Source organism: Palaemon carinicauda, chromosome 22 (assembly GCF_036898095.1).
Source record: "Palaemon carinicauda isolate YSFRI2023 chromosome 22, ASM3689809v2, whole genome shotgun sequence".
NCBI classification, from domain to species: domain Eukaryota; kingdom Metazoa; phylum Arthropoda; class Malacostraca; order Decapoda; family Palaemonidae; genus Palaemon; species Palaemon carinicauda.
The window spans coordinates 101997958-102225457 of NC_090746.1; the positions used below are offsets into that span (position 1 = coordinate 101997958).

Consider the following 227500-nt stretch of genomic DNA (forward strand, 5'->3'; position numbering starts at 1 on the left):
AAGCCTTTATCTAACTTTAGTTCTTTTTTTTACTTTCTGGTAATAAAAGCCTTTATCTAACTTTAGTACTTTTTGTTACTTTCTATTATTGTAAATTAGGACTTTATCATTATTATTATTATTATTATTATTATTATTATTATTATTATTATTATTATTATTATTATTAGCTAAGCTACAATCCTAGTTGGAAAAGCAGGATGCTATAAGCCCTAAGGCTCGAACAGGGAAAAATAGTCCAGTGAGGAAAGGAAACAAGGAAATAAACTCCAAAAGTAGTAATGAAAAATCAAAATAAAATATTTTAAGACCAGTAACAACATTAAGTTAGATATTTCATATATAAACTATGAAAAACACTTCAAAAAAAAAAAACAAGAGGAAGAGAAATATGACAGAATAGCGTGGTCTGAAATGGACCTCTGGACTCTGTACAACCAATAGGGATGTCTAAGATTCTAGAGCTACAAGGATTTTGGATGTCTCAAGGACTTTTTAGTCCTTCCGGGGAGACTCCATTTGCTCTTGGGTAGAGTGATTTGGTTTGAACGTTTAGAGAGTTTTTGTGATCTTTTCTAACTTATTCTTAAACTTTTTACTGTTTACTACATCCGCTAGAAGTGTTTAAAGGCCGATCATGAATGGCAGAGGCAAGGGACAGTGACATGCCCTATCAAACAGGACAAGGTGATCAGCGCCCAAGGCCCCTCTCCACCGAAGCTAGGACCAAGGAGAGCCAGGCAAGCAGATAGACCTATAGCCCCCCCCCCCCCCCAAACCCACCATCACAATGGTGAGGTTGCAGCGACCAAAGGAACTAACAAGTTTGTGCGAGACTCGAACCTCAGTTTGGTGATTACCAGGCAAGGACGCTACCACCAGGCCACCACAACCTGTTGCATGTATTTTTTTATTTTGTAAGTAGAGAAATTACCACATTGAGTTGTGTTGTATCTTTTTAATTCCAGGAAATATTTACAGTGAAATACCAACGGAAGATTGACACTGGACCGTGAAATGACCACATCGCCCAGCACAGGTCACGATAGAAAAAAAAACTTGGAAAAGGGGGGTAGGGGGCTGAATCTCCCGAAAGAAGAGACATGCACTCAGTGCGTGAGCTCGGAAATTCACGCTTACCTGGGTTACAGAAAGGGCATTTGTTTGAAATTGTTCAAAAAACTTGTTCCAAACTGGAAGGCCAGTGTGTTCAGAAGTGGATAACGGGGCATGTATAGTAAAAAAATGTGAAGGACTCATTGATATTTTGAGAAGTAGCGATAGCAGTGGAGTTTTTTTTTTTTTTCATGAGTTGGGGATTTATTTACGAAGAAAATGATAGTAAAAAACGGAAAGTGACAGCTATCTTGTCTCGTGGAAAATATAAAAATGACAGAAAGACATATTGTGACATGTGAAAATGAGAGTAACCCAGAAGTATTGGAAATTATTATTATTATTATTATTATTATTATTATTATTATTATTATTATTATTATTATTATTATTACTTGTTAAGCTACAATCCTAGTTGGAAAAGCAGGATGCTATAAGTCCAAGGGGCTCCAACAAGGAAAATAGCTCAGTGAGGAAAGGAAACAAGGAAAAATGAAATATTTTAGGAAGAGCAACAATATTAAAATATCACTTTATAAACTATAAAAACTTTAACAACGCAAGAGAAAGAGAAATAAGATATAAGATAGAACAGTGTGCCCAAGTGTATCCTCAAGCAGGAGAACTCTGACCCAAGACAGTGGAAGACCATGGTACAGAGGCTATGAACAATGGTTTGATTTTGGAGTGTCCTTCTCTTAGAAGAGCTGCTTACCGACACAGAAGTATTGTATTTTATAGTAAAACTGACAGTAATGTAACACATTGTCAATTGTGAAAATAGTAATGTAGCATATAGTTAAGTGTGACAATACTAGCAATTAACGCAAAATTAAATAAGACAATAACAAAAAGTTTGTAAAGTACAATTGCATTAGAAATTGCCAGTGATGTGACGTATCTAAAAATGAAGCAATATCAATTTAATATTAAATCAAGTGTAGTGTGAAGAATTCAGTAACACAACTAATCTAAAACGTTTAAATGAGAGTAAAGTCACTTACTGGAAAAAAACGTGAAGAGCAAGAACGGATTTTAATGATGCCGTGACAGTAACTTAACGCCCTAGTCTCACCACGATTCTCTTACGACCGTTATCGAATCAGAGGTCGCTAGAGATGTTCCATTTTATTATTATTATTATTATCTCCCTTATATAATAAAGAGCTACATGGCTGGCTGTATGTACAGTATATATATATATATATATATATATATATATATATATATATATATATATATATATATATATATATATATATATAATGTAAAGTAGGACTTTATCATCAACATTATTATTATTATTATTATCATCATTATTATTATCATTATTATTAGTATTATTATTATTGTTATTAGGCAAGCTTCAATCCTAGTTGTAAAAGCGAGATGCTATAAGACTAAGGGCTCCAACAGGGAAAAATAGCCCAGTGAGGAAAGGAAATAAGGAAATAAATAAACGATATAAGAAATAATTATTAATTAATCAAAATATTTCAAAAACAGTAACAACATCAGAACAGATATTTCATAAATAAACTATAAAAAGATTTATGTCAGCCTGTTCAACATTAAAACATTTGCTGCAAGTTTGAACTTTTGAAGTTCAATCGATTCAAGTACCTGATTAGGAAGCCCATTCCATAAAATGATCACACCTGGAATTAAACTTCTAGAATACTGTGTAGTCTAACTATCTTTTAATTTGTAAGCCGAGGGTTGGGGTGTGGGGAAGCCTATAGGTCTATCTGCTGAGTCATCAGCAGCCATTGCCTGGCCCTCCCTAGTCCTAGCTTGGGTGGAGACGCGGTTTGGGCTCTGATTATATGTATATATGGTCAATCTCTTGGCATTGTCCTGCTCGATAGGGCAATGTCACTATCCCTTGCCTCTGCCATTCATGAGTGGCATTTAAACCTTTAAAACCAGGTTTCAAATCAATTATCTTATCCGCTATATAAACAAATAGTTTTTATAGGAAATGCAAATCAGAATTGGCACCGTCACTCGAGTTAATGAGGGTAAATTGCCGGAAAACATTTTGTAGGTCGTGGCCTTTAACAAGTAGACTTCCATCCCCTTCACGACGAAGCTGTGGAACTTCTTATAGATATTGTTACATTGTTATGAACGATGAAGGTTTGCGAGAGGCTGTAAAAAATGATAATGATAATAATAATAATAATAATAATAATAATAATAATAATAATAATAATAATAATAATAATAATAATAATAATAATAATAATTCGAACAATATTTTCTGATCAAATGGCACAAAACGACTTTTTATGAGAGAGAGAGAGAGAGAGAGAGAGAGAGAGAGAGAGAGAGAGAGAGAGAGAGAGAGAGAGAGAGAGAGAGAGAGAGAGAGTTATGATGCCAAGATATAAAGTTATTGAAAGGCAAATTGTACTGGTTATGTTCATTTCATAATTTCATATTTTTCATTGACCGTAATATATGATGTTTGATCAGACAAAGCTTGATAAGAGAGAGAGAGAGAGAGAGAGAGAGAGAGAGAGAGAGAGAGGAGAGAGAGAGAGAGAGAGATAGAGAGAGAGAGAGAGAGAGAGAGAGAGAGAGAGAGATCTGGTGTATTGAGCAGAGAAAGCAAATTTCGGCTGAGTACTTGCATTAACATTTTTTTAATATATATAACACAAAACATATATTAATCAATTTCCCCATTGAAATTACAGCAAATTTACCTAGGTCATAGCCAATAGCGTTATTATTATTATTATTATTATTGTTATTATTATTATTATTATTAGCCAAGCTACAACCTTAGTTGGAAAAGCAGGATGCTGTAAGCCCAAGGGCCTCAACAGGGAAAAATAGCCCAGTGAGGAAAGGAAGTAAAGAAATAGGGTACAAAAAGTAAAAAGCAATTAAAACATAATATTTTAAGAACAGTAACATTTTTACATCAGTTAGATGTCTTTCTTATCTATCATCACAATCTCCTCCAGGCATAGTAACAAACTCTTTGTAATAACCTAAGATAAAGGGAAATTAGGAATATAGGAATCCCCTTACTAGCTACTCAGCTTTCTCTTCGAGCAAGTATGTCAAGCTATTCTATAAAGAATGTTTAAGCTAGACATTAAGAAATGTATGCTCACGCATCTCTAAACACAGGAGATCTTTATTTTATATATATAAATGCATTCTATATAATCCAAAACTGATTAAAGGAGGATATAATCTTGGAAAAAGACTACAGTACTGCGTGTTAGAGAAACCGGAAGTTTAACTGTATTCGTATAGGTTCTATGCAACCAGGAGATATAGCTGGCTGAATATGTGTGTCAGTTGTACAGAGGGTTTCTGTGACACTGGGATGAACATTTATTATTAATCATTACTCTGGAATGAACATTTAATATTAATCATTGATAGCCAAACTACAACCCTACTTGGCATAGATCTCATTTCCGGTATAACCACTTCAACGTGGATGAAACACACCGAATTTTTAATTTTTATGAAGAGCCCTGCTTTGTGTTATTAACTTTGGAAGATTGGTGTAGGGATCTAGGTTAATCGAGCATGACCTGATTAATGAGAATGCACCGGTAGAAATTGCCATTGCAAATTTAACTAATGAATATAGGCGATTTCAATGAAGGTATGAAGCAATCTCACATTCCACAGCTTTCATTAAATTCCCGGAGGGCATCGGGACGGTGCCACATATCACAATATAATGGTCATATACTAAATAAATATGCATGGAATAGAATTAATTATAAATTAATAGCAGTTAATTTAAGTATTTAAGCTACTTTTAAGTGTATTTTTATCCTTAATTATGTAGGTTAAACATATTAACAAGCCGTTATGGGAAAGTGTGGCAACGCCGCCACGGGTGGCCATGTTGAATGTTTGTGTCCACAGGTGAACTGAGGTGAATTCGATGTTGATATGCGAGTGAAAATAACCGTCTTATTAAACGAATTTAACAATTTTAACTAAATTTCTGTGACAAACAAGGAATCTAACCAACGCCCAGATCGGTAGAAGAGACGTGGATCATTACATAAGTGGACTTTCGTAAAAGTGTGTCAAGTGGAAAGTTTTGCCTCTGTTTTCTCTCGCTCTTTCAACTTTCCATGAATTCTTTAATTCACTGAGATGGGGAGTGACGAAGGTAAGGATATCTTGTTTATATTCATTGTATTTTCAATTCTTTTTATGCTTATATAGCTGGAATATACGGTTAACATGGTTAGCCCACTTCGGTACCTGCGCACAGGTATGCGAATAGGGCATATGCCCTATTTTGAAGATTAATTAAAATAATTCTTTCATATAGACCAAATTAGTTCGAATTTATATTAATTAATGTCTATATTCATAAAGTTAATCTAGGTACACAGACCTACCTGTTTTAGGTTAAGGTTACCTTAGGGTAACAAGTGTAGGTTAGGCTAACCATTTGGTAAATTATTATATTAGTACAATATCATGTAAGGGTTTTAAAAATGGGATTATGATGTAATTATGGGTGTTATTAACGTTTTTGTTATTGATATCTGATGGAAAACCATAGTTTTTGAGTTATAGTAGGTTGACTACGGTATTAGGGTACTGTACTTACTGTCAGGGTAACTTTTCTTAGTAATAACCAACTTTTCCTTTTAAAAACACAGCAATTTTCCTTGAAAATGATACTCATTTTCACGGCAAATAAAAACTTAATCTAATAAATAATAATCGGTAAGGTTAGTGTGACAGCTCGGCATGTACTGCTTGCTAGTACATAGGAGCTGCAAGTTTTTCTTTTTTTGCGAGCGAAGCGAATGCACGTCTGATCCAAAACCATTAGATTCTTATGAAATATCCCCATTCTTTGACGGCCTGACAGGTTTTCGGTTTATTTGCAGTTCTAATGAAGGTCAAATTCGTTGAAACTATTTTCTCTCTTCAGAATGTGGTTCCATCTGTACTGTAACTATAATTTTACCCAATAACATGTAAAACACCTTAAAACATACCATGCACCTGTCTAATTGTATGATATTTAGAAATTTTGAAATGGTTGATTCCACCAGTCATCATTATAAAAACACAGTCATCGTGATAAGAAATGTCACAGTAATCCAAACCGACTAATAGTAATGGAATACGGTCATAACACTAGAGCTTTTGTTCACCAGGAATTCCAGGCTCATAGAAAATGTGATTTTCCATCCTATTTTTTATGGAGTCCTTCGAAGCAGTGTTCATCGTATCACATTTGAATCCTTACTATTATTGAGCTAATGATTTATTGGTTTTTGTTCTCCCATCTCTCGCTTCGCTTGCAATTAAGCATATCACTGCGAAACATGTTTTACTGCGCGCGTTAGTCCTGTGGGCTAGTATTTTGGCGTTATCAATTATACAAACTTAGATTTTGATTACTTAGGTTGTTATTACCCAGCAATTCATGATTATGGGTTTAAATGAATGAACTAGTCATGATTTATTGAAATATTTTGATTAAAATTGTGTTGATGTAAAATAAAACTGCCCAGGTACACCTTTGGTGGAGAAAGTGTAATTAAAATTCAAGTTTTGCCTCTCCTATCGGAATCTATTTAAAACTATAATTGTACCAGAGTATGCCCTAGCCTAAGGTACCCCATCTGACCTGATTTAGATAAGTGTCTTAGCCCATTACTAGGCTCCACCCCCTGCGATATCCATCGTTCACATCGCAGATTCTCGGGATAGAGGTCTGGTAGACTTGCAAATGTTATGATCGTCGAAAAATGTTGCCTTAAGATTTAATTTTTATATCAGTCATGCAAGTTATTTTCTGATTGTTTTTATATATGCTGACTAATTATATAATTTTACAGTAATATGGAAATAATATGAAATAGGTGACTTGTCCGCTGATCTGCAAACTACCCCAATGGCTGTTTTTCCGGTAATAGTATAAGGCTGAAATTCTCTCCGAAATCCATATTTTTTCCCCATTTTGTTTACGCATTGTCTTGTATAAAGTAATTATTGATTTCTCAGTAAGTAAATCTAAAAATTTTATTACATCAAATCCATTTATGAAAAATACATAGCTTGTATTTTTCACAAGAAAATAAGGTTCTTGTGTGTGGAAAATGACAGAACAAGTGAATTATAGCAGTGTATTGTAGTTGGGGAAAAGGGTTTGCCTGTTCTCGGTCTTGGAGTGCAGAGTCCAGTGTTGCCGACTCCGCAATGAAAGTTTTCGGTCATGTGTTGTTTCAGGAGAAGCTTATATCCTGATGGCCTCTCCCCTAGAGATTGTTTCAGTGTTGTTCGAGGCATTAATGGTCAGCCGCCAGGAATCCTCCCTCCCAACCTGTTCTGGGGGATCTGGAGGTGGGGACAATCTCACTTGGTGGCCAGCAAAACTTTTCTGTTCTCAGACAAATCAAATGGTAGGTGGGACTCGCATCTGTAGGATCTAAGTCTCTTTGGGTCAATAGAAGAAGGACGTCACCAGACATTAACGATCTGGATGTGTTGACAGCATTTTGTACCCTGCAAGCATCCCAAGAACAGTTGATGTGTCACTCAATTTGTGCTAATGAGTGACAACATGATAATAGTGTATTGGGTCACGGACCTAACATTAGTGACGACTGCCTAGCTCAGGTGAGAGCTCTTGAATTCAGTGACATATTCCTGTCTGTTGCCTGTAGGGAAAATCTTTCAATTTTTCAGTTGTTGAAGGGAGCTGTCTAGAGATACCAGACCACCTTCACATCCATTTACCTAAGGGATGCTGCTCACAAATTCTTAGACACACTTCTACGGTCATCTGTTGTCTGCTCAATATGTCGTGTACAGTATAGTTGTTTTCTCAGGTCCCTATTGGTACATACAGTATATACATCTAGTCTCAGGTAAGTAATCTACTGGCATAAGTCTAGAACAGAAGCTAGTATAACTGACTCCTTTACTATTCTCTTGATTGTAAAGTAGCCATGATTATGTTGTGGGTCAGACCTCAGATGCTGGTAAGCTTAGCTAAGTACTCTGCCAATTCTTCCATACCATGTCTGGTTAGTAGAAGCTTTCCCATCCTCCAGTGACACAGGGGAGGATGGATAGGCTAAATGTCTTCTAAACCCATTAACCAATGATTCCCTTTGTTTGCATTTGACACTATCTCCTCTACCCAAGAAGACAAGGATTTTCATAGACTTGATATGACATTTCCATGCTTCACTCTAGAGACCTTCAGTGAAAGTTTGTAGCTCATTTTTTAGAAAATATGTCACCATATGTCGAATCCAAGTGTGTTTATAGTATCAGAATCTGTTAGATCTTGACACGGATATGTAATAATGATGGAGATTGAGAGCTTGTTGGATTCTAGTTATTTAAAGTATCCAAAACTCCCAAAAGAATTCTATGCATGTATGTATTTTCTTTGCTTTATTTTGTTCGTTTTTGTATTCAAGATTCTTTGTACCGTGGTTATAATTTCGTTTTTAGTTAGGCAACAGTAAATTATTTACTTACAGTTTTTGTTCTTTTTCAGATGGATGAAAGTGGAGGGGAATTTGCAGGCTAGTACCGGGTATAGATGATCCGTGCTAATGCCTGCTGTGGAGAGCTCCAACCATCTTGAGCGCCACATGGCCTATTCCCAGCACCAGGGAAAGACTGGGCCTTCTCGGGCAGGGCCTCCCCCTCACTTGGTTCCACACCATGTTGCTCACCCTCCACCATCAGGATCCTACGGCCCTCCTCCACCGCCACCGTCACAACATGGCTCTCACTCAGGATATGGACATCATGGCCCACCACCAAATCAGCGTGGCCCACCTATCCAGAATGGTCCACAGAACCAGATGGGACCACAGGTGGGTCAGGGTAACCAGCAAAGATCACAGATGGGGCCTGGGATGCAACATGGACCACCACCTCCACATGGGTCCCATAATCAACGTGGACCACCTAGTATGATGGCACCACATGGTGTCCCTGGTCCTCCTCATGCACAGCATAAAATGTCAGGTCCTCACAGTCAGTACATGCCACACATTCCTCACGGAACCAAGCTGTCAGGTGACCGCCCAGACATTCCAAATGCTGAAATGAGGCATCTTCCAGCTTATCCAGAGCCTCCACGATACCCTGGATCCAGTGGCTTACACGAGGACTCTGACAAGCAGCAGCCTCCGGCTCCAGGTGTAGGTGGCCCTCAGGGACAGCCACCTGTAAAACAGTATCCTGGATCATTAGGGGGAACTAGTGGAGGTTCAGGACCTTCATTGAATAATGTGAACAGTAGTGGAAGTGGGGGAGTTAGTGTAGATACTGCTAAACTGGAAGAGGAGTTGAGTAGCCTTAACCGTAATGAACTGATTGGGAGAGCGATAAGGGTAGAGAGTGAAGTCAGGGATTTGAAACATTCATTCCATCAGCAAGCTGGAGAATTGAGGCACCTGCGTGACAGTCATCAGCGTCTCACTGATGATAATCAAGTACGTATGATAATAGTTCTTTATAAACCACTGAGCACCTACATAATATATGATAGCATATTCTTCCTATATTGATGTACCAAAGTCTTGGGTATGTGTGTTATTGTCTTTGCTACTTTAAGGTAAAATGTAGCAATACTACAGTAGAATTTAAAATAAATAAAATTCTCTAATTCACTTGGTTCTTTCTCTGAATAGAACAATGTGGAAGTGGATGTGTGATTTACTCTAGTTTATACCCGAACAAAACACAGTACGTACAGTTTCATTTATTCCATGTGCTACAAAAAAAAAGATTACCATAATGTTTTCTTTGTAATCTATGTACTAGTGCAAATTAAGGAAATGACTGGATAAGCTCTGCGTAACAGTAATGATGATTACATGAAAACAAGTGTAGTAACATGTGAAAATTATATACTTAATGCTTAACTTGATGCCCTGTACAGTCTAAGATAAAGAAAGTTTGTTTGCAAGAAAATTTACCTGATAAAAACAGAAAATGTGGGCCGTTCACTAAGACACAGCAATAATGGAAGTAGTTTGAGTACAGTATTTGGACTGGATATCAAAAACATATAAAATTGATGAGTACTGTATTTGGTTTGTGAATTTTAGCAAAGTTTTATCACACACAAGGAGGCAAATCCAGTACAGTATTAAGAATTATAAAGTGTATTTAGCTTTTCCTGCCGGTATGGTAGCATCTCCATAAGGTCTCTGTAACTAATGGTTTTTTTTTTAAGTCTATGTTTTGTACTTTAAGAATAAATGGATTTACCTTTTAAGAAGTTGAGGATTAATTAGAACTATGGTTTGTCGGAGATCTTGAATAATGTGAGATTTGAGATGCCAGGCTTCGTAGTAAGTGCACCAATAAGAGTGTGTTGAGCCGAGGCACACTAAGGATGTCATTTTGGCTAATTTTAAATAATTTTGAATAATTCAAGCTTTCATAGGATTGAGTAATAAGAATGAGTGTTCTTGTCTAAAGGGAAATAATGTACAGGTGTAAAAGTTCAAATAACTGTGTTGGAGAGTGGATATGAAATAACGATAGGATGAGCACACACATTCCTATGAAGAGTCTGCTGACTGTACTACAGTGGAAGTTTTAATCGAGATGGTTTTGTCTTGTACATAATATTCAAGTCTGTATGGTACCAAGAAATTACTTGAAAGAGGAATGGTATGGTATATTCATAAGCACAGTTTATTTGTATAATCAGCCTGAAAGTATTTTAAAAAATAATTAGGAATTAGCTCAAATATGTTGCATTATCTTGGTCAACTTTTACATCTTTTGTTGGCTTATAAGTTATTTATTTTCACAGTTCATTTCCTTTTTTTTTTGTTGGAATATTTAACTGTAACCTGTACTGCTCAAGAATATTTTGATGAAGTACAGTAAAGGCTAACTAAATTAATACACCATTTGCAGTTGTACCTTGGAGTTCATGAAATAATTTATTAATTTTTTCTACTTATTCTTTTAGAATTATATAATAAGTATAAATAGGTATTGTATTGTATTATACATAGAATTTCTTTAGCAAAGCAAAACAATTGGAAGAAGGGATGTTTGGAAATTTAGCCAGATACACTAACAGTTTATGTGTAAATGATACTGTATTACCGGTAGATAGATTTAGTACAGTATTATATACTTTCTACAGAGAATAGAGTAACAATCTGTGATGATATTTCAGGAATTACGAGATTTGTGCTGCTTTCTGGACGATGACAGACAGAAGGGAAGGAAACTAGCTCGCGAATGGCAGCGATTTGGCCGGTACACGGCTTCAGTCATGCGTCAGGAGGTTACTGCATATCAGAATAAGCTGAGAGAATTAGATGCTAAGCAACAAGAACTTATCAAAGATAATTTGGAGTTGAAGGTAATGTTTCTTATTTGTCTGGCTACTTGCTTTTCCTTCTGATTCATCAATAGAAAATGGGGGTGGCAGATGAAAAATCCCTTTAATCTTCCCTTTGGTACAGCTTTCAGATAATAATCTTCCTAATTGGGTAGTTGAATTGGTAGAACTTCAAAAGTTCAAAGTTGCAGCAAATGTTTTAACGTTGAACTGGCTGACATAAGTGTTTTTCAATATTAAACTTACCCGATAATCATGTAGCTGTCAACTCCGTTGCCCGACAGAATTCTACGGGAGGGATACGCCAGCGATCACTATACTAGAAGGGGGTGTACTCACCAGCGCCACCTGTGGCCAGGTACTGCAGTACTTCTTGTTGACACCACCTCAATTTTTCCTCTGTCGTGCTTCCGGCAAGACGTTCATGGATACGCTTATAATTTTGGAGTATTGTTCACGGTTTTTGGTGAAGTATTTCTCTAAGATTTCAGCTTTCGCTATACTGGAAACTTTTCTATTAGCTTAGATAGCTTTTATTTTGATTTGATTAATGGTTAACGATCTTTTGCTTGATTTGGAATCCCCCTTGACTAGCTCTTTGATTCAAGATGTCCGACCTTTCACAAGCCCCTCCCCATAGACGATGTAGGTCTTGTAATAGGCGTATTCCGAAGGCCTCGGTTGATCCTCACACCGCTTGTTCCGACTGTAGGGAAAGACCCTGTCAGTTGGAAGATCGATGTGAGGAATGCGCCGGACTTTCGGAACTTGAGTTTGTTCGATTCCTTAAATATTCCACTAAGTTAGAGAGAGAGAGAGTTAGGAGGAGTTCTGCTCGCTCTTCGCTTTTTTCCTCACCTCATGATCCTCAACCTTTTCCTCCCCCTGTAGTGGCTACCCCCGAACCTACTATTTGTGCTCAGCCTGATATGTCCGATGTTTTGCGTGCCATTCAGGCTTTAGGTGACAAAGTGGAATCGGTAGTGAGTGACCATAAGTTTCTCTTGGCGGACGTCAAAGAACTTAAGGTCAAAAGTGCAGTGGGAAGTGGTAGTGCTAGTGCTGTGCCAAGTGCTAGTGTCAGTGCGGTGCCGAGTGCTAGTGTCAGTGTCAGTGTTGTGCGTGAGGGTACTTCTGTGCGTGCCAGTCGTCCTCCCAGTCCGGGACCTCTTGCAAGCTCCCAAGCCCAGGGGAGAAGCAATGTCGAAGGGCAAAAGGGTTCGGCAGGCCTTGATCGGCGCACAGAAGTATCCTCGGTGGTTGCGGGCGTGTCTTACAGAGACCGTCACTCCCACCCGCAGACGATTGAGCCCTTATTTTCCTCGTCTGCAGAAGAAATTTCGGGGAGAAAACGCTGGACTCAGGTCTCAAGACCTCTTAAACGTAAAGTCCAGACCTCAAGAGTTCAACAACCCGGATGCAGTCATTGGATTAGCTCTGACTCTCCGCAGTCATCAGGTGACTGCACACCTCCTAAGAGAGGTAAGGCGATGCCTCAACAGACCTCATCTTCTGTTAAGGCTTTGCCTCAGCAGACCTTAGCATCTGTTGATCCCAAGATGACTTTGCTGCAGTCCATGCAGTCGCAGCTTGCGGTCTTAATGCGTGAGTTTCAGGCTGAGAAGGTTACACCTCCTCCTGCGAGCGCTCCGCCTCACCGCAGTCCAGTCTGCCAGGCGTACGAAGTTGAGGTTCCTCAGGCTACCTTACCGCGTTCGGAGTTGCCAGTTACCAGCATTGTGCAGCAACCTCCACCTTCCTTAAGGCAACCTCAGCAATGGGAACAGGAGTCTTTTGCTTTGAGGCAAGATTTTCTTGCGGTTAGACCATCTTCGAGGCAACAACCTCTTGAGGTACGACAACCTCTGCCATCCTTGAGTCAGCCACCTCAGCTCTCGCAGCTGCTACCTCAACATTCCTCAAGGCGAGAACCTCAACTCTTGAGGCTAGCACCTCAGGAACCTCAACTCGTGAGACAGGAACTGCGTTCTGCGCAGCTACTACCTCAACTCTCGCAGCTCACACCTCAAGAACCTCAACTCGTGAGACAGGAACCTGCTACTGCGCATCCACCTCAACCCTTGAAGCAAGCGCAACTCTTGAGACAGGAAACTCATGCTAGGAGTCAGCCACCTCAACGCATGCACCTACCTTCCTCTACTCTACTTGACCAGTCTTTGCAGCCTGAACCTCAGGTTTTAATACAGTCGCCTCTCTCCACACTTGCTCCTCAAACCGCCGCAGAACCTCCTTCATCCCAACCTCTTGACTTTGTCGTTACCAGCCCTCATCCTCTTCAACAGAGACTTGAGGATGAAACCGCAAGTGTTTATGCACCCGCTTGTCAAGATTCTGCTGTTCAGCACACCGCTGTAACTTTACCTCTCGCTTCGCAACACTCTGGTGATGAGGTTTCTGAGGAGGAAGCTGCGCACCTAGATGATCCCTCTTCGGACGTGGAGGAACCCAAGTCTTCTCCTCCCTCCATTGACTTTCGCAAGGTCCTGGCTCTTTTCAGAGAGGTTTACCCGGATCATTTTGTTTCTGCTACCCCTCGCTCTCCTCCATCTGAGTTTTCACTAGGCATGCAACCTGTTAAGTCGGCCTATACTAAGCTCGTCTTTGCTAGATCCTCTAAGAGAGCTTTAAGAATATTAGGGGATTGGTTGCAGTCCAAACAGCAACTAGGGAAGACTTCTTTTATGTTCCCTCCTACTAAGCTGACATCTAAGGCGGGCGTATGGTATACCACAGGAGAGGAACCAGGCTTGGGAGTCCCTGCCTCTGCCCAGGCTGACTTCTCAAGTTTGGTCGACTCCCCACGTAGATCAGCTATGAGGCGCTCTAAGGTCTGCTGGACCTTTTCCGACTTAGACCACTTCTTAAAGGGTATTTTTCATGCCTTTGAGATTTTTAATTTTCTCGACTGGTGCCTGGGGGCCTTGAGCAAGAAGACTGCCCCTGCGGACAAGGACTCAGCCATGCTTATAATGTCCTGTATGGATAAGGCAATTCGGGATGGGTCCGGCGAACTTGCATCAATGTTTGTTTCAGGAGTACTTAAGAAAAGGGAACAACTTTGCACTTTTCTTTCTACTGGCATCACCTCTTGTCAAAGGTCTCAGTTACTTTTTGCTCCGCTTTCTAAGTTCCTGTTTCCTGAGGAGCTTATCAAGGAATTGTCTGCGGCCCTTATTCAGAAGGACACTCATGACCTTGTGGCCTCTTCAGCTCGTAAGGCTAAGGTTGCTCCTTCAGTTCCCAAAACTTACCGCACCCCAGTAGCCGATACTCCTGCTACGAGATTTATTCCGCCCTTTCGTGGCAGAGCCCCCAGCCGAGGAAGTACCCGTCCAGACTCTTCCAGGAGCAGGTCTAGGAAAGGTCCCAAGACTTCAAAAGGCAAACACTGACTCTCCTCCTCTCCAGACAGCAGTAGGAGCCAGACTCAAGACCTTCTGGCAAGCTTGGGAAAGAAGAGGTGCAGACGCCCAGTCTGTCAAGTGGCTAAGGGAGGGTTACAGGATACCATTCTGCCGCAATCCCCCTCTGACCACTTCTCCCATCAACCTCTCTCCCAACTACAAGGAAAAGGACAAGAGGCTAGCGTTGCACCAGGAGGTGTCGCTCCTGTTACAGAAGAAGGCAGTGGTGATAGTCCGGGACCATCAATAGGAGGTTGGAGACCGGTGCTGGACGTCAGCGCGCTCAATGCTTATGTCACCAAGCAGACGTTCACTATGGAGACGACGAAGTCGGTCCTAGCAGCGGTCAGGCAGGAGGACTGGATGGTCTCGTTGGATCTGAAAGACGCTTACTTTCACGTTCCTATTCATCCAGACTCCCAACCTTTCCTGAGATTCGTTTTCGGAAAGGTTGTGTACCAATTCCAAGCCCTGTGTTTTGGCCTAAGCACAGCTCCTATGGTGTTTACGCATCTGATGAGGAATATTGCAAAATTCCTCCACTCTTCGAACATCAGAGCCTCCCTTTATTTAGACGACTGGCTGTTAAGAGCCCCCACAAGTCGTCGCTGTCTGGAGAGTCTCAACTGGACTTTGGACTTGATCAAAGAACTGGGTCTATTGGTCAACTTAGAAAAGTCCCTACTCATTCCCTCCCAATCCATCGTTTACCTGGGAATGGAGATTCGGAGTCAGGCTTTTCGGGCTTTTCCATCGGCCCCAAGGATAAGCCAAGCCCTAGAATGCATCCTGAGCATGCTGAAGAGGAACAGTTGCTCGGTGAGACAGTGGATGAGTCTAACAGGGACTCTGTCATCGTTAGCCCTGTTCGTCGAGTTAGGGAGACTCCACCTCCGCCCTCTCCAATTCCATCTAGCAGCTCATTGGGACAAGGAATTGACGCTCGAAGCAGTCTCTATTCCGGTCACCAAAGAGATGAAGACTACTCTCTTGTGGTGGAAAACCAACATCCTTCTCAAGGAGGGTCTATCGTTAGCGATTCAGACCCCCAATCTTCATCTCTTCTCGGACGCATCAGACTCGGGCTGGGGCGCGACCTTGAATGGACAGGAATGCTCGGGAACATGGAACAAGGAACAGGAAACGCTCCACATCAACTGCAAGGAGCTGCTGGCAGTTCATCTGGCCCTAATGAACTTCAAGTCCCTCCTGTTAGGCAAGGTGGTGGAGGTGAACTCCGACAACACCACAGCCTTGGCTTACATCTCCAAGCAGGGGGGGACCCATTCGAGGAAGCTGTACGAGATAGCAAGGGACCTCCTCATTTGGTCAAGAAGTCTAAACCTCACTCTGGTAACGAGGTTCATTCAGGGCAACATGAACGTCTCAGCAGATCGCCTCAGCAGAAAAGATCAAGTCATTTCCACGGAATGGACCCTTCACAAGAGCGTGTGCAACAGACTTTGGACCTTGTGGGGTCAGCCTACGATAGATCTGTTCGCCACCTCCATGACCAAGAGGCTTCCTTTGTACTGTTCCCCAGTTCCAGACCCAGCAGCAGTTCACGTGGATGCTTTTCTGCTGAATTGGTCCCATCTCGACCTATATGCATTCCCGCCGTTCAAGATCATCAACAGAGTCATTCAGAAGTTCGTCTCGCACGAAGGGACACGGCTGACGCTGGTTGCTCCCCTTTGGCCTGCAAGAGAATGGTTCACAGAGGTACTACAATGGCTGGTCGACGTTCCCAGGACTCTCCCTCTAAGAGTGGACCTTCTACGTCAACCTCACGTAAACAAGGTACACCCAAACCTCCACGCTCTTCGTCTGACTGCCTTCAGACTGTCGAAAGATTCGCTAGAGCTAGAGGCTTTTCGAAGGAGGCAGCCAGAGCGATTGCCAGAGCAAGGAGGGTATCCACTCGTAGAGTCTACCAATCCAAGTGGGAAGTCTTCCGAAGCTGGTGCAGAGCCAATGCAGTTTCCTCTACCAATACCTCTGTAACCCAGGTAGCTGACTTCCTATTACTTCTTAGGAATGTGAGATCCCTTTCGGCTCCGACGATTAAAGGGTACAGAAGTATGTTGGCTTCAGTTCTCCGCCACAGAGGTTTGGACCTTTCATCCAACAAGGACCTTCAAGACATCCTTAAATCTTTCGAGACTTCTAAAGAACGTCGTCTATCCACTCCAGGCTGGAATCTAGACGTAGTCTTAAGGTTCCTTATGTCTCCTAGGTTCGAACCTCTCCAGTCAGCTTCCTTCAAAGACCTTACTCTCAAAACTCTTTTCCTCGTCTGCCTTGCAACAGCTAAAAGAGTTAGTGAGGTTCACGCCTTCAGCAAGAACATTGGGTTCACATCCGAATCAGCAACATGTTCTTTACAGCTCGGATTTTTAGCTAAGAATGAACTTCCTTCACGTCCTTGGCCTAGATCGTTTGAAATTCCTAGCCTTTCCAACATGGTGGGTAACGAGCTAGAAAGAGTTCTTTGCCCTGTCAGAGCTCTGAAATACTATCTTAATAGGTCAAAACCTATATGAGGACAGTCAGAAGCCTTATGGTGTGCAATCAAGAAACCTTCGATGCCTATGTCCAAAAACGCAGTTTCGTATTATATAAGGCTTCTGATTAGAGAAGCCCATTCTCACATGAAGGATGAAGACCTTGCTTTGCTGAAGGTAAGGACCCACGAAGTGAGAGCTGTAGCCACTTCGATGGCCTTTAAACAGAACCGTTCTCTGCAGAGCATTATGGATGCAACTTATTGGAGGAGCAAGTCAGTGTTTGCATCATTTTATCTTAAAGATGTCCAGTCTCTTTACGAGAACTGCTACACCCTGGGACCATTCGTAGCAGCGAGTGCAGTAGTAGGTGAGGGCTCAGCCACTACATTCCCTTAATCCCATAACCTTTTTTAACCTTTCTCTTGAATGCTTTTATTGTTGTTTTTTTTGGTTGTTACGGTAGGCTAAGAAGCCTTCCGCATCCTTTTTGATTTGGCGGGTGGTCAATTCGTTCTTGAGAAGCGCCTGGGTTAAAGGTTGTGTAGAGGTCCTTTAGTATGGGTTGCAGCCCTGTATACTTCAGCACCTTTGGGTTGTTCAGCCTCCTAAGAGGAACGCTGCGCTCAGTAAGGAAGACGAACTTATTAAAGGCAGAGTAATGGTTCAAGTCGACTTCCTTACCAGGTACTTATAATTTCATTGTTATTTTGAATAACTGATAATATGAAATACGGGATACTTAGCTATCTTATAGTCATGTACACTGGTTTTCACCCACCTCCCTGGGTGTGAATCAGCTACATGATTATCGGGTAAGTTTAATATTGAAAAATGTTATTTTCATTAGTAAAATAAATTTTTGAATATACTTACCCGATAATCATGATTTAATTGACCCACCCTTCCTCCCCATAGAGAACCAGTGGACCGAGGAAAAATTGAGGTGGTGTCAACAAGAAGTACTGCAGTACCTGGCCACAGGTGGCGCTGGTGAGTACACCCCCTTCTAGTATAGTGATCGCTGGCGTATCCCTCCCGTAGAATTCTGTCGGGCAACGGAGTTGACAGCTACATGATTATCGGGTAAGTATATTCAAAAATTTATTTTACTAATGAAAATAACATTTTTATAGTTTTTATGTGACCTATCTGTTTTGATGTTACCGTTTTTAAAATATTTCATTGTTAATTTTTCTCATCATTTATTTCCTTATTTCCTTTCCTCACTGGGCTATTTTACCCTATTGGAGCCCTTGGGCTTATAGCATTTTGCTTATCCAACTAGGGTTGTAGCTTAGCTAATAGTAATAATTGTAATAATGATAATAGTAGTAATGATAATCACCAAACTCTGTGTATTGTACAAAAAGACATTCGATCATATAGCTAATGTACAATAGATTCTTTTCAATTTGAGGGTTTGTAAAATGTCAAATTGTATAAACTTTAATGTACCGTTTGATTAACTTTTTTTGTATAACTATTTTAAATCAGTGTGCATTGATTTTTCTTACCAACCATTGGCACTTATTGATATGGTCTATAAAATGTTCCAAACTTACAAACAATCGGAGATAAAAACACAAATCTAACTGAAAATAACTAAGATAAGATAAATACTGTGAGAAAACAGTATATTTAATACAGTAGGCAAACCAACATTTGTAATAACCTGTTATCTAATATGAAACCAGACTATTTGTCGACCTTTTTAACTGGAATTCAGGTTAGGCATACTCTAGGTCAAAATGTAATAACATTCGACTTGCAAACAATCTGACTCGGAAACAATTTGATTTACAAGCAATTCGACTTTCAAACAATTCGACTTACAAGCAATTTGGCTTCGAAAAATTTGAGGTACAAACAATTTGACTTCCATAAATTCGACGTGCAAACAATTTGACTTCCTTATTCGACGTGCAAACAATTTGACTTCCATAAATTCGAAGTACAAAGAATTTGACTTCCAACAATTTAACGCACAAACAATTTGACTTCCAAACATTTGACGTACAACCAATTTGACTTCCAAACATTTGACGTACAACCAATTTGACTTCTATAAATTGAACGTACAAACAGTTTGACTTCATAAATTCAACGTACAAACAATTTGACTTAAATATGCTGTACAAACAACTCAACTTACAAACTGCTTTTTTGGTCCCTATTAAGTTTGTAAGTTGAGGACCTTATGTATTATGATTTCTAACTGGAAAGCTGTTACTGTTTGGAATGAAGGATTATTTCCTGACCCTGTCAGTGCAGTATAACACATTTACCCAGTACTCTTTAGAGATTTCTAATTCCCGCTATGTTTCGTTTGATGACATTAATTTTGGTTATATAGCTTTGGAATTCCATTCCTCTTACTGATTCCTTGTCTTTATGATCTTTGTTATTATCATTATTACTAACCAAAGTACAACCTTAGACTAACCAAAGTACAACCTTAGTGGGAAAATAAGGATTTTATAAGCCTAGGGGTGCCAACAAGGAAAATACAGCCTAATGAAAGGAAATAATGAAATAAATAAACTATATAATAAAAGTAATGAATAAGGATTATAAGATATCCTAAGACTTGTAACAATGTTAAAATAGATGTTATATATAGACTATGAAGACGGATTCATGTCAGCCTGTTCATCATAAAACATTCACTGGAAGTGAAACTTACGTAATATGTCCTGACCATTATAAGAAGGATGCTTTAAATAAAGAAAAACATTTTTGCAATGCTTCAAGTCGCCATATCTGTTACATGCTCCACTACCAAATCTGAATATCTTCAATTGCTTCCAGGAACTATGCTTGTACTTAGACGAAGAAAGGAACAATGCCGCCTGTAGTCATTGTGGACATCCCATGATTACTCGGGATGATGGCGATGGATCTTCGTCCTCTACGAACGCCGATGAACCCTCTGGTCCTCCGCCAGCTTCAACTCAAACTATTACTCAGTCATCGGCACCACCTGAAATACCTTTAGCTCGTTCATCCTCGAGGGAGAGACTGCTGGAAGACACCTTGAATCGTCAAAGGTCGCCTATGAATGGTAAATGGAAATTTGACTTTCTACTTATATTTCAAGAAGCACATCAAACACTCATTTAGTTGGAAGGTGGTTATGTTTTACCCTCTGTTTGTGTGTGTTTGTTTATTTGTAAACGGCTTCCTGGCCGCAATTTTAATCGTAGAGTAATGAAACTTGCATGGATTAACTATTACTGTTTGTACAAAGCTGGAAATTATTAAATTTTGGATGATCAAGGTCACGGTCAAGCAAAATGTCCAGTTCATGTAATCGGCCATAAGTTTGGACATCGTTGTCAGAGACACTTCAAACTTAATTCATATTTGAGTGTATGAAAATCCATGCCAATTAATAATGTACATGTTAATGTCAAAGGTCAAGGTCGAGAAATAAGCTGCTGTGACGAAGGTCAGAGCTCTACTGAGTGCCCCTCTAGTTTACAATGTATTTGTCATTTGTGTTTGTTACTCAAGTACTCAGATTAAACTCACCTCAGGATAATTTGATTATCAAAATACAGTTACAAATGTTGGGAAGTAACATGAGAGAGGAAGTGGAATTTCTCCTTGTCTTTTAAGGAGAACCATTACCTCGTTTTAACCAACTGGTGTCAGTTTTGCTTGATAAACGTATTCAGTGTTATGTTTCTACTTGGATTCTTTTCTAAAATTTTATGTGCCCCTTTAGCTGCTGATCATGTAAGTACAGCGATTGTGTTTTTAACTTTGTATAATCATCATTGATATTTTGCATTCTTATTGTTTTGTGTTTGAGGATAATTTTATCTTGTTTTATTATTTGAACGATTTGTCTATATCCACAAAGGGCACATAACTTCATAATGCATCTTAATCACATGATGTTCCAAACTTGAGGCTCTATTCCCGTATGCAAATCTCTCGGTTTAGAAACTCTTGGACAATAAAATCTAAAATATTGTGGTACAATAGTTTTTTTATTATCTTACAGAGCAAGTGATGTCTTACATTCGTACTCTAGAAGCAAGAGTTGTCTTGCTGGAAACTGAAAAGCAGCAACTTGTTGAAGAACTAACAAAAGTAGATCGTACTCATCCAGAAGGGGAGGTGGCCGATTCTGTAGAAATCCCGTACCCTCTGCTCAAAGACAAGCAGCTCGGTTCACGTCCACCTCAGCCTCCACCTTACTCTTTCTCTCATCACTTACGAGCTGTGGGACTGGGCTTAACTAACAGAGCTCCATTAGGACCAGGTAGGTCAAATGTCATAGTTGACCTAGTGGTGTACTATTCATTAAGAAATAGTTTGGAAGAATAGTTGTTATCTGCCTGTGTATTGTTTTTTTATCTTCTTTTAACTAGTTGTGTAGGTGTGCAGGTACTGAAGTTTCGTTCTCCTGTATATTTTATTTTTTAGTAAAGGAACAGGAGGGTATGAGTTGTAATTTAAAAAAAAAGTGTTTAGAGAAAACTAATGTAATTATATATAGTATAATTTGAAAGGAGTTAAGTAAAAGTGAAGAAAAAAACTTGAAATCAGAGATTGTGGAATAGAAGATGTGAGAGCAAAAACAAAAAGAAATGAAAGAATTATACAAGCAATTTTATATCCAAGCAAAGATTACAAAGAAGGCAAGAGACTAATGCATCACTAGAAAATCATTCACAAAAGCTTACTTTTGATAGTTAATTTCCTGAGGTTGTATCTTTATCTGGAGATGAGAAAGATAATATTCTATAGGTAGAATTTCAGTGTTCTTATATTCTTTTATTGGAATAATTGTAGGCTCTGCAGAGAGCGATGATGAACTACTGGATGGCCCTCCACCACCTCCCCTAGTTAACCGTCCAACGGCCGTGGCAGCCGCCATGAGAGTCTTGGAGTTACAGGAGCAACTTGATGGATCCTCACACCCACCAGGTGCACCTCCTCACTCCCAAGGTCCTCCACCGCCACCTCTCCCTGGTGGTGGAGGCTCCAATGTGACATGTACAGACTCTGAATTGGCAGATGGTGAAAAGGCTTTGCTGCGCCAAATGTGCAATGTAAGTATGGTTTTGTGGCATGCATATATTGTATTGGTATAATCCAATCCATCATTTCTGCAAAAGGTTCAACCTTATTTTACAAAATATATTTAAAAGATTACGTACAGGATATCTTTTCCTTATTTTTTTTTTTTTAGTTGTTTGTTGTTTTATATGACATGGCCATTTTATCATGTTTAGTTTCTCAAATAACTCTCTTCTGTCAACTTTATATCTAGATACTCTATTTTGTTGGTTTTGAGCTGATAAAGTAGTATGGATACCCAGTACTCAGTACCTCTTTCTATTCTGTAGTATTGTGGCTCCAGTAGTCCATTCCATATTCACTCCAACTTTTAATTACGCTAATGTGGATCAGTTTGGTCTCTTAATATAGATAGTACTACAGTATATATAATTTTCATGTTCATTTTTGTAATGTAGGACAAGCTATGTATGTTTAATTTTTTTTATTTAATAGCCTGTAAAACTCAATCAGGATGGCTCTTACCCATTTGATTGTTGTAGTATTCATTATTGAATTTTCTTTCTAGTTAAATAAGGCTTCAAATGTTGGTTGAAGGATTTTTCTTTAAATTTTGCACTGTTGACATATGTTAGGGTTTTTCCTTATTTTAGCTCTGACCCTTGTCAATTTTTAATGGAGACATTTTATTATTAGTATTATTACTTGCTAAGCTACAACCATAGTTGCAAAAGCAAGATGCTATGAGCCCGAGGGCTCCAACAGGGAAAGTAGCACAGTGAGGAAAGAAATAAGGAAATAAACTATATAAGCTATAAGAAGTAGTGAATAGCTATATAAAGATCAGTGAGTGTTAAAAATGGTCTGTCATGTGTAAACAATGAAGATAGAATAGTGTGCTCGAGTGTACCCTCAAGCAAGAGAACTCTACCCCAAGACAGTGGAAGACCGTGGTACAGAGGTTATGGCACTTTCCAGAACTAGAGATTAATGGTTTGATTTTTGAGTGCCCTTCTCCTAGAAGAGCTGATTACCATAGCTAAAGTCTCTCTTCTACCCTTACCACTGAACAATTACAGTGCAGTAGTTAACCCCTTGAGCAAAGAAGAAATGTTTGGTAAATTCAGTGTTGTCAGGTGTATAAGGACAGAGGAGAATGTGGAAAGAATAAGCCACACTATTTGGTGTATACGAAGGCAAAGGGAACATAAGTCATAATCAGAGAGAGGGATTCAATGCAGTACTATCTGGCCAGTCAAAGGACCCAATAACTCTGGCGATAGTATCTCAACGGGTGTCTGGTGGCCTGGCCAACCTACTACCTTCTAATGTTCAACCTTGTAAAGGGAAAAGCTTTCATGTTAATTAGCCAGCTAAAAGGGTTAAAGAAACATGAAAAGGGAAAGACAGAAATTAATGCATAATGGGCTGATTGGACGCTGCTACAAAAAGACTTCAGTACTTATTAAAGTTTAGTGCCCAAGATGCCTTGGAACCAGTTCCCTTCTTGAGGTGGAGCTTTGCTAATGATCACAAAACAAATTAAGATTTGGTCTCATATTCAGGGCTTAACCTTGCTAGTTTGGATAATGCATCTTATTCAAATGTTTGTCAAATTGCCATTTCTGTCCTTTCAGGTCGTCTGGAAGAAACTTGAAGAGGTGCCAAGCCAACACAGATGAACAACGTACCTGCAGACTGACAAGGGACACAGACGCGTACGGTAGTTAGTGGTATCGTTGAATTAGGACAAGCTATGCAAGTATTGTACCGTTTAGCAGTAGCTTGTAGATTTGTTAATTTTATATGACAACTATTTAGACTGTTATCTCTTGACTTACTCCTAGAATTAGAATGGTGCATCTTAAGGTGCCAAAGGTACAAAAATATTTTACAGTATCTATTTGTATACATTTTATACTGCTGCTATCATGAAAGTGTTTATTTTGATAGGAGACACATTACATTACTCATAGTGTAAATAATTTATATATTGTATATTGTAAATTTAGATGCTGGTTGTTTCGTATAATAGCATTATATTTAAGTAAATCATATTTCTTTGTATTGATGGTAAATATTCTATTAGATTTTTATACTCTCAATTAGGTTTGTATAGGCTTGTTGTTTTACTCGAGTAAAATTATAGGTGTAATTTTTAAGTTTTTTTCAAGCTGGAGTCAGTGACTCCTGCGGCATAGATTGTATTGGTATTTTATGTTATTTGTGTACAGCTAATAATGAATAGTATATGAAAACTCGTAAATGTAAAAAGGAATCGTCAACTTTTATTTTTATTTATAAAATACTTATTAAAATTTGTACATGTACTTTGGATTTTTTATTTTTCTTGAAGTCTTTCTCCACAATGAATTGACTGCATTCTGTTGCATAAATCATTGGCTGATGGTATGGAATTTATTGCTGTATGCATGTGTGAAAAATTATGGCTATCCAATATTCTAGCAGTCTTTAGATTTAAAATTTTTCAAAATTAACTATAATAGGATTCTTTGTGGTACTGAAAAGGATCCAGTACTGAGCTTTTTTAGATTACTGTCATTGTTCCAGCTTGAATCTGAAATTTTTCAATATTAAACTTACCCGATAATCATGATTCTGTCAACTCCGTTGCCCGACAGAATTCTATGGAGGGATACGCCAGCTATCACAATACTAGAAGGGGGTGTACTTACCAGCGCCACCTGTGGCCAGGTACTATAGTACTTCTTGTTGACACCTCCTCAATTTTTCCTCTGTCGTGCTTCCGGCAAGACGTTCTGGGATACGCTTATGATCTTGGAGTATTTTCACGGCTTTTGGTGAAGTATTTCTCTCAGATTTCGGCTGTCGCTTTACTGGAAAACTTCTATATTAGCTTAGATAGCTATTATTTAGTCCTGATTAACGGTTAACGATCTTTTGCTTGATTTTGAAACCCCACTTGGCTAACTCTTTTGATTCAAGATGTCTGACATTTCACAAGCCCCCACCCATAGACGATGTAGGTCTTGTAATAGGCGTATTCCGAAGGCCTCGGTAGATCCTCACACCGCTTGTTCTGACTGTAGGGAAAGGCCCTGTCAGTTAGAAGATCGATGTGAGGAATGCGCCGGACTTTCGGAACTTGATTTTGTCCGTCTTCTTAAGTATTCAACCAAGTTAGAGAGAGAGAGAGTTAGGAGGAGTTCTTCTCACTCTTCACTTTTTTCCTCACCTCATGATCCCCTACCTTTTCCTACCCCTGTAGTGGCTACCCCCGAACCTACTATTTGCCCTCAGCCTGATATGTCTGTTGTTTTGCGTGCCATTCAGGCCTTAGGTGACAAAGTAGAGTCAGTGGTTAGTGATCATAAGTCTCTTATGGCCGAAGTCAAGGAACTTAAGGTCAAGAGTGCAGTGGGTGGTATTAGTGCCAGTGCTGTGACGAGTGCTAGTGTCAGTGCAGTGCCAAGTGCTAGTGTCAGTGTCAGTGTGGTGCGTGAGGATACTTCTGTGCGTGCCAGTCGTCCTCCCAGTCCGGGACCTCTTGCAAGCTCCCAAGCCCAGGGGAGAAGCAATGTCGAAGGGCAAAAGGGTTCGGCAGGCCTTGATCGGCGCACAGAAGTATCCTCGGTGGTTGCGGGCGTGTCTTCCAGAGACCGTCACTCCCACCTGCAGACGATTGAGCCCGTCTTTTACTCGTCTGCTGATCAATTGTCAGGGAAGAAACGCTGGACTCAGGTCTCAAGACCACTCAAACGCAGAGTCCAGACCTCAAGAACTCAACCGGGCCGCAGTCATCAGTTGAATGCACTCCGCCTAAGAGGAGTAAGGTTCTGCCGCAACAGATCTCTGCTGTTAAGGCTTTACCTCAGCAGACCTTAGTGTCTGCCGACCCCAAGTTGACTCTACTGCAGTCCATGCAGTCACAACTTGCGGTCTTGATGCGTGAGTGTCAGGCTGAGAAGGTTACACCTCCTCCTGCGATCGCTCCGCCTGACCGCAGTACTGCCTGCCAGGCGTACGATGTTGAGGCTCCTCAGGATACCTTACCACGTTCTGAGTTTACTGTTTCCAGTGGTGTGCAGCTCCCTCCGCCTTCCTTAAGGCAACCTCAGCAATGGGAACAGGAAGCTTATACCTTACTTCCTCCGCTTCCACTTGCAGTTCCACCAGTGAGGCAACACTCTCTTGAGGTACAACAACCTCTCCCATCCATGAGTCAGCTCTCGCTGCAGCGAGCTCAACCCTCCTCAAGGCAAGCACCTCAACACCTTAGCCTTGCGCCTCAGGAACCTCAACTCGCGAGACAATTACTGCGTTCTGCGCAGCCACTACCTCATCGCTCACAGCTCACACCTCAGGAACCTCAACTCGTTCCTCAGGAACTTGCTACTGCGCATCCGCCATCCACTCAGCAAGCGCAACCCTTGAGTTCAGACACTCATGCCAGGAGTCAGCCTCCTCCACCCATGCGCCTACCTTCTGCTACTTCTTTTGATCAGCCTTTGCAGACTGAGCCTCAGGTGTTCCCTCAACAGAGTCTTGAAGAGGAAACCACAAATATTGTTGTTCCAGCTCGTACTGACTCTGCTGTTCAGCATACCTTACCGATCTCTTCGCTACACTCTGGTGATGAGGTGTCTGATGATGAGGCTGCACACCTGGATCCCTCATCAGACGTGGATGAATCCAAGTCTTCTCCACCTTCTATTGACTTTCGTAAGGTCTTGGCTCTTTTTAGGGAGGTATACCCAGACCACTTTGTCTCTGCTATCCCCCGCTCTCCGCCATCTGAGTTTTCGCTGGGCATGCAGCCAGCTAAGTCTACTTATACTAAGCTCGTCTTAGCAAGGTCCTCTAAGAGAGCGTTAAGGATTTTAGGGGAGTGGTTGCAGTCTAAGCAACAACTTGGAAAGACTTCGTTCATGTTTCCTCCGACTAAGCTCACTTCTAAAGCGGGCGTTTGGTATGCCATAGGAGAGGAACCAGGCTTGGGAGTACCTGCCTCTGCCCAGGCTGACTTCTCAAGTCTGGTAGACTCTCCTCGTAGAACAGCAATGAGGCGCTCTAAGGTTTGCTGGACCTTCTCAGACCTTGATCACTTCCTGAAGGGTGTTTTTAGAGCATTTGAGATGTTCAACTTCCTAGACTGGTGCCTGGGGGCCCTCAGCAAGAAGACCTCCCCTGCGGACAAGGATTCTGCCATTCTCTTAATGTCCTGCATGGATAAGGCCATTAGAGATGGATCTGGCGAGCTGGCTTCGATGTTTGTGTCAGGGGTTCTTAAGAAAAGGGAGCAGCTTTGTACCTTCCTTTCCTCCAGCATCACACCTTGTCAAAGGTCTCAACTCCTTTTCGCTCCGCTCTCGAAGTTCCTTTTTCCCGAAGAGCTTGTTAAGGACTTGTCTGCTGCCCTGATACAAAAGGACACACATGATCTTGTGGCCTCATCAGCTCGTAAGACTAAGGTTGCTACCTCAGTCCCCAGGACTTATCGCACACCAGTGGCTGATACTCCTGCTACGAGGTTCATACCGCCCTTTTGTGGTAGAGCCCCCAGCCGAGGAAGCTCCCGTCCAGACTCTTCCAGGAGCAAGTCTAGGAAAAGTTCCAAGGCTTCTAAAGGAAAAAACTGACTCTCCGCATCTCCAGACAGCAGTAGGAGCCAGACTCAAGATCTTCTGGCAAGCCTGGGAAAAGAGAGGTGCAGACGCCCAGTCTGTCAGTTGGCTGAGGGAAGGTTACAGGATACCATTCTGCCGCAAACCCCCTCTGACCACATCTCCCATCAACCTCTCTCCCAACTACAAAGAAGAGGACAAGAGGCTAGCGTTGCACCAGGAGGTGTCGCTCCTTGTACAGAAGAAGGCAGTGGTTATAGTCCGGGACCATCAATCCCCGGGCTTCTACAACCGTCTCTTTCTGGTGGCCAAGAAGACAGGAGGTTGGAGACCGGTGCTGGACGTCAGCGCGCTCAATGCGTATGTCACCAAGCAGACGTTCACGATGGAGACGACGAAGTCGGTCCTAGCAGCGGTCAGGCAGGAGGACTGGATGGTCTCGTTGGACCTGAAAGATGCCTACTTTCACGTTCCTATTCATCCAGACTCCCAACCTTTCCTGAGATTCGTTTTTGGAAAGGTTGTCTACCAATTCCAAGCCCTGTGTTTTGGCCTAAGCACAGCTCCTATGGTGTTTACGCATCTGATGAGGAATATAGCAAAATTCCTCCATTTATCGGACATCAGAGCCTCCCTTTACTTAGACGACTGGCTGTTGAGAGCCTCCACGAGTCGTCGCTGTCTGGAGAGTCTCAACTGGACTTTGGACTTAATCAAAGAACTGGGTCTGTTAGTCAACATAGAAAAGTCTCAGCTCATTCCCTCCCAATCCATTGTGTACCTGGGAATGGAGATTCGGAGTCAGGATTTTCTGGCTTTTCCATCGGCCCCAAGGATAAGCCAAGCCCTAGATTGCATCATGAGCATGCTGAAGAGGAGCAGTTGCTCGGTGAGACAGTGGATGAGTCTCACAGGGACCCTTTCATCGCTGGCCCTGTTCGTCGAGCTAGGGAGACTCCACCTCCGCCCTCTTCAATTCCATCTTGCAGCTCATTGGGACAAGGGTTTGACTCTCAAAGCAGTCTCTATCCCAGTCACCAAAGAGATGAAGACCACTCTCTTGTGGTGGAAGACCAATCTCCTTCTCAGGGAGGGCCTATCGTTGGCTATTCAGACCCCCAATCTTCATCTCTTCTCAGATGCATCGGACTCGGGCTGGGGTGCGACCTTGAACGGACAGGAATGCTCGGGAACGTGGAACGAGGAACAGGGAACGCTCCACATCAACTGCAAGGAGCTACTAGCAGTTCATTTAGCCCTGCTGAACTTCAAGTCCCTCCTGCTAGGCAAGGTGGTGGAGGTGAACTCAGACAACACCACAGCCTTGGCTTACATCTCCAAGCAAGGAGGGACCCATTCGAGGAGCCTATACGAGATCGCAAGGGACCTCCTCATTTGGTCAAGAAGTCAAAACCTCACTTTAGTCACGAGGTTCATTCAGGGCAACATGAACGTCTCAGCAGATCGCCTAAGCAGAAGGGATCAGGTCATTCCCACGGAATGGACCCTCCACAAGAGTGTGTGCAACAGACTTTGGACCTTGTGGGGTCAGCCTACCATAGATCTGTTTGCCACCTCCATGACCAAGAGACTTCCGCTGTACTGTTCCCCAGTTCCAGACCCAGCAGCAGTTCATGTGGATGCTTTTCTGCTGAACTGGTCCCATCTCGACCTTTACGCATTTCCACCGTTCAAGATAATAAACAAAGTCCTTCAGAAGTTCATCTCGCACGAAGGGACACGGCTGACGCTGGTTGCTCCCCTTTGGCCTGCAAGAGAATGGTTCACAGAGGTACTTCAATGGCTAGTCGACGTCCCCAGGACTCTCCCTCTAAGAGTGGACCTTCTACGTCAACCTCACGTAGACAGGTTGCACCCAAACCTCCACGCTCTTCGGCTGACTGCCTTCAGACTGTCGAAAGATTCGCTAGAGATAGAGGCTTTTCGAAGGAGGCAGCCAGCGCGATTGCCAGAGCAAGAAGGGTTTCCACTCGTAGAGTCTACCAATCTAAGTGGGAAGTCTTCCGGAGCTGGTGTAGAGCCAATGCAGTATCCTCTACCAATACCTCTGTGACCCAAATAGCTGACTTCCTATTACATCTTAGGAATGAGAGATCCCTTTCAGCCCCTACGATTAAAGGGTACAGGAGTATGTTGGCTTCAGTTCTCCGCCACAGAGGTTTGGACCTTTCTTCCAACAAGGACCTTCAAGACATCCTTAAGTCTTTTGAGACTTCTAAAGAGCGTCGTCTATCCACTCCAGGCTGGAACCTAGACGTAGTCTTAAGGTTCCTTATGTCACCTAGGTTCGAACCTCTCCAGTCAGCTTCCTTTAAGGACCTTACCCTCAAGACACTTTTTCTCGTCTGCCTTGCAACAGCTAAGAGAGTCAGTGAGGTTCATGCCTTCAGCAAGAACATTGGTTTCACGACCGAATCTGCAACATGTTCTTTTCAGCTCGGATTCTTAGCTAAGAATGAACTTCCTTCACGTCCTTGGCCTAGATCGTTTGAAATACCTAGCCTCTCCAACATGGTAGGTAACGAGCTAGAGAGAGTTCTTTGCCCTGTCAGAGCTCTCAAGTATTATCTTAATAGGTCTAAACCTATTCGAGGACAGTCAGAAGCCTTATGGTGTGCCATCAAGAAACCTTCGAGGCCCATGTCCAAGAACGGGGTTTCGTATTATATAAGGCTTCTGATTAGAGAAGCCCATTCTCACTTAAAAGAGGAAGACCTTGCGTTGCTGAAGGTAAGGACCCACGAAGTAAGAGCCGTAGCTACTTCGATGGCCTTTAATAAAAACCGTTCTCTGCAGAGCATAATGGATGCAACCTATTGGAGGAGCAAGTCAGTGTTTGCATCATTTTATCTTAAAGATGTCCAGTCTCTTTACGAGAACTGCTACACCCTGGGACCATTCGTAGCAGCGAGTGCAGTAGTAGGTGAGGGCTCAGCCACTACATTCCCTTAATCCCATAACCTTTTTTAACCTTTCTCTTGAATGCTTTTATTGTTGTTTTTATGGTTGTTACGGTAGGCTAAGAAGCCTTCCGCATCCTTTTGATTTGGCGGGTGGTCAATTCATTCTTGAGAAGCGCCTGGGTTAGAGGTTGTGTAGAGGTCCTTTAGTAGGGGTTGCAGCCCTATATACTTTAGCACCTTTGAGTTGATTCAGCCTCCAAGGGGAACGCTGCGCTCAGTAAGGAAGACGAACTTAAAAAAGAGGCAGAGTAACGGTTCAATTCGACTTCCTTACCAGGTACTTATTATTTCATTGTTATTTGAGATAACTGTTATATGAAATATGGGATACTTAGCTATCCTTTAATCTTGTACACTGGTTTTCACCCACCCCCCTGGGTGTGAATCAGCTACATGATTATCGGGTAAGTTTAATATTGAAAAATGTTATTTTTATTAGTAAAATAAATTTTTGAATATACTTACCCGATAATCATGATTTAATTGACCCTCCCTTCCTCCCCATAGAGAACCAGTGGACCGAGGAAAAATTGAGGAGGTGTCAACAAGAAGTACTATAGTACCTGGCCACAGGTGGCGCTGGTAAGTACACCCCCTTCTAGTATTGTGATAGCTGGCGTATCCCTCCATAGAATTCTGTCGGGCAACGGAGTTGACAGAATCATGATTATCGGGTAAGTATATTCAAAAATTTATTTTACTAATAAAAATAACATATTTCTTTATATTTTAATGTCTTTACTTATGCAGAATCTCTCTTCAATTCCAATTTGAATTGACATGAAACTTATATGAGGCAAGGCTATTGGTAACGTCCCTGCCTGGTGATCGCCACACAGGGGTTCCCGCTCAAATTTGTTTGTTCCTTTAGTGGCTGCAACCTCACTATCCTTGTAGGTTACAGAGTTGGGGTTATTGGGAGCCTTACTGGCCACTCCCTGGTCCTAGCTTGGGTGGAAAGAGTCTAGGGTGCTGATCATACGTATATATGGTCAGTCTCTAGGGCATTATCCTGCTTGCTAGGCCAATGTCACTGTCCCCTACTTCTGCCATTCATGAGCGGCCTTTACCTAAGTAAGTAATTAACTGTGAAGGTTGTTCCTGACCTAATTGATTGTGAAAGTTTCAATTGATACGCTTTGTATTTCCAGCTAAGCTTCTGTAAATTGTGCTTGTGCCAGTCCTAAAGAGAATTCATCTATTTCGTGATCAAATCTTTGATTTAGTTTAAATGTTGACGCAAAAACTAGATGGTTTTTTTATGCTGTAATACTGGTGAGCAACAGGCAACATCCGATTCTTCTCTAGACTTCCTGTTCTGAATCTGAACTGTACAGAACATTAAGGGACATGTAAGAAAGGAGCACCTCATAAAAATTATAGATAAAAATGATATAAACCCTAATATTTATTTCCATTGTGGAAGTTAATGTTTATGTGTTCATGTTTTAAAAACAATTATCCTAACTTGGTCATTGGAATCAAAGGTTTATTTATATAAAAGAGATGAAATGATGTCATTACAGTGGGTACTTGAAGAAGCTTATAAGGAGACTAAAACGGTTTATGTTGATTTTATTTATAAAAATAGATGTATTTATTATTTGTATTAGTAGTAGGAATACAATGATCATCATTACTAAAAATATTTAATTAATCATAATACAGTACGTACATTGTTGTATGCAGTCTAAACACAAAGGTGACCACTTGAAAACTTCTAGTTTAAATGAATGCTTAGCAGTAGATTAACATAATAAAGTGACAAGTACTATTCATGACACTAGGCACCCTACAAGAAGGTCTCATATTATAAGTAGTAGCCAAGCTACAACCGTAGTTGGAAGTGCAGGGTGCTACAAGCCCAATAGCTCCAACATGGAAAGTATCTTGGTGAGGAAAGAAATTACTTTATAAAAGATAACAAATATGAGAAATATAGAGAAATTAAACCATATACAGTATGAGAAATCATAGAAAAATATAGATTATTTCAAAATAGGTAACATCAAAATATATGTCATATATAAACTAAGTAATGAGACTTATGTTATCTTGTTCAAAAGAAAAGCATTTACAAGTTCACCAATCCAACTGCCAGATTATGACCATTCCACTATCTGGTTGTGACTGAAATAGATAGAATACTGTGTAGTATTGAATCTTATGATTGAGAAGGCAAGACTGCTAGTTAACTGCAGTACTATGTACTGGATGGTACAGTTTGGGAAGATGTAAAAGATGGTCAAAGTGATTAAAAATTTTATGCAACATATATAAAGCACTAAGCGACAGTGTCAGGGATTAATATCCAGATCCGGAGTGAGGAATTTACTAGATTGCAAGTTTTTGTCCAAGAAATTAAGATGAGATTCCGCAGTTGAAGACGAGGTAGAACAATACTGTACTCAAAACATGGTAGAATGAAAGAGTTAAAATATTTCTTCAAGATAGATGGATCACCAAAAATCTTAAAAGACTCATTGTGTCGTTTCCTGTGCAATAGAAGAAGAAACAGACCAGATGTTTTTCTCAAAATTGAAATTAAAATTGAAAATCACACCTAGAATTTTAAGAGTTGTAGTTTGAGACAGTGTCATTATAAAGATCACAATGTTAAGGAGCCATTATCCTTGACTTACAATCATACTTTGAGTTTTATAAAGGCTCAACTTCATTCCCCATAATTTGCACTATACTTTAATTTTAGTTGCATCTCTGCTTAGGGATTTAGCAACCACAGGTCTATAACCAGGAGTTAGAAGTGATAGTAGCTTCATCTGCATATGCAACAAGCTTGTTTTCCAGGCCAAACCACATTTGCTCCTACGTGGCATACAAACCCTCCTCCTTTAACTAGGGAGATAGATTTAGCATGTGCTGGAGTCTGTTGTTAAAGTTGGATAACAAATGGTTTATCCAGCTGGTAAGGGTGTAGGTCGAGTAGCTTCACCCACTTCCCAGCCAGTAAGCTTTTACTTTTGGTTTGGGCACTGATGTGTACATATGTACAGTTAGCTCATGTCAAACTTTCTCATTTTCTTTCTCTTTTCAGGAAGTGAATGGTAGTTGTTGAGGATAGAATGGAAGCAAGAAGTTCGGGTTTGACGAGGGAAGGGTGGACCCTGATACTGGTTTATGGCTAAACTGACTGTAGATTCACACTCCTGTGTGTCTTGTAGGAGCATGATTATTTGCAGGCAACGGTTCTCGGATACATCGAGGGAGGGGTGAAGATCACACCTGGATAACCTGATCATCTTAGGGGTGTGGACCGAAGAGGAAAGGCATCTGCACATCAACTTCCTCAAAATGCATGCAGCCTTCCTAGGGTTGCAAGCATTCCAAGAATGTTTGAGGAGGCACTCAGTAGTGTTGATGAGTGACATCACTGTAGTGGCCTACTTCAACAAGCAAGGGGTATAGTCTCGCGTTCTATTTTCAGCAATAGGGCTGTTATGAGCTGGACTAGATGATTGATGCAGGTAAGTTTCTTGATAGAATACCGTTTCTTTAAGATTTATTTTGTATTGAAGTATCTCCCCCATCCATCTGTATGAGGGGAATGTATGCATACCCATTTTTCATATAAGGCCTATACATTCAGACAATCGTATGCAGAAGGATACAGATTCTTCTTAGGCTGTCCACTAGTTTCTAGTGGAGGCCTAGCTCAACACCTGCAACATCCTATGCTTAGGTAGTTAAGAGGTTGTCAGGAGTCATAGCTTACCTCTATAGGACCTCATTTCCCGGGTTAGTAAACCTGCCAGTTGGTTTATTAGGAATGTCACCCTCCTAAGGATGAGCTTCATGTAAAATATCGAAGCTTTGTTCTATATATAGGAACAAATCACAAATTTCTAGTCAATTTGTAGTTTTCTAACAGTACAAACTTGGGTCCTTTATGTTTCACTGCCCACCTCAACCACCCCACAAGTCTTAGGTCAAAGTGAAGGTAGCGCTGTCTGTCGGGTGGCCGTCTCCTAACCCCCACTTGACAGCCGGGTGTGTTTACCTTGTTAAAAGCTAAACATTCCAGCTTTGCTGATGTCATACTCCTATTAAAAATCTCAGGTTTATATGGTTAGGAATAATACATATTAATTGAAAATTTTGTTATATTTTGAATTCATCATTGTTTGGTCTTGAAAGAGTATCTAGAGTACATTTGGAACCTTTCAAATAGATGTCTGAAGTCACTTTTTGAGGGTTGCCAAGTAGGCATTGCTTGTTTATTCCTTCACATGCAATTTTGATGTAAACCCTGTTATGTTGTACATCATCTGCCATGCTCATCATTCTTCACCAATTTTACCTATGATACATTGCATGACATACTTTGAGTAGTAACCCAATTTGTGAAGATGAAAAGAACTTACAACATGAGGAGAGCTTAATCGAGCTCAAACGTGTCTTCTTTGAAATAGGGATCTGCTTCAATATGTAGGTGGCATCATGAAGCTATCTGGCAACCTCTAGATTAGAGGGGCTGTGATGAACCAACTCGGCAATCTCTGGAGGGGCATCATGAACAAACCTAGTCATTGCCCCAGTCATTGCCCCTCTTATCCTACCAATTGTTTGTTATACCACATCCTTGCCTGTGGCCTGACCAAATGACTTTCCTACTGGTTTCTTATAGTTTATGACATTAAAAAAACAGCTAGTCTCATTGATTCAAGATGTGTTTTCATAATAGTTAAAACGCCTTATTAACAAGACTACCTTCATCCTGTCGCCACAAACTAGTCTTGATGATATGAGTAATTCTAAACCCATTGACTAACACCATATTTCCACTCATGACACAATGTAGGTTATATCTGTAAGTTGATGCACCCATTTAGCTGGATTGATGGATCCTGAAATTTATTTGAGGTTTTCACATGACTCTATGAAATCTTGGTTTTAGCACATGAGTTCTCTTGTAGTGACATGTCTCCCCTCCTCAAGACTTTATATTCTAACCAAGATAGTGACGTTGTTGTAACTGTACTCACATTCAAATAAGTAACTGTGGCTGCAATAAGAACAGTAACTGAAGTAGGAATTATGGCCTCATTTGCTCCTCTTAAGAAATTTCCTTTAGCCTGTAAGTTTATGGCCTAAACCTCATTATCAGTCTAACTTTAAGAATTTTTCAGCACTGCTCATTTTAGGGGTATGGCTCTCAGTTGAATTGCCAGCACTTAGGAAATCATGGTTCCTGAACTCAAGACCAACTTAAAGCTTTAGATTTCAGTGATAAACACAACCTTTTTGACCCCACGAGTTTTGAAGGACATACAGTAGTTCTACCTACTGAGTCATCAACAACTTAGTCATTTCAATATGCATTGCATAATAGATTCCTGGGGAATGGAATTGCAACCTTTTGAGATACCTGATACATTTTTACTAATGTTAATCATCATGCAAATAAATCTGTATAAGTTCAATGCATTTTTAAAATATCATTTGTTTCCAATTTGTGCATTTTCTTATATTTCTTTTGATTATAATTCAATTGTATATAACAAGGCACTGAAGTACTGTAACAAGATTTTTTCAATATTAAACTTACCCGGTGATCATATAGCATATAGCTGTCAGCTCTGCTGCCCGACAGAAAACCCTAAGGACAAAATACGCCAGCGATCGCTATACAGGTGGGGGTGTACATCAACAGCGCCATCTGTCGAGCAGGTACTCAAGTACTCCATGTCAACACAGAACCAATTTTCTCTCTGTCGTGCCACCGGCAAGACCTACTAAATACGCTGTTGTTTTCTGGATTGATTTTCACGTTATTTGGTGAAGTATTCATTTCTGGTTATTAGCTATCGCTGTGCAGAAGTTATCTTCAATACTTCCTTGCATTCTTTTATTGAATTTTGGATTATTTGTTGACGACTTGGATAGATTTTGAATTCCCCCTTTGACTAATTCAAGATGTCTGACCCTTCGCAAGTCCCCAAGTACAGGAAGTGTAGCGCTAGGGACTGTTCAAGGCGTCCTCCGAAGGCCTCTATCGATCCGCACACCATTTGTTCCAATTGTAGGGGTAAAGCCTGTCAATTGGAAGATCGATGTGAGGAATGCGTTGGGCTTTCGGAATTCGATTTTCAAGAATTCCTGAAATATGCACGTAGGCTAGAGAGGGATAGAGTCAGGAGGAGTTCGTCTCGCTCAGTTGATTTTTCCTCTCCCCATGCCCCACAACCTATTCCTTCCCCTGTAGTGGTTGCTCCCGACCCCCCTGCTAGCTCTCATCAACCTTCGATGGCAGATATAATGCGTGCCATCCAGGCTCTGGGTGAGAGAGTCGAGTCATTGGCGAATGACCGCAATCAACTCATGGCTGACGTCAGGGAGTTGAAAGGTAAAAGTGCAGTGGGAAGTGAAGTGAGTGTTAGTGCAGTGAAAAGTGTCAGTGTTACGCATGAGGGTGCGTCTGTTCGTGCCTGTCGTCCTCCCAGTCCGGGACCTCTTGCAAGCTCCCAAGCCCAGGGGAGAAGCAATGTCGTACGACCAAAGGGTTCGACAGGCTTTAATCAGCGGACAGACGTTCCCTCCGTGGTTTCGGACGTATCTTGCCTAGATCGTCCCACCCACAAGAAGACGAGTGAGCCCGTTCATTCCTCGTCTGCGGAAGAGGTTTCACGCCAGAAACGATGGACCAAGGTCTCACGGCCTCTTAAACGCAAGGTCCCTTCCGAGCAAGTCCAACGGCCCAGGTGTAGCCACTGGGTCAGTTCGGACTCGCTGCAGTCCTCCGACGACTGCACACCTCCTAAGAGAGGCAAAGTGGTACCGCAACAGGCAGTAACTCCGTCTGTTGCCGCACCAGCTGCTGTAGACCCTAAGTGGTCTTTGCTACAGTCTATGCAGACTTAGTTAGCTTCCTTTATGCAGGAGTATCGTGCGGAGAAGGTTGACGCTGCACCCGTTAGCCTACAACCAACCACGGTTGTGCGCCCAGCAGACGCTGAGGCTGCCTGCTCCCACACTCCAGCTGTGAGAGCTCCACCACCCATGCGCAGTCGACCCTGCCAGACGCATGTTGACGTTCACCGACGCACGGAACCCTCCGTTGACGTTCGTGTGCTACCACAACAACAGGAGGGTGGAGTTAAGTTGCCGTGTTTTGACGCGGTGCGTCAGCCTCCGCAACCCACGGTGGTCTCCGCTATCCGACCACAGTCAGGAGTAGACGCTTTGCGTCCCCACTCAGCTATGGTTGTTGCCAGTTCTCAGACTGACCAACAGTTCCATGACGTTGGGTCCAGTGCAGCCACGCATGCACCCGTGCTGCCGGACTCAGTCGACCAGCTTTTACCTACTCCTTTGCCGCTTCCTCCTCAACATTCAGACGATGGACTCTCTGATGATGACGACGCTGCACATCTTGACGACCAACACTCGGACATCGACGAACCCAAGACCACGCCTCCCTCCTTAGACTTTAGGAAAGTGCTTGCGCTGTTCAAGGATTTATATCCGGATCAGTTTGTGTCTGCAGCACCACGCTCGCCTCCCTCTGAGTTCGCTTTAGGCATGCAGTCAGCAGCACCTGCCTTTACGAAGCTCGTACTCGCTCGCTCGTCCAAGAGAGCTTTAAGGGTACTGGGAGAGTGGTTGCAGTCCAAAAAGCAACTTGGGAAGACAACCTTCATGTTTCCCCCGGCCAAGCTTGCTTCCAGATCTAGCGTCTGGTATGCCACGGGAGAAGTTCTCGGCTTGGGAGTTCCTGCCTCTGCCCAGGGCGACTTCTCAAGTCTGGTAGACTCTCCCCGCAGGCTGGCTATGAGACGCTCCAAGATTTGCTGGACTCCTTCGAATATGGACCATCTTATGAAAGGAGTTTTCCGTGCATTCGAAGTCTTTAACTTCTTGGACTGGTGTTTGGGAGCGTTGAGCAGGAAGACCTCCCCTTCTGATAAGGAAACTTCCATGCTCATTATGTCCTGCATGGACAAAGCCATACGGGATGGTTTTAGTGAGCTTGCGGCTTCTTTCGTGTCCGGGGTCCTCAAGAAGCGGGATCACCTTTGCTCCTTCTTGTCAGCTGGAGTTACCCCATGTCAAAAGTCGGAGCTTATGTTTGCTCCTCTCTCGAAGTGCCTCTTCCCTGAAGAGTTGATCAAGGAGATTGCCGCCTCCTTGATCCAGAAAGACACTCATGACCTGGTTGCGTCATCCGCACGCAAAGCCACCCCTTTGCCATCTGTGCCTAGACCCAGGTTGGACACTCCAGCGTCAAGATTCATTCCGCCCTTTCGTGGCAGAGCCTCCAGCAGAGGAGGTGCTCATGCCGAAGGTCAACGCGGGAGCAAGAAGAAGGGTTCCAAGTCCTTTAAAGGCAGAGTCTGACTGCCACCTTCTTCAGACAGCAGTGGGAGCCAGGCTCAAGAACTACTGGCAGGCCTGGGAGAACAGGGGCGCAGACGCACAATCTGTGATGTTACTCAGAAAGGGGTACAAGATTCCATTCTTGCGCAAGCCCCCTCTAGCAACAACTCCCATCGACCTCTCTCCCAGGTACAGAGAGGAGGACAAGAGACTAGCTTTGCAGCAAGAGGTGTCTCTCTTACTACAAAAGGGAGCGGTAGTCATAGTCCGGGACCATCAATCCCCGGGCTTCTATAGCCGTCTCTTCTTAGTGGCGAAGAAGACAGGAGGGTGGAGACCGGTGCTAGACGTCAGTGCTCTGAATGTCTTTGTCACAAAGCAGACGTTCACCATGGAGACGACAAAGTCGGTTCTAGCATCGGTCAGGAAGGAAGACTGGATGGTCTCGTTAGACCTAAAGGACGCTTACTTTCACGTCCCCATCCACCCAGATTCCCAACCTTTTCTAAGGTTCGTTTTCGGGAAGGTTGTATACCAGTTCCAAGCCCTGTGCTTTGGCCTAAGCACGGCACCTCTTGATTTTACCAAACTGATGAGGAATATTGCCAAATTCCTGCATTTAGCAGACATCAGAGCCTCCCTCTATTTGGACGACTGGCTTTTAAGAGCTGCGTCAAGTCGTCGCTGTCTGGAGAATCTAAAGTGGACTCTGGATCTGACCAAGGAATTGGGTCTCCTGGTCAATATAGAAAAGTCCCAACTCGTCCCATCCCAAACTATAGTATACCTAGGAATGGAGATTCAGAGTCAAGCTTTTCGGGCTTTTCCGTCGGCCCCCAGAATCAGTCAAGCCCAAGAATGCATCCAGAACATGCTGAAGAAGGACCGATGTTCAGTCAGACAGTGGATGAGTCTGATAGGGACGCTTTCATCACTGGACCAGTTCATCGCGTAAGGGAGACTCCACCTCCGACCCCTTCAATTTCACCTAGCTGTTCACTGGAGAAAGGACAAGACGCTAGAAGCGGTCTCGGTTCCTATTTCCGAGAAGATGAAGTCTTCACTGACTTGGTGGAAGAACAACATTCTCCTCAGGGAGGGTCTGCCACTGGCTGTTCAGACCCCCGACCACCTTCTCTTCTCGGACGCATCGGACACGGGCTGGGGTGCGACATTGGACGGTCGGGAATGCTCGGGCACGTGGAATGCGGATCAAAGAACGTTGCACATCAACTGCAAGGAGCTACTGGCAGTTCATCTGGCCTTGAGAAGCTTCAAGTCCCTCCTTCTAGGCAAGGTGGTGGAGGTGAACTCCGACAACACCACAGCCTTGGCGTACATCTCCAAGCAAGGAGGGACTCATTCGATGACGTTGTACGAGATCGCAAGGGACCTCCTCACCTGGTCAAGAGATCGAAACATATCCCTAGTAACGAGGTTCATTCAAGGCGACATGAATATCATGGCAGACCGCCTCAGCCGGAAGGGTCAAATCATCCCAACAGAGTGGACCCTTCACAAGAATGTATGCAACAGACTATGGGCCTTGTGGGGTCAGCCTACCATAGATCTGTTCGCAACCTCGATGACCAAGAGGCTCCCAATTTATTGCTCTCCGATTCCGGACCCAGCAGCAGTTCACATAGATGCCTTTCTTCTGGATTGGTCCCATCTAGACCTTTATGCATTCCCCCCGTTCAAGATTGTCAACAGAGTACTGCAGAAGTTCGCCTCTCACGAAGGGACAAGGTTGACGTTGGTTGCTCCCCTCTGGCCCGCGAGAGAATGGTTCACCGAGGTACTGCAATGGCTAGTAGACGTTCCCAGAACATTTCCTCTAAGAGTGGACCTTCTGCGTCAGCCGCATGTAAAAAAGGTACACCCAAGCCTCCACGCTCTTCGTCTGACTGCCTTCAGACTATCGAAAGACTCTCGAGAGCTAGAGGCTTTTCGAAGGAGGCAGCCAGAGCGATTGCTAGAGCAAGGAGGACATCCACTCTCAAAGTCTACCAGTCGAAGTGGGAAGTCTTCCGAAGCTGGTGCAAGTCGAAATCAGTATCCTCAACCAGTACCTCTGTAACTCAGATAGCTGACTTCCTTTTATACCTAAGGAAGGAAAGATCCCTTTCAGCTCCCACGATCAAGGGTTACAGAAGCATGTTGGCAGCAGTCTTCCGTCACAGAGGCTTAGATCTTTCCAACAACAAAGATCTACAGGACCTCCTTAGGTCTTTTGAGACCTCGAAGGAGCGTCGGTTGGCCACACCAGGTTGGAACTTAGACGTGGTACTAAGATTCCTTATGTCAGCAAGGTTCGAACCACTTCAATCAGCCTCTTTTAAAGATCTCACTTTGAAGACTCTTTTCCTCGTCTGCTTAGCAACAGCTAAAAGAGTCAGTGAGATACACGCCTTCAGCAGGAACATTGGATTTACATCTGAAACGGATACATGTTCCTTACAGCTTGGTTTTTTAGCCAAAAACGAACTTTCTTCTCGTCCTTGGCCCAAATCGTTCGATATTCCAAGCCTTGCTAATTTGGTTGGAAATGAACAAGAAAGAGTACTATGCCCTGTAAGAGCTCTTAAGTACTATTTGAGACGTACTAAACCATTACGTGGACAGTCAGAAGCTTTATGGTGCGCCATTAAGAAACCTTCTTTACCTATGTCGAAGAATGCAGTTTCTTATTATATCAGACTTTTGATTCGAGAAGCTCATTCCCATCTGAATGAGGAGGACCATGCTTTGCTGAAGGTAAGGACACATGAAGTTAGAGCTGTCGCAACTTCAGTGGCCTTCAAACAAAACAGATCTCTGCAGAGTGTAATGGATGCAACCTATTGGAGAAGCAAGTCAGTGTTCGCATCATTTTACCTTAAAGATGTCCAGTCTCTTTACGAGAACTGCTACACCCTGGGACCATTCGTAGCAGCGAGTGCAGTAGTGGGTGAGGGCTCAACCACTACATTCCCCTAATCCCATAACCTTTTTAATCTTTCTCTTGAAATGTTTTTTATTGTTGTTTTTTGGGTTGTCCGGAAGGCTAAGAAGCCTTTCGCATCCTGGTTGATTTGGCGGGTGGTCAAATTCTTTCTTGAGAAGCGCCTAGATTAGAGGTTTTGATGAGGTCCTTTAGTATGGGTTGCAACCCTTCATACTTCAGCTCCTAGGAGTCGCTCAGCATCCTATGAGGATCGCGAGGCTCAGTAAGGAAGACGTACTTAAAAAGGCAGAGTAATTGTTCAAGTCGACTTCCTTACCAGGTACTTATTAATTTTATGTTTGTTATTTTGAATAACTGCTAAAATGAAATACGGAATACTTAGCTCTTAATGTTAACATATATGCTGGTCTCTACCCACCCCCCTGGGTGTGAATCAGCTATATGATCACCGGCTAAGTTTAATATTGAAAAATGTTATTTTCATTAGTAAAATAAATTTTTGAATATACTTACCCGGTGATCATAAATTAAAGGACCCACCCTTCCTCCCCAATAGAGACCCAGTGGGCCGAGGAGAAAATTGGTTCTGTGTTGACATGGAGTACTTGAGTACCTGCTCGACAGATGGCGCTGTTGATGTACACCCCCACCTGTATAGCGATCGCTGGCGTATTTTGTCCTTAGGTTTTTCTGTCGGGCAGCAGAGCTGACAGCTATATGCTATATGATCACCGGGTAAGTATATTCAAAAATTTATTTTACTAATGAAAATAACATATTATTATTATTACTACTACTACTACTACTACTACTACTACTACTACTACTACTACTACTACTACTACTACTACTACTAGCTAGGCCACAACCCTAGATGGAAAAGCAGAATGCTATAAGCCCAAAGGTTCTAACAGTGAAAATAGCAGAGTGAGGAAAGGAAACAAGGAAATAAACAAATTACATAAGTAATTAACAATTAAAGTAAAATATTTTAAGAACCAGTAACAACATTGAAATAAATATTTCATATATGAAGTATAAAAATGTCAAAAAAAAAAACAAGAGTAAGAGAAATAAGATAGAATAGTGCGTCGAAGTGTATCCTCAAGCAAGAGAACTCCAACCCAAGACAGTGGAAGACCATGGTACATAGGTTATGGTAATACCCAAGACTAGAAAACAATGGTTTGATTTTGGAGTGTCCTTTCCTAGAAGAGTTACTTACCACAGCTAAAGAGTATCTTCTACCCTTACCAAGAGGAAAGTAGCTACTGAACAATTACAGTGTAGTAGTTAACCCCTCGAATGAACAAATTGTTTAGTAATCTCAGTGTTGTCAGGTGTATGAAGACAGCAAATGTGGAAAGAATAGGCCAAACTATGTCGTGTATGTGTAGGCAAAGGTTAAAGTGAGCTGTAATCAGAGAGAGGTATCTAATGTAGTACTCTCTCGCCAGTCAAAGGACCCAATAACTCTAGCAGTAGTATCTCAACGGGTGTGTCTGGTATGATGTGGTTTTCTGTTTTATAACTATTTTCTTGTTTTCCCTGTACTGTATTTCCTCCTTGTTTGCTATTTCTGTTTCAGCTTGAGGTATGCAAAACATTCAATTTCTGCTGTGTTGGCATTTACGCAAATATTTTTCAATATTAATCTTACCCGATAATCATGTAGCTGTCAACTCCGTTGCCCGACAGAATTCTACGGAAGGGATACGCCAGCGATCACTATACAAGAAGGGGGTGTACTCACCAGCGCCACCTGTGGCCAGGTACTGCAGTACTTCTTGTTGACACCACCTCAATTTTTCCTCTGTCGTGCTTCCGGCAAGACCTACATGGATACGCTTATAATTTTGGAGTCTTGTTCACGGTTTTTGGTGAAGTATTGCTCTAAGATTTCAGCTTTCGCTATACAGGAAACTTGTCTCTTAGCTTAGATAGCTTTTAGATTGATTTGATTAATGGTTAACGATATTTTGCTTTAATTGGAATCCCCCTTGACTGTTCTTTGATTCAAGATGTCCGACCTTTCTCAAGCTCCTCCCCAAAGACGATGTAGGACTTGTATTAGGCGTATTCCGAAGGCCTCGGTTGATCCTCACACCGTTTGTTCCGACTGTAGGGGAAAATCCTGTCAGTTGGAAGATCGATGTGAGGAATGCGCCGGACTTTCGGAACTTGATTTTGTTCGATTCCTCAAGTATACCACTAAGTTAGAGAGAGAGAGAGTTATGGGAGTTCGGCTCGCTCTTCGCTTTATTCCTCACCCCATGATCCTCAACCTTTTCCTCCCCCTGTAGTGGCTACCCCCGATCCTACTATTTGTGCTCAGCCTGATATGTCTGATGTTTTACGTGCCATTCAGGCTTTAGGTGATAAAGTGGAGTCGGTAGTGAGTGACCACAAGTTCCTCTTGGCAGACGTCAAGGAACTTAAAGTGAAAAGTGCAGTGGGAAGTGGTAGTGCCAGTGCTGTGCCGAGTGCTAGTGTCAGTGTCAGTGTTGTGCGTGAGGGTACTTCTGTGCGTGCCAGTCGTCCTCCCAGTCCGGGACCTCTTGCAAGCTCCCAAGCCCAGGGGAGAAGCAATGTCGAAGGGCAAAAGGGTTCGGCAGGCCTTGATCGGCGCACAGCAGTATCCTCGGTGGTTGCGGGCGTATCTTACAGAGATCGTCACTTCCACTCTCAGACGATTGAGCCCTTATACTCGTCTGCAGAAGAATTTTCGGGGAGAAAACGCTGGACTCAGGTCTCAAGACCTCTTAAGCGTAAAGTCCAGTCCGCACGAGTTCTACAGCCCGGATGTAGTCATTGGGCTAGTTCTGACTCGCCGCAGTCATCAGGTGACTGCACGCCTCCTAAGAGAGGTAAGGCGATGCCTCAACAGACCTCAACTTCTGTTAAGGCTCTGCCTCAACAGACCTCAACGTCTGTTGATCCCAAGATGGCTTTGCTGCAGTCTATGCAGTCGCAGCTTGCGGTATTGATGCGTGAGTTTCAGGCAGAGAAGGTTACACCTCCTCCTGCGAGCGCTCCTCCTCCTCTACGCAGTCCAGTCTGCCAGACGTACGAAGTTGAGGTTCCTCAAGCTACCTCCATGCGTGAGCTACCGCGTTGGGAGTTGCCAGATACCAGCGTTGTGCAGCAACCTCCACCTTCCTTGAGGCAGGAACCTCTTACCACGCGGCAACCTCCTCAACAATGGGGACAGGAGTCTTATGCCTTACAACCTCCTCTACCTTTGAGGCAAGAGTTTCTTGCAGTAAGACCTTCCTCGAGGCAGCAACCTCTTGAGGTACGACAACCTCTGCCATCCTTGAGGCAGCCACCTCAGCTCTCGCAGCTGATACCTCCACTTTCCTCGAGGCGAGAACCTCAACTCGCGAGGCAAGCACCTCAAGAACCTCAACTCGTGAGACAGGAGCCTCTTTCTGCGCAGCCGCCACCTCAACTCTCACAGCACCCACCTCAAGAACATCAACTCGTGAGACAGGAACCTCTTACTGCGCAGCCACCTCAACCCTTGAAGCAAGCGCAACTCTTGAGACATGAATCTCATGCAATGAGTCAGCCACCTCAACGCATGCATCTACCTCTTTCTCCTCAGCTTGAGCAGTCTTTGCAGCCTGAACCTCAGGTTTTACTTCAGTCGCCTCTCACCACGCTTGCTCCCCAGACTCCCGCAGAGCCTCCTTCTTCCCAGCCTCATGACTTTGTCATTACCAGCCCTCGTCCTCTTCAACAGAGACTTGAGGATGAATCCGCAAGTGTATATGCACCCGCTTGTCAGGATTCTGCCGTTCAGCATACCGCTGTAACTTTACCTCTCGCTTCTCAACCCTCAGGTGATGAGGTTTCTGAGGAGGAAGCTGCGCACCTGGATGATCCCTCTTCTGACGTGGAGGAACCCAAGTCGTTACCACCCTCCATTGACTTTCGCAAGGTCCTGGCTCTTTTCAGAGAAGTTTACCCGGATCACTTTGTTTCTGCTACCCCTCGCTCTCCTCCATCAGAGTTTTCTCTAGGCATGCAACCTGTTAAGTCTGCCTACACTAAGCTCGTCTTCGCTAGATCTTCTAAGAGAGCTTTGAGAATGTTAGGGGATTGGTTGCAGTCCAAGCAGCAACTAGGGAAGACGTCATTCATGTTTCCACCTACTAAGCTGACTTCTAAGGCGGGCGTATGGTATGCCACAGGAGAGGAACCAGGCTTGGGAATCCCTGCCTCTGCCCAGGCTGACTTCTCAAGTTTGGTTGACTCTCCACGAAGGTCGGCTATGAGGCGCTCTAAGGTCTGCTGGACCTTTTCTGACTTAGACCACTTCTTAAAGGGAGTCTTTCGCGCCTTTGAGATTTTTAATTTTCTCGACTGGTGCCTGGGGGCCTTGAGCAAGAAGACTGCCCCATCTGACAAGGACTCGGCCATGCTTATAATGTCCTGTATGGATAAAGCAATTCGCGATGGTTCCGGCGAACTTGCCTCCATGTTTGTTTCGGGAGTACTCAAGAAAAAAGAACAACTTTGCACCTTCCTTTCCACTGGTATCACCTCTTGTCAAAGGTCTCAGTTACTTTTTGCTCCGCTTTCTAAGTTCCTGTTTCCTGAGGACCTTATCAAGGAATTGTCTGCGGCTCTTATTCAGAAGGACACTCATGACCTTGTGGCCTCTTCAGCACGTAAGGCTAAGGTTGCTCCTTCGGTTCCTAGAACTTACCGCACCCCAGTGGCCGATACTCCTGCTACAAGATTTATTCCGCCCTTTCGTGGCAGAGCCCCCAGCCGAGGAAGTACCCGTCCAGACGGTTTCAGGGGCAGGTCCAAGAAAGGTCCCAAGCCTTCGAAAGGCAAACATTGACTCTCCTCCTCTCCAGACAGCAGTAGGAGCCAGACTCAAGATCTTCTGGCAAGCTTGGGAAAGAAGAGGTGCAGACGCCCAGTCTGTCAAGTGGCTAAGGGAGGGTTACAGGATACCATTCTGCCGCAATCCCCCTCTGACCACTTCTCCCATCAACCTCTCTCCCAACTACAAGGAAAAGGACAAGAGGCTAGCGTTACACCAAGAGGTGTCGCTCCTGTGACAGAAGAAGGCAGTGGTGATAGTCCGGGACCATCAATCCCCGGGCTTCTACAACCGTCTCTTTCTGGTGGCCAAGAAGACAGGAGGTTGGAGACCGGTGCTGGACGTCAGTGCGCTCAATGCTTATGTCACCAAGCAGACGTTCACTATGGAGACGACGAAGTCGGTCCTAGCAGCGGTCAGGCAGGAGGACTGGATGGTCTCGTTGGATCTGAAAGACGCTTACTTTCACGTTCCTATTCATCCAGACTCCCAACCTTTCCTGAGATTCGTTTTTGGAAAGGTTGTGTACCAATTCCAAGCCCTGTGTTTTGGCCTAAGCACGGCGCCTATGGTGTTTACGCGACTGATGAGGAATATTGCGAAATTCCTCCACTTGGCGGACATCAGAGCCTCCCTTTATTTAGACGACTGGCTGTTAAGAGCCCCCACAAGTCGTCGCTGTCTGGAGAGTCTCAACTGGACTTTGGACTTGATCAAGGAACTGGGTCTTTTGGTCAACTTAGAAATGTCCCAGCTTATTCCTTCCCAAACCATCGTTTACCTGGGAATGGAGATTCGGAGTCAAGCTTTTCGGGCTTTTCCGTCGGCCCCAAGAGTCAGCCAAGCCCTAGAGTGCATTCTGAGCATGCTGAAGAGGAACAGATGCTCGGTGAGACAGTGGATGAGTCTAACAGGGACCCTGTCATCGTTAGCCCTGTTCACCGAGTTAGGGAGACTCAACCTCCGCCCCCTTCAATTCCATCTAGCAGCTCACTGGGACAAGAATATGACGCTCGAAGCGGTCTCTATTCCTGTTACCAAAGAGATGAAGACTACTCTCATGTGGTGGAAGAGCAACATCCTTCTCAAGGAGGGTCTATCGTTAGCGGTTCAGACCCCCAATCTTCATCTCTATTCGGACGCATCAGACTCGGGCTGGGGCGCGACCTTGGACGGACAGGAATGCTCGGGAACATGGAACAAGGAACAGGAAACGCTTCACATCAACTGCAAGGAGTTGCTGGCAGTTCATCTGGCTTTAATGAACTTCAAGTCCCTCCTGCTAAACAAGGTGGTGGAGGTGAACTCCGACAACACCACAGCCTTGGCATACATCTCCAAGCAGGGAGGGACCCATTCGAGGAAGCTGTACGAGATAGCAAGGGACCTCCTCATTTGGTCAAGAAGTCTAAACCTCTCACTGGTAACGAGGTTCATTCAGGGCAATATGAACGTCTCGGCAGATCGCCTCAGCAGGAAAGATCAAGTCATCCCCACGGAATGGACCCTTCACAAGAGCGTGTGCAACAGACTTTGGACCTTGTGGGGTCAGCCAACGATAGATCTGTTCGCCACCTCCATGACCAAGAGGCTCCCTTTGTACTGTTCCCCAGTTCCAGACCCAGCAGCAGTTCACGTGGATGCTTTTCTGCTGGATTGGTCCCATCTCGAGCTATATGCATTCCCGCCGTTCAAGATCATCAACAGAGTCATTCAGAAGTTCGTCTCTCACGAAGGGACACGGCTGACGCTGGTTGCTCCCCTTTGGCCTGCAAGAGAATGGTTCACAGAGGTACTACAATGGCTGGTCGACGTTCCCAGGACTCTCCCTCTAAGAGTGGACCTTCTACGTCAACCTCACGTAAAGAAGGTACACCCAAACCTCCACGCTCTTCGTCTGACTGCCTTCTGACTGTCGAAAGACTCGCTAGAGCTAGAGGCTTTTCGAAGGAGGCAGCCAGAGCGATTGCCAGAGCAAGGAGGATATCCACTCGTAGAGTCTATCAATCCAAGTGGGAAGTCTTCCGAAGCTGGTGCAGAGCCAATGCAGTTTCCTCTACCAATACCTCTGTAACCCAAGTTGCTGACTTCCTGTTACATCTTAGGAATGTTAGATCTCTTTCGGCTCCTACGATCAAAGGGTACAGAAGTATGTTGGCTTCAGTTCTCCGCCACAGAGGTTTGGATCTTTCCTCCAACAAGGATCTACAAGACATCCTTAAATCTTTCGAGACTTCTAAAGAACATCGATTGTCCACTCCAGGCTGGAATCTAGACGTAGTCTTAAGGTTCCTTATGTCTCCTAGGTTTGAACCTCTCCAGTCAGCTTCTTTCAAAGACCTTACTCTCAAAACTCTTTTCCTCGTCTGCCTTGCAACAGCCAAAAGAGTTAGTGAGGTTCACGCCTTCAGCAGGAACATAGGATTCACATCTGAATCAGCAACATGTTCCTTACAGCTCGGATTTTTAGCAAAAAATGAACTTCCTTCACGTCCTTGGCCTAGATCGTTCGAAATTCCTAGCCTTTCCAACATGGTGGGTAACGAGCTAGAGAGAGTTCTTTGCCCTGTCAGAGCTCTAAAATACTATCTTAAAAGGTCAAAACCTATACGAGGACAATCAGAGGCCTTATGGTGTGCCATCAAGAAACCTTCGATGCCTATGTCCAAAAACGCAGTTTCGTATTATATAAGGCTTCTGATTAGAGAAGCTCATTCTAACATGAAGGATGAAGACCTTGCTTTGCTGAAGGTAAGGACCCACGAAGTGAGAGCTGTAGCCACTTCGATGGCCTTTAAACAGAACCGTTCTCTGCAGAGTATTATGGATGCAACTTTTTGGAGGAGCAAGTCAGTGTTTGCATCATTTTATCTCAAAGATGTCCAGTCTCTTTACGAGAACTGCTACACCCTGGGACCATTCGTAGCAGCGAGTGCAGTAGTAGGTGAGGGCTCAGCCACTACATTCCCTTAATCCCATAACCTTTTTTAACCTTTCTCTTGAATGCTTTTATTGTTGTTTTTTGGGTTGTTACGGTAGGCTAGAAGCCTTCCGCATCCTAGTTGATTTGGCGGGTGGTCAATTCGTTCTTGAGAAGCGCCTAGGTTAGAGGTTGTGTAGAGGTCCTTTAGTATGGGTTGCAGCCCTTTATACTTCAGCACCTTAGGGTTGTTCAGCCTCCTAAGAGGAACGCTGCGCTCAGTAAGGAAGACGAACTTATTAAAGGCAGAGTAATGGTTCAAGTCGACTTCCTTACCAGGTACTTATAATTTCATTGTTATTTTGAATAACTGATAATATGAAATACGGGATACTTAGCTTCTTGATATACATGTACACTGGTTTTCACCCACCTCCCTGGGTGTGAATCAGCTACATGATTATCGGGTAAGATTAATATTGAAAAATGTTATTTTCATTAGTAAAATAAATTTTTGAATATACTTACCCGATAATCATGATTTAATTGACCCACCCTTCCTCCCCATAGAGAACCAGTGGACCGAGGAAAAATTGAGGTGGTGTCAACAAGAAGTACTGCAGTACCTGGCCACAGGTGGCGCTGGTGAGTACACCCCCTTCTTGTATAGTGATCGCTGGCGTATCCCTTCCGTAGAATTCTGTCGGGCAACGGAGTTGACAGCTACATGATTATCGGGTAAGTATATTCAAAAATTTATTTTACTAATGAAAATAACATTTTAGTTCTACTTGGTCTCACTTGGTGCGTTATGAAGATGCATAGCGTTTCTGTGTTTATAGGGATTTCTGCAGCTTTAACGTTGGAATAGGATAATGTAATTTACTTAGTGAGTACTACTGATATTTTATAAGTGACACCACTGAGGGCTTTTTAATAGCCTTGGCAGATTTTAATTCCTTCAACTATGCTTTACTAACTTAGAATTTATTTACCATTGTATTATTATAACTTGATTATGTTTAGTAATACTGTAGTGTAAAATGAATGCTGGTATCTTATCTAAATAACTTTTACATAATTTGTATTGCCGAACCAAAAACTCTTGCCAGCCTAGCGTTCATTTATACTTGCAGTGTAAATTTTCAATTTTTCAATATTAATCTTACCCGATAATCATGTAGCTGTCAACTCCGTTGCCCGACAGAATTCTACGGACGGGATACGCCAGCGATCGCTATACAAGAGGGGGGTGTACTCACCAGCGCCACCTGTGGCCAGGTACTGCAGTACTTCTTGTTGACACCACCTCAATTTTTCCTCTGTCGTGCTTCCGGCAAGACCTACATGGATACGCTTATAATTTTGGAGTCTTTGTTCACGGTTTTGGTGAAGTATTGCTCTGAGATTTCAGCTTTCGCTATATAGGAAGCTTTTCCCTTAGCTTAGATAGCTTTTGGATTAATTTTGATTAATGGTATAACGATCTTTGCTTTAATTTGGAAACCCCCCTTGACTGTTCTTTGATTCAAGATGTCCGACCATTCACAAGCTCCTACCCAAAGACGATGTAGAGTTAGCACTTGTGTTAGGCGTCTTCCGAAGGCCTCGGTTGATCCTCACACCGTTTGTTCCGACTGTAGGGGAAAATCCTGCCAGTTGGAAGATCGATGTGAGGAATGTGCCGGTCTTTCGGAATTTGAGTTTATTCAATTCCTCAAATATACGACTAAGTTAGAGAGGGAGAGAGTTAGGAGGAGTTCTGCTCGCTCTTTGCTTTATTCCTCCCCCCATGATCCTCATCCTTTTCCTCCCCCTGTAGTGGCTACCCCCGAACCTATTATTAGTGCTCAGCCTGATATGTCGGATGTTTTACGTGCCATTCAGGCTTTAGGTGATAAGGTGGAGTCGGTAGTGAGTGACCACAAGTTCCTCTTGGCAGACGTCAAGGAACTTAAAGTGAAAAGTGCAGTGGGAAGTGGTAGTGCCAGTGCTGTGCCTAGTGTCAGTGTCAGTGTTGCGCATGAGGATACTTCTGTGCGTGCCAGTCGTCCTCCCAGTCCGGGACCTCTTGCAAGCTCCCAAGCCCAGGGGAGAAGCAATGTCGAAGGGCAAAAGGGTTCGGCAGGCCTTGATCGGCGCACAGTAGTATCCTCAGTGGTTGCGGGCGTATCTTATAGAGATCGTCACTTCCACTCTCAGACGATTGAGTCCTTAATTTCCTCGTCTGCAGAAGATTTTTCCAGGAGAAAACGCTGGACTCAGGTCTCAAGGCCTCTTAAGCGTAAAGTCCAGACCGCGCGAGTCCAACAGCCCAGGTGTAGCCACTGGGCTAGCTCGGACTCGCCGCAGTCATCGGATGACTGCACGCCTCCTAAGAGAGGTAAGGCGATGCCTCAACAGACCTCAACTTCTGTTAAAGCTATGCCTCAACAGACCTCAACTTCTGTTGATCCTAAGTTGGCTATGCTGCAGACTATGCAGTCGCAGCTTGCGGTGTTGATGCAGGAGTTTCAGGCAGAGAAGGTTAATACACCTCCTCCTGCGAGCGCTCCTCCTCCTCTGCGCAGTCCAACCTGCCAGACGTATGATGTTGAGGTTCCTCAAGCTACCTCCATGCGTGAGCTGCCGCATTGGGAGTTGCCAGATACCAGCGCTGTGCAGCAACCCCCACTTTCCTTGAGGCAGGAGCCTCTTGCCACGCGGCAACCTCCTCAACACTGGGGGCAGGAGCCTTATGCTTTACAGCAACCTCCCCTACCCTTGAGGCAGGAGCCTCTTGCGTTACAACCATCCTCGAGGCAGCAACCTCTTGAGGTACGACAACCTCTACCATCCTTGAGGCAGCCACCTCAACTCTCGCGGCAGCCACCTCCACTTTCCTCGAGGCGAGAACCTCAACTCTCGAGGCAAGCACCTCAAGAACCTCAACTCGTGAGACAAGAGCCTCTCTCTGCGCAGCCACCTCAACCCTTGAGGCAAGCGCAACTCTTGAGGCAGGAACCTCATGCTATGAGACAGCCACCTCAACGCATGCAGCAACCACTTTCTCCTCAGCTTGAGCCTCTTCCCATTCAACTTGAACCGCAGTCTATGCAGCATGAGCCTCATGCTTTACAACAGTCGCCTCTCACCACGTTTGCTCCTCAGACCTCCGCAGAACCTCCTTCATCCCAGCCTCATGACTTTGTCATTACCAGCCCTCATCCTCTTCAGCAGAGACTTGAGGATGAATCCGCAAGTGCGCATGCACCCGCTCTTCAGGATTCAGCCATTCAGCATACCGCTTTCACTTTACCTCTCGCTTCTCAACCCTCAGGTGATGAGGTTTCTGAGGATGAAGCTGCTCACCTGGATGATCCTTCATCTGATGTGGAGGAACCCAAGTCATTGCCACCCTCCATTGACTTTCGCAAGGTCCTGGCTCTGTTCAGAGAGTTATACCCTGATCACTTTGTTTCTGCTACCCCTCGCTCTCCTCCATCCGAGTTCTCTCTAGGCATGCAACCTGTTAAGTCTGCCTACACTAAGCTCGTCTTCGCTAGATCTTCAAAGAGAGCTTTGAGAATGTTAGGGGATTGGTTGCAGTCCAAGCAGCAACTGGGAAAGACGTCTTTTATGTTTCCACCTCCTAAGCTGACTTCTAAGGCGGGCGTCTGGTATGCCACGGGAGAGGAACCAGGCTTGGGGGTCCCTGCCTCTGCCCAGGCTGACTTCTCAAGTTTGGTTGACTCTCCACGAAGGTCGGCTATGAGACGCTCTAAGGTCTGCTGGACCTTTTCTGACCTGGACCACTTCTTAAAGGGAGTCTTTCACGCCTTTGAAATTTTTAATTTCCTCGACTGGTGCCTGGGGGCCTTGAGCAAGAAGACTGCCCCTTCTGACAAAGACTCGGCCATGCTGATCATGTCCTGTATGGACAAAGCAATTCACGATGGTTCCGGCAAACTTGCCTCTATGTTTGTATCGGGAGTCCTCAAGAAAAGGGAACAACTTTGCTCCTTCCTTTCCACTGGTATCACCTCTTGCCAAAGGTCACAGTTACTTTTTGCTCCTCTATCTAAGTTCCTGTTTCCTGAGGATCTTATCAAGGAATTGTCTGCGGCTCTTATACAGAAGGACACGCATGACCTCGTGGCCTCTTCAGCACGGAAGGCTAAGGTTGCACCTTCAGTTCCTAGAACTTACCGCACCCCAGTGGCTGATACTCCTGCTACCAGATTTATTCCGCCCTTTCGTGGCAGAGCCCCCAGCCGAGGAGGTACCCGCCCAGACGGTCACAGGGGCAGGTCCAAGAAAGGTACCAAGTCTTCGAAAAGCAAACATTGACTCTCCTCCTCTCCAGACAGCTGTAGGAGCCAGACTCAAGATCTTCTGGCAAGCTTGGGAAAGAAGAGGTGCAGACGCCCAGTCTGTCAAGTGGCTAAGGGAGGGTTACAGGATACCATTCTGCCGCAATCCCCCTCTGACCACTTCTCCCATCAACCTCTCTCCCAACTACAAGGAAAAGGACAAGAGGCTAGCGTTACATCAAGAGGTGTCGCTCCTGTTACAGAAGGAGGCAGTGGTGATAGTCCGGGATCATCAATCCCCGGGCTTCTACAACCGTCTCTTCCTGGTGGCCAAGAAGACAGGAGGTTGGAGACCGGTGCTGGACGTCAGTGCGCTCAATGCTTATGTCACCAAGCAGACGTTCACTATGGAGACGACGAAGTCGGTCCTAGCAGCGGTCAGGCAGGAGGCCTGGATGGTCTCGTTGGATCTGAAAGACGCCTACTTTCACGTCCCCATTCATCCAGACTCCCAACCTTTTCTGAGATTCGTTTTTGGAAAGGTTGTGTACCAATTCCAAGCCCTGTGTTTTGGCCTAAGCACGGCACCTATGGTGTTTACGCGACTGATGAGGAATATTGCGAAATTCCTCCACTTGGCGGACATCAGAGCCTCCCTTTATTTAGACGACTGGCTGTTAAGAGCCCCCACAAGTCGTCGCTGTCTGGAGAGTCTCAGATGGACTTTGGACTTGACCAAGGAACTGGGTCTTTTGGTCAACTTAGAGAAGTCCCAGCTTATTCCTTCCCAAACCATCGTTTACCTGGGAATGGAGATTCGGAGTCAAGCTTTTCGGGCTTTTCCGTCGGCCCCAAGAATCAACCAAGCCCTAGAGTGCATACTGAGCATGCTGAAGAGGAACAGATGCTCGGTGAGACAGTGGATGAGTCTAACAGGGACCCTGTCATTGTTAGCCCTGTTCACCGAGTTAGGGAGACTCAACCTCCGCCCCCTTCAATACCATCTAGCAGCTCACTGGGACAAGAATATGACGCTCGAAGCGGTCTCTATTCCTGTTACCAAAGAGATGAAGACTACTCTCATGTGGTGGAAGAGCAACATCCTTCTCAAGGAGGGTCTCTCGTTAGCTGTTCAGACCCCCAATCTTCATCTCTATTCGGACGCATCAGACTCGGGCTGGGGGGCGACCTTGGACGGACAGGAATGCTCGGGAACATGGAACAAGGAACAGGAAACGCTTCACATCAATTGCAAGGAGTTGTTGGCAGTAAATCTGGCCTTAATGAACTTCAAGTCCCTCCTGCTAAACAAGGTGGTGGAGGTGAACTCCGACAACACCACAGCCTTGGCGTACATCTCCAAGCAGGGAGGGACTCATTCGAGGAAGCTGTACGAGATAGCAAGGGACCTCCTCATTTGGTCAAGAAGTCGAAACCTCACGCTGGTAACGAGATTCATTCAGGGCAATATGAATGTCTCGGCAGATCGCCTCAGCAGGAAGGGTCAAGTCATCCCCACAGAATGGACCCTTCACAGGAACGTGTGCAACAGACTTTGGACCTTGTGGGGTCAGCCAACGATAGATCTGTTCGCTACCTCGATGACCAAGAGGCTCCCATTGTACTGTTCCCCAATCCCAGACCCGGCAGCAGTTCACGTGGATGCTTTTCTGCTGGATTGGTCCCATCTCGATCTATATGCATTCCCGCCGTTCAAGATCATCAACAGAGTTATTCAGAAGTTCGTCTCTCACGAAGGGACACGGCTGACGCTGGTTGCTCCCCTTTGGCCTGCAAGAGAATGGTTCACAGAGGTACTGCAATGGCTGGTCGACGTTCCCAGGACTCTCCCTCTAAGAGTGGACCTTCTACGTCAACCTCACGTAAAGAAGGTACACCCAAGCCTCCACGCTCTTCGTCTGACTGCCTTCAGACTATCGAAAGACTCTCTAGAGCTAGAGGCTTTTCGAAGGAGGCAGCCAGAGCGATTGCCAGAGCAAGGAGGATATCCACTCGTAGAGTCTACCAATCCAAGTGGGAAGTCTTCCGAAGCTGGTGCAGAGCCAATGCAGTTTCCTCTACCAGTACCTCTGTAACCCAAGTTGCTGACTTCCTGTTACATCTTAGGAATGTTAGATCTCTTTCGGCTCCTACGATCAAAGGGTACAGAAGTATGTTGGCAACAGTTTTCCGCCACAGAGGCTTGGATCTTTCCTCCAACAAAGATCTACAGGACATCCTTAAGTCTTTCGAGACCTCTAAAGAATGTCGCTTGTCCACTCCAGGCTGGAATCTAGACGTAGTCTTAAGGTTCCTTATGTCTCCTAGATTTGAACCTCTCCAGTCAGCCTCTTTCAAAGACCTTACTCTCAAAACTCTTTTCCTCGTCTGCCTTGCAACAGCCAAAAGAGTTAGTGAGGTTCACGCCTTCAGCAGGAACATAGGATTCACATCCGAAACAGCTACATGTTCCTTACAGCTCGGGTTTTTGGCAAAAAATGAACTTCCTTCACGTCCTTGGCCTAGATCGTTCGAAATTCCTAGCCTTTCCAACATGGTGGGTAACGAGCTAGAGAGAGTTCTTTGCCCTGTCAGAGCTCTAAAGTACTATCTTAAAAGGTCAAAACCTATACGAGGACAATCAGAGGCCTTATGGTGTGCCATTAAGAAACCTTCGATGCCTATGTCCAAAAACGCAGTTTCGTATTACATAAGGCTTCTGATTAGAGAAGCTCATTCTCACATGAAGGATGAAGACCTTGCTTTGCTGAAGGTAAGGACACACGAAGTGAGAGCTGTAGCTACTTCGATGGCCTTCAAACAGAACCGTTCTCTGCAGAGTATTATAGATGCAACCTATTGGAGGAGCAAGTCAGTGTTTGCATCATTTTATCTCAAAGATGTCCAGTCTCTTTACGAGAACTGCTACACCCTGGGACCATTCGTAGCAGCGAGTGCAGTAGTAGGTGAGGGCTCAGCCACTACATTCCCTTAATCCCATAACCTTTTTTAACCTTTCTCTTGAATGCTTTTATTGTTGTTTTTGGGTTGTTACGGTAGGCTAAGAAGCCTTCCGCATCCTAGTTGATTTGGCGGGTGGTCAATTCGTTCTTGAGAAGCGCCTAGGTTAGAGGTTGTGTAGAGGTCCTTTAGTATGGGTTGCAGCCCTTTATACTTCAGCACCTTAGAGTTTTTCAGCCTCCTAAGAGGAACGCTGCGCTCAGTAAGGAAGACGAACTTATTAAAGGCAGAGTAATGGTTCAAGTCGACTTCCTTACCAGGTACTTATAATTTCATTGTTATTTTGAATAACTGATAATATGAAATACGGGATACTTAGCTTCTTGATTAACATGTACACTGGTTTTCACCCACCTCCCTGGGTGTGAATCAGCTACATGATTATCGGGTAAGATTAATATTGAAAAATGTTATTTTCATTAGTAAAATAAATTTTTGAATATACTTACCCGATAATCATGATTTAATTGACCCACCCTTCCTCCCCATAGAGAACCAGTGGACCGAGGAAAAATTGAGGTGGTGTCAACAAGAAGTACTGCAGTACCTGGCCACAGGTGGCGCTGGTGAGTACACCCCCCTCTTGTATAGCGATCGCTGGCGTATCCCGTCCGTAGAATTCTGTCGGGCAACGGAGTTGACAGCTACATGATTATCGGGTAAGTATATTCAAAAATTTATTTTACTAATGAAAATAACATATTTTACTAAAATGCAAAGGACTCAAATATTCATGATTGTATTTGTCAACATTACCATGAATTATTTTTTAGTTAGAGCTTCATGATTTAACTTGATTGTTTTAGAATTTGTTTATTTATTTTTACCCTCAAAGGTGTTAAATTTTTATAGTAAAAAATTAAAACTTAAATTTTTATTTACGAATGAGTTTTGTTAATGAAATCACATTTTTTTAAATGGCTTATTAATAGTTAGTGTTTTGTACCAAGGATGGGTTTAATTTTCGAATGAGTCGAGCTCAACTCTTACAGAGCTGGAAAGAAAGAATGAAATGAACGGCGGTGCCAGAGATTAAAATCAAGATCAGAACCAGTGAATTTAATGACTGCAAATTTTTGACCAACAAATTAAGATTAGAACATTTAAAATGCACCTTTACTAACCATTTCAGTATTGTTAATTTTTAAATATTTAACTTAGCCGGTGAATATATAGCTGCAACTTTGTTGCTCGACAGACAAAAAACTGTACAAAAAAACTCGCTAGCGATCGCTATACAGGTTGCGGGTGTGCCCATCAGCGCCAACTGTCGGCCAGATACCAAACTCCATGTAAACAAAGACTCAATTTTCTCTCTGTCGACGTGTCGACAAGACGTACTTTACTCGCTGTTGAAACCTGGAGTTTTTCCCATCATCTTTGGTGAAGTACTATATTCTGGTTTGAGCTTTCGCAGTGCAGGTGTTTTATCTTCATCTTAAATCTTGAACTCGTTTTGGATAGATTTAATTTTTGGTGACAAAGAGAGTATGGACTTTCTTTGACTTTTTAATGGCCGACCCTTCCCTTAGACGGAAGTGTGTTTAGGCTTTTAGTAATTATCTTATCACGTTATAAATTAATTATAGATTTTCAATATTAAACTTACCCGATAATCATGTAGCTGTCAACTCCGTTGCCCGACAGAATTCTATGGAGGGATACGCCAGCTATCACAATACTAGAAGGGGGTGTACTTACCAGCGCCACCTGTGGCCAGGTACTCAATCATTTGTTGTTGACACCTCCTCAATTATTCCTCTGTCGTGCTTCCGGCTAGACGTTCTGGGATACGCTTATGGTCTTCGAGTTTATTCATGGATATTTGGTGAAGTATTCTCTTAGATTAACGGCTGTCGCTTTACTGGAATCCTTTTTATATTAGCTAGATAGCTTTTATATAAATACTGATTAACGGTTAATGAATTTTTGCTTGTTTTTGGATCACCCTTTGGCTAACTCTTTGAAACAAGATGTCTGACGTTTCGCAAGCACCCTCCCATAGACGATGTAGGTCTTGCAATAGGCGTATTCCGAAGGCCTCGGTAGATCCTCACACCGCTTGTTCTGACTGTAGGGACAGGCCCTGTCTATTAGAAAATCGATGTGAGGAGTGCACCGGACTTTCGGAATTGGATTTTGTCCGTCTTTTAAAATATTCATCCAAGTTAGAGAGAGGTAGAGTTAGGAGAAGTTCTTCTCACTCTTCTATGTTTTCCTCACCTCATGATCCCCTACCTTTTCCTACCCCTGTAGTGGCTACCCCCGAACCTACTGTGTGCCCTCCGCCTGATATGTCAATTGTTTTGCGTGCTATTCAGGCTTTAGGAGATAAAGTAGAGTCAGTGGTAAGTGACCATAAGTCTCTGATGGCCGAGGTTAAAGAACTGAAGGTCAAGAGTGCAGTGGGTGGAAATAGTGCCAGTGCTGTGACGAGTGCTAGTGTCTGTGCAGTGCCAAGTGCTAGTGGTGCCAGTGTGGTGCGTGAGGTTTTTTCTGTGCGAGCCAGTCGTCCTCCCAGTCCGGGACCTCTTGCAAGCTCCCATGCCCAGGGGAGAAGCAATGTCGAAGGGCTTAAGGGTTTGACAGGCCTTGTTAGGCGCACAGAATTATCCTCGGTGGTTGCGGGCGTGTCTTCCTTAGACCGTCACTCCCACCTGCAGACGATTGAGCCCGTCTTCTCGTCCGCTGATCAACTAGCAGGGAAGAAACGTTGGTCTCAGGTCTCGAGACCGCTTAAACGTAGAGTTCAGTCAGCGAGTGCTCAGCCAGGTTGCAGTCATTGGCTCAGCTCTGACTCGCCTCAGTCATCGGTCGACTGTACTCCGCCCAAGAGGAGTAAGGTTCTGCCTAAACAGAGCCCGACTGTGACTTTACCTCAGTCTGTTATCGTTTCTGCCGATCCCAAGTGGACCCTGCTTCAGTCCATGCAAGCTCAGCTTTCGGACTTGATGCGTGAGTGTCGGGCTGAGAGTGTTGCACCTCCTCCTCCGCCTACACTCCCTCCACCTGTTCTCGCTCCGCCTGTGCTCGCCCAGCCTGCACCTGCTCCGCCTGGTCGCAGCACCATCTGCCAGGCGTACGATGTTGAGCCACTTTCGGAGTTCGCTGTTCCCAGTGTTGTTCAGCCTCAGCCTTCTTTAAGGCAACCCTTGCTTTGGGATCAGGAGAGTTATTCCACTCTTCCTCCGCCTCCCCTTGCTGCTCCACCAGTGGTGCAACTCTCGGTTGGGGTACAACAACCTCTCCCCTCCGTGAGTCTGTCTACTCAACCATCGCTGCAGCGAGCTCAACCCTCCTCTAGGCAAGCTCCTCTACACCCTGGACTTGCGCCTCAGGAGTCTCAGCTTGCGAGAACTTTACCTTGTTCTGCGCAGCCTCAACCTCTTCATGCTCCACTCATCTCACAGGAACAGGAACGGACTACTCCGCCTCCGTCCTCCGCTCAGCTTGTGCATTCCTTGGGTTCAACTCTTGCTAGGAGTCAACCTCCTTCACCCATGCGCCTGCCTTCTGCTTCGTCTGTTGTTCAGCCTTTGCAGTCTGAGCCTCAGGTTTTCCCTCAGGAAGAGGAAACCTCTGTTATTGTTCCTACCCGTTCTGACTCTGCGGTTCAGCATTCTGGTCCGATCGCTTCGCTACCCTCTGCTGATGAAGTGTCGGATGATGAGGAGGCACACCTTGATCCCTCATCAGACGTGGAAGAGTCTAAGCTTTCTCCATTGTCGATTGATTTTAGAAAGGTCTTGGCTCTACTCAGGGAGATTTACCCAGACCACTTCGTCTCTGCTATTCCCCGCTCTCCTCCATCTGAGTTTTCGCTGGGCGTACAACAAGCTAAGTCCAACTATACTAAGCTTGTCCTAGCTAGATCCTCCAAGAGGGCTTTAAGGATCTTAGGGGAGTGGCTTCAGTCTAAACAACATCTTGGCAAGACTTCCTTCATGTTCCCTCCAACGAAGCTCGCTTCGAAAGGTTGCGTTTGGTATGCCACAGGGGAAGCACCAGGCTTGGGAGTACCTGCCTCTGCCCAGGCTGACTTCTCAAGTCTGGTGGACTCGCCTCGGAGGACTGCGATGAGACGCTCGAAGGTTTGTTGGACCTTCTCAGACCTGGATCATCTTCTGAAAGGGTTGTTCAGAGCTTTTGAAATGTTTAACTTTCTCGACTGGTGCCTGGGAGCCCTCAGCAAGAAAACCTCTCCTGCGGACAAAGATTCTGCCATGCTAATTATGTCCTGCATGGATAAGGCCATCAGAGATGGATCGGGTGAGCTAGCGTCGTTATTTGTATCAGGGGTGTTGAAGAAAAGGGAACAACTGTGTACCTTCCTCTCCGCCAGCATTACACCGTGCCAACGGTCACAACTCCTTTTTGCTCCACTCTCAAAGTTCCTCTTTCCCGAGGAGCTAGTTAAGGACTTGTCGGCTGCCCTGATACAGAAGGACACGCACGATCTTGTAGCCTCATCGGCTCGTAAGTCTAAGGTTACCACCTCTGTCCCCAAGACTTATCGCTCCCCAGTGGCTGATACCCCGGCTACGAGGTTCATACCGCCCTTTCGTGGTAGAGCCCCCAGCCGAGGAAGCTCCCGTCCAGACTCTCACAGGGGCAAGTCTAGGAAAGGACCCAGGACATCTAAGGGAAAGAACTGACTCTCAGATTCTCCAGACAACAGTAGGAGCCAGACTCAAGATCTTCTGGCGAGCCTGGGAGAAGAGAGGTGCAGACGCACAGTCTGTCAGTTGGCTGAGGTACGGTTACAGGATTCCATTCTGCCTCAAACCGCCTCTGACCACATCGCCCATCAACCTCTCTCCCAACTACAAAGAAGAGGACAAGAGGCTAGCATTGCAACAGGAGGTGTCGCTACTTGTGCAGAAGAAGGCAGTGGTTATAGTCCGGGACCATCAATCCCCGGGCTTCTACAACCGTCTCTTTCTTGTGGCCAAGAAGACAGGAGGTTGGAGACCGGTGCTGGACGTCAGCTCTCTCAACGAGTATGTCACCAAGCAGACGTTCACAATGGAGACGACCAAGTCGGTCTTAGCAGCGGTCAGACAGGAGGACTGGATGGTCTCGTTGGACTTGAAAGATGCATACTTTCACGTTCCCATTCATCCAGACTCCCAACCTTTCCTGAGATTCGTTTTCGGAAAGGTTGTCTATCAGTTCCAAGCCCTGTGTTTTGGCCTAAGCACAGCTCCTATGGTCTTTACTCATCTGATGAGGAATGTAGCGAAATTCCTGCACTTGTCGAACATCAGAGCCTCCCTCTACCTAGACGACTGGCTGTTGAGAGCCTCCACGAGTCGTCGTTGTCTGGAGAACCTCTCTTGGACTTTAGATCTAATCAGAGACCTAGGTCTATTAGTCAATATAGAGAAATCTCAACTCATTCCCTCCCAATCCATTGTGTACCTGGGAATGGAGATTCAGAGTCGGGATTTTCGGGCTTTTCCATCGGCCCCCAGGATAAACCAAGCCCTAGAGTGCATCATGAGCATGCTGAAGAGGAGCAATTGCTCAGTGAGACAGTGGATGAGTCTCACAGGGACCCTCTCATCACTGGCCCTGTTTGTCGAGCTAGGGAGACTCCACCTCCGCCCTCTTCAATTCCATCTTGCGGCTCATTGGGACAAGGGCTCGACTCTAGAAGCAGTCTCTATCCCTATCAACCAAGAGATGAAGACCACTCTCCTGTGGTGGAAGCACAATCTCCTTCTCAAGGAGGGTCTATCATTGGCCATCCAGACCCCCCATCTTCATCTCTTCTCGGATGCATCGGACTCGGGCTGGGGTGCGACCTTGGACGGACGGGAATGCTCAGGAGTATGGAACAAGGAACAAGGATTACTCCACATCAACTGCAAGGAACTGTTAGCAGTTCATCTTGCCATGTTGAACTTCAAGTCCCTCCTGCTAGGCAAAGTGGTGGAGGTGAATTCAGACAACACCACAGCCTTGGCTTACATCTCCAAGCAAGGAGGGACCCATTCGAGGAGCCTTTACGAGATCGCAAGGGACCTCCTCATTTGGTCAAGAGGTCTAAACCTCACACTGGTCACGAGGTTCATCCAGGGCGATATGAATGTTTCAGCGGATCGCCTCAGCAGAAGGAATCAGGTCATTCCCACGGAATGGACCCTCCACAAGAGTGTGTGCAACAGACTTTGGACCTTGTGGGGTCAACCTACCATAGATCTGTTTGCCACCTCCATCACCAAGAGACTTCCGCTTTATTGTTCCCCTGTTCCAGACCCTGCAGCGGTTCATGTGGATGCTTTTCTTCTGAACTGGTCCCATCTCGACCTGTACGCATTCCCTCCGTTCAAGATAATAAACAAAGTTCTGCAGAAATTCGTCTCGCACGAAGGGACACGGCTGACGCTGGTTGCTCCCCTTTGGCCTGCAAGAGAATGGTACACAGAGGTACTTCAATGGCTAGTCGACTTCCCCAGGACTCTACCTCTAAGAGTGGACCTTCTACGTCAACCACACGTAGACAGGTTGCACCCAAACCTCCACGCTCTTCGACTGACTGCCTTCAGACTGTCGAAAGATTCGCTAGAGCTAGAGGCTTTTCGAAGGAGGCAGCCAGTGCGATTGCCAGAGCTAGAAGAATTTCCACTCGTAGAGTCTACCAGTCTAAGTGGGAGGTCTTCCGAAGCTGGTGTAGAGCCAATTCAATATCCTCTACCAATACCTCTGTGATCCAAATAGCTGACTTCCTTCTTCATCTTAGGAATGAGAGATCCCTTTCAACACCTACGATTAAAGGATATAGGAGCATGTTGGCCTCAGTTCTCCGCCACAGGGGTTTGGACCTGTCTTCCAACAAGGACCTTCAAGACATTCTCAAGTCTTTTGAGACGTCTAAAGAACGTCGTCTTTCCACTCCAGGCTGGAATCTAGACGTAGTCTTAAGGTTCCTTATGACATCTAGGTTCGAACCTCTCCAGTCAGCTTCCTTCAAGGATCTTACCCTCAAGACTGCTTTTCTCGTTTGCCTTGCAACAGCTAAGAGAGTCAGTGAGGTTCATGCCTTCAGCAAGAACATTGGTTTCACAACCGAATCTGCAACATGTTCTTTTCAGCTTGGATTCCTAGCAAAGAACGAGCTTCCTTCACGTCCTTGGCCTAGATCGTTCGAAATACCTAGCCTCTCCAACATGGTAGGTAACGAACTAGAGAGAGTTCTTTGCCCTGTCAGAGCTCTCAAATATTATCTGAAGAGGTCTAAACCTATTCGAGGACAGTCAGAAGCCTTATGGTGTGCCATCAAGAAACCCTCGAGACCCATGTCCAAGAATGGGCTTTCGTACTATATAAGGCTTCTAATCAGAGAAGCACATTCTCACTTAAAGGAGGAAGACCTTGCATTGCTGAAGGTAAGGACCCACGAAGTAAGAGCTGTAGCTACTTCGTTGGCCTTTAATAAAAACCGTTCTCTGCAGAGCATTATGGATGCAACCTATTGGAGGAGCAAGTCAGTGTTTGCATCATTTTATCTGAAAGATGTCCAGTCTCTTTACGAGAACTGCTACACCCTGGGACCATTCGTAGCAGCGAGTGCAGTAGTAGGTGAGGGCTCAGCCACTACATTCCCTTAATCCCATAACCTTTTTAACCTTTCTCTTGAATACTTTTATTGTTGTTTTTATGGTTATTACGGTAGGCTAAGAAGCCTTCCGCATCCTTGGATTTGGCGGGTGGTCTATTCATTCTTGAGAAGCGCCTGGGTTAAAGGTTTGGTAGAGGTCCTTTAGTAGGGTTGCAACCCCTTGTACTTTGGCACCTTTGGGTTGATTCAGCCTCCAAGAGGAACGCTGCGCTCAGTAAGGAAGACGAACTTTAAATAAAAGGCAGAGTAACGGTTCTATTCGACTTCCTTACCAGGTACTTATTATTTCATTGTTATTTGAGATAACTGTTATATGAAATATGGGATACTTAGCTATCCTTTAATCATGTACACTGGTTTTCACCCACCTCCCTGGGTGTGAATCAGCTACATGATTATCGGGTAAGTTTAATATTGAAAAATGTTATTTTTATTAATAAAATAAATTTTTGAATATACTTACCCGATAATCAGGATTTAATCGACCCTCCCTTTCCTCCCCAGAGAGAACCAGTGGACCGAGGAATAATTGAGGAGGTGTCAACAACAAATGATTGAGTACCTGGCCACAGGTGGCGCTGGTAAGTACACCCCCTTCTAGTATTGTGATAGCTGGCGTATCCCTCCATAGAATTCTGTCGGGCAACGGAGTTGACAGCTACATGATTATCGGGTAAGTATATTCAAAAATTTATTTTATTAATAAAAATAACATTTTTCCTCTTCGATTAACTTTCCATTTATAATAAACATAAAAAATAAATTTTAATGTTTTGTTTATATGCGACCTTTCCTGAGAGTAGGCGGTCCTAACTTGGAAACCGAAGTTAATCAACGTTGAGCCCTTTAAATCGTAAATAGCTTTTAAAGAGCTAAGGATTTAAAACTTTTTAAATTAAATATTTTATGAAAGAATTTCTTTGAATAGTCTTCGTACTGTTTTCAAAGATGAACTAACGTTTAGTTTATTTATGCTACGCAGTTTGCGCTCTATCGTTACGATAGAGAGAGAGTGTATCACGGTTTCACTTTGCAGAAAGAGTAAATCGATTCTGACGTTTTGTTCATTCTTTCAAAGCTTAAATGTTTTAAATTCTATTTTAAAGGAACTTTTTAATTGAAAAACCTTTCAGTTTTTTCCTTTGGTCAAATACATGTTTTTTTGACGAAACGTAATTGGGCTCTTCTCTTAGGTGCGAAATCAAGAGAGAAAGAGAGAGAGATATAGAGACAGAGGGAGAGAGAGGAGAGAAAACGTTCCGTTCAAGCGGGTAACGTTGTTCTCGAGTTACTCTCGTCCCTAGTCTCTGTACGGGGAGAAAGGATAAAACGTTTTTAGTTTTATTCTCGTCCCCAGGCAATGTACGGTGAGACATTGAAAACGTAGTTTTGAATGAACTAGTGTTTATTCTCTTCCCCAACCACTGAATTTTTTTATCTTAAAAGATGTTTACTGTTTTTTTGCTGGTATTAATGTGCTTGCATTATACGCCTGATTTTGCATTTACTACCTTTTGATGAGGGTAGAATTGCGTGCTGCAGGTAGAAATCAGTAAAAGTTTCGATTTCAGTGAAATAAGTGCAAAACAGAAAATCGTAGTGATAAAGTGATATTGCGCAAAGTGTTACAGTGTTGCGTCCGAGGGTTCGTCTGTTCGTGCCTGTCGTTCACCTAGTCCGGGACCTCTTGCAAGCTCCCAAGCCCAGGGGAGAAGTAATGTCATACGACTTATGGGTTCGAGAGGCCTTGATCAGCGAACAGACGTTTCCCTCTATGGTATCGGGTGTATCTTACCAAGATCTCCCCTACCATAAGGCGAGAGACTTTTTTCTCCTCGTCATCCGAAGGCTTTTCGCATAAGAAACCTGTAACAAGGTTTCGAGACCCTTAAGTGAAAGTCAGTCCTTTCAGGACAGGTCCAGCGTCCTGGTTGCAACCATTAGGACAGCTCTGACCCTATGCAGTCATCGGAAAACTGCTCGCCGCCTAACAAAAGCGTAACACAGACTCCGAGAGTCTTTTTTGTTGGCAAAGTGTTGCGGTCACAGACGTTACCCTCGTCTCTTACCGCAACCATTTCCGTGGATCCTTATGGGTTGTACGGCAAGACATGCAGAATATGCTTGCCTCCCTTATGAAAGACTATTCTGCCGATTAGTCCGTTGAGTCTAGCCGTTTATCTCATCGATATCCTGGCTTTCAGCCAACCTAACGTTCCTTTGTGCATCCTGTTGACGTTGGCGTAGCTTAGTCACGTCAGTCAGGTTGTTTAGAACCACACTCGATGCGGTCTCGTGTGGATTTTCAGCCACATTTGGACGTTAGGCCACTTGCTGATGCTCCTGTTGACGTTCAGGACGTTCACTAACAATCGGAGTTGACTTGTTTTGACGCTGTGCGTCAACCTCCGCATTCTAGAGTTGTTTTGACTACTCAGTCTAGGCAGTCAAAGCAGTCTCGAGTGGACGCTGTGCGTCCTCACGCACCTGTTGTTGTTGACAGTTCAGTTGTTGACAGTTCACAGACTGTCAAGCAGTTACATGACGTTGCTTCCTGGTCCGCTACTAATGCACCAGTGTGTGTGGACTCTGCTTGTAAAGCATTGCCACCACGGTAGGTCTCTCCCTTGCTTGAGACTCAGCTTTTATCGGACAAGGTTCCTTTAGATGAGGAAGTTGCTGTTCCCCCTCCTACTGATATTCCCTTGAGGACTCTGTCAGACGGAGAGGAGCCTAAAGCTGCTTAGCCCTCTATGGACTTTAATTAAATCATGCTGATTTTTAAGGATCTTTGTCCGGATCTTTTTGTAACTGCTGCTCCTCGTTCGCGTAAACGTCAGAGCTTACACTAGGCCTAGCTACTTCGAAGCCGTTGTTTATAAGCTAGTGCTCCCTCGCTCTCCTAGAGAGCTTTACGTCTGCTAGGCGACTGGTTTATCACCAGGAGGAGTTTGGGGGATACAGCCTTTGCTTTCCCTTCTTTTAAACTGGTTTATAGAGCGAGAGTCTGATATGACACGAGAGAAGTTCTCGTCTTGGGAGTTCCTGCCTCTGCCCAGATAGACTTCTCAAATCTCGTAGACTCTCCCTGGCGCCTGGCCAGGAGACACTCCAAGTTTTTTACAGGTCAACTTCACAGCTGTTTTCGAGCCTTTGAAGTTTTGCTGTACATTTATGTCGTGCATAAACAAGGCTTTCAGGGATGGAAAGCGGTACCGCCTCAGTCGCTAACCCCGTCTGTTGCCGCACCTGCTCCCGTAGACCCTAAATGGGCTTTGCTACAAGACATGCAGTCCAAGCTTGCGTCCTTGATAGAGGACTTTAATGCGGAGAAGGTTGCTGCCGAACCTTCTGGCCAACAACCTTCCAACCGGTCGGTTGTGCGTCCTGTTGACGCTGAGGTAACCTTCTCGCGTCTACCAGTTGAGGTGGGTCCTCCACCGATGCGACCCAGTGTGGGTTGCCAGCCGCACGTTGACGTTAAGCGACGCTCGGAGGTGGTTGTTGACGTTCAGGACGTTCAACAACCATCAGAGGTGACTTGTTTTGACGCGGGGCGTCAACCTCAGCAACCCGGTATGGTGTTGACTGCACAACCCAGACGGTCTAGACAGTCTCGGGTGGACGCTGTGCTTCCTCGCGCACCCATGGTTGTTGACAGTTCACAGACTGTGCAGCAATTCCATGACGTTGCGTCCGGCTCCGTCACGCATGCACCAGTGCGACCGGACTCAGCGAGCCAGACGTTACCCACTCCGTTGCTGTTTCCTCATCAGTTTTCGGATGAGGAACTATCTGATGAGGACGTTGCTGAACAACAAGACGATCAGCCCCCAGAATAGATCAAGCCCTGCTATCCATCCAGAAGATGCTGAAGAAGGAACGCTGCTCAGTCAGGCTGTGGATGAGTCTGGTGGGGACGCTGTCATCCCTGGAACAGTTTGTATCACTAGGAAGACCACACCTCCGTCCTCTTCAATACCATCTGGCTTTTCACTGGAAAAAGGACAAGACGCTAGAAGCGGTCTCGATCCCGATTTCCGGAAAGATAAAGTCTTGTCTGACTTGGTGGAAGGACAATATCAACCTAAGAGAGGGTCTTCCCCTGGCTGTTCAGACTCCCCACCACGTTCTCTTCTCGGACGCATCGGACTTGGGCTGGGGCGCGACACTGGACGGTCGGGAATGCTCAGGTCTGTGGAACTCGAGTCAGAGGAGCATGCATATCAACTGCAAGGAGCTGTTGGCAGTTCATCTGGCCTTGAAAAGCTTCGAGTATCTTCTTCGAGGCAAAGTGGTGGAAGTAAACTCGGACAACACCACGGCCTTGGCGTACATCTCCAAACAAGGAGGTACCCACTCACTGACGTTGTACGAGATCGCAAGGGACCTGCTCATCTGGTCAAAAGGTCAAGACATCTCCCTAGTAACGAGGTTCATCCAAGGCGACTTGAACGTCATAGCAGATTGTCTCAGTCGGAAAGGGCAAGTAATTCCAACCGAATGGACCCTCCACAAGGATGTGTGCAAGAGACTTTGGGCCACTTGGGGTAAACCATCCATAGATCTCTTTGCAACCTCGCTGACCAAGAGGCTTCCAATCTATTGCTCTCCAGTCCCGGACCCAGCAGCAATACATATAGATGCTTTCCTCCTAGATTGGTCACATCTGGATCTCTACGCATTCCCACCGTTCAAGATTGTCAACAAGGTACTGCAGAAGTTCGCCTCTCACGAAGAGACAAGGTTGACGTTAGTTGCTTCCCTCTGGCCCGCGAGAGAATGGTTCACCGAGATACTTCGATGGTTAGTAGACGTTCCCAGAAGTCTTCCTCTAAGGGTAGACCTTCTACGTCAGCCACACGTAAAGAAGGTACTCCAAAGCCTCCACACTCTTCGTCTGACTGCCTTCAGACTATCGAAAGACTCTCGAGAGCTAGAGGCTTTTCGAAGGAGGCAGCCAGTGCGATTGCTAGAGCAAGGAGAGCGTCTTCCATTAGAGTCTACCAATCGAAGTGGGAAGTCTTCCGAGACTGGTGCAAGTCAGTTTCTGTATCCTCGACCAGTACCTCTGTAGCTCAAATAGCTGATTTTCTCTTATACCTGAGAAAAGGACGATCCCTTTCAACTCCCACTATCAAGGGTTACAGAAGCATGTTGGCATCGGTCTTCCGGCATAGAGGCTTAGATCTTCCCAACATAAAGATCTGCAAGACCTCCTTAAGTCTTTTGAGACCACCAAGGAGCGTCATTTGGCTACCCCTGGATGGAATTTAGACGTGGTACTAAGATTCCTCATGTCAGACAGGTTGGAGCCGTTACAATCAGCCTCCCTGAAAGATCTCACTCTTAAGACTCTTTTCCTGATATGCTTAGCCTCGGCTAAAAGAGTCAGTGAGATTCATGCCTTCAGCAAGAACATCGGATTTTCGTCGGAAAAAGCCACTTGTTCGCTGCAACTTGGTTTTCTAGCCAAAAATGAGTTGCCTTCTCGGCCTTGGCCTAAATCTTTCGATATTCCCAGCTTATCAGAGATCGTAGGCAATGAACTAGAAAGAGTCTTATGCCCTGTTAGAGCTCTTAAGTTCTATTTAAAGCGTACTAAACCTTTACGAGGCCAATCTGAAGCTTTATGGTGTTCAGTTAAGAAACCATCCTTGCCTATGTCAAAGAATGCTTGGTCAGACTTTATCAGATTGTTAATACGAGAAGCTCATTCACATCTGAGTGAGGAAGACCGAACTTTGCTTAAGGTGAAGACGCACGAAGTTAGAGCTGTAACAACTTCCGTGGCCTTTAAGCAAAATATATCTCTGCAAAGTATAATGGACGCAACCTATTGGAGAAGCAAGTCAGTGTTCGCGTCATTTTACTTGAAAGATGTCCAGTCTCTTTACGAGAACTGCTACACACTGGGACCATTCGTAGCAGCGAGTGCAGTAGTGGGTGAGGGCTCAACCACTACAATTCCCTAATTCCATATCCTTTTAATCTGTCTCTTGAAATGTTGTTTTTTATGGGTTGTCCGGAAGGCTAAGAAGCCTTTCGCATCCTGGTTGATTTGGCTGGTGGTCAAAGTCTTTTCTTGAGAGCGCCCAGATTAGGGGTTTGATGAGGTCCTGTTGTATGGGTTGCAGCCCTTGATACTTCAGCTCCTAGGGGTCGGTCAGCATCCTAAGAGGATCGCGAGGCTCCGTAAGGAAGACGTACTTATAAGGCAGAGTAATCGTCTAAATCGACTTCCTTACCAGGTACCTATTTATTTTGTTTTTGTTATTTTGATAACTTCTAAAATGAAATAAAAACTCTTAGCTCATAAGATGTAAACATATTTAACTGGTCTCTACCCACCACCCTGGGTGTGAATCAGCTATATATTCACCGGCTAAGTTAAATATTTAAAAATGATATTTTAATTATAAAATAAATTTTTGAATATACTTACCCGGTGAATATAAATTAAACGACCCTCCCTTCCTCCCCAATAGAGACGCAGTGGGATGAGGAGAAAATTGAGTCTTTGTTTACATGGAGTTTGATATCTGGCCGACAGTTGGCGCTGATGGGCACACCCGCAACCTGTATAGCGATCGCTAGCGAGTTTTTTTGTACAGTTTTTTGTCTGTCGAGCAACAGAGTTGCAGCTATATATTCACCGGGTAAGTATATTCAAAAATTTATTTTATAATTAAAATATCATTTTTAACCTTATAGATTATTCCATCTGAAGGCCCCCTTTGAAAGTGTAAAATTTTATTTGTTGATAATCAAACCAAGAAACTAAAAAGCTTTGATAGGTTGGAATACAAGAAGAGACATTAAGTAGCAGTATGTGGAGGAAAACACTTTTACAGGAAATTGCCAACACTTTGCTACAGTAGAAACTATCATCCAGAAATGACAAATGTCTGCCATGACTCTGGAGTCCTGTTAATAGACATTACCATCCTTCCCACTCCCTTTCTTCAACATTGCTGTCCACAATCTCTAAGTTTTGCTTCATAGTATGACTGAAGGAATTTTGTCAGTTGGATTTGGGTGGTGAATGGTTTCACAGTCTTCAGCAATTGGTTATATAACCCAAATTCTGTAAATCCAAGTCCAAACTGTACTTCTCAAAGGTCCTTGTCGCACCCGGTTTAACCTTTTACTGTACTATACTGTATCAACATTCCAGGTTTCTTCCATTTGTATCTCCAGCCTCTTTCAACTTCAAAGTAAAATGGGTTGATTGGCCTTCTGACCCACATTCATCAATACAATCCAACTCTTCAGTGGAACTACACAGAAATATTCTATGTTCAACAGGTTAAGTGTATATTTAACAAGTTATAGTACCAATATTGAAATTTGTTTTGTTGTATTTCTGCTGATATAATTATTGAAATAAACTATTTTGTAGTCAAATTTAATCACTTTCACCCTAGTTAGAGAAGGACATTTGGTTTTAACAGCTTTATCCTGAATGACTTGCAGAGAACGACATTTTCGTCACCTATAGCTCAGTGACCTCTTAGGAGTCATAGATTTGTAGTAGTATACAGATTGGTTTGGGGGAGGGGGAAGAATTTACATATACTTACACACATCACATTTCATTGTCTCGTCTATTATTATTATCATCATTCCCTCGCTTACTCTTGTCTCTCACTGACTAATGTCAGGCAACCTTTGGATCCTACCTGTAGGCCTACCCAAATTATTCTCTTCCATCTTTCCTTTCACCCTATTATAATTTCTACTTCATAGAACATCTTTTCCTTTCATCCTATTATAATTTCTACTTCATAAAAGAACAGCATGGGTTTCCCTGAGTTTTACTAAGCACTGAATAGCCTCCCAGGTCCCAACACTGGACATGTGACACAGATGTTATAAATCCCTCCAACTCTAATTGATTTCTTTTGTGATAACTATGAAATGTTTTGGTAGATAAAAGTAGTGGCTTTAATTGAGGTCCGTTAAGCTAAGCCCACTAGTGTATATATATGAGTTATGAGTTTATGCTCATCACGATTCAGCTGTCCTGATTTCTACACATAAGAATATATAATGTATATTTATACCTATCAATCAATCTATCTATCTATCTATATATCTATCTATCTATATATATATATATATAACAGATTTTGATGTAGGAAAAATCTATTTTTGGGTGAGATAGCCGTGTCGTCCTGATGGAAGGTCCTTCCGGCAGCTTCCTACTGTAACTTAATGAAATTCTGATTCTTTCTGAATGTGAATATTGTCTCCCTGATAAGACCACTTCTGTATTCTGTATTTAAACCATTGTTTTAATAATGTTCATGTAACAACATATAAAAAGGAAATTCAGGTCTATACACAGCCTATACATTGCTATTTACTATGAATTCTTTTTGGACTTCTGACGAGCTTTTGTTTTTTCTTTGGTTATGAAATCAATAAATATGAGCTCAAAATTATCAACCGTATCTTACAAATTATTCAAAATGATAATGGCTATGATTGAAATAATGATGACAATAAGAAATTACTTAAAAAAAATCATATTAAATTTGTTTTTCTCACTCCTAAAAGAAAAGAAAAGAATGTCATTACTGAAGGGAGAGTATGTAATTGATAAATAAATATTTGAATTATATATAGTTCACAAAAATTCTAGCGAATCTCCGGTCTTCCCATTACTATCTTTGTTCGTAAAGGATATATTAAGATACTGAAGAAAAAAACATAAATGTAAACCACTTTTGTATATTGTACTTTTTGTATTAAATCAACTTAAAGCTAGTACAGTGGTAACGTGTTTGCCCAGCAATCGCATGGCGGCAGATCGATCCCACCCCGGAACCGTGAGTTTAAGCTGTGTACTGGGGAGGCCACTGCTGTGGTTAGGCACCACAATGGGGCTTTGGGCTTGCCCGGCTGACGTTCTGGTGAGCATCTATTCTGATGAAACTGGAACTAAAACCAGACACCTTTAACCTTTAATTAGGAACACATCTTTTTACGAACAAGACTAAATAAAGCGTTGGAATTCAAGATACATTAATGGAACATTCTGGGAATTGATTTATTTCCTAATTTAAAAATTGAAAGAATAATTATAATAAAATTATTCTGGGAATATACAGAAAGTTTAACAAAGAAATATATGACAATACATTGACATCAGTGACATTTTTAGAGCAAGAGCTAATAGTTTAAAACTTAAACATTATAAATAGACATAATGGGGGAAGTGTAAACTGTAATTTTTGTGAGAATGATGAAGAATGATTGATCATTTATTTGTTGCTTTGCCAGGATTATAGAAAAAAGAAAGAAAGAATTAAATAATAGAGCTTCAACAACCTATGAGGATGACCTAAAGAAAACAAGAGAATCATTTCTATTCAGTGAAAGAAATTCAGAAAAGAAAAAGAAATATTAAACTTAATGTGGAGAAAAAGACAAGTGTTTAAAAGATAGTTAATCTCATAAGGTAGTAGGTTGGCCAGGGCACCAGCTACCCGTTGAGGTACTACTGCAAGAGAGTTTTGGGGGTCTGTTGACTGGCCAGACAGTACTACATTAGATCCTTCTCTCTGGTTACGTTTCACTTTCCCTTTGCATACATACACCCCCAAATAGTCTGGCCCATTCTTTACAGATTCTCCTCTGTCCTCATACATTGACAACACTGAGATTACCAAACCATTCTTCTTCATCAAAGGGGCTACTTTCTTCTTGGTAAGGGTAGAGGAGACTCTTTAGCTATGGTAAGCAGCTCTTCTAAGAGGACACTCCAAAATCAAACCATTGTTCTTTAGTCTTGGGTAGTGCCATAGCCTCTGTACCATGGACTTCCACTGTCTTGGATTAGAGTTCTCTTGCTTGAAGGTACACTCGGGCACACTATTCCATATTATTTCTCTTCCTCCTGTTTTGTTAAAGTTTTTATAGTTTACATAGGAAATATTTATTTTAATGTTACTGTTCGTAACATATTTTATTTTTCCTTGTCTCCTTTCCTCACTGAGCTATTTTCCCTGTTGGAGCCCTTGGTCTTATAGCATCCTGCTTTTCCAACTAGGGTTATAGCTTAGCAAGTGATAATAATAATAATAATAATAATAATAATAATAATAATAATAATAATAATAATAATGCCAAGATTATTAGAGGCGCCGTTGCAAGGACTGAATCTCATCCTTGAACCTGAAGCCCTGAACCCAAAGCAGGGTTGCCAGGTTTTCCAAACGAGAAAATGCCAACGTCTGATCAACTACAGCTTTAAAAGGCCAACCTAATAGTAGAAAAAGGCCGAAAAGATAGCATTTAAGGCTAACCAATTTAAAGAAAGGTCCGAAAATATAACATTTATGGCTAACCAATTTCAAAAAGGCCAAATTTAAGTATCTAGCATGAAAAAAGGTCAAATTTGTAGTTTATTTTTGGCCCGAAAAAGGCCAGCCTCGCAACCCTGACCCCAAGTAACTAAGTAACTAAGTTATCATTCCCAGTTTGAGCTTTGTTTTGTAAACATCCTTGGTCGACTTCGAAGAAAGGTAATATTTTAGGTGAAAATACAATTACAAGTCCTTTTTAATTCGACCAACCATTGAAATTCTGAATACTAATATTACTTATGGGTAAAATGAGGCAAGAAATGTTTTGATATTGGTGAATTACTGGTAAAGTTATAGTTCTGAAATGATTTACAACTTCCTTTTGTAGCTTATCTTTTGTAGGTCTTTTGATATTTAGTTATTTAAACCTGCTTGAATAATGCTAACTTAAATGAAGTTTACAGCCATTCACCAATGATTAGTGTCAACAATTATTAAGGGACTTTTCCTCCTGTTTTAATTCTTTAAATTTCGCAAAGCAATCAGACAGGTAAACTAGAAGGTAAAGTTTTACTTACTGTCTTGGAATAATTTCGAACAGAAAATATGTTTTCCTGTAGTAAATAACGTGATTTAACCGAATTTGGCGTTCATTTCAATCGCAAACAATAAGAAGAAACAGTTCGGCTAACTTCATTCTGCACAGAAGTTAGTCGAACTGGCTGGTCTGTTTGGTTGCGATTGAAATGAAGCTAAATTTGGTGAAATCATGTTATTTACTACAGGATAACGTATATTTTGTGTTCCTAATATTTTACCCTAAATATTGTGTAACGTTTCTTGTTCTGCCGTGGACTTGCTTCGCAAAATAAAAACATCAAGCTCCTTATGTACTGGCAAGCGGTAATGTTGAGCTGCTCACTCCAACATTATCAATGTTTTACCCTAAATTTAAAGGTTTTTGTTCCGCCGTGGGCTTGCTTCGCTCAGCGAAAAATAAAAATACCAAGCTCCACATGTACTGGTAAGCGGTAATGTTGAGCTGTGCACGCTAACATCAATTTCATTTTAATAATAAACTGCATTCGCTAATCAGGTATTAAACTTGAAGTAAAAATAATGATTTACTTTATGATCGGGATGTCAAAGGCTGGGGTCTTCTAGCAACTGTTGCTGTATCGGAGGTGGCAGAAAACTTCCCTGTGCCTTCTAAGTACGGATAACTACAACCATTACATATTTGTATAGGAAGTTCATAATAGAACACAAAAGGAGTACAATACGAACAAAGGCTTAACACGGACAAAGGTTTTACAGGGAAAAAGGCTTGGGAAGGGACTGATGTGAGCACTTGAAGAGATAAGGAAAGGGGGAGGGGAAATATTAAACCCCCGTGGAAACTTTCCATACGTATGTGACTGGTTAACAGAAACAGAACGGGCTCTACAAAGTAAACATGAATGAACTTGCATGGGAAACTTGTTCAGAGTAAGTATTTATGTGAAAACTGGGTTTGTTATAGTAATAACAAAATAGTAAGTTAAAATGAAGAGATTAATAAATATGACTTGATGGTAATAAATTGAAATTCTGTAATAAGGGAGAAAACAATTGAAAGGGGTATGGAAACAAAGAAATATGCAAGTGGGTATTGCATCAACGAATAAATAACAACATTATTATAGGGGTCAAGACTCTTTGTATACTTGAATAACTATGGTAAAAAATGATATGTCCACGTGGGTATTGCATAAACATATGGTATTAGAAGAATGGTTAGGATAAAATGCAATATGCCCATGTGGGTATTACATAAAAGAATGGGTACATACGGTATTAGAAGGGTTGGATCAAGAAGAATACTTGAATGACGTGGGTGAAAATAAGGAGAGTTTATAAGAACTACTACTTTGTGATGCAGGCCATACAAGCTGGCATGTAGAAGCATCGAACAAACTTCATCACCCAATTATTACAAGACATGACCCACAAGAACATGGAGACTGTGGTGGCCATGCAACAAATTGTTTAAACACATCAGGCTCCTTGATGGGCTAGTAGCAGATGGTGGATGGCAGAGTTTAACCAAGGATAAGTCTGGGATGAGTAATAAAGAATGACAGGCTCTTTCTTTCATCTTACCCTTTTGGGGAACAGCACCTACAGTACTCTGCAAAGCTGGCCTCCGCTGCCTGCAGGTAAAACCTTGTGTAACCTGGTATAGACATATATACTTATGTCCTTATACCCTCTAGCAAGGTGGGATTGGGAAATGTCACTGGTTGATTCAAAGATTCCTATATTTCTAAGAATTCTTAACTAGACTAGTCACACTGCTAGTGTCACAATCACACAGATTGATTAGGTCTTTAACCGTGCTTTATACGGAATTTAGCAGTGTCAGGGTTTCTTTTTGTTACATGCAGAGCACATAGGGGAAAACCTTGGGTCAAATACCAGCCAGTTGGTTTGGACTTCCACCCTCCTAATGTGTGAGTCATCCCTAATAAAAAGCGAAAAGGTTTGTATTTATGGTCAGAACAAATGACAAATTTGGAAGTAATTTGTATTTTTCATAATGAGACAAGCCTTGGGCTATTTATACAAATCGGCCCACCATCACTTGTCCTCCGATAAGTCCCACCTGCGATCAAAAGTGACCAGACAACACAGATGTATATATGTGAGTAGGATAGCTGACTACCCCTTAACCCCCTCTAACTAGTGGTGACTACCCCTTAACCCCCTCTAACTAGTGGTACGTGTACGTTAGTTACTCCTCGCTAAAAGTTTTATGGCTAGTCTTTCAGCTTCGACAAAAGTATAACTTGATAAATAGCTCAAGGTTGTTATCGTTAGGAAAAATACTAATTATTTCTAAATTTGTTAATTTTCCTAACAATACAAACTTTGAACTCTTTATACAGGTTGTCCTGCCATCATCTATCCCACTGCAAGTCCTGCCTGCAATCAAAAGTGGCAATACAGCACAGGTGTGTGTGTGAGCGGGGTAGCTGTTACTACACCCCCACCCAGCTAAATAGCAGTGGATAGTTATACTGTACTTCTAAAACTTTCATGGCTAGTTTCCAGCTTCAGCAAAAACATATTCCCTTTAAAGAGCTCAAGGTTTGTATCATTAGAAAAAATATAAATTACTTTCAAATTTGTCATATTAGATAAGGGACACTATCATGAAGCCCACATACGCCCATTCCCTTCCTTCTCAGTCCGTCATTTTAAGATGTTTTGCACCTAGACCCATAACCATGAAGGTGAATACAGAAGAGGTGTGCGATTGGGTGGTTCTCATCTTTTGTATAAGAAACAAAAGACTTTTGTTCCGTAACCAAAATACAAACCACACTATTTACATAGGGGTTTACTTTCGGCGTAGCTGAAATGACGAGCCATTAGATTTTAACGAGGGTTAAACTAACCCTGCTCTAGTTAGCATGGGGGTAGGGGAGGGGTAGCTAGCTACCCCTCCCCCACACACTGGTGAGCTGCCTCACTTCACTTTTGGCTCGGACGATGTACAGACGTGTCTGTCTCGTCCTCGCATTGTTGACAGCCTTAATCTGTTTTTCTTTTTCTTACAGTTGTGTGTTTGAAGTTGGCCTCTACCTTTTCTTCCCATTATGCGGAAGTGCCCTGGACTCTCTGACCGCCCCTGTGGAACATTCATGTGGGCGGTCGATACAGACCCTCACACCCTTTGCCTGCAGTGTCGAGGTCAACGGTGTGAAAGTGATAATGTTTGTATGGAATGTAGGGAGTGGCCTACCTCCCAGTGGGAGAGGTTTGCCTGGCGGCGTAAGAAGAGTTCTAAGCGAGACCGTTCTCCCTCAGGGGCTGCCTTGAGGAAGGAAGGCTCCAAGGACTCTTCTTCCGTTGCCCGAACCTCCTCCGAAGCTCCCACTCGTTCGGTCTCTCGCGAGAGGCCGCCGAGTGGTAGCGTAGGTCATTCTTTTGTTTCCCAATCTCGGGGTTCGGGAGAGGGTTTTGCCTCCCATAGCGAGGCAGCTCCCCCTCCTCCTCCGGGGGAGGACATTGTTGATTTTGTTGATGACCAAACTGTGTCTAACAATGATCTTTTCCAGTTTTGGGCTTCCTTGGGGCTTAAGGGCTCACCCTCCAAGGAAGCCCTGTTTGATCTGATCCAGTTGGGGGCAGCTGTCCAACAGTTGCCGGTAATACCAGAGGTAGACCCTCTGGTTATTGTCGACGTTGTTGTGGCAGAGGCGTCCGACGGGTCGGGTCAAACCCCGGCTGCTGCTGTTGTGGATGTTGCTGAAGGCTCAGGTTCCCCCTCCGAACATCCTTCGAGGGGAAAGCTGGGTCCAACGGTCTCTCCTGCGGGAGTGCACTGACAGAGACTCCTCTTCGGAGGACCGACGACGGTGATACCCTGCCTCGCCCTCCTCTTCGCCGTAAGGCTCGCCCTCCTCTTCGCCGTTGAGGCCTTCCTTCTCCTTACAAGGGAGTTAAGAGGCGCCTTCTCTTCGGGTCTTCATTTTCGTCGTCCCCTGCAAAGGATTCTTCTCGTCGGGAGCAGACCGTGGCAGTGACATCACTGGACCTCTCCGCAGATCGTTCGCGATCTCCTGCGCCTGCCATATCTTCCTTGATCATTCAAGCACCGGTCCCTTCGGGGCAGAAGGGCTTATCCCACGATGTGGGTAAGTCTCTTCCGCGTCAGGTTACACATGTGCGCCCTACAGTAGCGTGCAAGCACCAGCGCTCTCCTGATCGCCAGTGACTTCCTGCTCGCCAGCGCTCACCTGCTCGCCAGCGCTCTCCTGCTCGCCAGTGCTCTCCTGCGCGCAAGTGCTCTCCTGCTGTTGAGTCACCTGACTTTTCGCCAGCGCTCTCCTGCTCGCCAGCGCTCTCCTGCTCGCCAGCGCTCTCCTGCTCGCCAGCGCTCTCCTGCTCGCCAGCGCTCTCCTGCTCGTCAGCGCTCTCCTGCGGATGAGTCAACAGACTCTTCTCGCCAGCGCTCTCCTGATCGCCAGCGCTCTCCTGATCGCCAGCGCTCTCCTGATCGCCAGCGCTCTCCTGATCGCCAGCGCTCTCCTGATCTTCAGCGCTCTCCTGTTCACCAGCGTTCACCTGCTTGCCAGCGCTCTCCTGCTCGCCTGTGCGCAAGCGCTCTTCTGTCCCTGCTGCGGGCACTGCGCGTCAACAGTCTCCTGAGCGCCGTTAATCTCCTGCTCGTCAGCGCACTACTGCGCGCCCAGTTCCTGATGCGCGCCATGCCCACCAACGTTTGCCCACGCGCCCACGACCTTCGGATCTGGGCGCAGGCAAGGACATTGTTCCTTTGCCTCGCCAGCGTTCCCCTGCGCGTTGACCATCGCCTGCACACCACCATGCATTTTCTCCTGTGCGCACTTCTAAAGTGCATGCGCGCCCACGAGTCGACTCCTGAGCCCGCCCACGAGCGTTCGCCCTTGAGCACATCAGCGCCCCCTGGCCCTGCGCCCCAGTTGGCAACTTCTCTCCGCGCTACTGCGCGCCATCCTACGCGTCAGCGATCTCCTACACGCCAGCGTTCTCCTACGAGCCCGCGTGATCCTTCGCCTGTGCGCAAACGCTCGCCAACGCGCCCACGCGTCTGATCGCCACAGGTCACCGACTCGCCCACGCGCTAACTCGCCTGTGCGCAGTTGGTCGCCTACTCGCCCCACGCGTCATCGTTTGCCAACGCGCCATCGCTCGCCAATGCGCCATCGCTCGCCAATGCGCCATCGCTCGCCAGCGTGCCATCGCTCGCCAATGCGCCATCGCTCGCCAGCGTGCCATCGCTCGCCAGCGTGCCATCGCTCGCCAACGCGCCATCGCTCGCCAGCGTGCCATCGCTCGCCAGCGCGCCAACGCGCCATCGCTCGCCAACGCGCTTACACTCGCCTATGCTCCACCGATCGCCTACGCGCCATCGCTCTCCTGATCGCCAGCGATTGCCCGGGCACTCGCGCGCACCCTCACCTGTGCATCTACACCTTCGCCTGCACGCCCACGCGCCCCCTCGCCAGCGTGTCCACGCACCCACGCGCCCCCTCGCCAGCGTGTCCACGCACCCACGCGCCCACGCGCCCACGCTCCAACTCGCCCGCGCACCCACGCTCCAAATCGCCCGCGCGCCTACGCTCCAACTCGCCCGCGCACCTGCGCTCCAACTCGCCCGCGTGCCACCGGTCGCCCGCGCACTACCCAGCGCCCACGCGCGACAAAGCGGTTTTGCCATCACGCGAGCGCCAGCGCGACCCCCAACACGATTCCCGCCGGGTTTCGCAGCGCGCCCAACCTTGCGAGTTGCCGGGCCCGCGTGCTCCCAGATCATCCTCGCGATCGCCATCTCGTAAGTGCCGAGCACGCGTCCAGGAGCAGGAAGATTCATCGGAGAGGTCCAGGCAACATTCTTCTTCTCTTTCTTCGTTACAGGCAGGCCCAGTAGTATCCACTCCTAAGGATCAGCCGATCCCCTTTGCTCCAGCAGGAATCGCTGACACTGCGTCAGTCAGCCGCCAGCCTTGGTTTAATTCCCTGATGAAAGCGGTCGTGCAGGCTATGAAGCCAGCCCTCGCTGATCTGGGACTAAAACCAACGGCTCCATCGCTCCCGCTGAAGAGAAGGAGAGGAGTGGATTTCGCGGTAACTTCTCCCAGGGTTAAGCTGGCTCCCAAGAGGTCTGTCGGGAAGGCCCCTTCCCCTTTGCAGGCGCTTTCTCCTTCTCCTGCGGACGAAGCTTTCCCGTCCTCAGGAGAATCCAGCGAGGTGAGGCACTCTCCCACGGCACCAATGGGAGGAACCCCACCTCAAGGAAGAGAGACGTCTTGTGTAGGAGGGACCTTCCAGACCTCTTTGCTTGAGTCCTGTATCCCTCCCAGGAGGGAGCCCAAGGACTCAAAGACAATACTCAAGTCATCTTCGAGGATTCGTCCAGAGCCAACCATTCCCCGGGAGGACGTCCGCGTGTCCCCCCAAGAAGAGCCAATGGGGACAGGAGTCAGAGCATGCCTTCTGGCAGGTTCTTAATCTAATGAGGCAACTCAATAGTTTTCAGGACCCCGAGACCGCCCCCCGCGAAGGCAAGGATACGGTCCTGGACCAAGTTTATGGTATTCAGAAGCCCCCAAAGGCCAGTGCAGCCCTGCCATGGTCCCAGGGGGTGAAGAGTGCCAGGGACAAGGTCGATGGCCAGCTTTCCGAGCTCGCCTCCTCCAGCCGTTCTTCTGCCGGGAACAAGCTCCTCCCACCTCCTCGCGTTCAGCAGAGGAGGTACTTCGAGATCATGGAGGAGTCTTGTTTAGCTCTTCCCCTCCACCACTCTGTGGAAGAGCTCACCAAAGGTCTCTCTCTAGAGAAACTCAATGCCCGGCAGGTAACATTCTCAGTGTCGGAGATCCTAAGCCAAGAGAAAGTCGCTAAGTGTGCCATGCAGGCCACTTCGTGGCTGGATGTCTGGCTGGGGTCTCTGGGCATCCTATTGCGCTCTGAGGACTTGTCCAAGGAGAGCAATAGGAAGGCCCTGGAGACCTTCCTCCTCTTGGGCACGTGCTCCGTCGAGTTCTTGGTTCACCAGGTCACTAACCTGTGGGCTAACTCGATTCTAAAGCGATGTGATGCGGTGACTGAGAGGTTCCACCCGAAGGTCCCCGCTGTGGATGTCAGCAAGCTCAGACGTTCCTCCATCCTTGGAGGAAACCTGTTTGAGCCCAAGGATATAGAACGGACAGCTGAGAGGTGGAGGAAGACGAGTCACGATTCGCTCCTCCAGAAGGCCCTTACATCTCGGCCCTACAAACCTGCAGCTCCTCAACAGCAACAGCAGCCTCGCAAGACACCGAAGCAGGCTCTGGCAGCTAAGACCAAGGTGTCTAAACAGCAGCCCTTTCCTGTCAAAGACAAGAAGGGCGGAAAGTCCTCCAGGGGAGGCAGAAATCCTAGAAGGAGCGGCCGAGGCCGCAAACGCTAGGATTGGCAATCCCCCTGCGTGTCTACCTGTAGGGGGATGCCTGCAAAGTTGCATGCACAGGTGGCAGCAACACGGGGCTGATTCCTGGACGGTCTCTGTGATCGGACAAGGATATCTCGTCCCGTTCATCACATCTCAACCTCCCCTGAAATCGAATCCAGTGTCGTTGAGCTCCTATGCCATGGGATCGGCAAAGGGGCTAGCCTTACGGGCAGAAGTCGAGACCATGCTCAAGAAGGATGCTCTCCAGGAGGTCGTAGACGGCTCCCCAGGCTTCTTCAGTCGACTCTTTCTTGTAAAGAAGGCGTCTGGAGGCTGGAGACCCGTCATCGACCTCTCAGCCCTGAACAAGTTTGTCAAACAAACTTCGTTCAGCATGGAGACAGCAGACACGGTCAGACTTGCAGTGAGACCGCAAGACTTCATGTGCACACTGGATCTGAAGGACGCGTACTTCCAGATCCCAATCCATCCGTCTTCCAGGAAGTACCTAAGATTCAGCCTAGACAACAAGATCTACCAGTTCAAGGTGCTGTGTTTCGGTCTCTCCACAGCACCTCAGGTGTTCACCAGAGTGTTCACACTGATATCTTCGTGGGCGCACAGGAATGGCATCCGTCTCCTCCGTTATCTGGACGACTGGCTGATCCTGGCAGACTCGGAGTCGACCCTTCTTCGACACCGAGACAGGCTTCTGGGATATTAGACACCAATCTCCACAAAGCCTTTCCATCAGACGACAGGATAGCAAGGCTGAGGAGGGTTGCAGAGTCTTTCCTCAGTCGAGAAGACCTTCCAGCCCAATCTTGGTTACGTCTGTTAGGTCACCTATCCTCCTTGGCCCGTCTAGTTCCCAACGGCCGCCTCAGGATGAGATCTGTGCAGTGGCGCCTCAAGTCCCAGTGGAATCAAGGCATCGATTCCCCGGACTCTCTGGTCTCGATAGGACCTGAGGAATGGACGGACCTACGGTGGTGGCTGACCGACGACAACCTTCGAAAGGGAGTGGATCTTCTCGTCCTTCCCCCGGATTTGATGCTGTTTTCGGACGCATCAAAAGAAGGGTGGGGGGCCCACGTTCTGAACCAGAGGGCCTCAGGCCTATGGTCAGAATCAGAAAAGTACCTCCACATCAACCTGCTAGAGATGAAGGCCGTATTTCTGGCCCTTCAACAATTCCAACAGACCCTGGCAGGCCACTCCGTGGTGGTGATGAGCGACAACACCATAGTTGTGGCTTATATCAACAAGCAGGGAGGTACCTTATCACGACAGCTATCCCATCTTGCAGTAGAGATACTGAGATGGACCGAAGTCCGCTCGATACGTCTATCAGCTTGCTTCATTCCTGGCAAAAGGAATGTGCTCGCCGACAGTCTGAGCAGAGCTTCGCAGATAGTGAGTACAGAGTGGTCTTTGGAGCCTCAAGTAGCCAACAAAGTCCTGACTTTGTGGGGTTCCCTGACAGTGGACCTGTTCGCGACAGCCTTGAATTTCAAGATGCCGCTGTACTGCTCCCCAGTCCCGGACCCCAAGGCACTCTGGCAAGATGCCTTCCAACAACTGTGGGACAACATCAACGTCTACGCCTTCCCACCGTTCTGTCTGATGAGAAGGGTGCTCAACAAGACCAGACTATCGGTCAACCTGTCAATGACCTTAATAGCTCCGCTATGGCATCATGCAGAGTGGTTCCTGGACCTTCTGCAGCTCCTGACGGAACTCCTGAAAGAGCTTCCCCCACGACACGAGCTACTCAGACAACCACATTGCAACATCTTCCACAAAGCCGTAGCATCGCTTCGGCTTCACGCCTGGAGACTATCCAGCGTCTCCTCACTGAGAGAGGCTTTTCGCAACAAGTTGCGGAAAGGATGTCTCGACACCTGCGAAAGTCATCCGCAGGGGTCTACCAGGCAAAGTGGAGAGTCTTCTGTGGTTGGTGGGTTAGGAGGGGTATCTCTCCCCTCGATGCCACTATTCCAGCAATAGCGGAGTTTCTTGTGTATTTGCGGGAGGAAATGCGCCTTTCGGTCTCGGCGGTGAAAGGCTATCGCTCAGCCTTAAGCCTAGCCTTCAGGCTGAAAGGAATACCTGTAGACATTTCCTCCTTGCTGGAACTTTCCTTAAACTCATACGAAGCCACGAGCTTACCTGCCCTCAGTCGGAAGTGAGACCTCCTCCATGGAACGTGGTTCGGGTCCTCAGGGCTCTGAAGAGACCCCCGTTCGAACCATTACGCCAGGCCTCTGACCAACACCTGACTTGGAAGACGGTATTCCTGCTCGCTCTGGCTTCGGCCAAGCGGGTCAGTGAACTTCATGGTCTCTCATATGACATCACCCATTCAAGGGGATGGGGGGAGGTAACGTTCAGGTTCGTCCCTGAGTTTGTTGCCAAGACTCAGAACCCTGGAGTGCCAGACCCACGGTTCGACTCCTTCAGGGTTATGAGTCTCCGTTCCGTAACAGATGACCCTGATCATCTGCTACTTTGCCCAGTAAGAAGTCTGAGGCGTTATCTGAGGAGAACAGCTGCAGTCCGTCCCCACGTGCAAGCTCTGTTTGTGAGCACAGAAAGGACGAAGAGGAGGGTCACCAAGAATACCATCTCAGCCTGGATTCGACGGACCATTCATCATGCCTTGAATCCAGACCCTCCTCCGTCACGTCGCCCTAGGGCACATGATGTCAGGGGCATCGCTATGTCCCTGGCCTTCAAGAGAAACTTCTCTGTGACGCAGGTGTTACAAGCTGGGGTCTGGAAGCGTCAAACGACCTTCACAACCCACTACCTGCAGGACGTGACCCACAGGAGCCTCGATACTTTTTCTATCGGCCCTGTGGTGGCTGCACAACAGCTGGTCTAACCTCAGGCTCCTTAATGGACAAGTAGCAGAAGGTTGAGGGCACTGTTACCCGGATTTAGTCTTCGTGAATGAAAGAGTATGTCTGGCCCTTACTTCTTTCTTCATCCTCCCCTCTCTTGGGGAATGCAGCATCCTGGGTCTCTGCATAACTGACCTCAAACCTCTGCAGGTAAACCATGCTTCCTTGTGTTCCTAGTATTAACTATGATACTGTCGCGTCCCCCATACCCTGACGAGGTGGTATTGGGACGTCCTAGCCTAGAATTCCATCTAAAGGACTTCAGGTCAACTTCCTAGGACGAGTCACACTTCATTTCTCCACACACAACTTATGTAGGCCGCACGTTTCTTGCGTAGCAAGAAACTTGCGAGGTGCAGGGACACTTTTTCTCGAGTGCTGCTCACTTGGATTCTGAGTCCCCGGGTAAGCCAAAGCCAGTAAGGCTGGGGACTTTCCACCCTTCCTAAGGGTAAGTCGCCCTATGTAAATAGCGTGGTTTGTATTTCAGTTACGGAACAAATGACAAATTCGGAGATAATTTGTATTTTTCCTAACCATACAAACCTTAGCTATTTACACATATTTGCCCGCCAGCCCTGTCCCCCAAGATAAGTCCTACCTCTAAATGAAGTGAGGCAGCTCACCAGTGTGTGGGGGGAGGGGTAGCTAGCTAAAAATCTAATGGCTCGTCATTTCAGCTACGCCGTAAGTAAACCCCTATGTAAATAGCTAAGGTTTGTATGGTTAGGAAAAATACAAATTATCTCCGAATTTGTCATTTTAATGAAATTTTATACCTTGAATATAGGTTTAATTGATTCAAGTTTGTATGGAAAAGCTGTTTAGTCTTTATTGAAAATTTGATATGTTATACAGGCTGAAGATTTAGGTGGAATTATTGTAGCATATTCAATAAAAAAAAAAAAGTGTGATAAAACATACAGTTTTTCATCTGAATGTCCATTTTCAGCAGGTGACCATTTCGTAGAATAGGCACCGCACCATATGTAAGCAGTAAGCAATGATTGGAAGACAGACAAGAACAGAATCGTACACAGGAGACATCTATGGCACTGCACGAACATCTCTGGCACAGCCCAAACATCTATGGCACTGCAGAAACATCTATGGCACTGCACAAACATTCCTGGAAGAGCAGGAGCCAGTACTACCACCGGAAGCACTAAATTCAGCAGCTAACACAAGAGGTCAAGGCTTCGTAGATCCAGGATTGCCTGAATTGGGAAATGGAGCCGATAACGATTGATATTCAACCTTTTGCTTATATGTTAGTATACATTTACATTTGTTTTGTTTTGCTTAATCATCTTTATCTTCATAAGTTATATCTATTTTACTTTCAATTTGGATTAAGGATTCCTTGGATATTTATTTTATAATATCATATCATCATATCATCATTCACTCTTGTTGGGTCAGTGCAATGATGTATGTTTATATGAAACAGGATATACAACTAATCAAAATATTACAAGACTAGTTTCATGTTAAACAGCTTGACCTAAACTTTTAAGCTAATCAATTCTTCAAACAGATATGAGATTGGGACATTATTAATTTGTTCCGTAACTGAAATACAAACCACGCTTTGTTCTGACACAGAGACTTACCTCGAAACACTTTCTTAGGAGTTACTGGAACCTCTCAAACGACCAGAGTTTTGTGTAGTTTACCCTACTCCCATTTTCTATAGTGACCTGGGTAGGCCGCGTGTTGTTTAGGCTGAGTTCTCCAGTAAGTTTTCTGGTCGCGTCGTGTTATCACACGCCGCTCCTCAATTCTCTGTGCGACCCCCTTTGTGTTCATCACCACGTGGTTACCACATGGACTTTACTTTCTTTACGAGTGATTAGTGCTATTGATGTGTGCTTTTACTTTCGTTCTTCCGTGCTTTTATTGGCGTTTTAGTGCTTTCTTTCCTTTGTGCTTGTGTCTAGCGAGCTTTGTGTTGTGCTATGGGGCATGATTGCCGTTGTCCTTGGCCTAGAGCCGGGAAATCGTGTGGGGGCTTTCTTGTCGAAGCCCGATGTGGATCCCCATTCTTTGTGTACCTCGTGTAGAGGTAAAGCGTATTCGCTTTCGGACACGTGTCCGGGATGTGATGGCTGGAGCGAGGTCCAATGGGTGAATTTGGAACAAAGAAGAAGAAGGCTATGAAGCGTTCTCCAAGGAAAACAGGTTTGTTTTCATCTGCGGCCGATGGATCATGTAAGGTTCCTTCTTCCCCTACCCAGAGTAGGGGACGAGGTAAGTCGTTGAAAGGGAAAAAGTTGGTGCCTCTTCCCCAGGGGATTGATGTTGCGGGTGATTCTTCTATGATCATGGCAGATCAGGCGCCTGTAAGTGGGTTAGTGGTGGTCCGAGGGACGTTGCTCTCGCACGTGGGGAGCGTGTCTCGGTGGAGGACCCCATGGGGAATAATGATGTACCTTTTTCGTCGCCAGATTCCTGGGTGGATGTCTCAGGCGCTTTGGCTGGGGAAGGTGCCGTCGGTAGAGAGGATTCCCCGCAAGAAGACCTGCTGGCATGGGGTGTACCAAGGACTCCGCTGAGGTCTCCGTTGGATATGGAGGAGGGCCTGAGCGAGTCCTTCCCCTTCATGGCTCATCCGTCATCGTTGGTGCCGCCTACGTCAGCAGTTCCGGAGAATTTTCTGCAGCCTTCTACATCCGGAGTACGACGTAGTCCCAATAAGCCTCCGTCCGGTACGCAGCCGAGGTACACAGGCAAATCAAACTCGTCGGTGCAAGATTCGTCGGGCTCGTCGAGTGAGGAACGTCGGAGGAGACGTAGGAGGAAGAGAGATCGATCTGTGAGGAGGAACTCCCCTTAGCGGTCTCCCACAGGATCTAAGGACAGGAGAGGAAGCTCTCGTGCACCTCCAAGTAAGAGCAGGAGACCTAGTTCTCCGCAAGGAACATGGGTCTTCGTTCCAGACAACAAGCTGAGGGACCTGACAAAGACCTCAAGCTTGATAGCCAAGCGAGCAGGAGACAGTCCTCCTAGAAGGGCCTCCAATAGCCTCGCTATGGCGTCAGCCGATGAGCGGAGGACTTCGTCTTGTAGGCATAAGTCCCGACCTAGAGACACTCAATCCGCCCAGAGGAGGGAGTCGTCTCCTAGGACGGGCAGCCTCGACGGGTCTCCCCATCGAGATGAGAGACGAGTGCGGGCTCCTCCGTCGAACAATTTCACGAAGGAGCCTGTCATGGCGTCACCCGATGACCGGAGGACTACGTCTTGTAGGCATAAGTCCCGACCTAGAGACACTCAATCCGCCCAGCGGAGGGAGTCGTCTCCTAGGACGGGCAGCCTCGACGGGTCTCCCCATCGAGATGAGAGACAAGTGCGGGCTCCTCCGTCGAACAATTTCACGAAGGAGCCCGTCATGGCGACACCTGATGACCGGAGGACTACGTCTTGTAGGCATAAGTCCCGACCTAGAGACATTCAATCCGCCCAGCGGAGGGAGTTGTCTCCTAGGATGGGCAGCCTCGACGGGTCTCCCCATCGAGATGAGAGACAAGTGCGGGCTCCTCCGTCGAACAATTTCACGAAGGAGCCCGTCCCTTCGTCGAGGGCTTATAAGAAGACGGAGGCTTCCGTCGACAAGGATAAGAAGGACCGAGGGTCCCGTCCAAGCGGAGGTGCCCGTGATCATTCCTCCCCCCAGCGTAGGACAGAGGAAGCGGACGATGAGGCTGCGCTTCCGACGGAGGACTCCGCATATACCTTAATTAGGAGCTACAATAGTTTGGTAGAGCCTATACCGCAAGAAGAGGAAGATTGGACCTCCGGATTAAACAAGTTTTTGGGGAGCACCTGTTCAAAAGAAGTCCTCTTTAGCCCTTCCGGAGGTCAGAGACGTTAGGGTAGGCTGAGCCCATATCGACAAAGTTATAGCCCACAATACTCCTAGAAGGGCCTCTGCCAACCACAGGTTGACCCTCTGAAGGATCCAACGTCCTCATCAGATAGGCGTAAGACAGCGAAATAGTCGACTCTTCCCGACCAGTGGAGGGAGTCGCCGTTTCGGCGGGCAGCCTCGTCGAGTCAGCTCATGAGAGCGATCGACAGGGACGGCTTCCTTCGTCGGGCAAGCCCACGGAAGCCTCGTCCCCCTCGAAGGAAGCCAACGGAGGACGGAAGCTCTCGCCTCCACGGCAGTGCCCATCCTCAGTCCACAACCTAGTGCGGAAGCGCCCGTCGGTACAGCTCATCAACCCCGGATGGAGGACGTGGTCTGCGACACTGAGGGCGTGCCAACGGAGGACTCCGCTTATAGGACGGAGGTCCTCGCCGCCACGGCAATGCCTGTCCTAACGGAGGACTCCGCCTATAGGACGAAGGCCCTCGCCTCCACGGCAATTCCCGTCCAGAGTAAGCTCAAAGACCTGACTACAGTCATGGGCTCTGTGGTGAGGCTCTCCGGGGGCAGCCTCGACGAGTCAGGCCGTGGAGGTTTTCGTCATGCATGGATCCCTCCGTCGAACACCTCCACGGAGGAGCACGTCCCCTTGTCGAAGACTCGACAAATGACGGAGGCACCCGTCTATCCTGAAAGGGCTTAACCCCGAGGCTCGTCAGAGCGGAGGTGCCCGTGTTGACTCTACACGTGCACGGATCCCTCGGTCGAACTCCTCCACGGGGGAGCCGGTCCCATTATCAAAGGCTCGGAAAGTGACAGAGGCGCCCGTCTCTCCAGAAGGTCTTAGCCGCGGGTCCCGTCAGAGCGGAGGTGCCCGTGATGAATTTACACCCCATCGCCGGACGGAGGACGTGGATGCGGACGAGGATCTTGGAGCGCCGGAGGACTCCTTATAAGGAGTCACAATAAATTGAGGAGCCACTACCTCAGGAAGAAGATGTCTGGCGATCTGGCCTTAACAAGAGTATGGAGGAGCCCGTCCAGAAGAAGTCATCTTTGGCTCTTCCCGAGGTGAGGGACGTAAAGTTGGGGCGCGCCCATTTTGATCTGGTGGTCACCCGCAATAGGGACACCTCCAAGGTCACAGTTCGGCCAAACTGCTACAGGGCCTGAAATCACAAAGCAAGTATTATGCTTTAGATGGACGTCCACATGGAGCTAGCAAGCTAGAGGACGTCCTAGAAGTGTTAGGACAAGGTGCTCTGGAAGACAGGGCGTCTGCCGCGCCCATTTTCTTTTCACAATCCGAGTCCATCATGATGGAGGGGATGTCCTAGGATCTCGTGAATGTCGCCTCATGATTGGACTTGTGGGCTACTACTTTAGTAGGTACCGAGATCTCGACGGATTCTTTGGACCCTACCAAACGAGAAGCCCTAAAGGAATTGGTCGGATCGGGCTGCCGTGCCCTTAAGTTTCTCACGTTCCAGGCCTTGGCATTATCTGCGAATCGGGTTTTGAGAATCGGACACACACTCAAAAAGGGATGCCATGGTCATCCGCACCTCCAGAACCCCTTCTTTTCACGGATGCATCAAAGGAGGGATGGGGTGCGCATCTTCGAGGGAAGACAGCGAGGGGCAAATGGACGGAAGAGGAGAAGTCTCTACATAGCAATGTCCTGGAGATGAGAGCGGTCCAAGAAGCCTGCCAACACTTCATGAAAGATCTGAAAGGAAATTCAGTGGCTCTGATGTCAGACAACGCAACAGTGGTGGCGTATATAAAGAAGGAAGGAGGATTGAAGTCGAAGGAGTTGTGCGGTCTCGCCCTGCAAGTCCTGAAGTGGGCGGAAAAAGAAGAAGTCAATCTGTCGGCAAGTTTCATTCTGGGGAAGAAGAACGTCCTAGCAGACAGCCTCAGCAGAGTGGGACAAGTAGTGGGACAGAATGGTCCCTTCACCCAGAGGTAGCAAGTTACATCATTCAGATGAGGGGATCCCCGGTAATGGATCTCTTTGCGACAAGGTTGAACGAACAACTCCCCGTATTCTGTTCTCCTGTCCCAGACCCGAAAGCAGCAATGGAGGACGTCTTTTCAACACAGGTGGGACGGTCTCGACGTCTACGCTTTTCCTCCCTTCGCCCTGATAAGACAAGTATTCAACAGAGTGAGGATGGCAATCAACCTAAAAATGACTTTGGTAGTGCCTTGGTGGCCGGAGAGAGAGTGGTTCGCCGACCTAAAAAGCCTCGCCAGTCTCCCTCAGTGGCCTCTTCCCGACAGACCGGACCTCTTGAGGCAGCCACACTTTCAGAGGTTTCACGGAAACCCTCAATCCCTTCGTCTTCACGCCTGGAGGTTATCCAGTACCTCCTGAAAAGACAAGGATATTCGTCTAAGACAGCTAAGAGGGTGTCCCTTTACCTGAGAATATCTTCTACGGTTGACTACCAATCTAAATGGACAATGTTCGTTAAATGGTGCAATTCTAAGAAGATAGAACCCTTAGAAGCATCAGTTCCCGTTACAGTGAACCCTCGTTTATCGCGGTAGATAGGTTCCAGTCGCGGCCGCGATAGGTGAAAATCCGCGAAGTAGTGACACCATATTTACCTATTTATTCAACATGTATATTCAGACTTTTAAAACCTTCCCTTGTACGTAGTACTGTTAACAAACTACCCTTTAATGTACAGAACACTTAATGCATGTACTACAGTACCCTAAACTAAAACAGGCACAAATATTAAAGGTGATTTTATATCATGCATTTCCTAAACATGCTAAAAAGCACGATAAAAAATGGCAACCAATGTTTTGTTTACATTTATCTCTGATCATAATGTAGAAACAAACTGGAGGTAGAGCTTTGCTTATTACCCAGACATATTTCCCATACTTTTCCCTTAGAACTACATCACATCTTCCTACTTTAGATATATAGATATATATATATATATATATATATATATATATATATATATATATATATATATATATATATGTGTGTGTGTTTATATATATATATATATATATATATATATATATATATATATATATATATATATATATATATATATATATATATATATATATATATGTGTGTGTGTGTGTATATATATATATATATTTATATGTATACACATATACATACCTACATATATACATAAATACATGCATACATATATATATATATATATATATTACTGTATATATATGTGTTATGGAAAAAATCCGCGAAGTGGTGAATCCGCGATGGTCGAACCGCGAAGTAGCGAGGGTTCACTGTATAGCAGATTTTCTATTTCATAAGTTGGCATGTCGGTCCCAGCGGTTAAAGGAGTTCGAGCCGCCCTTGGTCAAGTTTTTCTCCTAAAAGGCATAGATTTAGGTTCTTCCAGACATATTTCCATGTTCATCAAGGCTTTCGAGCAATCATGCCCCCCTTCTGCCCCTAGAATCCCGAGTTGGGACCTGGCAAGGGTTCTGGATATGCTCCGAAAACCACCATTCGAGCCCTTAAAAGACATCGTAGACAAGAATCTCATGTTCAAGGCGGTCTTCTTGTTAGCGTTAGCCTCGGCTAAGAGGGTGGGCGAGCTACATGGATTATCGTATGAGGTGGAGCACATCTAGAAGATGGAAGGAGATACCTTTAAGTTTGTTCCCTCCTTCGTCGCCAAGACACAGAACCCATCGGTTTGGGACCCGTGGTTTGAGAGCTTTACCATCCCAGCAATCCCAAATGAAGGCAACCAGGAAGACTTGAAATTGTGCCCCGTCAGGGTAATTAGGAAGTATCTTAAAAGAACGGCTAAGCTCCGCTCGTCTATTAAGAACCTCTTCGTTTCCTGGGGTAAAACGAAAAAGAACATCTCCAAGAATACAGTTTCGTTTTGGCTTAGACAAGTAATTATGCAAGCCTACTCAAATGAGGGGCTTTCAGTACCAGGAAAACCCAGGGCTCACGATGTTAGGGGTCTAAGCACCTCCCTAGCATTCGAGAAGAACATGTCTGTAGCTCAGGTCCTACGAGCAGGAACTGGGTCTAATCAGTCGACATTCACCGCTCATTACCTCAAGGACTGTACGAGGAAGTCCCTGGATGGGTTTTCAATCGGGCCTGTCATCTCAGCCCTACATCAGGTTTGACGGCTTAAGCCCCAGGCTCAATCGCGAATTCACAAATGATCTAGACACAAATAAGCTTATCTTTCGTTTTTGCCTTATTCTCACTTTTTCTCGTACTATCAGTCGTCCTTGGAACTATCGCTCATGGGACAAGTCTCGAATCGCCGATATACATCAAGCACAACAAGGAATATTTGGAAGAGTAAGTGTTATAACACACTTAATGAGTCCCTTGTGTAGTTTATCCTACTGTCCATCGGGGTCTAGGTCTAGGAGGCACTCCCACCTCCTAAAGTGTAAGTCTCCTAAGAAAGTGTTTCGAGGTAAGTCTGTGTCGGAACAAATCACAAATTTTTAGTAATTTGTATTTTTCCTAACATACTTACCGAGAAACACTTTCGAGTTATGGCCCCCCCAACCCCCAGTTGCCTTACTGATCTCGAGTATTGTTCCTTACATAAAACTTACTGGAGAGCTCAGCCTAAACAACACGCGGCCGACCCTGGGCATTGCCCTTGGGTCACGTTCTCCTCCGCAAGGCAGGTCAGTATAGAAAATGGGAGTAGGGTAAACTACACAAAACTCTGGTCGTTTGAGAGGAGGTTCCAGTAACTCCTAAGAAAGTGTTTCTCGGTAAGTATGTTAGGAAAAATACAATTGTTCCGTAACCGAAATACAAACCACGCTATTTACATTGGGTATTACTTTCGGGTCAGCTGAAATGACGAGCCATTAGATTTTAACGAGGGTTTTCTACCCCGCGCTAGTTAGCAGGGGTAGGGGGAGGGGTAGCTTGCTACCCCTCCCTCCCTCACACACCGGTGATATGTCTCACTTCACTTTTGGCTCGGTCAATGGACAGACGTGCCTGTCTTCGTCCTCGCTTGGCAGCCATTATTTGTTTTGTCTTTACTTAATCACTTACTTTTCTTTTACTCAATATATATGTAAACATTTTTTCGTGTTTATGTATATATTTGAGTATAGAAATCAGTAAGTTTCCTTTTCAGAGTTTGTGCTTGTGTGTAGTGTACGATATCTCCGTGGAGCCCTCGACAGTTAGGCCACCACGGTGTAATTTCATGGGTCGCGTTCGAGTTTGACTATGGTCTTTCTCTCTCTCTCTTTTGAGGTCGTTCACCCTTTACTACGTTACTTTTACTACGTCTGAGTAGCTTCCTTCCCGTGTGGGTGGGGTTGCTACGCCGTACGTTTTGTCTCAATTAGTTTATGAATCTAATTGTATTTGTTGATTTTTATGAATAGAACTTACCTGGCAGTTATATATATATAGCTGAGTCTCCGACTGCGGCAGAATTTAATCGAAAATCGCGGCAACCGCCTTGTGGTGGTTGTGTGGTTAGATGGTTAACAACCCTTACAGGGTGGTACTTGGAATCATTCCCATTTTCTGTTCCTCAGATTATCTCTGCCGGCCGGATCGACAACATCGTTGGTCCGTCTTTCAGAGTTTTTTCGGATCGCTTTCCCTTCATCGCCTTTTTGGACTTCGTTTTTGGTGAAGTACACTGTGTTGGGATTGGCAATCGTGTTGTTTTTGTTTTTTGTCTTTTTTCCTTTATTATCATGAGTGAGAAAATTCATTATCGTGTTTGTGCGAATGATATTTGCAAGGTGAGGTTGCCGAAACTTTCGGTTGACCCTCACACTATCTGTATGGGTTGCAGGGGGTTTGAATGTGCTTTAGATAATAAGTGCAAGGAATGCGAGGTATTAAGTGATGATGATTGGTTAGCTATGCAGCGCTAGGTGCGCAAACTTGAGATTGATAGAGTTAGAAGAGCTAAATCAAAGTCAAAGTCTGCTAGTAAGCCTAGCTTAGATTTATCTATTGACCCTTTGCTTGTAACCCCTTTGGAAGGTATTCCTTCCCCAAATGTAGTGACTCCTGCCCCTTCTACAGGACCTGTGCCTACGGATGACCCTGGGTATGCTAAATTAGCTGCTGAATTGGAGGCCATTAAAGCACAGTTGGAGGCCTTTAAAGGTAAGGGTTTAGGTGAAATTAGTGCTTGTGAAAGTGCAGGGGAGGTGGCGACTGATCGAATCTGTCATACCCCTAGGTCTAGACCTCTACCAAGCTCCCAGGACCAAGGGAGAAGGTACGTCGAAAGCCGAAACGGGGTGAGAGGTGCTTATCCTCGGTCAGTCGTCGCCTCAGACAGTCCTGTTGCGATCTCTCAGGCTGCTCTTGACCGCCGTAGGAAAGGCGTGTCGGATACGTTTGTGTCTTCGCCTGATCGTTCTCCCAGACGTAATTGGCGTTACGAATCAAGACCAATGAAGAGAGGGTGGAACCGGGACGTGCAGTCTCGCTCTCCCTCTCCCGGTTCGAGTAGCAGAGACCCTGATCCTTCGGAAGACGATTTCGATGTTCCTGTTAAAAGGGCGAAACAGAGAGTCCTTAGCCCAGTTAATCCTGCTAGACTCCCTGTTTCTTCTGCCAGCGCTCCCAGTCAAGCCGTACGACAACTGCCGTCTTCGGCACCGCGAGAGCCAGCGGAGGTTGCTAAAGCTTTCATGGTTGTTATGCAGGAACAACTTTCATCGTTAGTTAAAGCTTTCAGCCACCCTTCTCAGTCCGTCAGACGTAAGGACGTCTCTTTGCCTGTTAAGAGATCTTCTTCTAAGAGAGATTTTAGTATCTCTCCCAAGAAACCTCTGCGCACTTCGTCGGCCGTACGACAACGTACACCCTCTTCATCGGCACGCTGCCAGGAATTTCCTTCCCCCCTCTCCCGGCGCCAGGACGATACTGCCTCTCGTTCTCGGCGCTGTGACGATTCCGTTTCCCTTTCGAAACGCCTGGACGTTACTGCCTTGTTTCTTAGGAAACAGGATGAATGCAGTCTGCATTTTCAAGGCGACGGCAGCCTGCATCTTCAGGACGCTTCCGTTTCTCGTCATCGTGACGATACTGCCTCTCGTCATCGTGACGATACCGCTTCTCGTCATTGTGACGATACCGCTTCTCGCCGACTGGATGTTAGTGGCGCTCGGCGCCAGGATTCAAACAGCTCTCGCTGCCAGACTGCTGGCAGCCCAACTCTTCGGGATGTTATCCTTGAGCAGGACCTCGAAGATATTTCGGAAGAGGAAGAAAAACCTGCCGACTCTTCTAGCAATTACAAGGTTCTTTCTCGCTCTCTTTTGGAACTTTATGGGGAGGAATTTCAACCTTCGGCCCCTCGTTCTCCTCAGTCTCAATTTACCAGGAAGAAAGCTACTAAGTCTTCGGCCTTCATCAAAATGAAACTTCCAATTTCGGCCAGGAAAGCTCTCGCTAAAGTGGATGATTGGATGAAGGAACGGAGACAAGCTGTCAAGACCACCTTTTCTTTTCCACCGTCTCGGCTCGCTTCCAAGGCCAGTATTTGGTATGAGACAGGGGAACCTTTGGGGTTAAGAGTGCCTTCCTCCTCCCAAGGTGACTTCTCGGCTCTTGTGGACTCGGCAAGAAGGCATGCTTTAAACTCTGCCAAGGTGATGTGGTCCATGTCGGAGCTTGATCACCTCGTCAAGGGAATTTTCAGGGTTTTCGAGGTTTTCAGCTTCCTGGACTGGTCTCTCGGGACTCTGGCCAGGAAGTCTGAACTCCTGGAGGACACGAAGGACCTGACGAGTATCATGTCCTAGATCTGTGACTGTTGCCCAGAAGTCGGAGCTACTTTACGCCCCTTTTTCACGTCATCTTTTTCCTGAAGCTCTGGTCAGAGATATCTCCCTTTCTCTGGCTCAGAAGGCTACTCAGGACCTTTTGTCTCGGTCGGCTAGAAAGACCTTACCTGTTGCTCCTGCTCCTCTGAAGAAGGAGGAGAAGAAGTTTCAACAGCCCTTTCGGGGCAGGATCTCCTCGAGAGCGGATTTTAGGGGGAGAAGACAAGAGTCAGGGCCAAGGACCAGCAGGGGTGCGTTTAGGCCCCGGTCCAAAAAATGAGATGGAAGTCCTCCAGACACCAGTAGGGGCAAGACTGTCTAGTTTTTGGCAGTCTTGGAAAAGGAGAGGGGCGGACACCTGGTCCCTCTCAGTCGTCAAGGAAGGTTACAAGATCCCCTTTTTAAAGAAACCACCTCTCTCAGACTCTCCCCTGGCCTTAGTGGCTCAGTACACCGACGCGGGGAAACGAGAGGCTCTTCTGGAGCTAGTCGACCAGATGTTGGTCAAGGGAGCAATAGAGCCAGTTCAAGACCTCGCCTCCCCAGGCTTTTACAATCGCCTGTTTCTGGTTCCCAAGAACTCGGGTGGCTGGAGACCAGTCCTAGATGTCAGCTCTCTGAACGCCTTCGTGGAGAAAACAAAGTTCTCCATGGAGACGACTCAGTCAGTGCTGGCTGCAGTTCGTCCAGGAGACTGGATGGTTTCTCTCGACCTGCAGGACGCTTATTTTCACGTCCCCATTCATCTGTCTTCGAGGAGATATCTGAGGTTTGTGTTCCAGGGCAAGTGCTTCCAGTTCAGGGCACTTTGCTTCGGTCTCAGCACAGCTCCCCAAGTTTTCACCAGACTAATGGCGAATGTGGCAGGCTGGTTACACCAGGAGGGGATAAGGGTCTCCTTCTATCTAGATGACTGGCTGATCCGGTCACAGTCGAAAGAGAAATGTCTGGAGGACCTAATGAAAACTTATACGATCACTCAGGACCTGGGACTCATCGTCAACTGGGGGAAGTCTCAGACCGAGCCAAATCAGACTATTCTCTATTTGGGGATAGTTCTGAATTCAGTTCTTTTTCAGGCTTCTCCCTCCCAGGAGAGGCAGACCAGGTGTCTGGACAAAGTCAAAGACTTTTTGAGGAAGCAGGAATGCTCAGCGAAGCAGTGGATGAGTCTGCTGGGAACTCTATCCTCCCTGGAGCAGTTTGTCCCTTTGGGGAGACTGCACCTAAGGCCTCTGCAACACTTCCTCGCAAAGGTTTGGAACAGAAAGATCCAGGAGGACACTTTTTCTTTTTCCATTCCGACAGAGATCAAGGATCTTTTAATGTGGTGGCTGGACCCAGCTCTGTTGGGAAAAGGGATCTCCTTGTTCAAGAAGAACCCCGACCTAGTGTTATTCTCAGACGCGTCCGAGTTAGGCTGGGGAGCAACACTAGGGAACAAAGAGGTCTCAGGTATTTGGGAAGGGAGTCAGGTCAGTTGGCATATCAACAGGAAGGAATTGATGGCCATTTTGTTAGGGCTCAAGGCCTTCAAAACCTCGGTGTCGGGAAAGACTGTGGAGATCAATTCCGACAACACCACAGCTCTCGCGTACATAAGGAAGCAAGGGGGAACTCACTCCCTCTCCCTGTTCTCAACTGCGAGAGAGCTTCTCCTCTGGGCGAACGAGAACGAGACGCAGCTGTTGACAAGGTTTGTTCAAGGGCAGAGAAACATCAGGGCAGACATGCTCAGCAGGAGGGGACAGGTCCTTCCTACAGAGTGGACTCTCAACCCGCATGTCTGTCGGAGCCTCTGGAAGTTGTGGGGCAGACCAGTAATAGACCTTTTCGCCTCCGGTCTAAACAAGAGGATCCCCAACTACTGCTCCCTAGTCCCGGACGAGGAAGCTGTTGCAGTGGACGCCTTCTTGATGGATTGGACGGGGCTGGACATGTATGCCTTTCCCCCGTTCAAGATCATCAATCTGGTTGTCAGGAAGTTCGCTCTCCTCGATTCGGGACGAATGATCCTAGTGGCTCCATTCTGGCCTGCGAGGGAATGGTTCACCGAAGTGGTAGGGTTACTGATGGACTTTCCAAGAAGACTCCCGGCAAGTCCAGATCTTCTCAGACAACCCCACTTCGAGAGATTTCACCAAAACCCCCTCGCTCTCAATCTGACTGCCTTCAGACTGTCGAGAAGCTCGTTAGAGCTCGAGGCTTTTCGGCACAAGCGGCGAAAGCTATTGCCAGGGCAAGGAGGATCTCTTCACAAAGAGTCTACCAGTCAAAGTGGGAGACCTTTAGAGCTTGGTGCAGGAGGCACAAGGTTTCCTCGTCCTCTACCTCTCTAAGCTAGATTGCAGACTTTCTTTTGTACCTCAGGCAGGATGCTAAGCTGGCTGTATCTACCATTAAAGGATACAGGAGCATGCTCTCAACCGTCTTTAGGCATAGAGGCTTAGAGTTATCTCAGAATAAGGACTTGCAGGACCTCATTAGGTCTTTTGAGACAACGAAGCAGGTGCACTTAAGACCCCCTTCTTGGAACCTGGATGTGGTGCTTAAGTTTTTGTGCTCCAGGAAGTTTGAGCCTATCTCGCAAGCTTCTCTGCAAGATGTGACTAAGAAAACCCTCTTCCTTTTGTCTCTAGCGACTGCCAGGAGGATCAGCGAGGTCCAGGCAATCGAGAAGCGTGTAGGCTTCACCCTAAATGGAGCGGTTTGTTCCTTGAGGTTCGACTTTCTCGCCAAGAATGAGAACCCTTCGAAACCCTGGCCTAGGACTTTTGAAGTCCCTAACCTCACGAATCTAGTAGGTCAGGAACAGGAAAGCCTCCTCTGCCCGGTTAGGGCTCTCAAGGCTTATTTGGCCCACACTAAGAGCATGAGGGGTGCTTCCAACTCCTTATGGTGTTCAGTGAAGGATCCTCAAAAACCCCTGTCAAAGAACGCTTTGTCCTTTTTCCTGAGGGAACTATTAGGGAAGCCCACCTCTTTTGTGAGGAAGAAAACTTCGCCCTGTTAAAAGTACGGGCTCACGAAGTAAGGGCCATTGCTGCTTCGCTGGCATACCGGAAAAATATGTCAATTAAGCAGATCATGGACGCAACGTTCTGGAGGAGCAACTCTGTCTTCGCTTCTCATTACCTCATAGAGGTAAGAGTGGACTATGACAAGTGTTATACCTTGGGCCCATACGTAGCTGCGGCTTCTGTATTAGGCAAAGGAGTTACTACCCCCACTCAACCTTAGTTTATGTACTTGTATTTGGGTTTGTGTTTTTTATGGTTGTCTGAGGTCCTCGTCCTGTGGTACGGTTCCCTCAGTCCAGATAGATAGTTTATATCTATTTCTGCAAGGTTAGATGGTTAGCTTTAGTAAGGTTGCAGGTTTTTTATATGGGAAGGTAGTTTTCTGAAGTCTAGTCAAGTTGTTGGTCCTACCCCTTTGACAGACTCGATTGAGTTGTTTGCAACGTAGCAGGTCTACTCCTGGCTGAACACTCCTAAGGGAAAGCGACTCTAGAGGCAGTTACCTTTGAAGTCAGCTACCTTAGCAGGTAAGGAATCAAGGTGTTTGTTCTCCTACAACTCTTTTGTTGTTTCCCCAACTATGTTTTTCTGTCTGTTTCCCTCCTCCAAATGTGTGAATCAGCTATATATATATAACTGCCAGGTAAGTTCTATTCATAAAAATAGAGTTTTTATGATAAAACAAAGTTTTATGAATACTTACCTGGCAGTTATATATATATATTTTAAAGCCCACCCACCTCCCCTCAGGAGACAGGTCGGGCAAAGATAATCTGAGGAACAGAAAATGGGAATGATTCCAAGTACCACCCTGTAAGGGTTGTTAACCATCTAACCACACAACCACCACAAGGCGGTTGCCGCGATTTTCTATTAAATTCTGCCGCAGTCGGAGACTCAGCTATATATATATAACTGCCAGGTAAGTATTTATAAAACTTTGTTTTATCATAAAAACTCCATTTTTCAGCTTTTGTAGAACGATATCTTTCGGGGTTTTCGTTCTTTATTTAGTGTTCATTCATTTTTAAATTACATAATTACATGGTTACATAATTATAATTGTTATAATTCTGTGTTGGTTACAGCTCTCCATCCGTGAGTGTAAGTGGTTGTGAGGGCACGTGCCTGTTGTGTAATTCTTGTGTTCTTTTCCCTCGGGATTCCTCTTCGGAGTCTTCCCGGGTGAATGAATGTTAACTAATGATTTTTGTTTTTATTTTTCACAGTTACCGATCTAGTTCGTTCTGTAATGTGACAACAGAGTGAGCTGTCTTGTGGAGGCCTGGGGATTCGGCTGTTGCTGCCTCCCCTATAGATCTTCGTCAGGGGCGTGTCTCCTTCTCCTGGAAGTACTCCCGTGACGATTGACAGCTCTCCAGTTCATTTTAGAACACTCAGGAGGCTCGCCTCCTTGGGTGGGTAACTTTCATTCCGAGGGAAGTTTTCCTGTCCAGGCTAATTTTTTTCCCCTTTGGGGGGTTCTACTCTTGCCTTTATTTCGTGCGACTATGCTCTTGGTGCTGAGCGGTCGCACCTGCAGTTACGCTCAAGGGGCTGGGCAACTGCAGGAGCCCCTCTTCGGAGGATTGCTCTTTTTAGGTCACTGGCTGACCCGTCTCTTCTACGAAGTGTTTCTCTTTCGTTCGCGAGGGAGTACACTCATAGAGACTCCTCTTCGGAGGACTCTTCTGCTGTTGTTGCTGTTGGCCGCCTTCGCCGTAAGGCTCACCGTCCGCTACGTCGTAAGGGCCTCCCGTCTCCCTATAAGGGTGCTAAGAGGCGCCTTTTTGAATCTTCTCCGTATGCAGCCTGCAGCTCCTACCTCCTTAGATCTCTCCGGGGATCGATCTCCAACGCCTTCCTGACCTTCCGCCCCTGGTGCAGATGGACAGCAGTCTGACCTCGTCATCCGACGGGCAACGGTCCCTTCGGGGCAAAGGGTTGCCTCCCACGGTGTGGGTGCTTCCCTTGCGTGTCAGGGTTCCCCTGCGCGCCCTTCTGCAGTGTTAGTGCACAGGCGCTCTCCTGTTCGTCAGCGCTCTCCTGATGATCATCGCCCCACTTCTCGCCAGCGCTCTCCTGAGGACTCCGAACATCCTGCTGTTCCTGTTGCGCGCCTTGCGCGCCATCGGTCTCCTGAGCACTCTAGATCTCCTGCGCTTCCAGTTCCTGATACGCGCCCTGTGCGCCCACGTTCGCCCGCGCGACCTAGAACTTCGGTTCAGGTCTTGGACAAGGACTCTTCTCCTCGCCCTCGCGATCCGGCTCTTCAGCCTGCTCCAGGGCAGCAACGCTCGCGGTCGCCTATGCGTGCTTCTAAGCTACTGTACGCACAGGATTCCACGCGTCGCCCTTCTGCTCGCCAGCGATCACCAGCTCGCCAGCGACCACAGACGCGTCAACGTTCGCCTGCTCGTCAGCGATCGCCACCGATCTTCCACGCGTTACAGGTTCCCTGGACACCATCAGTAGCGATCTAGCGCTCGCCTGCTGTGGACCACGATCTCCGGTAGCTGAGTCTTGCCGTAGATCTTCCTCCTGCTCGCCAGCGCTCACCTCTACTTCTGTCCTTCTGTGCGCCAGCTTTCTTCAATCGCCAGTGCACATCTGCGCGCCCTTTCCTGCCACGCACCAATGGGCGCCAACGGTTTTTCCTGACCGTCCAGGATCGCCTGATTGACAGCTCGCATCAGCGCTCACCTTCTTGATGCACCGGCGCGCCTTCTGATTAGCGCGATGCGCGCTAACCATCCCTAGTCTCTTACGCGTCAGCGATCTCCTACGTGCCCGCGCGATTCTTCGCCTGCGCGATAGCGTTTTGTTAACACACCACCGCTCGCCAACGCGCCATCGCTCGCCAAGACGCGCCATCGCTCGTCAATGGGCCATCACTCGTCAACGCGCCATCGCCCGCCTACGCGCCATCGGTCTCCCGACCGCCTGCGCGACCACACGCCCACGTGCCCGCGCGACCGCACGCCCACGTGCCCGTGCGACCGCACGCCCACGTGCCCGTGCGCTTACGCACATGCGCGCCCGCTCACATGTGCTCCAATGTTCGCCCGCGCGCGAGCCAACGGTATTCCATCGCGCGAACCAACGTTGTTCCATCGCGCGAACCGACAGTGTTCCATAACGCAAACCGACGGTGTTTCATCGCGCGAACCGACGGTGTTCCATCGCGCGAGCGCCGGCTCAATTCCTGCAGTAGCCATTGCTTGCCTACGGGTCATCGCTCGCCTGTGAACTATCGTATTCCGACCACCAGCTCTCGCCCTTCCTACCACGCTCGCCCTCCTTCTGCGCTCCCTCGCGCTCTTTCGTCTGCGCTCCTGCGTGCCCGCGCACTGGCGCTTTCACGTTTGGCCATGCGCGAACCATTGATTTACCATTGCGCGAGCGCCAGGGCGATTGCGACCGCGATTCCCGTCGGGGTTTCGCAACACGGCCAGCCTGGCGAGTCTTCTGGAGCGCGTATTTCCAGAACACGGTTTTCACCCCATAAACGCAGAGCATGGCACATGCAAGAGCAGGAAGAATCTTCAGGGAGGTCTGAGCAACATTCTTCTTTCCAGAACCTGGGTTAGCCCTTCCTCCTCGTCAATCCCTGGAAGGGTCTTGCCAGGGAGCTTTCTGTTCGAGATTTCTCCATCGGGCAAGGGGTGACTGGTTTAGCCCTTCCTCTTCTCCATCTCGTGGAAGGGGCTTACCAGGTCCTTTCCCTCCTCGGTTGCGACCTGAGGTTTTGTACAAGGAAGCTCCAGGAAGATCATGGGTACTTTCCTCCTCTCGAGCTCAAGCACCTTGGCGTTCCGTCGCCAAGTTTCGAACTGGCGGGCAAACTCGATGTTGGAGCATCTAGACGCAGTGACCGAGGGCTTCCTCTCGGGTGTCTCATCCGTGGATGTCGACAAGCTCAGACACTCTTCCATCCTTGGGAAGAGCTTGTTTGAGCCCAAGGACAGAGACATGGACAGCTGTTGTGAGGAGGAAGTCGACTTCCGTTTTCACTCCTCCAAGGCGCTTTCTTCCAGACCCTGCAGGCCTCCGACGCCTCTTCATTCAGCCTCGTCAGCCTAAATTATCGGACCGGCTACGGCAGCTAAGACAAGGTGTACAATAGCAGTCCCCTTCTGTTAGGGACAGGTAGCACGGGAGGCTCTCCCGGGGAGGCATAATCCTAGAGGGAGCGGCAGAGTTCACAAACTCTAGGATTGGCAATGCCCCTTGCAGGTCTCACGCTGGGGGGATGCCTAAGGTTACTCATCCGGATAACAGCTTCCCGATGCCGATTCCTGCACGATCTCCGTGATCAGCCAAGGATATCGCGCCTCGCTCTTACCATCTTTCCGTCACTGTCAGCGAATCCAGTGTCACTGAGCCTCTTATGCCATGGGGTCGGCAAGAGGTTTGCCCGTTGGGCAAAAGGATCCATGCCTTAGGAGAAGGTCCTCCATAGGGTCGTCGACGGCTCCCCCCCCCCCGGCTTCTTCTGTCGATCCTTTCTTCTGGGAAAGCATTTGAGACGGGAGTTCCGTCTTCGACCTTTCAGCTCTGATCAAGTTTGTCGAACAAACTTCGTCCAGCGTGGAACAGCAGAGTCGATCAGACTGGTAACGAGGCTGCAGGACTCCTTAGGCCCTGGATCGGGAGGACGGGTACTTCCAGGTTCCATTCCATCCATCTTCCAGGAAGCTCTTGGAATTCAGCTTAGACTACAGGTGTTCCTGCTTAAGATGCGGTGTGGCGATCCCGCCGCGGCATCGCAGGTTTTTCCCCAGAAAACTCTTCCTGCTTTCCTCATGGCCGCTCAGGAGCAGGCTTCCGCCTCCTTCGCTTTTTGGAGGTCTGGTCAACCCCGGTAGGCTCGGGTTCGACCTTCTTCGACATCGGGACAAGCTTCCGGGTCTTTACCTAGAGTGAGGGATCATGGTAATTTGCTAGGAGCCTTCTCTACTTCTGCCTCAACATCTGGAGTATCTAGCCATGATATTGAGTCAACGGCCATACCACGTTGAAAACACTGCTTCTCGTCCGATCAGCGAAGTTAAGCAACGTTGAGTCTGGTCAGTACTTGGATGGGTTACCGCCTGGGAACACCAGATGCTGTTGACTCCTTCTCCGAGCCTTCCCTTCAGTTGACTGTGGCAAGGCTGAGGAGAGTCGCAGTACCTGTTCTCATTCAAGGAGAGCTTTCAGCCCTATCTTGGAACGTTTCCTGGGTCTCTTTTCCTCATTGACCCGTCTAGTTCCGAACGGTCGCCTCAGGATAAGTTCCCTGTGAGGCGGCCCAAGTTCCGGTGGTATCCAAGCAACGATTAACCGGACTTTCTGGTCCCTATGGGACCAGCGGAACGTTTAGACCGGCAATGGGTTGACCTATGGAACCTCTTGCATGGGAGTGGATATTCTCGTCCTTTCCCCACATCTGATGCTGTTCTCGGACTCGTCAAAGAAAAGGGGGGGGGGGGGGGCGGGCATGTTCCGGTTCAGGCCTATGGTCAGGACCTGAAGGGTACCTCATCATCATTCAGGCAGGCTTAGGGGCCGTAGTCTGGCCCCTCTACAGATCCTACAGATCCTGCCGAGTCGCTCCGTGCGCGACGACTTCATGGTACTGGCGTATTCCAATCAGCAGGGAGGCGCATTTTCATACTTTCGCATCTTGCAGTAGAGATACTAAGATGATCCGAGGTCCTCTCAATACCACTATCGGCTCGCTCATTCCGGGCAGAGGAATGTTCTCTCTGACTATCTGAGCAGAGCCTCACAGATAGAGAGTACCTGGGGGTCTTTGGCCTATAGTAACCAGCAAGTCCTGGCCTGGGGGACCTGATCACGACAGCCTGGAACTTCAAACTTCCTCTGTTCTTCCCCCTAGTCTCAGACCCCAAGACTCTTTGGCAAGATGCTTTCCGGTGACGGTGGGACAACATCGACGCCTGCGTCTTCCTACCATTGTTGTCTGTTGAGAATGGGTCTCAACAAGACCAGGTTGTCTGTCAACCTTTCGATGGCCCTGAGAGCTCTGCTGTGACTATACGCAGAACGGTTTCCGGACCCTCTGCTTCCCCTGACGGAACTCCCGGGAGAGCTTCTTCCACGACACAGGCTACTCAAACAGCCACACTACAACATCTTTCACGAGCCGTTGCATTGCTTCGGCTTCATGCCTGGAGACACTACGCTGCCCCCTCAAGAAGAGACAACCCGCTACAGTCGCGGAGCAGAGGTCGCGTCACCTGCGATAGTCATCCGCAGGGGTCTACCAGGCGAAGTGGAGAGTCTTCTGTGGTTGGTGTCGTGGGAGAGATACCTCTTCCCTTGAGGCCTTTTCTCCAGCAATAACGGAGTTATTGCTTTTCGGCGGGAGGAAACTCTTTTCCGCTCTCGGCAGTGAAGCCTATCGCTCAGCCTTTCCCTGGCCTTCAGGCTGAAAGGAATAGACTTTTTCCTTCCCGCTGGACCTTTCTTCGCTCATGCGAAGCTGCGAACGTCCCTGCCCCCAGTCGGAGTGAGACCTCCTCCATGGAGCATGGTTCGGACTCTTTAGTCCCTTAAGAGATCTTCTCAAGAACCAGTACGTCAGGCCTCTGATCGTATTCCGTCTTGGGGGACGATGCCCCTGCTCACTCTGGCCTCGGCCAGTGTGTAAGCAATCTTCATGGTCTTGTACGACTCCGCCCTTTCAAGAGAATAGGGGAAGGCAACTTTCAGGTTCGCTCCTGAGTTGTTTTCTAGACTCAGAATCTTGGAGTTCCGGACCTTCGGTTCGACTCCTTCAAGATTTTGAGTGTCCGTTCTGTATCAGATGACCCAAACCTTCTCCTTCTTGCCAGTAAAGGAATCGAGGGGTTATCTTTGAGAACAGCTGCAGTTTGTCCTCACGTGCAAGCCGGTTTGGGAGCACAGGGAGGACACAGGGGAGAGTCACCAGTATACCTCTTCAGCTTGGACTCAAGGGCATTCATCTCAACCTGAATCCAGACCCTCCTCCGTCACGTCGCCCTACAGCACGATGTCGGATACATCGCAACGTCCCTCGCCTTCGAGTAGAACTACTCTGTGATGCAGGTGCTACAAGCTGGAGTCTGGAAGCGTCTAATGACCTTCGCAGCCCGCTTCCTGCAGGATGTGACCCACAGGAGTATCGATACGTTTCTATTGCTCTGTGGTGGCTACACAACAGCTGGTCTAACCTCAGGCTCCTTTTTGGACAGGTAGCAGAAGGTTGAGGGCATTGTTATCAGGTTTTAGTCTGCATGAACGAAAGAAGTATGTCTGGCGCTTACTTCTTTCTTCATCGTCCCCTCTACTGGGGAAGCAGCATCCTGGTCTCTGCATAGCGGACCTCAAACCTCTGCAGGTAAACCATGCTTCCTTTTGTTCCGAGTATTGAGTCAATACTGTCGCGTCCCCCATACCCTGACGAGGTGGTATTGGGAACGTTCTAACCCAGAGTTCCTTCTGGAACTCCAGATCAACTGCCTAGGACGGGTCACACTTTCTTCCTTCACACACAAGCTTATGTAGGCCACACGTTTCCTTGCGGAGCAAGGAACTTGTGAGGTGCAGGGACTCCTTTTCTCGAGTGCGACTCACTCGGATTCTGAGTCCCCGGGTAAAGCCAAAGCCAGTATGGCTAGGGACTTTCCACCCCTCCTAAGGGGTAAGTCACCCAATGTAAATAGCGTGGTTTGTATTTCGGTTACGGAACAAATGACAAATTCGGAGATAATTTTTTATTTTTCCTAACCTTACAAACCTTAGCTATTTACACATATTTGCCCGCCAGCCCTGTCCCCCAAGTCAAGTCCTACCTCTAAGTGAAGTGAGACATATCACCGGTGTGTGAGGGAGGGAGGGGTAGCTACCCCTCCCCCTACCCCTGCTAACTAGCGCGGGGTAGGAAACCCTCGTTAAAATCTAATGGCTCGTCATTTCAGCTACGCCGAAAGTAATACCCAATGTAAATAGCTAAGGTTTGTATGGTTAGGAAAAATACAAATTATCTCCGAATTTGTCATATTACTAAAAATGTGTGATATTTAACACGGTTAATTACTTTCGGCATAGCTGAAATGACGAGCCATTAGAATTTTAACAAAGGTTTACTACCCCACCGGTAGTTAGCGGGGTGGGGGGGGTGGTAGGTAGGGAGGGTAGCTTGCTAACCCCCCCCCCCCCCACACACACACACACCTGTGCTGAGCTCACTTTGCTCTCGGCTCGGGTGGTAGTTGGACGTGTCCGCTTTCACCCTCGCCTTCTCTGACAGCCATTAATAATCTTTTGTTTGCTTTTTCTTTGACAGTGTTTGTGAAGTTGGCCTCTGCGATGCGTAAGTGTCCTGGTTTACCTGACCGCCCTTGTGGTACCTATATGTCGGCGGTCGAAACTGACCCCCACACCTTGTGTCCTTACTGTAGGGGCCAACGGTGTGATAAGAGTAATGTATGTGGTGAGTACAGGGAGTGGTCTACCTCCCAGTGGGAGAGGTTTTCCTGGCGCCGGAAGAAGAAGTCCAAGCAGGATATTTCTCCTACAAAGATTTCTTTGAAAGGAGAAAATCCCAAGGGCTCTTCTTCTGTGCCCCAAACCTCCTCCGAAGCTCCCACTCGATCGGTTTCTTCCGAGAAACTGTCGAGTGGTAGCGTAGGCCGCAGTTCTGTTGACCGATCTCGGGGTTTGGGAGAGGGAGTTGCCTCCCACAGCAAGGCAGCTCCTCCTCCTCCCCGGGGGGTGGGGGATTTAAATTTAAATGTAAATGTTAATGTAATTAATAATGATTTGTTGCAGCTTTGGGCTTCCTTGGGGCTTGAGGGTTTGCCCTCCAAGGAAGCCTTGTTTGACATGATCAGATTGGGGACAGCTGTCAAACAATCGCCGACTTTAGCAGAGGTTGATCCCCTGTCTATCGTCGACGTTGTTGTGGCAGAGGCTTCTGATGAGTTGTATCAAACCTCTGCTCCTGATGTTGCTGATGTAGCTGAAGGCTTAGTTCCCCCCTCCGAACATCTTTCGAGGGAGGAACTAAGTCCAACGGTCTCTCCTGCCGGTGATTCTCCCCCTTTGGGGAGTTCACTCACAGAGACTATTCTTCGGAGGACTGCAGATGGTCAGCCTGCTGACCCCACGGCCCCCAGAGGGCATATAAGGCGTAAAGCCCGCCTTCCTCTTCGCGTAGAGGCCTTCCTTCACCTCACAAGGGTGTTAGGAGGCGCCTCTTCAGTTCATCATCGCCGCAGTCCGCCGCAGAGGAATCTCGCCGTCGTTCGCCGACTCCTCCAGCTACATCCCTGGACCTCTCAGCAGATCGTTCGCGATCTCCTTCGGTGGAAGGTCGTTCTTGCAAAGGACACGCCGACCTTCCACCCGCCAGACCTGCTGACCTGCCGTCGCCGTTCCTGGCCGCTGATGCGCTGTGGGCGCCCACAAACCCTGTTTTTAAACGGGCAACGGTCCCTTCGGGGCACAAGGGACTTTCATACAATGTGTCCAAGTCCCTTACGCGCCAGGTATCCCCTGTGCGTCAGCGCGCAATTGCGCGCAAGCGCTTTCCAGCTGCTGTGGTTCCTGTTATAGTGCGTCAGCGCTCATGCTCACCTGCGCGTCAGCGCTCACCTGTTCGCCAGCGCGCCACTACGCGCTCTCATCCTGATGCGCGCCCATGTTCTTCTGCGTGCCAGCGCTCGCCTGCGCGCCAGCGATCTCCTGCGCGCCCACGATCTTCTGATCTGGGCGCAAAGGGGAAGATTACCTCTTCCCCTGCTCGCCAGCGCTCTCTAACACGCCATCAAACGCCGACGCACCATCGTACCCCGCCTGCTCGCCATCCTTCACCTGCGCGACGAGCGCCCTGCGTGCCCTCCTGTTGTTCCTGATGTGCGCCCTCATGCGCGCCCGCACGCGCGCCCGCACGCAAGGGATATATCTCCTGCGTGCACGCTCAACGATATCGGCCTCACAGGCTCTTTGGGATCCTGCGCGCCCACGCGCGCAAACAATTGCCTTCGCGAGCGCTAGCGCTTATTCAGCCTGCTGCTCGCCCTCTGCAATCACCGGAACGCGCCCCTGCGCGCCATCAATCGCCCGCGCTATCGCCATCGCCCTCGCGCGCGTGCAATCCAGGCAAAATTCCATCGCGCGAGCGCCAGCGCAACCCCCAGCGCGATTCCACGCGCGAGGTTGCAGGACGCCGCGCGGCCAGGTCATCGTCATCGCGTTCTCCCCGCCCCCGCAAGCGCAGAACAGTGTGCTCGCCGGAGGGAGGGAGAACTCCGGATAGGTCCAGGAACTTCTCTTCTTCCTTCCAGGCAGACCCAGCTTTGGTAACTCCTCCTAGGGATCGAACGATCCCCCTCCCTCCAGAGGGAGTATCTGACAGCGCAGCTGTCAGTCGGCAGCCCTGGTTTGGGTCCCTTGTCAGAGCGGTCGTGCAGGCTTTTAAGCCTGTTCTCTCTGAGCTGGGCCACAAATCAGTGGCAGCTTCGACTCCCCTGAAGAGGAAGAGAGGAGTAGCTGACGTGGTGACTTCTCCAAGGGTGAAGCTGACGCCTCGGAAGTCTTTGAGGAAGGCCTCCTCCCTCCCCCAGACTTTCTCTCCCTTCCCCTCGGACGAAGATTTCCCGTCCTCAGGGGAGTGACGTGAGGTGAGGCGTTCCCCCATCGCACCAATGAGGGAAACCCCACCTCGCGCAGAGAAGTCTTCTCGGGTAGGGGTGGAGAAGAGCCTCCCACCATCACTGTTGGAGTCCTGTATCCCTCCCAGGAGGGAGTCGAAGGACTCCAAGACTATACCGAAGTCGTCCTCAAGGATTAGACCAGAGCCAGCCAAGCCCTCGGAGAACGTCCACGAGTCCCCCCAAGAAGAGCCTTTGGGGACAGGAGACTTCGCTGCCAGCCCTTCAGGAGGAGAGCTAAAGGAGTCAAAGCATGCATTCTGGCAGGTTCTGACACTTATGAGGAATCTCAATGGGTTCGCGGATCCAGAGATTTCCCCTCATGAGGGCAAGGACACGGTTTGACCGAGCCTTTGGGACTCAAAAACCCTCTAAGCCCAGCGCGGCTTTGCCCTGGTCCCAAGGGGTTAAGAGTGCCAGAGATAAGGACGAGGGCCAGCTCTCCGAGCTTGCCTCCTCCAGCCGATCCAGCGCCGGTAACAAACTCCTCCCGCCTCCTCGTGTCCATCAGAGGAGGTACTTTGGCATCATAGAGGAGACTTGTTTAGCTCTTCCCTTACACCACTCTTTGGAAGAGCTTACCAGGGGAGTCCCTCTAGAGAGAGACTCCAACCGGCAAGTGTCGTCCTCAGCTACGGAGATCCTTAGCCAGGAAAAGGTGGCGAAATGTGCCATGCAGGCAACTTCGTGGCTGGACATTTGGCTAGGGTCTCTGGGCATCCTGTTATGATCTGAGGACTTGTCCAAAGAGAGTACCAGGAAGGCCATGGAGACCTTTCTACTTTCAGGCACTCGTACCATCGAGTTTCTAGCCCACCAAGTCTCGAACTTGTGGGCTAATACCATCTTGAAGTGTTGAGATGCGGCGTCTGAGAGATTCCACCAGAAGGTCCCCAGCACCGAGATCAGCAGGCTCAGACATCCTTCCATCTTGGGGAAGAATTTGTTTGAGCCTAAGGATGTGGAGTAGGCAGCTGAGAGGTGGAGCAAGTCCAACCAGGACTCTCTCCTACATAGGGCTTTAACATCAAAGCCCTATAAACCTCCAGCAACCCAGCAACCACGTCCTACCAAGACCATGAAACCGGCAGCTGCAGCGAAGACAACGGTGTCGAAGCCCTTTCCTGTCAAGGACAAGAAAAGGCAAAAAGTCCTCCAGGGGAGGAAAAAATCCTAGAGGGAGTGGCCGAGGTCGCAAACGCTAGGATTGGCAGTCCCCCTGCATGTCCACCAGTGGGGGGATGCCTACAAAGTTGCGCAAACAGGTGGCAGCAACTCGAGGCCGATTCCTGGATGATTTCCGTAATCAGTCAAGGATATCGCGTCCCGTTCATAACATCTCTACCTTCCCTGACAGCAAATTCAGTGTCGTACAGCTCCCTTGCCATGGGATCGGCAAGGGGGCAAGCCCTTCGGGCAGAAGTCGAGACCATGTTGAAGAAGGACGCTCTCCAAGAGGTCGTCGACGGGTCCCCAGGCTTCTTCAGTCGACTCTTTCTTTTAAAGAAGGCGTCTGGAGGCTGGAGACCAGTCATCGACCTCTCAGCTCTGAACAGGTTTGTCAAGCAGACCCCGTTCAGCATGGAGACGGCAGACACGGTCAGACTTGCAGTGAGACCGCAAGACTTCATGTGTACACTGGACCTGAAGGACGCGTACTTCCAGATCCCAGTCCATCCGTCTTCAAGGAAGTACTGAAGATTCAGCCTAGACAACAAGATCTACCAGTTCAAGGTGCTGTATTTTGGTCTCTCCACAGCACCTCAGGTTTTCACCAGAGTGTTCACCCTAATATCGTCGTGGGCACACAGGATCGGCATCCGTCTCCTCCGTTATCTGGACGACTGGCTGATCCTAGCAGACTCGGAGTCACCCCTTCTTCGACACCAAGACAAACTTCTGGGACTTTGCCAAGATCTGTGGATCATGGTAAATCTCGAGAAGTCTTCTCCGCTTCCTACTCAAAGACTGGTATATCTAGGTATGATCATAGACACCAATCTCCACAAAGCCTTCCCATCAGACGACAGGATAGCAAGGCTGAGGAGGGTCGTGAGTCCTTTCCTCAGATGAGAAGAGCTCCCAGCCCAATCATGGTTACGTCTCCTCGGTCACCTCTCATCCTTAGCCCGTAGTTCCCAACGGTCACCTCAGAATGAGATCTCTGCAATGGCGACTCAAGTCCCGGTGGAATCAAGGTCACGATTCCCCGGACGTCATGATCCCTATGGGTCCTGCGGAACGGACTGATCTTCAGTGGTGGCTGACAGACAAGAACCTACGAAGGGGAGTGGATCTTCTCGTCCTTCCCCTGGATTTGATGCTGTTTTCGGACGCCTCAAAGGGTGGGGAGCCCACGTTCTGCACCACAGGACCTCAGGCCTGTGGTCAGAATCAGAAAAGTGCCTCCATATAAATCTGCTAGAAATGAAGGCCGTATTCCTGGCCCTTCAACAGTTCCAACAATACCTGGCGGGTCACTCTGTGGTGGTGATGAGCGACACCACCACAGTAGTGGCTTACATCAACAAGCAGGGAGGTACCTTTTCAGAGCAGCTATCCCATCTCGCAGTAGAGATACTGAGATGGACCGAAGTCCACTCGATTCCACTATCGGCTCGCTTCATTCCAGGCAAGAGGAATGTGCTCGCCGACAGTCTGAGCAGAGTGTCTCAGATAGTGAGTACCGAGTGGTCTTTGGATCATCTAGTAGCCAACAAAATCCTGACTTTGTGGGGTTCCCTGACTGTGGATCTGTTCGCTACAGCGCTGAACTTCAAGTTCCCGCTGTACTGCTCCCCAGTCCCAGATCCCAAGGCACTCTGGCAACAACGGTGGGACAACATCGACGTCTACGCCTTTCCCCCGTTCTGTCTGATGAGGAGGCTACTCAACAAGACCGGAATATCGGTCAATCTCTCGATGACCCTTATAGCTCTGCTATGGCATCACGTGGAATAGTTTCCAGACCTTCTGCAACTCCTAACGGAACTTCCGAGAGAACTCCCTCCACGACACGAGCTACTCAAACAACCACACGCCAACATCTTTCACAAAGCCGTAGCTTCGCTTCGACTTCACGTCTGGAGACTATCCAGCATCTCCTCGCAGAGAGAGTATTTTCGCAACAGGTTGCGAACAGGATGTCTGGACACCTGCGAAGGTCATCCGCAGGGGTCTACCAGGCAAAGTGGCGAGTTTTCTGTGATTGGTGTCGTGGAAGGGGTATCTCTCCACTCGATGCCACTATTCCAGCAATAGCGGAGTTCTTCGTGTATTTGCAAGAAGAAAGGCGCCTTTCAGTCTCGGCAGTGAAAGGCTATCGCTCGGCCTTAAGTCTAGCCTTCAGGCTCAAAGGAGTGGACATTTCTTCTTCGCTGGAACTTTCCCTACAAATACGAAGTTATGAACTTACCTGCCCTCAGTCGGAAGTGAGACCTCCTCCATGGAACGTGGTTCGAGTTCTCAGGTCTCTGAAGAGACCTCCCTACGAACCATTACGCCAGGCTTCAAATCGCCACTGGACTTGGAAGATGGTGTTCCTACTAGCTTTGGCCTTGGCCAAGCGAGTCAGTGGACTTCATGGTCTCTCGTATGACATCGCCCATTCAAGGGGATGGGGGGCAGGTAACGTTCAGATTCATCCCTGAGTTTGTTGCTAAGACTCAGAATGCCGGACCCTAGGTTCAACTCTTTCCAGATTTCGAGTCTTCGTTCTGTAACAGATGAACCAGACCATTTCCTACTGTGCCCAGTAAGGAGTCTGAGGCTATATCTCAAAAGAACGCCTGCAGTTCGTCCCCAAGTGCAGGCATTGTTTGTGAGCACTGAGAGGACAAAGAGGAGGGTTACCAAGAATACTATCTCAGCATGGATTCGTAGGGTAATCCCTCTGTCCCTGAATCCTGACCCTCCTCCGTCACATCGCCCTAGAGCACATGATGTCAGGGGCGTAGCTACGTCCCTGGCCTTCAAAAAGAACTTTTCAGTGACGCAGGTTCTACAAGCTGGGGTGTGGAAGCGTTAGACGACCTTCACAGCCCACTAGCTGCAAGACGTGAGCCACAGGAGGCTCGATACGTTCTCTATCGGCCTTGTGGTCGCTGCACAACAGCTAGTTTAAAACTCAGGCTCCTTAATGGACAAGTAGCAGAAGGTTGAGGGCATTGTTACCCGGCTTTAGTCTGCATGAATGAAAAGGTTTCTCTGGCCCTTATTCTTTTCTTCATCCTTCCCTCTCTTGGGGAAAGCAGCATCCTGGGTTCTCTGCACAGCTGACCTCGAACCACTGCAGGTAAACCATGTCTCCTTGTGTTCCTAGTATTAAGCTAATACTGTCACGTGACCCATACCCTGACGAGGTGGTATTGGGAGAGTCCTAGCCTAAAGTTTCCATCTAAAGGACTACAGGTCAACTTCCCAGGACGAGTCACTCTTCAAACCTTCACACACAGTTTACGTAGGCTGCAGCCCTTGCACAGCAAGGTGCTAGCGAGGTGCAGGGACTCCTTATTGTTGAGTGCTGATACACTCAGATACTGAGTCCTCGGGCAAAGCCAAAAGCCAGTACTGGCCGAGACTTACCACCCTTCCTAAGGGGTGAGTCACCCATATTAAATAGCGGGGTTTGTATTTCAATTACGGAACAAATGACAAATTCGTAGGTAATTTGTATTTTTCCTAACTATACAAACCTTAGCTATTTAATCAAACTTGCCCGCCAGCCCTATCCCCCGTGAAGTCCTACCTCTAAGCAAAGTGAGCTCAGCATAGGTGTGTGTGAGGGGTGGGGTACCAAGCTACCCTCCCTACCCCTCCCGCTAACTAGCGGTGGGGTAGTAAACCCTCATTAAAATTCTAATGGCTCGTCATTTCAGCTACGCTGAAAGTAATTACCCATATTAAATAGCTAAGGTTTGTATAGTTAGGAAAAATACAAATTTCCTACGAATTTGTCATATTATTATTATTAATAATAATAATGATGATAATAATAATAATAATAATAATAATAATAATAATAATAATCTATCTATAGCACTTCATTTTTATGTGTTATTACTTATACAGCTGATGCTTGTGGATTACAGTAGTGCTAAAAGAACTGGTTTTCAGTCTTAACCTTCTTCCGCAGGTTTTTCCATGGTCGAGTGTTGAGTGGTGCCGAGTGCAAAGGTGACGAAGATGAGCTCTGGATTGTGAGGAAATTAAAGAAAATAACTAAAATAAAATAGAAAATTGCATTATAAGATTAAATAGAAAACAATAATTAGAAAAAATCAGGATGACAATACAGTAACAGAGAAATAGATAAAGAAAATGGAAATAATGTGATTGTGAAGCTCTTGGAATCTCAGCTGACTCAAATAATTTGGCAAGTCATGGTTATCATGTGAAGTTTGTGTAATGTCATTCCCTACAGAAGATAGACTGAGATCTCTTGAAGTTAACACGATAGAAAACTTTAAAGGATAAAAATGAAGCCACAAGTAAAGAAAATGTAAATGTGGTTTCAAAAGGAAAATCCAGTAAGCAGATGACTTGAAGCTATAAAGGAATAAAACCTTCTAAATTCTACTGATCCTGTAGAGGACGATACTAAAAAAGATGGAACATTGTCTATTACTCTTGAAATTCCATTTGAATTTACAAGTAGATAGGAGACTCTCAATTACCTGTGGATTATTTCGACGAGAAAGTTGTTGGGTGTAATGAACCATATAATAGAAGAAAATTCAGAAATAAACATTACAGCTGATGATCTTATCAGACATGGTGTTAGCAAATATACCAAAAGACGAGAAAGAAGAGATTCTGATAGAATAAATAAAAAGTAAAAACTTTCTGCGGAATGTTTTGGTAAGAGTTGATGATGATTTCAAATAGGTAGGCCTCTGTGTGGTTATACGCTTCTTGTACCCAGTCAGTGTAGAATGTATCTGACAAAGTGAATGCCAAAACATTTACATGCATGACAGATGAACTGGGAAACATAAATGCCATGAGAGTAGGAAGGATCACAGGTATAAGTATTGTAATTCAGATTAAGTCTTATGCTTCTCCATTTTCAACACACAATGGGACATATCCTGTCAAATGTACGAAAAATAAACAAATAAATAATGCTATAGTTATGGCAAGATTGGTACTATATACAAAATTACCCTTTTTAATATGAGCAGTGAGGAACAAGAATGCTGAAATAGATGTAAGAATACATTTGGAAAAATATACCTCTGAAAACACAATTACAGAATTGAGCATAGGCAAAGTGATGGAGATTGAGATATAAGGAAAAATTTAAACAAGCTTTCTGATACACAGCACAAATACTGTACAGCAGCTTAAAATCAGATACTGTCCTCCCCTTTCTAGAAAAATTTAAACATTGATGAAGAAAAAGCAGGGCATTTACATTAAAAAGATCATATTGAAGAACTTTATTCAAGAAAACTATGAACAGGAGCTGGGAAACACAGAACAGTCGCAAGATGGATCAAGTGATATCTACAGAATAACCTCCAGCAGCTGACCCTTTCGTAGAATAGACACCGCAGTGTAAGCGGCAAGCTATGATTGCACGACGGACAAAAACGGACATAGGAGACATCTCTAACACTGCACAAACACCTCTGACATAGCACAAACATCTCTGACATAGCACAAATGTCTCTGGCACTGCAGATTTTTTGGATACAACTGAAATTGCTTGGTTTATAGTCTTCCTGCTTGAAGTCTGCTTCTCAAAAAAGCAGAGGTGAGTAATAGTTGCAGTTCTACGTCAAACTTTAGCTTGATATTGGTTGGATTAAAGCTATTAAGTCTTTCAAGAAGAAATAAATGTCTTTATTTTCAGGGTATTATGAAAAGTGGGGATTTTAAAATGTTAGATAACATTGAGTTAATAAATATCAAGAAAGTAAGAAGACCTGGATATATCTATATATTATATAGATCCTATTATTGTATAAGAAAATCATGGGATTATTTAGTTACTAACTACAGTATTTGTGTTTTCTCAATCGAGCAACTTACTCCTGATATAAGTTATTGAACTAAAACGAAATATACCACATTTATGATTTTTCAAAAAGCTGGGCTTTGAGCAAATACAATAAATAATTGCCATGGTTCTTTTTTCTGACGTAAATACAAACTCTCCGCTATTTATAGGGGGTATACTTTCGGCGTAGCTGAAAGTATACCCCCCAATAAATAGCTCCAGGTTTGTATACTAGGAAAAATACAAATTACTTCCAAATTTGTTATTTTGATGATAGTTCAATCAAGAACAAAAAACATTATTTTTCAAATTTAGAATTGTTCATTTATTGCAATGACAATTTCATCTCATTTATAACTATTCCATCTGACTATGAATGGAGAAAACAAACATATAATGGTAATTGCTGGAAAAAAATCATGTTTTTCAAACATAGAACCCCATACTTACTAAGTTCCCACTTGAAATAGCAAATGGAAATACTGTATGAGGTCTTTCAGGAAGAAACTGGAATCTTTCTTATATCTTCTATGATAAGTTTACATATGACGATTTATATGGAATGCATATCAAAATTTGCATATGACAAATAAATGTAGTGGGACCTGTAGTGCAAATTCTGCAGTGTGTTGCTAGATATAGACTCTCCTAATTAGCAGCAGTAGGGGATTCAGCGTTATGAAGCTTCATCTGTGGTGGATAATGGGGGAGGGTGGGCTGTGGCACCGTAACAGTACCAGCCGAACTCGGTTGGGTCCTTCGTCAGGCTGGGAGGAACGTAGAGAGGAAAGGTGCCCTTTTTCATTTGTTTGATGTCGGCTACCCCCAAAATTGGGGGAAGTGCTTTGGTATATGTATGTATGTAATTAGCTAAAAGGGCAAACAATACATCTGTGAAATGGAGAGGCAGTTTCAATTGTTGTAATGTCCTAATAGGTAAAATGTCTGGTGTTGATAAAGAAGAAACTAATAAGTAAGGTTGCAATTTAACATGTGAAGTAGATATAAAGTCAACCCAATGATAAACAAGATAAACATGAGTAATTTGATTTAATCTCTCTCTCTCTCTCTCTCTCTCTCTCTCTCTCTCTCTCTCTCTCTCTCTCTCTCTCTCTCGTGAACTAGGAAAATCATTGAAAGGGAGAGTGAGAACATAATACAATTAACTGTTACTGAGGGAGATAACAGCATCAGACATTGCAGTTTTCAGCTGGGGGAAACAAGTTTTTAGTCAGTGGCTTTAAGATCTGGAAGTCTATTCTACTTCAGTGAATTGTAGTTGTAGGTTTAGTAAAACTAGTGCAACCATTTGAGGATCTGTTCAGTATGAACCTAAGTCACAAGCTGCTGAACTATTGTTCAATTAAATCATATTTAGCAGTCTGTAGATTTGAAGAAATACTGAATATATATGAAAACCTAAATATGTGAACTTTTCCGCTCTTGTCTTCATCATATAGATTGATCAAGCGGGTCTACAGGTTCATGAAGATGGTATTGAATGATCCCATTTGATTGAGCTAATAATGCTTTTTTCTTTTGATCGATGCTGGTGGCCAAATCTTGAACTACAGAAAGCAGCCATATTTTGTAAGGGTCTACGGTAATATTGTGATAATTTGAATACATGCATACAGTATAGGTTAAATAGTGAGATTCAGGAACTCTGTAGTTTTTTTTTTTTTTTTTTTTTTTTTTTTTTGGGGGGGGGGGGGGGCAGTCCTGCAGCCATTGCTTAATCCTTTCATACTTGAATAAGTAACCTGTATCAGTTATAGAGGAGTAATTTTTGTGGTTGATATTATGAGAATAACTTTTATTATTCATATTTCCGTATTCAAATAATAGCCAGTATTCGTGTTGTCTGAAAAAATGTCTAATCTAAGAGTACAAACCAACTCGCTCACCCCTCTTCTTAACTCATCCTTCATTCAAGCTCAAGATCTGGGATCTGATTATGATGATGAACAGAGTTATCTCACTGGAATTGTCAGTTGAAACTTATACATTTGATAGTCTACCGGTACAAAAATGTTGTTTCACAATCTGGGGTTACCCACTTCTGAAAATGTCAACCGGTACAAAAATCTTGTTTCACAATCCTGGGTTTCTCACTTCTAAAAATAACTAATGAACTTACCCGAGTATAAATGTCCTTGCCCACCCATTTCTTAATCATAAGCTCCTCCGGATCCTAGCAGGAACTCATTAAGAAATTTTGATTTTTACATGCTTGACTGAAAACTTGAACTGTAAATTGGGGGACTATTATTGGTGGAACTCTCACTAAATCCAACCAATTACATACATCCCCCCCCCCCATTATCTTCTTTCCAAGTCCCTCATTTATAGCTGTTAGTTATTATTGGTGGATAAACAATTGATGTGTGATCTGTTGTTAGTTGACCAGGCTGACATGAGTTTTTTTATAGTTTATATATGACATATCTCTTTCTGACGTTGTTAATAGTTTACACTGTATATGACATATCTATTTTGACATTGTTACTGTTTTTAGAATGATTTATTGTTAATTTGTTCTCATCATTTATTTATTTCCTTATTTTCTTTTCTCACTGGGCTATTTTTCCCTATTGGAACCCTTGGGTTGTAGCTTGGCTAGTAATAATAATAATAATAATGATAATAATACCTTTTCCAGCGATAAAAAAAAGTATGTGGACGTTTGATACCACGAATGTGGGCATGATATGATTTATGAGCTTGTTTGGTAAACATTGTTTCATGTTATGAAAATTCAAAATTGGTGGCCGTAACTGATAAAGTCTTTGAAAAAAATTTAATTTTAAATACTGAAAAAAAAAAAAAAGGCCATTCAAATTATAGCCAATTTTGATTTGTTCTTTAATAGGTGTAAAGTTCAAATCTTAGTGAAAGTTATTTGTTGCATAATTCTTCTGAGTAATTGCTGGAATACATTATTACATTTTTCATTTCTTTCAGGTGTAACATGGTCCCCTACATCAGAGAGATTATGAACATAGATGGATATCAAAGGCTCCCTTTTCGGGAAGAAAAACATTATTTTTATGAAAGAATGGTTATACAACAGAGAAGGCACTATATGATATCGCCAGTCCTGGTGTCTGGCCTCTGGCTTAAATTCCAATATGCAATCCAATACAATCCAATTGAGCATAGAGATGGTTCTTAATTTTAAGAATAGTTTTGTACTAACTTCTTACAATGAGGCTTTAAGTATCTTTTCATGCTTAAATTTCAGCAAAGTTAGTTCCTTGAGATAATTTTATAAGTATATTGCTGATCATTTGATTTAAGAAAAAAAATCAATATTTCAATTTAATTTGATCCTTATAATTCATTACCTGACAACTTGCCGTAGTCTCTTGTTATCCTGTGTCTTCATGATACTTAAAGCCTCATCCTTAAATCTCATTCTCATCAGTGCATTAGTTTATAAAAAGTCTTCAGTGAGATTTTGATTATTAAAGGTTAAAAGCTCTTGTCAAGTACATAAAAACTTAATCACAAAATAGCTTTTATTCTGAAAAAAGGGCAAATTATTTCATTATACTTGACAATTCTAGTGTTGTAGGATAGTTAATGGTAATAAATTAGATATATTGATATTGTTTAAATGGTAATTAATCAGAAAATTAATGCTGTTTATCTGATCCAAAAGTTTATTTCCCTAAATTTTCACTTTGATATTCATTTTAATGCTACTTGTATTTGCACATCATAAAATGACAGACTGCTTTTCATAATAGTCGTGATTTGTACATCTTTAATAAGTACCTTTTACTCATCTGATTCTGGATCTTAGTCTGTTGAGGTGTAATGAGTTCAATCTTCCTGATTTTCTCTTTGTCTATACTCCGCTCTTCTTTGGATAATTCCGTGGAACTCTCTTATCCCAAAGTTATTTTTCATGGTGAAAGAGTCATTTGTATTTATGGATACAGTATTGATTTAAGTTTGGTAGAGTATGTGGATTATTGCTTTCTTGTATTAGACTTTATGTTGTACTATCCTCATGGCTAGTACAGTGGTAAAGTGTTCGCCTTGCTTTCGCATGGCAGCAGATCAATCCCAGCCTGGGGAGGTTACTGCTGGGGTTGGGCTCGCCCGGCTGATGTTCTAGTGCCCATGTCTTCAGATGATACTGGGATAGAATTGTATGGTTGTTATTGGTTTTGCTTTTAATTTGTGTCCATTTTACTGTAGAGGCTTGCTTAGTTTACTCAGAACCTTAAACATGTAGTCGTATAGGGATATAAATTTCAGTCTGGTATAAAGAATTTATATTTGCTCGGACATTATATACAAACCATTACGCTCTTTACAGTGAAGCTTATTGTCACTGTAAAGAGCTCCAGGTTTGTATAGTTTGGAAAAATATGAATTATTTCCAAATTTGTCATTTCTTTGTTCTGACTATTTCATGGTACTACTGAACTTTTTTCTACTCCGGAGGATTTTTTTAGTCCAGTCACAAGCTAAGTGTAGGTGTAAGCATTGATAGTACGCACACAATTTTTTAGTGCCTTGAATGTAAGCTCCTCTGCTATTTTTCTCACTTATTTACCAAGTTTTGGTAATATGAACTAATTTCAACATTCCACACTGAATAGTGTCAAGTTTTTTCATTGCTTTGAATAAATGGGAAGTTTGTTATGGATGTCCATGGTTTGGTTGTCTACTTTATTCTTGTTTTTTGTTAATGTTATCCAGAAAATATCATTTGAAGTGTATGGTTTAGCTATTTTTATGACTTATTTCCGGTAGGCTCTGCTGCTTCCTCCGGTTGCCTTGGATGATTGTGGAGGTAGCAGCAGTAGGGGATTCAGCATGATGAAGCTTCATTTGTGGTGGATAACGGGGGAGGTTGGGCTGTGGCACCCTAGCAGTACCAGCCGAACTCGGTTGAGTCCCTCGTCAGGCTGGGAGGAGCATAGAGAGGAAAGGTCCCCTTTTTTCATTTGTTTGATGTCGGCTACTCCCCAAAATTGGGGGAAGTGCCTTGGTATATAGATAGATTTATAATCAATGTTTTATTCCCTAAATTTCTTCATGAGCAAGCTTTCAGAAACTTTCAGGAATATTTAGTAATATTTTATACTTCTTAATGGCTGGTTACAAAACTTGTGGTTTATTGTTTGTCGCTGTGATAATGCAATATCATGGAAACCAAGCTTTGTTAACATTCTAAGAACTTGTTTGGTTTAAATTTGTAATTTGGTTCAACCTCTTTGTATCAAATTGTTTTTCCTTAATATTTATTATTGCTTTCTTTAACCAGCATGATTCTCCTCGTCATACCCGAGGATTTTTCTACAATGATAGTTTAACTTCCTTTTATGCTTCCAGACAAACAATTTAGTTCCACAGACAGCAATTTCTAATCGAATTCTTGATTACCATTGTACTCATGAGAAATCTTTTCTGTTGGATTCAGATATAAAAGAGACACATTTGTTTGAATTCTAGGGTTTAAACATCTCATGACTATTCTACAATTATTTGAGAGAATATCTGACTGTGATTTCAAATGTGAATTTGGCAGCAGGTTTTATAGAGATGGTGAGTTTCATACCCAATAATTCTTTCACACTTCTCATTCATCTTCATGCCATAATTGTTTGCAGAGTTGATATGTGCAGGTTTTCATTCTTTGACATACATCAGTATACTTATAAAGCATAGGATTTAGAAAATTGCAAAACACAACAGTGATACCATGTACTTTGAACTATAAAAGAGGTTATGTTCATTTATTTTTAATTGATGAGAATGAGATTAAGAGTAGTTTTAAGTGTATTTTTGTTGCATACAAAAAAAACTTCTGTATTATTGGATCTCAAGGTATGTAATTTTATTGTAGCCCTTCAAACTTTATTTTGAAATTTCTTGAAAATCTTGCAATCTTTTTGACATTAGGCCTGTCGCGATCATTTTCTTTATTTTAGTTAAATTTGGGGTGCTGCTTCCATTTGTTTTTATTTAATTTACTGTATAAGGGGCAATATCCTAATGACCTTTTTTTATAATTTGGGAAAGATTATGTCGTAATATATTCTCATAGATGTAGAAATCCATAAAGTAAACCACTGCAGTCTCCTAACTTTATCATTCAAAATTTTAGAGGATGTCATGTATCACTTGTATAAGGATAAACAACACGAAAAAATATTCTCTCTCTCTCTCTCTCTCTCTCTCTCTCTCTCTCTCTCTCTCTCTCTCTCTCTCTCTCTCTCTCTCTCTCTCTCTCTCTCTCTCTCTCTCTCTCTCTCTCTCTCTCTCATATAGTGTATAGAAAGTATATAAATCTAAATAGTGAAGAATATACGTGAATGTAATTAAAGACTATGTAGTATAGGGGTCAATATAGACAAAGTAGGCATACAGTGTTACTGAATATAGTGGCTATGATTTGGTTTTTTGTGGCCACCCAATTCATAGAAAAACCTTTGTTTTTTAAAGAATTATAACATTCTGTTGGTGTAAGTGTGAATGTGTTTCTAGGGCTACAAGAACATACCTTGAACATTAAAGCATTAAATGGTTTGTTACAAAAGATATGAAAATTTTAAAGAATTATCCATGAAATTAAATACAGTATTACAGAAGTTCTTTTCCTTCTGATGCTTAATTTGCATTCCAGAAGTTCTTTTCCCTCTGATGCATAATTTGCATTCCAGATGTCCCATTCCCTGTCCTTGATCCTACCCAAACCTTATTTGGAAATGTTTAAAACTAAAAAAACCCACCCAGTCAACGTTCATGTGACTGAGGTCTCCTCGCCCCCTCTCTCTTTTAACATCAGCATTTGCCCTTTATTTCTCTCCATGAAAGGGCCAAAGCGTCCATGAAGTAGATCCCGCTTTTAACCAGAGGAACCTCTGTTTATTTAGGCTGTATGTCAATTTCCCTTGTACAGATGTCATTCATTCAACTATTGGTGTAATGAGAGCAGTGACTTAATGTAATGATTTGAGTATGTTGTATTTGTCAAAATGTTGGCTACCATTTTGGGAAGCTCAGTCCACTTGGTATTCCAGAAGTATTGTCAACATATAGCTTGCCTTATTTTAACAACACAAGTCAGGATCAGTGATTATCATGCCATGTTTTAAGTTGTTTAAAAGCCTCAAATAATTTTAAACTTGCATTCAATTAATCAAACTTTGTTTCCGAGTTTAGTATGAAATACTTTGTAATTTTAAAATCTACATCCAAATTTCTTAGATTCAGAGGCATCTTAAATTGTTGGAGATTGTAATGTCAAATGAGCAGGTTTTGGTACAATTTTATTTCATGTATGAATATGTATGCACTACAATTTATCGACAAACGGTCAGATGTCTTGTACAGTGTAATGTGATTTGTGCACATCTTAATGACATGAAAAGATTGTGTTTTAAAGTGCAATCAAGAATTTATGAAAATTTCTAAAAGTTAATGCTAGATTAGCTATAACTCAATGGTAGATGTTCATGAACCTATAATGGTAAATATATTTGAAAAAAACGAACTTAAAGTAAATTTGTGATCAATTTGGTGTTTTAACGTAATTGTTTTAAGTAATTTGAATAGAGTCAATCTGAAGTCTCCCATTTCAGATACGTGGGCTCTCTGAAAAGGGCTTCAGCTGCGATCCCTCTAGTCAGTCATGTCTCTGATTTCTACCATTTGTGTCCTTGAGTAGAGTTGGGATAAATAAAGGCCATTGTCATCTTAAAAACCTGTGTAATAGGTTCTCAAATATCGTCTTTGGTTTCGATACTGTGTATGTGTGATTTCTATTCCATAAGGGTATAGTTTTCCTGGCTTCAGAAGCAAATACTTTATTCTTTGATTATTTTATTATTTGTTGGTTATAAGGTGGAAAATTTGTCCAGAATTAAGGTATAGATATCTAATTTGACTTTGGCTAGAGTAGAAGTTGTCCAGGTTGTTGAGCTTAATGGTTTGAGTGATATTTCAAGCACATTTTGTAAGTAAGGATAATTCACTAATCTTTAGGAATTTGTAACTTAATTAGTTCAGTATCTGGTTTGCTAGTGTTTTCATAATTTGCTGATGAGTCAAAGCTGTCTCCATAAGCTGACTTCCATTGATTTAAGTTTATTGAATATGTTTATATTTAATGTAGGGCAAGAGATACAGATGGACAGGAATATACTATACAAAATTTAGAAGTTAGTAAATGAACTTTAACTGTTCCAGTGAATATTTTGTCTGCTTTTGTGACAGAGTGGAGGAGGTATTAATACGAAGACAGCTCCCGAACAGGTAACTTTATTTAGGCACCATACGGGTATTTAGGCACTCAAGGCGTCACATAAGGGTGACCATTTCATGTTTATATTCAATGGTTTTTGTCGATAAGGTTGACATAGGCATAAATATAGGTAATACTGTATAATAATGAAATGTTAATAGAGTTGAAATTAGCCTCCCCAGTGTAGAATAAAACATAGATAGGGCATGCTTCTCGTATTTGTATGTGTGTTGCTTGCTGTGTTTTCATTGCACTCATCATCATATCTTATCGTGCCAATGTTGATCCTATAGGAGGGCATTGTTGGTTGCCTCTCCGAGGTCTTGATCTAACCAATTAGGGCCCAGTGGGCATCCTCGTAGGATGTGTTCAATTGTATGTAGTGTTGCCCCACATGGGCATTTAGGGTTGGTGGGTAATCCTCTTTTGTGGCAGTTATCTAGTTTTGCCCACTTTTACCCTTGCTCTGTTTAGGGTTACCCAGTCCTTCCTGGTGAGGGTTCTTCCACTGGGCAGGTCTTCATTTGTGCTGGGCAGCGCCTCTTTGGATGGCTGTCGGTCACTTTTCCTGCCACTTATCTAGCCTATGAGCAGCTGCATTGATTGGTTCTAGTCCATCCACTGTTCAAAGCTTTTGCGGGATTTCAGTCTTCGCCTTTCTTCCTGATAATTGAGGTGTGGATGCTTAGGGTCATTAATTGGTTTATGCTTTTCAGTTTTGCCTCAAACCAATCCTTGATGAATTGCATCGGTTTAATACATGACTGCAGCAGGATCGACCTGGTCTAAAGCACGCTTGGTTTGTCGACAGTTGTTCTTCGACAGTTGGTTGGATACGGGCTAGGATCATTCGTTTGTATAATTTGTAAAGGATACACAGTAAGGATATTGGTCGATAGCTTTTGGGAATGATGGGTTTCAGCAAGGCCACTATTCTCGCTCTTCTCCAAATGTTTTGGATTTGGTAGGCTGTTGCACAGGAATTGAATAGGAACAAGAGCCATGCTTTTATTTTGCCTCCAAAATGTAAGATAATTTCTGTTGTTATGCCATCTAGGCTGGTCGCCTTCCCAGATTTGAGATGGTCCATGGCAGCATTTAGTTCTAAGGTGAACAGGTGGGAGTTATGATGTTGTAAATTTACTCAATGGAGAAATAAGGTTTTGTGGTCGATGGTTTCTTTGTTAATGAATTGTGTTTTACCTCTTGAGAGTAAATTTATAGATGAGAGATTTCACGCCTTTCTTTTCGGGGTCAGGGAGCTCAGCTTTATATCTTCGTTATCGTTATTAGTTAAGATGAATTTAGCTTGTGGTCTGTTTTTCTGGTCCCAATACACACGAAAAGAAAATTCTCTCCTATTCACAAACACGTACATAGAAGTAACTTCCACTGAGTAACACCATCAATTTTGAGTTGTTCAAGAGAAAAAATATTCCACCATTTAAGAAAGAAAAGGCTGTTTCAAATTAGATATTACTATCTCAAGATGATTGACAGTAAATTCTGACTTTAACCTCAAATTTTGTTATTAGACAACTTATCTTTAAATTTCTATTTTTACCGTTTCATGTTTTCACGATTTTGATCTAAAATTTAGTGTCCATGATCAATATTTGCGACTATTCTATTTCTACATTCGAAGTTTTGCAACGTCACCAATTCTCTTGATATAATTTAAAATATTGTGTATCTATGATGGGTATTTGATGATACTCTCCCTAATCCAAAGCTTTGCAACATCTCAGGGAGCTCTTTTATATCTCTCTATTAACATTCTTCTCATTTTAAAAGGGTAATTTATAAATAGAGGTAAATAAACAATATGATAAGTTATGATAATCTATAGAACAGAATTTATATCTATAAGTTGATATACAATATCTTTTATATATAAAGTTTTAAGTTTGCATGTTATTTTCTTTAATAAGCAATCTCATTGTAATTACAGTAAATCAATTAATATCTTTCCTCGTTAAAGAATAAATCTTTATTCGTTCATGCGAGGCTCAGAGTATACGATCATCTGTTGTTAAAGTGTTAATTACGTTGAAATAAATATGGCTTATGAAAGTAAATCTTTTGGCGCAGATTTGTTTGTTGGTTATAAATAGAAATGCGTTCAATTTTTACATTTCCCTAAGCAGAATTGGAATATCGCAGTCTTCACGATGGAGATACTGAGGGATAATTAGAATAATTATATTAATGAACATTTTGATTTTATTCTAACTTGGTCTTAACGGACATGACACGAAATTTACATAGGTTCATGTAATTGACTGTATACATTATTATATAATTCACTGGATTTAGTATACAGTACCTCTACACAGTAAGCTCTCTCTCTCTCTCTCTCTCTCTCTCTCTCTCTCTCTCTCTCTCTCTCTCTCTCTCTCTCTCTCTCTCTCTCACACACACAGGCAACATACATCTTCAAAGTGGGTGTTAATAGGTTTTTCAAGGTTAATTAAGTACAAAACGACTATAAATATTTCAGATTCCCAATAATCTTTTTATTCTTATCAAAAAGTTAAAATGAAGTTTACATTTTTATTATAAAGACTGTTCTTAATGCAGACAACAATTTTCCCTTGTTAGTAAGAGCCATGAATTTCTCTGAAAATGTTACTTGATAATGTAATGTACAAAATAAGGTTTATAGATCGCTCATGAATGGCAGAGGCAAGGGACAGGATAATGTCACAGAAACACCATAAACACTCATGATCAGCTCCATCAAACTAGGACCAGCGGGCGGTATTCGAATAAGCAAACCTTCATTTAAATTGTTTATTAGTTGTGTATTATTAAAATCCTAGGCTTATCTCTTGCTTTAGTTACTGGTGCTAAGTCAGTATCCCAGCGTTGCTTTCCAAAGGCTACATATTTGAGAACTTTATTGTGCAGCTCAAGTGACTAGGCTGTCCACGTGTAATATGAATGCGTACTTCGGTCCGATCTGACTGTCTGCTGGGGGAAGTAGCAATGGTGGTCAGGGTAGTAGTCTTGCACGTCTCTTCTCTTTTACTCGACTCGATCATGTACATTAAATGGTATGGGACAGAGATGCAACTTGGTTGACTGGCAGTTTTTGGTTTAACGTTTTCCCCCCATTCAACAGTTAAGATTTGTTCACATTTGCCTTGCTTGACTTTCATATCCCATTCAAAATCTGTAGGCTAGGTTCATTTGTCTACCATGGAAATTAGGGTAATTTAAATGTTGTATTAACTTACGAATGATTTTCATATCCTTGATGTCTTTATTTCATAATCATTGAATTATTGTTTGTAAGATTAATAATAAAGTATAAAAAAAAAAAAATAGAAGGAAAAGGAAAGCATTCAAGGGCCTGGTAACTTTGCTTATTCAAGAAATTATTTCAGAAGTCTCATGTTACCAGGTGGGAAAGGGGTTGGCCTTGGTGGGCTTTCCTTTTCCTCCTCTTTTTTTAAACTTTATTATATTCTTGGTGAGCATAATACTTACACTGTCATGACACTTGACGTTATCTGTTTAACTTTGACGTACCCTAGACGTTCAGAATATCGTAGCATATGAGGTGTATCATTCGGTGTTTCCGTATTGGGATTATCGAAGGTAGAAGAGCCTCGTTTTCTATGACTTCATGGCTCTGGGCGAGTTTTAAGTTTTCACATTTCTGTCCATTTTATTTTGTCAATATTTTTGTGTATTTATATTTCAACTCTAATCAAATGTACTGGAAACCTGCTGTGCGTGACATTCAATTATCTACAATAAAAGACAGCCTATTACCACAAATTTCATTTGTTTTCACCTCGGCCAAGATTTTTTCAGGCCTACTCAGTGTTTTATTATTTCAATTAAAAGTAATCTTAAGTATAGCTACAGTACTTCAAAAATACTTTTTATAGTTCAGAAGTTTTATAAACAACTTAAGCATGGCAAGACAAAACACTGACATACTCAATAGAATTCAGAGTAAAGCCAATTTTTGACAAAGTACCAATGTACTTAAATACTTGTTAGTCCTGCCCTCTTTCTACTTGTGGTTGAATGCCATGCACTATATATGGGAACATGGTTAAGCCAAAATAAAAATGGGGTTCTTGTAGCTAAATGCAGGTTATAGCTAAATGCAGGTTATATTTTATGAGCTCTTTGGCCCTCATTGGCGAGAAGACAGGCATTTGCTGGTGCTAGAAGAGGGAGGGGGCCGCTTACGGAGAACGCTCAGTCACACGAACGTTGATGAAGGAGAATACTCAACACTTTAAAATTTTATTTTTTTTTTTTTCTTTTTTTAATTCATATTTCAAACATTGTGTATGATTATGGTAATAGAAAAGGCGTAATTTATATTTTGGTAATTTATTTTAACACTAATCTTATGTCAATTTTACATCATGTTATTTTCATGTGTTCCATACATATGCAATACAACTTGAGGCATTTGTTTACAAGACCACGCTCTCCATATACTGCCAAATTATGCAAAGCTATTGTTTTCTTCTTACTTTTTCATAATTTAAAACAATTTGCCACATGGGAAACAGTCAAAATTAGAAAAAAACTAGAATTATAAAAAACTGGCCTGGTTTCCTCATTAAACGACCTGGAACTAACGTCAGCATAGCCAACCAAACAGATGTTCATGATGCCAGCGTGCCTTTGATATTTATTAAAAATATACACTATTACAAATGGAGTAATTACTCAAGTGTCCATAAAATACCATATACTATTCACTTGAATAATTTCTCTATTTCTAATTTAGTACAGTATATATTTTGAATGTATCAAATGTACACTGGTATCTCAAACTTCTGTTTGGTTGACTAAGTAATTTCCATGCCGTTTAGTGAGGAAACCAGGCTATTTTTTTCTTTTATAATTCTAGTTTTTTATAATTTTAACTAGTTTCTCTTGACTAATTGTTTTAAATATTAAAATGCAATAGAGGAAAACAATAGCTTTGCATAATATGGCAGTATATAGAGAGCATGGTCTTGTAAACAAATACCTAACTTGACATGACCCTAGCTAATTATACAAAACTTCTAGCTAACCAATTTTGAATTTGATAAATTAAATCTTACAGTAACCACATGCAATATTGTAAATTTAGCATTCACATATAACTGCAGTTTTTCTCAGTTTACAACATTCACATATTACTGAAGTTTTCTCATAGTTCATTATACTTCCATAAATTTTACCAGCTTAATAGTGTAGTTTTGATTAGAAGAGTTATAATGGCAATTTAAACAAAACCTAAACATCCTTATCAAAGACGACCTTAAATTATATGGGTATATATTGGTTAGAGAATTTAAGATTCAATATTACATTAAGACCAAATGCTGAATTTGAAGCAAGATTGAGAGAATTAGCCAGATTAATGATTTTTTGTTTCTTTACCAATTTTAAGACAAACAAATCCACCTAATGTTCTATACTACTTTAAACCCTCTAAAAAAAAAAAAGATATTTAGGTCCTCAATGATTACAGTACTGATCAAACAACCTCAGACTGACAAAACTGCAAACACCTGGGCTATATTTCAATTTTAAATGTCCTACTTGGTGTCTAATGGACCTCCAGAATGTCCTAGCATCAGTTTCATACAAATCCCATGAAGACTATCAAAACTTCAATACCCACAAAAGGAATAGGCTCCCTCTACGCTCTTCCTCGCACAGACACCCCATAAAGAAGAAACTAGAGATTTCAGATTTTTCCAGTTAAATTTATTCTGGGTATTCCCTAATTACCTTATTGTTAGGCCTACACTTGCATTAAAAGAATCTTATAACTAATTTTCCAGACATGACATTTTCAAAATAAAATTCTATAATTATGAAATTAATGTCATTAAAAAGCTGGACATCTAAGATTTCTTTTGCAATTAATTTCCAAAATTTTCTAAATAATGAAAACTTCACAAACTTGTGCCAAGTTTACTTTATAACAAATACACCTTCCCTTTCCTGAATTAAAGTTTAAAAACTATGCCCCATTTAAGGTTCAAACACTATCCAAGTGTGTTTTTAAAAAAAAGATTCCTCTTAAAAGTTCATATAATTAGCGTTTCCATAGACCACTGCTTTCAGGGCTTCATTTAAAATTTCCTGAGAATTTGACTGGAATTTGCTAATTATACCTACTATCCTAAGCTATCAGTTATACTTTCGACACCAAATAAGCAATAGATATTCAAGACATTAAAAATGTAATGTCTTTTACAATGCAGTTTTGTCCCTCTAAAGTTATGAAATATTAAAAGTGACAGCTGTATCCAGATTTACCATCATGTCAATGAAAATTACATTGCAACTTCAAACAAGAGATTTGTGACTGCATTAAAGTTTACATATTTTCTCAAAGTATATACAAGTCATTATACCATATCAAAAGTCCCAAGAAACTTCAGGAGAATATTCAAACCCCGAGGAAAATTAATGGATAATGTAGTAGTGGATTTTATTCATTATACTTTTTCAGTTAATATTGTCAAACTAATTTAGTGTTCTGGAACTATGTATAAAGTAAATAAAATATTTTAACAATTCAAGTTTATGAGCAACTACATATACCACAGATTTCTTTTCGATATTTTAGTCATTTATGTCATGCGACATCATGAAATAACACTAGCATTTTTTTAAATTGAAAATTTTGTCTTAGTTATTTTGTTAGGTGTTATAGCAAATATTTAATTTCGGAAATAGGACAATACGATAAAACTCGCAAATTGAAAAAATATACTAAATGGGTGATAGAGATTGAAAGGAGTGCATGCATCTTAGTGCAAGCAAATTTACTCTATATTCTATAAACTATATAAAAAGCAATTAAAACTCTTGAGCAAAATTTTCTTACGAATATTTAATTGAATTAATGATTTAAGATATACTGTACCACAAGATACTGAAACATTCTAAGACGAAAAGAAAGATTCAATGGTATAACAAATTGTAAACACGGTTAAATTAAGACCAAATCAGAAACTGAATATTGTAAATTTAATGACAGTCAACTGTGAAGTCACTTGTTCAGAGTAATTACAAAATTTTACAAGAAATATAAGAGGCCTCAAGGAAACTGATGCTTGCCTTTACTCTTGAAAATGAATAAGAAAATCACGAAAGCTTAGGTAGCAAAGAATTGAGTAATTATGCTATCTTAAATGCTTTCTAATAGGCTTCATTATCAGAGACTCAGACATTAGTTTCCTTACATAACGAAGGCTAAGAATATGCAATTCTCTAATCAGTCATTTACATAGTTTCTTGACAAATATTAGTACTAACTTCAATATCCTCAGACTGACATTTCTATATTTCCAACTAACAAAACTGGCAGTCTATGAAGCTCTAGTAAATTAAGCTTTATGTAATCTTTCAAGTAATAAGGTTTAAATCTTTCAAGTAACCTAGTATTAAATCTCAAAAGGTAAGGAGTAAGGAATACGTAAAATTAAATTTTTCCTTTGCCCTTTAAAAATAACATTACTACCCATCTCCGCATGAAGACTTCCACTTTCATTGTATCTTTTAGAGAACTTCAAACGTTTGACTTAGCCCCTATGAAAGGAAACTGGCATCAATACAGTAGCTATAAATTGTAGTATCTGGGTACTTTAAACACTGCTAAAGGAAAAAAGGCAAATGCCAACAAATTTCAAATCTGACAAACTGTACATAATATATGACTTGAAAACTTCATATGTCCAGCCTAATGAAACCCTAGAAATTTTTGTTAACCCAAGAATTTAATAACTCACTGGATACCATGTATATTGCAATACACTATATGGGAAGTAATATGTGAAAAGGCTGATAACTTCCTTAACAGCTCTGACATGACTGACTACTGTAATGTTACAAGCCTGATAAAAATAGCCAGCCTAATTACTATACAGAAATTTATAAGTTAATTTAAGTAGATATAATTTGAAATAATTTGTGGGTGAACTCTCCCGGAAGGTGTTGTTATAAGTAGGTGAGGACAAATGCCGCTCTGTTTTTATCTTCGAGAAGCTCTTGGCACTTCATCCAACATGGTTGAGAATTGCTATGTAGAATTTTGAATTAGTCCAGAACTCTTTCAATTTTCTTTCTAACCTGCGAAAAAAAGGTAAATTAACCAATAGTTTCTCATTATCAGACTATTATAAAATAGTTTTTGTAAACAATCTATTAGATAATTTACAAGAGTTAATAAAGGAGAAATAAAGGAATTATCCAGACACCTTAGAATGACCCATGACCCTTGCCTTTTTATAATATACGTTACCTATGTACAGTATATAGGTATCCTAGTATTATTATTTATTATTACTATTACTAGCTAAGCTACAATCCTAGTTGGAAACTCAAAGATGCTATAAGCCCGAGCGCTCCAAAAGAGAAAAATAGCCCCCTGAGGAAATAAATGATTAGTTATGAACAATTGAAATAAAATATTTAAAAGACTAACATTAAAACTGTGTTAAGATTAATTTCACCACATACATAAAAGAATCTACACTAACCTTATCTTTATCACGAAACTGGTAAATCCTACCTTGCTTCAGCTAATAGGCTAAATACTAACCCTGTATATAAACTACTTTCCTTAAAGATTAGTCTATCTTAACCCATTAATGGCTTGTGAAAATTGATCAAATGATTAGCATATAGAGCAATTAAATCTAGTTACTTCTCTATTATTCCCAAAAATTGAACCAACTTATTGTAGACAATTCACTTGAAAAAAGTAGTTTCATCATTTTACCAATTTTCGCACCAACAAACTTAATTTGCAAGTATTGACTAAACATTTCACTTTAATGAATAAACTAATAATCAGTTTTACTTCAGTCAGTTAAATTAATAATGTCACCATCCTGATTATATAAATCTTGCATTCTTAACTTAGTACTGTTTAGCCATAGAATAACGCAATACAATCCAAACTACAGTAGATGGTTCTATTAATAAGTGTTTTTTGCAACGAACACTGTCTCAAGAGGATATTTCACTGCAGTGCAGTATACAGTGACAATTTGCCTTTTATCTCTTATAAATATACACTTTCCTTACTAACCTTTGAGGATTATCTTTAAAGGTTGAAGCCTATTTATATGTCTCCAAATTTCATGATTATTCACTATACAGTAATGCATCACAACAGAAAATTAATTTGTTCTGGAGTGGCTTTTGTTTCGTGAAAATTGTGTGTTACGAGTCACATTTTACATGTAAATCTAATTTGTTTCAAACCCTACAAAAACACCATTAAATTATATAATAAAGCTAGAGTATAACCACAATGATATTGTATAGCCAAATACATTTGAACCATTTAATACCCCTAAACTTAATACCTATAAATTTAGTTTAGAAAATATTGCAAACAAGTTAAAAATAATCAAATACATACAGTAAAATACTATACAAACAAAATATACAGCACAATATGGACTGCACTAATATAGTTACCTTTGCAATAGAGATACATTTTCTATTGTGTGAACAATGTTTTCTTCAAATGGACGACTATTTCATTCACGGCCTGGATGGCAAATCTCTTTCCTTATCATGAAACATTTATCACAATGTGAGTCAGAAAAATCTTCGCATTTCGTTGTTTCGCAACGTGAATATTTCGTAAGCAGATTCTTACGTTAAGAGGTATGACTGTTTGGGAAAAAACTAATCTTAAATTCATAATTTATAGTTTGTATAAAACAGAGTTCAAGCTAGAAGGCTTAATTCAGAAATGAGATTATGTACACTGGCAATTCAAATAACAGTACTTGTACAATTGCACAATGTTTCCTAAAGAAAATTTCTTTTACACTCAAATTAACTGTCAACTAACCAGCCCTAATCTGATACTAACTTTAATAAATTGTCAATCCAATTCTAAATTTATTGACAAATCTGGCTAAACCTAAACCTTAACCTGGCAACAAACCAAACTTACATGCATCAGTAAAGTAATGTTTAATCAAACTGAATCTGTCTGGAGATATAACAGTGATCTCTTGACACCAATCCTTTAATGAAATTCACTTAAATCTGCTGACAAATCCTATTCCACCTCATGCAAATGAAGTAACCCTACATTGTTACCATTAATCAAATAAACCGAATACAATGTCAATCCATGGATAAACCATATCAAACTACTTTTATTCTCATTTAAAAAGTTTATAGATTTTACTTTAATAAGTAAACTAATCAGTTTCACTTTAGCCGGTTAACTGCACAATTACTTCATTCAACTGACTAAATAAATAGCCATTTATATAGACTCCATTGACTATACTTTGAGTAACCTCTTTTTACTAATTTTCCTTATTGAGAAAACCATGTCAGTTTTTTAAAACTGCATATGCTATTTATACAAGTCTATTGTGTTACTAAAGTCACCACTATCTTTCATTTGAACGATTAGTGTAATATTCTATGACCTTTTTAAATAATTAAGTTAACAAAAAAACTTTGTGACAATCGTATGATACATTTGAGATTTAGCATTGACATTAACACTAACTCATGAAATATATATAAAGCATCACTGATCAAAGCTCAAATATTAACAAGCTTAACACTAGAAATACTTTACAAATTTTAATTCATATCAATTTACCTTATGAATTTCCATTTTGTGCCTAGAAAGTTTGAAACTTTCTTCTTTAGATGTCAGCAATGCGTATTTTGAAATCTTTGTAAATGTTCATGCCATACCTGCAAAATAAACAAATTAATAGACCAAATTAGGCTCTTCTAAATGTTTGAATATAGGTAACTATCAGTTCACAATTAGAATGAAATTATGTTTAATAAGCAAACCTATCAAGAGTCAATCTACTAATTGCTGTATTTATCCCTACCCCTAAACTGTTTAGTTAGGACACTAATGTATCTACAAAATTTAATTAACTCCCTATAATTTTTTTACTTACGCCGTCCATCTTATATCAAAACTTTGATAACCACACACACACCCCTCCCTTTGTAATCATAAGCCCTTCCAATTTTACTGGAACCAGTGCGCAAATAACCCCCTTCCTACTGGTTGAAATATAAAAAGGCGAAATCATATCGGTCTGTGGTAAGTATCATTCCGATTCCTTCATATTTTAACCCAGACAACTTAAAAGAAAAAAAAAATCTGGGTTGTGAGGATCTTATGTCAAAGGTTTTAGCTTTCCCAATACAGTAATTGAACTGTACTAATTTCAGCTACCGTTGTAAAGGCTGCTCATGAATGGTAAAAGCAAGGGGCTGACACTGACAGATAGGAATATATACCCTAGAGACTGACCATAAGTGTCTAAGCCCCTATCCACTCAAGCTAGGACCATATAGGGCCAGGCGATAGCTGCTGCTGATTCCGCAGGCACACCTATAGGCTCAGGCTCTTCCAAACAACCCCTATCCTTACAAGGATGGTGAGGTTGCAGACAAGAAACAGTGAGCAGGACTAGCTCTAGTTCAGTCATCACCAGGCAGGAAAGTTAATAATACACCACCACAACCTGTTAGGGTATTTAGCAAATTAAGTTTACACCTAGGTGAGCCTTTTTATTTTCTTTTTTGGCCAGGAAGCCAGGTACTGGGACCCGGTAGCCATTCAGCATCCATATGCACCATAAACCACAGTTGCAGTATGGAGGAACATAATGGAAAGAAGAAACTGGGAACAGGTATTATAGAATGCTAATATGCAAGTGCAGCTGGGGGCCAAAAGGATACTGCCAAGGCCGAATGAGTGCATCAATAAGCAATAAGAACAGGCTTATTTTCATGGCTAAACAGTAATTAGAGCATCACCAGCTCCAAGCACTAGCAGCATTAGGTCAGATCCAACGAGTAATGCTTTAACCTTTTTCCCCAAGAAAGGCAGAAAAGTGAAGAAAGTCATTCCTTCAGGAAAGAGACTGCTTTGCATTACCAGGACTGATTGAAAATATATTTCTTCTGACCACTCAGAAGATTACCAGGACGTTCAGGTGAACAAGGTGGACTGCTGCTTAGCTATTTCAAGGTTTAAAGGCCACTCATGAATGGCAGAGGCAAGGGACGGTGACATTGCCGTAACATGCTGTAAAATGCCCTGAGACTGACCATATATACACACGATCAAACGCATCTGAAAACAGTTGCCATGTCCGGAGGCAGAGTGTCAAGTGGGACTCCCCTGGTGAGGTTTACTTCGTTTAGCCACCAGCTAAGAAAAACTAGCCATCTGCCACACTAAACCAGTAAGAAAACTTCCAACTCCCTAGAAACTGACCAGCGATCCCCTTAACACCAATGATCTCTGGTTGAGGTGTGTGCGCACGACAAGTTTCCACAGCAAGGAAATATGGACGAGAAGATAGCGCCACCGCAGAGCTAGGCTTTGTCTATAACTGTAGTGCTATCCCATTGTGCTTGGTGCTGCAATTTAGACAGGAGAGACTTTGCTGCCATTGCAGTCTATCAGCATGCTCAAGTTTTTCGACCTCTGCCTGGAGATAAGATTTGACTTCACAAGAAAAAATGTGAAAATCTGATCTCAATCCTGTAGCAGCTGCCTAAGGTAGTCAGAATCAGCAAATGGTATCCCTTTTGAGTAGGACCAAGCTACAAACAAAGTGAACACCTCTGGAGCTGTACACATTCCAAAGCACTAACTCGCACCGTAACGGGAAAAGCAAAGGTACTTGCGAAAGCACTGAAGCAAGAGTACTTTTAGGTATGCGTCCTTCAGATCCACCCTAGTGGTTTGGCCTAGGAAACCAGCTCTCAGATGTGGCTTTGCCTAGGTATCGTCATTCTTTATCAATTATGTTCTGAACACCTTGAAATATAAAGTGAACCAGTATAATACGATATTGTAAATCTTTTAAGCCATTAACGCCTGTCATCATAAATAAATTACCGTAATAAAAAATAATAGAAATGAAATTGTCAAAATGGAGCTTTAATTTGCAAAGACTGTCAGACAAAATCACTATTTTCCATCCCAATTTCTATGGAGTAGTTCGTAACAGTTCATTGTATTACACATACCTCCTTACTTGAGCTAATGATTTATTGGTTTTTGTTCAAACCTAGCTGGCTTCTCTCCCATTTAAACCCGATCTCATTGCTCCTAAGTTCTGGGATAATCTAAACTGTGGGTTAGCCCCGTGGGCTAGTATTTTGGTGTTTGCCTATAAATTATACAATATCAAGTGGGTGAATAAAATCAAAACGGTGTATGCACACTTAAAAGGGCAAATACACTAAAGCAAGTCGTAACTTCGGGCTCCAGCCTCTTTTCAAGCTATGAATTTACTTCCATTTGCCATTATCAGACTATAAAAACTACCTTAAAATTAGATTAAATAAAATAAGATATCATATTGTATCATCCAATAACTAAAGATATTAAAAACTTGGGCCCTTCATTCTGTTCGAGCAAGTTAACTTGAGACATACCAGCATGAAGCACCACCTATCGGTGTTGAACTACTGGGAGGTAGCTACTAGCAGGCTCCTGTAGCCTGTGCTATGACAAAATGGGCAAATAGGAATACTCTTATTAAAATCTGTAACTTCATTAATATCCGTTTCTGCCTGTAATATACGGGGTTCAAAATGATGTATTTGCAAGGATCTATTTGATTTTGCGAGTTCAAGTGTTCTATTTTACTGTTCTATATTTAAAGACTGCCATATCCTTAGCCTATCCTAATCAGCCTTAACCCTGTGTTTGATCTGTTTGATACCCAATCTTCAACTCCTGGCATAGTAACGCTAGATCATACTTCGTAAATAACATCTTCAGGTAAAAAATATTTTTTCCCATTAACTTGACAATATGGAAATTTAAGTCTGTTCCTACCAACTACACGCTATTAAACTCTTTAAGGGCAGAAATTTTGGTTATGGCAAGGGCTAGGGCCCACTAAAGTTAGGTCATGGAATCCGAGGGAGGGCACAAGGGATTAACACTGGCAAGTCAAGTAACAGAACTTGTACAACTGCACTTAATTCTTAAAGAAAATTTCTTTTACACTCAAATTAACTGTTGACTAACCAGCCCTATTCTGATACTAACTTTAATAAATTGTCAATCCAATTCTAAATTTATTGACAAATCTGGCTAAACCTAAACCTTAACCTGGCAACAAACCAAATTTACATGCATCAGCAAGGTAAGGTTTAATCAAACTGAATCTATCTGGAGATATAACTAAGTGATCTTTTGACACCAATCCTTTAACGAAATTCACTTAAATCTGCTGACAAATCCTATTCCACCTCATGCAAATGAAGTAATCCTATATTGTTAACAGTAATCAAATAAACCGAATACAATGTCAATCCATTGATAAACCATATCAAACTACTTTTATTCTTATTTGGAAAGTTTAGAGATTTTACTTTAACAAGTAAACTAATCAGTTTCACTTTAGCCGGTTAACTGCACAATTACTTCATTCAACTGACTAAATAAATAGCCATTTATATAGACTCCATTGACTATACTTTCAGTAACCTCTTTTTACTAATTTTCCTTATTGAGAAAACCCTGTCAGTTTTTTAAAACTGCATATGCTATTTATAAGTCTATTGTGTTACTAAAGTCACCACTATCTTTCATTTGAACGATTAGTGTAATATTCTATGACCTTTTCAAATATTTAAGTTATCAAAAACACTTCGTGACAATCGTATGATACATTTGAGATTTAGCATTGACATTTAACATTTCAACTCATGAAATATATATAAAGAATCACTGATCAAAGCTCAAATATTAACAAGCTTAACACTAGAAATACTTTACAAATTTTAATGCATATTAATTTACCTTATGAATTTCCATTTGGTGCCTAGAAAGTTTGAGACTTTCCTCTTCAGATGTCAGCATTGCTTATTTTGCAATCTTTGTAAATGTTCATGCCATACCTGCAAAATAAACAAATTAATAGACAAAACTAGGCTTTTCTAAATGTTTGAATATAGGTAACTATCAGTTCACAATTAGAATGAAATTATGTTTAATAAGCAAACCTATCAAGAGTCAATCCACTAATTGCTGTATTTATCCCTACCCCTAAAGTGTTTAGTTAGGACACTTATGTATCTACAAAATTTAATTAACTCCCTATAATTTTTTTTACTTACGCCGTCCATCTCATATCAAAACTTTGATAACCATACACACACAAACACACACACACACACAAAACACCCCTCCCTTTGTAATCATAAGCCCTTCCAATTTTACTGGAACCAGTGCGCAAATAACCCCCTTCCTACTGGTTGAAATATAAAAAGGCGAAATCATATCGGTCTGTGGTAAGTATCATTCCGATTTCTTCATATTTTAACCCAGACAACTTAAAAGAAAAAAAAAAACATCTGGGTTGTGAGGATCTTATGTCAAAGGTTTTAGCTTTCCCAATACAGTAATTGAACTGTACTAATTTCAGCTACCGTTGTAAAGGCTGCTCATGAATGGTAAAAGCAAGGGGCTGACACTGACAGATAGGAATATATACCCTAGAGACTGACCATAAGTGTCTAAGCCCCTATCCACTCAAGCTAGGACCATGTAGGGCCAGGCGATAGCTGCTGCTGATTCCGCAGGCACATCTATAGGCTCTTCCAAACAACCCCTATCCTTACAAGGATGGTGAGATTGCAGACAAGAAACAGTGAGCAGGACTAACTCCAGTTCAGTCATCACCAGGCAGGAAAGTTTCTAATATGCCACCACAAACTGTTAGGTTATTTAGCAAATTAAGTTTACACCTAGGTGAGCCTTTTTATTTTTGGTCAGGAAGCCAGGTACTGGGACCGGGTAGCCATTCGGTATCCATATGCACCATAAACCACAGTTGCAGTATGGAGGAACATAATGGAAAGAAGAAACTGGGAACAGGTATTATAGAATGCTAATATGCAAGTGCAGCTGGGGGCCAAAAGGATACTGCCAAGGCCGAATGAGTGCATCAATAAGCAATAAGAACAGGCTTATTTTCATGGCTAAACAGTAATTAGAGCATCACCAGCTCCAAGCACTAGCAGCATTAGGTCAGATCCAACGAGTAATGCTTTAACCTTTTTCCCCAAGAAAGGCAGAAAAGTGAAGAAAGTCATTCCTTCAGGAAAGAGACTGCTTTGCATTACCAGGACTGATTGAAAATATATTTCTTCTGACCACTCAGAAGATTACCAGGACGTTCAAGTGAACAAGGTGGACTGCTGCTTAGCTATTTGAAGGTTTAAAGGCCACTCATGAATGGCAGAGGCAAGGGACAGTGACATTGCCCTAACATGCTGTAAAATGCCCTGAGACTGACCATATATATACACGATCAAACGCATCTGAAAACAGTTGCCATGTCCGGAGGCAGAGAGTCGAGTGGGACTCCCCTGGTGAGGTTTACTTCGTTTAGCCACCAGCTAAAAAAAACTAGCCATCTGCCACACTAAACCAGGAAGAAAACTTCCAACTCCCTAGAAACTGACCAGCGATCCCCCTAACACCAATGATCTCTGGTGGAGGTGTGTGTGCACGACAAGTTTCCACAGCAAGGAAATATGGACGAGAAGATAATGCCACCGCAGAGCTTGGCTTTGTCTATAACTGTAGTGCTATCCCATTGTGCTTGGTGCTGCAATTTAGACAGGAGAGACTTTGCTGCCATTGCAGTCTATCAGCATGCTCAAGTTCTTCGACCTCTGCTTGTAGATAAGATTTCACTTCACATGAAAAAATGTGAAAATCTGATCTCAATCCTGTAGCAGCTGCCTAAGGTAGTCAGAATCAGCAAATGGTATCCCTTTTGAGTAGGCCCAAGCTACAAACAAAGTGAACACCTCTGGAGCTGTATACATTCCAAAGCACTAACTCGCACCGTAGCGGGAAAAGAAAAGGTACTTGCGAAAGCACTGAAGCAAGAGTACTTTTAGGTACGCGTCCTTCAGATCCACCCTAGTGGTTCGGCCTAGGAAACCAGCTCTCAGATGTGGCTTTGCCTAGGTATCGTCATTATTTATCAATTATGTTCTGAACACCTTGAAATATAAAGTGAACCAGTATAATACGATATTGTAAATCTTTTAAACCATTAACGCCTGTCATCATAAATAAATTACAGTAATAAAAAATAATGGTAATGAAATTGTCAAAATGGAGCTTTAATTTTCAAAGACTGTCAGACAAAATGACTATTTTCCATCCCAATTTCTATGGAGTAGTTCGTAACAGTTCATTGTATTACACATACCTCCTTGAGCTAATGATTTATTGGTTTTTGTTCAAACCTAGCTGGCTTCTCTCCCATTTAAACCCGATCTCATTGCTCCTAGGTTCTGGGATAATCTAAACTGTGGGTTAGCCCCGTGGGCTAGTATTTTGGCGTTTGCCTATAAATTATACAATATCAAGTGGGTGAAAAAAATCAAAACCGTGTATGCACTCTTAAAAGGGCAAATACACTTAAAGCAAGTCGTAGCTTGGGGCTCCAGCCTCTTTTCAAGCTATGAATTTACTTCCATTTGCCATTATCAGACTATATAAACTACCTTAAAATTAGATTAAATAAAATAAGATCATATTGTATCACCCAATAACCAAAGATATTAAAACGTTGGGCCCTTCATTCTGTTCGAGCAAGTTAACTTGAGACATACCAGCATGAAGCACCACCTATCGGTGTTGAACTACTGGGAGGTAGCTACTAGCAGGGTCCTGTAGCCTGTGCTATGACAAAATGGGCAAATAGGAATACTCTTATTAAAATCTGTAACTTCATTAATATCCGTTTCTGCCTGTAATATACGGGGTTCAAAATGATGTATTTGCAAGGATCTATTTGATTTTGCAAGTTCAAGTGTTCTATTTTACTGTTCTATAATTAAAGACTGCCATATCCTTAGCCTATCTTAATCAGCCTTAACCCTGTGTTTGATCTGTTTGATACCCAACCTTCAACTCCTGGCATAGTAACGCTAGATCATACTTCGTAAATTACATCTTCAGGTAAAAAATATTTTTTCCCATTAACTTGACAATATGGGAATTTAAGTCTGTTCCTACCAACTACACGCTATTAAACTCTTTAAGGGCAGAAATTTTGGTTATGGCAAGGGCTAGGGACCACCAAAGTTGGGTCATGGAATCCGAGGGAGGGCACAAGGGATTAACACTGGCAAGTCAAGTAACAGAACTTGTACAACTGCACTTAATTCTTAAAGAAAATTTCTTTTACACTCAAATTAACTGTTGACTAACCAGCCCTATTCTGATACTAACTTTAATAAATTGTCAATCCAAATCTAAATTTATTGACAAATCTGGCTAAACCTAAACCTTAACCTGGCAACAAACCAAACTTGCATGCATCAGTAAAGTAAGGTTTAATCAACCTGAAGCTGTCTGGAGATAAAACTAAAAGTGATCTTGACACCAATCCTTTAACGAAATTCACTCAAATCTGCTGTCAAATCCTATTCCACATGCAAATGAAGTAATACTATTGTTAACAGTAATCAAATAAACCGAATACAAAGTCAATCCATTGATAAACCATATCAAACTACTTTAATTCTCATTTGAAGTTTATAGATTTTACTTTAATAAGTAAACTAATCAGTTTCACTTTAGCCAGTTAACTGGACAATTACTTCATTCAACTGACTAAATAAACAGCCATTTATATAGACTCCATTGACTGTACTTTGATAACTTCATTTTACTAATTTTCCTTAAGGAAACCATGTCAAAGTTTTTTAAAGCTGCATATGCTATTTATACAAGTCTATTGTGTTACTCAAGTCAACACTATCATTCATTTGAACGATTAGTGTAATATTCTATGACCTTTTTAAACATTTAAGTAAAAAAAAAAAACAGAATCATATGATACATTTGAGATCCAGCATTGACATTTGAGATCCAGCATTGACATCAACACTAACTCATGAAATATATATATAGCATCACTGATCAAAGCTCAAATATTAACAAGCTTAACACTAAAAAATACTTTACAAATTTTAATGCATATTAATTTACCTTATGAATTTCCATTTGGTGCCTAGAAAGTTTGAGACTTTCCTCTTTAGATGTCAGCATTGCATATTTTGCAATCTTCGTAAACGTTCATACCATACCTGCAAAATAAACAAATTAATAGACCAAACTAGGCTTTTGAATGTTTGAATATAGGTAACCATCAGTTCATAATTACTGAAATTATGTTTAATAAGAAACCTATCAAGAGTCAATCTACTAATTACTGTATTTATCCCTACCCCTAAAGTGTTTAGTTAGGACACTTATGTATCTACAAAATTTAATTAACTCCCTATAAATTTTTTACTTACGCCGTCCATCTCGTATCAAAACTTTGATAACCGCGCGCGTGCACACACACACACACACACCCCCCTCCCTTTGTAATCATAAGCCCTTCCAATTTTACTGGAACCAGTGCACAAATAACCCCCTTCCTACTGGTTGAAATATAAAAAGGCGAAATCATATCGGTCTGTGGTAAGTATCATTCCGATTTCTTCATATTTTAACCCAGACAACTTAAAAGAAAAAAAAAAACATCAAGGTTGTGAGGATCTTATGTCAAAGGTTTTAGCTTTCCCAATACAGTAATTGAACTGTACTAATTTCAGCTACTGTTGTAAAGGCTGCTCATGAATGGTAAAAGCAAGGGGCTGACACTGACAGATAATATATACCCTAGAGACTGACCTAAGTGCCAAAGCCTCTATCCACCCAAGCTAGGGCCAGGCAATAGCTGCTGCTGATTCCGCAGGCACACCTATAGGCTCTCCCTAAACAGCCCTATCCTTACAAGGATGGTGAGGTTACAGACAAGAAAGAGTGAGCAGGACTAACCAACGTTCAGTCATCACCAGGTAGGAAAGTTTCTAATATGCCACCACAACCTGTTAGGGTATTTAGCAAATTAAGTTTACACCTAGGCGAGCCTTTTTATTTTCATTTTTGGCCAGGAAGCCAGGTACTGGGACCCGGTAGCCATTCAGCATCCATATGCAGTATGGAGGAACATAATGGAAAGAAACTGGGAACAGGTATTATAGAATGCTAATATGCAAGTGCAGCCGGGGGCCAAAAGGATACTGCCAAGGCCGAATAAGTGCATCAATAAGCAATAAGAACAGGCTTATTTTTATGGCTAAACAGTAATTAGAGCATCACCAGCTCCAAGCACTAGCAGCATTAGGTCAGATCCTACGAGTAATGCTTTAACCTTTTTCCCAAAGAAAGGCAGAAAAGTGAAGAAAGTCATTCCTTCAGGAAAGAGACCGCTTTGCATTACCAGGACTGATTGAAAATATATTTCTTCTGACCACTCAGAAGATTACCAGGACGTTCAGGTGAACAAGGTGGACTGCTGCTTAGCTATTTGAAGGTTTAAAGGCCACTCATGAATGGCAGAGGCAAGGGACAGTGACATTGACCTAAAATGCTGTAAAATGCCCGAGACTGACCATATATATACACTATCAAACGCATCTGAAAACAGTTGCCATGTCCGGAGGCAGAGTGTCGAGTGGGACTCCCCTGGTGAGGTTTACTTCGTTTAGCCACCAGCTAAGAAAAACTAGCCATCTGCCACACTAAACCAGGAAGAAAACTTCCAACTCCCTAGAAACTGACCAGCGATCCCCCAACACCAATGATCTCTGGTCGAGGTGTGTGTGCACGACAAGTTTCCACAGCAAGGAAATATGGACGAGAAGATAGTGCCACCGCAGAGCTTGGCTTTGTCTATAACTGTAGTGCTATCCCATTGTGCTTGGTGCTGCAATTTAGACAGGAGAGACTTTGCTGCCATTGCAGTCTATCAGCATGCTCAAGTGCTTCGACCTCTGCTTGGAGATAAGATTTGACTTCACATGAAAAAATGTGAAAATCTGATCTCAATCCTGTAGCAGCTGCCTAAGGTAGTCAGAATCAGCAAATGGTATCCCTTTTGAGTAGGCCCAAGCTACAAACAAAGTGAACACCTCTAGAGCTGTACACATTTCAAAGCACTAACTCGCACAGTAGCGGGAAAAGCAAAGGTACTTGCGAAAGCACTGAAACAAGAGTACTTTTAGGTACGCGTCCTTCAGATCCACCCTAGTGCTTTGGCCTAGGAACCTAGCACTCAGATGATGGCTTTGCCTAGGTATCGTCATTCTTTATCAATTATGTTCTGAACACCTTGAAATATAAAAGTGAACCAGTATGATACAATATTGTAAATCTTTTAAACCATTAACGTCTGTCATCATAAATAAATTACAGTAATAAAAAATAATGGTAATGAAATTGTCAAAATGGAGCTTTAATTTGCAAAGACTGTCAGACAAAATCACAATTTTCCATCCCAATTTCTACGGAGTAGTTCGTAACAGTTCATTGTATTACACATACCTCCTTACTTGATCTAATGATTTATTGGTATTTGTTCAAACCTAGCTGGCTTCTCTCCCATTTAAACCCAATCTCATTGCTCCTAGGTTCTGGGATAATCTTAACTGTGGGTTAGCCCCTTGGGCTAGTATTTTGGCGTTTGCCTATAAATTATACAATATCAAATGGGTGAATAAAATCAAAACGGTGTTTGCACACTTAAAAGGGCAAATACAGTAAAGCAAGTCGTAGCTTTGGGCTCCAGCCTCTTTTCAAGCTATGAATTTACTTACATTTGCCATTATCAGACTATATAAACTACCTTAAAATTAGATTAAATAAAATAAGATATCATATTGTATCACCCAATAACTTAAGATATTAAAACGTTGGGCCCTTCATTCTGTTCGAGCAAGTTAACTTGAGACATACCAGCATGAAGCACCACCTATCGGTGTTGAACTACTGGGAGGTAGCTACTACCAGGCTCCTGTACCCTGTGCTATGACAAAATGGGCAAATAGGAATACTCTTATTAAAATCTGTAACTTCATTAATATCCGTTTCTGCCTGTGCTATAAGAGGTTCAAAATGATGTATTTGCAAGAATCTATTTGATTTTGCGAGTTCAAGTGTTCTATTTTACTGTTCTATAAATAAAGACTGCCATATCCTTAGCCTATCCTAATCAGCCTTAACCCTGTGTTTGATCTGTTTGATACCCAACCTTCAACTCCTGGCATAGTAACGCTAGATCATACTTCGTAAATTACATCTTCAGGTAAAAAATATTTTTTCCCATTAACTTGACAATATGGAAATTTAAGTCTGTTCCTACCAACTACACGCTATTAAACTCTTTAAGGGCAGAAATTTTGGTTATGGCAAGGGCTAGGGACCACTAAAGTTAGGTCATGGAATCCGAGGGAGGGCGCAAGGGATTAACACTGGCAAGTCAAGTAACAGAACTTGTACAACTGCACTTAATTCTTAAAGAAAATTTCTTTTACACTCAAATTAACTGTTGACTAACCAGCACTATTCTGATACTAACTTTAATAAATTGTCAATCCAAATCTAAATCTATTAACAAATCTGGCTAAACCTAAACCTGGCAACAAACCAAACTTACATGCATCAGTAAGGTAAGGTTTAATCAACCTGAATCTGTCTGGAGATAAAACTAAAAGTGATCTTGACACCAATCCTTCAACTAAATTCACTTAAATCTGCTGACAAATCCTATTCCACCTCATGCAAATGAAGTAATCCTATATTGTTAACAGTAATCAAAAAAACCGAATACAATGTCAATCCATTGATAAACCATATCAAACTACTTTTATTATTATTACTATCCAAGCTACAACCCTAGTTGGAAAAGCAAGATGCTATAAGCCCAGGGGCTCCAATAGGGAAAAATAGCCCAGTGAGGAAAGGAAATAAGGAAATAAATGAAGAGAACAAATTAACAATAAATAATTCTAAAATAAGTAACAATGTCAAAACAGACATGTCATATATAAACTATTAACAACATCAAAAACAAATATGTCATAAATAAGCTATAAAAAGACTCATGTCCGCCTGGTCAACAAAAAAGCATTTGCTCCAACTTTGAACTTTTGAAGTTCTACTGATTCAACCACCCGATTAGGAAGATCATTCCACAACTTGGTAACAGCTGGACTAAAACTTCTAGAGTACTGCGTAGTATTAAGCCTCCTGATGGAGAAGGCCTGGCTATTAGAATTAACTGCCTGCCTAGTATTACGAACAGGATAGAATTGTCCAGGGAGATCTGAATGTAAAGGATGGTCAGAGTTATGAAAAATCTTATGCAACATGCATAATGAACTAATTGAACGACTGTGCCAGAGATTAATATCTAGATCAGGAATAAGAAATTTAATAGACCGTAAGTTTCTGTCCAACAAATTAAGATGAGAATCAGCAGCTGAAGACCAGACAGGAGAACAATACTCAAAACAAGGTAGAATGACAGAATTAAAACTTCAGAATAGATTGATCACCGAAAATCTTGAAAGACTTTCTCAATAAGCCTATTTTTTGTGCAATTGAAGAAGACACAGACCTTATATGTTTCTCAAAAGTAAATTTACTGTCGAGAATCACACCTAAAATTTTGAAAGAGTCATACATATTTAAAGAAACATTATCAATACTGAGATCCGGATGTTGAGGAGCCACCGTCCTTGACCTACTTACAATCATACTTTGAGTTTTGTTAGGATTCAACTTCATATCCCATAATTTGCACCATGCACTAATTCTAGCCAAATCTCTATTAAGGGATTCACCAATCCTAGATCTACATTCAGGGGATGAAATTGATGCAAAGAGAGTAGCATCATCTGCATATGCAACAAGCTTGTTTTCTAGGCCAAACCACATGTCATGTGTATATAGTATGAAAAGTAATGGGCCAAGAACACTACCCTGTGGAACACCGGATATCACATTCCTATAATCACTATGGTGCCCATCAACAACTCCTCTTTGAGATCTATTACTTAAAAAATCAATAATAATGCTAAGAAACGACCCACCCACTCCCAACTGTTTCAGTTTGAAAACAAGGGCCTCATGATTAACACGGTCAAAGGCAGCACTAAAATCAAGGCCAATCATACGAACTTCCCGACCACAATCAAAGGATTTCTGTACAGCATTGGAGATTGCGAGAAGGGCATCACATGCTCCAAGGCCTTTACGAAAACCAAATTGAAAACTAGGGAGTAGATGATTACCTTCAGCAAACCTATTAAGACGTTTTGCCACAAAACGTTCAAAAACTTTAGATATGGGAGTTATGGAAATTGGGCGGTAATCAGTGGGATTTGAGCTACCACAAACACATTTACATAGAGGAGTAACATTACCAATTCTCCAACTAGTGCTAAAAGCTCCTCTTCTTGCTAACTTGCGCAAAATAACATAACTTTGGAGCTAAGAAATCTGCTGTCTTTATAAAAAACAAAGGAAAAATACCATTTGGGTCTACACCTCCATAAGCATCAAGGTCCACCAACAGAGCTTTAATCTCACGAGATCGAAAAGCTTAACTAGTTAGTTTAGCCTTTACTTTAATAAGTAAAGTAATCAGTTTCACTTTAGCCAGTTAACTGGACAATTACTTCATTCAACTGACTAAATAAACAGCCATTTATGTAGACTCCATTGACTGTACTTTGATAACTTTTTTTACTAATTTTCCTTGAGAAAACCATGTCAAAGTTTTTTAAAGCTGCATATGCTATTTATACAAGTCTATTGTGTTACTCAAGTCAACACTATCATTCATTTGAACGATTAGTGTAATATTCTATGACCTTTTTAAACTAAGTAAAAAAAAAAAACTTCGTGACAGTCGTATGATACATTTGAGATTTAGCATTGACATTAACATTTTAACTCATGAAATATATATAAAGCATCACTGATCAATCAAAGCTCAAGTATTAAACTTAACACAAGAAATACTTCAATTTTAATGCATATTAATTTACCTTATGAATTTCCATTTTGTGCCTAGAAAGTTTGAGACTTTCTTCTTTAGATGTCAGCATTGTGTAGTTTGCAATCTTTGTAAAAGTTCATGCCATACCTGCAAAATAAACAAATTAATAGACCAAAATAGGCTCTTCTAAATGTTTGAATATAGGTAACCATCAGTTCACAATTAGAATGAAATTATGTTTAATAAGCAAACCTATCGAGTCAATCTACTAATAGCTGTATTTATCCCTACCTCTTGTGTTTAGTTGGGAAACTTGTGTATCTGCATTTAATTAACTTCCTATAATTTTTTTTTTACTTACGCCGTCCATCTTATATCAAAACTTTGATAACCACAAACAAACACACAAACCTCCCTTTGTAATCTCAAGCCTTTCCATTTTTACTGCAACCAGTGCACAAATAACACCCCGCCCCTACTGGTTGAAACATAAAATGTAAATCAAATCGGGTCTGTGGTAAAAATCGTTCCGATTTCTGAATATTTTAACCCATTAAAAAAAAAAAAACCCACACACATCTCTGTTGTGAAGATCATATGTCCTAGGTTTTAGCTTTCCCAATACAGTAATTGAACTGTACTAATTTCAGCTACCGTTGTAAAGGCTGCTCATGAATGGTAAAAGCAAGGGGCTGACACTGACAGATAATATATACCCTAGAGACTGACCTAAGTGTCAAAGCCTCTATCCACCCAAGCTAGGGCCAGGCAATAGCTGCTGCTGATTCCGCAGGCACACCTATAGGCTCTCCCAAAACAGCCCTATCCTTACAAGGATGGTGAGGTTACAGACAAGAAAGAGTGAGCAGGACTAACCAATGTTCAGTCATCACCAGGTAGGAAAGTTTCTAATATGCCACCACAACCTATTAGGGTATTTATCAAATTAAGTTTACACCTAGGTGAGCCTTTTTATTTTTATTTTTGGCCAGGAAGCCAGGTACTGGGACCCGGTAGTCATTCAGCATCCATATGCACCATAAACCACAGTTGCAGTATGGAGGAACAATGGAAAGAAACTGGGAACGGGTATTATAGAATGCTAATATGCAAGTGCAGCTGGGGGCCAAAAGGATACTGCCAAGGCCGAATGAGTGCATCAATAAGCAATAAGAACAGGTTTATTTTCATGGCTAAACAGTAATTAGAGCATCACCAGCTCCAAGCACTAGCAGCATTAGGTCAGATCCAACGAGTAATGCTTTAACCTTTTTCCTCAAGAAAGGCAGAAAAGTGAAGAAAGTCATTCCTTCAGGAAAGAGACTGCTTTGCATTACCAGGACTGATTGAAAATATATTTCTTCTGACCACTCAGAAGATTACCAGGACGTTCAAGTGAACAAGGTGGACTGCTGATTAGCTATTTGAAGGTTTAAAGGCCACTCATGAATGGCAGCGGCAAGGGACAGTGACATTGCCCTAACATGCTGTAAAATGTCCTGAGACTGACCATATATATACACGATCAAACGCATCTGAAAACAGTTGCCATGTCCGGAGGCAGAGTCGAGTGGAACTCCCCTGGTGAGGTTTACTTCGTTTAGCCACCAGCTAAGAAAAACTAGCCATCTGCCACACTAAACTAAGAAAAAAACTTCCAACTCCCTAGAAAATGACCAGCGATCCCCCTAACACCAATGATCTCTGGTGGAGGTGTGTGTGCACGACAAGTTTCCACAGCAAGGAAATATGGACGAGAAGATAATGCCACCGCAGAGCTTGGCTTTGTCTATAACTGTAGTGCTATCCCATTGTGCTTGGTGCTGCAATTTATACAGGAGAGACTTTGCTGCCATTGCAGTCTATCAGCATGCTCAAGTTCTTTGACCTCTGCTTGGAGATAAGATTTGACTTCACATGAAAAAATGTGAAAATCTGATCTCAATCCTGTAGCAGCTGCCTAAGGTAGTCAGAATCAGCAAATGGTATTCCTTTTGAGTAGGCCCAAGCTACAAACAAAGTGAACACCTCTGGAGCTGTACACATTCCAAAGCACTAACTCGCACCGTAGCCAGAAAAGCAAAGGTACTTATGAAAGCACTGAAGCAAGAGTACTTTTAGGTACGCGTCCTTCAGATCCACCCTAGTGATTTGGCCTAGGAAACCAGCTCTCAGATGTGGCTTTGCCTAAGTATCGTCATTCTTTATCAATTATGTTCTGAACACCTTGAAATATAAAGTGAACCAGTATAATACAATATTGTAAATCTTTTAAACCATTAATGCCTGTCATCATAAATAAATTACCGTAATAAAAATTAATGGTAATGAAATTGTCAAAATGGAGCTTTAATTTTCAAAGACTGTCAGACAAAATGACTATTTTCCATCCCAATTTCTATGGAGTAGTTCGTAACAGTTCATTGTATTACACACACCTTACTTGAGCTAATGATTTATTGGTTTTTGTTCAAACATAGCTGGCTTCTCTCCCATTGAAACCCGATATCATTGCTCCTAGGTTCTGGGATAATCTAAACTGTGGGTTAGCCCAGTGGGCTAGTATTTTGGCGTTTGCCTATAAATTATACAATATCAAGTGGGTGAATAAAATCAAAACGGTGTATGCACACTTAAAAGGGCAAATACACTTAAAGCAAGTCGTAGCTTGGGGCTCCAGCCTCTTTTCAAGCTATGAATTTACTTCCATTTGCCATTATCAGACAATATAAACTACCTTAAAATTAGATTAAATAAAATAAGATATCATATTGTATTACCTGTACCAACCGTGTTTCACACAATTGTACATAATTCATTTTGTATATATTATGGTTGTATCTTCCCTCGCACTAAAACGAACATGAAAATTCAAGTCTGGTTTTTCCTCTGTGATTTTGTCTGTCTTGTGAACTTGTCATGTCCTGTTGCCTTGAGGTTTTGTATATAAGGAGAGTGTTCCACAACAATATAACTCAGTCGTTTCCAATCTGCCTTTGATTTCACAACTCCTCTCTCGGCCCGTCACATTGGTGACCCCGGAAGTCGACTCGCTTCCACCGCCTTCCACCCCCACCCCCTCGCCCCTCCATCGTTGGTACTATGACGGACTCTACGGCAGTTGGCGCTACGGCCGCTCCATTCAAACTTTCATCGTTTGCCAGCGGAGAGGCGTTTGCTTGGTTTCAGCGCGCAGAAGTCCAGTTTCGTATCAGGGGCGTGACTCGCTCAACCACCAAAGCGGATTATGTTCTCGCGGCGATACCCGAGGACACCTTCCCAGAAATATCCGACTGGCTTTGTGAACAAGGAGACACCCCAATAGCGTATGACGACCTCAAATCATACCTTCTGCAACAGTACTCGCCGTCGCCAGCCGCCCGTATAGCAAAGCTTTTTCAGCTCTCGCAACAACCGTTGGGGGACCAAAGGGCTTCGCTTGCCCTCAGGGAAATGACCAGTATCGCTCGCCTTCAACCTGCCGCAGACGGCTCTCCTCGTGAGGTGAACCTACTCCGTGCCCTTTGGATACGCCGTTTACCTGAACCTGTGCGCGCTGCCATACCCGATGTCGATAGTTTACCCATAAAGGACTTGATGACCAAAGCCGACGCCCTTATGGACAGCCACTTCAAGACCTCCATCAATGCCTCCACCCCTGACGACGAGGATGCCTATTCAACGTCAACCGAAGCTGACATGAATGCCGTAGGACATACACGCCTACCCCATGACGTGCCGAAGCGGCGACAAAGCCGCCCACCACCCACCAATCGCTCGCGCCCCAACGAACGACTTCTACAGCCACTTACTACCTCCCATCCACCGCAGTTTTGCTACTACCACTTCAGATTTGGGGCAACCGCGAAGAAATGTGCCAAAGATTGTCAGTGGCCAAAAAACGTGTAAGTCGGCCATCGCTTGTGGCGGTGGCCTCCCATGTTTCTAATCTTTTCTTTTTACAGGATGCAGGAACGGGCGTGCGATTTTTGGTAGACACGGGTGCTTGTCGTTCTCTTTTGCCAAGGAAACTCTTCAAGGCACAACGTAGTCTGTCTACATCTGCCGACGTCCGCTTGGTAGCTGCCAACGGATCTGCGATACCCACCTACAGTTACGAGAGCCTCACATTATCGTTCGGTAACGGTAAATTCATTTGGAAGTTTCTCGTTGCTGACGTCACAATGCCAATCCTCGGTGCGGATTTCCTCTCTCATTTCCACCTTCTGGTCGATGTCGCCCACCGACGATTGGTCAACGCGGACTCTTACTTGTCGACACCTCTTCAACCCGGCCCCTCTAACCTCGCTCTCCACATCAGCGCACCCACGGATGCCTACGCCCACCTCCTCACGTCGTATCCGGAAGTTTTCCGTCCAGAACTTCGCCAAACACCCACGGTTCCTGCTAAGCACGGTATTTATCACCATATCAAGACGACGGGACCTCCAGTCTTCGCAAAATTCAGACGTCTGGCACCGGAACGATTGGCAGCCGCCAAACAGACGTTCGCCGAAATGGAGAAAATGGGCCTTTGCCAAAAGGCCTCCAGCCCATGGTCGTCACCCTTACACATCGTTCTGAAGAAAGACTGCTCCCTCCGTCCGTGCGGGGATTACAGGCGCCTGAACATGCAAACAGAACCGGATCACTACCCCCTCCCAAACATTGCCGATGTAACCTCCTACCTGCACAAAGCAAAGGTTTTCTCTACGCTCGACCTCCTGAAGGGGTATTATCAGGTGCCTATGAACCCAGAAGACATCCCCAAGACCGCCATCACCACTCCGTTTGGCACATACACCTTCAATTACTCCTGTTTTGGCCTTCGTAATGCTGGGGCAACGTTTCAACGTCTCATGGATGGCATCTTAGGGGACCTCCCTTTCTGTGTATGTTATGTGGACGACATACTTGTGTTCTCCTCAAAAGAGGAACACCTCCGTCACCTACGCATCGTGCTCGACCGCCTGCAACAAAACGGCCTTGTAGTCCGGTACGACAAGTGTACCTTTGGCGCCAAGGAAGTGTCGTTCTTAGGGCACCGTATCACTCCTGAAGGAGTCCATCCCCTCCCTGAGAAGGTAGCAGCCGTTCAGAATTTCCCCACGCCCTCAACCGTCAAAGCTCTGCAGGAATTCTTGGGCATGATCAACTATTATCACCGCTTTCTGCCAGCCATTGCCGCCACTCTTGCTCCCCTCTACGCCTCCCTCAAGGGCAAGCCAAAGGACTTGAAGTGGGGTCCCCTTCAAGAAGCGGCCTTCTGCAATGCAAAGAAGGCCCTATCAACTGCTGCGGCTCTCACTTTTCCTATCCCACACGCCCCTCTCCTCCTCTCCACCGATGCCAGCGACGTCGCTATTGGTGCAGTACTCGAGCAGGTGGTCAAAGGCTCGCCCCGCCCATTGGCCTTCTTCAGCAGAAAACTGTCCAAGGCAGAATCGGGTTATTCTACCTTCGATCGAGAATTGCTGGCGGTGCACCTGGCTGTCCGTCACTTTCGCCATTTCTTAGAAGGTACGCCCTTCGTCATTCGCACAGACCACATGCCTTTGGTGCACGCCTTCACTCGACAGTCTGACGCCTGGTCCGCCCGTCAACGCCGACATCTCTCCGCCGTGGCTGAATACAATTGCACCCTCCAATACGTCCCTGGGAAAATGAATCCCGTTGCCGATGCCCTGTCAAGAAACACGTTGGCTGCCGTTCAACTGGGATTGGATTACAACGCCCTGGCTGAAGCCCAACGACAGGATCCAGAGTATCAAGCTTGTAGGACATCCTGCACGTCCCTCCGTTGGGAGGATTTTCCCCTCGAAAACTCCAACACCACCCTCCTCTGTGACGTCAGTACTGGTAGACCGCGACCTTGGATTCCTGCTCCCATGCGCCGACAGGTGTTTGATTTCATCCACGGCCTTTCACATCCCTCGTGCCGTTCTACTGCACAGCTGCTGAAGGCAAAGTTCATTTGGCACGGCATTTCTAAGGATGCTAAGGATTGGGTCCGTGCCTGTACTTCTTGCCAAACTTCCAAAGTACATCGACACACGGATTCAGGAGTGGGCACCTTTCCTCAACCTCAGCGTCGTTTCGCACACATTCACGTCAACGTTGTAGGCCCCATACCCACATCACAAGGACATCGTTACCTGTTTACCGTCATCGACCGCTCCACTCGTTGGCCTGAAGCCATTCCCATGGAAACTGCAACGTCCGCCTCATGTACATCTGCCTTACTCTCTGGATGGATTTCAAGATTCGGTATCCCTGAGCAGGGGAACCACTTTCACCTCTCAATTATGGACGTCATTAGCGAATCTCCTGGGCATCACCCTACATCACACAACGGCCTACAACCCCGCTGCCAATGGAATGGTTGAACGCTTTCATCGCACCCTCAAAGCAGCTTTGATGTCCCGCTGCAAGGATTGCAACTGGTTTACTCAGCTTCCCTGGGTCCTCCTTGGACTAAGGACCACTCCTAAAGACGCCCTCGACGTCTCGGCAGCCGAAATGGTGTATGGCGACCCGTTGGTCGTCCCTGCCGAGTTTTTTCCTTCTACAACCTCCTCCGACGATCTCCAGCGCATACGTCACGTCGTGGGAAAATTTACTCCGTGCCGCCAGACTTACAAGCCCCCAGCGAAGCATCACATACCAACGGACTTGCACTCTGCAACGCACGTCTTCCTGCGCAACGACACCAGCAAGCCACCGTTAACGCCCCCTTACACGGGACCTTACCTTGTGATCCGACGCAGTCCGAAAGCATTCCTCCTAAACATTCGGGGCAAAGAAGACTGGGTCTCCATTGATCGTCTAAAACCTGCTTATCTTCTGCCAGATGACCCGCCTACAGTTCGCCTCTCTAGATCAGGGCGCCCTATTTAACATGTACAGTATGTCATTTTTAGGGGGGGAGCCATGTACCAACCGTGTTTCACACAATTGTACATAATTCCTTTTGTATATATTATGGTTGTATCTTCGCTCTTCCCTCGCACTAAAACGAACATGAAAATTCAAGTCTGGTTTTTCCTCTGTGATTTTGTCTGTCTTGTGAACTTGTCATGTCCTGTTGCCTTGAGGTTTTGTATATAAGGAGTGTGTTCCACAACAATATAACTCAGTCGTTTCCAATCTGCCTTTGATTTCACAACTCCTCTCTTGGCCCGTCACATACCCAATAACTAAAGATATTAAAACGTTGGGCCCTTCATTCTGTTCGAGCAAGTTAACTTGAGACATACCAGCATGAAGCACCACCTATCGGTGTTGAACTACTGGGAGGTAGCTACTAGCAGGCTCCTGTAGCCTGTGCTATGACAAAATGGGCAAATAGGAATATTCTTATTAAAATCTGTAACTTCATTAATATTAGTTTCTGACTGTAATATACAGGGTTCAAAATGATGTATTTGCAAGGATCTATTTGATTTTGCGAGTTAAAGTGTTCTATTTTACTGTTCTATAATTAAAGACTGCCATATCCTTAGCCTATCCTAATCAGCCTTAACCCTGTGTTTGATCTTTTTGATACCCAACCTTCAACTCCTGGCATAGTAACGCTAGATCATACTTCGTAAATAACATCTTCAGGTAAAAAATATTTTTTCCCATTAACTTGACAATATGGAAATTTAAGTCTGTTCCTACCGACTACACGCTATTAAACTCTTTAAGGGCAGAAATTTTGGTTATGGCAAGGGCTAGGGACCACTAAAGTTAGGTCATGGAATCCGAGGGAGGGCGCAAAGGATTAACACTGGCAAGTCAAGTAACAGAATTTGTACAACTGCACTTAATTCTTAAAAATTTCTTTTACACTCAAATTAACTGTTGACTAACCAGCCCTATTCTGATACTAACTTGAATAAATTGTCAATCCAAATCTAAATTTATTAACAAATCTGGCTAAACCTAAACCTCAACCTGGCAACAAACCAAACTTACATGCATCAGTAAAGTAAGGTTTAATCAAACTGAATCTGTCTGCAGATATAGCTAAGTCATCTTTTGACACCAATCCTTTAACTAAATTCACTTAAATCTGCTGACAAATCCTATTCCACCTCATGCAAATAAAGTAATCCTATTTTGTTAACAGTAATCAAATAAACCGAATACAATGTCAATCCATTGATAAACCATATCAAACTACTTTTATTCTCCTTTGAAAAGTTTATAGATTTTACTTTAATAAGTAAACTAATCAGTTTCACTTTAGCCAGTTAACTGGACAATTACTTCATTCAACTGACTAAATAAATAGCTATTTATGTAGACTCCACTGACTATACTTTGAGTAACTTTTTTTTTTACTAATTTTCCTTAGAGAAAACCATGTCAGTTTTTAAAATAAATTCGGAGATAATTTGTATTTTTCCTAATCATACAAACCTTAACTATTTACATAGGGTTTACTTTCGGCATAGCTGAAATGAAGAGCCATTAGATTTTAACGAGGGTTAAACTACCCCCGCGCTAGTTAGCACGGGGGTAGGGGAGGGGTAGCTATCGTTGCAAGTAGCGAGTGCTGAATCAAGTTCTTTCAGTAAAAGGAGAATTATACGATTCTTCCCTTCCTGTTGCAAAATTTAAAATTTTCTTTTCTTCAATGCTCCTGTACTGGTGACCAGGAGCTGCAACACTCTTGCACGATACATTTGAAAAATGGTCAGCCAGGGCATTGCTAACTTCATTTCCTTCAGTCACAACCTGACCATTCACTTTCAACACTGGTGGTGGGTTCGGGGTAAATTTGCCAGCAATTTTTTTAATTTTCCTCCATACAGAAGATGGTGGTGTTCTACTGTTAATGGAGGAAACCAAAGCCACCCAAGATTGGCGTCTAGCTTCTTTCATGGCACGACGGAACTGTGCTCTACATTTTTTGTATATTAAATTTTCATCAGTACAGCATCTACGCAATCTAGTCAGGGATTTTCTAGTGGCTCTGTGCAAGGCTGTTAATTCTGAGGACCACCACGGGACTGGTCGTCTTTTGAATAGTCCTGTGGTTTTGGGAATCTAATTGATTCCTGCTGTATGAAGAGTTCCATTCAGTAGGTCTATGGCATCATCAATACTTTCAAACTGTTCTGCTCTCCCTTCGATTTCACTTAGCTCACAAAATTTAACCCAGTCTGCCTTGTCTAGATTCCAACGTGGCGATCTTTGCAAAGGCGGACCCATGTTGGTGTTTATAATGATTGGTGCATGGTCACTAGTATGCCAATAATCTAATGTCCTCCAATCAAAATCAAGAAGGCAGTTAGAACTTGCAATTGAAAGGTCAATGCATGACAAAGTACCTGTCTGAACATGGAAGTGTGTGGGCTCTCCTGTATTAAGGAGCCCCACATCCTCATTCTCCACAATTGATGCGATAATATTGCCCCTTGTGTTGGCCAAAACATCACCCCATAAAGGATGTCTACCCTTCATATCTCCCAGTAAGAGAAAAGGTTGAGGAGTTGTTGAATGACTTCTGCTGAATCATCATATAAAATATCATTTAGAGGTAAGTACAGAGAGCATATTGTATATTTTCTCCCTATATCAATTTGTACTACAACTGCCAGCAGGGTTGTACGTATAGACATAGGTATTTGGGGAACATCTCGACGAATGTACACGAGACTTCCGCCATGGCTCCCTGCTTGTTGATTATATGGTGTTCTATAGCTAATATACTCTCGAGGACTAGATGTGTTAGAATCTAGCATACTTTCCTGTAGACATACAATTATGGGGGAATGCTCATGAATTAGGAGCTTAAGTTCTTCATATTTCGCCCTCAAACCCTGACAGTTCCATTGCAAAATGGAGGAGAAAACTATGGATTATTTCTGGAAGACATCTTGGATGAGGTCTTCCCATTAGCAGTTTTTAATCTAACATTATTACCTGTAGGTTTCTTCTGAGGTGGTCTTGTTATGTTGGGTTTTACATGTGTGTTTTTCTTTGTATCCTTTTTATCTATTTGTTGAGGTGGATGGTGGACCTCAACTTGAATTTCTGATTTATTCAGTTTATCTTCTGGTTCATTAGAAACATCAACAGACAAAACATCAAATTTATTTGATGTCATAACCTTAAAGTTTCTAATGGAGGGTGGAGAGAGAGATGGAGGTCTCTCTCTTTTACGATTAATAGATGGTGCGATTAGAGGTTTTTGCACCTTTCCCACAACAGGTGCATCAGGTAAGTTAGTCTTAAGTGGAACCTCCATCAGATCAGGCAAGGACATGGCCTGATAGAGGTTTGTATTATTTTTTGTAATGGCGGCTGAAGGCTGTACAGCAATGGGCAATGACCTTGTGTTAATACACCATGGTAAAGCCTCAGGAGGTAATATGGTTACCTCGTTATTTGACATTTTGTCAGATAGTATACTTTTTTTTGAGCTATTGGCAGCGCTAGGTTGGTTTGATTTTAATGCCTTAGCATATGTATTTGATTTATTTAATAGTCTTTTGGCATGGGTCACACTTACATGTTCTAAGTTTGATTTGTTGAGAGCAGCTTCCTCCAACTTATATAGCTCGCAGCTCTTGTCTGTGGATTTGTGATTCAAGCTGCAATTTAAACACCTGGCTCCAAGTGCACTCTCTCCATGGTAAGATTTGGAGCAAATACCACACATCATCTCATTTTTGCAAACTTTGGACAGGTGCCCAAATTTAAAACAAAGCATTGCAATGGCTTCTGCTTGAAGGGTCTTACTTTAATCCTTTCATTCTCGATAATAATATGAAAAGGTACATCAGCATCCTGGAACGTAAGGAATAATATGAAAAGGTACATCAGCATCCTGGAACGTAAGGATTATCATTGATGTACCTAGGACTTCATGAACTTTCCATACATTTAATTGACACATGGCCAGTATCTCCTCTGTAAAATCATATAGATCTGTTAAAAACTACGCCCCTTCCGTAGCTAAAATTTAGGTGGGGTTTGACATCTAACCTAATGTCATCATTACTTATTTTCATATTGGACAATATTACCGACTGTGTACTGGATTTGGCATGGATAAGGAAACTATTTTTTCCAAAAAGAGATATATCGCCTAGTGCAATAGTTCCTACTTTTTTCTGAATCAATTTGCATATTTCAAAATAATTCAGCTATAAGCCACATCGGTGGTTTTGGATTTCTCTGGGAAGGCATAACTAAGTCTGCGCCTTTTTCCAACCAAATGGCAGGCCTGTACACATCCAAATCTTTTGGTACCTTATCGCAGAGAGCAGCCGCGACATTCAAGTTATTAATTTTAATATTATTCAAGTTACTTATTGCACTAAATGCTTCGTCATAACTACTATAAGATATCCATGAATCCCAAGTTTCAGCTTCAAGTCGAATCCTTATTTCTTTTATGCATCCATAGCATTCAAATGCTTTACATAAATCATCATAATTTGTCTCTATTGAAATTTGTGTAACATGAAGGATTCGAAGTTTCCTCGTGTTACCCAAATTACTCTATTTTGAATTATCAGTAGAATGGTCCTTTCCCGTTCCGAGGTCATCAACAGAGCTTTCCCTTATCACATTAGCAGAGGTCGTCAACAGTGCCGGAGGAGTGTCAGCGTATCCAGGGGATGGGGGTTCGTTCCTTAAAGAATCCATTAGACGAGAGAGAAAATTAGTTTGATGTACCTGCTCGAGAATGTTAGGCCATCACACGTCGGAAAGGAAATTTGCACTCTCCACTATCAGCACAACAAGAGTATACTTCCCAGATGGTCCACTCCATACCCTACCCGAAGGATAGCATCAAAACAGATATAGAGGCACAGGTGTAAGCTGAACCCGCCTGTTAGGACCGAGACCAAGAAATTATGGAATCATCCTACCCATATCTATAATGACGGGCTTCCGGCCAAAGCCTAGAGTCCTACCCCAAGCATTGGATCCCCCTGGATTCCGAAGACCCAACACTTGAGAATAGTTCCGCCAAAAAGGTCCAAACCATCTTTGGGATGGCTGAAATCATCCAATACTCTCACATATAGCTTTGAATGCAAACACCTCCCAACCGTGATACCTCCTCCCACTCATCAAAGCAGGCAGCAATAAAGGATGTATGAACATCCCCGCCGGGGCTACAACGGATGTAGAAACATCCAAGCCATAGGAGAAAAAAATAATAAATATATATGTACATATATACACATATATAATGAGGGAAATTTTTCTCATAGAGTTTGGAAAGCAAGACTAAAGAAAGTTTATGAAATTAGGATAAGGTCGAAGTAATATTGAGAAAAAGAAAAAGGTGAAAGAAATTTAGATTCGAACTGGGGGAGCAATTTCCCCAAGTTCGAGAGCCCTCTTGCCCGTCACCAAGTTTCAGCACGGGAGTGAAATGCCGTGCTGAAGCTCAATGACTTCATAAAGGCATTCTCTCATTAAGAGGGCATAGTAGGAGAAGGTCTGGGTCATCTGTTACAGAACGGAGACTTGAAATCCTGAAGGAGTCGAACCGAAGGTCCGGGACTCCAAGATTTTGATTCTAGTAACCAACTCAGGGACGAACCTGAACGTTACCTCCACCTATCCTCTTGAATGGGCGACGTCGTACAAGAGACCATGATGTTCGCTGACACGCTTGGCCGAGGCCAGAGCGAGCAGGAGTACCGTCTTCCAAAACAGGTGACTATCAGAAGCCTGGCGTAATGGTTCGCAAGGAGATCTCTTAAAAGAGCGCTAAGAGTCCGAACCATGTTCCATGGAGGTGTTCTCACTTCAGACGGGGGGCAGGTAAGTTCGTAGTTTCGTATGAGCGAAGAAAGATCCAGCGAGGAGGAAATGTGTTCCTTTCAGCCTGAAGGCCAGGCTTAAGGCTGAGCGATAGGCTTCCACCGCCGAGAGTGAAAGGCGCATTTCCTCCTGCCGATATACAATAACTCCACTATTGCTGGAATAGTGGCATCAAGGGGAGAGGTACCTCTCCCACGACACCAACCACAGAAGACTCTTCACCTCGCCTGGTAGACCCCTGCGGATGACTTTCGCAGGCGTCGAGACATCCGCTCCGCAACTTGTTTCGGAACGCCTCTCCCTGTGAGGAGATGCTGGATGGTCTCCAGGCGTGAAGTCGAAGCGATGCTACGGCTTGTGGTAAATGTTGCAGTGTGGTTGTTTAAGTAGCTCGTATCGTGGGGGAAGCTCTCTCAGGAGTTCCGTCAGGAGATGCAGAAGTTCCGGGAACCACTGCATGATGCTGCTGTGGAGCTATCAGTCATCGACAGGTTGACCGATAGTCTGGTCTTGTTGAGCCCCCTTCTCAACAGACAGAACGGTGGGAAGACGTAGACGTCTATGTTGTCCCACCATTGTAGGAAGGCATCTAGCCAGAGTGCCTTGGGGTCTGGGACTGGGGAGTAGTACAGCGGCAGCTTGAAATTCAAGGCTGTCGCAAACAGGTCCACAAGGTCAGGACTTGTTCTTGTTGGCTACCAGGGGGGGCCGAAGACCACTCTGTACTCTCTATCTGTGAGGCCCTGCTCAGACTGTCGGAGAGCAAATTCCTTTGCCTGGAATGAAGCGAGCCGATAGGGTATTGAGTGGACTTCGGTTCATCTCAGTATCTCTACTGCAAGATGAGAAAGCTGTTATGAAAAGGTACCTCCCTGCTTGTTGAAAAAAGCCACTACCGTGGAGTTATCGTTCATGGAGTGACTCGCCAGGGTCTGTTGGAAGTGTTGAAGGGCCAGAATACGGCCTTCATTCCTAGCAGATTGATGTGGAAGTACCCTTCTGGCTCTGACAATAGGAATGATTCAGAACGTGGGCCCCCCTCCTCCTCCTTTTGACGAGTCCAAGAACAGCATCAAATGCGGGGGGGAGGGGGAGAAGATCCATTCCCTTGCAAAGGTTTCCGTAGGTCAACTACCACTGCAGGTCCATTTGTTCCGCGGGTCCCAGAGGGACCAGAGTGTCCGGGGAATCGTTGTCTTTATTTCACCGAGACTTGGGCCGCCAATGCAGGGATCTCATCCTGAAGCGGTCGTTTGGAACTAGCCTGGACAAGGAGGAAAGGTGACCTAGGAGGCGTAACCAAGATTGGGCTGGAAGCTCTCCTCGTCTGAGGAAAGGTTCTGCGACTCTCCTCAGCCTTGCTATCCTGACATCTGATGGGAAGGCTTGGAGATTGGAGTCTAATATCGTGCCTAGATATCCCAGTTGTTGAGATGGAAGCAGAGAAGACTTCGAGAATTACCATGATCCCTAGATCTTGGCAAAGTCCCAGAAGCTTGTCTCTGTGTCGAAGAAGGGTCGATTCCGAGACTGCCTGGGTTAGCCAGTCATCCAGAAAGCAAAGGAGACGGATGCCACTCCTGTGCGGCCATGAAGATATCAGGGTGAACATTCTGGTGAACACCTGCGGTGTTGTGGAGAGATCGAAACACAGCACCTTGAACTGGTAAATCTATGGATTGGGATCTGGAAGTACCCGTCCTTCAGATCCAGTGTGCACATGAAGTCTTGTGGTCTCACTACAAGCCTGATCGACTGCTGTTCCACGCTGAACGAAGTTTGTTCGACAAACTTGTTCAGGGCTGAGAGGTCGATGACAGGTCTCCAGCCTTCAGACGCTTTCTTACAAGAAAAAGTCGACTGAAGAAGACGGGGGGGGGGGGGGGGGGGGGGGGGGGGGGAAGCCGTTGATGACCTTATGGAGAGCATCCTTCTAGAGCATGGTCTCGACTACTGCTCGAAGGGCTAGCCCCTTTGCCGATCCCATGGCATAGGAGCTCAGCGACACTGGATTCGCTGTCAGTGGAGGTAGAGATGTAAAGAACAGGACGAGATATCCTTGGCTGATCACGGAGATCGTGCAGGAATTGGCCCCGAGGTGCTGCCACCTGAACGCGCAACCTTAGGCATCCCCCACTGGGGACCATGCAGGGGGGTTGCCAATCCTAGCGTTTGCGGCCTCGGCCGCTCCCTCTAGGATTATTGCCTCTCCAGGAGGACTTCCCGCCCTTCTTGTCTCTGACAGGAGGGGGCTGCTGTTTAGACACCTTGTCTTAGCTGCCGGGGCCGGTTCCGATGTCCTAGGCTGACGAGGCTGCTGTTGTTGAGGCACTGGAGGCTTGTAGGGACCGGATGTAAGCGCCTTTGGAGGAGTGAATCGTGATTCAACTTTCTCCACCTCTCAGCTGTCCGTTCCCCGTCCTTGGGCTCAAAACAAGGTCTTTCCAAGGATGGAAGTGTTTGAGCTTGCCGACATCCATGGTTGGGACTTCCGAGAGGAATCTCTCGGTCACTGCATCTCAATGCTTCGACATCGAGTTTGTCCACAAGTTCGAAACTTGGTGAGCCGGGAAACGATGGTGCTCGTGCCCGAGAGGAGGAATGTTTCCATGACCTTCCTGGAGCTCTCCTTGGACAAGTTCTCGGATCGCAACAGGAAGCCCAGAGATCCAAGCCAGACGACCAGCCACGAAGTGGCCTGCATGGCACACACTGCGGCTTTCTCCTGGCTTAACATCTCCGAAGTCGAGAATGTCACCTGCCGGGCGGAGAATTTCTCGAGAGAAAAATTCCCTGGTAAGCCCCTTCCACGGAATGGTGGAGAGGAAGGGCTAAACCAGGTTCCCCCATGATCTCGAAGTAACACCTCTGCTGACGGCTGACAAACGCAGTGTCAGACTCCTGCTGAAGGGAAGGGGATCGGACGATCCTGCGGAGTAGAGATGATGGGGCCTGCCTGAAAAGGAGGAGAAGAATGTTGCCCAGACCTCTCTGAAGCTTCTTCCTGCTCCTGCACGTGCGCTGCTTTGTGTCTACAGGTGAGAGATCTTGCCGACAATGATCTGGAAGTACGCACCCAGAAGACTCGCCAGGTTGCCCGCGTTGCGAAACCCGACAGGAATCGTGGACGAAATCGCGCTGGCGCAATGGAAAACAGTTGGTTCGCGCGCGGGCGAACATGGGTGCGCATGCGCGCGGTCGTAAGGGCAAGCACAGGCGGCCGGGACTGGCGCTCGCGCGATGGAAAACCTTAGTTCGAGCGCGGGCGAACATGGGTGCGCATGTGCGCGCGGTCGTACGTAAGGGCACGCGCATGCGGCCGGGACTGTCGCTCGAGCGATGGAAAACCGTTGGTTCGCGCGTGGGCGAACAGGAGTGCGCATGCGGTCGTAAGGGCGAGCGCAGGTGGCCGTGAGACCGAAGGCTCGTAAGCGAGCGATGGCACGTCTTGGCAAGCAATGGCTCGTAGGCGGGCGAAGGCGCGTTGGCAAGCGGTTGCGCGTAGCGAAGAATCGCGCAGGCCCTTAGGAGATCGCTGGCACGCAAGGAGAGCCCAGGGGTGCCTGTGAGCGCCCGTGCGCTAGCTTAGGTGTCTCCTGGGCGGCGCGGTGTGAAGTGGAAGCGTGCTGGTGCGTTGGCGCGCTGGAACTGGAACAACGCGTGGGCGCGCTTGGCGCGAAACTCCAGAAGAACCTGTGAGCGCCTGTGCGCTAGCGTAGTTACTTCTTGAACTGCGCGCGACGAGGCAGGAACCCGGCGATCGTAGGCGCGTAGTTGCGTGGCCAGAAGATATGCGCTGCCAAAAGATATCAGCGAGGGAGCAGAACCAGAGAGGTCATCGGCGAGGAGGCGAAGGAATAAACTCCTTGCCTGCGCCCAGATCCGAAGATCGTGGGCGCGTGGGCGAACGTCGGCGCGTATTGCGCACATCAGGAAAGGGGGCGCAGATGTGCGCTGGCGAGCAGGTGAACGTGGAGTTCAGTGAAGAAATAATCTCCCTGCTTGCGCCCAGATCCGGAGATCGTGGGCACGAGGGCGAACGTTGGCGCGCATTGTGCACATTAGAAAAGGGCGATCAGATGTGCGCCAACGAGCAGGCGATCGTGGGCGTTCAGGAGACCATAGGTGCACAAGGCGCATAGCCGCACAGAAGGTCCCAGAAGCGTTGGCGATCAGGAGATCTACGGCGAGACTCAGCTACAGGAGATCGCTGGAGTGTTGATTCAGCAGAAGACTGGTCCACAGTAGTAGAGTATTTGCAAACTACTGCACGCGAGCGCGCAGGAGAACGAGGTTGCACAGGTAAAAACCTGGCACTAAGGGACTTACTCACATTGTGAGATAAGCCCTTAGCCCCGAAGGGACCGGTGCCAGTCTGAAAACGGGGAGTCACTGCGCATCTGAGTCCAAGAACAGAGATGGGAGACAGGGAGGTCTGGCAGGTGTCGGAGATCGTGAACGATCTACCGAAAGGTCTAGCTAAGCAGCTGTAACTGTCTGTTCTCGTCGAGGAGGATCCTCTGCAGCTGAAGATGAAGACTACCACGAACAGGAGCACCATCATCAGTCCTCCGAAGAGGAGTCTGTTAGTGAATTCCCCCGAGGGGGAGAGAGACTCGAAGGAGAGACCGTTGGACTCAGCTGCCCCCTCGAAGGATGTTCGGAGGGGGGAACTGAGCCTTCAGCAACTTCAGCAACAACAGCAGGGGAGGACTCCGAAGAGGAGTCTCTAAGAGTGTCCTTCTCGCGAACGAGAGAGGAGAACACTTCGTAGAAGAGACCAGAAGAACTGATGAAGGCGCCCCTTAGGGCCGTTGGATCAGCAAGCTGACCATAAAGAGAAACCCTCCGAAGGGGAGCTCCTGCAGCTGCCCAGCCCCTTGAGCGTAGCTGCAAGTGCGACCGCTCAGCACCAAGAGTATAATCGCACGAATTCCATGGTCCGGCCTTGCAACCGCTCAGCCCCTAGAGCATGGTTACAAAAGCGGTCGCTCAGCACCAAGAGCATCGCTCAGCACCAAGAGCCGCCCGAGGACCAGGAAAAAACCAACCAGGTAATTATTAAGGTAAGAGAAGTTGCCCCCCTGAAGGAGAAAAAACTCATACCTGGGAAGGGAACCTCCCTCGGAAGGGAAGTTACCCACCCATGGAGGCGAACCTCCTGCGCGTTCTAAATGAACTAAGGAGCTGACAGTTGTCACGGGAGAACTTCTAGGAGAATGGGACACGCCCATGACGAAGTCGTAGAGGAGGCGGCAACAGCAGACTCCCCAGGCCCAAACAGGAAAGCTCTGCTTCGTTGGCACATTAGGCAAATAAAAAAACTAGACAGTTAACTGTGAAAATAAAATAATTAGTTAACATATACTCCCCCAGGGGAACTCCGAAGAGGAACCCCGAGGGAAAAGAACATAAGAATTACGCACCAGGAATGTGCCCTCCTCCCCCACTGACACTCAAGGAAGGGGGGGGAAGGCTGAGAACTGTAACAAAAACAGAATTATAACAATTATAATTATGTAATTCATCTAAGAATGTTCACTAATAGTAAGAACGAATAAACCCCGAAGGGAGGCGTTCTACACAGAAGCTGAAAAGTTAACAAATACAATTAGATTTGATTAAAAATAATTTAGACAAAATAAACGGAGTAGCAACTCAACCCCGGGAAGGAAGCTACTGTAATACGAAGTGGTAATAAAAGGGTGAACAACCTCAAGAGAGAGACCGTAGTCAACTAAACTCCCATGTTCCCTACGCTGATAGACCAAGTTCCCCGTAGGGAAGGAGGAACAGCGGAGAAACAGATAAATAAATATAAGTCCAGCGATGACGATTACCCACAGCGCCCGCCAAAGGGAAGACCGAAGGACCAAGGGAGAGATCGCGACCCATGAAATGTCACCGTGGGGGACTGGGACCACACGGAGATGTTGTACAATTGAGTGGACTTCCTACACAGCACAAAACACTGAAAAGGAAACTTACTGTATTTCTATCCCCAAATATATACAAACATAAGAATGTTTACATATATATTAAGTCTAAGAAAAGTAAGTAATTAAGTTAAAGACAAAACAAATGGCTGCCATGCGAGGACGGGACAGACGTCTGTACATCGTCCGAGCCAAAAGTGAAGTGAGGCAGCTCACCAGTGTGTGTGTGTGTGGGGGGGGGGTAGCTAGCTACCCCTCCCCTACCCCTGTGCTAACTAGCGCGGGGGTAGTTTAACCCTCGTTAAAATCTAATGGCTCGTCATTTCAGCTACGCCGAAAGTAAACCCTTTGTAAATAGCGTGGTTTGTATTTCGGTTACGGAACAAACTGCATTTGCTCTTTATATAAGTATTGTGTTACTCAAGTCAACACTATCTTTCATTTGAAAGATTAGTGTAATATTCTATTACCTTTTTAAATACTGTATCTAAGTTAAAAAAAAAAAAAAAACTTCGTGACAATCGTAGGATACATTTGAGATTTAGCATTGACATTAACATTTTAACTCATGAAATATATATAAAGCATCACTGATCAATCAAAACTCAAGTATTAAACTTAACACAAGAAATACTTCAATTTTAATGTATAATAATTTACCTTATGAATTTCCATTTTGTGCCAAGAAAGTTTGAGACTTTCTTCTTTAGATGTCAGCATTGCGTATTTTGCAATCTTTGTAAAAGTTCATGCCATACCTGCAAAATAAACAAATTAATAGACCAAAATAGGCTTTTGAATGTTTGAATATAGGTAACCATCAGTTCATAATTACTGAAATTATGTTTAAAAAGAAACCTATCAAGAGTCAATCTACTAATTGCTGTATTTATCCCTACCCCTTAAGTGTTTAGTTAGGACACTTAACTACAAAATTTGATTAACTTCCTATGTTTTTTTTTTTACTTGCGCCGTCCATCTTATATCAAAACTTTGATAATCCCCCCCACACACAACACACACCCCTCCCTTTGTAATCCTAAGCCTTTCCATTTTTACTGCAACCAGTGCACAAATAACAAGCCCCCCTACTGGTTGAAATATAAAAAGTCTAAATCAAATCGGGGCTGTGGTAAACCGTTCCGATTTCTTCATATTTTAACCCAGACAAGAAACTGACAAGTAACTTTCAAACTGCTTTGTCCCCAAGGCAGAAAAATAAAAACCAGTCATTCTTTCAGCAAAAGAAGGCTGCTTTGCATTACCAGGACTGATTGAAAAATTTCTAATGATCACTCAGATGATTACCATGACATGTAGAAAACGTTGACTGCTTTGAAGCCGTTTAAAGGCCACTCATTAATGGCAGAGGCAAGGGACTGACATTGCCCTGGCAAGCTGGAAAATGCCCTAGAGAGTGACCATATATACACATGCTCAAACCCATCTGAAAACAGTTGCCACGTCCAGAGGCAGTCGAGTGGGACTCCCCTGATGGGGTTCTCCTCGTTCAGCCACCAGCTAAGAAAAACTAGCCAACTGCCCCAATAAACCAGGAAGAAAACTTCAACTTGACCAGTGATCTCCCTAACAGCAATGAAGATCTTTGGTGAAGGAATGTGCAATAAGTTTCTACAGCGAGGAAACACGGCCGAGAAGACTGCCACAGCAGAGCTGGGCTTTGTCTATAACTGTAGTGCTATCCCATTGTGCTTGCTGCTGCAATTTAGACAGGAGACTTGCTGCTGCCATTGCAGTCTATCAGCATGCTCAAGTCCTTCAACCTCTGCTTGGAGATAGATTTGACTACCTACTTATCACAATCTTCATATGAAAAATGTGAGAATCTGACCTCAATCCTGTAGTAGCAGCCTAACTAAAGTAGCCAGAATCAAAGTCAAAGTCAAAATCTTTATTTTCATTATTACAATGGTTATTCTTTTGTTAAAACAAAAAACTATATTTTAAAACAATAAGTTATATACAAGTTCCATTTCTAATGTATAGCTTTACATAAAAGATACATAATACTTAAAATATAAAATAGTATTACTTTAAAAACCTATACACACTGAGAGGGTGTAATTTGCTCTTTCAGATTAAAATTTTCAATAAATTAGTATCATTCATAAATTAAGGAAAATAGTGACTTCAATCAGATGAACATAAAATTTCATAAAATTAAAAACTCATAAAACATCGGTGATAAAAATGAATAGAAAAAAATAAATCTATCTTATTCACAGTGTTTGTTTAAAAGATAATCTTTAAGTTTCCTTTTAAAAATGTTAGCACTTGAACAGTCCTTAAGATTTTGAGGTAGCTTGTTCCAGGCTGATGGGCTCCTTATTACCATAGAGCGTGATCCGAAGTCAGTTCGGTATCTTTGTATATACAAGTTATCATTTTGCCTAGTTGAGGCATCCCTGCAATTACCGACATTTAAAAAATCATATAACCAGCTTGGGTATTCCTTTTTTAAAACTTTAAAAACAAAAACACAAATTTCATAAATATATTGATTTCTTAATTTTAACCATTGTAGTTGTTTGAGGACTGGGGTGATGTGATCATATTTTCTAACCGCCCCTACCGCAACCAGAGCAGCAAAATTTACAAGTTTCTGGGCTTTTTCTAAGTATACGTCGTTAGTCCCTCCCCAGATTTTAATACAATAACTTACTATACTTAATGCTAGGCTTTGAACTATTATTATTCTAGTCGAGTTATCAAAATGATCTTTTATTCTATTAATATACATCAAGATACCGCTCACTTTTCTACTTATTTCATCAATGTGATGATTAAATGTCATACAGTGAACCCTCGTTTATCGCGGTAGATAGGTTCCAGACGCGGGCGCGATAGGTGAAAATCCGCGAAGTAGTGACAGCATATTTACCTATTTATTTAACATGTATATTCGGACTTTTAAAACCTTCCCTTGTACGTAGTACTGTTAACAAACCACCCTTTAATGTACAGAACACTTAATGCATGTACTACAGCACCCTAAACTAAAACAGGCACAAATATTAAAGGCGATTTTATATCATGTGTTTCCTAAACACCTAAAAAGCACGATAAAAAATGGCAACCAATGTTTTGTTTACGTTCATCTCTGATCATAATGAAGAAACAAACTCATTTAGTGTACACATATATGTACGTATAGGTTAGTTTTTGCATCGATTATATTGATTATACAGTACTGTATGTTGATTTTTTTATTACCAATGTTTTAGTTTACGTATTTTTCTTAGGACTTCCAAATGAAATCTTTTTCTTTATGACGCCGCCTGAAACGACGGCGTGTACGCTCAGTAAACAACCACGCTCAGAACAAACAAGGCATTTAACGCGCATGATGATAGTGATAAATAATGATACAGTACATACAGTATTTACAGTAAAAGCATTTACAAAATATGTTACCTTACAAATATAAATTATACAGTACTTGTACGTACCAAAGCAGGAAAACAATGAGAGAGAGAGAGAGAGAGAGAGAGAGAGAGAGAGAGAGAGAGAGAGAGAGAGAGAGAGAGAGAGAGATTGTTTTACGTACGTAAATGTAAATTTTAAACAAAAAAAATATGATAGGTTACAACATGTAGACTTTTAAAACCTTCCCTTTAACTTAATGCATACAGTACGTACATTACTAAACTATAAAACAGGTTAAAGTAAAAAATAAAGATTGTTACTGCACTCACCACGAAAGAAGTTCAAGAAAAACTTGAATGACGATGGCGATGAATTTGCTGCACAGTAGAAATGATGATGATGAAGCTGATGATGTGTTCTACTGTGCAGTCAATGAAAGTATTTTACGTCTCTTCAGACGGAGGTGTCTTTTCCTGGGACACCTCTTCAACTTCTTCAATTTCTTCCGAAGGCGTACTAGCAGGAGGAACTGGCTCTTTTTTGCGAGGCTGAAAAAACATTGTGATCGGAAGTTGTTGCCGCTGCTTCTTTTTTCGATCCAAGAGCATCCTGTAGGGAGTCGTGATGTCATCAACCTTGTTGCAGAATTGCATCGAGCGAACCATATCCTCGTCCCACTCTTGCAACATTTCTTTCGCCTCCTTCACATGGTTGCAGAACTTGGCAAGCCGTTCTAATGTTAAGCCCGTTTCTTCGACATTTTCTTGGGTCTCTTCCTGGGTACCCTCACTCTCTTCCTCACTTGCCGATTTCGTCAGGTCTTCGAGGTCTGCGTCAGTTAGGGGCTGGGAATGGCAGTCCAACAACTCGTCGACGTCTTCAGTCGTCATGTCGCCAAACCCGTCACCCCCAATTATGGCAGCCAACTGCACAGATTTCCGTATTGCAGAGTGTTGGATTTCCGACGGAGTAAATCCCTTGTCGTCGTAAACAATATCGGGCCACAGCTTCTTCCAGCTCGCATTTACGGTTGCAGGTTTCATCTCTTGAAGTGCCTTTTGAATATTCTGCAGGCACGTGGCTATGGTGTACTGCCGCCAGTACGCCTTCAAGTTGAAGTCTTCATCCTCGTCATCTTGGGCAGCATCCACACACGCAACGAGGTCCGCCAAGGTATTCTTCGTGTAGAGGGCCTTGAACGCCCTGATAACCCCCTGGTCCATTGGTTGAATTAATGACGTGGTGTTGGGTGGCAGGAACTCAACCTGAACGCCCTCACGCGACAGGTCAGTTGCGTGTCCACCAGCGTTATCCATAAGGAGAAGGATCTTGAATGGCAAGCCCTTCTCTAAGAGATATTCATGGACTTGCGGGATGAAACACTGGTGGAACCAGTTGGAGGTCAGCATCTTCGTAATCCATGCTTTTTGATTATGCATCCAGTACACGGGAAGGAGATTCTTATTTTTATTTTTCAAAGCGCGAGGATTTTTCGACTTATAAATAAGCCCCGGCTTTAACAAAAATCCAGCAGCATTGCCACACATCACGAGGGTAACGCGATCCTTGAATGCCTTAAAGCCAGAGGCTTTGGCTTCCTCTTTGAACAGGAAAGTTCGCGACGGCATTCTCTTCCAAAACAAGCCGGTTTCATCCATATTAAAGACTTGTTCCGGCTTGTATCCACCTTCAGCGATAATGTTCTTGAAAGTCTGGTTCACGTAAGTTTCAGCAGCGGCAGTGTCAGCGGAAGCAGACTCCCCATGCAGGGAAACGCTTTTCAGGGCGAAGCGTTTCTGAAACTTCGCGAACCATCCTTTGCTTGCGGAAAAACGTTTCTGAGGCTGGGAATCAGTGGATGTCCCTGGTTGAGGATCATCTGCATCATCATCATCTTCAGCATGGTTGCCGTCGTCCTCTTTAGGTTCCTTTGCAGCAAAATTCTCATATAAGCTCAAAGCCTTTGTTTGGATGGTGTTCGTATCCAACGCTATGTTCTTCTTCCGGCAGTCGGCAATCCACACAGCTAAAGCACCTTCCATGCGTACGATCGTTTTATTACGCGTTGTAACGACTCGCTTCGCTGATCTGCTAAAGGTGATTGCAGCAGTCTTTCTAATGTTCGCCTCGTCCTTCTTGATGTAGCGAACGGTGGATTCGTTGATGCCAAAATGGCGGCCGGCGGCCGCGTAACTTCTACCATCTTTTAACATGTCGAGAAGCGTAACCTTCTCAGCTATCGTCATCATTCTTCGGTGGCGTTTAGGCTCACTACCAGCCTTACTAGAAGCAGAACGCTTGGGAGGCATTGTAACAGAAAGTTCAACAAAAAGTTCAACTTAAAACAGTCGCACACAGCACAGATTAAACTTCACAAACTTAAGAACGTCTACTCAGCAATACGCGGAAAGAGAAAGTGAACGATGCAGCCCCGCGAGAACTTTGATGCTGCGGGTAGAAGATGCGGGCAAAACACCAATCACAGGCTAGATAACAAAACTTGAGTTTTGATTCGTCATCTATCAGCGCTTGAACCAATCACAACCCGTCTTAGTACTATGGCGCGTTGGTTACTCATAGAAGATGCCCCCGCGCATACTGAACGTACGTAGATTAAGTACAATACAGTACCGTAATAATAATAAATAATGATAATACTGTACAGTAATAATAATAATAATAATGATTAATAATAATAACAATAATAATTTTATTAACAACAACAACAATAATAATAATAATAACAATAATAATAAAAATTTACGTACGCTATTTTACGCCTCTCTCTCTCTCTCGTACGCTTACAGTATTCGAAATGTGATTTTTGCAACAAAGAATATTATTGGATGCAGTACTGTACTACGTACGTATACATACAAAAGATTCATGGAAAAGAAGCACATCCATTACAGTACACACCATTCTAATATGGTATGACTGCATCTGATTTGCGTTTCATGTTCGATTTAATTTTACTACGTACTGAATTATCGTATGATCACATTCTCTTTTCGTGTTTTATTTCTTTCTGTGCTGAATTATATATCATATGTAATGCAATGAACAATCAGTAAGAGCAGATATTACTAATTACAGTATTAATGGAATTACAGGTAACAAAATATCGTATTTGGTTATCTTCAGATTTTGCGGTATTTTCGAATTTTCCGGAAAATCCGCGATATGTATATATATATGGGTTATGGGAAAACCCCGTGAAGTGGTGAATCCGCGATTGTCGAACCGCGAAGTAGCGAGGGTTCACTGTACATTTGTCCATATACAAACCTAGATTTTTTACATAATTGCTAGTCTTTACCTCTTCACCATCGCATCTAATTGTTATATTATTGTCAATCTTGCTCATGTATTGTGGAGTACCTATAAACATGCATTGCGTTTTACTGGCATTCATTAGCAATCCTTTCCTTAAGTATTTTTTTATTTCTAGTAAAATAAATTCTGCCCTTTCAATTAACTCCTCCAAGTTTTCTAGCGAACCAGAGAGCAAAACTTGGGAGTCATCCGCATACTGAATTAAAAAGCAGTCCTTTATATATTTGGCCATATCATTAACGTATATCAAAAATAATATTGGGCCCAGCACAGACCCTTGAGGTACACCATATTCAACTTTCTCTAACCTCGATTTGACATTGCCTAGTCTAACAGCTTGAGAACGATCTTGCAAGTAATCACCCAACCAAAAAGTATCAATATGGTGTTCTTTGCATACTTTCAACAACTCTGTATGGTTCACGCTATCGAAAGCTTTTGAAAGATCACATAAAATTAATAGGGAAATATTCTTATTGTCAATATTCTTATATATTTCATCTGTCAACTTCATGAGCGCAGTCTCTGTGGATAAGCCTCTACGAAAACCATGCTGTGTATTAGATAACAGTTTGTTTTCTTCGAGATGTTCCATAAGCTGTTCAGCTACGATTTTTTCTATAACTTTAGACAGGACTGGTAAGATAGAAACGGGTCTAAAATTGCCTGGGTCATCTTTATCTCCGTTTTTATGAAAGGGGTTAACTAAAGGATGTTTCCAAACAGATGGGTACACACCAGTTACTATGGACGTATTGATAATGATCGTAACATAAAAAGCAATAATTAAAAGGGAATCCTTTAAAAAACGAGTGGGAATGACATCTACTCCAAACGCATTACTGTTGCTCAAATTTTTAATCGTTAATATTACTTTTTCTAGTCACAGGCTGTGGTCTGAATAAGTAAATAGTATTGTCGACCTCTATTTGGGTAGTTTGCAGGTTTAGTGTGTTATATTTGCAGAGAATTTCTTGTGTTTTCTTGTATGTATTCTTTCCTACATTGGCAAAAAAATTATTAAACTGGTCTGCTTTAGTTTCTGGATTGTCAAATTCGACTTTAACATTTCTTCTATTAGGTACCATAGTATTTATTATTCTCCAAGTATCTTTCATAGATTTACTTTTCCTGACTTCATCTTTAAAGTACAAAGCTCTAGCCACCCGTATATTAGCGCTTACTTCTTTCTTCTTTTCTTTATATTCAGTGTTTAGATTTTCATTTTGCCTATCTTCTTTTAGTCTCCTCTGAGCTGCATCTCTCTCAACTATTTTTGATTTTAACTCATCCTTAATCCAAGGAGCACTTGGTCGCTTTATTTCTTTAGTGGTAACAGGGGCACATATATCTAAACAATAATTGAATGTATCATTAAAAATTCTAATCTGTATATTTACGTCGTCCGTACTAAGAATTTGATTTAAAATAGGAGTTTGTTCTATTAACATATTGCTCAACCATCGGCTAATGTTATCCCCTTTGAGTAGGATCAAGCTACAGTACTAATAAAGTGAACACCCGAGTCAACAACTCTGGAGCTGTACACATTTCGAAACACCGTCTAACTCTTACACTGCACCGTAGCGGGAAAAGTAAAGGTACTTGCAAAAGATGATGCCAGAGTACTCATCCTTCAGATCCACCGTGGGGGCCTGGCTTAGAAAACCAGCTACCAGAAATGGCTTTGCCTAGTTATCGTCATTCGTCATCAATTATGTACGCAACACCTTGAAATATATAGTGAACCAGTCTAATATGATATTGTAAATCTTTTAAACCATTAATGCCCGACATCGTAATAAATTAACGTAATAAAGTAATGGTAATAAAAAAGGCAAAACATTGTATCTTTATATGCCATGACATCCCAATTTCTATGGAATAGTTCATAACAGTTCCTTGTATTACACATACCTCCTTACTCAAACTAATTATTTATTGGTTTTTCTTCAAACCTAGCTGGCTTCTCTCCCAATTAAATACGATCTCATTGCTCCTAGGCTCTGGGATAATCTTCACGGTGGGTTGGCCCCGTGTGCTAGTATTTTGGCGTTTAATTATAAATTATACAATATGAAGTGTGCGAATAAAATCAAAACCGTGTATGCACACTTAAAGGGTGAATATGTTCCGCGCTATGTTGGAATCTGCGCCAATTCCGAATTGGGTTGCGCGATGTTAGAATTCTTACTTTGTGCGGCAAAGTTAGCATGCATTGGGTTCCCGCTGTGATTTTCAGGGCACTACCCAACCTAACCTAGGGGCCCTGTACCCCTACCAAGGCCTACCGGGGGGGGGGGGGGGGGCTTCCCCACTTAAGGCCACAGTGAATTTCGGGGCACTACTGAACCTAATACAACCACCTAACCTAACCTAGGGCCCTGTACCCCTACCTAGGCCTAGCCCCTTCGACAACCCCCTTAAATGTCACTACCTAACAATCAATCAAACCAAATGGTAATTGCAATTAACCACTACAATAACTAACACGCCTTGGAAACAAATTAAACACAATGACCTGACTTTACATAATGGCCTGATCACCCACTGCATATACGACGAGATCACCTCCATAGAACCTACCTAATACTGTTAACACTCCTATTGCCATATAAGGTAAACGAGTCAGTCTGCGTATTTACGTGAATCTGTTTCACTTCACAGCACCCAATATACGATTCCAACTTGGTCGCGCGGTTTGGGAATCCTCACATTTCACAGCGCCAAGTGGGAATATTCCAACACGGTGCAGTTTCTGAGATGGGTTGCAACAAATACACTTAGAGCAAGTCGTAGCTTCGGTCTCCAGCCTCTTTTCAAGCTATGAATTTACTTCCATTTGCCATTATCAGACTATATAAACTACCTTAAAATTAGATTAAATAAAATAAAAACTATAATCATATTGTCATCCAATATAAAAAAAAAATATTAATACACTGGGCCCTTCATTCTGTTCGACATACCAGCATGTAGAAGAACCACCAATCGGTGTCTTCCTTAGCAACTGGAAGGAAGCTACTACTAGCAGGCTCCAGTAGCCTGTGCTATTACAAAATGGGCAAATGGGAATATTTATCAAAATCTGTAACTTTATTAATACCAGTTTCTGTCAGTAAAATACGGGGTTCAAAATAGTGCATTTGCAAAGATCTGTTAGATTATGCGAGTTACAGTGTCCTAACTATTATTGTACTGTTCTATAATTAAAGAGGCATATCCTTAGCTTATCCTTATCAGCCTTAACCCTGTGTTTGATCGGTTTGATACACAACTTTAAAAACTTCTGGCAGGGTAACGCCAAATTATACTTTGTAAATAGTACAACTAGCTTAATATCTTAGTCCAAAGATATTTTTCCCCATAACTTGACTATGGAAATTTACGTCTGTTCCTACCAACTACACTATCAAAACCTCTTTAATGGCAGAAATTATGGCTAAGGCACGGACCAGGGGCCACTAAAGTTTGGTCATGGAATCAGAGGTAGGTCAAGGGATTAACAAGAAGAGCAGTACCATCTTTGAACGGCTCATGTCACGGCAAAAATGACTATACCTAAATTCACTGAAATTTAGGGAAACATTACATGCTTAACACAAATTTTAAGATTTTTCCTGGTTGCAAACACTTCATTAGAGGGTAAATTTACAGTTTCATCCATTATGGGGAAACTGGAATAAAAATGACAAATTCGAAGATAATTTGTATTTTTCCTAACCATACAAACCTTAGCTATTTACAAAGGGTTATTACTTTTAGCGTAGCTGAAATGGCGAGCCATTAGAATTTAACGAGGGTGTATTACCCCCGCGCTAGTTAGCGGGGGGGTAGGGGAGTGGTAGCTAGCTACCCCTCCTCCCCCTCACACACAGGTGAATACTCACTTTCACTTAGAGGTAGGACTTGTCTTGGGGGACAGGGCTGGCGGGCAAATATGTGTAAATAGCTAAGGTTTGTATGGTTAGGAAAAATACAAATTATCTTCGAATTTGTCATTTGTTCCGTAACCGAAATACAAACCACGCTATTTACAAAGGGTGACTTATCCCTTAGGAAGGGTGGAAAGTCCCCAGCCATACTGGCTTTGGCTTTACCCGGGGACTCAGAATCCGAGTGAGTCGCACTCGAGAAAAGGAGTCCCTGCACCTCACAAGTTCCTTGCACCGCAAGGAACCATGTGGCCTACGTAAGCTTGTGTGTGAAGGAAGAAGTGTGACCCGTCCTAGGCAGTTGACCTGGAGTTCCAGAAGGAACTCTGGGTTAGGACGTTCCCAATACCACCTCGTCAGGGTATGGGGGACGCGACAGTATTGACTCAATACTCGGAACACAAGGAAGCATGGTTTACCTGCAGAGGTTCGAGGTCAGCTATGCAGAGACCAGGATGCTGCTTCCCCGTAGAGGGGATGATGAAGAAAGAAGTAAGGGCCAGACATACTTCTTTCGTTCATGCAGACTAAAACCTGATAACAATGCCCTCAACCTTCTGCTACCTGTCCAAAAAGGAGCCTGAGGTTAGACCAGCTGTTGTGTAGCCACCACAGAGCGATAGAAAACGTATCGAGACTCCTGTGGGTCACGCCCTGCAGGAAGCGGGCTGCGAAGGTCATCAGACGCTTCCAGACTCCAGCTTGTAGCACCTGCGTCACAGAGTAGTATTACTCGAAGGCGAGGGACGTTGCGATGTATCCAACATCGTGCTGTAGGGCGACGTGACGGGGGAGGGTCTGAAGACAGGTCGAGATGAATGTCCTTGAGTCCGGGCTGAAGAGGTATACTGGTGACTCTCCCCCCATGTCCTCCTTGTGTTCCCAAATCGGCTGCAACTGAGGCCAAACTGCAGCTGTTCCCAGCGCTAACCTCTCGATTCCTGTACTGGCAAGAAAGAGAAGGTCTTGGGACATCAGACACAGAATGGAGACTCAAAATCTTGAATGAATCGGACCGAAGGGTCGGGACCCTCAGATTCTGAGTCTAGCCAACAACTCAGGAGCGAGCCTGAATGTTGCCTTCCCCTCTTCCTTAGAAAGGGGGGGAGTAGTAAGAGACCAAGAAGATTGCTTACACACTGGCCGTGGCCAGAGTGAGCAGAAGACCCAAGGCGGAATACAATCCGAGGCCTGTCGTAAAAGGGTCTTGAGAAGATCTCTTAAAGGACTAAAAGTCCGAGCCATGCTCCAAGTTGGAGGTCTTCCTCCGACTAGGGCAGGGACGATCGTAGCTTCGCATGAGCGAGGATAGATCCAGCGGGCAGGAAAAAGTTATTCCTTTAAGCCTGAAGGTCAGGGAAAGGCTGAGCGACAGGCTTATTGCCAAGAGCGGAAAGGAGTTTCCTCCCGCCGAAAGGCAATAAGACCGTTATTGCTGGAGAAGAGGCCTCACGGGAAGAGGTATATCTCCCACGGCACCAAACACCTTAGACTCTTCACTTTGCCTGGGAGACCCCTGTGGATGACTATCGCAGATGACGCGACCTCCGTACCGCGACTGTAGCGGGTTGTCTCTTCTAGAGGAGGAAGCGTAGTGTCTCCAGGCATGAAGCCGAAGCGACGCCCCGGTTCGGGAGAGATGTCGCAGTGTGGTTGCTTGAGTAGTCTGCGCCGTGGGAGAAGCTCTCCCGGGAGTTCCGTCAGGGGAAGCAGAGGGTCCAGAAACCGTTCTGCGCATAGTCCCAGTGGAGCTCTCCCATTGAAAGGTTGACAGACAACCTGGTTTTGTTGAGACCCATTGTCTGCAGACAAAAAGGAGGGAAGACGCAGGCGTCGAAGTTGTCCCACCATCACCGGAATGCATCTTGCCAGAGTCTCGGGGTCTGAGACTGGGGGGAAAACTAGCGGAAGCTTGAGGTTCCAAGCTGTCGCGATCAGGTCCCCCAGACCAGCACTTGCTGGTTACCCAAGGTCAAAGACCCCTAGGTACACTCTCTCTATGAGGCTCTGCTCGGATAGTCTGAGAGAAACATTCCCCTGCCTGGAATGAGAGAGCCGATGGTGGAATTGAGAGAATCTCAATCATCCCGGTATCTCTACTGCAAGATGTGAAGGTGTGAAAATGCGTCCCCTGCTGGTTAGCATGAAGTCGACACGCAACGGGGCGACTTGGCAGGAGCTGTAGGATCTGAAGAGGGGCCAGACTAAGGCCCTTAAGCCTGCCTGAATGATGGAGAGGTATCCTTCAGGTCTTGACCATAGGCCTGGACCAGAACATGCCCCCCCCCCCCCCCCCTTTCCTTTGACGAGTCCGAGAACCGCATCAAGAATGTGGGGAAAGGACGAGAATATCCACTACCATCAAGAGGCTCCATAGGTCAACACCCATTGCAGGTTTAATAGTTCCGCTGGTCCCATAGGGCCAGGGAGTCCGGTTAAACATTGCCTGAAGCCACCGGAACTTGGATCGCCCCACATGGAACTTATCCTGAGGCGACCGTTCGGACTATAAACGGGTCAATGAGGAAAGAAGAACTAGGAAACGTTCCAAGGTAGGGCTGAAAACTCTGCTTGACTGAGAACAGGTACTGCGACTCTCCTCAGTCTTGCCACAGTCAACCGAAAGGAAGGCTCGGAGGATGTGGTAACAGAATCTGGCGTCCCCAGGTGGTCACCCATCCAAGTACCGACGTTGCTTAACCTCGCTGGACGGACGAGAAGCGGGGTTTCCAACGTGGTAAGGCGGTTGACTCAATATCATGGCCAGATACTCCAGATGTTGAGGCAGAGGAAGAGAAGGCTCCAAGCAAAATACCATGAGCCCACACTCATGGTCAGCATTCGGAAGCTTTTCCCGGCGCTGAAGAAGGTCGAAACCCGAGCCTACCGGAGTTGACCAGCCCTCCAAACAGCAGAGGAGGCGGAAGTCTGCACCTGAGCGGCCAAGAGGAAGGCAGGGAGAGTTCTCTGGGGAAACAAACCTGCTATGCCACGGCGGGATAGCCACACTGCATCATAAGCAGGAATACTTGCAGTTTAGGCTGAATTCGACGAGCACCCTGGAAGATGGATGGAATGGAAACTGAAAGTACCCGTCCTTCCGATCCAGGGTTAAAGGAGTCCTGTCGCCTCGTTACCAGTCTGATCGATTCTGCTGGTCTACGCTGGCCGAAGTTTGTTCGACAAACTTGATCAGGGCTGAGAGGTCGACTATGGACATCCCCTCTCAGATCCTTCCTTACAAGAAAGGATCGACTGAGGGGGCCGGGGGTGAAGCCGTCGATGATCCTAAGGAAGACCTTCGCCTAAGGTATGGATCATTCTGCCCAACCGGGCAACTCTGCTGATGCTATGGCATAGAGGTTCAGAGACACTGAATTCGCTGACAGACGGCAGGCACGATATCCTTGGCTACTCACAGAGATTGTGCGGGAATGGGCATCGGGAAGCTGTCATTCGGATGAGTAACCTTAAGCATCCTCCCAGCGAAAAAACCTGCAATCCTAGAGTTCGTGAACTCCTTTTAGGACTATGCCCCCCCGGGGGAGTCTCCCGTGCCATCTGTTCCTGACAGGAGGAAACTGCAATTGGACACCTTGTCCCAGTTGTCGTAGCCGATAACTTAGGCCGACGTGGTTGAAAGAAAAGGGAGCTGGAGCCCTGCAGAGTCTGGAAGAAAGCGCCTTGGAGGAGTGAAACCGGAAGTCGATTTACTCCGCACAGCAGATGTCTAAGTCTCTGTCCTTGGGCAAAGACAAAACTCTTCTCAAGGATGGAAGGGTGTCTGAGGTCGTTGACCTCCACAGATGAGACACCCGAAGGAAGCCTTCAGTCAGCGCGTCCAGATGGTACAACATCGAGCTTGTCCGCAAGTAGATACTTAACGACGAAAGGCCAAGGTGCCTGAGCTCGAGAGGAGGAAAGTACCCTTGATCTTCCTGTAGCTTCCTTGAACCAAACCTCGGGCCGTAACCGAGGAGGGAAAGAACCTGGTAAGCTCCCAGAGGAAGAGGTAAGCAGTCATCCCTTGTCCGATGGAGAAATCTTGAACGGAAAGCCCCCCCGCCAAAAATCCTTCCAGGGCGGGAGAAGGAGAGAGTACTCGTGCAGGAGAGGGGACCCTCGAGACCGACCTCTTGGGAACCAACTTCGCCCTGGGGGAAGTCACCACGAAGTCCACTCCTCTCTTTCTCTTCAGCGTAGGAGAGACAGCCGCTGGTTTGTTACCCTGGCCGGTGAGTGCTGGTTTCATAACCCTCATTAACGCCCGTGCCAGCGGATCAAACCATGTCTGCTGCTCCAAGGACACAGAGTCCGAAATCCTCACTAAGGTGAAAGGGATCGGGCGATCCTTTGGAGAGGACACGACGGTTCCTGCCTGAAAAGAAGGTGGGAAGAATGCTGTACTGACCTGTCTTCGTCCTGCACTACCAACCTGTGCTTGGATGGAGGTGATCCCGAGTGCCGCCTAGGAGCACGCGTCCCTGCTGCTACTACCGGCTGTGGAATTCGCCGCGAACTATGGTCGCGCGAGGGCGAACGGTCGCGCAAAGGCGAATGGACGCGCGGGCGCGCAGGCGAGCGATCGCGCGGGCGCGCAGGCGAGCGATCGCGCGGGCGCGCAGGCGAGCGATCGCGCCGAGGGATCGTGCTGCCGCGTAGGTGAAGATGATCGCTGGCGGTAAGCGATGGCGAGCAGCATGTGTAGGTGAATGATCGCGTGATAGGGTGCGATGGTGATCAGCATCCGCAAGAGGGCGAGCGTTCAGGGTTGTGCGATGAGGAGCAGCATGCGTAAGCGGGCAATCATGCAGGGTTGTGCGATGGCGAGCAGCATGCGCAGGTGAAATGATCGCGTGAAAGGGTGCGATGGTGATCAGCATCTGCAGGAGGGCGATCGTTCAGGGTGGTGCGATGAGGAGCAGCATGCGCAGGTGAATGATCGCGTGAAAGGGTGCGATGGTGATCAGCATGCGCAAGAGGGCGATCGTTCAGGGTGGTGCGATGAGGAGCAGCATGCGCAGGTGAATGATCGCGTGAAAGGGTGCGATGGTGATCAGCATGCGCAAGAGGGCGATCGTTCAGGGTTGTGCGATGAGGAGCAGCATGCGTAAGCGGGCGATCGTTCAGGGTTGTGCGATGAGGAGCAGCATGCGTAAGCGGGCAATCGTTCAGGGTTGTGCGATGAGGAGCAGCATGCGTAAGCGGGCAATCGTTCATCAGGGTTGTGCGATGGCGAGCAGCATGCGCAGGTGAATGATCGCGTGAAAGGGTGCGATGGTGATCAGCATCTGCAGGAGGGCGATCGTTCAGGGTGGTGCGATGAGGAGCAGCATGCGTCAGCGGGCAATCGTTCAGGGTGGTGCGATGGCGAGCAGCATGCGTCAGCGGGCAATCGTTCAGGGTTGTGCGATGGCGAGCAGCATGCGTCAGCGGGCAATCGTTCAGGGTTGTGCGATGGCGAGCAGCATGCGTCAGCGGGCAATCGTTCAGGGTTGTGCGATGGCGAGCAGCATGCGTCAGCGGGCAATCGTTCAGGGTTGTGCGATGGCGAGCAGCATGCGTCAGCGGGCAATCGTTCAGGGTGGTGCGATGAGGAGCAGCATGCGCAGGTGAATGATCGCGTGAAAGGGTGCGATGGTGATCAGCATCTGCAGGAGGGCGATCGTTCAGGGTGGTGCGATGAGGAGCAGCATGCGTCAGCGGGCAATCGTTCAGGGTGGTGCGATGGCGAGCAGCATGCGTCAGCGGGCAATCGTTCAGGGTTGTGCGATGGCGAGCAGCATGCGTCAGCGGGCAATCGTTCAGGGTTGTGCGATGGCGAGCAGCATGCGTCAGCGGGCAATCGTTCAGGGTTGTGCGATGGCGAGCAGCATGCGTCAGCGGGCAATCGTTCAGGGTTGTGCGATGGCGAGCAGCATGCGTCAGCGGGCAATCGTTCAGGGTGGTGCGATGAGGAGCAGCATGCGCAGGTGAATGATCGCGTGAAAGGGTGCGATGGTGATCAGCATGCGTCAGCGGGCGATCGTTCAGGGTGGTGCGATGGCGAGCAGCATGCGTCAGCGGGCGATCGTTCAGGGTGGTGCGATGGCGAGCAGCATGCGTCAGCGGGCAATCGTTCAGGGTGGTGCGATGGCGAGCAGCATGCGTCAGCGGGCAATCGTTCAGGGTGGTGCGATGGCGAGCAGCATGCGTCAGCGGGCAATCGTTCAGGGTGGTGCGATGGCGAGCAGCATGCGTCAGCGGGCAATCGTTCAGGGTGGTGCGATGGCGAGCAGCATGCGTCAGCGGGCAATCGTTCAGGGTGGTGCGATGGCGAGCAGCATGCGTCAGCGGGCAATCGTTCAGGGTGGTGCGATGGCGAGCAGCATGCGTCAGCGGGCAATCGTTCAGGGTGGTGCGATGGCGAGCAGCATGCGTCAGCGGGCAATCGTTCAGGGTGGTGCGATGGCGAGCAGCATGCGTCAGCGGGCAATCGTTCAGGGTGGTGCGATGGCGAGCAGCATGCGTCAGCGGGCAATCGTTCAGGGTGGTGCGATGGCGAGCAGCATGCGTCAGCGGGCAATCGTTCAGGGTGGTGCGATGGCGAGCAGCATGCGTCAGCGGGCAATCGTTCAGGGTGGTGCGATGGCGAGCAGCATGCGTCAGCGGGCAATCGTTCAGGGTGGTGCGATGGCGAGCAGCATGCGTCAGCGGGCAATCGTTCAGGGTGGTGCGATGGCGAGCAGCATGCGTCAGCGGGCAATCGTTCAGGGTGGTGCGATGGCGAGCAGCATGCGTCAGCGGGCAATCGTTCAGGGTGGTGCGATGGCGAGCAGCATGCGTCAGCGGGCAATCGTTCAGGGTGGTGCGATGGCGAGCAGCATGCGTCAGCGGGCAATCGTTCAGGGTGGTGCGATGGCGAGCAGCATGCGTCAGCGGGCAATCGTTCAGGGTGGTGCGATGGCGAGCAGCATGCGTCAGCGGGCAATCGTTCAGGGTGGTGCGATGGCGAGCAGCATGCGTCAGCGGGCAATCGTTCAGGGTGGTGCGATGGCGAGCAGCATGCGTCAGCGGGCAATCGTTCAGGGTGGTGCGATGGCGAGCAGCATGCGTCAGCGGGCAATCGTTCAGGGTGGTGCGATGGCGAGCAGCATGCGTCAGCGGGCAATCGTTCAGGGTGGTGCGATGGCGAGCAGCATGCGTCAGCGGGCAATCGTTCAGGGTGGTGCGATGGCGAGCAGCATGCGTCAGCGGGCAATCGTTCAGGGTGGTGCGATGGCGAGCAGCATGCGTCAGCGGGCAATCGTTCAGGGTGGTGCGATGGCGAGCAGCATGCGTCAGCGGGCAATCGTTCAGGGTGGTGCGATGGCGAGCAGCATGCGTCAGCGGGCAATCGTTCAGGGTGGTGCGATGGCGAGCAGCATGCGTCAGCGGGCAATCGTTCAGGGTGGTGCGATGGCGAGCAGCATGCGTCAGCGGGCAATCGTTCAGGGTGGTGCGATGGCGAGCAGCATGCGTCAGCGGGCAATCGTTCAGGGTGGTGCGATGGCGAGCAGCATGCGTCAGCGGGCAATCGTTCAGGGTGGTGCGATGGCGAGCAGCATGCGTCAGCGGGCAATCGTTCAGGGTGGTGCGATGGCGAGCAGCATGCGTCAGCGGGCAATCGTTCAGGGTGGTGCGATGGCGAGCAGCATGCGTCAGCGGGCAATCGTTCAGGGTGGTGCGATGGCGAGCAGCATGCGTCAGCGGGCAATCGTTCAGGGTGGTGCGATGGCGAGCAGCATGCGTCAGCGGGCAATCGTTCAGGGTGGTGCGATGGCGAGCAGCATGCGTCAGCGGGCAATCGTTCAGGGTGGTGCGATGGCGAGCAGCATGCGTCAGCGGGCAATCGTTCAGGGTGGTGCGATGGCGAGCAGCATGCGTCAGCGGGCAATCGTTCAGGGTGGTGCGATGGCGAGCAGCATGCGTCAGCGGGCAATCGTTCAGGGTGGTGCGATGGCGAGCAGCATGCGTCAGCGGGCAATCGTTCAGGGTGGTGCGATGGCGAGCAGCATGCGTCAGCGGGCAATCGTTCAGGGTGGTGCGATGGCGAGCAGCATGCGTCAGCGGGCAATCGTTCAGGGTGGTGCGATGGCGAGCAGCATGCGTCAGCGGGCAATCGTTCAGGGTGGTGCGATGGCGAGCAGCATGCGTCAGCGGGCAATCGTTCAGGGTGGTGCGATGGCGAGCAGCATGCGTCAGCGGGCAATCGTTCAGGGTGGTGCGATGGCGAGCAGCATGCGTCAGCGGGCAATCGTTCAGGGTGGTGCGATGGCGAGCAGCATGCGTCAGCGGGCAATCGTTCAGGGTGGTGCGATGGCGAGCAGCATGCGTCAGCGGGCAATCGTTCAGGGTGGTGCGATGGCGAGCAGCATGCGTCAGCGGGCAATCGTTCAGGGTGGTGCGATGGCGAGCAGCATGCGTCAGCGGGCAATCGTTCAGGGTGGTGCGATGGCGAGCAGCATGCGTCAGCGGGCAATCGTTCAGGGTGGTGCGATGGCGAGCAGCATGCGTCAGCGGGCAATCGTTCAGGGTGGTGCGATGGCGAGCAGCATGCGTCAGCGGGCAATCGTTCAGGGTGGTGCGATGGCGAGCAGCATGCGTCAGCGGGCAATCGTTCAGGGTGGTGCGATGGCGAGCAGCATGCGTCAGCGGGCAATCGTTCAGGGTGGTGCGATGGCGAGCAGCATGCGTCAGCGGGCAATCGTTCAGGGTGGTGCGATGGCGAGCAGCATGCGTCAGCGGGCAATCGTTCAGGGTGGTGCGATGGCGAGCAGCATGCGTCAGCGGGCAATCGTTCAGGGTGGTGCGATGGCGAGCAGCATGCGTCAGCGGGCAATCGTTCAGGGTGGTGCGATGGCGAGCAGCATGCGTCAGCGGGCAATCGTTCAGGGTGGTGCGATGGCGAGCAGCATGCGTCAGCGGGCAATCGTTCAGGGTGGTGCGATGGCGAGCAGCATGCGTCAGCGGGCAATCGTTCAGGGTGGTGCGATGGCGAGCAGCATGCGTCAGCGGGCAATCGTTCAGGGTGGTGCGATGGCGAGCAGCATGCGTCAGCGGGCAATCGTTCAGGGTGGTGCGATGGCGAGCAGCATGCGTCAGCGGGCAATCGTTCAGGGTGGTGCGATGGCGAGCAGCATGCGTCAGCGGGCAATCGTTCAGGGTGGTGCGATGGCGAGCAGCATGCGTCAGCGGGCAATCGTTCAGGGTGGTGCGATGGCGAGCAGCATGCGTCAGCGGGCAATCGTTCAGGGTGGTGCGATGGCGAGCAGCATGCGTCAGCGGGCAATCGTTCAGGGTGGTGCGATGGCGAGCAGCATGCGTCAGCGGGCAATCGTTCAGGGTGGTGCGATGGCGAGCAGCATGCGTCAGCGGGCAATCGTTCAGGGTGGTGCGATGGCGAGCAGCATGCGTCAGCGGGCAATCGTTCAGGGTGGTGCGATGGCGAGCAGCATGCGTCAGCGGGCAATCGTTCAGGGTGGTGCGATGGCGAGCAGCATGCGTCAGCGGGCAATCGTTCAGGGTGGTGCGATGGCGAGCAGCATGCGTCAGCGGGCAATCGTTCAGGGTGGTGCGATGGCGAGCAGCATGCGTCAGCGGGCAATCGTTCAGGGTGGTGCGATGGCGAGCAGCATGCGTCAGCGGGCAATCGTTCAGGGTGGTGCGATGGCGAGCAGCATGCGTCAGCGGGCAATCGTTCAGGGTGGTGCGATGGCGAGCAGCATGCGTCAGCGGGCAATCGTTCAGGGTGGTGCGATGGCGAGCAGCATGCGTCAGCGGGCAATCGTTCAGGGTGGTGCGATGGCGAGCAGCATGCGTCAGCGGGCAATCGTTCAGGGTGGTGCGATGGCGAGCAGCATGCGTCAGCGGGCAATCGTTCAGGGTGGTGCGATGGCGAGCAGCATGCGTCAGCGGGCAATCGTTCAGGGTGGTGCGATGGCGAGCAGCATGCGTCAGCGGGCAATCGTTCAGGGTGGTGCGATGGCGAGCAGCATGCGTCAGCGGGCAATCGTTCAGGGTGGTGCGATGGCGAGCAGCATGCGTCAGCGGGCAATCGTTCAGGGTGGTGCGATGGCGAGCAGCATGCGTCAGCGGGCAATCGTTCAGGGTGGTGCGATGGCGAGCAGCATGCGTCAGCGGGCAATCGTTCAGGGTGGTGCGATGGCGAGCAGCATGCGTCAGCGGGCAATCGTTCAGGGTGGTGCGATGGCGAGCAGCATGCGTCAGCGGGCAATCGTTCAGGGTGGTGCGATGGCGAGCAGCATGCGTCAGCGGGCAATCGTTCAGGGTGGTGCGATGGCGAGCAGCATGCGTCAGCGGGCAATCGTTCAGGGTGGTGCGATGGCGAGCAGCATGCGTCAGCGGGCAATCGTTCAGGGTGGTGCGATGGCGAGCAGCATGCGTCAGCGGGCAATCGTTCAGGGTGGTGCGATGGCGAGCAGCATGCGTCAGCGGGCAATCGTTCAGGGTGGTGCGATGGCGAGCAGCATGCGTCAGCGGGCAATCGTTCAGGGTGGTGCGATGGCGAGCAGCATGCGTCAGCGGGCAATCGTTCAGGGTGGTGCGATGGCGAGCAGCATGCGTCAGCGGGCAATCGTTCAGGGTGGTGCGATGGCGAGCAGCATGCGTCAGCGGGCAATCGTTCAGGGTGGTGCGATGGCGAGCAGCATGCGTCAGCGGGCAATCGTTCAGGGTGGTGCGATGGCGAGCAGCATGCGTCAGCGGGCAATCGTTCAGGGTGGTGCGATGGCGAGCAGCATGCGTCAGCGGGCAATCGTTCAGGGTGGTGCGATGGCGAGCAGCATGCGTCAGCGGGCAATCGTTCAGGGTGGTGCGATGGCGAGCAGCATGCGTCAGCGGGCAATCGTTCAGGGTGGTGCGATGGCGAGCAGCATGCGTCAGCGGGCAATCGTTCAGGGTGGTGCGATGGCGAGCAGCATGCGTCAGCGGGCAATCGTTCAGGGTGGTGCGATGGCGAGCAGCATGCGTCAGCGGGCAATCGTTCAGGGTGGTGCGATGGCGAGCAGCATGCGTCAGCGGGCAATCGTTCAGGGTGGTGCGATGGCGAGCAGCATGCGTCAGCGGGCAATCGTTCAGGGTGGTGCGATGGCGAGCAGCATGCGTCAGCGGGCAATCGTTCAGGGTGGTGCGATGGCGAGCAGCATGCGTCAGCGGGCAATCGTTCAGGGTGGTGCGATGGCGAGCAGCATGCGTCAGCGGGCAATCGTTCAGGGTGGTGCGATGGCGAGCAGCATGCGTCAGCGGGCAATCGTTCAGGGTGGTGCGATGGCGAGCAGCATGCGTCAGCGGGCAATCGTTCAGGGTGGTGCGATGGCGAGCAGCATGCGTCAGCGGGCAATCGTTCAGGGTGGTGCGATGGCGAGCAGCATGCGTCAGCGGGCAATCGTTCAGGGTGGTGCGATGGCGAGCAGCATGCGTCAGCGGGCAATCGTTCAGGGTGGTGCGATGGCGAGCAGCATGCGTCAGCGGGCAATCGTTCAGGGTGGTGCGATGGCGAGCAGCATGCGTCAGCGGGCAATCGTTCAGGGTGGTGCGATGGCGAGCAGCATGCGTCAGCGGGCAATCGTTCAGGGTGGTGCGATGGCGAGCAGCATGCGTCAGCGGGCAATCGTTCAGGGTGGTGCGATGGCGAGCAGCATGCGTCAGCGGGCAATCGTTCAGGGTGGTGCGATGGCGAGCAGCATGCGTCAGCGGGCAATCGTTCAGGGTGGTGCGATGGCGAGCAGCATGCGTCAGCGGGCAATCGTTCAGGGTGGTGCGATGGCGAGCAGCATGCGTCAGCGGGCAATCGTTCAGGGTGGTGCGATGGCGAGCAGCATGCGTCAGCGGGCAATCGTTCAGGGTGGTGCGATGGCGAGCAGCATGCGTCAGCGGGCAATCGTTCAGGGTGGTGCGATGGCGAGCAGCATGCGTCAGCGGGCAATCGTTCAGGGTGGTGCGATGGCGAGCAGCATGCGTCAGCGGGCAATCGTTCAGGGTGGTGCGATGGCGAGCAGCATGCGTCAGCGGGCAATCGTTCAGGGTGGTGCGATGGCGAGCAGCATGCGTCAGCGGGCAATCGTTCAGGGTGGTGCGATGGCGAGCAGCATGCGTCAGCGGGCAATCGTTCAGGGTGGTGCGATGGCGAGCAGCATGCGTCAGCGGGCAATCGTTCAGGGTGGTGCGATGGCGAGCAGCATGCGTCAGCGGGCAATCGTTCAGGGTGGTGCGATGGCGAGCAGCATGCGTCAGCGGGCAATCGTTCAGGGTGGTGCGATGGCGAGCAGCATGCGTCAGCGGGCAATCGTTCAGGGTGGTGCGATGGCGAGCAGCATGCGTCAGCGGGCAATCGTTCAGGGTGGTGCGATGGCGAGCAGCATGCGTCAGCGGGCAATCGTTCAGGGTGGTGCGATGGCGAGCAGCATGCGTCAGCGGGCAATCGTTCAGGGTGGTGCGATGGCGAGCAGCATGCGTCAGCGGGCAATCGTTCAGGGTGGTGCGATGGCGAGCAGCATGCGTCAGCGGGCAATCGTTCAGGGTGGTGCGATGGCGAGCAGCATGCGTCAGCGGGCAATCGTTCAGGGTGGTGCGATGGCGAGCAGCATGCGTCAGCGGGCAATCGTTCAGGGTGGTGCGATGGCGAGCAGCATGCGTCAGCGGGCAATCGTTCAGGGTGGTGCGATGGCGAGCAGCATGCGTCAGCGGGCAATCGTTCAGGGTGGTGCGATGGCGAGCAGCATGCGTCAGCGGGCAATCGTTCAGGGTGGTGCGATGGCGAGCAGCATGCGTCAGCGGGCAATCGTTCAGGGTGGTGCGATGGCGAGCAGCATGCGTCAGCGGGCAATCGTTCAGGGTGGTGCGATGGCGAGCAGCATGCGTCAGCGGGCAATCGTTCAGGGTGGTGCGATGGCGAGCAGCATGCGTCAGCGGGCAATCGTTCAGGGTGGTGCGATGGCGAGCAGCATGCGTCAGCGGGCAATCGTTCAGGGTGGTGCGATGGCGAGCAGCATGCGTCAGCGGGCAATCGTTCAGGGTGGTGCGATGGCGAGCAGCATGCGTCAGCGGGCAATCGTTCAGGGTGGTGCGATGGCGAGCAGCATGCGTCAGCGGGCAATCGTTCAGGGTGGTGCGATGGCGAGCAGCATGCGTCAGCGGGCAATCGTTCAGGGTGGTGCGATGGCGAGCAGCATGCGTCAGCGGGCAATCGTTCAGGGTGGTGCGATGGCGAGCAGCATGCGTCAGCGGGCAATCGTTCAGGGTGGTGCGATGGCGAGCAGCATGCGTCAGCGGGCAATCGTTCAGGGTGGTGCGATGGCGAGCAGCATGCGTCAGCGGGCAATCGTTCAGGGTGGTGCGATGGCGAGCAGCATGCGTCAGCGGGCAATCGTTCAGGGTGGTGCGATGGCGAGCAGCATGCGTCAGCGGGCAATCGTTCAGGGTGGTGCGATGGCGAGCAGCATGCGTCAGCGGGCAATCGTTCAGGGTGGTGCGATGGCGAGCAGCATGCGTCAGCGGGCAATCGTTCAGGGTGGTGCGATGGCGAGCAGCATGCGTCAGCGGGCAATCGTTCAGGGTGGTGCGATGGCGAGCAGCATGCGTCAGCGGGCAATCGTTCAGGGTGGTGCGATGGCGAGCAGCATGCGTCAGCGGGCAATCGTTCAGGGTGGTGCGATGGCGAGCAGCATGCGTCAGCGGGCAATCGTTCAGGGTGGTGCGATGGCGAGCAGCATGCGTCAGCGGGCAATCGTTCAGGGTGGTGCGATGGCGAGCAGCATGCGTCAGCGGGCAATCGTTCAGGGTGGTGCGATGGCGAGCAGCATGCGTCAGCGGGCAATCGTTCAGGGTGGTGCGATGGCGAGCAGCATGCGTCAGCGGGCAATCGTTCAGGGTGGTGCGATGGCGAGCAGCATGCGTCAGCGGGCAATCGTTCAGGGTGGTGCGATGGCGAGCAGCATGCGTCAGCGGGCAATCGTTCAGGGTGGTGCGATGGCGAGCAGCATGCGTCAGCGGGCAATCGTTCAGGGTGGTGCGATGGCGAGCAGCATGCGTCAGCGGGCAATCGTTCAGGGTGGTGCGATGGCGAGCAGCATGCGTCAGCGGGCAATCGTTCAGGGTGGTGCGATGGCGAGCAGCATGCGTCAGCGGGCAATCGTTCAGGGTGGTGCGATGGCGAGCAGCATGCGTCAGCGGGCAATCGTTCAGGGTGGTGCGATGGCGAGCAGCATGCGTCAGCGGGCAATCGTTCAGGGTGGTGCGATGGCGAGCAGCATGCGTCAGCGGGCAATCGTTCAGGGTTGTGCGATGGCGAGCAGCATCCGCAGTTGAGGGTCGCGCGATGGCGATCAGCATCCGCAGTTGAGGGTCGCGCGATGGCGATCAGCATCCGCAGTTGAGGGTCGCGCGATGGCGATCAGCATCCGCAGTTGAGGGTCGCGCGATGGCGATCAGCATCCGCAGTTGAGGGTCGCGCGATGGCGATCAGCATCCGCAGTTGAGGGTCGCGCGATGGCGATCAGCATCCGCAGTTGAGGGTCGCGCGATGGCGATCAGCATCCGCAGTTGAGGGTCGCGCGATGGCGATCAGCATCCGCAGTTGAGGGTCGCGCGATGGCGATCAGCATCCGCAGTTGAGGGTCGCGCGATGGCGATCAGCATCCGCAGTTGAGGGTCGCGCGATGGCGATCAGCATCCGCAGTTGAGGGTCGCGCGATGGCGATCAGCATCCGCAGTTGAGGGTCGCGCGATGGCGATCAGCATCCGCAGTTGAGGGTCGCGCGATGGCGATCAGCATCCGCAGTTGAGGGTCGCGCGATGGCGATCAGCATCCGCAGTTGAGGGTCGCGCGATGGCGATCAGCATCCGCAGTTGAGGGTCGCGCGATGGCGATCAGCATCCGCAGTTGAGGGTCGCGCGATGGCGATCAGCATCCGCAGTTGAGGGTCGCGCGATGGCGATCAGCATCCGCAGTTGAGGGTCGCGCGATGGCGATCAGCATCCGCAGTTGAGGGTCGCGCGATGGCGATCAGCATCCGCAGTTGAGGGTCGCGCGATGGCGATCAGCATCCGCAGTTGAGGGTCGCGCGATGGCGATCAGCATCCGCAGTTGAGGGTCGCGCGATGGCGATCAGCATCCGCAGTTGAGGGTCGCGCGATGGCGATCAGCATCCGCAGTTGAGGGTCGCGCGATGGCGATCAGCATCCGCAGTTGAGGGTCGCGCGATGGCGATCAGCATCCGCAGTTGAGGGTCGCGCGATGGCGATCAGCATCCGCAGTTGAGGGTCGCGCGATGGCGATCAGCATCCGCAGTTGAGGGTCGCGCGATGGCGATCAGCATCCGCAGTTGAGGGTCGCGCGATGGCGATCAGCATCCGCAGTTGAGGGTCGCGCGATGGCGATCAGCATCCGCAGTTGAGGGTCGCGCGATGGCGATCAGCATCCGCAGTTGAGGGTCGCGCGATGGCGATCAGCATCCGCAGTTGAGGGTCGCGCGATGGCGATCAGCATCCGCAGTTGAGCTAGTAGCTGGCGAACCATGTTCCTTCAGAAGTGTTGGAGAACGTTGGCGTGCCAGCTGTAACACACGTGGGCGATCCGGAGATCGCTGGCGAGCTGATGATCGCTGACGAGCTGACGATCGCTGGCGAGCTGATGATAGCTGACGAGCTGATGATCGCTGACGAGCTGATGATCGCTGACGAGCAGAAGGCTACGCGTGGAAGCCTGCGCAAAGAAGAAGAGTCCTTGACCCCGACCTGAACCGAAGTTCTAGATCGCGAGGGCGAACGTGGGCGCACAGGGCACGTAACAGGAACCGCAGGGAAGATCATCTTGAAAGCGCTGACGAACAGAAGGGCGCGCAGGGAAACCCTGACACGCAAGGGAAGAACCCCCGTGGGGGCAACCCTTTGCCCCGAAGAGATCGTTGTCCGCCGGGAGACTGATGTCCGTCGGAAGACCGCTGTCCGTCGGGAAGACCGTTGTCCGTCGGGAAGACCGTTGCCCGTCGGAAGACGAGATTAGACTGCTGTCCATCTGCACCAAGACGGAAGATCGAGAAAAAGAAGTTGTAGGCTGCAAACGGAGATTCAAAAAGGCGCCTCAAGCACCCTTAAAGGGAGATGAGAGGCCCTTACGACGAGGCCTTACGGCGAGGGAGGCCAACAGCAACAGCAACAGAAGAAACCTCCGAAGAGGAGTCTCTATGAGTGTACTCTCTCGCGAACGAAAGAGAAACACTTCGTGGAAGAGACTGGTCAGCCAGTGACCTAAAAGGGGCAATCCTCCGAAGAGGAGCTCCTGCAGTTGCCCAGCCCCTTGAGCGAAACTGCAGGTGCGACCGCTCAGCACCAAGAGCATAGTCGCACGAAAAAAAGGCAAGAGAAGAACCCCCCAAAAGAGGAAAAGCTCAAGCCTGGACAGGAAAAAACTTCCCTCGGAAGGAAAGTTATCCGCCCAAGGAGGCAAGCCTCCTGACTGTTCTAAAATGAACTGGAGAGCTGTCCGTCGACACGGGAGTACTACCAGTAGAAGGAGACACGCCCCTGACGACAATACAAGGGGGGAGGCAGCAACAGCCGAATCCCCAGGACTCAACCAGACAGCTCACACCGTTGCTATATTACAGAAACGAACTAGATCGGTAACTGTAAAAAAATAAAACAAATAATATTAGTACACATTCATTCCCCCGGGAAGGCTCCGAAGAGGAATCCCGAGGAAAAGGAACAAGAATTACACAACAGGCACGTGCCCTCACAACCACTTACACTCGCGGAAGGAGAGCTGTAACCAAAACAGAATTATAACAATTATAATTATGTAACTATGTAATTATGTAATTTAAAAATGAATGAACACTAAGGAAAAAAACGAAAACCCCGAAAGGAATCGTTCTACAAGCTGAAAAATTAACAACTACAATTAGATTCATAAACTAATTGAGACAAAATGTACGGCGTAGCAACCCCACCCACACGGGAAGGAAGCTACAAGGGCGTAGTAAAACATAGTAAAAGGGTGAACGACCTCAAGAGAGAGAGAGAGAGAAAGACCGAAGTCAAACTCGATCGCAACCCATAAAATTAGGCCGTGGTGGCCTAACTGCCGAGGCCTCCACGTAGATATCGTACACTACACACACACATCTGAAAAGGAAACTTACTTATTTCTATACTCAAATATATATACAAACATGAAAACATGTTTACATATATATTGAGTAAAAGAAAAGTAAGCGATTAAGTAAAGACAAAACAGACAATGGCTGCCAAGCGAGGACCAAGACAGAGACGTCTGTCACAGTCCGAGCCAAAAGTGAAAGTGAGTATTCACCTGTGTGTGAGGGGGAGGAGGGGTAGCTAGCTACCACTCCCCTACCCCCCCGCTAACTAGCGCGGGGGTAATACACCCTCGTTAAATTCTAATGGCTCGCCATTTCAGCTACGCTAAAAGTAATAACCCTTTGTAAATAGCGTGGTTTGTATTTCGGTTACGGAACAAATATATTTGTTGCATCAGAAATAGTGTAGTTCCAACGAATTTATCGTTTACTTTGACCGCAAACCATCCGATTTGGAGATTTACTAAGTTGTTCTAGAATGCAGAAAGACCCTACTTCATCCCAACAATTATGGGGGACACCAGGTGGGAACCGGGGTTTTGGGTGGGGGGGGGGCGTCAAATGATATTTGCAATAAATGAATACTTATCCTTCCACCACCCCTCCCCCTATACCCCTATCTAGCCCTACCGGGGGGGGGGGGGGGGAAGGGGCTCCGCCCCCTTGAAGGCCACAGTGATTTTCAGGCACTACTGAACCTAATAAACCCACCTAACCTAGCCTAGGGGCTCTGTACCCCTACCTAGGGGCCCTGTACCCCTACCTAGGCCTACCGGGGGGCTCCGCTCCCCCTGCGACCCCCCCTTAAGGCCACAGTGAATTTTGGGACACTACCGAACCTAATACAACCACCTAACCTAGGGCCCTGTACCCCTACCTAGGCCTACCCCTGCGAGGCCACCCCCCTTACAGCCACTACCTAACACATCCATCAAACCAAATCCAAAGGGATGGTACTGCTGCATACATCGTTATACTATCACCATTATAATATACTCTATAAATTAATGAAGCTTACCTTAAACTGTTGGTTCATCAAGATGTGTTGCTGCTTTGAGGAAAACGTGAAGCCGTTGGGAAGGTTCCTTGACATGCAGGCCAATTTTGATTTTGTAAAATTAAATTGTCTCTCTGGCACAAATGCACTAGTTTTTCAACAAATTCATTGTAAGTTACGAAACAGTCAGGACAAGAAAATGGAATTTCAACTTCTTGTGCAACATGAGATGACGCCCTTTCTATGGTCTCCATGTCTAAAAACGAAATGAAATGCCTGGGAAGATATTGTATTGTGGCGCTGTTGTATTGTCGCGCTGTGATTGGCCAAACATGTATGACGTCATAGTGGACAGGCGCTCTGATTGGCCAAACGTTTAAGACTTCATAGTGGACTGGTTTGTCAGCGGATTATAGTGGTTACAGGGCTCATTTAAGCAAATACAAGACAGTCAACAATAACAACAGACTTGGAAAATATCTGGGAGGAAGACATGAGTAGCGTGAGTTTGATCGTCGATATATAAAGAACTGGGCATTTGCGACAGATAATATTTTACAGAAATACTACAAAAGACTTGCTTTACTCGGGAAATATATTATTATAATAGATTTCCCATAATGGATGAAACTGTAAATTTTCCCATAAGAGATACAGTATGTATAGCCTGTAAAAAATAATTCCCTTTAAGACACTTTATACCAGATGCTGTATAATCGTAAAAAAAAAAAAAAAAATCTTAGATATTACACGAGCAGAAACAAAAAATCTGTCAATTCACAAAATTCACCATAAGAAAACTCGGTTTAAAACAAATAATTTTTTTTAACGAGTTTGTTAAAATAACAAATGCTTCCTACCTTCGCAAGTGCTCTTCAGCAACAACCCACATTACCAAGTTGACACAATGAAATCACAAACCAAACTGAGGAAAGAATGTTCAAGACTAGAATACAAGTTCCACCAGGTCCGAAACAGCCAATCAGATCTAACAACGTTAAGGATAGTGGATTGTAATTGGCTAACGTAAAGCAATGGTACCTCATGGAGTATAACTACACTGACAACAGTTTTTGCCAATGGACCAGTAACAAAGTGGCATTTAGATAGTTTTATTGTTGTATGAATTTATTCAGACATATCATGTCTACATTACTATATAGAAAAGTATAAATCAACTGAGAGAGAGAGAGAGAGAGAGAGAGAGAGAGAGAGAGAGAGAGAGAGATTTTCAATGCATATTTTCGAGTATCAATTATACCAAATCTTAAGATTATTTAGTAACTTATTGTAGGAACGACAATTTACGGACAACTGATTTACCGAGAATAAAACATTATATGATGCAAATGAAAGTTATCCATAACAAAAATGAATATAGACAAGTCTCTAGGAGATCCATTTAAAATAGCTCTCCTTACGATATTCAAATATCAAAATAAATTATGATAAAACAACAAATAAATAGTATATTTATACAGTATATACACACACACACATATATATATATATATATATATATATATATATATATATATATATATATATATATATATATATATGTGTGTGTGTGTGTGTGTGTGTTCACAAGTATATCATAATATTTAGGCTCCAATGACAGAATGGGTCTCTCGAGATTGCAAACGAAGCAGAAGAAGGAAGAGAAAACGATGGACTGATGAACATAAAAAAAAAAAAGTGGGAATGGATTGGCATAGAAAGACAAGGCAGGAGTGGAAGGACACACGTCTGAGGCCTTTGTCAATTGTCACATCTACTTAACAGAAACACTTAGAAACAAGAAGGCCTTTCAGATGGCTATAGTGGGAGCTTGTTACATTATAGTCCTCAGGCCGTATATTTGATATCTCTAGAACCTACAGTCAAGATACACCTTAGTTCCAATTACTTGAAACCACCTGTAACTATATTGTGTCTACGCGATTTGTTGGCTGCACAGTATGTAACAATTCTCTTAGATAATTTGAACGTCCGGTTCTGATAATTTGTTGAGTCATTGCACATATCTTAAACCCTGTTCTAGTTTTAATAATCAACCACTGTATTTAAATTAGTATTGGGTAGGCCTAATCTTTTTTCAGGGTGGGATACTCTCTATCAGTCATGCTCCTCTGTTTATTATGTTATATAAATGTAAATCTTGATGCTGACAGGATAATAAAAGCAAGATAAAAGAGTATGGTTTCTCGCAACTAAAACCAAAATCAGTGATATGTGTTGTAGGCTATTTAGTGATGAAGACATTGTAATAAATGCTTTAATTTCTAGGAACTGTTTTTCTCGATCCGATTCAGAATATAGAGAAGGCAAGCCTGTTATTCCCGGGAACTTTATTTTGAAATTTTTAAAAAGATTCAGTACCAGAGCGATGGCGAAGAGTGTAGAAAATGTGAAGGAAATTACAACACCATGGAATGTACTGTAAATATAAAAAAAAACAAAATCTATGAATTTCATCAAGTTAAAACAACAAAATTATTATATGGTGAATCCACGAAATTGCATAGCTTTGGATGAAGATTGGATAAGGGTATTATATCATGGATACTAAGGATGTCACAAACTGCGGATATATAAATATTCAATCTATTAGATATAAACCAATGAAAACTAGAGAATTGATAAATAGCCTATAGCAAACGTCCATGCCTGTCGATCTGCCGGACTAGGATCCCAGTCCTACTCAAGCTCGATAGTTCTTGGAGTGTCTACAACCTCACCATCCTTGTGAGTTAAGGATGGGGTGTTTGTGGGAGCCTATATGCCAATCTACAAGTCATCAGTATCTATTACCTGGCCTGCCCTACGAGATCTTGAGGGGTTATATTAAGATTATATCACAGGGTTTAATTTAATTGTAGAAATTAAGTTTTATACACGTTATCTATAAAGAATACAAGAAGTAATCTTGCGGTTCCATGGGAATATAGATAAGAAAACAAAAATAACCGGTTTTATTGTAGTGTATTACAGGGCAATGTAACCTAGGAATAATAATAATAATAATAATAATAATAATAATAATAATAATAATAATAATAATAATAGTATAGTTTAGATACCCCTACCATTTCTAGATTGACTCATTCATTTTCTTTATTCTACGATAGGGATTTGTCTTTTTACGATAAACCGTCGCCTCGGTACACTGATTCCTTTCTCTGCTTTTGACTGTAAGTTAAGCATCGTTAATTTATTTGTTTATCATTTTATCAGTATGTCCCCTATGTTTTATTGCCTAAGAAATTCATTATCCGTTACACAGTGTCGTTGTCAATTTCTCATTTTAATATTTAATTATTGTATATGCCAGATGGTTGTGTGTAATACACTACAATAAAACCATGGTAATAATAATAATAATAATAATAATAATAATAATTATTATTATTATTATTATTATTATTATTATTATCTAAGCTACAACCCTAGCTGGAATAACATGATGCTATAAGCCCAAGGGCTCCGACAGGGAAAAATAGCCCAGTGAGGAAAGGTAATAAGTAAATAGATAAACCGTATGAGAAATAATGAACAATGAAATAAAACATCTTAAAACACTAAAAAAAAATCAAAACATATATTTCATATATAAACTATAAAAACTTATGTTAGCCATTTCAACATGGAAACATTTGCTGCAAGTTTGAACTTTTGAAGTTCTACCGATTCAACCACCCGACTAGGAAGATCATTTCACAACATGGTCCCAGCTAGAATAAAACTTCTAGAATATTACGTACTATTGAGCCTCATGATAGAGAAAGACTGACAAGGTTTCATAAGAACGCTTCTGTTATTTTTCTAATGTTAATTTTCATAATAAGTCTTTATTATTGTTCTTAAACTTCTCTTGTTTATTTCCTGTTGGAGCCCTTGGGAGCATAACATCCTGCTTTTACAACTAGGGTGGTGGCTTAGCAAGTTATAATAATAATAATAATAATAATAATAATAATAATAATAATAATAATAATAATAATAATAACACAATCATAATAATAACAACAACAATAATAATGATAATAATAATAATAATAATAATAATAATAATAATAAAATGGAGGCTAAAGGTGATTGACGTTTTATCATCGTTTATAAAGACACGTAGTTGATGATTTCATTATACATAATTCCTTACTTTACTACTTTATTTTATTATTTTTATATACTTATAACCTATTACTGACCCAAATTTAAAGCAATTCCCTTCATATCTACTAATTCTTCGGTCCGTAGCATGTGTTTTCGTATACTATCATTTATTAATGGGAATTATTAACCCCTAAAATGAATGAGTTTAGTATACAACTGGTGACTCTTTATTGGAACCTGTTTCAAGGTTTAAAGGTCGCTCATGAATGGCAGAGACAAGGGACAGTGATATTGCTCTATCATGCAGGACAATGCACTAGATACTGATCATATTACATATGATCAGTGGCCAAGCCCCACTCCACCCAAGCTAGGACCATGGAGGGCCAGGCAATGGCTGCTGATGACTCAGCAGATAGACCTATAGGGTCCCCCAACCACCCCCCATTCCTTAGCTCCCAAGGATGGTGAGGATGCAGTGACCAAAGGAACTAATGAGTTTGAGCGGGACTCGAACCCCAGTCTGGTAATCACCAGGCAAATGCGTTAAGTGTAACAGTAATCTGCTTGCAAGTGTAATTATATATCACTTGCAAATATTTTAAGTTATTACTTTCATCAATAAGTGAAAAGTGATTGTCCATTACTCAAGTACTATATGTGGATGAGATAATGATGAGGGGTAGATGGAGATTGTTTGGGCATGCTCTTCGCACTCTCCAAGAGAGAGACTGGTGCACCAAATGTTTAACTGGGCTCCACAAGGCACTAGAAGAATTGGAAGACCCAGGCCTACATGGCTTAGGACTTTAAAGCGCGAGGTAGGAGATGATGAATGGAGAAGTATTGAATTAAAAGCTCATGACAGAGACGACTGGCGAAATCTAACCGAGGCCCTTTGCGTCAATAGGCGTTAGAGGAGATGATGATGATGATGATTGTCCATTGGCTGTGTATCATACAGGTGATAATTGAACTCGGAAAACATTGTTTTTCCCTTTGTAAGCTGCCAATACGGAACTTAACTAAGTTATCAATTTATAGAAGTTTATTTTTCTTAATGTTTTGTCCCAGGACAACATCTCCTTTATGATTTTTTCACAATTTTATATCAATTACATAATTTGATGGATGAAGCCATTTTCCTTTTGTTTTTAATTATATGAGGTTGTGATTATTATTATTATTATTATTATTATTATTATTATTATTATTACAAGCCAAGCTATAACCCTAGTTGGAAAAGCAAGATGCTATAAGCCCAAGACTTTATCAACATTGATGCAAAAATGGAGACTTCACACACTAAAGACCTTTTTAATTAAAAAACAACAAAGCCTGTAATATAAGTTACTAATTTATTTGAACATTTTGACAATTGGTAACGTTTAGAGATATAATCATAATTATTTTCCTTAACCTCTGAATGTACTTAGTGAATATCTTCTAAAATTCTGTCCTAAGACGGAAGCATTTATATGATTTATTGTAACTGGTTTGTTTATGTCGCTGGAAGCAGTTAATATTGGCACCAACTCAAAAAAATGGCAAGCTGTTGCCACAAATGATACCCATCAGGTCATTAAGAACTAGAACGGGTATTCGGTAGAGCGCATACCTTCGCCTATATCATATTGTACATCATAAAATCGGCAATTGAATTATGCACATTTTGGTACTAGTTTTATGCAAATCAGATAAAAAACGGCCACGATATGGCAAACAGAAGTTTTTTTTTTTTTTACCTTTTCGTGACCTTGGTCTTGACTTTTGACCCAATTACTCACAAAATCTAATCAAATTGTCTTTGGTTCATAGTCAATGATCCCACGAAATTCCATGAGATTCGGTCTAATAGTTTTTGAGTTATGCGAATCACAAACACAGTCACAAACACACAGACAGATGTACAAACATAGACCTATTAAAACATAACCTTCGCAACGAAGTTGGCGGAGGTAAAGAGCGAATAGTGAGGAAAATGGAAAACTTCTCTGTCGTCTTTGAATAAAATCATTGAAAGAATAATTGAAATACTAATTAAAAGAATAATTGAAAAAACAATTGAAAGAATATTAGAGAATAAAATTACTCTGATACACAGATTCAAACACAGCCTTGGAATGTTTCGTCAAAAAAGAGAAATGAAGTGACATGAAACTGTCCTAAAGTTATGCGAATCACAATCACACAGACAGACATATAATCACACTCCAATCAAAATATTCTTCGCAATGAAGTTGGTGAAGGTATCAAACAACCTCTTGTGAGCCGTAGCCATCTGTCCCGCTGTTGGTTTACCATCATTGTCTCCCATTATTATTATTATTATTACTAGCTAAGCTACAACCTTAGTTGGAAAAGCAAGATGCTATAAACCTAAGGGCTCCAACAGGGAAAAGTAGCCCAGTGAGGAAAGGAAAAAAATAAAAAATAAAATATTTTAAGAACAACACCACCAAAATAAATACTTTCTATATAAACTATCAAAACTTCAACAAATCAAGAGGAAGAGAATTATGACAGAATAGTGTGCCCGAGTGTACCCTCAAGCAAGAGAACTCTAACCCAAGACAGTGGAAGACCATGGTACAGAGGCTATGGCACTACCCAAGACTAGAGAACAATGGTTTGATTTTGGAATGTCCTTCTCCTAGAAGAGTTGCTTACCATAGCTAAAGAGTCTCTTCTACCCTTAACAAGAGGAAAGTGGCCACTGAACAATTACAGTGCAGTAGTTAACCCTTTGGATGAAGAGGAATTGTTTGTTAATGTCAGTGTTGTCAGGTGTATCTCCTTACTTGACCAAGGAATAGTTCAATGTGATCTTGACTGAATTTTTATGCCGTCAACAATTGCAAAGGCCCACCATTAGATGCAATACAATTTTCATACAGCATTCGAAGACTTCGTAAGAAGATAGTAAGCCAATAGTCCAGTTATTGTATTGGATTTCAAGATATCATTACTATCTAGAAGGCTTAATGAACTGAAATATATTTCTGCTTTTATTAGAATATATTTTAAATAATTTGTATTACGTTTCTGAAGTTGGCATTTACATCTCTTGACATTTAGATTTCCAGAATTCAATATGTCAAGTTAGGTGTTGAATACCATATGAAATCAACAATAGCTTTACTTTCCTCAATTTCATTTAAGTTTTCATCAACGAAGAATTTGAAAAAAAAAATTGCAACAGATCCAATTAGGAGTTGTACCGCTAACTTAAAGTTCATCTTTTTTCCTTTTATCCTTGTCAGCTGAGCAGCTCTGAATTTATTACCTAAATGGAGTTTCTAATTTGTCTTGAAGTTTGTACAAATGTTCTGTGTACTCCCATTTCACATAATTTTCATTCTTATTAATGAAAAAATTCTTATCACTGTCACGTTTAAGGTGCGATTACTAATTTTATTTATAAATGGTAGGCTATTATAATCACTTTGTATGGACGCTTACGTTCAGCAAAAACGCTAAAAAACTTTAACTACCCATATATTGATTCATGTGCTATCAAGATATTCAAAACTGTATAATGGCATTTGTTATACTGTACTTATAAAAAACTGTGAACTCACGTTGGTCAACTAGGGATTCAGTTGCCTGTCCCAATATGGCCGCCATGTACTAAAGTGCCCTTTGGCCCGCAGCTAAAAGCCCGCATCTATCTACACGTCAGTCCCTTCAAGGAGGTTTAATAATTATTATTAAACCTCCTTGAGTCCCTTACGGGTTTGCGTGTATGGCCAACTTTACAAGAGTCTGTTTATGCGAGAAAGATGTAAAAATGCGATAACTGGCAACTGCAAAGATGCCCTTTGCGGGCACGCCTTAGTACCAGCCTGTGAAACAAAGCTTTTTTTATAGCAAAATTACGCCAATAATTATTATTTGTCCCCCTTTTCTAATCCTTTAGTTAGAGAGACAACTGTTTAAGGATATTCTATTTATAAGCCGCCCAGAATTAGGAACCAGAAATATTTCTCTGTCCATCTCTACACTTGTGGGGTTTCATGACTTTGGGTTTTAAGATATTTTCGTTTGAATTTTATTAATTTACGTGAAATTCCTATTTTATTTTATCGGTTTTTATTCAGTTTATTCTTTAATATGATTTATTATTGCCTTAACTTTGAAGAAAATCAAATATATTATATTATCATTATATCATATTTTCATTATACAAAAGGTTTTGCTGAGAAAATCTAAAAAATAAAAGAAATTTTCAAACGAAGTTTAGGGAAAATGAACGAAATCAAACCAAAGATATCATTCGTTGACCTTCAATGTGATCTATCATGATGAACAAAAATCATGCAATCTGCATTCTACTGGCATGAACGTACTTGTTGCTTTGCAATACAATATCTTAACGAACTATAAATATTGAAAAGTTAAAATATAGCAACTTAAAATACAGGAAATCCTTCAAATCTTTAAAAAAACGGGTGACGAATCTGATGCGCGGGTGGGGAGCAACAAGTCTTTCAAAATGTTACGCCCGTTTCATAATTTAAATATACATTTCACCTAAAAAGCGTGCGAACTATAGCGTTGCAGAGATTATTTACTTGTTCTAGAATGACGAATTGCGTGACTTTGCAATAAAAAAGACTGGTAAGTCTATTTTATTGATACTTAATGAGTTATTTATACAATTATATGAACGAAACAAATTGGTAAAGTCTTACACTACCCTCACAAAGAGCTGCCAAGTATTACCATAATACCCATTTTTCTATTTATTTCTTTAGTACAGTTGGAAGACCCAAAGAATTAAGGAGGTATTTTGTGTCTCGGTTTTTTTGTGTTTGTAATGAATGACTGGTGGAAATATATTGAAAAAAGTATGAATATATTTACAGTAATGTATATTCAGAAATAAGTGGTGTAGAGAAGCAGTCAAATAAACTAAAAAAGTTATAAAAACGGGTTATTGAAAACAAGTCATGCTGTTTTTCTTTTCATTTTATCAACTCTTAGATTTTCACTTTAATAAGAAATTAATTTTTAATAATTGCAAATATTTGTGCTTTCAAGTATGATTTTTTTTTCATGGTCAATAGGTAAGTTCCAAGAAGTGTGTATATATATATATATATATATATATATATATATATATATATATATATATATATATATATATATATATATATATATATATATATATATATATATATTAGAATGTTATACATTTAATAACTTCCAACTATGATAACTAGTTTGAAAAGTAGGTATGATAATGATGATGATGATAATAATGATAATAATAATAATATTAATATTAATAATAATAATAATAATAATAATAATAATAATAATAATAATAATAATGATAATGATAATAATAATCTATTAGAATATCATAACCGATTATTGATCTACAATGTGACTGGCGCCAGAGAGAATATACTGCATGCAGTCTCTCTCTCTCTCTCTCTCTCTCTCTCTCTCTCTCTCTCTCTCTCTCTCTCTCTCTCTCTCTCTCTCTAGTGTTGCAACATAATGTCCTGAATATTCGAATAGTGTTTATGATACCGAGTGGGGCAACTATTGTGTGGAGGTGTAAGGACACTGCTGGTAAGCCTATAGTGTAATTTTATATATATATATATATATATATATATATATATATATATATATATATATATATATATATATATATAAACAAATGCAGCCGTTTCTAGTCCACTGCAGGTCAAAAGTCTCAGACATGTCCTTATTCATGTCTTGGGTTTGGCCAATTGTCATCATAACGTTGGCCAACTGTGGATTGGTGACCGTGTGAGACTTTAGTCTAATTGTGGTGATACACAAACCCTTTACCACATTAAGGTATTCCCACTCTGAAAGGGATATATATATATATATATATATATATATATATATATATATATATATATATATATATATATATATATATATATATATATTAAATGATAATAGATCCATAATATATGTATAGACAAATTCGCTATCAATGTTAATAAAAAACGTATCAGGAAGCGCAAGTAATGTCTACTTAATAAGGTAATTACTACATCTACTTATTAGATCCAAGCAATGTGCGTACATATTCATAAGCGTGTATGCGTAAACTTACGTATACATAAACGCACCGTAAGTCTATATGAATGTACGTATGTGGGTGTACCGGAAGAGCTGAGAATGACTATGATCTCAGACATATTACCTTGCCAAGTCCATACTCTCTCTCTCTCTCTCTCTCTCTCTCTCTCTCTCTCTCTCTCTCTCTCTCTCTCTCTCTCTCTCTCTCTCTCTCGCAGAGTCAAGTGCAAGTAACCTTGGGAGACATTACGCCTAATAATAGCGTATGGAATTTATTCCCCTACATTTTTTTCAGTTGATGTATTTCATACATTTTTTTTTTACATACATTATACACATCTATGCATAAGAAGTATTAAATAATAGGATTATTTTCTATATTATCTATCAATTCTATAATAACTGTTATTTTAGTAATTATCTTATTTTCAGGGAGGTAGGGGCATAACGGATTCTTGAGTGTTGCCATCTTGTGAGTCGAACGTTTAACAGCCATGACAGTCGTCTACTGTGATAAAATTGCCAGCCGCGGCGGATTTGGCTCATTCTTTAAGCTTTTGTTAAGGTAAGCTTTAGTTAGGGCAAGCTTTTACTTTGTTAAGGTAAGTTTATGTACTAAAATAAACTTTTGTTTGGGTAAACTTTCCTGTTAAGATAAGTTTTTGTAATGGTAAGTTTTTTTTTGACAAGGTTAGCTTTTGTTAGGGTAAGCTTTCTTGTTAAAGTAAACTTTTGTTAGGGTAAACTTTATTGACAAGGTAAGCTTTTGTTAGGGTAAGCTTTCTTGTTAAAGTAACTTTTGTTTGGGTAAACATTTTTGACAAGGTAAGCTTTTGTTAGGGTAAGCTTTCTTGTTAAAGTAAGCTTTTGTTAGGGTAAACTTTTTGGACAAGGTAAGCTTTTGTTAGGATAAGCTTTCTTGTTAAAGTAAGCTTTTCTGTTTGAGTAAACTTTCTTAGAGTAAGCTTTTTATAAAGAAAGCTTTCTCCAAGTTACACTTTTTAAGGTAAGCTTTTTCATAGGGTAAGAATTTTTAAAGTAAGCTTTTGTTGGTTACGCCTTTTTAAGGTAAGCTTTTTCTTAGGGTAAGCTATTTTTTAAAGTAAGTTTTTGTTAGGTTACGTTTTTTAAGGTAAGCTTTTATTAGGATTATTTATTGTAGGGGTAAGCTTATTTGCTAAGACAAGCTTTTTAAGGTAAACTTTATTCAAAGCAATATTTATCTAAAATATGACATTTTATAGTAAGCTTTTGTTAGATAAACTTTATTTAAAATAAGGTCTTTATTGTAAACTTTGGTTAAGTTATTTAGGTAAGCTTTGTTTAAGATAAGCTTTAATTAAGGTAAGCTTTTTTGTGAGGTAAGCTTTATTAAAAGTGAACTTTACCTAAAGTAAGCTTTATTTAAGGTAAGTCTTCTTTGGTAAATAAGTGTAGGATTTATCAAAGATAAGCTATTTTTATTAGACTTTTATTAACATAAGCTTCTTTTGTTGGAGGTAAGCATTATGTAAGCTAAGCTTTGGTAAGTCAAGATTTTTGTTGTAGTAAGCTTCATTCAAAGTAAGCTTCCGCAAAAAGGAGCTTTTCTTTTGCTTGATGTAAGCTGTATATAACGTAAACTTTATATTTGTTAAGGTAAACTGTTTAAAGAAAGTTGTGGTTAGAGTAAGCTTTAATTAGGGTAAAGATATTTGGATGTAAGCTTTATATGAGGTAAGCTTTTGCTATGATTAGCAAATTTTGTGGAGACGAACTTTATTCACATATTTCTAGTTAAAGTTAAGCTTCTCTTAAGGTTAGCTTTGTTTAAGGTATGCTTTTTAATGTAAGCTTTTTTTCTGAGATAAGCTTTAGTTAAGATAGGATTTTTTTGTTGCGATTATATTTTTCTAAAGCAAGCTTTATCTGAGATAAAGTTTTGCTAAGGTAACAGTTTTTAAGGTAAGCTTTATTCAGTTTAAGCTTTGCTTTCAGGTAGAAAGGAATATTTCAAAGCAAGCAATATCTAAAGTACCATTTATTCAAGGTAAGCTTTTGTTAAGGTTACTTTTCCTCAAGGTAAACTACTAGGCCTAATAATAGTCTAAGGTAAACTGTAGTTGAGATGATCTTATTTTAAGCCTAAGAGTAGTCTATTATTACTCTGGTAGTAAAAAAACAAATTCTGACCATGGGCCTACGTGCTGATTTATTGGATGGCACCCCTTTACCGTTACCTGGTCAGTAGGCCTGCGGGAGAAATTCCCATAGTCCTACGGGAAACATTCACATAGGCCTATTTCTTCATACACAAGAATTTTGGGATGCTTAAATATATGTATATTTCTAGTGTATATTGTTATTCAATATCAGCCAGGTTTCTTATGGAATATTCAACGAGTCTTGCATTTTGGGTCATGGTGGAGGTAAGCTCTCTATTAGGCGCCTTTTTAATGTAATTATTTATTGTTTTTTTTTTTTTTCAGATGGCGTGGAAGCGTGTACAAGATGGTATGGCAAGACATGCTTGTGTTTATGGTCCTGTACTACCTCATTACCATTATATATCGGTTTGCTCTCCCTGAAGAAAACAAAAGGTATGCTCTCTCTCTCTCTCTCTCTCTCTCTCTCTCTCTCTCTCTCTCTCTCTCTCTCTCTCTCTCTCTCTAGTATAAACCAAATATGAATTTACATTTTTCCTTTTGTGAGTGATGAGATAGGCAGCTCCTGATAGATGACAGATTATATGTTTAAAGGATGCTCATGAATGGTAGAGACAAGGGGCAGTGACAATGCTCTAGAGACCGACCATATGTAGCCTCCCCTCTCCACCTAAGCTAGGACCAGGGAGGGCAAGGCAATAGCTGCTGATAACTCAGCAGGTAGACTGATATGCTCCCCCAAACACCCATCCTTAGTTCACAAGGATGGTGAGGTAGCAGAAACTACAAGACACTATTGAGCTTGAGCTGGTCTAGAACTCCAGTATAGCAGAATACCAAGAAAGGACGTTTTCAATAGGCTACAACAATCCTATCATATTCCTAAATCTTCTTCTTCCCCACCGTTATTCCTACATTAAAGGGTCGGTTGCCTGATGCGCCCTCCCCAATGCCTTCTATCAAAGGCATCCTCTTCCATCAAACCTCTTCTCTCCATATCATCCTTCACCTTATCTTGCTATCTAATTCTCTGCCTCCATAAATCTTAAATCTGCGGTAGCATAGAATATAGTCACAGTCCTTACAAGGTAATTTTCAACTGATCGATGACCCGTCGCCGTCTGATTTCCTCAGGGACTTCGAGATGGTGGTGGTCCACTGCGCCAAGTTCCGAAACCTGATCCCCGTCTCCTTCGTCTTGGGGTTCTTCGTGTCCCAGGTGGTCAGCAGATGGTGGAGCACTTGCAAGAGCCTACCTTGGCCTGATACACTGGCCATTACCCTGAGCACTTACGTACCTGGACAAGTAAGTTGTACAGATTGGATTTATGATTTTGATATTGTTATCAATATAGTAGGGTAGGCTGTGGCACCCTATACTCAATTTCTTTTAATGAGGCGCATTTGCACCGACTCGCAGTGGTGCCGTTTTAGCTCGGAAAAGTTTCCTGCTATCTGATTGGTTAGAATTATCTTCTCTAACCAATCAGCGATCAGGAAACTTTTCTGAGCTAAAAGAGCACCACTGCGAGTCAGTGTAAATCTGCCCCACTAAAAATAATTGACTATAGTAGTACCACCCAAACTCGGCCGAATCTCTCGTCAGGCTGGGAGGAGCGGAGAGAGGAAAGATTCCCATATTGTTCCTTTGTTTGATGTAGGCTACTCCACAAAATTGGGGGAAGTGCCTTGGTAAATAGAATAGAATGATTATTATTTTTCCTTGTATGTTATTTCTTCTCTCTTCTTCTAGGATCCAGAATCAAAGAACGTAAGAGCCACAATTTTACGTTACGTTAATCTCACCATCGCCATGACTTTCGCTATGATTTCCCCAGCCGTCAAGAGGAAATTGCCGACGCTGCATCACTTCATGGTTGCTGGTGTGTATCTCTCTCTCTCTCTCTCTCTCTCTCTCTCTCTCTCTCTCTCTCTCTCTCTCTCTCTCTCTCTCTCTCTCTCCACTTAACACTTAGATCATTGACTCAGAGGTTGGATATCTCAAGACCACTATTTCAAAATTCAACATGGCCTCTGGCCAATAGAAGCTACCTGCCAATTTCAACGAACGATTCTCTTTCCAGGCTACTTAACAGACGTCGAAAAAATCGCTCTCGATAACCTTGAAGTCAAGACGAAGCAGCACAAGACTTGGATTCCAATTTCATGGGCTTGCAAGACACTGCAGAAGGCTAGGAATGAAGAGATAGTGTCGAACGACTCCCACCAGCGGTTGATCGCAGCCGAAATCATGGCCATCAGGGGACAGTGTGGGGGTCTAATTGGCTTCAGTTGCTATAATATACCTCTGGTGTACACACAGGTGAGTGCTTCACTCTGTAGGTTTATAGATCGATTGACTTGGGTCGGTCCAGGCACAGAAAAAGGAAGTTTAGTCCCATTTTACCAAATCGAAGAGACACTCCCCTAACTTTACTGACATCGTCATGTCATTAGGTTCCCTGAGGCCCTACAGTAACAGTAGTTGGAAGGTACATTCGTTACTCATTAGATTACCGCCATAGCTCCTATTTCCGACGTAAAGACACATTATTTTTCAAATTTGTTGCAAAGAGGACAAAACTTTGATTCTTGCAAAAAACCTGAAACCTTCTTCAGTACAGCATAAGGCAAAAATATCCCAACTCCTCTTAGGGAAGATGGTATTACCATACTTGCAATTCTCGTGTGCACTGTAGATAGCTACATCTACTTTTTAGCCTTCTGCTTCAACTTTTGATCTCCCTGCCTTTCCTCTTGCTGTTAAACCTGGTCACAGAAAGCAAAATTGTATTTGATTCTAAAATTCCGAGCTATCATTGTGAGTCTTGCATTGTTTTTCAACAATCAATGGTCTCATTAATCATAATCCCTTCCGTAGTAGTAGTAGTAGTAGTAGTAGTAGTAGTACTCATCACCATTGTGAACATTTGCGGGAGCTACTGTTCCTCTCCTAGTTGACTGTCACTAAGCACACCTTATAAAATCAGTTTGGTACTGCTCCTCCAGACATCCTTATCGCTCGCTCCATCAGTGATGTCTTATGCGTTGTCATCTGCTTTTATTCCTATTTTTTCCAAGTCTTTCTTAAAAAGTACCAGCCGCATTTTTCTTTCACTTGCTTTAATGTGATGGAGTTTCTTCTGGTAGTCTGCATATGAACAATACCAAAGCCTCAGTATCATGGTCTTCCACAGTCTTTGGTTAGAGTTCTCTTACTTGAGGGTACACTCAGGCACACCCTTCTATGTTTTCTTATTTCCTTTCCTCAAATTCTTTTGTGGTTTGTCATGTTTTCATTGAGTTGACCTCCTCTTCTAAATTTTGTCATGCGGGTGCCTAGCAATTTACATTTTTTCTATTCTTCTTTGCCAGGCAGTTTGGTGTTTAAGTATTCATGGGAGATCAAGAAATTGCATATTCTTTAGTTCAGTCGTTGTTTAAACGTAAACTGAAATCTATTTTATTATTATTATCACTTGCTAAGCTACAACCCTAGTTGGAAAAGCAGGATTCTATAAGCTCAGGGGCCCCAACAGGGAAAATTGCCCAGTGAGGAAAGGAAACAAGGAAAAATAAAATATGTTAAGAACAGCAACAACATTAAAATAAATATTTCCTATATAAACCATAAAAACTTTAACAAAACAAGAGGAAGAGAAATTAGATAGAAAAGTATGCCTGAGTGTACCGTCAAACAAGATAACTCTAATCCAAGACAGTGGAAGAGAGTGGTCTTTTGGTTGTTTTATATCAAAGTTGTATCACCTGCACATTTTGGTGTTAAAATAGAGATATTTTCTTCTTCTAGATAGTTTTACATTTGATTTGGGCACAACCTTTTAAAACGCAGGCCTGGGTGATGGCTGATGTCAGTGCTTGAGTCAAGTAGAAATGAAAAGAATTACTGAGAGACAAACGTTCTTCTTCCAAGATTCCCAGAATTGCTGTAAAAGATGTAATTCTTCTATAAAAAAAAAAAACTTTTTCGAGAACACTAAAGACTTTGTTTTTATCTACAGTGATCAGAGGTCTTTGTCATGTTAATCATAAGTACTTAAGTGATATAATCACAAAGTATAATTTTTTTTTTTGAAGGGGTTTGTCAGAAGTAGAAAAAATTTTCATAGCTTGATCTGTAATTCTGATAAGCAATTTGGTCTCTATTAATTCCTATGTATAGAGTTCTCTTGCTTAAGGGTACTCTTGGGCACGCTGTTCTATCTTATTTATCTTCTTTTTTTTTTCAGTTTTATAGCTTATATATAATGGATTTAATTTAATGTTACTGTTCTTGAAATATTGTTTGATTGTTTATTACTTCTCTTGTAGTTTATTTAATTCCTTGTTCCCTTTCCTAAATAGGCTAGTTTTCCCTGTTGTAGCCTTTGGGCTCATAACATCCTGCTTGCTCAATTGGGGTTGTAGCTTACCTTGTGATAATAATGATAATAATAGCCTATCCCATGTAGTTTTTATAAAGCAGACGGTTAGAATTTTGTATAACACAGACAGTATTATGATTGGTCATAGGTTTTCTCTTGGTACCCTTTGGCAAGGGTTCTCAATTTCCAATCTTAAGGTCTGATAGGTCGTTTCCTATAGATGCAACTTTATTTAGGATACTGGCTATACATTTATGGTGACCGATGTGGTACGTCTCTGACTGGTGATCGCCAGACTGGGGTTTGAGTCCCGCTCAAACTCGTTAGTTTCTTCAGTCGCTGAAACCTCACCATCCTCATGAGCTAAGGAGGGTTTGGGGGAGCCTATAGGTGTATCTGCTGAGTCATCAGCAGCCATTGCCTGGCCCTTCTTGGTCCCAGCTTGGGTGGAAAGGGTGATTGGGCGCTGACCATATTCATATATGGTCTGTCTCTAGGACATTTTCCGCTTGATAGGGCCATGCCACTGTCCCTTGCCTCTGCCATTCATGAGCGGCCTTTAAAAATATTTGATGTACCCAACTTGGCATGTAGGCCTATCAGTGCCACAGGTCTTCCATTTTTTCATACTATTTTTTTTTTTTAATTTCATATTAATCTTTTTAGTTCTCAAAGTTCTTAGTAGAATTTATCTGCACCATTTTTGATGGACTCAAGATGTTTCAATTTGCCTTCCATCTCTATTTCTCCCTTTCATTAATTTTGTTTCTGATTGTATTCTTGATTTATTATCTTTTAGTCTTTAATTCTCTCTTACGTTGACAAGGCTAACATGAGTCTGTCTTCATAGTTTGTATATTACAGATCTATTTTAACGTTGTTACTGATCTTGAGATATCTTATATTTTCTATTCATTACTTTTCATATCTATAACTTATGTATTTTCTTATTTCCTTTCCTCACTGGGTTATTATCTCCGGGAGAGCTCTTGGGCTTATATTAACCTGCTGATCCACCTAGCAGGTTCTCTTGTAGTTTATTCATTTCCTTATCTCCTTTCCTCACTGGGATATCTTTCCCTGTTGGAGCCCTTGGGCTTATAGCATCCTTCTTTTCCAATTAGGGTTGTAGCTTACCTTGTAACAACAACAACAACAACAATAATAATAATAATAATAATAATAATAATGATAATAATAATGATAATGATAATAATAGGCCTACCCTTTCCCAAAAAGTCCCATCACAAAGAATCACTTGATGTATAGCTCGTTCTAACATTGAAATCGCCCAAAATCACATAAATGTCACTACTATAGATCTGTTTTCTGTTTTATATCTTGTCTATAATATCTTATATCTAAGCAGGTAATGTTCGGTGAGTTATTTCGATGTCTGGGTCTTATTTAACAATATTTTTTCCGATGATTTAAGCTAGTCTATATATTATAGTTACCATTAAATAAAATGAACGTTTTCTCTCATGGTCTGTGACTAAGAAAACGTTTTATGGGTAACTATAACATTTAAGTAACCCGTAAATTTGTCTTTCCATTTCCCATGATTTATTTATCTTTATTAACCAGATGCTATTTTATATTATAATTTGATTATTTGATAAAATTATAGTTTCAGCCAAACTCGGACATCGATATAAGATATATTTTTTTCGAGTTGAAATAGCGTGTTTTTAACGAATTTGATCTTTAGTTCTACTGCAAATAATCAGATTTAAAGATACAAGGCCCCTAGAAATAGGGTTCCACAGTGGGGAATTGGGTTATTTGGGAGGGAGAATACAGAGAATTGGTAAATGTAGAGAAGCTGTCTACCCTTAACACAAAAGTCATCGCAAAAAAAAAAAAAAAAAAAAAAAAAAACAGTTACTGTAATCAAAATCAAGTAATTGTAATGAAACATGGTCAAAACACTGGAGCTTTTGTTTGCCAGGGTTCCTGACGTATGGAAAACCTGATACTGCATCCAGTTTTCTATGGACTCGAGTCGTTCGTGGCGGTCTGTCTCATATTACGAATACCTCGTTACTTAATTGAGCTAATGATTTATTGGTTTTTGCTTTCCCGTGTGCTCTCTTCGCTGGCGATTAAACACGACCTCCTTGCTCCTATGTTCTAGCAAGTGGAGAATGTTTCGCTACAAGTTTTAGCCCCATGGGATAGTATTTCGGCTTAACAATACCGACACAGCACTTACCCTGGGATACTTGACACATTTTGGTAGCACTGAATGTTCACGCACATATTTACTACTTATGGCGTTCCATTGCAATATCCATGAAACCGCCCAATAACCTCAAAATATGAGAAGAAACAAATACTGTCCGTGTGATCAACAGAATCCATGGCAGTCAACTAACACACTACTTATAGAAGGACGCATGAATTCCAAAGTCGCAGTTAATTGGATAATCTTGAAACAAGCAAACAATCAGGTCTCAGTATCTTTACCGTACCCATAATTCATAATGAAAAACAAAGGAAGATAAGACATTTTCACCCACAATGCATTGACAATAAACAAATTACCATGGGAAGGAAAACTAACATGGTAGTGTAAATACATCCTTGGGATAATAATCAGGAACAATATTCATTGCAAATATTTACATAGCCCTTAATTTGCGGAAGATTCGAGTAACTTTTTCGTACGAATCACCTCAAAAATATTTGTTAAATAAAAAGAATAATAGATAATTATCGAAATCTCAAAAATGTATATCAATTAAAAAAATATTCATCCAAATTTGGCCGGAACTGTAATAATACCGATATTTTCTATGAGTTTCAGACTAAAGCTGATTTGATACTAAGGTTTATTAGTATTAAGGGTCTAAGAGGGTGCACTTCTTTAGGGTAAGGCGTGATAGAGACCCCTTTTCCAACTGTGCGTGTGCTTACATACTTCCACTATCAAAACTAACAACCTTAAGATATATGCTCACACACATCACCAAACCCCAATAATTTTGACCATCCTTTACATTCAGATCTTCCTGGACAATTCCATCCTGTTCGTAATACTAGGCAGGCAGTTAATTCTAATAGCCAGGCCTTCTCCATCATGAGGCTCAATACTACACAGTATTCTAGAAGTTTTATTCCAGCTGTGATCAAGTTGTGGAATGATCTTCCTAATCGGGTAGTTGAATCAGTAGAACTTCAAAAGTTCAAAGTTGCAGCAAATGTTTTTATGTTGAACAGGCTGACATAAGTCTTTCTATAGTTCATATATGACATATATGTTTTGACGTTGTTTCTGTTTTTAGAATGATTTATTGTTAATTTGTTTTCATCATTTATTTATTTCCTTTCCTCACTGGGCTATTTTCCCTGTTGAAGCCCTTGGGCTTATAGCATCTTGCTTTCCCAACTAGGGTTGTAGCTTGGCTAATAATAATAATAATAACTCTCTTTCCCCCATAATCTCACGCAGGTTGTGACCATAGCAGTATACACCTTCTTCGTGTTTTCGCTGATCGGAGAGCAGTACTTAGACCCAGGACAAGGGATCCCGACCCACCCAGTCGACCTGTACTTCCCGTGGTTTGTCCTCCTGCAGATGTTCTTCTACATCGGCTGGATCAAAGTGGCCGAGGCTCTGCTCAACCCCTTCGGAGAGGACGACCACGACTTCGAGTTCAACTCGATGCTTCAGCGCCACAAGGAGGTAAGCAGCGTTTTGTGAGGATGGTGATAGACCTATAGTCAATTCTTTTTAGTGAGACAGATTTGCACCGATTCATAGGGGTGCCCTTTTAGCTCGGAAAAGTTTCCTGATCGCTGATTGGTTGGAGAAAATAATTCTAACCAATCAGATAGCGGGAAACATTTCCGAGCTAAAAGTGCACCGCTGCGAGTCTATGCAAATACACCTCATTAATAAAAAAATTGAGTATAGTTGAGGAGAGAGTCTTATGACAAGTGTTTCAAAGGAAATATGCAGTTTATTTGTTTGAGAGTACTATTAAGTAACCTCTCTCTCTCTCTCTCTCTCTCTCTCTCTCTCTCTCTCTCTCTCTCTCTCTCTCTCTCATGTCTGTTTGTGCTTGCAGGTGTGTGTCATGTTATCAGAAGCCGACAAGAACGAGCTCCCTCCGCATCTCGTTGACACCTACGGAGGAGATGTAGTGGGTAGCAACAGCGTTGAGCAGTGACCCAGAGCAACGGAAGTCTGACAGAATTCTTGCCAATAATAATAGACATCTTCCATCAAGTTTTAGACAGAGAAGACTTTTTATATAGAGTTTGACCAAGAAAAATTAGGTTTTTTATAAGTGTGACAGATAGCAAGACTATCAAAACTTTATAGATGGATGGACTATTGATTAAGATTTGGTTTGAATATAATATATTTTAAATCATAATTATAGTAGAGAGGGAATGAATATTGTCTTAAAGATTATACATATATAAACTAAATGAGTAAAAGTTATTATTGCTACGGTCAAATCTATTTAGGCTCATAGCTAAATACTCAAGATTTATCTAACTTTTTCTGTATTCTATTGTTTAGACAAGACTTTGATCTGCACAAAAAATGGGGAAAATATATTTCCCATTTGTATCCATTATTTAATTTCTATTGATATTCTTTAACTGATATTATCTCCGCGTCTCCTGTGATACTTTTAGTACTAGGCTCATGATTGGACTAAAAGAAGTGTTTAGACTTATCTTGTGCTGCTTAATAAACATAAGTTTTTTATAAGCATAATGTATTTAACCTTATATATACTTGTGTATTTTGTATTCTCAATACTTTATGATGTATTTTGATTATTCTAAATGTATGAATATACAACTTTGGTCTTCCTGCTCGATGGAGTGAGTAACTGTGACGTCACCAGGCCTATTTTAACCTACAGTTCATGGCTTCAATCAGTACAGATATGTAATATAGGTCTAGTTAGAGGTTTACCAGAAACCTCTATAGGAAGCCTAAGGCTTGTAGCACCATTCTGCTTTTCCAACTAGGGTTGCAGGCAGTGCGTTATCAACTCATGAGAGGACCCATAGGCTTCGAGCTTCTTTAGGTTCCTTGACTTCCCCTGACGGGCCTCCTGGCATATTTCACATTCTTTCCGTACAGTTTACTACAATAATATTACAACTGAAGTAAACAATCCATAGTTGTCACATTTAACTCTAATGAGAAAAAGTTGCACAAGCCCCCTAGGCTTCATCCTAGGCTAGTCTTATGGATGATGCGACCTTGTTTGCAGGTGGTTTTGCTACTATGATAATAGCAATAATATCAATAATATTGTCATAAGATGCTAAGTTATTTGGTCAGAAGACTGACTAGTTAGATGAGTAAGTGAAATTTGCCATGCCATATGTCTCATTGCAAATTAATGCTAGTACGGCCAAACTGACGATGGGTATTGTGGAATAGATGGAATATGAGTAGGCATTGCATAGCAAATGTATGTTGGTTGATATTATTATTATTATTATTATTATCTAAGCTACAGCCAAAGTCGGAAAAGAAGGTTGGCCAAGGTACCAGCCACCCATTAAGATACTACAGCTAGAGAGTTATTGGGTCCTTTGATTGGTCAGATAGTACTGTATGGGATCCCACTCCAATTACAGATCATTTTTCCTTTGCCTACACATACACCGAATGGTCTGGCCATTTCTTCATACATTCTCCTTTTTTTCTCATGCCTCTGACAACACAAAGATAAGAAAACCATTCTTTTTCACTCAAGTAGCTAGCTAACTACTGCACTGTAATTGTTCAGTGGCTACTTTCCTCTTGGTATGGGTAGAAGAGACTCTTTAGCTATGGTAAGTAGCTCTACAAAACTCCAAAATCAAGCTATTATTCTCTATTCTTTAGGTAGTGTCATAGCCTCTGCCCCATGGTCTTCCACTGTCTTGGATTTGAATAATCTTGCTTGAGGGTACACTTAGGCAAAATGTTTCTATCTGTTTACCTATTTCCTTTCCACACAATTTTTCATTGTTGGAGCCCTTAGTGGGCTTATAACATCCTGCTTTTCCCACTAGGGTTGTAGCTTAGCTGGTAATAATAATAATTATAATGTGATGCCGAGTAAGTTTGTGATATTGGAGAGGTGTTGCTAAGTGGGGTAAGAGACTTGGAAAGAGTATATGATGGAAATCATTCGATTTAGTTAAAAGTAACTACTACGTGGTACTTGGAGGTCTAAAGAATGTTATTCCAAGGCAGAGGAGAGTCGTGAATCCTTTGCGGTTGTAAATGAAACTTAAGTGGCCGGTCAACCTCTACATTACAACCTGACCACTGCCTGCCTAGGAAGTGTTTTAGTGGCTGGGAACTCAGATATAATGCAATGAGGTGCCTAGTTAATTATTTTATTATTTTCCTACTCCAATGTCGACTGAAATAAAGGTAAAATCCATCGAAAAAACACTATTCACTATAGGGAAAATAGTTTTTCCCGTAACAAAAGTTTTTCCGATCGAAAATATAAATTTCAGGATTCAATCACAAGGTAAAAAAAATAACAGCAGCCCACCTAACCTAACCTAGTAGTTTCCAGGTCACAGACATAGCCACAGGGTAAGCCCCTAGACATCCTACACAAGTCACAAACCTACCCAGGTCACTAACCTGGCAGGGTGCAAGTCCCATAGACCTCCTTAACCTTTTCACAAAACTACCCAGGTCACTAGCCTAGCAGGGGGAAAGCCCCTGAACCCACTATCTAGGTCAGAAACCTACCCAGGTCACTAGCCTAGCCGGGGGCAAGCCACCTGGACCTCCTACCAGGTCACAGACCTACTCAGGTCACTAGTCCAACAGGGGGAAAGCCCTCTGAACCCATTACTCAGGTCACAGACCTACTAATGTTACTAGCCTAACAGAAGGAAAGACCCCTGAACCCACTAATCAGGTCACCAGACTAGCAGGGGGCAAGCCACCTGGACGTCCTACACAGGTCAAAGACCTACTCAGGTCAATTGGCTACCAGGGGTAAAGCCTCCGTACTCGCCTACTCAAGTCACTGGCCTAGCAGGGGGAAAGCCCTCCGAACACCCTACCCAGGTCACTAGCCATGCAGGGAGCAAGCCATCTGGTCATCCTACCCACGTCACAGACCTATTCAGGTCACTATCCTAGCAGGGGACAAGCCCCGGACTCGCCTACACAGGTCACAGACCTACTCAGGTCACTAGCCTAGAGGGGGAAAGCCCCCTGAACCCACTACCTAGGTCACAAACTTACCCAGATCACTAGCCTAGCAGGGGGCAAGGCACCTGGACCTCCTACCCAGGTCACAGTCCTACTCAGGTCACTAGCCTAGAAGGGGAAAGCCGCCTGAACCCACTACCCAGGTCACAAACTTACACAGATCACTAGCCTAGCAGGAGGCAAGGCACCTGGACCTCCTACACAGGTCACTAGCCTAGAGGGGGAAAGCCCCCTGAACCCACTACCCAGGTCACAAACTTACACACATCACTAGCCTAGCAGGAGGCAAGGCACCTGGACCTCCTACCCAGGTCACAGACCTACACAGGTCACTAGCTAAAGGGGGAAAGCCCCCTGAACCCACTACCTAGGTCACAAACTTACCCAGATCACTAGCCTAGCAGGGGGCAAGGCACCTGGACCTCCTACCCAGGTCACAGTCCTACTCAGGTCACTAGCCTAGAGGGGGAAAGCCCCCTAAACCCACTACCCAGGTCACAAACTTACCCAGATCACTAGCCTAGCAGGGAGCAAGGCACCTGGACCTCCTACACAGGTCACTAGCCTAGAGGGGGAAAGCCCCCTGAACCCACTACCCAGGTCACAAACTTACCCAGATCACTAGCCTAGCAGGGGGCAAGGCACCTGGACCTCCTACACAGGTCACTAGCCTAGAGGGGGAAAGCCCCCTGAACCCACTACCCAGGTCACAAACTTACCCAGATCACTAGCCTAGCAGGGGGCAAGGCACCAGGACCTCCTACCCAGGTCACAAACCTACATAGGTCACTATCCAAGAGGGTGAAAGCCCCCTGAATCCACTACCCAGATCACTAGCCTAGCAGGGGGCAAGGCACCTGGACCTCCTACACAGGTCACAAACCTACACAGGTCACTATCCAAGAGGGTGAAAGCCCCCTGAATCCACTACACAGGTCACTAGCCTAGAGGGGGAAAGCCCCCTGAACCCACTACCCAGGTCACAAACTTACACAGATCACTAGCCTAGCAGGAGGCAAGGCACCTGGACCTCCTACCCAGGTCACAGACGTACACAGGTCACTAGCTAAAGGGGGAAAGCCCCCTGAACCCACTACCTAGGTCACAAACTTACCCAGATCACTAGCCTAGCAGGGGGCAAGGCACCTGGACCTCCTACCCAGGTCACAGTCCTACTCAGGTCACTAGCCTAGAGGGGGAAAGCCCCCTGAACCCACTACCCAGGTCACAAACTTACCCAGATCACTAGCCTAGCAGGGAGCAAGGCACCTGGACCTCCTACACAGGTCACTAGCCTAGAGGGGGAAAGCCCCCTGAACCCACTACCCAGGTCACAAACTTACCCAGATCACTAGCCTAGCAGGGGGCAAGGCACCTGGACCTCCTACACAGGTCACTAGCCTAGAGGGGGAAAGCCCCCTGAACCCACTACCCAGGTCACAAACTTACCCAGATCACTAGCCTAGCAGGGGGCAAGGCACCAGGACCTCCTACCCAGGTCACAAACCTACACAGGTCACTATCCAAGAGGGTGAAAGCCCCCTGAATCCACTACCCAGATCACTAGCCTAGCAGGGGGCAAGGCACCTGGACCTCCTACACAGGTCACTAGCCTAGGGGGGGAAAGCCCCCTGAACCCACTACCCAGGTCACAAACTTACCCAGATCACTAGCCTAGCAGGGGGCAAGGCACCTGGACCTCCTACCCAGGTCACAAACCTACACAGGTCACTATCCAAGACGGTGGAAGCCCCCTGAATCCACTACCCAGATCACAAACTTACCCAGATCATTAGCATAGCAGGGGCAAGGCACCTGGACCTCCTACTCAGGTTACTAGTCTAGCAGGGGACAAGCCCCCGGACTCCCCTACCCAGGTCACAGACCTACTCAGGTCACTAGTCTAGCAGGGAACAAGCCCCCGGACTCCCCTACCCAGGTCATAAACCTACTCAGGTCACTAGCCTAGCAGGGGGGAAGCCCCAACCCCCACCCAGGTCACAAACCTACTCAGGTCACTATCCTAGCAGGGGGCAAGGTACCTGGACCCACTACCCAGGTCATAAACCTACTCAGGTCACTAGCCTAGCAGGGGGCAAGCCAACTGGACCTCCTACCCAGGTCACAGACCTAATCAGGTCACTAATCTAGCAGGGGACAAGTCCCCGGACTCCCCTACTCATGTCATAGACCTACCCAAGTCACTAGCCAAGCATGGGGAAAGCCCCTGAACACCCTACCCAGGTCACTAGCCTAGCAGGGGGAAAGCCCCGGGACACCACTACTCAGGTCACAAACCCTAAAAGTAAATCCCAAATAATGTCTTGCCTGATAATTGAGACTCGGCAGGTTGGGGATTATCGGGGTCTAATGGTTAATGCGCAACAAGGTATGTACACACAAACGAACAGGAGAAGATACGAGCGAAACGTAGAATGTCAACAAACAAATGAGACATATCTTTGGATCTTAGGCTGGTAATAGATGCAGATATTTTGTGTAATTCTTCCAGGATTTATTATACGTCCCAGAGAATAATATGTAGAGAAGAAAAGGTTACTTTTACCATTACTAATTCCCCAGTAAATTTTCCCCACACAAAACCCACGGTGCCCAACTGGGTAGCCTTCATTGCCTTAGGATATATCAAGGTATATCTCACTAACTAATTATTGGCGACGGATATGAAGGTCGTTTCCGAAGAAAGCGGGAGTTTTTCTATAGGAACAACAGTTATTTAATAAGGAAAGTTTTTCTAGACTGGAACTATAATAATACCGGAAATAAAATCCCTGTTAAAGAAATAATGGAAATATAAATCGCTAGATTTTTGTTTTGTTTTGAACAGTATGAAAACTGAAATGGTTGAAAATCTTCACCACATATGGCCTCAGCTATCACTTTAGAATAGTTTTTGGCAGTGATAAAGGGATTATATTTTGATAAATATCCAAGATGAAAGAGTTATCATAAGCAAAATATGGCTCTTCACATATAATTCAATTATCATAGAATATTCTGATGGTAATTAACGACTGGAAAATGTTCGGTGTTTAATAAAAAAGTGAGGAAATTAACGTACCTTTCCGTTGTTCAAATAAAAAAAACGATCCTTACTCCAGTACTTTCGTAAATTGGAGGTGAAAACTTCATTTCCTTGAGATTTTGATTAAAACATACTATAGATGTTATATATAGAGCTTCGTGCATGATTACACTAGTTCAGAACTCTTTAACATTAACTAAGCGCCATGAGATGCTCTAAATATGCAATAAAGTAAAAACGTAGCAGGAAAAACACTTTTTTCGAAATCACAATTATCACAGTTTCCTTTTCTCGCCAACAGGTGGCTATAGTGTTGCAGGCACCATAAAATACACATATGATCCCAGTTATTATCTTTTTCACAGATTACACTAATCCAGAACTCTTTAACATTAACAACGAACAAGAAGATACAGTACTCTAATTATTATGCAATAAAGTGAAGGCGTAGCATGAACATTTTATTCCCAAAATCACAATTATCAAAGTCAGTTTCTTTTTCTCGCTAACATATGGCTATAATGTTGCAGGCACCGTAAAGTACACATTGGAGAATTGGCCGACTGCTGGGTCTTTGAGCTCACTCGGCCCATACACACACACATACACACGCACACGCACATACACACATATATATGTATATATATGCATATATATATATATATATATATATATATATGTGTGTGTGTGTGTGTATATATATATACATACATACATACATATATATATATATATATATATATATATATATATATATATATATATATATATATATATATATATATTTACAAATATATATATATATATATATATATATATATATATATATATATATTTACAAATATATATATATATATATATATATATATATATATATATATATATATATATTTACAAATATATATATATATATATATATATATATATATATATATATTTACACAGTACATATAAGAAGGCTATACTCTATAAGTATAAAATAATAAAAGAATATAATTTTCTCATCCAGCCTTAAGTAAGTCAGAATGAGGAACTGGTGTAATTAAGCCACAACGAAGCTCATCGTACATGATAAAAGACATATTGTGCTGCCATTCATACCACGTGAATGAAAATTCTTTGAAATCTCCCTAAAAATTTGAATACGAGTTATTTATAGCTAATTCATTAAGACCTCTAAACCTCATTAATTAACACAAATTAGTTAATCCAGATTCCAGAAAGGAAACGAGGGTTGTTTTGGGATGAATTAATGCAGGGTTTCAAAGGCTCAAAGGTTTAAAGGCCACTC

General features: G+C 44.2%; 2 protein-coding genes, 2 long non-coding RNA genes and 1 other non-coding gene across 9 annotated transcripts in view; 4 read left to right on the forward strand and 1 right to left on the reverse strand.

Annotated features, from left to right (window-relative positions):
• Positions 1-24761, forward strand: part of Ccdc85 (coiled-coil domain-containing protein 85) — an 84418-nt gene extending 59657 nt beyond the window's left edge. For 3 of the 4 annotated variants that reach the window (XM_068346603.1, XM_068346602.1, XM_068346601.1), the window contains exons 2-7: positions 8642-9590; positions 11300-11488; positions 20208-20460; positions 21409-21669; positions 22203-22462; positions 24068-24761. In XM_068346603.1, coding sequence (XP_068202704.1) covers positions 8700-9590; positions 11300-11488; positions 20208-20460; positions 21409-21669; positions 22203-22462; positions 24068-24112 — 1899 coding nt within the window. In that variant the 5' untranslated portion in view covers positions 8642-8699 and the 3' untranslated portion in view covers positions 24113-24761. Of the gene's footprint in view, positions 1-4984; positions 5273-8641; positions 9591-11299; positions 11489-20207; positions 20461-21408; positions 21670-22202; positions 22463-24067 lie in introns of those variants that run through there. The other variant, XM_068346600.1, reaches the window with a different exon arrangement.
• Positions 24762-75467: 50706 nt separating this feature from the next.
• Positions 75468-124735, forward strand: LOC137616669 (uncharacterized). The gene is made up of 4 exons (XR_011039466.1): positions 75468-75530; positions 87130-87447; positions 116700-118322; positions 121533-124735. It is a non-coding gene; the product is annotated as an uncharacterized lncRNA (long non-coding RNA).
• LOC137616818 (5S ribosomal RNA) lies at positions 105880-105998 on the forward strand. The gene has a single exon (XR_011039506.1). It is a non-coding gene; the product is annotated as a 5S ribosomal RNA (ribosomal RNA).
• An 8556-nt stretch (positions 124736-133291) lies between the features above and the next one.
• Positions 133292-200184, reverse strand: LOC137616670 (uncharacterized). 2 transcript variants are annotated; one of them, XR_011039467.1, is made up of 6 exons: positions 200100-200184; positions 171104-171201; positions 151777-151874; positions 141662-141759; positions 136306-136503; positions 133292-134946 (listed from the first exon to the last, which is right to left on the reverse strand). It is a non-coding gene; the product is annotated as an uncharacterized lncRNA (long non-coding RNA). The 2 variants fall into 2 exon arrangements; XR_011039468.1 differs by lacking the exon at positions 136306-136503.
• Positions 200185-208915: 8731 nt separating this feature from the next.
• LOC137616210 (bestrophin-3-like) lies at positions 208916-220659 on the forward strand. The gene is made up of 8 exons (XM_068345848.1): positions 208916-208938; positions 209860-209992; positions 211896-212006; positions 212706-212877; positions 213325-213454; positions 213656-213894; positions 219411-219644; positions 220030-220659. The coding sequence occupies exons 2-8, from the start codon at positions 209922-209924 to the stop codon at positions 220129-220131; spliced, it is 1059 nt and encodes a 352-aa protein (XP_068201949.1). The 5' UTR covers positions 208916-208938; positions 209860-209921; the 3' UTR covers positions 220132-220659.
• Positions 220660-227500: the final 6841 nt, after the last annotated feature.

Coding starts and splice junctions, on each gene's coding strand:
- LOC137616210 (XM_068345848.1), top strand. CDS start 209,922: ATGACAGTCGTCTACTGTGATAAAATTGCCAGCCGCGGCGGATTTGGC. Junction 209,993..211,895: donor TTCTTTAAGCTTTTGTTAAG/GTAAGCTTTAGT, acceptor TTTTTTTTTCAG/ATGGCGTGGAAGCGTGTACA. Junction 212,007..212,705: donor CTCCCTGAAGAAAACAAAAG/GTATGCTCTCTC, acceptor TGATTTCCTCAG/GGACTTCGAGATGGTGGTGG.